A 220227-nucleotide genomic window follows, 5' to 3' on the forward strand; every position below is an offset into this window, starting at 1 on the left:
GGTGAAGATAATTGTGTAACCAGAGAAAACTTTAATAACAAAGGCATTACTGATAATCATATTTAATATATGTGATTCTTATATAAAAGCAAGATATGATATGAGAGTAAAAATTATGACTCTATTTGTTCAATATAGTGCCTTAAATATATCCCATACAGACTCTGCAACAGGGCTGTACCATCCTGTTATATATTATAGGGCTATACCACCATATAATGAGGATTTTTTTCCCTAAGATTCAAAATATGTGCAGTTGACGGAGGTTTTCTTAAGGACTGGCAAAATTAGAGACACTGTCCCCTCTGGCTAGATGGTACTTTCATTCCCATTTATGGCAATGAGGTGGAGTTATAGAACCTTAAGACAAAGAATGACCAAAAGAACTTTGCTCTCCCTTTATTCCCTATTAAATGCAGCACCAAGCAGTATCCATACTGCTCCTCTTCTCTGCCTGAGGGTGGGATGCTTCCATTATCTGAAAAGTCCATGGTCTCAGAACTGGGTTCTAGGATTGGGAGTGGGGGACAGGGAATGACCCAAATCTCTGGCAGGCCTCTGTCTAGAGGGGGGATGGTCTGCCTGCATTTATTACTTTCCTCAGAACAGAAATTGTGGGCCCATGGTGGCATCCTGTCATAACCCTCATCCTTCCTTGAGACCTGAGGAGAAGTGCATCCCTATTCTAAAATTTAAAAAGCATGTATGATTTCTAAACAAAGAGCAATGTTTTAACAAGAAATGTTCTTTTCCTTTATTGCAAATTGTCAGCCTGTCTTCTGGGAAGGGCATTCAGCTCTTGGAGTTCCATGCTTAAGCACAATAGATAAGCACCATAACATGATGTTTAAGAACTCAGGCCTGGGTTCAAATCCCAGTTCTGCCACTTAGTAGCTGTGAGACTTTGGGCACATTACTCAACCTCTCTGTGCTCCCAGTTATATGTGACTATTGATAGTCCCCACCTCAGAATACTCTTAGGAGACTTACATTAGTTACCATTTGCTTGCACAATGTCAAGCACATCATAAGCACTGTAAAAGAGTTTATAAAACAAATATACAAGCACAAGTCTATTCATCTGATATGAAGGAAAAATAATTTCTTGGTAGTGTTAGGAGGTCTCAGGCCCCATAGTTGTCAGCATCAAAGAGTAAAATCCCAGAATTGTAGACGCTTGCCTTACAAAAGTCTATATAAAAATCACCCTTAAATAAGCCTGTTCCTAGCTCTTTGGCCTATCCTGCCAACCTAGCAGCTCCTCCCAGCAGTCCAGCCCGGCTCAAATCTCTGAACTAGCCTATTCTCCCGCTCTCCAAAACACAGCCTTCTCTCTGCACCCTGTGAGCCTATCCTCTTCAAAAGTCATTTCACAGCAAAGGCCTTTCCAGTTGTTCCCCACTTGTTCTGAATACCAGTCTTTCTTCCTTCTCATTTCCTCAAACATTGTCTTTTTTATGACTGCAATTTTCCTCTACATTTGTTGTTTTTATAAATCTTCGTTAACATAAATGAATAATTTCTATTTTGTCCTGTTAGATTTGAAGTTCTTTGAAGGTGAATAGCTTCTTTCTCCTTTGTAACTTTCACCACATCATTTATATTAAAAATTTCTTCAAAAGTAAAATATTTTATTATGTTTTTTTAATATATCATCGTTGTAAATAGATCCAAACAAAACAGAAAAGAAGAAAATGTATAATTGTACCTCAAAGAGAGAACATCTGTTAACAGTTTGGAGTTTATCGTTCTCCACACCATGGTCTATACATATATAAAAATTTACAAAAATGGGATCTTAAAGGACAAATACTGTATGGTCTCACTAATATGAACTAAAATTAATGAGCAAACTTTGAGAGTTAAAAGCTGATAACACAGACTACCAGGAGATAGAAAGAGGGTAGCAATAGGGCATTTGATGCTGAAGGACTACAGAATGTTCAGCAGGATTGATTATATAGATCCAGAAATAGATAGCATAATACTGTGGGATGGTAGCACAATATTGTGAGTACACTGAACAAAGATGTGTGTGAGTAAAGCTGAAAGAGGTGGGCTGGGGCATGTATGACACCTGAGGTAAAGATAGATGATAAAGACTGGGACTATATAGCTTGGCAAAATTGAAGTGATCAATGATTGTGACTAAATGTACAAATATAAAAATGTTTTTACATGTGGTAGAAAAAATGAATGTCAACCATGCAAAGTGTAGAAAAAGGGGTGGTATTGGGGAAAAAGTATGATTAAAGTAAACTGGAGTCTATGGTCAACAGTAACATTGAAATATGCTTCCATTAAATGTAACAAAGACAATATACCAAAGCTAAATGTGTATGAGAGGGGGATATAAGGGAGGGATATGGAATTCTTGGTAGTGGTGGTCTTGTCTGACCTTACATTTTATTGTATTGTATGATATTTTATTTTTCTTTTTATCTTTTTTATTATTCTTTTAAAAAAACCTTTTTTCATAGCAATCAATATGTTCAAGTGCTGACTGTGATGATAAATGTACAACTATATGATGATATCATGAACAATTGATTGTACACTGTGGATAATTGTATGGTATGTGAATATATCTCTACAAAATTGTATGAAAAAATATAAATAGGGATAAAAGTGCTGGAGAAAACATGGAGAGAGGGATGTACCTATTTACTGTTGGTGAGGAAGCAGAATGGTGTAGCCCATCTAGAGGACAGAGTGGTGGTTCCACAAGAAGCTAAGTATATGGATGCCATAAGGTCCTGCAACCCCATTATGGGGTATATACTTAGAAGATCTGAGAACAGGAACATGTGTGGAAACTTGCACATGGGTTTTATGGAGGCAGTATTCATGATTTGCAACAGGTGGAGGTGGCCTAAGGGTACATCAACTGAGGAACAGAATGGTGAACTGTGGTGTAAGCCTACAATGCAATATTGAGCAACTGCGAGGAGTGAAGCTGTGAGACACACAAGGTGAATGGATTCTGTAGACAGCATTTTGAGTGAAGTATGCCAGAAACAAAGACAAACACTATAGCGCCTCACCAATATGGACTAACTACATTATATAAACTCAGAATTGAATCAGCTTATCAGGGGAACATAAATAAACTCAGCTTATCAGCAGAATGCTTATTGTAATGGTCCCTAGATTGTAAGCTCTTATAGCAGTCATATCTATTCCTGAATTGTAACGACTGTCTCCAGATTCTGAGATGCTGATCCCTTTGTGTATAACCTGATCAGTCTCTGGAACTTTGGGCATCTGTATGACACCTGAAACTCAGAGTTAGAACTCGGCAGATATGAATGCCAGTATGAGCACGTACAGCAAACATTAAAAACAAAAGTTGAAAAAGAGTCCAGACTTCAATTAGAGATGTGAATGAAGCAGACCTGGTTAAGATTAGGGCAAATTGGGCCAAAAGGTAAAGGATGACACGGTGTTTTAAAACTTCAACTTCTATGTGAGACTAAGGGAAGAGATGTTTATTTGGTGCAGGATCTATATTTTCTAAACAATTTAACTTGTACAGTTTGTTCAAACACCATAATTACCTGGAACTTTGAATAGGAAGTGAGATTTGGTAGGTTTGTATAGGTTAGTGTGAAATAGTGACACATCCCAAAGTACTTTGGGCAGAGAATAAAAATATATATGCAGGGCCGCCCTGAGGAGCTGGGGGAAAAGGCAGAGGTATTGGACTTCCTCACCTGGATAGTTGCTGATGTTCTCACAAACATTAAGGACTGACGGTTTGGTATGCCAAGCCTTCTATCTTGGGACTTGCCCTTATGAAGCTTGTTACTGCAAAGGAGAGGCTAAACCTGCTTGTAATTGTGCCTAAGAGTCTCTCCCTGAGTGCCTCTTTGTTACTCAGATGTGGCCCTCTCTCTCTAGCTAAGCCAATTCTGCAGGTGAACTCGCTGCCCTCCCCACTACGTGGGACCTGACTCCCAGGGGTGTATCTCCCTGGCAACGCAGGATATGACTCCTGGGGATTAATCGGGACCCAGCATTGTAGGATTGAGAACATCTTCTTGACCAAAAGGGGGAAGCAAAATGAAACGAAATAAAGCTTCAGTGGCTGAGAGATTTCAAATGGAGTCAAGAGGTCACTCTGGTGGACGTTCCTATATTAGGTTTTAATATATTGGAATAGCTAGAAGTAAACACCTGAAACTACCAAACTCCAACCCAGTAGCCTTGACTCTTGAAGACGATTGTATAACAATGTAGCTGACAAGGGGTGACAGTGTGATTGTGAAAACCTTGTGGGTCACACTCCCTTTATGGACAAATGAGTAAAAAATTGGGGACAAAAACTAAATGAAAACTAGTGTGTGATGGAGTGGATGATTTGGGTGTTCTTTTCTACTTTCATTTTGTATTCTTATTTTTATTCTTTCTGGTGTAAGAAAAATGTACAAAAATAGATTGGGGTGATGAATGCACAACTATATGATGGTGCTGCAAATAGTTGATTGTACACCATGGATGATTGTATGATATGTGAATATATCTCAATAAAACTAAATTTTTTTAAAAAAAATGGGATCTTCCTATTCTACTTCATTACTTTCTCCTTTTATTTTGATGTTGCTACACAGACCTACTTCATTCCTCTGAATAACAATATAGTATTTCAAGACACAGATGTTTCATAATATTACGGGTCTATTAATAGATATTTAGTTTGCTCCAAATGGACATTTAGGTTGTAAGAAAGTTGTCAAGGATATCTCTCATGTTTCAAGCTTGAGTTTCTAGATGGAGGACAGTAATGCTAATTAAGGTAGAGAACACTAGAGCAGTAGCAGACCTTAAGTGGATAAATAGTTGTTTATTTTCCCAAATCAGGAAACCAACTTCAATACATTATTACTATCTAATCCTCAGATGCCACTCAAGTTTCACCAGTTGTCCCAATAATGTCCTTCACAGCAAAAGGATTAAATCCAGGATCACACGTAGCATCTAATTGTCAGGGCTTTTCAGTTTGATTTGACCTGAAGTAGTTCCCCAGTCTTTTCTGACCTTCCATGACCTTGAAATTTGAAAAATGCAAGCAGTTATTTTGAAGAAAGTTCCTCATTTTAGGTTTGTCAGATGCTTCCTCACGTTTAGTTTTAGGTTACGCATTTTTATCAGGAATATCACAGAAGTGATGGGATGTGCTTCTCATTGCATTCTATCAGGTTGTTGCCTGGTGTCCATTTGTCCCATTAATTTTTGTTAGCCTTGATTACTTGATAAGGGGGGGTGTCTGCCAGGTTTCTCCACTGTAAAGTTACTCATTTTTTCCTTTGTAATCACCAAAAACTTGTTGGAAGGTACTTTGGAGTGATGTAAACATCCCATTCCTCATCTAATGTTCACGTACTAGTTTTAGCATCCCTTGATGGTTCTAGGCTGAATTAATTATTATTATTTTGATTGTCAAAGCAATTTTCTAATTCCACCATTATTCTATATTTATTAGTTGGCATTCCATGGTAAGGAAAAGCTTTCTCCTCATCCCATTTATTATTGATTTATTTATATCAGTATAGACTGATAGATTCCTATTTTATTAAGTGGATTATGATCTGTAGCTTTAATTTTTTATCTTCATGCTCAAATTATTCCAGATTTGGCAAGTAGGAGCCCCTTCAAGCTGACTTCTGTGTTCTTTTGATACATCTCCGTTGTTCTTCTAGCACTTCCTTAACTTTTGGCACAGAAAGGTATTCCAGGCTCCTTATCTTGTATTTTCCCTGCCCAGGCCCTGAAATCAGTCATTTCTCCAAAGACCCTTGGTTCCTTTTAGTGGAGAGTGGTATTTAGAAGCTAAAAGCTGGACACTAGGTGTACTCTTTGCTACTGAGGTGTTGCTCTTCCCAGACCTTCTCAGAGGAAGAGCCAGGGTCATCTATATTTATTTCTATATCTATTTACATATAATGAAAACTATTAGTTCTAATAAAACACCACAAGATTCATTCATTCTAGCTATCACCCTCTCTGTATCATAACTTCTCTCTTTGATAGGAAGACACCTGTCTTTCATTATTCCCAATATACTTATTTATTTGATTCAGGTCCCTGTGTATAGACAGTCTTCTGCTGCTGCCGTCATATCCCTGCACAGCTCATAGCTGTCCTCTCACTCCACTCAGACCCTGACAACCCTGTGGGGCCATTGCCATTGCCTATCCACAGATATTCCCTCACCCCACTTGGGCTTCTATACCCTGTAACACGCCACTGAAATCCCCACTACTACCTCGTTGATGCATACTTAGTTATAAACCTAGATTGTGGTGGTGGTTGCAAAATTTTGTGAGTATGCTAAAAACCATTGAAAGGTACATTTTAAGTGGATTGAATGTCTGGTATGGGAATTATATATCAGTAAAACTGTTAAAAAAAAATTAACTTAAGATGGATCACAGACCTAAATAGAGGAGCTAAATTTATAAAAATCCTAAAGGAAAATACAGGAAAAATCTTTGTCACCTTGGGTAAAGATTTCTTAGATAAACCTGAAAAGGGCAATCTGCATAAGAAAAAATGTTTCATGAAAATTAAAATGTTTGCTCTTCAAAGGACACTGTTGAGAAAATGAAAAGTCACAGACTTGGAGAAAATATTTGAAAAAACACATTTCTGAGAAAGGACTTACATCCAAAATATACTAAGAACTCCTACAATTAAGTAATAGAAAGGTAACCCAATTTTTAAAAAAAATGGGCAAAAGATTTGAATAGATAATTCACCAAAAATGATAAACCAATGGCCAATAAGCACATGAAAAGATGTTCAACATCAAATTAAAACCCACAGTAAGATACAACTACACAGCTACTAGAATGGTTCTGATCCCCCAAAAAACTGACAATACCAAAAGATGTGTAGCAGCTAGAACAGTCATAATTGCTGGTGGAGATGTTACAGCCGCATTGGAAAACAGTTTGGCAGTTTTGAATGAAGTTAAATATATACTTATCATATGAGCCAACAATCCACTCCTAAGTTTCTGCCCAAGGGAAATGAAAAATTAGGTTTACACAAAAACTGGTACGCTAATGTTTATAACAGCTTTATTATAATTGCCAAAAACAGGAAACAATCTGGAGTGTTGAATGGACAACCTGTGAACAGCAGAATACTATTCAGCAATAAAATGGAACAAAATTACACAGGAAACAACACAGGTGACCCTCAAAAGCATTATTCTAAGTGAAAGAAGCCAGACACCAAAAGCTGCATGCTTACTCTATGATTCCATTTTTAGAACATTCTGAAAAAGGTAAACAATAGAGACAGAAATTAGATCAGTGGTTGCCTCAGGACTAGGACTGGGGCAAGAGATTGACTACATATGGGCAATAGAACATTTGGGCTGATGGAAATATTCCATATCCAAGCCCAGTTGTTACACGACTGCACACATTTGTCAAAACTTATCTAACTGTACACTTTTAAAAGGGTGATTTTACTATATGTAAATTTTATTTCAATACACCAGACTTAAAAAATAATATTGTAATAAATACTAAAAAATATTGGCAGAAAAAAAGCAAGGCATTCTCTTCAGGAAAAATTCAAAGAATATATAAGTATGCATAATAAAAAATGAAAATCCCCTCTCTGTCTTTAATCCCACTTCTATTAGCAGTTTGGATAGTCTTCCAGATATTTCTATGCATGTTTGTTTATATTTGTAAAAATACATAAATATTTATTACACTGTGTATTGTCTATTGTTTTGTAAGCTGCTCCATTTATGCCACTTTTCATTATGGACAACTTTCCACCCTTTATCAGTACATGGAAATCTCTTTCATCTCCCACTTCAGCAATATTTTGCTGTCAAGAATGGAATGGGCTTTCCAAAAACGTTGTTGGCCGTCTCTACTTGCCATGAGTCAACGGGCCAGAGAGGGTCGGCCTGACCAACAAAAAGAACAGATTTTTCCAGCAGCTTTCAGCATCCAAAGGACACAGTGTTCTTTGGACCTGTTACCAAACCAGCCAGGTCAGTTTCTCCTCCTATTTCAAAGTAAATTTCCTCGCATTCTCCTTGAATTGCCACAGCATTTGACCTAAAATTGTTCTGCAGGGATGGAGGGGGAAGGGAGGGAGTATGGCCTAGAAGAAAATATCCCCACAAATACAGAGGTCGTTGGCACATCATCACAATTCCTTTTGTTTGTTTGTTTGTTTGTTCGTTTTAGCGACTCAATATGCTTAGAACATAAACCGTCTGACTAATCCTTGAGAGACTTGTTCAAGGTCACAGAAGCCACTGGTAGGGACCAAGGAAGAGGGTGAGGTTGCTCTATTGTCTTGGACTAGCAGATGGGCTGTGCCAGACACTGCATCCCTACCAGGCCCAGATGGGAATGCCAGAGGCACGGGGATCGGCATCGGCAAGTGGAAGGGGCAGCTGGATTTTGGAAAGTTATATGACCGCTCCAGCAGAGTTCCTCCACCCTACCCCTAGAAAGAGCACCTGACAGGGAATAAGTATCTCCTTCACAGCCCCGAGAATCAGCATCTCAGTCTGCTGCTCTTCAGTACCCTGACACATGCCTTGAACAGCTGACGACTGTGCTGACCACATGAGGGTCTCCGTCAGGTAAGGAATTCACATGCCAGGATTCTCCACCTCACTGCTCTACAAACCGCAGTGGGTGAGGAGCTTGCGCAGTCGGTTAAAGACAGCCGTCACTAGGCTGTGGCTGATTAGAAGGAGTGGTTTGGAGCCATCTAAGTTCCTTCAGATTCTACAGTATTCTATTATGTTCCTAATCCAAGGTAGCCATGTGGTGGTTAAGAGCATGCATTTCGGCATCAGAGTGCTTTGGGCTCAGGTCCTGGTTTTGACAGGTGATGTTCGGCACCTCACTGGACTGTTGGGAGGTTTCGGTGACATGACACCCACCACACGGCCTAGCACAGCAGCTGGCACATAGAAGAGGGTCAGGGCTGTGGCCATAATTATCACTGTTTTTAAAAAATTTATCTTTCTGGGCAAACACACAGCACATTTTTCTAGATACAGGATCCCCCATTCTAAAAATGTCACTGGGTAGGATAGAGGAGGATGTGACAATCTGAAGGAGAAGACTGGTCAAACAGTCTTTTAATTTTTTTTTTCTTTAAAAGACCATCATATTAAAGAATAGTTCTCAGAGGTAATTACTGAAGACAAGTGAGGCCTGGGGAGGTTAAGTGACTGCTCAAAATCACAAAGCTAATTAATTTGCCAATCTTTTCTCAATTTCATTTGTCCTGTGTTCCAAACATCCTGCTTGCGGATCTACATCACCTAACCCTAATTCTGCTCTGAGAAACACTGGTGCTAGAATAAGTCACTTAACCTCTCTGGATTGCATTAATTTGAGCTATCATTTATTGAGCACTTATTCTTTGCCTGGCACTTTGCTCTACACCTTACGATCATTATTCGTCCAATTTCAAACATCTGTGTGTATGTATCGTTTTCCCATTTTTTGGGCAGAATACTTAGGCACAGAGAGGTCCATCACCCCGCCCAATTTCACATAGCCCGTAAGTGATGGAGTCAGAATTCCCATAGTTATCTAATTCAGTGGGTCCAAAGGGTCAGATCGTGCAGTCTCCAGGGCCCTTGCCAGCTCTAAGTCATGGTTCTATGGACCTTAAGGTCCCAAGAGGCTCAGAAGCATACAACATTTGTAGTACAGGATTATCCCCCTAAAACTCTGCCTCCATGTGCTTCTGTGCGGCAGTGGGAACGGGCCCACATCCATGTTAAGAGCTGGAGAGAGGGTACCTGGTCCATTTTATGACCTCAGACTGAGCTGCTCTCAGCCCGACCTTCTCAAACTAGAAGACAGTGGTCATTCCACCCGACTTTTTCACATTCAGTCAGATGGGTGAGAAGTTTTCTTCCCAGAATAGTCTCCAAAGACACAATGTATGGCTTATGGCCTGATATGGAGGGAGCCAGTAAGGCTGAGAGCCGAGAACTATGTCTGGAAGGGAAGCTGTGGTTTGGGGCTGGCAGAGCAGCAGCAGCAAGGCTCAGGACTGCCTGGCAGAAAGCTTTACTTCTGCCCAATGTTCTTGGCCTAGTTTTCATGTGCAAAGAAAAGCAGAAGCTATAATCTGAAGAGTGTTAATAACAAGTAATTATTAGTAGCAAGAAGGCCTGACAGGGGAGCCGTTGTAAGGGTACAGTGTCTGGAATCCAGCATGCCTGGAGAGGGAATAAAGTCTTATGAACTGTGTTGCCTTTGGCATGTTTTTACCCTCTCTGGGCCTCTGTGACCTCATCTGTAAGGTGGAATAATAATAAGGGTCATTGTAAAGATTCATGTAAAGAACAGAGCCCAATGCCCTGGGCCTAGTACATGCTCAATAAATGTTTACAATTGTTCATTGTAACACTAAATAACATTCTTTGCTGTATTGCTTTCAAGTTTCAATAAAAATTTGCTGCTGATTTCAGTGGCCCCTGATGGCTAGTTTGCTAAATAATTTAGGGTCTTCTCTAAATTGCCCTTTTTGACCCTGAGAAATTCTCTTCCTACATGTATTTATACTGCCTTTATAAATGATGGGTAGAGATTTTTATGTTTCAAAATATTGTCACAACACTCATACTTTGCTAGTGGGGGTACAAAATGGTATAGCCACTTTGAAAAACACTTTGGCAATTCCTTAAAAACTTAAACATACCCTTACCATACAGCCCAGCAATCCCACTCTCAGATACTTACCCTAAAGAAACTAATTATGTCCACACAATAACCTGGATATGAATGTTTAGAGCAGCTCGATTCTTAATCATCAAAAACTAGAAACTATCCAAATGTCCTTCAACTAGTGAATGGATAAACAAATTGTAGTACATCCATTAATGGAACACTACTCAGCAATAAAAGAATGAACTAGTAACATATGCAACAACTTGGATGAATCTCAGATGCAGAATGAAGGAAGCTAGACTATATGATTCCATTTCTGTGACGTTTTGGAAAAGGTACAATTATAGATATAAAAAACTGATCAGTGGTTTTCAGCGGCTGGGGAAGTGGAGGCAAGAGCAGAGGCAGACCGGACAGAGGCAGAAGGGGACTTTAAGGAGTGATGGAACAGTTCTGCATCATGATTGTGGTGGTGGGCTGTATGACCATGCATTTGTCAAAACTGGTAGAACTGTACCCTAAAAAGGATAAATTTTACATTATGAAAGTTATACTTTAAGGGAAAAAACAAAATAAATATTGCTGCATTTATAATCTCATTTTATTCCTATATCTCCATTACCTTGAGCAAGTTCTATCATTCTTGCTGTGGGAAGGTAAAGCTAATAGAGGGAGTAGAATTCCTATGGAATCTGGGACCCCCGGTCCCTTACCTCCGCCACCTCCCCTCTGACTTGGTGGGGCACTCCAAGATTTTAGTCCCCACAGTCATTTCTCTCTCCCGTCTTTCTTTCCAAGGTATTAAGCCATCGATTTAAGTAATACCAATAATTAATTAATCAATTTGTTAGTTACAAGTTTGATGATGAGTGTCTGAATTCTACAGAGTTTCAGAGAGCCGTATTCCTTCCAAGATCCCTAATTTTGTCTCAAGAAAAGACCAAAAAAACAAAACAAAACAAAACAAAAAAACAACCTCCATGTACCTATTGCAGACTATGGACTATAGTTAGCAGTAATATTTTAATACTCTTTCATCAACAGTAACAACTGTACCATACCAATACTATGGGTCAACAATGGGGGGAGGGATAGGGGAGGTATGGGAGGAAATGGGTCTTCTTTATTATTTTTATTTCCTTTCTGGAGTAATGAAAATGTTCCAAAATTCATCATGGGGATGTATGCATAACTATGTGATGATACTGTGAACCAGTGATTGTATACTTCAGATGGTTTGTATGGTGTGTGGATGTATCTCAACAAAATTGCATTAAAAACAAAAACACCTCATTGGAGGAACCGAGTGCCCTGGGGCATGTTCCTCTAAAGTAAAAGGAACTCAAAGTTTGTAGGCAAAATATTCTTGCTATAGTAAGCAAGAAAATGGATCAAAGCTGTGGAATCTGTCACTTTTTTCAACATTGACTTCCAAGCTGCCCTCAGAATACATTTTGCCTTTGGAGACTGTCAGAATGAAGACCCTGATCGATTTATTCTTTTAAATAATAGTTATTGTCTCATTCAACTTCAATCATTTCCATTAAAGATCTGGTATTTTTTGGTTTGTTCTTTGTAAATTGGGCTTTGACTATATATGGAACATAGGTGCAATATATATTTCTTCCAAATTTTTGTTCTAAATTTCTTTTATATAATATAAAATACATTGTATATCACTCACAGTAGCCAAGAGTGATCAACGGAACAACGTCCATCAACAGACTTTTTTTAAGCAGTTTTATTCACATACCACACAATCCATTCAATGTTTATAATCAATGGCTCTCAGTATAATCACAGAGTTGTGCTTTCATCACTACAATCAATTTGAGAACATTTTCACTGATTCAAAAAGAAAAAAACCCATACCCCTATACCCCCCTATTATTGACACTTAGCATTGGTCTGGTACCTTTGTTACAATCGATGGAAGAATATTATAATATTATTTTTAAGTATAGTCCATAGTTTGCATTAGGTGTATTTTTTCCCACATACCACCCTATTATTAATACCTTGTAATAGTGGCATACATTTGTTGTAGTTCATGGAAGAACATTCTTATATTTGTACTATTAACCACCTTCCTTGTCTAAAACAGAGTTCACTATTTTATACAGTCCCATGTTTCATCCTCTAGCTTTCCTTCTCGTAATATACACAACCCTAAACTTCCTCTTTCAATCACAATAACACTCATTATTCAGCACTGTTAAATTACATGCACAGTAACATTTTACCAACACCTCTGTACATTTTCAAACATTTACAATCAACTTTATTAAAAATTCTGCACAAATTAAGCATCAGCTCTCTACTCTCTACCCTCTTTCTATCTTCTGGTAACCTGCATTCTAGATATTAACTCCATGAGTTTGCTCATTATACCATTATATTTAGTCCATATTAGTGATATCAAACAATATGTGTCTGACTTATTTCACTCAACATAATGTCTTCAAGTTTCATCCATTTTGTTGCATGCATCAAGGCTTCATTTCTTCTTACATCTCAATAACATTCCATCATATGTATATACCACATTTTTTTCTTCCATTCATCAGTAATGGACACTTGGGTTGTTTCCATCTTCTGGCAATTGTGAATAATGCCTCTATGAACATCAGTGTGAAAATGTCTATTCTCACCCTGCTTTCAGTTCTTCTGAGTATATACCTAGCAGTGGGATTGCCGGGTCATGTGGCAATTCTATACTCAGCTTCCTGAGGAACTTCCAACTTCCACACTGTCTCCCACAGTGTCTATACCATTTTACATTCCTACCAGCAGTGAATGAGGGTTCCAGTTTCTCCACATCCTCTCCAACACTTGCAGTTTTCTGTTTGTTTAATTCTGGCCATTCTAGTAGATGTGAAATGATATCTCATGTTTCTTTTTTTAATTTGGTTTTATTGAGATATATTCACATACTCTACAATCATCCACAGTGTACAGTCAATTGTTCAAAGTTCCATCATATAGTTGTGCATTCATCACCAAAATCAATTTTTGAACATTTTCATTACTCCAAAAACATTAAAATAAGAACAAAAATACAAGTAAAGAAGAAAACCCCAAACATCCCATCCCCCCATCCCCCTATTATTCATTTAATTTTTGTCCCCATTTTTCTACCCATCTGTCCATACACTGGATAAAGGGAGTGTGAGCCACAAGGGATTCACAATCACACAGTCACACCGTATAAGCTACATAGTTATCTTTAAAAATCAAGGCTACTGGGTTGCAGTTCAACAGTTTCAGTTATTTCCTTCTAGCTATTCCAGTACACTAAAAACTGAAAAGGCATATCTCTATAACACATAAGAATGACCTGTAGACTCCATTTGAAATCTCTCAGCCACTGAAACTTTATTTTGTTTCATTTCTCTTCCCCCTTTTTGTCAAGGAGACTTTCTCAATCCCATGATGCTGGGTCCTGGCTCATCCTTTGGAGTCATGTTCCACATTGCCAGGGAGATTTATACCTCTGGGAGTCAGTGAGTTTACCTGCCAACTGGGCTTAGGGAGAGAGAGGCCACATCTGAGCAGCAAAGAGGTTCTTTGGGGGAAACTCTTAGGCACAATTATAAGTAGGCTTAGCCTCTCCTTTGCAGTCAGAAGCTTCATAAGGGCAAGCCCCAAGATTGAAGCCTTGGCTTTCTAAATTGGTAGTTCCCAACGCTTGTGAGAGTATCAGTAATTGCCCAGACAGAGAAGTTTAATATTTCCAATTTTTCCCCAGTCCCTCAGGGGGGCTTTGTAAAGACATTTTTATTGTCTGCCCAAATTACTTTGGGATGTATTGGGGTTTCACACTAACCTGTACAAATCAAACAGATCTCACTCCCTATTCAAGGTTCCATGTAATTATGGTGTTTGAATAAACTGACCATAAAAGTTAAATTATTTAGTGTGCTACAGAAAATATAGATTTTGCACCAACTAAACATCTTTTCCTTTGGTCTCAAACAGAAGTTGAGGTTTTAAAACACAGTCAATATTGTCCTTTACGCTTTAGTCTGATTTGCCTTATTCCTAACCAGATCTGCTTCATTCATATCTGTAATTGAAGTCTGAACTCTTTTTCAGCTTTTTTTCTTTTTATTGAGATTGTTCACATACCATACAATTATCCAAAGATGCAAAGTGTACAATCATTTGCCCCCGATACCATCATACAGCTTTGCATCCATCAGCACAATTATTTTTTTTCAATTTTTAGTACATTTTCATTACTCCAATAAAGAAATAAAGAGAAAAAAAGGAAACTCAATTCCTCCCATACCCCTAACCACCCTGCCTCCATTGTTGACTCATAGTATTGATATAGTACACTTGTTACTGTTGATGAAAGAATGTTAAAATACTCCTAACTGTAGTATATAGTTTGCAAGAGGTATATTTTTCCCTATATGCCTCTCGATTATTAACTTCCAGTTACAGTGTCATACATTTGTTCTGGTTCATGAAACAGATTTTTAACATTAATCATGGACATTGCCCACCACAAGGTTCACTGTTGTATACATTCTCATCTTTTAACCTCCAACTTTTCTTCTGGTGACATATGTGACTCTGAGCTTCCCCTTTCCACCACCTTCACGCACCATTCAGCACTGTTAGTTATTCTCACAATGTGCTACCACCACCTCTGTTCATTTCCAAACATTTAAGTTCACCCTAGTTGAACAGTCTGCTCATAATAAGCAACTGCTCTCCATTCTTTAGCCTCACTCTATATCCTGGTAACTTATATTTCATGCCTATGAGTTTACATATTATAATTAGTTCATATCAGTAAGCCCCTGCAAAATTTGTCCTTATGTGTCTGATTTATTTCACTCAGAATAGTGCCTTCAAGGTTTCTTCATCAACCCATTTTTTTAAGATGGTTTTGTTCATACACCATATATTCAATCCCACATAAACAATCAATGGTTCCCTGTATAGTCACATATTTATGTATTCACCACCCTCACCACCATCTATATAAGGACATCTCCATTTCTTCCACAAAGCAGGAGGAAGAGTCAAAGAAGGTAGAGAGACAAAAGAAAAAGAAAAAAGAAAGAGAAAGAAAAAAAAAAAACACACATGACAGCTAGGAAGCAGCAAAAGGAAAGATAGCATTAAACTAAAGTAGAATAAAGAGTCAGACACATCACCAATGCCAAGAGTCCCACACCCCTCCCTTATGTTTCCCTCTTACATGCATTTAGCTTTGGTATATTGCCCTTGTTACATTAAAGGAAGGAAATTGATAGTATTTTCCCCCAATACCTCCCCAGTGTTAACACCTTACAAGGTTGACATTCATTTGTTCTTGCTCATGAAAAAACATATTTGTACATTTTATCAGAATTGTTGAGCACTCTAGGTTTCACTGAGTTATACAGTCCCAGTCTTTATCTTTCTTCTTTCCTCCGGCATCCCACATGCTCCTAACCTTCCTCTTTCAGCCATATTCATAGTCATCTTTGTTCAGTGTACTTACATTGCTGTGCTACCATCACCCAAAATTGTGTTCCAAACCTCTTCCTCCGGTCTTTTCCTTTCTGTCTATAGTGTTCCCTTTAGTATTTCCTGTAGAGCAGGTATCTTGTTCACAAATTCTCTCATTGTGTGTCTGTAAGAGAATATTTTAAGCTCTCCCTCATATTTGAAGGACAGTTTTGCCAGATATAGGATTCTTGGTTGGTGGTTTTTCTCTTTCAGTATCTTAAATATATCACACCACTTCCTTCTTGCCTCCATGGTTTCTGCTGAGAAATCCACACAGTCTTAGCAAGCTTCTTTTGTATGTAATGGATCGCTTTTCTTTTGCTGCTTTCAGGATTCTCTCTTTGTCTTTGATGTTTGATAATCTGATTATCAATTGTCTTGGCATAGGCCTATTCAGATCTATTCTGTTTGGAGTACACTACGCTTCATGGATCTGTAATTATATGTCTTTCATAAGAGACGGGAAATTTTCATTGATTATTTCCTCTGTTACTGCTTCTGCTCCTTTTCCCTTCTCTTCTCCTTCTGGGACACCCATGACACATATATTCAAACGTTTCATGTTGTCATACAATTCCCTGAGACATTGCTCATATTTTTCCATTCTTTTTCTATCTGTTCTTTTGTGTGTAGGATTTCAGGTGTCTTGTTCTCCAGTTCCCTGAGTGTTTTCTTCTGCCTCTTGAGATCTGCTGTTGTATGTCTCCATTGTGTTTTTCATCTGTTGTGTTGTGCCTTTCATTTCCATAGATTCTGCCAGTTGTTTTTTTTAACTTTCAATTTCTATCTTATGTACACCCAGTGTTCTTTTTATAGCCTTCATCTCTTTTGCCATATCTTCCCTGAACTTTTTGAATTGACTTAGCATTAGTTGTTTCAATTCCTGTATCTCAGTTGAAGTATAATTTTGTTCCTTTGACTGGGCCATAACTTAGTGTAGGTTGTAGTTTTCTGTTTTCTAGGCATCTGGTTTCCTTGGTTACCCTAATCACGTTTTCCCAGGTGAGAACTGGCTCAGGTCCCAGAAGGAGGCAATATTTAGTATCAGGTTTCCCTGAGGGTGTATCTTAGAAGATTGACACACCCTGTGAGGCCTCAAGCTGCTGTGCTTTTCCTAACCTGTCCAGCAGGTGGCACCTGTCAGTCTGTAGCTCCTGACTGATGAAGGAGGTGTGGCCTGTGGCTGTTTTACCCCAGGCTCTGGGGTCTGGTTCTGAATGGAAGGCGGGTAGTAGAGCTGGACACCACCTCTCTCCTCTTAGGGAGTTTTCATTTGCATTTAAATAGGTTCATTTTCTCTCTGACTCTGCTGTCTCCACCCTTGTCTTGATCAGAGTGCTGCAAGCTGAAAATGGCTGAGGCTTTCTCCACTGAGCCACTCAGTGTGAGAGAGAGAAAAAGGGACAGGAAGCCCCCTTTCAGGGTCAGTCCACAGCCCTCAGTTTCACTTGTCAACCAGAGATAGCAACCAGTCCTCTGGGCTCCTCCTCCTGAGATAGAGAAGTCCCCTCGCTCTTCAAGTGAATCATCACTAAAAGCCTCTGTCTGCTTCTTGGAGATTTGCAGCTTGCATTTGCCAATTAAAATCCTAGTTGGATCTGGACTGAGGTATATTTGCTTGTTCAGAGAGTGCTGCTCTCTATCATAGTGAGGCTTTGCCATTCTGGTTGCCATGGGAGGAGGGGGCTCCCAGCTCACGTTCGCAGTTTCTACTCACAGATTCCATGCTGCAATCTCAGGCATTCCTCCCAATCTAGGTTTGAGCATGATGTGTGGACAGTCATGGTTGTCCCCCAGCAGTTATTCCAGATCATTTACTAATTGTTCCTGGTTGTTTATTAGTTGTTCAGGGGGACTAACTTCCACTCCTCTCTATGCTGCCATCTTCTTCCTTCCTCAAAACTCTTCAGCTTTTTTAATGTTGCAGTACGGGTTAATTCTGACATTCATAGCTGCCGAACTCTGGCTCTGAGTCTCAAGTGTCACACAGATACTCAAAGTTCCAGGGACCAACCAGGTTATACACAAAGAGCCCAGCATCTCAGAATTTAGAGATAACCATTACAACTCTGGAATAGATGTGACTGCTGTAAGAGCTTAAAATCCAGGGATCTTTACAATAGATAACCTGTGCTCTAAGATTCAATTTTCCGAGTTTGCACATTATAGTTAGCCCATTTTAGTGAGGCATTATAATGTTTGTCTTTTTGTGTCTGGCTTATTTCATTCAAAATGCTGTTCTCAAGATCCATTCATCTAGTTGCATGCCTCATCATTGTGGTTTTGATTTGCATTTCCCTAATAGCTATTGATGTTGAGCATCTTTTCATGTGCTTTCTAGCCATTTGTGTTTCCTCTTCAGAAAAATGTCTATTCAGGTTTTTGACAAATTTTAATTGGATTGTTTGTCTTTTTATTTTTGAGTTGTATTATTTCTTTATATATTCTGGATATTAAACCCTTATCAGATTTTTTATTTCCAAATATTTTCTCCCATTCAGTAGGCTGCATTTTCACCTCTTTGACAAAGTCCTTTGGAGCACAAAAGTCTTCAATTTTGAGGAGGTCTCATTTATCTATCTTTTATTTCACTTGTGCTTTGGATGTAAGGTCTAAGAAACCACCACCTACCACAAGATCCTGAAGATGCTTACCTACATTTTCTTCTGGAGTTTTATATTTTATAATCCTGGCTCTTATGGTCTTTGATCCATTTTTAGTTAATTTTTGTATAAGGTGTGGGTTAGGGGTCCTCTTTCATTCTTTAGGATATGGATAGCCAGTTCTCCCAGCACCATTTGTTGAAGAGACTGTTCTGTCCCAGTTGAGTGGACTTGGCAACCTTGTCAAAGATTAATAGACCTTAAACGCTCAGGTCTATTGCTGAACTCTCAGTTTGGTTCCATTGATCAATAGGTCTATCTTTATGGCAGTACCATGCTGTTTTGACACTGTAGCTTTCTAATATGCTTTAAAGTCAGGAAGTGTGAGTTCTCCAATTTCATTTTTCTTTTTCAAGATGTTTTTGGCTATTCAGGCCTCTTACCTTCCCAAGTAAGTTTGATGATTGGTTTTTTCAAATTCTCTATTTTCTTTTTCTGTTCTCAATTTCATTTATTTCTGATCTAATCTTTATTTCTTCCCTTCTGCTTGTTTTGCAATTAGTTTGCTGTTCTTTATTTAGTTCCCCCAGGTGTATAGTTAGGTCTTTGATTTTAGCTTTTTCTTCCTTCTTAATGTAGATATTTAAGGCTATAAATTTCCCTCTCAGCACTGCCTTCACTTCATCCATACATTTTGATGTGTTGTTTTTTCATTTTCATTCACCTCAAGATATTTACTGCTTAAGGGTGTGTTATTTAACTTCCATATATTTGTGAATTTTCCGGTTCTCTGGTTGTTATTGATTTCCAACTTCATTCCATTATTATCAGAGAAAGTGCTTTGTATAATTTCAGGCTTTCTAAATTTATTGAGTCCTGTTTTGTGAACCAACTTGTGGTCTGTCCTAGAAAATGATCCATGATCACTCAAGAAAAATGTATATCCTGCTGTTTGGGGTGCAATATTCTCTATATGTCTGTTAGGTCTAGCATTTATCATATTGCTCAAGTTCTCTGTTTCCTTATTGATCCTCTATCTAGATGTTCTATCTATTGATGAGAGTGGTGTATTGAAGTTTCCAACTATTAGTGTAAATACTCTAGTACGCTCTTCAGTTTTGCCAGTGTTTACCTCATATATTTTGGGGAACCCAGGTTAGGTGCATAAATATTTATGACTTTATTTATTCTTGGTTGATTACCACTTTCATTATATATAATGCCCTTCTTTGTCTCTTATAACATTTTTGCATTTTAAGTCTATTTTATCTGATATTAATATAGCCACCCCAGTTCCTTTTTGGTTACTATTTGCATGGAATATCTTTTTCCAGCCTTTCACTTGTAACCTATTTTTATCCTTAGGTCTAAGGTGAGTCTCTTGTAGAAAGCATATACAGAGATCTTTTTTTAAATCTATTCTTCCAATCTCTGTCTTTTGATTAGGGAGTTTAGCCCATTAACATTCAAAGTTATTATTGTAAAGGCAATATTTACTTCAACCATTTTATACTTTGGCTTTTATATATCATATCTGGTTTTTGTCTCCCTTTTTACCCTTTTAGTTACTCTTACTACTAATCTTTATTTCTACACTCTCCAAGCCTCTCTTTCCTGTCTTTTCTTTTTGGTCTGCAGAACTCCCTTTAGTATTTTTTGTCAGGCCAGTCTCTTGTTAACAAACTCTCTCAGCTTCCGTTTATCTGTGAATATGTTAAATTCTCCCTCATTTTTGAAGGACAGTTTTGTGGGTAAAGAATTCTTGGCTGGCAGATTTTCTCTTTCAGTATTTTAAATATATCATACCACTGCCTTTTCGCCTCCATGGTTTCTGATGAGAAACCAGTATTGTCTTATTGATTGTCCCTTGTAGGTACAGGATTGTTTTTCTCCTGCTGCTTTCAGAATTCTCTCTTTAGCAGCTGACAGTCTATTATTATGTGCCTTGGAGTAGGTCTATCTGGATTTATCCTGTTGGGAGTACATTGCGCTTCTTGGACATGTATGTCTTTTATAAGAATTGGGAAATTTGGGGCCATTATTTCCTCAAATATTTTTTCTGCCCTTTTCCCCTTCTTTTCTTTTCTGGGACACACATGATGTGCATGTTTGTGTACTTTGTACTGTTATTCAATTCCCTGAGATCCTGCTTAATTTTTTTTCATTCTTTTCTCTATCTGTTCTTTTGTCTGTTTGATTTCAGATGCCTTGTCTTCTAAGCATTGATCCTGTCTTCTGCCTGTTCATATACACTGTTGTGTGCCTCTAGCATATTTTTAATCTCATCTATTGTGTCTTTCATTCCCATAAGTTCAGTTATTTTTCTTTATATGCTTTCAAATCCTTCTTTGGTTCACCTAGTATCTTCTTCATATCCTTTATCTTTTTAGCAATATTTTCCTTCATCTCCTTGAATTGGTTTAGGAGATTTTTTTAAACATCTTTGATTAGTTGTTCCAAATCTGTATCTCCTCCAACTCTAACATTTTTTGGGGGGGGGGGCATTTTCTATCTTCAACCTTCTGCTTTTTCTCCCCTGGACCAGATGCTCATGGAAACTTTTGGGAATTCTGTATTTTGTGCTTTAAAGTTTTTCTTCCTGTTTCTTAGTATGGTTTGTAATTTTTTTGCTGGTATCTAGACATCTTATTATCTTAATTAGATTATTCTGACGGTCAGTTTCTCTCTCTTGTCTAAGATTTTGCTGTTGGTTGGGTTTGTGGTAAGGCTCTTCTTTGACCCCTGGTTCATCAGTGTTTCCCAGCCAAAATAAGGCCCAGGACTCACACTGGGGATACAGACCAGTTCAAAAGAGCCCTGGGAAGAGGGTTAGGAAAGATGCCAAAAAGCCTTTATTTCAGCTCCCCAAGGGTATGCTTTCCTGGCCTTCCCAGCAGATGGCACTCTTCAGCAACCTAATCACTATAGCCCTAAGAAGGCAGGGTATTTTTAGCCATCTGGCAGTTTTGCCTCTGAAGCAGATTGAAACAATGGTGTGGGTAGCACCTGTCTGGGATCTGCTAAAGCAGTGGGACCCAATGGTCTACATTTGCTGGCTAATAGCTTTCTCAATACTTGACCATGTCCCTCTCTTTTCCTGGGGAGCAGGGCTTCGGTGGCCCTACCAGTCTTCAGCAGCCCTCCAGGCAAGGATCGTGCCGACCTGAAGCTGCTTGCCTCAAGGGTAGGGGATAGGAACCAGGAGCCACAGCCGAGTGAGTTACCGTTTTTCACCACAGTGTTTCAGCCTCTTAGTCCCACTCTTCCGTTGATTCTGTGCAGTATTCCGCTGGTCTATGGAGCCCCAGAACAGTTGTTTCAGACGGTTTCTGTCTGTCCTTTAGCTATTGGAGGGAGAGGAGTGAGCCCAGCAATTCCCCATTCCACAATCTTCCTCCTCCATCAACAAACGTCTGATGTTTATTAGGAACTAACCCTGGCATTAAGGAAGAAAACTTCGTCTGATGGCTCTTTCTTTAAAAAGCTATGAACAAAGGCCTTTGGTTTTCTGACAACGGAGTCAAATTAATTCAAGGACAAGGTAAGGTGTAGGCTGAACACAGATTGGCCCTTGACATTAATGACGTCCTCTCCACCCTGACCCCTAAATCCTCAGGATTGTTGAATCACATTTTGAGAATAATTCAGGGCTGGACATTATTAGCAAAGACCAGCCTGCCAAGTACACCATGTGGAGCAGGACCCATACCAATAATCTCTTCATTTCCCATCAACCCTAGGATGTTCAAGTCAGGTAGGGAAGCTCTACTTAGCCCCTGGCAAAGGTGCAAGGTGAAACAATCTTCATGACTTTTTTCCAGGTACTTCTAGGAGTAGTTAATTTGCCCATGTAATTTATAAACTATGATGGAATTGAAATGTACAATTGCTAGGTAGATACATGATATATACAATACACCTAGCCAGGTACCATGCTAGGTGCCAGAGATCTGACTAGGAGCAAGGTGGACAAGGTCTCTGACCTCAAAGATCTTGCACATGGTCTAATGGGGCAATCATCAATAAATGAGTAAACACCAAATAAAAACAGATGATGATAAATGCTGCCATCCTTAGGCAGAGAAGTAAGCGGCCTTTCAGAGCAACTAAAAGTGAGCTGGCCACTTGCAGAGCAGGGAAAACAGGAGTTCAGCCCGTGAGACCTGCAAGCACAAAGATGATGCTGTGACCAGAAGGAGGCCACAGAAGGCCAGGGGATCTGAGGATAGTGTGTGAGGGCAGAAGAGTGAGAGCACAGGTCAGAGAGGTGGACAGGGGCCAGACCCCACAGGCCTTGCGGGCCAGGTAAGCAACCAAAGTTAAGATCTAAGTCACCTTCTTAAACAATCACTCTGACTGTTTGAGTGGAGAGTAGATTGTGTGGGGACAAGTATGAGGTCGGAAACCAACTTCATCAGTTCAAAAACAATTTATTAAATACCTACTATGTGCCAGGCTCTTTGACTAGGGTGAGGCAGTAGAAAAGGGAAAAAGTAAACTGTTCTGAAAAGCACAACCTGTTCTGAAGATGGGGCCAAGACAGCTTACAGATAGGGGGAATGAGTCAGGGGATGGGGGGACACTGCTGAGAGAGACACAGAGAATTGACAGGTTATTCCCGGGTTCTGGTTAGGTAACTGGTGGGATAGTGGCATCAGTTTTGGGGAAAGGGAGAGGGAAGACTGGTGGAAGACCAGGTTGGGGAGGGGTGGGAAGACTCAAGAGTTGTTTTGAAGAGGTAAGTCTGAGATGCTTAAGTGACTCTAAGGGGAGATGTCAAGTGTGATGGATGAAAGGAGGGCTTTGAGGAGCGATCTCAGCTAGAATAGCCTTAATATAGAGATGACAATGGATGTGATCACCCAGGGGAGAGAACTGAGCTCCAAGGACCTCCAGCAAGCAATCAGGTAGAGGAGGAGTCAGCAAGTTGGGCAGTGAGGTGAGAATAAAACCACTGAGTGCAAAACACTGTCCTAAATAAAGCCACCACAAGTGACGGAACCTATTCTTAAGGAGCTTACAGTCAATCTAGTAGGGGAGAGAGACATGAAAAAAGGAAGTTACAAAACAGAACAATAAGGGCTGTGAGAAAGGAAGTAGGAGGGGCTCTGGGAACAGTAGATGGGCACCTAATACAGCCTTGGAGAATTCAGGAAAATTTCCTGAAGGAGGTGACAGCTAAGCCCAAAAAGATGAGAAGAAAATGGGACTGAGTGGGAGCTGTTTGGTAGTAGGTAACACTCAGGGCAGAGGAAGCAATATATGGAAATACCTGGAAGCAAAATAAAACATGATCCTTCGGGGGAAAGGCAAGAAATTCTGCGTGACTAGAGTGTGGAGAACAGGAGTTAAAAGATGGGACCGGCAAAGGAGCCACATCATGAAATGTCTCTAAAGCCAAACTATGGCGTCTGGGCGTTATCCTGAGGGTACTGGGAGGTATTGAAGTATTTAATCAAAGAAGTGAAGATATTTCATTCCTGATAGATCACTCTGGCTAAAAGGTGGAGAGTGGGCAAGAGAGGGATGAGACTGGAGGCAGGGGATTTGTAGGAGGCCATTGTCCAGGTGAGAGATGGCAGAGGCCCGAATGCGACAGGACCTGCGGTAGGATGTGAGAGCACGAAAGGCCTGGAACACACCAGACTTGCTGCTTGACTGGATGAGAGATTGGTAGGTGAGAGGGGGGTTTGGGGTTTGCAAGGGCCGATATATAAAATTTTAGTCTCCCACTCTGAATTTGGAACCACTTCAGACACAAGTCAGACAGAGACAAAAATAGTAGCTTTAGTACTGATAAGGCTAAATTGGAGAATGACGTTTGACCTGTGCCTTCCTGATATTTCTCTCCTGAATGAACCATATCTGCCTAGTCCTAGCACAGCTGAACAACCACAGGCCTCCTCCTCAGGGACAGACCTCTTCAAGCAGAGGAGAGGAGAAGTATGTCCTTACAACTCAGGGAGAAAAGGGTGAGCCACAAGCGACCTGCTTCTCCTCTCAAACTCACCAAGCTGATGAGTCACTCCTCTTCTAAGGGAAAACAAATGAGGGGCAGAGATGCCAGAAGTATTCCTCTTGTATTTTTCCTTCCCTCTCTGAAAATGTGAGAAGAAAGGGTTCCTGCTGTGCTTAAGGTCCTCCTTTTGCCCCTCGAGATCCCATCCCTCTGGACACCTGGGTCTGAGCTCCTATCAGAGACTCTCTCCACACAGTCCCCCCTCTCCCAGTTCTGAGAACCACACCATCCTTCTCCCCTATAGCCCTAGGGGTGGGAACAGAGTCCCCTTGTAGTTTCTTTACCTCCAGCCCACATATTTGTAAATAACCTCTTTCTTGAGAGCTCCTCAAATGATTCTAATTTAAATATGCCAGCTGGTTCCTGCCGGAAGCCTGAAGATTACACCCTTCTCCCCCAAATAAGGAGAAAACGAGTATAACTGACATGGGAAAAGGATGTGACTATATGCCTAAGCATTATGGCTTGAGAAGTTTGCTGGTTTGGAAAGATAATGGATTTATCAAGATAGTGGCTGTCTTTTCATAGCTCTACTATCTTGGCAAGAATGATGCTGCTCAGAAAGGAAGAAAGGAAGTGGAAGGAAGGAAGGAAGGTCATTGGGAATCCCACCTCCCAGAGATAATTGTTACTAACATTTTTGTTGAATATCCTTTACACATTTCTCTACACAAATATACTCATACAGCTATGTTCAATCTTCAGTGAACAGATCATCCTTCAAATACTGTGTCAAAACCTGCTTTTCTTCACTCATCAAGTCTTGATTTTGAGTTGCTTCTGTAATAACCCAAGTATCTACTTTATTCAGAAATAAACTGAATATACTAATCTAGAATTCAAGAGAGCAATACAGTCTTGGGGTCACCATAAGAGAGGTGGCTTTCCACACCTCATGAGGCAGAGGATCCATCAGGCAGAAGAGGAGAGGGCCGACCACAGAGCGCCTGGAATTCAGGCTGACATGGCAAGAGGAACCAGAGGATGGAAATGAGAAGGAGCAGCCAAGGAGGTAGGAGGGAAGGAAGAGAGTTACTGGCCTTCAAGAAAGAGGAGTGGTCAACAGGGTAAAAGGTCCCATCTGTTAAAATAAGATAAGGGCTTTAGATTTAGCAATAAAGAGGTAGCTGTTGGCCTGGATAAGAGTGATTTTAGTTAAATGGTAGGGTGAAAACCACATTGTAAAAGAGCTGAGGAGCAAATGAAGGCAGCCTCCCTGCCCCCACCCACAATGCCCCTCTCTTCCCTCATCCAAGTTCATCAAACTCTAATCTGGATCTGGTACAGCGAATTATGTACCTAATTTAGACATGTTCTTGGGCATGATCTGCATTCCTGTGGATGTGAACCCATTATAAATAGGATCTCTTGACAATGTTGTTTTAGTTAGGATGTGGCCCAACTGAATGAGGCTGGCCTCAATCCTGATTACTGGAGTTCTTTAAAAGCAGAATGAAATTCAGATGTACAGAGAGAAAGCCACAGAGAGGAGCCAGAAGCCAGAAGTCAATGGAACCAGAAGAGAAAGGAAAGGACATTACATGTGACAAAAAAAGCCAAGGAACCCAAGGATTGCCACCAGTCAGAATGCTACTGACCCCAGGAAGAAGCAAGTCTTCCCAGCCTCTGACGCATGAGATAATAACTCCCATTGTTAAACCAACCCATTGTGTGTTATTTGTCATAGCAGCCAGGAACCGAAGACAGTGCTTATGAATTGCCTGAGCATGTTTTTAAAATGCAGATTTGATTTGGTAGATCTGGGGTGGAGCCTAAGGTTCTGCATTTCTAACAATCTGCCCCATAGACTACATTTAAAGTAGCAAGAGACTAGAGAAAATGGGCTGTCCAGTGACAAGGCCTAGTCTTGATAAGCTCCCATAGGGCTTCACCAAAGAAATTCAAGTGTGCAGAGACGAAAATGAATTAAGAGTTCTACATAATTCACACCAGAAAAACACTAAAAGGGAAAACTAGAGGAAATTTCTGTATTCTTATTTCTAGTTCTTTGATGCATATGTGCCTTGTCATGAGAAGCCCTCCAATTGGGGCATTTAAAAGTGTTTCTTAATTTCCAACCTTATGAAGATTTTCTAGTTATTTTTTTCATTGTTTCTCGTTTAAGTGCATTAGGTCTGAAACACGCTAAGATCACAGACCTTTGAAACTTGTTGAGATTTGCTTTATGGTTCATAATATGATCAATTTTTGTAAATGGTCCTTGAATGCTTGAAATGAACATATTCTACAATTTATTTGGATGCCATGTTTTATGTCTATTAGGTCAAATTTATTTATCAGGCTAACAAGTCTTCAAATTCTATCAATCACTAAAAAGAGATATGTTAAAATTTCCAGTCTCTCCACTTGTCCTCCTTACCTCTGCCTAATTGCCCAGGCATCCACCCATTAAATGGGGATTCAATGGTGGGCAAAATTTGACCTGGTCCCTGTAGACCAAGACCTTGCCCTGGTGGAGCTGACCACCTAAGATTTCCCTGACCTCCCCATTCCCACTCCAGAACCGGGACTATTTCTCCATCCTATGAAAAATTACAGCATTCATTACCCAGTTCACTAATTTGACACTTACAGAATGTCTTCATTGCAACAACTGCTCTTCGTAATTTATTTCCCTATCAGGTTTTAAATTCCAGGAAGGCAAAATTTATTTTATTTTTTTTATAACAGATTTACTGAGCTGTAATTTACATACCATAGCATAAACTTCACTCTTTAAAAGTGTATGATTCAGAGGAAGATTATCGTATTTATCTCGGCATCCTCTATGGCAGTGGTTCTCAGTATGAGATGTACACTGGAATCACCTGGACAGCCCTCACCCAGAGTCTGACTTGACTGGTTTGGAGCACCGCCTGCGCACAGGGATGTTTAAAAGCTACCAGGGTGATTTTAACAGGTAGTCAGGATACTACAAGGGTTGGGAATCACTGGCCTATAGTTCTAGCTTCCAATACTCAATTAACTCACCCAAGAGCTGTCTCTTTAATAGCCCATCAGCTCTTATCACATAATCGTCTACTTATGTCTGTCTCCCTTAGAGGCTGTGAAAACAAGACAGTGTGAAAGGAAGACAAAAGCATTTAGAAAACATAAGTTTACTTGTAAAAATATGCATATTTCCGTAGGACTGATCACTGAACAAGAAATACAACAGATAATTAAAGGAAAAGCGTAAAGGAAAAATTACCACGTTGATATTTGTCTTTTCAGCAGGGAGGAATAAGCTGTGATATATCCTGATTTCCACATTCAAAAGTCAGGGGTAAAATGGTTTTTATTAGAGAATCAGTAATTTATGGGAAAAGCTTAAGATTTTATTCATGTTGGAGACTGTATGTAAAAGATTAGTTCAGTTACCTTGTTTACCTCACGGTGTAAAGTCCCTTTGCTAATCGTTGTGTTTCTTCCTGTGGAACTTGATGTACATCCTTACAATGCAGGCAGGGCAGTCTCATTTTTGCTTCCACATCTGTGCGCTGCATGAAGGCCACGGCCGTTCCGGTCTTAAACATTATGGCATTCCCATGCTGGCACGTGGTAGGTGTACAATAAATTATTGGTGGAATGGGTGTGATCACACCTCACATACATTTAAATATAATTTCAGCTGGATAGAGAGCTGCAGTAAGTTTCCTGTTCTGATCCTTTTTGCAATTATAAAACTGGGTACTCCCTAACTGCCTGAATACAAAACACTGAAAAGGGGCTCTCACTTCCATGTACATGGTTATTTAAAGTCTGTAACGTACAAGCCTCACATGAATAGCAAGGATGGTCACTCCTGGATGGATGACTTCAAATTTTCGTGGCTGGAAGAAGATCCAGAGCTAAGCGGTCATCCCGCTTGTCCTTGTAACACCAGTTAAGACCTGCCATCGGTGCCTTCTCTGCACAGCCAGATCCAGGAGTCCGCGTGGGCGTCCGAAACCGCGCCCCCCAGCCCGCAGCAGCAGGATTCCCCTAGCAGGCAGGTTACGCCCCAGGTAATAAGATGACAAAGTAAAATCAGTCGCACCAAGCAGAGACAGAGTTATTTACGCAGTCGGCTACTCCTCCAAAGCCTCCACCCTGTTTCCTGGGCCCCGTGCCCAGCTCCAGAAGCCCCAGCTCCCTCCACGTGTCCTCACTTCCCAGCAGCCTCCTCTGCTGCCTCGGAAGGAAAGGTTCTGACAACTCGCAGTCTGTGGACTACGACTCCCAGTAGGCACCGCGCCGCTTCTCTCTCCGCCCCCTCCACGGGACCCGCAGGCGCTCTGGGCTCAGTCAACAAGCCGGGCTAGCGTCGACTGGATGTAGTTCCTGACGGGATTTGTAGTCTTTTTGGCGCCAGTTGGGGGGGTCAGTCAAAGGGACGAGAACTACAAGTCGCGGCGGCCCAGGCGTGACGAGCTCGGTCACGTGGCAGGGGGCCGACCGGGCGTGCGTGCCGCCGTTGATCCGGTGCTGCAGTGAGGAGGTGGTTCTCGCTCGTGTTGTGTGTGTGTGTGTGTGTGAGTGTGTGAGTGAGAGCGCGAGTGAGTGTGAGTGTGTGGTGTGTGTGTGTGTGTGTGTGTGTGTGTGTGTGTGTGTGGACTCGGCTTGTTGTTGTCGGTGACTTCCCCCTCCCCTCTACCCTTCCCCCTTCCCCGCCGCCGCTGCAGTGGCCGCTCCTTGGGCCGTAGGAAATGAGCGATAACGATGACATCGAGGTGGAGAGCGACGTGAGTCCCGGGGTTTCTTCCTTCCCGGGCGGGTTGTCAGGCTGGGACAGCGGCCGGGGCTCTCAGCTGGGCGAAGGCAGGAGGGGGTCGGGCCGCCCCCGCCTCCTTTCCCTTCCCTCGGGGACCAGGACCGCCTCTGTCGCGCTCCGGGCTAGCTCCCCTCAAGTCTCCTGGCCGGAGAGGCCTCCTGGGACTAAAGGTGGGGAGGAGACACGCGGTCTCTGGGAACCCCTACTTCCCCCGTGGATAAGGGTGCTGCGACCGCCCTCTCCCGTTCAGGATCCGGGGAACAGGGATGGGGTGCTCCTAGTATCCTATTGTCCAGATCCTGGGGAAGAGCACGGCGCTCAAGACTTGCACCCTCGGTCCGCAATCCCCTCCGCCCATGACCCGCGGATCCTGGAGGACGAGGGAGGGCGGAAAGGGATTGGGAGTGTCGAGATGCCCTGAGGTGGGTCCAGTGGAGGAGAAAGTGTTCGGGAACCCCTCTGGCCCAGGTTGGATCCCGGAAGGAGGGGCGCTGCTCGGGACCCCCTGGCCCTATTACCAGATCCCGCTGATTGGGGAGGGGGGACGAGGGAGGGGGGAGGGAGAGAGGGGGTCGGGCTGACTCCCCACTCGCCGCTTCCTCTGCCGCCGGCATTTTCTTTCTTATTATTGAATGTGAAGTGTAAAAATAACTTCTTTATTTTCTATTTTTTTTTCTCTCTTATTTCAGGAAGAGCAACCGAGGTTTCAATCTGCGGTACGTCTCCTACTCTCCATTTCATTTTCATTTCCGTTCAGTTCTAATCCTTTTGGGAGTTAGAGAGAAAAAAGATCGTTCTGTCTCTTAATATTTTTGTAACCTCTCCTGTTAACCATTAAGGTGAGGTGGGGCCTTGTTCTGGGGTTCTAGGTGTGGAGGGAGGTTGCAGATCTTATAATTCTAGATTCTCAGGTGATAGGTTCCAGTGGCTGTAGGTGAGTGGGAGGAGCTGTATGCAAAGAAAGAAATCCTTCCTGTAGTTTTCAGATGGATGGTCTAGTTGACAGAATGTAGGCAGGAAATGAGAAATACAGCATTCAGCATTCTGAAGTAAATTGCAGGATTCTTTCAGAGCAACGTGGACAGAAAATTTACTTAGGAGTAAGTAGTGTTCAAAACCTTATCTGCATAGTTGTGTGAAGCTGAAGCCACATGCAGTCACCTTTAACCAGAAGTCATGTGACTGTTATAAAGCCATAGAGTCTAGCACAACTTGATACAAATTGGCAGTGTAAAAGAGCAAAGCTTGAGTATGAAAGTGTCACATACAGTTTATTGACTCTTTTTATATTTGAGTTGAAGGAAAGGTATAAAGCAAATAGAAAAAATTGTTGAACAAAAGTGACATGGGAAGACAGGTTTGCTAAGAGGTGACGGATGAGACCACACAAGTGTTATCAATTTCTCAGGACTTTGATATTAAGTTTCTCAGAAGATGGTTCTGCGGATTTAGAGAGACACTACTTTCACTTTGGAAAGTGAGACAGTACACTAGAGAAAGAAAAAAGGAAATAGACAAAAACAAATTAGAATCAGAGGGGAAGAGAAATAAGTATATCAGAGAATCTAATAATTGAAAGTTGATAACAATAAGAAGTGTATAGAATAGGGGTCAAAAATTCAGATGCCTGTGGGAGCCAGGCAAAGATGGTCAGGAATAGAGGAGTAGAAAGAAGTGAGTACTGGAGCACTGGGGAGCTCTTGCCTCTTCTATAAAGGTGACCACTACTCAACTCCAGTAGATTGTTGCCATGTGGGAGTGAGGGTTCATTGTTGCCATATCTTTGTATATTTCTAGAAAGATTGGAAATCCATATTTTTATGCTATTTTTTCTGATTTTTAAGATGATGCGTGTGGAACTGTAAAGCTGTTTGTGGGCTGGTTAAGGTTGTAAGAGGGCACTTCGATACCTGTGGTGTAAGAATTTAATAACCACAGGATAAAGGAAAGCCTTGTTACTTGTACCAGCTCTTCATTAGAGCAAATAGATCTTGCAGGTGGTCCAAGCTGATGGGCATTAAGAAAAATTTTATTTGTTGAGAGCTGATGTTTCCTTAAAATCTAAGGATGCAGTCCTAAAGATTGTCCCTGGGTAATAGTCACTAAAAAGAATTTATTTTGCTTTGCTTCTCTTTGAAGCTTTGCCACATACATCTATTTATACGTATATTTGAAAGTTGTTTTCCATATTTTTCAGTTATTATTCTTAATAACGTGTACAGTCCTATTTAAAACATTTTTTTCTCCAAGTCTCTAGTTGTAAGGTCTACCTCAGGGCCTGATTAGGGTCGGAGAGTAGGGATTGAATAGAGCTCTCATAAGGCCTCCTGTGCAGATTCATCCTTTGAATTGGAATATTTTGGCTTTCTAGTGAGAGCAAAGTTTTTGTCTTCGTGAGATTTCACCTCACAGTTCTTGAGAACTTTATGCTTTTTTATAGTATTCATTCTCATAGGTCTTTATATAAATTGGTTTATTAAATTACTCAAATGTTTTCTATAGAATGCTAATCTCTTCATTTTGCTTAGGTGTTTTAATCTGGTGTTAAGGTGACTTAAGATTTTTCTCTTTTAAATATTATCTAGCACAAGAGCATCACAACAGCATGAAGAAAAAGCAGACCTTTTAAAGATGAATCCTGTAGTGTATGAAATCATTATTGTGAATGAGTAGGGTAGAAAAGGATTCCTTTTTTTTTTTTCTTTGTGAATACATCTCCCTGAGACTTGGTATAGATAAGAAATATTTGTTTAAAAATTTGGAGGGGAGGCTGGCTGTTTTTAAGCCTTGCTTAGGAAAAATGTTCAGAAAAGGGTGTGGACTGTGAATAACCAAGTATTTAGGACTATGGAACTTTTAAAGTTATTTGGAAAAGGTACTGTGGGTTCTAATATAAAAAGAGAACTCATTCATGTTTTATAGTCTCACTATAGTAATTGCATCCTTACTGCATGAGAAATGTAGGATTATCAGCTAGAGCATAGTTAGGAAATGAGGCTAACTGTAACGGAAAGTGAAACTGATTTGACGAATATTTTTTTTGTTGTTGCCTCAGTGCAAACGGAAAACAGTTTCTGTGGTGACCAATAGGTTTTGTTAAAAGAAGTAACCCCAAACAAATATTTTTATTACTAAATTCAATATATCACAGAATCCCATTGATGTTATTTTATTTATTTATTTATTTTTTTTTTTTTTTAAGAGAAAGCTTGCATTTTAAAGATAAATTTCTGGAACAGGTATATTTTATTCAGGGAATTCCTTTTCTTTGTTTCTGTTTGTGAAATTGCTATTGGAAAGAATGAAAGTATATGAGACGTAGGCTTGGTGTCTGGTCAGGAAACCAAAAGCCTTTTCCAACATAATGTCCTTCATGGCAGCTTGATTGCATTACAGTTATGGTATACTTTTTGGCGTTTTAAAAACAGATTTGTGCAATTCCACTTCTGGACATTTTTGGTATGAAATATTTTTAACTTCCAGAACTCTTTGCTTCTTTAGGAAGTGCAGTGTTTTCATAAGGGAATGAATTTGGTCACTTCTGAGATTGGAACTCACCCTGGAAACTACTGTTTATTTTACCTGGAATCAGTTGTATGATGAACGTGCTGCACCATGCACATACTTTATCTCTGCTTAGAGTATTGACAGTGATGCAGAAATGTCAAGTTCAGCTCCTTAATATGCCTGTTTGTTAGAGTAAACAGTGTTCTTATATTTTAAGAAAAAGTTTTTTTCTTTTAAAGATGCCGCTAATGATGAAATAGTTGATCAAGGAATCCAACTTGGCTTTTAATTAAAATTTCCTAACCAAGGCATCCTTCCTCTTAAATGGCTCTAGTATAATGGCATATTTTGATGATAGTGTTCCCAGGTTCTTTCAGGCACCAAATGATAGAAAAAGCCCCGAAAACAAACTTACTCATTAGGTGATAATGGAAATATATACCAGGTAATTGGCTTCAAAAAGGAGAGGTATTGAGAAATTGAAATTAATATTTTCCTGTTAGGGATCTGGGTGTGAGTTTATCTTATCTTAGCTGCCCATTGTTTCATGTTGCAGTTTTCATGTTGACTAAAAGGAATGTTGAAGTTGACTTCGAAATTGTTTTACTTTTCTATCTGGTTGTCTTCCTATAAGAAGTAATAAATGATCTTCACTGATGAGAATTTTCGGCTTGTGTGTTTCCAGTGTTAATGTTGTTAGTGTTTAGTAAGTGCTTGATGATAATCAGCAGCAGTACTATCTTCCCTCTAAAATGCAAACTTTAAGTTTCTTAAAGGCAATAAATGTTTAGTGAGCAAGTATAATTCCTTCTATGCCGAGAATTTTCTGTATTGGAATTGAGATATTTCCCCTTGTAGATAGGGTTAGGTGTCAGGTAGCCTGCAAGAAATGTCATTGTTCTGGAGAATCTTGTGCCTCCATGAATAATGAAGCATTTTTATTTCCCCATGCTGTTCGCCTAGAATTTGCAGGAAATAACGCTGCTGAGTGATGTAATGACTTGAATGAAGATGTGTTCTCTATGCAATAAGTTGGAAGGAAATAATTTAAAGAAATATCCCTCAATTTTGAACAGACCTCCTTAGCTTGGATGATCTGCCAGTTTAGCAGCTTCTTGGCTAACAAAATAATGTTTGCCTTCAGTATTTAACAACACTTAAAATACACATGCTTGATACTATCAAAGATGGACAAATTGTAGGTGAAGGTTTTTATTCTGGCTGCCACTGGGAAGAGCTTGATGGAAATAAAACTGAGAGGCTTAATAAAAACCTTGGCAGAGATGTCAAAGCTGGAAGCGATTTGGTGCAGAAGTTCCTGTTGAGCATCTGTGGACCACTCTTCAGTATCGCCCAGCCCCTTAGTGTTTCTGTTAGCCTGGGATGCCCGAAGGAAGGGATTTCTGGCAGAAACTGCAAATCCATTGTACTTGAAGAACAGCAGCCATTGCCCTATAAGATGGGTAGGGGAGATATTTGGGGGCCTGCTATACAGCCCAGGGATGCCTCTGTTTTCTCCTAGAATTATGCCTGAGAGCCTCATTTATTCCACAAGGGTACTTTCAGTACCACCTGCTCTTTCATTATCAAAAATTTTTCTCAGTACAAGCTCATCTGAGTTGAGCTTTACTTGTTCAAGACACAATGTTTGACCCTTTCCCTTTTATTTAATTAATTTATTTATTAATTTATTTTACCAGTTTGAGTATGTGGGAGGGTCTCAGATGCCACACGCTGGGTGTCTTCACCCAGCTTTTCTTTCTCAACTCTGAAATCTTGGCCCCTTCGGAAAAAAAGGGTTGCCAGCAAGCGAAGACAGTTAACATAGTAGTGATAAGCCTGGCACCTGGCCTTCCATTTGGATGACTGGGGGTGGGGGTGAGGGTGAGGGTGGGGGGAGGAGGCAGTGTTACTGGGCTAGACGAATCTGTGGTTTGGAAATGTTTCCCTAAACAGAATTCTCAGCCTTGTGTAAAGGTTTTTCATATGCTCTTTTGAGCCACTAGAGGTATCATTTAGTGCAGAGTTGCCTAGAATTAGGCTTGTTAGTTCTGCATATTTCTAATTTCTCTCTCAAATGAGGATTAGGGAGAAGAATACATCCTTGCCATTGTCTCCAAGAGCTTTAAAATTGACTCTGATTAGACCTAGCAGCTCGGAGATGGACGTGCAGCAGGGATTGGTGTAAGATTCCACTCTTCTAGTTAAATTGAGCCTGGAACCACCACAGAAATTCCATCCACTACTTTGAGAACAGCAGTCCCCAGCCCAGGCTTTCTACCAGGCAGTGGGCTGCTGCTTTTCTTGTTGAGCCAACTTCTCAAACTTGGCTGGCTCCCCAGATGAGAAGCTAAGATTTCTGCTCATGGTCCACAGCCAAGTTCACTTAAAATCCTCTGACCAAAAGGTTTGTTGTCCTTTTGAGTCCTTTCAGGGCTCAGTGAATGGGAAGGGGGTAGTGCATTATGGGGATGATTTTGGTGTTAGATTATACTTAGCGCCACCCCTCTAACACAAGCCTGAGTGAAACCAAGTCCAACTTGATTCTAGCTGTTTGAGATTTGCAGGGCTCTCCCTGAAAGAAAACAAATTAGAATTTTATTTGTATCAACAAGAATTATGGGTAACTCTGTTGTCATTGCTTCTGTGCACTACTCCTAAGCTGGAAGAGAGCCAGGACTCGGTGATTTAATAGACGGGAATATCTGAGGCCACGGCTGGAGACCAAGCTGGGTAATTAATTTGCATGTAAATAAACCATCTTATGGGAGTATATAGCAAACACAGGACAGTCAGATACATGTCAAATCATCCCTGAACCTTCTGAGCTCTTTAGTTATAGTCCAAGTTAGAACCCAGCCCAGGTTACCTGTGTATAGATGACTGGAGGGAACAGTAAGGTAGAAAAGGACTAGGTATTTAAATATGTTTAATTCCTTCAGGCTATCTCATACTACTATTAGAAGTCATCTGCAGTTTTCCTGCTATAATGTACTTAGCTCTCTAGTCTCAGTTTATCTGGTATAAGCTTGATTGTCCTCTCAGTTTCCCCATAACTTTCCATGCATCACGGTGGTTCAGTAGGTACTCATTTTACAGTGAATTCAGCCTTAACAAGATAAGATGAGCTTTAGAAATGCTCGAGGCCTCTGCCCTGGAAAAGAGTGATATGTGATGGAGAACCATGGCCATGATGGGACCACGTGTCAGATTCCATAGCCTGGGTGAGGTGATGTGTTGGAGAGACCAGGAAGTAACTAAAATTACCACAGCTGCTCTCAGCCTCCTCTTCCTCTGTAATGACTCAGACTTTTAGGATTAGATAATAGAAGAATTTCAAGTCCTTTAATTCCCACAACTGTTGTCTTTATAGAAGGTATTTGCTGTATATCTCCTCTAATACAGGGATTCATTTGAAGAAGCATTATTCTTGTGCTAAGCCAAGTTATTTACTCTTGTTGCTTCATTTTAAAAATTCCTGGTGCTCTGGGTAGATTAAAGCTACCTGAACTTCTCATACACAGACTTATTCTTTAGGAAAGCTCAGTGCAGCTTTCTGTATTCAGGATAAATTCTCAGAGTATATTATTTCCCACAATTCCCACAGTGTAGTTGTGATTAAGTTCTTGCTCTAGGGTAAGTGTGTTCTGTGTGCAGAGGATGCCCTTTTTAATGATGACCTGCTGAAGCCGTCTTGCAGCTTTCTCGCTCTCCAGCCACTATCTCTTGCTTAGTGCATTTTGCCATTTGTTGGCAGTCTTTGTCCCTCTCTGGCTGATTGTTCCTCTTTGTGGTTCTGAGCAGGACAAGATAAAAACTTCGATCTGTGAATATTTAGATACTACCAAATAAGCATGGCCTGCCACAGGTGCCTGAGGAAATTTATTCAGAGCATGTGAGTGTCAGAAGATCCACTATCTTAAGAACTGCGCCTTTCTGGCACAGCCTGTATGAGGGGAAGCCCTTGACAGAATAGCATGTTCAGTCTGCCTTGAAACACTAGAACTCAGAATATAGTTGGCTACTTTTATCAGCTCTGTCATGAAGATCTTAGATTCATGCATCTGGATTTCCTAGAGATTTCAGTTTCTAATGTATGATTTGGTAAGAAGCTCCTAAACTGGTACCTTTTAGTGGACTGGAGACCAAAACAGAGACTCACAGTGATGAGTATCATGTAGAAGGAAGCTCTGCACCAACAACTTAACCCCTTCGCTGGATACCCACCGTGGGGAATCTCTTACAGTGGGGATGATCTCATCTTATGAAAGGGCCCTCTGGAGCTTTTCCCTGGTCACTTCCCAACTGGCAGCTGTTCTGTCACATAGTAAGTTGGGAGGACTTATGTTGCAGGAGAGTCACATTTTGTCCCCATAAATAACTTTTATTTTACTTATACGTGAGCTGGATGTATCGAGCTACTCTGGATGTTCCTGTTGCAAGCCTTGCTCACCCGTTTCTCCCCTTTAGCAGAGCCTTTTTCTGGAGACTTCTGACTGCCCACTTCGACAAAGCCTTCCCAGTCCAGTCACCAGGGACAGCGCTGACAGCATATACTTCCAGACTGTACCCTCCCTGCTTCGTACCAAACAAAAGGAGTGACATACCTGATGTGCTCTTTCTCCCATTCTTCTAGGCTGACAAACGGGCTCATCATAATGCACTGGAGCGAAAACGTAGGGACCACATCAAAGACAGCTTTCACAGTTTGCGGGACTCGGTCCCATCACTCCAAGGAGAGAAGGTGAGTTTATTGAGAAAGCTTATTGGCCATCACTGGCTCAGAACTTGCTGTGGTACTTAGCAGGGCACTCATCTGGAAGGAAATGCAGTCAGGAATATTCAGATGGCTTGGTTGTTCTTGTTTTTTCTTTCTTTTTTTTTTTTTTTGAAGGAGCATCACTCACCCTACTTGGCTTTAGCAAAGTATACCAGGTGTAATGGAGCTGCTTGTAAGATATCAATAGAAGTTGCCTTCTAAAGTTAGCATTAGTTGTAATAAATTATGCATATAAGAAATTATTATAACTATACACTGTAGTTAGAAAATAGTTCTTGGTTAGTTGGGGATAACACCAAAGACTCCTGAGGTCAGTGACATCCCAGACCTCCATGAGAATTTCTTTCATATAGTTCGAAGTTAGTGCTTATTTTAAAAAATAACTTCCAGGAATGTGTGTACCAACCTGGACACAAATGATTTTTCCAGCCCAAGGGGTGTTATTAAGAGATAAAGAGTATTTGATTCAAGGACAAAAGACTTGAGTAAAAGACATATTTATATGAAACAGAATTAGAAGGTAACTGTCTCCTCTTCCCAACTCCCTCAACCCACACCTTCCCACTGGTAGCCTTCCAGAAACTAATGTTTTCCCTGGAGGGGTAGGAGCTTGCTGTTTCTGCATCTGAAAACAAAGAAGCTTTGAGTAAAAGCCTATGGGTTAGGGTCACACCTTGGAATTTGGAGGAAACATCTGTTTGCACAGTTAGTTCCATCCTTGACGCAGAATGTAGCTGGCTGGTCTCTGCAACAATTTAGTGGAATAAGTGGCAAAATAGGAAGAAGACCTCTGTTTTTCTGGTTAAGTGATCCAGTGTTTAAGGAAGCAGCCATTTTGATGGGAAAAATCTTTGCTCTCAGGTGTGCTTTGTATGGCTCCTGATTTAGCTCTCTGGTGGGGGTCCTGAATTTGTTTGGTTATTCAGTATCATTTTTGGAACCATTATGATTTCATTTTGTTTATACTGTCACTATGTTAAGTTGTGTGCTTTATACTCTATCTAAGGTGTGTGGCTTTATGTGGCCTAAGCATTTACGGAAAAAACAAAACAGGCCATGTGAATACCTACTATTGCAAAATAAAATTTGCCTACGTTTAGGCCTGCTTACCGTGGACTTAATTTTAATGGCCTTGAACCAAGGTACTTAACTTTGAATAAAAACATTTTGGGTACAGCACTGAGCACCACAGGAAATCTTTATGACTGACAATAGAGACTCACTGTCTTTTTTAGAAAAAGTACACATGTGCAAAGGATTCTCTCTTGTGCTTGTCTGAACTGTTGACAGTTGGTGTTTATTCCCATACTGTGGTATTAATTAAAATTGTTTTGGTGAACTAAATGGACAAGAGCTGCCTTCTGCTAAGTCTCACATCTAACAAGGAGTGGTGCTAAGGCAGTGTTTATCAAGGTGTGGCCTTTGACCATCCACATCAAAATCATTACTGAATCAGTCTTTCTGGAGGTAGGCCTGGGAATCTGTATTCATAACAAGCAGTCAGGTGATTCTTAGACATTCTTAAGTTGGGGAACACTTTCGGCAAAGCGGGTCATAAGAGCTCAACTGTACTTTTTTCCCTTATCCAACATATTTTACATTGCTATACATTGTTCTTTTAAGTTTTTATGATCACATCCTAAATCTGTGTTGTCTGTCTTTCTTCAGAGAAGCTGAAGGTGTGAATTTGGGTAGCCTTGCAAATGAATAGCTTGTCCTTTATTGTGGCCCACTTATTTATTCATGCCCCTCTTCCCTCCCTTCCACAAATCCTTACTGAGTGCCAGCTACATTTCTGGCACTGTTCTCGATTCTGGGAATACCAGATATTGGGGATACAGGAGTGAACAAACAGACAAAAGCAGAAGCTCTTATTCTGGTGAGGAAGAGATAGAAAATGAATGATTAGGTAAAAATATATATTGGGTATCAAATAAATGCTATAGAGAAAACTTAAGCAGAAAAGGAATGGTGGCAATTTTAATTAGAGCAGACAAGAAAAGTCTCACAGGGAAGGTGACATTTAAGCAAAGATTTGAAGGAAGGAGCCGTGCATTTACCTGATGATAAGCTTTCCAGGCAGGGAAGGCAAGTGTAATAGCCCTGAGGCAGGAATGTGGGAGCATTCCTGAGCTGTTCAAGGGAAACAGGCAACAGTGGCTGGAGTGGGATGAGTAAAGGAACGGTGACTGGAGCTAAGGCCAAATAGGACTTGTGGGGAAGGGTGGCTAAGGGGAACCAGATTTTATAGAACCAGTCAGCAAAGCCCCAATTTGGGAATGTTCTAGGTGCTATTATTATTTTGGAGCCTGTGTTATAATACAGGTATTTCACACTGAGAGTGAGTAAAGGAGATGGATATTAGCGCTGGTTGAACCACAACCCCTTCCCATCTAAAGACCATAATCTTTATTTTTCTCTTTGTCTGCCAGCACTGTTTCACAGGTACGAGTCTGGCAGAATACTTTGGTCTCTAGACTTCCAAGTTCTCACTAAATGTTGCAATTTTTTTAAAATGTGGTTGAACCAAAGGAAATTGGCTCATTCTTTGCTTGGATTGCGTTAATTAAGGTTGTGACATTATGTTAGTAATCATGAAATGATTATTTTACCATGTGAGTTTTGAGGAGTTTAGATCAGATTGTTGAAGGAAGGGCTCCAATCTCCTGTGACTTGAGCATCTTTATGTTCCAAGTGACTTCTCACTTAGCATTTGGATTGTCTGTCATACATGTGCTGAGCCTTTTGTTTTTAAAAGAGGAACCAATGTTGATTGAATTGGATCCTAACCAAGAATAGGGGGTACTTGTGTAAAAATAGCTTTGAATGTGAGACCCAAACTCCATTTATCCTTTGTTTCCTATGTTCCCATTATACAATAAACATCATAAAGAGTGGTTACCATTTGCTAAAGTTAAAAAATCAGTAATAACTAACATCTGTATTGCATTGTAAAGTTAAATCCACATAGCAGTTCTATGAAGTGGGTATTACACTGTTATTGGCCCAACTATTACTGCTGCTACACCTGCCATCATTACCATCAGAGATGAGGAAGCGGTTTCAGGATCAGTCTACAGCAGGACAGGGATTAGAACTCAGGACTGCTGATTGCCAAGGTCCCTCTTTCTACTGCACCATAGGGGTAAACAAATTAAGGGTGTTTTAAAAAAATCTTGCTTAAATACTTATGTATGGTGTTATCTTGGGAGCTTCACCAAGACAGAGGCACTAATCTCAGCTGTGTGTCAAACCTAAAATCCTCTCCCCTAAGGTGACATAGGTAGGTAATACAGAGTTTCAAGAAACTCTGTATTACCCAAGAAATAGACCATTACCATTGGCAGTTCATTTGGATTTTGCCGTAGGTCTCAGGGCTAGCAAGTGGACATTAACGCTCAAGAGGGTACATCTTTTTTGGCAAGTGTCTCCAATGATGCTTTATATCTTGAACTCTGTTGTTTGAACTTTTTGTGTCCCTTGTAGTTTTTCAGCTGGATATGGAGCCCACTGAGAAAGAGGAGATGGAATTAGAACCATCACCAGTCAATTGTGGCCCCATTTTTTTTTTAATTAAATTTAGTTTTATTGAAATATATTCACATACCATACAATCTTCCATGCTGTACAATCAACTTTTCACAGTACCATCATATAGTCATTCATTAATCACCCCAATCTATTTTTGAACATTTTCCTTACATCAGAAAGAATCAGAATAAGAATAAAAAATAAAAGTAAAAAAGAATATCCAAATCATCCCCCCATCTCACCTTATTTTTCATTCAGTTTTTGTCCCCATTTTTCTACTCATCCATCCATACACTAGATAAAGGGAGTACGATCCACAAGGTTCTCACAATCACACTGTCACCCCTTGTGAGATACGTTGTTATACAGTCGTCTTCAAGAGTCCAGACTACTGGAGTTTGATAGTTTCAGGTGTTTACTTCTAGCTATTCCAATACACTAAAACCTAAGAGGTGTTATCTGTATAGTGCATAAGAATGTCCAACAGAGTGACCTCTCGACTCCATTTGAAATCTCTCAGCCACTGAAACTTTATTTCATTTCATTTTGCATCCCCCTTTCGGTCAAGAAGATGTTCTCAATTCCACATGGTCCCATTTTAAAAATAAGATGTTACTTTTCTTGAAACAAAAGGATTCATTCTAAGGGTCTTCAATTGGGTACTAGGGAATGTTGCTGAATGGCTTGCCAGCTTTGAATTCACCCTGTATGTGGGCAAGAGCTGGTGGCCAGCCCATCAGTTTGCCTTTACGTTGGGATATAATTCAGCTTTCTCCCCCAAAAGTTAGCCCCAGCACCTGAACCATAGTGATTATACCCAATCATGCTGTTGCCTTATCTTGATAGACTTTAGGATTAGAAGATTATATTTCAGTGTTGCTGTTTGCATCTATACAGTAGTGTTCTGGTTTGTTAATACTGCCATTATGCAAAATACCAGACATGGATCGACTTTCATTAAAGGGATTTATTTGGTTACAAATTTTTCAGTTCTAAGGCCATAAAAGTGTCCAACTAAGGCTTTGACAAGAGGATGGCTTCACTGAAGGAAGGCCGATGGCATCTGGAACACCTCTGTCAGTTGGGAAGGCACGTGGCCGGCATCTGCTGGTCCTTTGCTTCCAGGTTGTGATTCAAATGGCTTTCTCCAAAATGTCTCTGGGCTTCTGTCTTTGCTCCCTTGTCTTAGCTCCTGTGCGTCTTTGCTTTTTTGTCCCAGGGCGTTTCTCTCTAAGCATCTGAGGATCCTCTCTTAGCTTCTCCAGGGCAAACTCTGGGCTTTATCTCTTAACTTAGCATCTCCATACGTCTTTCTGTTTGCATCTCCAAGCATCTCTAAAAGTCAGCAAGCATCTGGGTCTGTGTCGGTTCTTGGCTTCTCTCTTAAATACTCCAGTGAACTAGTCAAGACCCACCCTGAATGGGCAGGGCCACACCTCCATGGAAATAATTCAGAGTTTCCACCCTAATCAGCAGACTGCCCCCACAAGATTGCATTAAAGAATATGGTTTTTCTGGGGGACATAATATATCCAAGCCAGCACAAGTAGTTTGTAGAAATTTCTCATCTTTTAAGTCTCGTCCTAAATGCTGGTTTATCATACTTAACAACTCTTTCAGGTGTTTTGCTTTGTATTTCTCGCTTCTGGATGGAGCTGTGTTGAAAACAGAGACTATAACCTAAAATGAAAATAAGGAAAAGCAGAATTTCTTTTGGTCAGCATTAAGTTCAGAATTTCTTAATTTTGGTGTGAAAAAAAAATGAGAGCTCTGCCTCTGTCAGCTCTTGTTATAGAGTCTGACACATGGTAGGTTCTCAGTACAAAGCTGTGGAGTGAGACAGCCAGATAAAACAATGGGCTTGCTCAGCTCTTTAAAGAAAACCACAGCAGCCAATTCAGTGGTGCTTACCTATGAGACCCTTGTGGGTGCTGTAGATATTCAAAAGGTATTTAAAGATATTTAAAATGTGTTCTCTTGAGAGCCTTGCTGTCTTGTTGGGAGAGAGAATTATACCTAACAATTAACAATAAGGTTACATGCCAAGCATTTGGTAAGAGGTAAAAACACTCAGCTAATTTCAGTTTCATTTCCATTAATGTCTGGTTTTTTTATTAGGCCAATACTGAAACCAAATAGTTCTCCTACAACAGGAAATGTGGTTATTTTTAAGGTTGAAAGACAGTCTGCCTGTTAAACTCTCTCATAGTACTGTGATTGGAGCACTTAGCCCCGTTGTAATTTTACGTGTACTTGTGGGATTATTTGATGTGTGTCTGCCCATCTCCCCACTACACCATAAGTACCATGAAGGCAGGGGAAATGTCTTATTTTGATCATACTTCTTTCCTTAGTGCCTGGCACATAGTAGGGAACACCATGAGTACTTATTCACTGAAGGAAGGAAAAGCCCCCTGTCTACCCTGACCACGTTACACTGGGAGATGGCTTCTTCTGGTGAATGTTTCATTCAGCACACTATGTTTTCATGTCATATTGGGCTGCTGGAGGGACTGTCTTTTAAATGAAATCCAAACCATAGCCCCACCCATTTCACTTCATTGCTCATTAGGGTTATTACCTGCCAGACTCCAACTTGGGCAGTAATTTTCTTCTAATTACTTTCTGCCTCTTAAATTGTTGCCTATAGTTGTCTAAATCTCCCTTAAGTTCTAGGCCCAGCAACTGTAAATGTATTTATTTAATTACTTATAAACTATATTTGTTTACTGCTGAAAACCTCCAGGACTTTTCAGTGCCCATGAAGGTGAGCACCGGCATTCCATGCTCTCTGAATAAGATTCCCAACTTGCCCTTCTGCTGCTTCTCTTTCCTTACATTAAGCCTCTGCTTATCGTGGAGGGGTGTACCCTGCCTCTCTTTCCCCAGGAATGTCATTCTCAGTTTATCCGAGTTCTTTCCGTTTCTCAAGGTCCAACTCAAGCCTCACTGCCCAGATGAAGTCTGGGTTTCACCTTAAAGAGAACCACTCACAAGGGCTCCCCAGGCCAGTGTATTTTCCCCTGCCTGTGTGCATTTGTTTTTCTCCACCTGGACCTTCTTCACCCTGTCTCCACCTGCCCCACCTTCAAGACTCATATCCAGCATTTCACTGTCCTTAGAACTCCATATGCCCTTTCTCTCTCTTTGTCCCCGGTGTCCTTCAGTGGGTCCTCTCCTGTGTCCTCCTTATTTCTGTAATTATCTTACCTACCTGACCAAAGGGGTATGCTCCTTGAGAGAAGAGACTTTGTTAACCATTTTGAGATTCTCTGCAGTGCAGGATGGGGGTGGGGGGTGGGGTGGGGGCAGAGATGGGGGAGGGTCTCATTCTGATGAAGGGGACTAGAGAGCTAGAAGACTAATCTAACATTTTTTGCATTTTCAGATTTGGAAGGATGGAATTAGTATGCAGGCCTTCTTCCCTTTAGCATTTATTTTTCTCTATTTGTCTAACAGAATTGCAGACAGTTTAGAAAAATGGGAAGAAGAAAAAACATAAGTCTCCCCTTCATCTAACACAACTATAGTATTTCATTTATTCTAAAATTCTAAGATAGCACTGTCCAATAAAAATTTAATGTGAGGCACCAGTTTGTTTTAAATACAATTTAATTTAAATGCAATTTAGTTTTCTCATAGCCACATTTAAAAAAGTAAAAACAGGTGAAATTAATTTTAATAATAAATTTTATTTAACCCAATATATTAAAAAATAATTATAATTTCAACATGTTAATATATTAATTTACATTCTTTTTTCTTGCACTAAGTCTTAAAAATCTGGTGTGTTATGGCCGATCTCAATTCAAATTACTCACATTTTATGTGCTCATTAGTCATATGTGGCTAGTAGCCACCATATTGGACAGTGCATTTCAAAGACATACCTTCCTCACTCCCCTATTTTAATGTGACTAAAATTGGGTGCCACCCTAAAGTGGATGTTAAAAGGAATTTTCTCTTTTTTTCCTCCCCCACCAAAGCAGCTATTATAAACCTTAAAATTTATGGAGTCTAGGGCGCAAAAAAGTATTGTCCATTTCTGTGTTCTGGTCTGTTCATGTGCATGCTTTACATGGGTAAAATATTAAGAGCTTGCTGCTTTCATATAACATCGTGTTTTTTTCCCTATGTGATGGTGTTCATATTTAGTCATTCAGCATTTTACTATTGAGTATTTAGGTTGCTTCCAGTTTTTAAGTTTTATAAATAATAAGATACTGAAAATTGTTTCTTGTGGCCATTTTCAAAGAATAGATTCCCAAAAGTTGGATTATTAGGTCAAGGGATATGAATATCTGGTTTTGGGCTATGCATTGCAATTTGATTTCCAGGAGGATTTTCATGTCGTCCTTTCTTCTTTTTTTTACTTTTCATTTCTTGCTTTTTCAAGCACTTTCTAAAAACCTGTCTTGGTAGTGTTTTGAAAATACCAATTACACCATCATTGGAAATTTTTTTCTTTTTTTTTTGAGAGGGATGACAAATATGGTAGGCAAAAGGTCATCGTGTTTTTTATTACCCATGAGATTAAATTTTGTCTGTGTTTGTTTACTAGTTGTATTACATCTTTTGGGAACTGTGTGCTCCTGTCCTTCATGGCCAGAGATTTGATGGGATGTGCCACACCTTCATTTCAAACTAAGAAAAAAGAATGCAGGGTTTGAAAAATGATTTGTGTCTACCCTTAAACAAATATGCGACTCTTGGCTTTAACTGAGCCCCTGACAGAGCTTGATCAGCTCTGCCCTTCCTTAGCGATGAGCAAAACAGTCCTGTGGGCTAAGCGCCTGGGAGAGGATGCCTCCAAGAAGTCATGTGGCTGTGCTGGCTCTGACCCCACAGCCTTCCAGCCTCACTTGTTAGCATTGATAGGGGTTCCTTTTTTTTTTTTTTTTTAAGTTAAGGTGAGATTCACATAATGTAAAATTAAACCATTTCAAAGTGAATGGTTTGGTGGCATTTAGCACATTTACAATTTTGTGTAACCATCACTTCTGTTTAGTTCCAAAATATTTGCATCACCCCAAAAGGAAGAGGGTTCCATTTTCGAATGAAATGGTTTATTACAGACGTAAATTTATTGCACAAATTCTTTAATTTTCTTTTCAGAAGATGGCTTATTCAAATGTAAATTCACACTGGCTTTGCCCTAACTCTGCCTTTATCTTAAATTGTGTTAAAGCCTATGCAGAAAATAAATGGTTTTATTTTCTATTTTTAAAATAACTAGTGCAAAGTAAAATTATGCCAGTTGGTGAGTCAGGTAGTGCTTGATTTTTTTTCATCTCTTAGGACATGGCATTTTGGTTCTTGGGAGGAACATGACAGCTTGAATAGCAGCCCAGTAGGGTCTGTTTATGACAGTAAAGAGGAAAAGTGATAAATACAGCTAAGAGCATTGTTTCTCAGGTTGGCATCAGGACCCCAGGGACTGTAGTGAGAATGCCTCCCAGTATTCCCGGTGTGAACAATCTAGTACTACTGTACTCTTCCTCACCTCTCCCCACTCATTTTTAAAAATAATTTGGATTTCTACACGAATCCAATATTTACAGTTCCCAAAGTGTTTGGTACTCTTGCCTTATATATATATGAAAAAAATTTTGAGAACCACAGCTTTTAAATGGGATTTAGTAGTATTGGACTTAATCCTGAACATCAGTATTAACTATTTTGGGAATCATTTGGGGTCTTAAAAGATACTAATTGAAATCAAACTCATTTGAGTTGGGGGCCTCTTGTGAAATGTGCCATGAATTTTTGCTGCAACACACAGGGTGAGGTGGGCTCTGGTCCAAAGCAGAGATCTGTTTAAGTGGCGGCCTCAGGAGGAGGGCTTGACCCGCCTGCTTGCTGCACAGGCAGGGATGCACATGGACAGGCACCTGCTGGGCCCCTCTGCCATTCCTTGGGTTTCCTCCATTGTCCATTTTGTTGTCAAGAGGAAATGAAGCCAGCAGCACTGTGGGGAGCTGCTATTTTTCCCTGCCTCCAGAATTAGGTTCAGTCAGTTTTTTGAGCTATCGTGCATGTTCAGGTTTGAAGCCTGTTTGATTCTTACCTGTCTTTAAAAGGTGACATTCTTTCATCACCCAATGCTGCTATTAGTCTACACTTCTGTTTTTCAATTCTTTCTTTTGCAACCAAATTTCAGAGATTCTAGTCTTCGTTGTTGCTTGAGTTTCTGTGCTCATTACTTCTGTGGAGATGATTGACCACTGGGCTTCAACTCTTACTCCTCCAAGGAAACCCCCTCACCAGGGTCTTCATTGGCGTCCTTGTAGACAAACCAGGTGACTTTTTTGTAATCCTTTTCCTCCTCCATGACAATACTGTCTCTTGCAATTCCCTTTAACTCTTTTATTAGTTCTCTACACTCTCTGATGTGTTAAGAGAATATGTGTCCTGGAGGCTCACACAGTTCTTTTCTCTAAAGTCCAGAAACCCAGTTTTCTCAGGGTCAAAAATCTCACCTTAATCATTTGTTTCCAAATCTTCATCTCCAGCTCTGCCTATTCCCTGCCCATTGGAGATGTATCTTAAAATCAACCATCATCTAAAATTCAGCACTTCTTCTCAGAACCAGCACTGTGGAATGGTTTTGTACTTCTTTCTCTCCCCTGACATGTCTAGTCTTTGGGTCTTTATTTGTCAAGTTTCCCACATTCATCCCACCCTTGTTCTGTATCTTTTTCAGTGTCCTCTTGGTCTGGACTTCCCCTAGCTGCTCTCCTGTTCTGTACTTCCCGCCAGGGTCCACCTAAAGGCCTATCTCTTGCAAGAAGTATTCTACACCTCTTTCAGTAACCATCCTTCCTGGAGTGGAGGCACTGTTAGCCTGATGGTCGGGAGGTGGGCCCCAGGCTGCCTGGGGCCTGGCAAAGAGCTGGCATTCAGTCAAGTTTAGCTGCTACCTGTAGTGGTGATGGTGTTATTCTTCTGACTTGCTGTAGAACTTAATACCTTGCTGGGATCACAGGCAACCCATAAGTAGAATTCAGCTTACAGACATGTTTTGTTTGCCATGTACCATTATTAAAAATTTTTTAATTAGTTGCTACTTTTTAAAATTTCGGGGATTTTGCATGAAAGTCAGGATTTCCAGCATCTCTTGAATAGTAGAAAGATCTGGGAGCACTGGGCCTACTTTCCCACCTGTCAGTTCCTTGAAGCTGTGGAACAGCTGCCTCCTTTGGAAATGGTGTGTGTGCTTCTGTTCACCCGTTTCTCCTACACCCTGCCTGCAGCTCCTGGGACCTGTTGCAAACAGTAATGATTGCACCCCTGGAGTGCTGATATTCTGTTATAGGGAGTATTTAACATAAACCACAAACCAAGTCGTCTGAGCTCTAAATATGTAACCTATAAGTTTTTCCAGGCAAGGACTGAGTTGTGGACATGGTTATGTAGCCCCACCATTAGGCAGGGTAGACTGCCCCAGGTAGGCTCAGGAAATTCCTATTGACCATGTTAAATTACCTGCAAAAAATAACAGCAGGTAGGGTGGACTGTTGAGAAAGAGATCAGAAAAGTAAAAGACAGGGTCAGTCTCCTGCATGGCTTATCATGCAGTAGAAAGAGCATGGACTTTGGAGTAATGGAGGCCTGCATTTGAATCCCTTCAGCCTCTTACTGGCACTGTGATCCTAGGCTCCTTCCTTTCTGAGCAGTTTCCTCATCTGTAAAGTTAGGGGTTATAACACCCCTGCCCCCATGATAGTGTTGATTATATGAGGTAAACCACAGGTGTTATAACACAGTGCCTAAGAAGAGCATGGACCCTGGAGCCAGAGTGCCTGGGTTCAAATCCCGACTCCACTACCTACTAGTTATGTAACATTGGGCAAGTTATAGCTCTGTGCCTCAGTATCCTCATTTATAAAATAGGGGAAATCATACATCAGAAGGTTGCGTGGGGATGTCTAGCACTTAGTACTCAATAAGTATTAGCTGCTACTGTTAATAGCGTCACCACCATCGTCATCATCATTTGTATTGCTGAGTGCAACTGTGGCTTTGAAATGAGATTTGCAAAGGCTGCCCAGCATTCTTTTGCATGGCTCCCCAAGGTGAAAGAGAGGCCTGAGAGCCAGTTTATGTTAACTCACATTGGCATGAAGATGGCCCAGCTGCCTTTTCAGTCACCTCAGCTATAGTCCATCCTGTCTCAGGACTATATCCATACAGTTCAAGAGACTCATTTCTGCCCAGAAAGGCAGAATCAGAATTATCACCTTCTAATTGTAAAAAGCAACAGGAAAAGAACATATTAGTACCTATGCAAGTACCCAAAGGCAACAGTTGACCATCTGTGGACTCACTCACTTATTAGGCTCTATCTGCCCAGCCACATGAGTTCACATGTAGATTGTCGGTTGACTCAGCTGACTGATACCATTTGCAGAAAACAGAAACTGAAAGCTCAGGGCCATTCCATAGTCCATGCCATAAACCCCAGGATTTCTTGCTGGCTTTAAGTTTCTGCACATATTACAAAGTCATAAAGGCAAGGAGGGCCTATCCACACCTTACCACTGGTTTTAGAAAGCTGGGAGGAGGGAATATTAGGTGAGTTTAGCATTTTCTGTCTTCAGCCTTCTGCTTTTTCTCCCCTGGACCAGATGCACATATAATCTTTTGGGAATTCTGTATTTTGTACTTTAATTTTTTTCCTTTTTATTGGATTTGAATTCTTGTTGAATACCTTTTGGACTTGCTCAAGGGTGAGAGGGGCCTGTGAGTGGTCAGGGGCACCCCGAGTGTGTCCATCTGGAAGGGCTGTGCTTAGCATTCTGGAGGCCTTGGACTGGGTTGAGACCAGTCTAGCCTTCTTTGGGGCCTCCTGTTCTCAAAGCATTCTGTGTTCTGAACATCTATGAATTTTATCTTCATCCAGAAACTACCTCAAAGTGGAAACTGCCATCACTCATGGAACCTTTCTCCCTTTACTGGTTTGTTTTCCTATAGTTACCGCTCACTTTTCACTTTTTTACCCTAATATCATGTATAAGTATATAAATATTTGAAGGAGACACTGGTAGCATAAAGGCTGTTAGTCTGTCATTAGAAGTTATCACTGAATATTTGCAGGTGGTCTCTGATATCAGAGATGTTGCTCTTTTTTCCCTTGCCCCAGATGCACATGAATAAATAAATAAGAGTCGAATGTTGCCTTCTGGAAACTGTTAGCCAAAAAATAGTTTTCAAATAGGCAAATTTAAAGAGAGACTGGGATATAAATATGCAGAGCAATTACGTATAGTAGACAGGGTAGACTTAGAAGGGCTGGCTGGGGTCTTAGAGATTTGCTAGACAGACAAGGACTAGCCATGGAGAAAAGTATTGGATCCACAATCCCATAGCCCATGAATGAACTGCGACCATAAATTCCCAAACTCTTCCTTCCCACTCTTCTCCTTTTCTACCTGTAATATAGTGTTTATCTTTTTTTGCCCCCCTTTTCTAGTGTCCAGAGAGACATTTTAATTAGTCCCTTCTAATTATGTGCCTTATTTTCTCACTTTACAACTTATAATTAAACTCTAATAAGGCCCCCTTGGCAGAAATGGAAGCAGCATCTGAAGTGGCCTTGCAACTGCACATTGCTATTACTTTCATCCCTATGTAAGCTAACCCACACAACTAAAGAAGGACATCTGCCTTTTCCTGTACCCTCATGCCCTTACCTTGCCCACAGTGACCTGCCCACAGTGACCCTTCTCCAGATTTCACCTGGTCTAATGCTGGGTCCACTGCGTCAGATGGGAATGTGGGCAGAGCCAGGTGCCTGGCAGTGAGGTGTGTGCACAGTGGGTAATCGCCCCGACTGGAAGCCAGCTTTCCCGTGGCCTTTCCCATCTGTACTACTCAGGTTACACTTGTCTGCCCTGCCCTGTGATTTGTCTGTGTGTGTTTATCTGTTCTCCTAGATAGTAAGTAAGCTTCAGGGCAAAAGAAGCCATGACTAATACATTTCCTTCCACCACAGTGCCTGCCCAGTACCTTGCACATAATTCACACCAGATAAAAATGGATGACTGAATATTAACGATTGCCTTTTGAGGAAATTGTCTTGCGGGTACTACAAGAGGAATGCATGGAAATTCTAGTACTTGAGAGGACTGGTGGATAAACTCAGGCCTTGCAAATCTCTCTGATACCCACCCCAACCAGAAGTCTATAAATTGAGATTCTCAAGATTTTGTATGAATGGATTTAATTTTGCTAGCCTGCGGGTGGCTATTTTCTTTGCCTTTTTTTCTCCCTCTGCTGTGTTCTGGTCGTTTAGAACTCCTCTGGGGTTGTAGTGTAAATGTCGAATACTGCCCTACCCTGAGTAAGAAGCCTTCCTCCTCCCAGGAGCCTTGGTGGCATGAATGCCTTACTTTAGCTATTAGACTATCCTGCCTTGGGCCTCAGGTCTCTTGGCTTTGAACCATTCTCCCAGTGCAGCTGGCTGGCTGGCTGAATGGCTGTATGGAACCCTGGCTGTGTTTGCAACCTGGAGGAAATCTCCCAGACAAGTTTGACTTTCAGGAGCACAGTAACCTGACATCTGTTTTATTGACTTATTGACTTGTTCCTGTGATGGGGCAGTGCCCAGTCTCCCCACAGGGATGGTAAAGGTGTGGTTGCTTCCTGAGATGGCCCAATGTCATACCCTTCCTGTGTTGACACCAACAACCAACAACTTTCATGAAAGGCTCTTTAACCAGAAAGGCTGAAATCATGAAACAGCAGCATCACTCAGTTAGCATTTGGCTGAATTCTAGGGCCTTGATAAAAAAAACTTTGTACCCACGCCCATCCCAAGCCAGCGCCAGTCAAGATCCTGCTCCTGTTTTCCTGGACCAGCTGCCTCTAGCCAGGCTTTAGCAAAGAGTGAGTGGCCTAAACTGTCAGTAAGTGGTACTTGAATGTTTTCAGACATGGCCAGGCTGAAGCCCATACAGCAACCTAAAGAACAAAAGGGGGTGGTAGGAGTCGAGTCAGGAGTCAGGTGGACCTGCGTTTGAATCCAGGCTCTGGTACTTTCTGGCTGGTGATTTATAAACCTCTCTGAGCCTCAGGCCTCTGATATGGAGCTACTTCTCTCAGAATGCGTGTGAGAAAAAGTATATAAAGCACTTGGTACGGCATCTGGCACAAAGAAGGGTCTTCAAAGCAATTACTCTTTATTTCCTCAGTCCCACCTCTCCCCCACCCCCCTCCGCAGTCTCCCCTGTACTGTTGCTTCAGAAAGGCATGGTTCTCTTATTGCTTGGACTAGGTCTTTATTTTGTCCCCTGTGCTTTTTCTCATATTGCAACAGGCATCCCGGGCCCAAATCCTAGACAAAGCCACAGAGTATATCCAGTATATGCGAAGGAAAAACCACACACACCAGCAAGACATTGATGACCTCAAGCGGCAGAATGCTCTTCTGGAGCAGCAAGGTGAGCACCCGGTCTTGTGGGGCGGCTGGCCCTGCTTTCTCTGGGCAGATGAAGGCTTTTGCCTCTAGGCCTGCAAAGTCAGAGCCAGGTCTGGAGCGTGTGCTCAGAAGCAGCCTCAAAGGCCTGCTTCTTGGGCCTGACTAGTGGAATGTTAGAGCCATCGTGAGGAAGGACCTGAGCCGCCAGTGAGGACACAGTGGAGTGTAGGGAGCTGGACATCTGGAGACTTGTATCTTTTCTGACCTGATCTCTCCCCTTCTCGGGGCTCAGGTGCTCTGCCTGCAGTAGAGGTCACACCTGGCATCAGGTGTCTAAAAAGAGCTTTGAGGTCCTTGGAGTAGAATGTGCTGTGTAAGTACCAGTGACCCCAGGTATTCAGGGACAGTGAGCCCTCCCCTTCGTCAACGGTAGTCCAATCAGGGCAGCCTATGGGCCAGGCCCATGCTGTTCTCAAATGCTCACACCCGCCTTTTCCTATAACCACAGGGGAAAGCGAGAGCTGATCAAGTTCTTTGTTCCTGGGGAATTCACTTCTCTTCCTCCCTCATGGAAGATGCAAGTAAAAGGAAATGCAAGTAACCATCTGGGTTAGAACACCTAAAATAAATAAAATAAAATAAAACAGTTGACCTTCCAGGCTCAAGATGAGCTGAACCAAGGGATGGGCAGCGGGAGGCCGTGGTGGGTTGGTTATTGGGCTGAGCAACCTGCATGTAGGGGCTGCCTGTCAAAAGGCCCAGGTATTCTGTATATATTGGTGACTTGCTTCCTGGTGTCCAGCTTGCCATTCTAAGTGGATCTTGAACATGAGAACTAAGTCAGTACTTTCCTTTGGCTGATACATCTTATGTCATCCTTTTCTGCTGTTGTGGATGATGTAGTCAGTGGATACGCATGGCCTTCTCACCCTTGTGGAGCCTGGCGTTGCCAGGCCAGCTCCTCCTTGTCATTACACTGCCGGTTCCCACGGGACTCATGCTCCTGTCTCCACACCGGGCTTCGTGGCAGGGCAGAGACATCACAAGCTTTCTCTTCAGGGTTGGTTGGTATTGCAGGGTGGCTGGCCATGTCCACTGGGCCCTGAGGCCTAGCTGGGAAAGGAAGGAGGGAAATGAAGTGTGCAGGTGGGATAGACACCAGAAGGAGGTTACTTCTGAGTTACCCTGATCTTCAGGGGCCAGCAAGCCCTTAGGAAGAACAGGCTGGACCCTGCATCTGCAACTTGGTTTTGTCCCCAGTCTGCAGACAACTATAACCCCTCCCCTTGGTTGCCTTTCAGTCCGTGCACTGGAGAAGGCGAGGTCAAGTGCCCAGCTGCAGACCAACTACCCCTCCTCAGACAACAGCCTCTACACCAACGCCAAGGGCAGCACCATCTCTGCCTTCGATGGGGGCTCGGACTCCAGTTCCGAGTCAGAGCCTGAAGAGCCCCAAAACAGGAAGAAACTCCGGATGGAGGCCAGCTAAGCTGCGTGGGGCAGGCCAGCAATAAAAACTGTCCGTCTCCTCCGTCGTCTCATCCTCCTTTCAGTTCATCGTTAGAACCCTCAGAACCATATAAGAGACTCTATTTTTCTCTTTTTTTTTTTTAATTTTTATTTTTATGTAGAAGCTCTTGGACAACAGCTCTCGTTCTCCCCTATTTCCATTTTTTTTTTTTTTTTTTTTTTTTTAAACATTTTCCCTTCAGGGATACCCTGTCCCCACCAGGAATTTTTAAACCAAAACACCCCAACTTGGCAGCTTTTTCTGTGGAGGACAGACGGCCAGCCGGACCTCTGAGCACACGGCGTCCTGACCACCCCACCAGCTCCTCCAGCCCACCAGGCACCACTGCTTGGAGGACTCCTTCCCTCACAGGCCTCCCTCCCGGCCCACCCTTGCCTCTACTCGATAGACTTTGCAGATCTGTGTACTGCTCTACTTAAAGAAGATGACCGGTTTGGAGTAATCAGAATCATTCCCCCACCCCTCTTTAAGGATTATTTTTCTTAAAAACCATTTACTGCTCCCATTGAAAAACCAGATCCTTGAAGTTTGTGGTAATAAAGGAAAGCGGGGACAGATTTGTGCACAGAGTCTTTGGCATGTTTCACTCCTGCTTCTCTCAGCCTGCTGTTTTAAGTCTGCGTTGTCGGCCTCCTGGAGGGCCGCATGACACCCTTGTGGTGGGTGTGGGAGACAGCAGGAGGGAAGCATCAGCCACCAGGGAGTTGGTAGGGTGGTTTTTTGGGGGTGGGACAGGGAGGGAGGAGCGGGTGGGGGTAGAGGTTTTGTATTGAGGGCCAGTGATGATGTTTTGATATTTATTTCCTGCTACTGAAATTTGAATCTGAGTGAATTGTCCCTGCTTCTGATGATGTCGGTATTGCAAAGCGACAGATTCATAAAGTAATGATCAAATCTTCCTTTCTTTCCGTCTGTATTTCTAAGAAATAGAGCCAACTGATTTTGTATGTAAATACCGAGAGCGATTTACCTGGTACTAAACCCACACACCAGTGTGGACCCTTCCCTGCCCTCACCCATTTCCTTTCCTCTGTCCTGGAACCTGTCTCCATTATGTGATCCAGCCCTGGTTCTGGCTGTGGTCAGCAGATCCCAGTGAAGGGTTTGTGTGTTTAGGCCTCATTTCTTTGTCTTTTTCCTACTCTGTTCCTGGCATTTGCTGGTTCTAGTGTATACTCTGTAGTCTCAGTCTGTGTTTGATTCCATTCCATGGAAATAAAAAGTATGTTGTACATACTGCTGAAGAATTGTCTTGCAAGTTAAGGCTTCCCCCTTTACTATAAGACTATAAATAAAAACTTATTTTATCCTTCTTAGTGGTGGTGGTGTCTTCTTGCTCTTGCAAAGACCAAGATGGTTAAGAGAAGAACCCTCTGAGGCCACCAGGCCTATGTGGAAGCCTCAGAGAGAGCAGAGGTCACTTAGCTGGACTTGCTGAGCTGGGAGCAATCACAAGCTAGAAGTGTGTGTGTGTGTGTGTCCCCCCTTTTTTTTCTGAGGGCTTAGCTCAGTCTGAGGGGGTGGGTGCTCTCCTCAGATAAGCAGGTGGTGGTCACTGTTCATTGGAAAGGGGCTTTTGAGGTTCCATCAGGGATGGGTTTATCTGCAGAAATAGTTCTAGAAGTGGTTCCTGCTAAACAAACGAGCCTTGGGGGAATTGGTAGCCCAGAGCAGTGGATTTAAGTTTCTCCTGGTAATGCCAAGTCCAGTTCAGAGACCTTTCAGTTTCCAAAGAGTTCCAGTATGTTAGGAGGTATAAGAGCTGCCAAGGGATGGAAATTAAGAAGACTACAAGAGCATCAAGTTAACTCTGCTTTGGCTGAAGACCCAATACCAGACTGAACTTGGTTTAACCTTAGAAGGAAAGGATTTATGGCCAGAACACAGCTCAGTTTGGTTTTCCCATCTGGCTGACAGTCACTCCCTGTTCCTAGACCAAGGGTAAGGAATGAAGTCAAATTGCTTCTCTGAGTCATTGTCACTATCTTCAGAATGGTAGAAAGTACCAGGGCTGCTAGCAGTTGGGATCAAATCCATAGTATCTCTTTTGGGTTAGTGGTAGATGGCAGATGGGTCAGTTTCTACAGCAGGCAATTTATAACATGACCAAACAAACAAAACCACGATTATGTTAAGCAAAATAAGGATGCTGGGCGAGCAGGATCCCCATCTAAAGGCACTCCTTTCCAGGGCAGAGGAGAGGGACTAGAATAAAAACATTTGAAATGAGGAGTCAGATGATTTCATAAGCCTTTGTGGTTAGCATGTTTTCTTCCTCTTTTCCATTGCCCATAACATATCTCTTTGTTGTATATCTGGGCTTAAATATAAACTCCATATTCTTAAGAAACTTGTGTAAATAAACACACAGATGGTCGGGTCAGGGTGGCGATTAGAGCTGAGCTGCAGGTGCAACTGTGTTGTTAAGGAGATGGGAGGAGCGTGAAACGGCCAGCAGGCGTGGAGTAATTGCAAAGAAGTGACAGTGAGCTAGAGTGGACAGGATGTCCCTAACAGCCAGTCCCTGGCTCCAGGATATTGATTGGACAGGGCATTGAGTTTTAGGCTTCTTGAGAAAATTTCAATAAACCAGTTGGAAGAAAAGGAATGACAGCTGGTTCATCTGGGAAAATCTGAGCCATCCAACTGACATGCCTGAGGGGACCCTGAGAAGCGGAGAAGGAAGGGGGTGAGGCTGCCTGGGAAAGGAAAACCAGGTAAGATATCTGAGCTGGAGATTGTGCTCAACTAAAGGGGACAAACCAATGTCACAGCTAAGTTCCCTCTGGGGTGCGTGTCTAGGAAGTGAGTGTATATATCCCTGCAGGACACCAAAGTTTGACCATTGCTTAACTCTCTTACAGTGATGTTGTTCTCTGTGGTTTGTTTTTGTTGCTCTCTGGACAGGCCCTGCACAAACCCAGATAACTTGTCACTGTAGCAGGTAGCTTCACTGAGGGGCCCGTTAAAAGGCCCCTCTCTTTTGTCCTCACTCAAATCAGGTTAATATTTCCAGCCCTTCTCTTTTGCAGCCGTGAGCTCAATAATTCCTTACCTTTACAACTGCCCCCAGTGCAAGGTATTTCAAATGACCCTGTTTTTAAAATTTTTTGATATGCTGATCCCACCAGATAATAGCTACAACCTCAGCAAAGAACTGCCTAATCACACAGCCACACAAGCTGGGAAAAGGGAGAAACAGAGAATGAGTAGATGATAGGAGGGAGTCCTGAACTAGCAGAAACCCATTTCTAATGACGTGTGGTGTTTTATGCCTGGGCTCTGAAATCAGACTGCCTGGTTTCAAAATCCTGTCTGTCTCTTCATAGCTTTGTAGTCTTGTATGAGTTGCTTCTCTCAGCCTCAGTGTCCTCACTTATAAAAGGGGAATAATAATAATACTAACTTCATAAGGTGCTTATGAGGATTAAAGGAGATAATGTTTATATCACACTTGACCCCAGGGCCAAGTGAGCACCCAGGTGCCAGCTGTCATTGTCTGCACAAGGCCATATAGCCAGGACTGCATGTGCAGCAAGGAAAAGCCTAACTCCTGCACGCACCTTCCCTGGAGTGTGGGAGGGCTGACTTCTCAACGTCTCAGAATGCCCCCGCTCCTCAGAGTGTGCCCCATTCTTCCATGGCATGGTGACTAAAGACACAATGTGGTGACCCCAGGACTGGATGACAGACTCTTGGAAACCGAAGAGGCCCTGTTGGTGCATTAGTCAGATCTGGTGACAGCCCAAGGCCCTGCGCATTCCCTCCCACCACTGCTCAGTTGGCATCTCTGAGCTCTGGGCACGACTGGAGATCCAGGCAGAATTGCTCAGAAACCCGCAGAGTAGCATTACTCAAAATGGGTTCCCTGGGCCACCCTCAGGGGTACTTGTTAAAAGATTTCTGGGCTCCAGCTTCTCTGACCTCCTAAAGCATTCTGTGCCCCAAGAGCCAGAGTCAGTCTGCTTAATAAACTCTCCCTGGTGGTTCTCCTGCCACTTAGGCTTAACTGCCAAAACTAAAATAACCCAGGGAACACAAGGAAGCTGTTGAGGAAAGTGAGGCAAGCTGAGCGGGATTCGTAAAGTAGGCCTGTGGTCAGACTCTTTAAGGCTGCACCTGGAGGAAGGTCCTTGAGCTGCCTGGGTGGTGTTTCTCCCAGTGGGAATCAAACTTAATATTTTGAGGGCTGGATCCCTGGGCTGAGGTTAAACTCAAGAGAGAAGAAAGCCAACGACTGCCCCAACCAGCCCCTTTTGAAGCCCTGAGCCAGGATGAAGTCATGGGGCAAGCCCTGCTTTTAGCCACATGCTGCCTAAAAGTCACCAGGCAGGTGATAATTGCAGCCAGACCAGGGCTCGCTCAGGCCTGGGCCAAGCCCCATTCAGGACAGCTTCCTGGAACTCACAAGAAGCTATGGCCTTTCTTTGTTCAAAAGTGAGTTTTTCTAGGCTGAGGAGGAAAGGAAATTGCTGACCTCTACAATGGATGGGTAGTGAAGAAACCATGGCTGGAACCCGAGTCATTGCTAGATTGTGAATCAGCAAAGATAGAATTACCTTCAATATACAGGGTTTACTAAGTGTCCCGGTTTGCTAATGCTGACGTTTGCAAACCAGAAATGGATCGGCTTTTATAAAGGGGATGTATTTGGTTACAAAGTTACAGTCTTAAGACATAAAGTGTCCAAGGTAAGGCATCAGCGATAGGGTACCTTCACCGAAGGATGGGCAATGGTGTCCGGAAAACCTGTTAGCTTGGAAGCACATGGCTGGCATCCGCTTGCTCCCAGGTTGCGTTTCAAAATGGCATTCCCCAAAATGTTTTTCTTGGGGCGTTTTGTCCTCTCTTAGCTGCAGCTCCTCTTCAAAATGTCACTCTCAGTTGCTCTTGGGGCATTTGTCCTCTCTTAGCTTCTCCGGAGCAAAAGTCTACTTTCAACAGCCATCTTCAAACTGTCTCTCATCTGCAGCAAGCAACTGGGCCTGTGTGGCTCTTTTTAAAGTACTCCAGTGATCCAATTAAGACCCACCCTGAATGGGCAGGGTAACACCTCCATGGAAATTATCCAATCAAACGCTTCACTCACAGTTGATTGAGTCACATCTCCATGGAAATACTCAAAGAATTCCAATCTGACCAACACTAATACATCTGCCCACACAAGAGTGCATCAAAGAACATGGAGTTTGGGGGGACATAATACATCCAAACCAGCACACTAAGGCTTGGGCCAATTAATGTATCCCCAAATTTTCCCTGGGAAGGGAATAAATGAAAATGTTTTCTAGTTAATTCCTCAGGTAGAAAAATCAAATTGGACAAATACCCCATTTCTGGAACACTTTGGATAAGCCGGGTCTAATTGTATGTGGCACTGGAGTGATGCTTGGGTTTTGGAGGCCCTCCCAGCAGACCATCATGGCCCAGCTGACAAGCGCTGTCATTGCTCAGTGCTTTGTCAGGGTGGGGTGTGTGCCAGCGGGGCGGAGGTCACGGGCCCTGCTCCAGCCTGCCTGGACTGGCATCCAGCTCTGGCCCTTCCCTCTGGGGTGACACTCTGCCCTGGTTTCCTGAGCCATGACATAGGACAATAATGGTATAAAATGCCACGGTAAGGCTTAAAGGCCTAAGTGTAAAAAGCCTCTGAACTGTGTTCGACACATAAAAAGTATTCAAATGTTAGCAGCTCCCGGGTCTGTCTGCCATCCTGGGTTCAGGGCCATGTGGCCAACATTCCTGAGTTTTGCTGAAATATGGAGTGAATGAACTCCATCCTTCAAATATGCTTTGCTTGTTTTCTGAACGAACTCGAGCAAGACCACAAATCATGTTACCTGTTGAAAAAAGTGGACTTGGGAAGTGAAGTATACCCTTGCTGGCTGGGCCAGAACCATTAACCATTGACGTACTGATTGCCTTTCCCCATTTTTCCTGGTTTCAGCTCATATTTCTGTAGTGCTGGGTGGTGGCACTGTACCTGGCAGACACACTGGGAACACAAGACCACCTTCCCCACCCAGGGCTGCACACACTGGGGCTTGAGCCATCGTTTGTCAGCTTTCCCATGGGGTCCCCTTGAGCAGAGTCTGCCTGATGGGCCGAGGTAGGGACAGACCAGCCCATTAGCTCTATGTGGTCTGGTGTTTGGACCCCCAGGGTCCTGGGTACTTCTGGCTCACCTGGGATGATGTGTGTGTGCTTCTGTGCACACACACACATGCACGTGTGTACACATACATTTGCACATGCAAGTACACATGCACATAACACAGCAGGACAGGGTCTCCAGAAGAGAGCCAGGTAGGGGCCCCAGATAATCCACAGCCAGCTGAGCTGGTTCCTCCAGTGCTCTGAGCTAGATGCCAACTCCACCACAGGCCTGTCCTGGCTGCCAGGCCCCACTTAGGATTATTTTCCTCTGATGTCCGCTGCAGGGGTGGGGCCCTTGTTCACCTATGGCCTTTTCTGGGCAAAATGATCTGGCACCGTCTCTGGTATGAATTTTTTCCAGTAAATTAAAAGACCAGGAAAAAGAAGAAGAATCAAGGATCCAGTATTGAGAAAGCTGTGCCAGAACCTAGCTCCAATGCCGAACATGGTGAGGATTAAGTCTCTTGCCGAGAAAAACAGAAACCTGACAGCTGCCATAGCAGGCAGGTGGGGAAAAGTGTGCCTTCTCTCCACAAGTCAGCTCCTGCAGGAGCCCAGGAGCAAAGAGCGAGCAATGCACAGTCTGATTCAGGAACTGACCTAATGGACGTGCAGACCTGCCACCCATCATCCAGCCCAGGGGAGTCCAGCTGGCAGCGTGGCTCCTGCTCCAAGGGCTTGAGGGGTTCACTGTTCCATGTCTCTGGTGCCACCAGTAGCTCAAAAATGGCAGGGAGAGATATGAAGTTAAAGGACAGTGGCCAGTGGCTTTGGTCCAAAAGGCCATGGAGAAGCCAGCAGCTGAGAGAAGGAGCATCATTTCCACAGCAAAGGCCTACTGAAAGGCTAGTGGGAGACCTCGGGTGGGGGGATTCTGGTTCAAACAACTTGACCGTGTTTCTCACCCAGGAACTAAGACTCCAGAGTCCCCTACTCTGTTTCAGGGAGCTGCAGTGAACACTCAGGCAGGCATTTCCGACTGGGAGTCCTAGGGGCTGGCCTGCGTGCTTGCTGCTGCACACCTAGCACAGTGCATGGCCACTGTGGACACACCACAACTGGCCTTCAGCCCTGCAGTGTGCATCCCTCTGGGCACATCTAGGCCAGCTCTGGGGCTGCCCCTGCACGAGTTCAACCCACAATATTTGATGGCACAGGTTTTAAGCCCAGCACTGTGCCAGGTACTGTAGGAGATTCGAGGCAGCTTATAAAGGCTGGGCGCTACCTTCAAGAAGCCCAGAGTAAGTAGGAACCAGCCTCAGCACATGGCACCAGTGTGCTTGTCCGAGGTCCACATGCCAGAGGAGATGAGAAGATGGGCCAGTGAGAGAGGCTAGCACTCAGGAGGGGAAGCGACAGGGACCCGTCATCACTTCTCAAGCTCTTGGTGTACTCTCCTTCCTCCTTCCCCAGGACAGCCCAGCCGTGGCCACTGACTGAGCACCCTGTGTTCCCAGGCAGCCAACCAGAGGCCGGGTGGAGGCTGCTGAAAGGAAGGCAGGCAAGAACCTCTGGCTCTGCAGGGGCTGGATCACCATTCACACAAGCCACTGAACTGGCCCAGGAGGGCCACCTTGGTATCCAGGAGCATGGCAGCCACTGCTCCCAGGAGAGGGGGGCTTGAAGGGTGGAGCCTCACCAAGTGTCAGCCTTTGTCAGAGCACATGTGGATTTCCAGGTTACTCACCCCATCGTCACCACCATTATACCCCTCACTGAGGTACCATTTGCAGAGCACCCACTACCTGCTTACATGCCACTGGTCAGTACGCTGTGGGGACAGTGCCCCCGCAGCCTGTGAGGGAGGGACCACCTAGCTCCACTGCTTGAGAGAGCCGTGAAATGGAGCCCTGCTATGGGTCTGGAAGCTTCCGTCTCAGACTCCTGTCACCTCCTTTGCCTCATCAGCCCAGGCCATCACAGGGACAGCAGGGGGCAACACAAAGTCTCACCCTCAAGAGAACCAACATGCAATATGTTTAAAAACCTTTTTATTATGGAAAAGTTTCAATGTAATCAGAGGTTGAGAGAAAAATGTACTGAACTCAAATGTGTATCTATTGTATTATCAATATTCAATACTTCTTGGAAAAAAAGGGATGGTAAAAAAAATTGTCATCATCACATCATTTTAGAAAGTAAGGAAATGCTCAAAAAACAAAATGTTGATGGTATGTCAAAGACACACAGGAGCCTTTTCACGAAGATGGTGCCGAAAGTGAAGAAGGAAGCCTCTACCCCTCCCAAAACCAGAGCCAAAGCAAAGGCTTTGAAAGCCAAGAAGGCAGTAGTGAACGGCGTCCACAGCCACAAGAAAAAGAAGATCCGCACTTCACCTACATTCCGGTGGCCCAAGACGCTGCGTCTCAGAAGACAGCCCAAATATCCTCGGAAGAGCGCCCCCAGGAGAAACAAGCTTGGCCACTATGCCATCAAGCTCCCCCTGACCACTGAGTCAGCCATGAAGAAAACGGAAGACAACAACACACTTGTGTTCATCGTGGATGTCAAGGCCAACAAGCACCAGAGCAAACGGGCTGTGAAGGAGCTCTATGACATTGACGTGGCCAAGGCCAACACCCTGATCAGGCCTCATGGAGAGAAGAAGGCATATGTTCAACTGGCTCCTGACTATGATGCTTTGGATGTTGCCAACAAAATTGGGATCATCTAAACTGAGTCCAGCTAGCAAATTCTAAATATAAGTTTTTTGACCATTAAAAAAAAAAAAAAAAAGATACACAGGAGCCAAATGAAAAAACTCCCAATGGCCAAAGCTAGAACAATTTGAGCCACAAAATAAAAAAGCACACATTTTAGTTTTTATTCTTACTATTTTTGTGTGTGTGGTAATGAAAATGTTCAAAAATTAATTTTGGTGATGAATGCACAACTATATACACTTTGACTGCATGGTATGTGAATCTATCTCAATAAAATGGAATTAAAAATAAATAAATAAATAAATAGCATGGCATTGGAACACAACCCAAGGAATAAAATAAATATCCATAAGTCCTTCTGACATAATTAAATAACTGAACTAATAAACAAATGGGGGAGAAGAGACAAATATCTCACACAGAAGAATTCCAAATAATGTATGCAGGCATCCCCCTTAAAGAGGTGGAACATAACCCCCTACTCCTTACTTGTGGGTTGACACAGTGGCTTCCTTTGAAAGAATAAAATACAGAAAGAAGAGGAAGTACTGTTACAGTGGTGAAATCTGACAAGCCCCACCACCTCCGCCCAGTGAAGGTCAACATCCACAGTGACAAGTCATGTTGATCGCATGTAGTACCTTTGATATGACGTAATGGGAATGACATTTTGCTCCATGGTCTTCCTCCCCAAAACCCAGGACTCATCTCATCATGAGAAAAACATCAGACAAATCCCAGTTGAGGGCCATTCCACAGCATACCTGACCAGGACTCCTCCAAACTGTAAGAGCCTTGAGAAACAAGGGAAGACTAAGAAGCGCTCACAGCCAAGAGTGGCCTCACGAGACCCATGACTAAATGCGGTGTGGTGCCCTGGGTGGGATCTTGGAAAAAAACATTAGGTAAAAACTAAGGAAACCTGAATAAAGTATGGACTTGAGTTAAGAAAGTATCGATATTGGTTCATTAGTTGTGACAAATGCACCATAGTAATGTAAGATGTTAAAATTAGGGAAAACTAGGTAAAGGGTATATTAGAACTCATCCTTGCAACTTTTCTGCCATTCTAAAACTATTCTAAAAGAAAAAGTTAGCTTTTAAAAATACATGGTTTTTGATGATGATGTTACTCTGTAAGGGCTGTGTTGGTGCAGGGGGAGCAGAAGGTGAGGGAGAGCTTTCCATGGAGCTGGGTTAGTCCTGAGCACCCTGGCCTGGTTTTGTTCTTCGATGGACCAGAGAAGTGGGAGGGAAGTAGCTCCGGCCACCTGGCCCAGGTCCTCTGAACCTCACATGCCAGCTGGTGAAGGGCAGAGGCCAGCAGGTTGCTGCCGTGGGGAAGTGGAAGAGGATGTTCCGGAACCTGTTAGGTGTGCTGGGGCTGGCTTGAGAGGGTTGGCTGCCATCAGGGCTGCTCGGCTCCGGGGAAGGCTGACTCACTAGGGCCATCACTGGCAGCGAGGCCCGCCAGCGTCACACTCGGCGGCCCGCCTTTGGTGCAGAGAATGTCCCCTCTGTGCCACTGCCATGACCAAGTGGAGGGTCGTTGAAAGGGGGAGGTGGGCCTGCCCCAGCTGCTTGTTGTCACCATCCCTGCCCTGGTGGAAGATGGGGACAGGCCTTCAGGGCCTCAGTCATCCAGCCCTGGAGGGAACCCAAGCCTGTTTACCTGCTGCCTCCCAGGCCTGCCACCCTTCCTTTAGAGGCCTGAAGTGGAAGAGCACGGGCTGTGGCGGCAGCTGATCCAGGCTCAGGTTCCGACTCCACCACTTAATGGCAAGGAAACCTTGGGTGATTCATTAAGCTCTCTCACCTGTTTCTCCAGTTGTAAACACAGATAATACACCTGCCCCACCCATCTCATGAGGATGAGTCAAGGATCAAATGAGAGTGCAGTAGAGCAAGAGGGGCTCTCTAAGGGGTTATTGTTTAGGTGGATGTGGCTAAATGCGGTCAGGCTTCTTTAGGCAGCAGGTAAGGACTCTCTTGGTCTTGGGCTAACCCGGGACAGTTTGGAATGCATTAGGATTCTTTGGGTTGCAGGTAATAGTAAATCCAACTCAAACTGGCTCACATAACTGAAAAACCCAGAGACAGGCAGGCTTCAGGAGCAGTGTGATCAGGGGTCTGGCCATGTTTCTCAGTGACTCTCTCAGGGGGTCTTTGTGTGCTGGCTTCTCAGACAGGCTTCCTTCCAAGCAGGAAAATGGCTACAGGAGTCCCAGGTCACACATTCCACCATCTCTTACAGGAGTGAGCTGTTTTTACCCCTATCATGAAATGTTCAGGGTTTCTCTCTCTGAACGATTTTAGGTCACATGCTTGGATCTAAATCAATCACTGTCTTTAGGACCAGCCCTGCTGACCGACTAGGCCCGGGTTACAATCCAACCTCAACGACTTACTGAAGCAAAGGGGAACAGACTAAAGTGATCGGCTTAGGCCAATCAGGGCCTGGCCCTGGAGGAAGGAGTGGGGTCAAACCCACCCAAATCTTTTTGTGGCCACAGTTGGGGAGGAGTGGAATGGATGCTAGGAAAGTAGGGAGTCAACAAATTCCATTACAGGTTTCTGTCATGGAAATAACACCAAGTTGGAGAGAACAATGGTGATTTGCCTCTCTGGCATCCATTTCCCCCATTTTCATTTGGGGCTTCCTTCTTCTCCCATTTAGATCATGTGCTTCTGATGGAGACCCCATTTCCCACTTGTGGGAGAAGCACATGACCAAGACTTAAGGCAATCTGGGCCCTGTATTCTCCTGGCCACTGTGATTGCTTCTCAGAAAGACCCCCGACTTGATCAGAGCCAGTGAATTGCAATGATACTGGGAAAGAAGGGTGGGGCAATACCGGGTATTCTTTTCTGATGAACTTGAACCCAAGAGGATGAGGGTCTGGAGCTACTACTGCTGCATTTTGCAAACACAAGGAGAAAGCCTGAGGTTGGAGCTAATGTGGAGGAAGTGTTGGGGAGAGAAGGAGAAAAGGGGAGACATCCACTGAAGCCACTCATATGGCCAACCTAATTTCTGGGCTTTTTCTTTCTGAGTCAACACACTTCATCTTTGCTTTCAGCCAGTTTGGGTAAGATAATTATGTCAGTTGCAACTGTCTTAAATCCCACAATTCTCCTTCCTATTCAAAGGCAATGAATGCCACTGAGCAGCACATGTGGGTGACTAGAATGTTTAGCCCAAGCTTTACCTGCCAAGTACATGTCGTTTGACACTAATATTATATGGAATGTAGCCATGAAAGATATGAAAGAATGCTAAATGAATATGAATGAGATATAGTCAATGCCAGGGGTAGGCAAACTATTAAGCCCACAGATCAAATCTGGCTTACTGCCTGTTTTTTTTTTTTTTTTTTTTTCCATTTTTATTGAGATTGTTCAGATACCATACAATTATCCAAAGATCCAAAGTGTACAATCACTTGCCCCTGGGTACTCTCATACAGCTGTGCATCCATCACACAATTTTTGTTCAATTTTTAGAAACTTTTCATTACTCCAGACAAGAAATAAAGTGAAAGATGAAAAAAGAAAAAAAGAAAAGGAAACTCTAAACCTCCCCTATCCCTAACCAACCCCCTCAATTGTTGACTCCTAGTATTGATATAGTACGTTTGTTACTGTTTATGAAAAAATGTTGAAATACTACTAACTGTAGTATATAGTTTGTAATAGGTATATAGTTCTTCCCTATATGCCCCTCTATTATTAACTTCTAATTGTATTGTCATACATTTGTTCTGGTTCATGAAGTGATTTCTAGTATTTGTACAGATGATCATGGACATTGCCCACCATAGGATTCAGTTTTATACATTTCCATCTTTTGACCTCCAACTTTCCTTCTGGTGACATATATGACTCTGAGCTTCCCCTTTCCACCTCATTCACACACCATTCGGCGCTGTTAGTTATTCTCACATCTTGCTACCAACACCCCTGTTCATTTCCAAACATTTAAGTTCATCCTAATTGAACATTCTGCTCATATTAAGCAAGAGCATCTACATTTCTTCCACAAGGCAGGAGGGAGAGTCAAAGAAGGTTGAGAGGCAAAAGAAAGAGGAAACAAAAAAAATGACAGCTAGGAAGCAGCAAAAGGAAAAATAACCTTAAATCAAAGTAGAATAAAGAATCAGACAATACCACCAATGTCAAGTGTCTAACATGCCTCCCCTATCCCCGCCCCCTTATCTGCATTCACCTTGGTATATCACCTTTGTTACATTAAAGGAAGCATAATACAATGATTCTATTAGTTACAGTCTCTAGTTTATGCTGATTGCATCCCTCCCCCAATGCCTCCCCATTTTTAACACCTTGCAAGGTTGACATTTGCTTGTTCTCCCTCGTAAAAGAACATATTTGTACATTTTATCACAATTGTTGAATACTCCAGATTTCACCAAGTTACATAGTCCCAGTCGTTATCTTTCCTCCTTTCTTGTGGTGTCTCACATGCTCCCCATCTTCCTCTCTCAACCGCATTCTTAGTTACCTTTGTTCAGTGTACTTACATTGTTGTGCTACCATCTCCCAAAATTGTGTTCCAAACCACACACTCCTGTCTTCTATCACCCTGTAGTGTTCCCTTTAGTATTTCCTGTAGGGCAGGTGTCTTGTTCACAAAGTCTCTCATTGTCTGTTTGTCAGAAAATATTTTGAGCTCTCCCTCATATTTGAAGGACAGCTTTGCTGGATACAGGATTCTTGGTTGGTGGTTTTTCTCTTTCAGTATCTTAAATATATCACACCACTTCCTTCTTGTCTCCATGGTTTCTGCTGAGAGATCCGCACATAGTCTTATTAAGCTTCCTTTGTATGTAATGGATCGCTTTTCTCTTGCTGCTTTCAGGATTCTCTCTTTGTCTTTGACGTTTGATAATCTGATTATTAAGTGTCTTGGCGTAGGCCTCTTCATATCTCTTCTGTTTGGAGTACGCTGCGCTTCTTGGATCTGTAATTTTATGTCTTTCATAAGAGATGGGAAATTTTCATTAATTATTTCCTCTATTATTGCTTCTGCCCCCTTTCCCTTCTCTTCTCCTTCTGGGACACCAATGATATGTACATTATTGTACTTTGTTTCATCCTTGATTTCCCGGAGACGTTGCTCATATTTTTTCATTCTTTTCTCCATCTGCTCCTTTGCGTGTAGGCTTTCAGGTGTTTTGTTCTCCAGTTCCTGAGTGTTTTCTTCTGCCTCTTGAGATCTTCTGTTGTATGTTTCCATTGTGTCTTTCATCTCTTGTGTTGTGCCTTTCATTTCCATAGATTCTACTAGTAGGTTTTTTGAACTTTTGATTTCTGCCGTATACATGTCCAGTTCTTCCTTTACAGCCTCTATCTCTTTTGCAATATCTTCTCTAAACTTTTTGAATTGATTTAGCATTAGTTGTTTAAATTCCTGTATCTCAGCTGAAGTGTACGTTTGTTCCTTTGACTGGGCCATAACTTTGTTTTTCTTAGTGTAGGTTGCAATTTTCTGTTGTCTAAGCATGGTTTCCTTGGTTATCCAAATCAGGTTTCCCAGACCAGAACAGGCTCAGGTCCCAGAGGGAAGAAATATTCAGTATCTGGTTTCCCTGTGGGTGTGTCTTAGAAAATTGCTCCACCCTTTGATGCCTCAGGTCACTGTGCTTTTCTGCCCAGCAGGTGACGCCTGTTAGCCTATAATTCTTGACTGGTGTGAGGCGGTGTGGCTGTGTTCCCCCAGGCTCTGGGGTCTGGTTCTGAATGGAAAGGGCCCCACCCCTTTCCTCCTAGAGAAGACAGACCCCTCAGGTGGAGGTCATTAGCATTTCAATGGTCTCCCTCTCTGCTTGTGCTGTCTCCACCCTTCCCAGAGTCACAGCCCTGGAAACTGAAAATGACTGGGGCTTTCTCCACTGAGCCGAAAAAGAATCAGATAGCCCCCTCCAAGGCTCTCCAAGGTCAGTCGTCACCCAAAGCCTCTGTCTGTTTTTTGGGGATGCGTACCTGTAGTGAGCAGTTCACACTCGCTACTTAAAACCCCAGTTGGAGCTCAGCTGAGCTGTATTCGCTCGCTGGGAGAGAGCTTCTCTCTGGCACCACGAGGCTTTGCAGCTCGGGCTATGGGGGAGGGGGTCTCACGACTTGGTTCCACAGGTTTTACTTACAGATTTTATACTGTGTTCTCGGGCATTCCTCCCAATTCAGGTTGGTGTATGATGAATGGATGGTCTCGTTTGTCCCCCCGCAGTTATTCTGGATTATTTACTAGTTGTTTCTGTTTTTTTGTAGTTGTTCCAGGGGGACTACTTAGCTTCCACTCCTCTCTATGCCGCCATCTTGCCCGACCTCTTACTGCCTGTTTTTATAAATAAGATTTTATTGGAACTCAGCTATGCTCATTTGTTATATATTGTCTGTGGCTGTTTTCAAGTTACAATGGCAGAGCTGAGTAGTAGTTGCAACAGACTGTATGGCCTGCAAAGTCTAAACTATTTACTAGCTGGTCTTTTACAGAAAATGTCTAGTGGTGGAAGAGTAAAATATTGGCAAAATACTTCACCCAAATGGAAGCAACATTGAGTAGCCCTGCACCATAGGCTTCCATCAGGCTCTTATTATTAGCTTGAGGAAAGCAAACTTTCACTGAATTCAACTTATCCCAGATAGTGAACAAGAGATGGCCTATGCTTATGTCCTTATTCAGATTTGGTCTGTGCAGTGCCTGTATCTTGGAAGACCTGACCAGAAAGATCTAGGGAGCTTGCAGGCACAAAACATTCATTTCCTAGCCTGGGCCATTACCCTTCCCTCTGAGTCCCGAAGCTGAACCCTGGAGAGCTCTCACGGGTACCCCAGTGACCCACTTCCAGAAGGATGTGTGGGTCAATATAAACATGGTGGGAATAAAAGACAAGTTCTTAAATCTTCATAATGGAATGTCAGCATTGTTATCAGTATACCGACATCTAAAACCAATGAATGATTTCACTTTCAGCAACAACCATAATGTATGGGGCAAGCATTAGGGAGCTCAATTTTTAATTCCCTGATATCAAGCTCCTACCAGAAACACAGTGTAGACAGTTAATATTGGCAAAAATAGTCTAAAGAGCACATAAACCACCACCCCCTTGGGGTTTTCTAAACGCCGTCTCATCACCAGGCAGCAACATACCAAGATCTGAGCTGAGTCCTCAATGGAGGGCCTGTCTTGAAACTGTTATTTAATATATGGCCTCTGCTTTTTGTGAGGGTCTTCATGACAAGTGGCTTCATAAAGGATACCACTGCATTGTCCACAAAACTGCTTTTGAAAAGGCGCTCCTGGAGTTCTCAGTGTCTCCTACATGAGATCCACATGACAAGTCCTTCAGAATTTATTACCAAAAAACTTGGTCTCTCCCCAGAAGCTGGTGTATATTTTTGTCAGTGAGAACTCCGTCATGACCCGCTGTCCACTGTTTTGCCTTGACCCCAGGAAGCTCAGTTGCAGGAGTCCTCTTATCCTCTGTTATCCAGGGCCCACTATCCTATCCAGTTTTTGATATCCACTATCTCCTATCCAGTTTTTGATCACTGACTACCTCAATGACATACGGCAATTCAGCAAAGCTGTATGGCCTCCTTTACAGAACTGGCCGACACATGGAGTAGCTACAACAGAAGTAAACAGTGCTGCTTTGTGCTTCAGAGGAATCAGCGGAAGACAAGAGTGGGCTACTACACATCCAGACGCCAGGTCCAGAAAGCCTGCAAGGGGAGCTGGCTGAGGAGACCTAGGGCTGAGGGTGGAATTTTGAAGTGAATCTCCTTTGGGTTGAATTCCTTGATTTAGGTGGGTGCTATTTTGCCTGGGGCATCCTGTGCTGCTCCCTCTTCCTGAAAGCAGCTTTGGTGACTGCTGGGAAGCCCTGTGCCAAGCACGTGCACTCCACTGGGTCAGTGCTGGGCCTGGTGTTAGCCCTATAGATGCTGAACAGAAGAAAAAAATGGAGACCTAATCCCCTGACCAGTGACTCTCCTGGAAGCTGGGCCTGAAACCTACCAGTCTTCTCAGGATTCTTGGGATCTGGGATGACTTACGACAGGTTGGAATCTAAGTCATTTGTTCTAAACTAGAGCTGACTTAAGGATATATGAAGTTGTGTGAGTCATTGTTAAATGGCTTAGTTTGGAGCCTGAGGTGGAGATCTACTAAGAACCAGTAAACCATGGGATTAAACCACCTCACTCCTGGGGTGATGAGGGGGAAGTGGACAAGGTCCCTGGCTGAAACCTGAGACCCTATGTGTGAAGGCAGATTGGGTCAGTATTCTCAAAACAGGGAGCAGCAGCAAGAGAAGGATGAAACAAGGGTTAAGGCAATTCATCTTTAGGGTTGATTTTTGTTATGTCCTATCACAGAGCTATTGGCCCAAATTGAAGCGGTGGTTCTAACTCAAGAAGTGAGGGCAGCTTAGGAATATTGTTTTCTGATATTATTGTTATCTCAGGGGAATTTATACCAGCTGATCCATCAGATACACTTTCTGCTCTCAGCTGGGTCTGGAAGGGTTCCCTACTTACACAGCACTCAACATGAGAATGAGATGGGCTCCAGAGGGAAGTTGGGGCCTGTGCCGGTTTGAATGTACTGTGTCCCCCAAATGCCATTATCTTTGTGGTCTTGTGGGACAGACGTTTTGGTGCTGGTTAGATTTGCTTGGAATGTGCCCCACCCAGCTGTGGGTGGTGACTTTGGTGGGATACTCCCATGGAGGTGTGACCCCACCCATTCAGGGTGGGCCTTGATCAGTGGAGCCATATAAAACATGCTGACTCAAAGAGACTGAACAGAGTGCAGCTGTGAGTGACGTTTTGAAGAAAAGCAAGCTTGCTAGAGAGGAATGTCCTGGGAGAAAGCCATTTTGAAACCAGAACTTTGGAGCAGACGCCAGCCATGTGCCTTCCCAGCTAACAGAGGTTTTCCGGACGCTATTTGCCATCCTCCAGTGAAGGTACCCGATTATTGATGTGTTACCTTGGACACTTTATGGCCTTAAGACTGTAACTGTATAGCCAAATAAACCCCCTTTTTATAAAAGCCAATCCATCTCTGGTGTTTTGCATTCTGCAGCATTAGCAAACTAGAACAGGGCCCATAAAGACAGAGAAATCTGTAGTAGTTTTGAATTTAACGAGGAACAGTAATTTAGAGTAACCCAACTTGAATGATCTGTGTGTCTTCTATTTAAGGATCCACATGATAAATCCCTCAAAGAATTCATCCCCAGGACCTTCCTTGACTGCTATCTAAGTTGGGGAACTCTCCAGATGTGAATGGAAGTGGAAAGGGAGTCTCCTGGATATGCCATTGCAGCTTCCCCTGAAATAATAACAGCAAACGACCTCTCTTCTCAACCTAGCCAAGCTTCACCTCTCTCCTTGGTATAAAGCCAACTCAGACTGAAGCAGTTCCTTTTGTCTCTTAACCACAGCAATTATTACAGCAATTAATTTCATAATACCTTGAGGCTTCTGGTGCTGTCTTGAAGGGTTTTGCCTTTTGTCATTGTGATGGGAAGGATGCATTTCAATGCACTGCTTTGCAGCCCGAACCTTTGTTAGCATGTAAAAATAGCACAGGAAGCAGGCAGGAATTACATTCCAGGACACGGATTTGGTTTATGCCCTACCTTTGAAGGCATCCTCTTCTCTTCTCTCTAGGAGGGTCAGGCCGCAGAATACCTGCCTTCTTGGCCTCTCTTGGGAGAGGGTTCACACTCGATGAGGAGGAAAGCCAGGTGACCACAGGATTCCAGCCTGTCCCTGTGACAGCTCCCTTGCTTCTGGCCAAGATGTCTACCCTCCCACCCACCAGTTGCTGACTGCCTGCTTTGGGGCTACAGAGCACAATTCCTGCTAACAGTTAGACAATGAAACACTGTGCAGAGAGTGCTAGGACAAAAGTAAACTGAATTGTTACAGGGAGCTTGGGAAATAAAGAACTTTTCCCACTCCTTTTTAGGCCCAGTGCTCCCTTGACTGGAGGAGAAGCCATGTGAGGGCAGAGGTCAAGTCACACCTCTTTGTAATCACCAAATGCATGGTCTGGAATTTTGCTGTATACAGAGTTGGAGACTGGCGATCAATGAGCAGTCTTCAATAACTAACAACACTGGACATTCCAAGGGGATTTTCCTGGTATATGAATCATAAGTTAAGAGAAAGCATAGAAAATGTTATTCTTTTATTATTCAAGGAGGTAATACATAGCCCAATACGCCAAAACAATAGGGAACAGAGGCAGCAAATGGCCAGTTTTTGAGAAGAGCTTCATGCTGCATCTCTTAGCTCCCGTTTGCCCACAGCCCACTGCTGCTTGCATGAAAGCCAGGTCAGTGACATGGAGCTCTCTGTGACTGCAGCAGTGGACGGATGACCCAACCAGACACCCCACTGACCCAGAAGGGGCTCAATATGGGCAGGCAGCAGAGCTGGCATCACTCAGCACTCACCCCTGCCACAACCAGTTTTACAAGGCTAACTGCCTTCGTAGCAGTCAGCTTGTTTTGCGCTTGATCGTATTTCTGTGAGCCAATAGTGGGCAGGACGTGCACAAATCCTGAGTCAGAAATTAGGGTGAGAGACTAAGCAGTGTTAACACTTCAGGTAAGAAAAGACAACACTACTTTTGAGGAGGGTGGGCTGGGGGTCTGGTGGAAGAAAGATGGAAACAAACAATGGTCACGGGCTGTGGGCACTGCCTTGAGGGGTTTTTCACGGTACATGATGGGTGGGGGTGGCACAGGGGGCTGCTGCTTCTTGCGCAGAGTTGAACTAGAGGTTCATTTCCACTCATAATTGGTTCCCCAGGTCTACTTCACCACACCCAGGGCCGATGATCATCTTGCCAGTGCATGAGGTTGGCCTTGGAGAGCAGCATGGCTCTGCTCTCCAGCGTTGAGGGGGAGGAACGCAAAACTCATGTAGATATTTCTCCCCCAGCTCCCTTCCCTTGCAAAGGACCAGGTTAGGAGGTGAGAGGCAACTAAGAAATGCAGAAGGGCTTGGGTGTTTCCCAGTGGAGCCCCACCAAGTTTTTTTCTGGAGAATTCATCTTGACAGGACTTGTTCCCAGCCCCTGGGAGGGCACCTTGCCTGGTAATGTAGTGTTGGCATGCAAGTAGGAATCGCAGTGGTGGCTCTGGACGCTGTAATACTCATCGGCATCATTCATTGGGATACGACTGTCCAGGCTGGCTGGTGGGGAGGGGGGTGGCTCTCAGCATGCACTGTTCTCCAAACACACTCTGGTCAGGTCAGAGCTGCTTTAGGTGCCACATAGGCTGATTTTTGGTTTGATGGGTGTGGAAAGAGTTAAAAACCATGCCGCAGTGTTCTCCAAATCCAGAGCCATTGGTTTGGTTGTTTGAAAAGAAAGGAAAAAGAGAACCATGGATCCACTGTGGCTAAGGCTTGTATAGCACAGAATGTACGATATATTGAAACGTATAAATCTTGGTGTGACCGAGATGTTGGGTGAGCACAGAACCATGGGGATCCCATGTCTTCTACTCAGTGGTGGGCTCTGCTACTGCCTCGTTCCGCTCCTCGAAGCCTGGGACCGGCTTCTGCAGAAAGTGCATGGTGGCCTGGATCACCTTATCTGGTCCAATGTTGTACACAGGGTGAGTGGGCTGCTACAAAGAGAAGAACAAATGCCAGTTGATCCTGGGGTCCTTGGAAATGTCCACATCCTTTGATCCATTAAGAATTTAATAAAAGGAGTCATCAGAGACAAGCACAAGGATTTATCACACAAGGCCCAAATGTTCAACAGGATATTTGCTAAAAACATTCTATCAGTGGTTCTCAAAGTGTGGTTCCCTGACTAGCAGCAATGCTTCACCTCACCTGAGTACTTGTTAGAAATGCAAATTCTTGGCCCCACCTACAGACCTACTGAATCAGAAACTCGGGGCGGGGGGGGGCCTGGGAACTGGCATTTGAACAAGTCCGCCCAGTAATTCTGTTGCTGCCAAATTTCAGAACCACTGTCTAGATACTCTCTTAGGTCCCTTCTGTGAAACAGAAAGAGAAAAAACATATTATAGTATATGGGACATAAAGTAATCTCATGCAGCCATTAAAAAGCATGGTTCCAAATATTTAATGATATGGAAAAATGCTTATAACATATGGGGTTTCATAAAATTAGCCCTATGCATGATGTATACAAAAGGATAAAATTTCGACATACACCAAAATATTGAGTGCTATGTGATGTGATTTTCTTTTTATGTTATAGATATTCTATACTTTATTGAACAGTTCTTGTTTCCAGTATGTTGCTATTATGAGAATTGCTACAATAAAGATTTTCACACATACATTATATTATGCATGTAGTATTACGTATATACATATTCCAAAAAGTGGAGTGGTTGGGTCAAATGTTTTGTGTATGCAAATTTTTTTTTTAAATTAAATTCAGTTTTATTGAAATACATTCACACACCATACAATCATCCATGGTATACAATCCACTGTCCACAGTATGATAACATAGTTATGTGTTCTGTGATGGAGTGTTTTTATTTTTATTTATACTTACTATATTCTAATTATTAAAATAATTAACATGTATTTACACTTATGATCAAGAAAAAGGACCATAACCTTATTCTGCAGTAAAGGTGTCAGGTCATATTTAAATTCTTTTATTTTATTCCACTTCATCACAGAAACTCAAAGGACCAGGTCTGAGACAGGACATAACCTTAGGACAGTATTCAGGACTCTCCCCTCCCGGGAGGGTGAAGAAGGGGACATAAATACAGGGGAGATTTTTAGAAATTATAAGAGACTACAATGAACACCTTCATGCCAAAACATGAAAATTTAGATAAACTGAATAATTTTATAGAAAAATATAAATTGTCAAAATTTATGAAGGTTTAGAAAAATCTACGTGAATAAAATCAATAATGAACAATAACATATTTTGCTACCATTGGTTCTACCCTCACCCTCTAACTGCCCCCAGACCCCCAAAAGATACCAGCCCAGGTGGTTTTTCAGGCAAGTGTTATCAAATCTACGAAAAACAAACCATCTTTAACCTATGCAAACTTTTTCAGAAAAAAAAAAAAAAAAAGGGAAAGCTACCCATTTAATTTTATGAGGCTAATAATATTGTCCTGAAACCCAAACTGGAAAAGGACAGTATGATAAAATAAAATTTTATATCAATCTTTCTTATGAACATACAAGCAAAAACCCTAAATAAAATACTAGCCCAAAATGGTAGCCCAAAATGCTAGCAAATCAAATCCAGCAATATATTAAACAAACATATAAACATATTTTCTGCCATGACCATAAGAAGGGTTTATCCCACAAATGTAAGGTTTAAATCAGAAAACTTATTAATATTAAATTAAAGGAGAACAATCAGATGCAAAAACATTAAAAAGCTTAACAGTAGGATATGATTTTTTTTTTTAAACTAGCAAACTAGGACTTCCAGTCGACCAAGGATGCTCCAGGGTTCCATCCCCACAAAATCTTAGAACAACCAACAAAAACTGACAGAGCCATCTTTCTGAGAACTCCATAAAATAGTAAAAGGGTTAAGTAACTGGCTAAGTGCCAAATCAAGAAAAAGGAACCTTAAAAATGGTAGGAAAAAAAAAGGTAGGAAAACCTTGGGTGCCCCTGCTGGCCCCTTCTCTGCTCCATCCCCCTCCCCAACTCAGTGTAAAGCCAGCACACACTCTCAGTGTGGGTCCCTGGTCCTGGATCTGGAGGGAACACAGTAATTCCTGTGTACATACTGGAGTTTATATGTCTGTGCCATTCTTTCCAGTGGCAGCTTGAAGAACTGAACCAGGACACTCATCTCTAGCTTGCTGTCCCAGAACCTGTGCTGCACACAGAAGCAGCTTGTGAGCAGCTATATCAGCAGAGGAAACAATCAAATTACAGCAGCCTGGGACAAAGGATTACTGGCTTTAAGACATACCAAAAAGTTCCCAGGATGTGGAAGAAAGGCTATTTCATAGGGAGAAGAGGGGACATTCTGACACCTGTAAATGGGGGAATTCCTAAGGCCATGAGTGCATGCCTAGCACAAGATACATGCTCAGAAAAGCCTGGAGAGGATACTGCACTTTCACCTTGGGCTGCTCTTCAGGCTCAGCTCTGAAGAGGGCTAAGCTCTGAAGAAGTGCACCAGTAACATAGAGCAAATGAAAGGTGTTTTTTGTGTATGATTGTTTGTTTTTGTTATCTCCTAACCTTCAAGTAAAACTGTCATATCACTAGCTGGATACAAATTTAATGAACAGACCCCACAGAAATTAAATTCCAGAGTTAACACATTAAACATTACCACATTAAATATTAAAATGTACAGTGTGCAAAAAAAGATCACAAGGCTTACAAGGAAACAGGAACTGATGGCCCATCCAAAGAAACAAGATAAAATATGAGAAACCACCAATTAAGAAAAGTAGACTTTGAAAATACCAGAAAATGACTTCAAAATGGTCTTAAATATGCTCACAGAGCCAAAGAAGAACATGGACCAAGAACTAAAGAATATCAGCAAAATGATACATGAACAAAATCAGAATTTCAATAGATACAGAAATTACAATAAGAAACCACATAGAATAACTGGAACGGAAGACCACAATAACTAAAATAAAAATTCCCTATAGGTGTTCAACAACAGATTGAAGCTGAAGAAAGAACCAGTGAACTCAAAGAGAAGACAACTGAAATCATTCAGTCAGAGGAGCAGAAAGAAAAAAAGATGAAGAAAAGTTAACGGAGCCTGAGGAACCTATGGAACACCATCAAGTGTACTAATATAAAAATTGTGGGAATCCCAGAAGGAGAAAAAAGGGAGAAAGGAACAGAGAGAATATTCAAAGAAATAATAGCTGAAAACTGCCCATAATTAATGAAAGACATGAATATACACATTCAAGAAGCCCAACAAACCCCAAACAGGATAAACTTGGAGAGATCCACTCCCAGACACACTACAACCAACCAACCAAATGCCAAAGGCAAAGAGAGAAACCTGAAAGTTGCAAGAGAGAAGCAATACGTCATGTACAAGGGAGCCTCAATAAGATTAAGTGATTAAATGATCATATCTCATCAGAAACCATGGTGGCAAGAGGTGGTGGAACAATATAAAATGTTGACACAAAATAATTGCCAACCAAGAATTTTGATGAAATTGTCTTTCAAAATTTGATCCACCCCAATCAATTGGTGGAGTAAGATGCTCTAAGACTCCATCACCCTACAGAAGCTTTGAACAATTAGCAACAATTGTCAGAAACACCTCCCTGAAAGCTCAAGAAAACAGTTAAGGGATTGCAGTAACACCATGAGTGCTGAATCAAGAAAAAGGGAACTTAAAAATGGTAAGATCTTATGGTGCCCTTGCTGGCCCCTCCCCATATGCCTTTGGAGGCTCAACTGGGAGCTGGGCCATGCTGCCAGTGCAGTCCTGATTCCAGAGGGAACACAGTAATCCCCACATACATACTGGGAGTATGTATGTCTGTGTCAGTCTCTGATGGCAGCCTGAGAGACTGGACCAGGACACTCCTCATGGGCTCGCCATCCCAGAACCAGCCTTGCACGTAGAAGGCAGCTCACAGAGCACTCCTATAGAATGCAGTAGAACAGTCAAATGCAGCTGCCTGGGGCAAAGGTCTGCTGGCTGTGGGACATACAGTGCAGCTCCCGGACCCATGAGGAAACTGTCCTTAGGGAGGAGGGGACTTTCAGATCCATGTAAGGGGGAATTCCTCAGGCCAGGACAAAGTACATGTGCAGAAAGGACTAGAGAGGATCCTATACTTTTGATGCCTACTTTTATCTAAACTCATTGCATGCCTAAGCTCTGAAGGAAAGCACTCATAGCGGCCCATCTGCCAAGACTGGGAAAGGTGTTTTCTTTTTCCCTAATTACTTTTGTTGTTTTATTAGCTTCTGGCATTCAAGGAAATGTCTGTCAAACACTAGCTGGATACAAGCTTAAAGAACAGCTAACTGTCTCAGAGTCTGAATTCCAGCAAAAGCTTATTAAAATACCGAATGTCCAGGTTGCCACAAAAGATAAATATACAAAGAAACAGGAAGTGATGGTCCATGCAACAAAAATTAAAGCATTAGAAAACATCAACGAGGATGATGAGACCCAGGACACACCAGACAAAGACTTTTAAAAAATGGTCCTAAATATGGTCAAAGAGCTAAAGGAAAAAAAACACAGAGAACTAAAGCATACTAGAAAAATGGTAGATGAACATAAAGAGAATATCAATAAAGAGAAATTAAGAAAAGGAACCAAACAGAACTGAAGACCACAGTCACAGAAATTAAAAATTCCATAGAGAGGATCAATAGCAGATTGGAGATGGTAGAAGCAAGATTCAATGAACCTGAAGATAAGAGTTGAAATTACTCAGTCTGGGGAGCAGAAAGAAAAATGATGAAGAAAAGTGAAAGAGCCAGAGGAACCTGTGGGACACCATCAAGCATATCAATATATGCATTGTGGGAGTCTTAGAAGGAGAAGAAAGAGAGAAGCGGGTAAAGAGAATATTTCAAGAAATAATGGCTGAAAACTTCCCAAATTTAATGAAAGGCATGAATATACACAGCCAAGATGCTCAACAAACTCTAAACAGGACAAACCCAAATACATCCAAACTGTGACATATTATAATCAAACTGTTGAATGCCAATGATACAGAGAGAATGCTGAAGATTGGAGACAGTAGCTAGCTGTCACGTACACAGGAGCCTCAACAAGATGAAATGCCAATTCTTCATAGGAATCCATGGCAGCAAGAAGGCAGTAAGATGACATATATAAAGTGCTGAAAGGAAAACTGCCAAACAAGAATTCTATATCCAGCAAAACTGTCTTTCAAAATTAGAGAGATAAGATATTCCCTGATAAATAAAAGCTGAGGGAGTTCATTGCTACTGGGCAAGTGCTAAAGGAAGTTCTGCAGGTGGAAAGGAAGGGACACTAGACAATAGCGGAAGCCCCGTAAAGAAATAAAGATCTCTAGCAATGAGATAGGTAAAAATAAATGCCAGTACTACTGTATTTTTGGTTGGTAACTACAATTTCTACTGCTCACAATATCTAAAAGGCAAATAGATAAAACGTAATGATAAACAAATGGTTTTGAACTTATAATGTATAAATATGTAACTTCTGACAAGAATTACATAAGGGGGGGCGGGGGAACATAGGAACATTCTTTGTGTATGGTATTGAAGTTAAGTTGGTATCAATCCAAATGAAAGTGTTATAGACTTAGGATATTAAGCCCCATGTTAACCACAAAGAAAATATTGAAGAATTTGCAAACTCACAGAAAAAGAAAGTAGAGTACAAGATACCAGAGGTAGGGGGCAAAGGGAATGGGAAGTCAATGCATAATGGGTACAGGGTTATTGTTTGGGGTGATGGGACAATACTAATAATGGATGGTGGTGAAGATACTGCAACATTGTAAATGTGATTAATCCCACTGAATGGTATGCCTGGAAGTGGCTGAGATGGAAAAGTTAGTTGTGTGTCTCCACAAAAAAAAAAAAAAAAAAACTAAAAATGCAATGACAATTAAGTTCGACAAGTTATACTGGGTAGGATCTAAGAATGGAGGACAAAAGGCTCAAAAGGACATTATTGGGACATATGAAAAAATTGGAATACAGACTATAAGCTTTTTATCAATATTAAATTTCTGAAATTTGATAAATGCACTTAAGGTGATTATGCAAGTGAATATCCTTGTTCTGAAGAAATGTACATGGAAGTATTGAGTGTTTAAGGAGCATGATACAACAACCCACTCTCAAATGTGCAGAAAATAGGTAAACAGGTAGATATAAAGAAAGATATATAAATAGATTGATAGATGAAGAAACAGAATGATAAAGCAAATGTGGCAAAATGTTAAAACTGATGGATTTGGATATCTGGACACCTGGGTTAGGTAAGCTGGAGTTCTCTGTATGGGGTTTCTGTTATTTTTGCAACTATCTAAAAAGTTTAAAGAAAAAAAAACATGAGGGAGAGATTAAGCATTCCTAGATAAACAAAAATTTAGGGACATACTAGACCTGTCCTACATAGAATGCAAAATAAAAGAGGTTCTCCAGAAGCAATACTAAAGGAAGTTCTTCAAATTGAAACAAAAAGACAATAGACTGTAAATCAAAGCAGCATAAATAATCACTAAAAGTAACTACATGGGTAATTATAACTGTTAGTACTATTATATTTTTGATTTGTAATTCCACTTTTTACTTCTTACAGGATCTAAAATGCAGTTGCATAAAGGTACAGATAAATCTATGGTCCGACTTATAATGTACAAAGATGTAATTGGTTGCAAGAACAACATTAAAGTAAGGAAATGGAAGGGTATAGGAACAAGGTTTGTGTATACTATAGATGTTAAATAAGGATAAGATCAAATGTGATTGTTATAGATTTAAGATGTTTAAATTTAAGTTCCATAGTAACCACAAAAAAAGTATCTAAAAAATACAGACAGAAAGAAATGAGAATGGACTCAAAATGGTTCACCATCAAAGATCAACTAAATACAAAGTAGGCAGTAACAGAAGAATTGAGGGACAAATGGGTATAAGACTTACAAATAAATAGCAGAAGGTGCTGAGACTTTGGGAAGATGGCAGAAAAGAGAGTTGTAGGGCTCACTCCTCTTCCAACAACTACTGGACAGGAAGAAACTACCTGAAACAATGGTTCTGGAGCCCCCAAGACCAGGAAAGCACTGCACAGCAACAAGGGAAGAGCAGGGACTAAGAGAATGAGAAACTGCAGTGAAAAACTGTGAGTGACCCTTGAGGCAAGCAGCTTCAGGTCAGCCCAGTCCCTGCCTGGTGAGCTGCCACAGACTACAAGAGCTGTAGAAGTCCCCACCAAGAACAGAGGGGACACAATCCAATACTGAGCAAGCCACTGGTGGTGAATTTAGACTGCTAGGTCATGCTGGTTTAGCCTGTCCCACAGAGGCACCAGCAGTGCCACTGTTTCACCCCATGTCAGAGGCAGAGCTGCCAGAGGGCTAAAAATACCCTGCCTCCTAAGGGCTGAGAGAAACAAGTTGCCAAAGACTGCCATCTGCTGCACAGGCCAGGAAAGTGCACCTGTGGGGAGCTGGAGTAAAAGCTTTTTGTCACCTTTCCAGAACCTCTCCCCAGGGCCCTTTGGAACTTGTCTGTGCCCCCAGCGAGGGTACCTGGTCCTGTTTTGGCTGGGAAATACTGATGAACCAAGGGTCAAAGAAGAGTCTGAACTCAAACCAAATCAACAACAAAATTCTAGACAAGAGAGAGAAACTGACTTCAGAACAATCTCATTAGGATAATCAATGCCCAGATATCAGCAAAAGATTACAAGCCATACTAAGCAACAGGAATATATGGTCCAGCAAAAAAAAAAAAAAAAAATTAAAAAGTCAGAGAAGATACAGAATTTGGAACAAGTAATCAAAGATGTCCAAACAAATCTCCTAAAACAATTCAAGGAAAGGAAGGAAACTATTGCTAAAGAAATAAAGGATATTAAGAAGACACTGGGTAAGCATAAAGAAGAATTTGTAAGCATGCAAAGAAAAATAACAGAACTTACAGGAGCGAAAGGTACAGTAGATGAGATAAAAATATATATATGCTAGAGGCATACAATAGCAGATTTGAACAGGCAGAAGAAAGGATCACTGACCTAGAAGACATGGCATCCAAAATCAAAAAAGACAAAAGGATAGAGAAAAGAATGGACAAATTTTTGCAGGGTCTCAGGAAATTGAATTACAGCACCAAGTGCACAAACATACGTGTCATGGGTGTCCCAGAAGGAGAAGAGAAGGGAAAAGGGGCAGAAAGAATATTTGAGGAAATAATATACAAAAATATACATATCCAAGAAGCACACCATACTCCAAACAGAATAAATCTGAATAAACCTACTCCCAGGCACATACTAATCAGACTGTCAACTGCCAAAGATAAAGAGAGAATTCTGAAAGCAGCAAGAAAAAAGCAATCCAGCACATACAAGGGATGCTCAGTAAGACTAAGTGCTGATTTCCCATCAGAAACCACGGAGGTAAGAAGGCAGTAGTATGATATATTTAAGATACCGAAAGAGAAAATCTGCTAGCCAACAATTCTTTATCCAGCAAAACTGTCCTTCAAAAATGAGAATTTAAATACTCATAGATAAACAGAAGCTGAGAGCGTTCCTTAACAAGAGACCCGCCCTACAAGAAATACTAAAGGGAGTTCTGCAGACTGAAAAGAACAGACAGAAGAGAGAGGCTTGGAGGAGAGTGTAGAAATAAAGACTATCAGTAAGCATAACTAAAAGGGTAAAAAGAGATACAAAAACAAGATATGACATATAAAAGTCAAAAGATAAAATGGTTGAAGTAATTACTGCCTCAACCTTAATGACTTTGAATTTTAATGGATTAAACAATCCAATCAAAAGACACAGACTCTTGAAATGGATTAAAAAAGTATGATCCATCTAAAAGCTGTCTACAAGAGACCCAGCTTAAACTCAAGGATAAAAATAGGTTGAAAGTGAAAGGCTGGAAAAACATAGTCCATGCAAACAGTAACCAAAAAAGAGCTGGGGTACTATACTAATATTGGACAAAATAGACTTTAAATGCAAAAATATTATAAGAGACAAAGAAGGACATTATATTATTTTATATTATTAAAAGAGGCAATCTACCAAGAAAAAATAACAGTCACAAATAGTTATGTGCCTAACCAGGGTGCCCCAAAGTATATGAAGAAAATACTGGCAAAACTGAAGGGAGTAGAGAGGAGCTAAGATGGCAGCATAGAGAGGAGTGGAAGCAAGTTAGTCCCCCGTAACAATTAATAAACAACAGGAACTACAAGTGAATAACCTGGAATACTGCAGAAAGACAAACATGATTGTCCACACATCATACACCAACCTGAACTGGGAGGAATGCCCGAGATCGCAGCATAAAATCTGTAAGTAAAAACTGTGGACCTGAGCCAAGAGTTGAGAGCCCCTCCCTCATGGAAGCCTGGTGGTGCTAGAGAGCAGCACTCTCTAAACAAGTGAATATACCTCAGCCCAGCTCCAACTGGGGTTTTGATGTTAACCGCTCAATACAGACTGCAAATCCCCAACAAAAAGACAGAGGCTTTTGGAGACGACTGAACTTGGAGACTCAGGGGATGTATCCGTCTTGGGACAGGGAGCCCAAAGGATCGGGTGCTATCTCTGGCCAACGGGTGAATCTGGGGACCAAGGAGTAAGCCTGAAAAGGGGCTTTCTGTCTCTTTCTCTCTCTGTCAACCTGGGTGGTTCAGTGGAGAAAGCCTCAACTGTTTTCAGCTCACAGTGCTCTGCGGTGGAGAAAGCCTCAGCCATTTTACACTCACAGCACTCTGACCCAGACAACGATCCAGATAGCAGAGCCAGAGAAACAAAGAATCTATATGCAAATGACCACTCTCTAGGGGGCATAGCTTCCCAAGAGAAAAGAGGTGGGGCCCAGCTCTACTACCCACCTTCTGTTCAGGACCAAACCCCAGAGCTTCAGGAAGGAGAGCTGTGGGCCACACCTCCTTACACCAGTCTGGAGTGACAGGCTGACAGACACCACCTGCTGGCACAGGGTGTGTCAATCCTCTAAGACACACCATCAGGGAAACTGGATACTGAATAATTTCCTCCTTCTAGGACCTGAGCCTGCTCTCATCTGAGAAAACCTGATTGGGGGGGCCAAGGAGGTCAGAAGCCAAAACAACAGAAAACTACAACCTCCACTAAGAAAAACTAAGTATGGCCCAGTCAAAAGAACAAACTTACACTTCAACTGAGATACAGGAATTGAAACAACTAATGCTAAATCAATTCAAAAAGTTTAGAGAAGATATAGCAAAAGAGATAAAGGCTATAAAGAAAACACTGGGTGGACATAAGGCAGAAATTGAAAGTTCAAAAAAACCAACTGGCAGAATCTATGGAAATGAAAGGCACAACACAAGAGACGAAAGACACAATGGAAACATACAACAGCAGATCTCAAGAGGCAGAAGAAAACACTCAGAAAATGGAGAAAAAGGCATCTGAAAGCCTACACACAAAAGAACAGATAGAGAAAAGAATGAAAAAATATGAGCAACATCTCTGGGAATTGAATGACAACACGGAAGACAGGAATGTACGTGTCATGGGTGTCTCAGAAGGAGAAGAGAAGGAAAAAGGGGCAGAAGCAATAATAGAGGAAATAATGAAAATTTTCCATCTCTTAGGGAAGACATAAAATTACAGACCCAAGAAGCACAGCGTACCCCAAAAAGAATAGATCTGAATAGGCCTACGCCAAGACACTTAATAATCAGATTATCAAACATCAAAGACAAAGAGGGAATCCTGAGCAGCAAGAGAAAAGTGATCCATCACATACAAAGGAAGCTTGATAAGACTATGTGTGGATTTCTGAGTAGAAACCATGGAGGCAAGAAGGAAGTGGTGTGACATATTTAAGATACTGAAAGAGAAAAACTGCCAACCAAGAATCCTATATCTGGCAAAACTGTCCTTCAAATATGACGGAGAGTTCAAAATATTCTCTGACAAACAGACAATGACAGTTTGAAACAAGATACCTGCACTACAGGAAATACTAAAGGGAGCACTACAGACTGATAGAGAAAGACAGGAGTGAGAGGTTTGGAAAACAATTTTGGGTGATGGTAGTACAGCAATGTAAGTACACTGAACAAAGATAACTATGAATATGGTTGAAAGAGGAAGGTGAGGAGCATGTGGGACACTAGAAGAAAAGACGAAAGATAAAGACTGGGGCTGTATAACTCAGTGAAACCTAGAATGTTCAAAAATTGTGATAAAATGTACAAATATGTTTTTTCATGAGGGAGAACAAATGAATGTCAACCTTGCAAGGTGTTAAAAATAGGGAGGTAGTGGGGGAAAAATACAGTCAACGTAAACTAGAAACCATAATTAACAGGATCATTGTTTATGCTTCCTTTAATGTAACAAAGGCAATATACCAAGGTAAATGCAGAAAAGAGGGGGGCATAGTGGAGGGGTGTGAGACTCTTGGCATTGGTGGTGTTGTCTGACTCTCTATTCTACTCTGATCTAAGGTTATCTTTCCTTTTGCTGCTTCCTAGCTGTCATGTTTTTTGTTTGTTTGTTTCTCTTTCTTTTTTCTTTTTCTTTTTCTTCTCTATCTTATTTGACTCTTCCTCCTGCTTTGTGGAAGAAATGTAGATGTCCTTATATTGATAGTGGTGAGGGTGGTGAACACATAAATATGTGACTAGACAGGGAACCATCGATTGTTTACTTAGGATGGAATGTATGGCATGTGAACAAAACCATCTTAAAAAAACGGGCTGATGATGAAAGCTTAAGGGCAATATACTGAGTGAAATAAGCCAGACACATAAGGACAAATATTGCAGGGTTTCACTGATAGGAACTAATTGTAATATGTAAACTCATAGACATGAAATATAAGTTACCAAGATATAGAACAAGGCTAAAGAATGGGGAGCGGTTGCTTACTATGAGCAGAACGTTCAACTAAGATGAAAAATATTTCAAAATGAACAAAGGGTGATGGTAGCACGCTGTGAGAATAACTAACAGTGCTGAATGCTGCGTGAATATGGTGGAAAGGGGAAGCTCAGAGTTGTTTTTGTCACCAGAAAGAAAGTTGGAGTTTGAAAGATGGGAATGTATAAAACAGCAAACCTTGTGGTGGGCAATGTCCGAGATTAACAGTGCAAATATTAGAAATCTCTTTCATGAACCAGAACAAATGTATGACACTACAACTAGAAGTTATTAATAGAGGGGTATATAGGAAAAATATATATATATATCTATTGCAAACTATATACTACAATTAGTAGTATTTCAACATTCTTTCATAGACAGTAACAAATGTACTATACCAACACTACGAGTCAACAATGGAGGGGGGTTGGTTAGGGATATGAGAGGATGTGAGTTTCCTTTCCTTTCCTTCTTTTTTTTCCTTCTTTGTCTTTATTTTCCAGAGTAATGAAAATGTTCTAAAAATTGAACAAAAATTAATTGTGGTGATGGATGCACTGCTGTATGGTGGTACTGGGGGCAACTGATTGTACACTTTGGATCTCTGGATAATTGTATGGTATGTGAACAATCACAATTTAAAAAAACGGAAGGGAGTAATAGATGTCTCTAAATAATAGTAGGAGACTTCAATACACCACTCTCATCAATAGATAGAACATCTAGACAAAGGATCAATAAGGAAAAAGAAAACTTCAATAATATGGTAAATGAACTAGACCTATTTATTCTAAAACAGCAGAATATACATTCTTCCCAACTGCTCATGGATTGTTCTCCAGGATAGACTACATGTTGGGTCATAAAACAGGTCTCAATAAATTTAAAAAGATTGAAATTATATGAAGCACTTTCTCTGACCATAATGGAATGAAGTTGGAAATCAATAGCAGGCTGAGAATTGGAAAATTTACATATATTTGGAAGACAAACAGCACATTATTAAACAATCAGTGAGATACAGAAGAAATTGCAAGGGAAATGAGTAAATATCTTCAGATAAATGAAAACAATAACACAACATATCAAAACTTATGGGATGCAGCAAAGGCACTGCTCAGAGGGAAATTTATAGCCCTAAATGCCTACATTAAGAAGGAAGCAAGAGCTAAAATCAAAGACCTAACTACACACCTGGTGGAACTAGAAAAAGAACAGCAAAATAATGCTAAAGCAAGCAGGAGGAAAGAAAGCACAAAGATTAGAGCAGCAATAAATGAGATCAAGAACAAAATACAATAGAGAGAATCAGAAAAACCGAAGTTGGGTCTTTGAGAAGATCAGTAAAATTGACAAACCCTTAGCTAGACTGACAAAGAAAAAAAGAAGATGTGATCTAAGATGTTGGCATAGAGAGGAGCGGAAGCTAGTTAGTCCCCCTGGAACAATCAGTAAGAAAAAAGAAAACTTGAATAATATGGTAAATGAACAACCATGAACAACTAGTAAATAATCCGGAATAACTGCGGGGGTACAAACTTGACCGTCTGTGCCAGTTTGAATGTATTGTGTCCCCCAAACGCCATTATCTTTGATGTAGTCTTGTGGGGCAGACGTTTTGGTGCTGCTTAGATTTGCTTGGAATGTGCCCCATCCAGCTGTGGGTGATGATTCTGATGAGCTATTCCCATGGAGGCATGGCCCCACCCATTCAGGGTGGGACTTGATCAGTGGAGCCATATAAATGAGCTGACTCAAAGAGAAGGAACTCAGTGCAGCTGTGAGTGATGTTTTGAAGAGGAGCTGCAGACAAGAGGGACACTTTGAAGAAAGCACAGGAGCTGCAGATGAGAGAAAGTTTGAAGACAGCCATTGAAAGCACACTTGCTCTGGAGAAGCTGAGAGAGGACAAATACCCCAAGTGCAGCTGTGAGTGACGTTTTGAAGAGGAGCAAGCTTGCTAGAGAGGAATGTCCTGGGAGAAAGCCATTTTAAAACTAGAACTTTGGAGCAGATGCCAGCCACGTGCCTTCCCAGCTAACAGAGGTTTTCCGGACGCCATTGGCCATCCTCCAGTGAAGGTACCCAATTACTGATGTGTTACCTTGGACACTTTATGGCCTTAAGACTGTAACTGTGTAGCCAAATAAACCCCCTTTTTATAAAAGCCAATCCATCTCTGGTGTTTTGCATTCTGCAGCATTACCAAACTAGAACACCATCCACTCATCATACACCAACCTAAATTGGGAGGAATGCCCGAGATCACAGCACAAAATATGTAAGTAAAAACTGCAGATCCAAACCAGGAGCCCCCTCCCTCCACAGCCCAAGCTGCAAAGCCTCATGGTGCTAGAGAAGCTCTCTCCCAGCAAGTGAATACAGCTCAGCTGAGCTCCAACTGGGGTTTTAATTAACAAGTGTGGACTGCTCGCTACAAGCTAAGAATCCCCAACAAGCAGACAGAGGCTTTGGGTGATGACTGACCTTGGAGAGCCAGAGATGGCCACAGACTGGCCCTGAAGGGGGCTTTCTGTCCCTGTTTTGGCTCAGTGGAGAAAGCCTCAGCCATTTCAGTTCCCAAACTATGACCCAGACAAGGGTGGAGACAGCACAGGCAGAGTATATTCAAATGCTAATGACCTCTCCCTAGGGGGGTTATCTTTCCTAAGAGGAAAGGGGTGGGGCCCAGTTCTACTACCTGCCTTCCATTCAGAACCAGACCCCAGAGCCTGGGGGAAAACAGCCACTGGCCACACCTCCTTACACCAGTCTGGAGTTACATGCTAACAGGCACCACCTGCCGGGCAGAAAAGCACAGTGACCTGAGGCATCACAGGGTGTACCAATCTTCTAAGACACACTCTCAGGGAACCCAGATATTGAATAATTCTTCTTTCTGTGACCTGAGCCCATTCTGGTCTGGAAAACCTGACTGGGGTAACCAAGGAAACCAGATGCCTAGACAACAGAAAACTACAACCTACACTAAGAAAAATGAAGTTATGGCCCAGTCAAAGGAGCAAACTTACACTTCAACTGAGACACAGGAATTGAAACAACTAATAATAAGTCAATTCCAAAAGTTTAGGGAAGATATGACAACAGAGATGAACCATATAATGAAAACACTGGGCATACATAAGGCAGGAATTTAAAGTTCGAAAAACCAACTGGCAGAATCTATGGAAATGAAAGGCATGAAACAAGAGATGAAAGACACAATGGAAACACATAACAGCAGATCTCAAGAGGCAGAAGAAAACACTAAAGAACTGGAGAACAAGGCACCTGAGAGCCTACACACAAAAGAACAGAGAAAAGAATGGAAAAATACAAGTGACGTCTCCGGGAACTTAAGGATAGAACAAAAAGCAAGAATGTACTTATCACTGGTGTCCCAGAAGGAGAAGAGAAGGGAAAAGGGGCGGAAGCAATAATAGAGGAAATAATGAAAATATCCCATCTCTTATGAAAGGCATTAACTTACGGATCCCAGAAGTGCAGCATACCCCAAACAGAATAGATCTGAAGAGGCCTACACCAAGACACAATCAAACTATCAAACATCAAAGAGAAAGAGAGAATCCTGAAAGCAGCAAGAGAAAAGTGATCCATCACATACAAAGGAAGCTTGATAAGACTATGTGCGGATTTCTCAGTAGAAACCATGGAGGCAAGAAGGAAGTGGGGTGATATATTTAAGATAGTGAAAGAGAAAAACTGCCAACCAAGAATCCTATATCCAGCAAAACTGTCCTTCAAATATGAGGGAGAGCTTAATTCTCTGACATATACACAATGAGAGAGTTTGTGAACAAGATACCTGCTCTACAGGAACACTAAAGGAAGCACTGCAGACAGAAAAGACGGGAGTGAGAGGTTTGGAAAACAATTTTAGGAGATAGTAGCACAGCAATGTAAGTACTTTGAACAAAGATGATGGTGAGTTTCGTTGAAAGAGGAAGGCTGGGACCATGTGGGACACCAGAACAAATGACGAAGGATAAAGACTGGAACTCTGTAACTCAGGGAAACCTAGGGTGCTCAACGGTTGTAATAAAAGGTACAAATATGTTTTCACCTGAGGTAGAATAAATGAATGTCAACATTGCAAGGTGTTAAAAATAGGGTGGGATTGGGGGGAAATTACGATCAATGCAAACTAGAGACTATAATTTACGGAAACATTATATTATGCTTCGTTTAATATAATAAAGGCAAGATACCAAAGCTAAATGCATATGGGGTGAGGGAATAGGGGAAGGGTATGGGACTCCTGGCATTGGTGATGTTGTCTGAATCTTTATTCTACTTAGGTTAATGCTATCTTTCCTTCTGTTGCTTTCTAGCTGTCAAGTTTTGTGGGGTTTTTTATTTGTTTGTTTTCTCTCTCTCTCTTTTCTTTTTCTTTTGCCTCTCTGACTTCTTTGACTCTTCCTCTGTCTTTGTGGAAGAAATGAAGATGTCCTTATATAGAGAGTGGCAATGCTGCTGAATACATAAATACATGACTGTACAGGGAACCATCAATTGTTTACTCAGGATGGAATGTATGGTGTGTGAACAAAACCATCTTAAAAGAAATGGGTTGATGAAGAAACCCTGAGGACACTATATTGAGCAAAATAAGACACATAAAGGCAAATATTGCAGGGTCTCACTGATATGAACTAATTGTAATATGTAAACTCATAGACATGAAATATAAGTTACTGGGATATAGAACGAGGCTAAAGAATGGGGAGCGGTTCCTTATTATAAGCAGAATGTTCAACTAGGGTGAACTTAAATGTTTGGAAATGGATAGGGGTGATAGTATCATGTTGTGAGAAAAACAGTGCTGAAAGGTGTGTGATGCTGGTGGAAAGGGTAAGCTCAGAGTCACGTATGTCACCAGAAGGAAAGCTGGAGGTTAAAAGATGAGAATATAGAAAACAGTGAATCTTGTGGTGGACAATGTCCGTGATTAACTATACAAATATTAGAAATCTCACAAACTAGAACAAATGTATGACACTATAACTAGAAGTTAATAATAGAGGGGCATATAGGAAAAATATATATACCTATTGCAAACCATATACTACAGTTAGGAGTATTTTAACATTCTTTCATCAACTGTTAACAAATGTGCTATACCAAAACTATGAATCAGCAATGGAGGGGGGTGTGGTTGGGGATATGGGAGGATTTGAGTTTCCTTTTTTTGTCTTTATTTCTTTTATGGAGTAATGAAAATGTTCTAAAAATTGAAAAAAAAAATTAATTGTGTCAATAGGTACACAGCTATATGATGGTACCATGAGCAACTGATTGTACACTTTGGATCTTTGGATAGTTGTATGGTACGTGAACGATCTCAATAAAATATATATACACACACACATTTTATATATATATATATATATATATACACACACACACACACACACACACAACAAAAGGGGGAAATGTTAGATTGTATATATGATAACAATAAAAAAATTTAAAAAAATCTACTGACAGAAAAAGATGCTAATAAATAAAATCAGAAATGGAATGGGGGATATTATTACTGATCCCACAGAAATAAAATAGATCATAAGAGGATACTACAAACAATGGTATGCCAACAAATTAGACAACTTAGATGAAATGGACAATTTATCAGAAACACACAAACAACCAACATTGACTCTAGAAAAAACAGATCTCAACAAACCAATCACAAGTAAAGTGATCGAATCAGTCATCAAAAACCTACAAACAAGGATGATGACTGATTAAAAGTACAAATATGAAAAATTTCTTCCAGGAACAAGAACTAATGTATGAAACTATTACAAGAAACTAATAATACAGTAGTATATGGAGAAAAAACATACCTATTGCAAACTATGTAGTATAGTTAACAGTAATTTCTTAATATTCTTTCATCAACAGTAACGAATATACCACAACAATGTAAGGGATCAATGATCATTGGGGATAAGGGATGTTCCAATTTGCTAGAGCTGCCGTAAAGCAAAATACCAGAAATGAATTGGCTTTTATAAAGGGGATTTATTAGGCTGCAAATTTACAGTTCTAAGGCCATAAAAGTGTCCAAACAAGGCATCAACAAGATTATACCTTCACTGAAGAAAGGCCGATGGCATCCAGAACACCTCTGTCAGCTGGGAAGGCACATGGCTGGCATCTGCTAGTCCTTTGCTCCTGGGTTGCATTGCTTCCAGTGGGTTTCTCTTTAAGCATCTGTGGGTTCTCATTTACCTTCTCCGTGGCAAACTCTGGATTTCATCTCTTAGCTTATCATCTCCAAACATCCTTCTGTCTGCATTTCCTAGCGTTGTTTCCAAGCGTCATCATCTGTGCTGCTCTTGAGCTCTCTTAACTACTCCAGTGAACTAATCAAGACCCACCCTAAATGGGCAGCGTCCACACCTCCATGGAAATAATTTAATCAAAGGTCTCACCTACAGTAACACTCAATCAAAAGGTTTTACCCAATAAGATTGGATTAAAAGATCATGGCTCTTTTGGAGTCTGTAACAGTTTCAAATTGGCACATGGGGTATGGGATGTTTTGGGTTTTCTCTTTTTTTTTCCTACGAGTAATGAAAATGTTCGAAAATTAATTGTGGTGATGAACACATAACTATGTGATGGTACTACAAGCCACTGATTGTATACTTTGGATGGACTGTATGGTGTGTGAATCATAAAACTGAAATAAAATTGCATTTAAAAAAAACAAACAAAATCTCCCAGCAAACAAAAGTTCAAGACAAGATAGATGGCTTCACAGATAAGTTCTGCCCATCACTACAAGAATTAATACCAATCCTGCTCAAACTCTTTCAAAAAGGTGAACACTACCTAACATTCTATGAAGCCAACATCACCCTAATACCAAAGCCTGATAAAGATACTACAAGAAAAGAAAATTACACACCAATCTCTCTAATGAGTATCCATGCAAAAATCCTTGAAAAAATACTTGCAAATTGAATCCAACAGCACATTAAAGGAATTATACACCACAATCAAGTGGGTTTTATTCCAGGTATGCAAGAGTGCTTCAACACAAGAAAATCAATTAATATAATACACCATATTAACAAACTGAAGGGAAAAAAAACACATGGTTAAATCAATTGGCACAGAAAAGGCATTGAACAAAATCCAGCATCCTTTCTTGATCAAAACACTTAAAAAACTAGTAATAGAAGTAAATTTCCTCAACATGATAAAGGGCATATATGAAAAATCCATAGCTAATATCATACTCAATAGTGAAAAACTGAAAGCTTTCCCTCTAAGATCTGGAACAAGACAAGGATGCCCAATATCACCACTGTTATTCAACCTTGTGCTGGAAGGTCTAGGCAAAGCAGTTAGGCAAGAAAAAGATACAAAAGGATTCAAATTAGAAAGGAAGAAATAAAGCTTTTACTATTTGCCATTATATTTAGAAGGTCCTGAAAAATCTACAACAAAGTTACTAGAGCTAAAAAACGAGTTCAGCAAAGTGGTGGGGTACAAGATCAACAAAAAAAATTAGGAGTGTTTCTATACAGGTTTAAAATATAGTAATGAGCAAGCAGAGGAGGAAATCAAGGAAAAAAATTCCATTTATAATAGCATCTAAAAGAATAAAATATCTCTGAATAAATTTAATGAATTGAGAGCTCAGAAATAGACCCGCAACATTTATGGTCAATTGATCTTTGACAAGACAGTCAGGTCTACTCAATTGGTACAGAAACGTCTCTTCAACAAATGGTGCTGGGATAACTGGCTATCCATATCCAAAAGAATGAGAGAGACTTCTGTCTCACACCTTATACAAAAATGAACTCAAAATGGATCAAAGACCTAAATATTAAAGAGCCAGGACCATAAAACTCCTAGAAGAAAATGTGGGGAAGCATCTTCAAGGTCTTGTGGTAGACAGTGGTTTCTTAAACCTTACACTCAAAGCACAAGCAACAAAAGAAAGATAAATGGGACTTCCTCAAAACTGAAGACTTTTGTGCTGTAAAGGACTTTGTCAAAAAAGGTAAAAATGCAGCCTACTCAATGGGAGAAAATATTTAGGAACCATGTACCCAATAAGGGTTTACTATCCAGAATATATTAAAAAAATCCTACTATTCAACAACAAAAAGACAAACAACCCAATTAAAAAATGGGCAAAAGTCTTGAACAGACATTTATCCAAAGAAGAAAAACAAATGGCTAGAAAGCACAAGAAAAGATGTTCAACATCATTAGCTATTAGGGAAATGCAAATAAAAACCAAAATGAGATATCACTTTACACCTACTAGAATGGTCACTACTAAACAAATAGAAAACTACAAGTGTTGGAGAGGATGTGGAGAATTAGGAACACTTATTCACTGTTGCTGGGAATGTAAAATACTGCAGCTGCTGTGCAAGACAATGTGGGAGTTCCTCATGAAGCTAACTACAGAACTGCCATATGATTGGGCAATTCCGCTTCTGGGCAAACCCAGAAGAACTGAAAAGCAAGAACTGAAAGCAAGGACGTGAAAACAGACATTTGCACATCAATGTTCTTAGCAGCATTATTCACAATTGCCAAAAGATGGAAGCAACCCAAGAGTCCATCAATTGATGAATGAATAAACAAAATATTCATACACATATGACGGAATATTATTCAGCAGTAAGAAGAAATGAAGTCCTGATGCATGTGACAACATGGATGAACCTTGAGGATATTATGTTAAATGAAATAAGCCAGAAACAAAAGGACAAATATTATATGATCTCACTAATATGAACTAAATATAATGAGCAAACACATAGAGTTAACATCTAGAATATACGTTACCAGAAGACAGAATGAGCGTAGAGAATGGGGATGCTTAATTTGTGCCCAATTTATAATAAGGTTGACTTTAAATGTTTGGAAATGTATAGAGGTGATCGTAGCACATTATTGTGAGTGTAATTAACAGCACTGGTTTGTGTGTGGTTGTATTTGAAAGGGGAAGTTTAGTGTCATGTAAGTCACTGGAAGGAAAGCTAGAGGATTTAATATGGGACCGTTTAATATAGTGCACCCTGCTGTGGATGATGAAGGTGGCTAATAGTACAAATGCAAGAATGTTCTTCTATGAACTAGAACAAATGTATGTTGCTATTACAAGGTGTTAATGATAGAGGGGTATATGGGAAAAAAATACACCTAATGCAAACTCTGGGCTATAGTTAATTTAACAGTAATACAAAAGTCTTTCATCAATTGCAACAATGGTACCAGTTCATCGCTAAGTGTCAATAATAGGGGAGTATAAGGGGTAAGGAGTTTTTCTTTTCGGAGCAATGAAAATGTTCTTCAATTGACTGTAGTAATGAAAGCACAACTCTGTGATCTGAGAGCCCTTGATTGCTGGATGGTTTGTATGGTGTGTGAATAAAACTGCTTTAAAAAAACACAAGAACCAAATAGCCAAATGATAAAGTCCTTCGTTATCAGTAGCTACTTTAAATGTAAATAGGTTAAACTGTCCAGTAAAAAGGAAGAGACTGACATAATGGATAAAAAAGCATGACCCAACTATATGCCACTTACAAAAGACACCTTAAATTCAAGGATACAAGTAGGTTGAAAGTGAAAGCTTGGAAAAAAATATTCCATGCAAACAGTAAACAAAAGAGCACAGGGATAGCTATGCTAATACAGACTTTCAGTAAAAAACAGTTACAGGAGACAAGAAGACCCCTATCCACTGCTAAAAGGGTCAATTCCACAAGAAAACATAACAGTTATATATATATATGTATCTAATGGCAGAGCTCCAAAACAGAAGCAAATATTGACAGATTTGAAGGAAGAAATTAACGGTTCTACATAATAGAAGACTTCAATACACAATTTTCAACAACAGTTAAAACACCCAGAGAGATCAATAAAGAAATAGATATGAATGACACTCAAAAACCAACTAGCAGACATATCTAGAACACTTCAGTCAACAGCAGAATACACATTCTTCTCTAGAGCACATGGATTATTTTTAAAGACACACCATATGTTAAGTCACAAAAGTTTTAATAAATTTAAAACAATTGAAATCATACAAGGTATCTTCTCAGACCACAATGAAATGAAGCTAGAAATCAATAGCAGAGGGAGAACTGGAAAATTCACAAATATATGGATATTAAGCAACACAATCTTAATCAATGGGTCAGAGAAGAAATCACAAGAGAAATCGGGAAATATCTTAAGACTAATGAAAATGAAACTATGATATTTTAGAGCTTATGGGATGCAATAAGGTCAATGTTGAAATGGAAGGTGATAGCTCTAAATGCCTATATTAAAAAAGAAGAAAGATCTCAAATCACTGACCTAACCTCACACCCAGAATAATTACAATAAGAAGACCAAATGAAACTCACATTTAGCAGAAACAAGGAAATAAAAAAATTAGAGTGATGATACATGACATAGAGAATAGAAAAACAGTAGAGATAATAAATGAAACCAAAACTTGGTTTTTTGAAAAGATCAATAAAATCAACAAACCTTAGCTAGGCTGGCCAAAAAAAAAAAAAAAGAGGGGATACAAATAACTAATCTCAGAAATGAAAGAGGGGACATTTTTACTTACCCAATAGAAATAAAAAGGAGTATTCAGAGGACACTATGAACAATTATATGCCAAGCAATTAGATAATCAGATGAAACAGACAAATTCCTAGAAACATACAAATTACCTAAACTGACTCAAGAGGAGACAGAAGACCTGAACAGACCAATAAACAAGAGACTGAGTCATTCCTCAAAAACCTCCCAACAAAGAAAAGCTCAGGATCAGATGACTTCACTGGTGAATTTTACCAAACATTCCAGGAAGGATTAACACCAATCCTGCTCAAACTCTTGCAAAAAATTAAAGGGGAGGAAACATGTCCTAACACATTCTATAAGGCCAGGATCATCCTAATACCAAAGCCAAATAATGATATCACAAGAAAAGAAAATTATAAACCAATATTCCTTATGAATATAGGTGCAAAAATCCTCTACAAAAACTAGTGAACCAAATCTAACAGCACATTAAAAGGATTATGCACCATGATCAAGTAAGATTTATCCCAGGAATGCAAAAGTGGTTTAACATAAGAAAATCAATTAATGCAATACACAACATTAATAGAATGAAGAAAAAAACCAACATGATCTCAATTGATGTAAAAAAGGCATTTGACAAAAGCCAGCAAACTTTTTGGTAAAAAGACTCAGAAAACTAGGAATAGAAGTAAACTTTCTCAGATGATAAAGGATATATATTTAAAAATCTACAACTAACATCATATTCAGTGGCAAAAGATTGAAAGTTTTCCCCCGAAGATCAGAAAAAAAGACAAGAATGCCTGTTTTCACCACTACTATTCAACACTGTACTGGAAACTCCAGCCAGAGCAATTAGGCAAGAAATAGAAATAAAAATCATCCAAATTGGAAAGGAAGAAGTAAAACTTTCATATTTGCAGATGACATGATCCTAAAGATAGAAAATTCTGAAAAATCCAGAACATAGCTATTGAACTAATAAAAAAAATTCAGGAGGCGGGGCAAGATGGCGGACTGGTGAGCTGTATGTTTTAGTTACTCCTCCAGGGAAGTAGGTAGAAAGCCAGGAACTGCGTGGACTGGACACCACAGAGCAATCTGAATTTGGGCATACTTCATACAACACTCATGAAAACGTGGAACTGCTGAGATCAGCGAAATCTGTAAGTTTTTGCGGCCAGGGGACCCGCGCCCCTCCCTGCCAGGCTCAGTCCCGTGGGAGGAGGGGCTGTCAGCTCCGGGAAGGAGAATGGAGAACTGCAGTGGCAGCCCTTATCGGAAACTCATTCTACTGATCCAAACTCCAACCATAGATAGACTGAGACCAGACACCAGAGAATCTGAGAGCAGCCAGCCCAGCAGAGAGGAGACAGGCATAGAAAAAAAACAACACGAAAAACTCCAAAATAAAAGCGGAGGATTTCTGGAGTTCTGGTGAACACAGAAAGGGGAAGGGCAGAGCTCAGGCCCTGAGGCACATATGCAAATCCCTAAGAAAAGCTGATCTCTCTGCCCTGTGGACCTTTCCTTAATGGCCCTGGTTGCTTCGTCTCTTAGCATTTCAATAACCCATTAGATCTCTGAGGAGGGCCCTTTTTTTTTTTTTTTTTTTTAATCCTTTTTTTCTTTTTCTACAACAATTACTCTAAGAAGCCCAATACAGAAAGCTTCAAAGACTTGCTATTTGGGCAGGTCAAGTCAAGAGCAGAACTAGGAGAGCTCTGAGACAAAACGCAATAATCCAGTGGCTGAGAAAATTCACTAAACACCACAACTTCCCAAGAAAAGGGGGGTGTCCGCTCACAGCCATCATCCTGGTGGACAGGAAACACTCCTGCCCATCGCCAGCCACATAGCCCACAGATGCCCCAGACAACCCAGTGTGACGGAAGTGCTTCAAATAACAGGCACACACCACAAAACTGGGCGTGGACATTAGCCTTCCCTGCAACCTCAGCTGATTGTCCCAGAGTTGGGAAGGTGGAGCAGTGTGAATTAACAAAGCCCCATTCAGCCATCATTTCAGCAGACTGGGAGCCTCCCTACACAGCCCAGCAGCCCAGAACTGCCCTGGGGGGACGGCACTCACCTGTGACATAGCACAGTCATCCCTCAACAGAGGACCCGGGGTGCACGGCCTGGAAGAGGGGCCCACTTGCAAGTCTCAGGAGCCATACGCCAATACCAAAGACTTGTGGGTCAGTGGCAGAGACAAACTGTGGCAGGACTGAACAGAAGGATTAGACTATTGCAGCAGCTTTAAAACTCTAGGATCACCAGGGAGATTTGATTGTTAGGGCCACCCCCCATCCCCGACTGCCCAGAAACACGCCCCACATACAGGGCAGGCAACACCAACTACACACGCAAGCTTGGTACACCAATTGGGCCCCACAAGACTCACTCCCCCACTCACCAAAAAGGCTAAGCAGGGGAGAACTGGCTTGTGGAGAACAGGTGGCTTGTGGACGCCACCTGCTGGTTAGTTAGAGAAAGTGTACTCCACGAAGCTGTAGATCTGATAAATTAGAGATAAGGACTTCAATAGGTCTACAAACCCTAAAAGAACCCTATCAAGTTCAGCAAATGCCACGAGGCCAAAAACAACAGAAAATTATAAAGCATATGAAAAAACCAGATGATATGGATAACCCAAGCCCAAGCACCCAAATCAAAAGACTAGAAGAGACACAGCACCTAGAGCAGCTACTCAAAGAACTAAAGACGAACAATGAGACCATAGTACGGGAGACAAAGGAAATCAAGAAGACCCTAGAAGAGCATAAAGAAGACATTGCAAGACTAAATAAAAAAATGGATGATCTTATGGAAATTAAAGAAACTGTTGACCAAATTAAAAAGATTCTGGACACTCATAGTACAAGACTAGAGGAAGTTGAACAACGAATCAGTGACCTGGAAGATGACAGAATGGAAAATGAAAGCATAAAAGAAAGAATGGGGAAAAAAATTGAAAAAATCGAAATGGACCTCAGGGATGTGATAGATAATATGAAACGTCCAAATATAAGACTCATTGGTGTCCCAGAAGGGGAAGAAAAGGGTAAAGGTCTAGGAAGAGTATTCAAAGAAATTGTTGGGGAAAACTTCCCAAATCTTCTAAACAACATAAATACACAAATCATAAATGCTCAGCGAACTCCTAATAGAATAAATCCAAATAAACCCACTCTGAGACATATACTGATCACACTGTCAAACACGGAAGAGAAGGAGCAAGTTCTGAAAGCAGCAAGAGAAAAGCAATTCACCGCATACAAAGAAAACAGCATAAGACTAAGTAGTGACTACTCAGCAGCTACCATGGAGGTGAGAAGGCGGTGTCACGATATATTTAAAATTCTGAACGAGAAAAATTTCCAGCCAAGAACACTTTATCCAGCAAAGCTCTCCTTCAAATTTGAGGGAGAGCTTAAATTTTTCACAAACAAATGCTGAGAGAATTTGCTAACAAGAGACCTGCCCTACTGGAGATACTCAAGGGAGCCCTACAGACAGAGAAACAAAGAAAGGACAGAGAGACCTGGAGAAAGGTTCAGTACTAAAGAGATTCGGTATGGGTACAATAAAGGATATTAATAGACAGAGGGGAAAAATATGACAAACATAAACCAAAGGATAAGATGGCTGATTCAAGAAATGCCTTCACGGTTATAACGTTGAATATAAATGGATTAAACTCCCCAATTAAAAGATATAGATTCGCAGAATGGATCAAAAAAAATGAACCATCAATATGTTGCATACAAGAGACTCATCTTAGACACAGGGACACAAAGAAACTGAAAGTGAAAGGATGGAAAAAAATATTTCATGCAAGCTACAGCCAAAAGAAAGCAGGTGTAGCAATATTAATCTCAGATAAAATAGACTTCAAATGCAGGGATGTTTTGAGAGACAAAGAAGGCCACTACATACTAATAAAAGGGGCAATTCAGCAAGAAGAAATAACAATCGTAAATGTCTATGCACCCAATCAAGGTGCCACAAAATACATGAGAGAAACACTGGCAAAACTAAAGGAAGCAATTGATGTTTCCACAATAATTGTGGGAGACTTCAACACATCACTCTCTCCTATAGATAGATCAACCAGACAGAAGACCAATAAGGAAACTGAAAACCTAAACAATCTGATAAATGAATTAGATTTAACAGACATATACAGGACATTACATCCCAAATCACCAGGATACACATACTTTTCTAGTGCTCATGGAACTTTCTCCAGAATAGATCATACGCTGGGACATAAAACAAGGCTCAATAAATTTAAAAAGATTGAAATTATTCAAAGCACATTCTCTGACCACAATGGAATACAATTAGAAGTCAATAACCATCAGAGACTTAGAAAATTCACAAATACCTGGAGGTTAAACAACACACTCCTAAACAATCAGTGGGTTAAAGAAGACATAGCAAGAGAAATTGTTAAATAGATAGAGACGAATGAAAATGAGAACACAACATACCAAAACCTATGGGATGCAGCAAAAGCAGTGCTAAGGGGGAAATTTATAGCACTAAACGCATATATTAAAAAGGAAGAAAGAGCCAAAATCAAAGAACTAATGGATCAACTGAAGAAGCTAGAAAATGAACAGCAAACCAATCCTAAACCAAGTACAAGAAAAGAAATAACAAGGATTAAAGCAGAAATAAATGACATAGAGAACAAAAAAACAAGAGAGGATAAATATCACCAAAAGTTGGTTCTTTGAGAAGATCAACAAGATTGACAAGCCCCTAGCTAGACTGACAAAATCAAAAAGAGAGAAGACCCATATAAACAAAATAATGAATGAAAAAGGTGACATAACTGCAGATCCTGAAAAATTAAAAAAACTATAAGAGGATATTATGAACAACTGTATGGCAACAAACTGGATAATGTAGAAGAAATGGACAATTTCCTGGAAACATATGAACAACCTAGACTGACCAGAGAAGAAATAGAAGACCTCAACCAACCCATCACAAGCAAAGAGATCCAATCAGTCATCAAAAATCTTCCCACAAATAAATGCCCAGGGCCAGATGGCTTCACAGGGGAATTCTACCAAACTTTCCAGAAAGAACTGACACCAATCTTACTCAAACTCTTTCAAAACATTGAAGAAAATGGAACACTACCTAACTCATTTTATGAAGCTAACATCAATCTAATACCAAAACCAGGCAAAGATGCTACAAAAAAGGAAAACTACCAGCCAATCTCCCTAATGAATATAGATGCAAAAATCCTCAACAAAATACTTGCAAATCGAATCCAAAGACATATTAAAAAAATCATACACCATGACCAAGTGGGGTTCATTCCAGGCATGCAAGGATGGTTCAACATAAGAAAAACAATCAATGTACTACAACACATTAAAAACTCGAAAGGGAAAAATCAATTGATCATCTCAATAGATGCTGAAAAAGCATTTGACAAAATCCAACATCCCTTTTTGATAAAAACACTTCAAAAGGTAGGAATTGAAGGAAACTTCCTCAACATGATAAAGAGCATATATGAAAAACCCACAGCCAGCATAGTACTCAATGGTGAGAGACTGAAAGCCTTCCCTCTAAGATCAGGAACAAGACAACGATGCCCGCTGTCACCACTGTTATTCAACATTGTGCTGGAAGTGCTAGCCAGGGCAATCCGGCAAGACAAAGAAATAAAAGGCATCCAAATTGGAAAAGAAGAAGTAAAACTCTCATTGTTTGCAGATGATATCATCTTATATCTAGAAAACCCTGAGAAATCGACAATACAGCTACTAGAGCTAATAAACAAATTTAGCAAAGTAGCGGGATACAAGATTAACGCACATAAGTCAGTAATGTTTCTATATGCTAGAAATGAACAAACTGAAGAGACACTCAAGAAAAAGATACCATTGTCAATAGCAACTAAAAAAATCAAGTACCTAGCAATAAACTTAACCAAAGATGTAAAAGACCTATACAAAGAAAACTACATAACTCTACTAAAAGAAATAGAAGGGGACCTTAAAAGATGGAAAAATATTCCATGTTCATGGATAGGAAGGCTAAATGTCATTAAGATGTCAATTCTACCCAAACTCATCTACAGATTCAATGCAATCCCAATCAAAATTCCAACAACCTACTTTGCAGACTTGGAAAAGCTAGTTATCAAATTTATTTGGAAAGGGAAGATGCCTCGAATTGCTAAAGACACTCTAAAAAAGAAAAACGAAGTGGGAGGACTGACAATCCCTGACTTTGAAGCTTATTATAAAGCCACAGTTGCCAAAACAGCATGGTACTGGCACAAAGATAGACATATAGATCAATGGAATCGAATTGAGAATTCAGAGATAGACCCTCAGATCTATGGCCGACTGATCTTTGATAAGGCCCCCAAAGTCACTGAACTGAGTCATAATGGTCTTTTCAACAAATGGGGTTGGGAGAGTTGGATATCCATATCCAAAAGAATGAAAGAGGACCCCTACCTCACCCCCTACACAAAAATTAACTCAAAATGGACAAAAGATCTCAATATAAAAGAAAGTACCATAAAACTCCTAGAAGATAATGTAGGAAAACATCTTCAAGACCTTGTATTAGGCGGCCACTTCCTAGACTTTATACCCAAAGCACAAGCAACAAAAGAGAAAATAGATAAATGGGAACTCCTCAAGCTTAGAAGTTTCTACACCTCAAAGGAATTTCTCAAAAAGGTAAAGAGGCAGCCAACTCAATGGGAAAAAATTTTTGGAAACCATGTATCTGACAAAAGACTGATATCTTGCATATATAAAGAAATCCTACAACTCAATGACAATATTACAGACAGCCCAATTATAAAATGGGCAAAAGATATGAAAAGACAGTTCTCTGAAGAGGAAATACAAATGGCCAAGAAACACATGAAAAAATGTTCAGCTTCACTAGCTATTAGAGAGATGCAAATTAAGACCACAATGAGATACCATCTAACACCAGTTAGAATGGCTGCCATTAAACGAACAGGAAACTACAAATGCTGGAGGGGATGTGGAGAAATTGGAACTCTTATTCATTGTTGGTGGGACTGTATAATGGTTCAGCCACTCTGGAAGACAGTCTGGCAGTTCCTTAGAAAACTAGATATAGAGCTACCATTCGATCCAGCGATTGCACTTCTCGGTATATACCCGGAAGATTGGAAAGCAGTGACACGAACAGATATCTGCACGCCAATGTTCATAGCAGCATTATTCACAATTGCCAAGAGATGGAAACAACCCAATTGTCCTTCAACAGATGAGTGGATAAATAAAATGTGGTATATACACACGATGGAATACTACGCGGCAGTAAGAAGGAACGATCTCGTGAAACATATGACAACATGGATGAACCTTGAAGACATAATGCTGAGCGAAATAAGCCAGGCACAAAAAGAGAAATATTATATGCTACCACTAATGTGAACTTTGAAAAATGTAAAACAAATGGTTTATAATGTAGAATGTAGGGGAACTAGCAGTAGAGAGCAATTAAGGAAGGGGGAACAATAATCCAAGAAGAACAGATAAACTATTTAACGTTCTGGGGATGCCCAGGAATGACTGTGGTCTGTTAATTTCTGATGGATATAGTAGGAACAAGTTCACAGAAATGTTGCTATATTAGATAACTTTCTTGGGGTAAAGTAGGAACATGTTGGAAGTTAAGCAGTTATCTTAGGTTAGTTGTCTTTTTCTTACTCCCTTGTTATGGTCTCTTTGAAATGTTCTTTTATTGTATGTTTGTTTTCTTTTTAACTTTTTTTTCATACAGTTGATTTAAAAAAGAAGGGAAAGTTAAAAAAAAAAAAAGAAAAACAAGGAAAAAAAAAAGATGTAGTGCCCCCTTGAGGAGCCTGTGGAGAATGCAGGGATATTCGCCTACCCCACCTCCATGGTTGCTAACATGACCACAGACATAGGGGACTGGTGGTTTGATGGGTTGAGCCCTCTACCATAAGTTTTACCCTTGGGAAGACGGTTGCTGCAAAGGAGAGGCTAGGCCTCCCTATGGTTGTGCCTAAGAGCCTCCTCCCGAATGCCTCTTTGTTGCTCAGATGTGGCCCTCTCTCTCTGGCTAAGCCAACTTGAAAGGTGAAATCACTGACCTCCCCCATACGTGGGATCAGACACCCAGGGGAGTGAATCTCCCTGGCAACGTGGAATATGACTCCCGGGGAGGAATGTAGACCTGGCATCTTGGGACGGAGAACATCTTCTTGACCAAAAGGGGGATGTGAAAGGAAATGAAATAAGCTTCAGTGGCAGAGAGATTCCAAAAGGAGCCGAGAGGTCACTCTGGTGGGCACTCTTATGCACACTTTAGACAACCCATTTTAGGTTCCAAAGAATTGGGGTAGCTGGTGGTGGATACCTGAAACTATCAAACTACAACCCAGAACCCATGAATCTTGAAGACAGTTGTATAAAAATGTAGCTTATGGGGGTGACAATGGGATTGGGAAAGCCATAAGGACCACACTCCACTTTGTCTAGTGTATGGATGGATGAGTAGAAAGATAGGGGAAGGAAACAAACAGACAAAGGTACCCAGTGTCCTTTTTTACTTCAATTGTTCTTTTTCACTCTAATTATTATTCTTGTTATTTCCGTGTGTGTGCTAATGAAGGTGTCAAGGATTGATTTAGGTGATGAATGTACAACTAAGTAATGGTACTGTAAACAATCGAAAGTACGATTTGTTTTGTATGACTGCGTGGTATGTGAATATATCTCGATAAAATGAAGATAAAAAAAAGTAAATGAAAAATGAGGGGGGGGAGTAGGTAAAGGGAGTGTTTTGGAAACTCTTAATTTTAATTTGATTTTTTGGAGTAATGAAAATGTTCAAAGATTGTGGTGAACATATATGATGATACTGTGAACAACTGATTGCACACTTTGAATGATTGTATGTTATGTGAATATATCTTAATAAAATTGCATTTAAAAACAGAAAAAAAAAATTAAGCAAAGTGGCAGGATATAGAACCAAAACACAAAAATCAGGGGTGTTTCTACATACTAGTAATGAACAATGTGAAAAACAAATCAAGAAATGTTTCCATTGACAACAGCAACTAATAGAATCAAATATCTAGGAATAAATTTAATCATGGATGTAAAGGGCTTGTACATGGAAAACTATAAATCATAGAAAATTTTAAAAGACCTAAATAAATGGAAGGACAGTCCATGTTTATGTATTGGATGACTAAATATTAAGATTCACAAATTCAGTGAAATCCTAACCAAAATTCTAGGAGCCTTCTTTGCAGAAATGGAAAATCCAATCAACAAATTTATATAAATTGTTAGGAGACCTGAATAGCCAAAACTATCTTGAAGTAGTAGAACAAAATGGGAGGACTCACACTTCTCCATTTTAAAATTGTTTTTATAAAGTTATACTAATCAAAACTGTGTGGTATTCAAGGAAACCAGATGCCTAGACAACAGAGAACAAACTTACACTTCAACTGAGATACAGGAATTGAAACAACTAATGCTAACTCAATTCAAAAAGTTTAGGGAAGATACGGCAAAAGAGATGAAGCGTATAATGAAAACACTGGGCAAATGTAACGTAGAAATTGAATGTTCGAAAAAACAACTGGCAGAATCTACGGAAACACAAGAGATGAAAGACACAATGGAGACATACAACAGCAGATCTCAAGAGGCAGAAGAAAACACTCAGGAACTGGAAAACAAGACAACTGAAATCCTACACACAAAAGAACAGATAGGGAAAAGAATGGAAAAATATTAGCAACGTCTCAGGGAATTGAATGACAACATGAAACACTTGAATGAACGTGTCATGGGTGTCTCAGAAGGAGAAGAGAAGGGAAAAGGGGCAGAGGCAATAATAGAGGAAATAATCAATGAAAATTTCCCATCTCTTATGGAAGACATAAAATTACGGATCCAAGAAGTGCAGCATACCCCAAACAGAATAGATCTGAATAAGCCTACGCCAAGACACTTAATAATCAAATTATCAAACGTCAAAGACAAAGAGAGAATCCTGAAAGCAGCAAAAGAAAAGCGATCCATCACATACAAAGGAAGCTTGATAAGACTATGTGCGAATTTCTCAGTAGAAACCATGGAGGCAAGAAGGAAGTGGGGTGATATATTTAAGATACTGAAAGAGAAACTGCCAACCAAGAATCCTATATACGGCAAAACTGTCCTTCAAATATGAGGGAGAGCTTAAAATATTCTCTGACAAACAGACAATGAGAGAGTTTGTGAACAAGATACCTGCACTACAGGAAATACTAAAGGGAGCACTACAGACCAGTGGGGTGATGGTAGCACAGAAGTACACTGAACAAAGATGACTGTAAGCATGGTTGAAAGAGGAAAGTTAGGACCATATGGGACACCAGAACAAAAGATGAAAGATAAAAGACTGGGACTGTATAACTCAGTGAAACCTAGAGTGCTCAACAATTCTGATAAAAAGTAAAATATGTTTTTACATGAGGGAGAACAAATGAATATCAGCCTTGCAAGGTGTTAAAAATAGGGTGGTATTTGTAGGAAAATACAATCAATGCAAACTAGCGACTGTAACTAACAGAAACATTGTTTTATGCTTCCTTTAATGTAACAAAGGCAATATACCAAAGCTAAATGCATATAAGAGGGGGACATAAGGGAGGGGTATGGGACTCTTGGCATTGGTGATGTTGTCTGGCTCTTTATTCTACTTTAGTTTACTGTTATCTTTCCTTTTGTTGCTTTGTAGCTGTCATGTTTTTGTTGTTGTTATTTTTTTTTCTCTTTCTTTTTTCTTTTTCTTTTGTTTCTCTATGTTCTTTGACTCTTCCTCCTTTGTGGAAGAAATGGAGATGTCCTTATATAGATAGTGGTGATGGTGGTGAATACATAAATATGTGACCATACAGGGATCCATCGATTGTTTACTTAGGATGGAATGTATGGTGTGTGAACAAACCCATCTTTAAAAAAAAAGGGTTGATGAAGAAACCTTGAGGACACTATATTGTGTGAAATAAGTCAGACACATAAGGACAAATATTGCAGAGTCTCACTGAAATGAACTAATTATAATATATAAACTCATAGACACACAATATAAGTTACCAGGATATAGAGTGAGGCTAAAGAATGGGGAGTGGGCTGTTTATTATGAGCAGAATGTTCAACAAGGTTGAATGTAAGTGTTTGGAAATGGACAGAGGTGACAGCAGCACGTTGTGAGAATAACTAAGAGTGCTGAATGGTGTGTGAAGGTGGTGGAAAGGGGAAGCTCAGAGTCACATATGTCACCAGAAGGAAAGTTGGAAGTTAAAAAGATGGGAATGTATAAAACAGTGAATCCTGTGGTGGGCAATGTCTGTGATTAACTGTACAAATATCAGAAATCTCTTTCATGAACTAGAACAAACGTATGACACTATAACTATAAATTAATAATAGAGGAGCATATAGGGAAAAAATATACTTATTGCAAACTATATACTACAGTTAGTTGTATTTTAACATTCTTTCATCAACAGTAACAAATGTACTATATTAATCCTATGAGTCAATGACAGAGGGGCGGTGGTTAGGAGTATGGGAGGATTTGAGTTTCCTTTTTTTGCTTTTATTTCTTTCCTGGAGTAATGAAAATGTTCTAAAAATTAAAAAAAAATTAATTATGTTGATGGATGCACAGCTGTATGATGGTACCAGGGGCAATTGATTGTATACTTTGGATCTTTGGATAGTTGTATGGTATGTGAACAATCTCAATTAAAAAAAAAAAAACAAAAAACAAAGAAACAGTGTGGTATGACACAAGGACAGGCATAGACCAAAGGAACAGAACTGAGAGTTAAGAAATAAACCCTCACATCTATGGCAAAATGATATTTGACAAGGATGCCAAGTCCAATCAACAGAAAAGAATAGTCTCTGGAACAAATGGTGCTGGGAAAACTGGATACCCACATGTAAAAGAATGAAAGTGGTCTGTTACCTCACACCATTTATGAAAATTAACACAAAATGAATCAAAGATCTAAATATAAGCACTAAAACTATAAAATTCCTAGAATAAAATATAGGGACCTCTATGACCTTGTATTAGGCAATGGATTCTTCGACTTGACATCAAAAGCATGAGCAAGAAAAGAAAAAAATAAATAAATTGGACTTCATAAAACTTTTAAATTTTCATGGAAAGGACATTATCCAGAAGGTGAAAAGACAACCTACAGAATGGGGGAAAATATTTGGAAACTACTTATCTGATAAGTGTTTAATATCCAGAATATATAAAGAATTCCTTCAACGGAACAACAAAAAGACAGATCAATTAGAAAACGGGCAAAGGACTTGAACAGGTACTTCTCCAAAGAAGATATACAAATAGCCATAAACACATGAAAAGATGCTCAACATCATTAGTAATTAAGGAAATGCAAATCAAATACATGAGATACCACTTCACATCCACTAGAATGGCTATTAAAAAAATAATAATAATAACAAGCACTGACAAAGATGTGGATAAAGTAGGAATCTTCATGCACTGTTGGTGGGAATGCAAATGATATAACCAGTGTGGAAAACAGGTTCCTCAGAAAGTTAAATATATAATTACCAGGCGACCTGGCTGGTAATGATATTTGGCACCTTGTCAAATATCATTTTGCCATAGATGTGAGGGTTTATTTCTTAACTATCCCACTTCCAGGTATATAACCAAAAGTATTGAAAGCAAGGACCAAAGCAAATATGTGCACACAGATATTCATAATAACACTATTCACAACAATCAAAAGGTAGAAGCAACCCAGTGTCCAACAACTGATGAATGGATAAACAAAATGTGGCATATACATACAATGAAATATTATTCAGCCATGCAAAGGGATGAAGTTCTGATATATGCTACATGATGAGCTAGACACGTTGAGTGAAATAAGCCAGACACAAAAGGACAAGTATTGTCTGTCCTTACTTATACGAAATAATCAGAATATGCAAATTTAGGGAGTCAGAAATTCGAATATAGGTTACCAGGAGCAGGGGTGTGAGTGAGGAATGGGAAGTTAATGCTTAAATTGTACAGAGTTACTGTTTGAGGTGATGGAAAAGTTTTTGTAATGGATTATGTCACTAATAGCATTACATTGTGAATGTAATTAACACCACTTGCATACTTTAAAGTGGTTAAAATGAGAAATTTTAGGTTGTATATGTTACCAGAATAAAAATTTTAAAAACCCCTAGAACTGTATAACATAAAGAGTGAGCCCTAATGTAAACTAGGGACTTCAGTTGATAATATAATTATAACAATATTCGTTCATCAATTGTAACAAATACACCACACTAATGCAAAATGTTTATAATAGGTAAAACTGAATGTGCAGGGAGTGGTACATGAGAACTCTGTACTTTCTGCAAAATTTTTCTGTAAATCTACAACTGCTTTAAACAGTAAATAAATTTTGAAAAATCCATACAAATTACTATTATTAAAAGGGAAAAAACTAGCAAACCAGGAATAGGGGAACCATCCTTACCCTGACATGAAGTATTTATCAGAGCCCCACAGTAAGCATCATACTTAACACCAACATTTTAGAATAGGGATAATTTCTATTACTACCTCCAATCAATACTATACTGGGGATCTTAGCCAACATTACAAGGCAAGAAAAAATAAATAAAATTCTTAATAATGAGAAAGAAGAGGCCAAACTATTATTTGAAGATGACATTACTTCCCAAATAGAAAATTCAGGAGACAATACAGGAAAACTTTTACAACTATTAAGAGAGTTTGGGAAGGTTGTTGGACACAAAATTAACATATAAATATCAACAGCATTTCTATATACCAGTAACAATAGGGACAAAATATAACAGAAAAAGAAAGTTCCCAGTCACAAGAGATATAAAAACTATAAATTACTTAAAAATAAATCTAACAAAAAAGTGCTAGTCCTTTATGGAGAAAATGATAAAAAAAAAATGAAAGAGATGAAAGAAAATATGAAAAATTATATTCACAAATGGGAAGTCTCCATCTGAAAAGAAGTCAGTCTTCTCTCCTATTAATCTAAAATTCAATGTGATACTAATAAATATACCATCAGGTTTTGTGTGTGTGTGTATTTGATAAGCTGATCCTAAAATTCACACGAAAAAGCAAAAGGCAAATTAAAGGAAAAAGAACAAGGTAGAGGGGACTTCTGTTCCAGACTTAATTTAGACTGTGTTATTGGGGCAGAGGCAAACAAAACAAAGGACCAAAATAAAAGCCAACCAGATAGACACCAGAAAGTTCACTGCAACAGTATCTGTAATAGCAAAAAACTGAAACAATGCACATGGTAACCAACAGGAGAATGGAGAAATAAACTGAGGTACGCTTATACAAAAGACTACCATCCAGTAGTTAAATGAATAAATGAAAGCAACACATACGAACATGGATAAAGCTCAAAAATAAAATGGCCAGTGGGGGGAAACAAAACAATGCAAAATAATTGGTACAGTAAAATGCTGTTAGAGAAAAGTGAAACCATGAAAAACAATTCTAAATATTGTTTATGGAAATATACTGTACTGGTTTGAAGCTATTATGTACCCCAGACAATGCCATGTTCTTTTAATCCATTCCTGTAGGGGCAGACCTATTGTAGGTGGGACCTTTGACTAGGTTGCTTCGATAGTGATGTGACGCAGCCCATTCAAGATGGGTCTTAATCCTTTACTGGGGTCCTTTAATAGAGGATAAAAGGCAGAGACATTTAGATAGAAAGAGAAAGACACCCCAGAGATGCTAAGATAGAACCCACAGATGCACAGAGAGAAAGCCACTGGAATTAGAAGCTGAAAGCAACAAAACCTGGGAGCGAAGGACCAGCAGACACTGGCTATATGACTTGCTATCTGACAGAGAAACCCCAGATGCCAGCACGCTTTCTTCAGAGAAGGTATAATCTTGTTGATGCCTTAATTTGGAGATCTTCACAGCCTTAGAATTGTAACTTGTTACTTAATAAATCCCCATTATTAAAAGCCAACCCATTTCTGGTATACTACATTCTGGGAGCTTGAGCAAACCAAAACACACAAATCTGTAGTAATAGTTAAAAAACAAAAAACGAAAAACAAAAAAAACTCACAGCCTTGATTTATGTCAAATTTAGGCCTGGGGAAGGAAGGAGGTAAAAGAATCGAAGAGGGTTGCATGGGAAGCAAATGGGAAAATGTTAAAACTTGAAAATAAGCTGACCGGCCATTACGCTGAGTTTCTCTATTTACTAGAGAGCACCTTTTCATCTATTTATTGTCCATTTGTCTTTCTTCTGCTTGAAATACAATTTTTAAAATGGGGAAGATTAAAAAGACAGATGAAAAGATAAGGCAGCCACCTGTAACCTACAGCAGTTATCAACATTTACATTTACAGAAGGAGAAGCAGGTCTTCATAAGGAGCATGAAAATCGCATGCAAATGTTCACAATAATCTGCACAGGTCTATTATTTGATCAGCGTGGACAGTTAGCTGGATTCATGTCTCAGGCTCATCCCTCCGTGCCCCCGTAAACACGGATGGAGCATCTCCTACATGCCTGGCTGTTCCGGCACTGGAAGCAGGGGTGAACATCCTGCCCTCATGGAGTTGACTTTTTTAAGGGAGGTGGACAAAAAATATGTTAAATACATTACAAACTGTGAAGGGTGTTATGAAGGGAACAAACGAGGGGCTGTGGCAGAGCCTATCAGGGCGATCTGATTTGTAGAAGGTGGTCTGAGAAGGCTTCTCTGAGGAGATGGCATCTAAACTGAGACCTCAAGGAGGAGGAACCAACTGCCATGTGGTACTGTGTGCCTGCAAATGAGAATGCTATGGGCCTGCTGGGAACTTGCTGCTTCTAGCAAAGATGGCAGTGGCTTTCTCAGAGAAGAAATTAATGGTAAGTGATGCTCTAAGTCCTGGGCTCTAAGATAAAGGTACAAAATCTGTCACAGATTAGACCAACTGCCTGGAATCCTGAGGTTGCATGGACGTGCATTTCCTCCTGTCACTAAAACAGGAAGAATGTCCTCAACCTCACCAACTAGCTGCAAACCAAGAGGAGGGTGGGGCCTGCGAGCTCCCCAGCTGTCCACACAGGAAATGCAGGGCCATTTCAACAGAGTACAAGTGGCTGCTCTCTTGGTGAGCCCCTGTTCTGGGGATCTGTGAAGAAGGGGTGTACATGCCCCCATCCCACCTTACCAGAGTATTTTCAGGCACACCCAGGACCACATCATGCAACATGGCTCCACTGCCAAAGTGCTGGGCTATGGACAAACCGCTCAAGCAATAGCAGGTGTGGTAGAAGTCTCGTGACCTGCAAGAACAGGGCAGGTCTAAGCAGAAGCTCCTCTGCTCTGTAGATTCCTAGAAAAATGAATGCCGCCCCACAAATTCCAAGGCCCGTGATGCACTCAGACATCCTACCCCTGCCCTCCACACTGTCAGAGGAAGCATGGTTGTCCCCAGCAGTTTTTTTTAAAAAGCCCAAACTTCAGGCCAGCCCAAACAGAGGGAACTGTAATTTTAGAATCAGTCTCTCCAGCTGTCTTTTGGAAAGGGCTGGGAGGCACAGCTCTCCAGGGGCACTGCCAGTGCTAAATTAATATATTTCTCTAGGAAAAAAAAAATGTCTAGAAATGAGCAAAATTCTTCCTGACAAATTGCTGGGGACTGGCCTTGCCCTGGACAACAGAAGAATGTTGGATGGGAGTGATGGGAGCAGAGGGGAACAGGGCTTATTTGATTTCCTCCTTTTAAAAAAAAATTATGGCACATGCCATCTCAGATTTTATCTTTGTCATTCTGTCTACTCTGTAATTAGCTGTCGTGATTACAAACACTCAGGGGTTTTAAAATCCTGTATGTTGTTCTATTTAACTCAGTTTTTTTGGTTTCGTTTTTTGTTTTCTTTAAAAAAGGAAAGAGAAATAAAAGCAATAAACCTAGCATCTGCTTACCTATCTGGGGGAAGTGGGGTGAATGTAAGCTGAGGGAAAAGACAGGCAGCCAGAGGTGGCGGGATCATCTACACTCTTAGGGGACACTCCCAACTGGGGTGCTTCTTCCCATGCACTTCCCACTGGCACTAAGCTGCGATGGAAAAGGACACTTCGGCTTTTAAAGGGTTTGGCCCAAGTACTCAAGCACTTGCCTGGCTCTGCGCAGGGTTGGGGGCACACCACTCCACCCACCCACCTCCACCCCCAAGACGGCACTCACTTGCCAGGTTTATCCAGAAGCCCCCCAGCGGGACACTGGCAGCACATGAGAATGTACTCCTGCAGGGCCTGCTGATGAAACATCCAGTGGCTCATACTGAGAGCAGGGTCACCTGTTGAAAGACAAAAGATCAGCCAGGGCTGCGGGAGGAGGCAAATGTGAGTCTAGCAAAGTATCAAAGACTTACCTGAATTTTATTCTTCTACCTCTGGGACTAATTCTGAAAATAATATACTTGGTACAATTGATACTTTCATACACGTCCCACCACATGTCCCTACTCCTGACCTTGACACGAATCAAAGAGCAACAGAACAAAGTTGCACTTGGACTCGAAATGTCCTGGATGCCGTTTAGCTTACTCAGCTTTCCAGACTCACCTGTCACCGCTCCTGACTGGGCCCATGACTATATTCTGAGCTTCCAAGACATTTCCTCCAGCACATCTCTGAAAGTTGTTAACCAGACTCTAATTAGCTAAGAGAACTCTTAACAGAGGTCATCAAGTCTGTTTCTTCTCCTAATTTTCTAAGCCTGAATTTAATCTACAAAGAAAATTCTCCAACTTTTCTCTTGGCTCAAAAAGTTTTCCTAAGAAGCATTACTAGTAACTACTCTTCTGCATCATGTAACACAATGATAGACTAAACAAAATATGGCAACTCTGGTAGTAATACTGAAGTACTAACCTGCAACTGGGTTTCTTTGATGTTAAGTTCACTCATATGATCAGAGAATCCCCTGGGCCGTGCACAGTTAAGTGGGGAGGAGGACAAACCCCCCAAGAGAACAGATGTGTGCAGAAGCATTAATATGGGAATTGATTTTTAAAATACACATATAGGATGCATATTAAGCCCTTGTTCAACTTTATACTTTATACCTGGGCACAAGGATATCAAACAATCTGAAAATGGCAAGTGAAAGCTAATTTTCTTCCAGTCTTTCTATTACTATTTTTCCTACATAGTTTTTGTAATTTTGTATCTGTGTTTTTCATTTAGGGCTGAAGCCATAAATTCTTCTATTCTGCTACATAATCTTCATAACCATCATTCTGAAAAGCCATAGAGTATTGAATTAAGTGGACATACAAAGAAACTGCATTACAATAGACTCAGGGTGAAAAATCTCAAATATACGAGTATATAATCCTCTATGATTAGTTTTATAAAAGTTTACAGTATACACATTTTATAAAAAGAAATGTGGGGAAGAGAACCTAAGATGGCGGCTAGGAGAGAAAGGGCAAAAAAACACCTCCATGAAAAATACTAGATAAAAGCCAGAAAGTGACCCACAACACCATTTCCAGTGATGCACCAGCTGGACAAGGTCTGCTAAATCCACAGGAACCATGCACTTGGTGAAACTGGGAGTCTGCATTCTGAGACAAGTGAGTAAGCCTGCTAGATATTCAGCAGCCACGCTGCAGTGTGGGGAAACCTTGAGTTGGCATTTGGAGGCGACTAGTTCTTTTTTAAAAAACCCAAAAGCAGCTGCAGATACGGCAGCAAGAACCGCACAGTGAAGCGTGGCAGGAGTGGGCTGTGCGAACACCTCAATATCTGGCATGGAAGACAGCCTTTCATGCACCCACTGCTAATTGTCCTGGAGCGAGGAAGGCAGAGGTGAGCCAAAAGGGGAAAATAACCATGCCCCTTGCAGCCATCTTCCCGGAGGGCTGGGAACGCTCCTGCCCAGTGCCGGAGCCACAGCCCAGAGCTGCACCAAAAAACCCAGTGCGACGGGAAGTGTTTCCTGCAACACGCGCACATGCCACAGTATCAGGCACGGACAATAGCCTTTCGCGCACCCACAGCTAATTGTCCCAGAGCTGGGAAGGCAGAGCTGTGCAAAAAGGGGGAAATTAACACGCTCCATACAGCCATCCTTACAGCAGGCTGGGAACGCCCCTACACGGCCCAGTGGCCCAGAACTTCCCTTCAGGGATGGCACACACTTGTGACGTAGCACAACCTTCCCTCAGCAGAGGCCCTAGAAGGACACAGCTTGGAAGAAGGACCCACTTGGAAATCCCAGGGACCATACGTCAATACCAAGAACTTGTGGGTCAGTGGCAGAGGCAATCTGTGCTGAGACTGAAATGAAGGTTTAGACTCTTCCAACAGCCTTAAATCTCCAGGAACACCTGGTAGGTTTGATTATTAAAGCTGTCTTCCCTTCTTAACCACTCAGACACACGCCCCACATTCAGGGCGGACAGCAACAACATCACACCCAAACTTGGTGCACCAATTGGACCCCACAAGAATCAGACACCCACACACCACAAACACAAAGTTTGGGAGAACTGACTTGAGGGGAATAGGTGACTCACGGACGCCATCTGCTGGTTAGTTAGAGAAAGTGTATTCCACCAAGCTGTAGATCTGACAAATTAGAGTTTAGTCTTTGAATAATCCTACATATCCTAAAAGAACCCTATCAAGTAAAGCAAATGCCAAGAGGCCAAAAACTATGAAAAATTTTAAAGCATATGAAAAAAACAGATGATATGGATAACTCAAATCCAAACAATCAAATCAAAAGATCAGAGGAGACACAGTACTTGGAGCAATTATTCAAAGAACTAAAGACAAACAATGAGAGCATGGCACAGGATACCAAAGACATGAAGAAGAGCATGGCACAGGATATAAAGGACATGAAGAAGACCCTAGAAGAGCATAAAGAAGAAACTGCAAGAGTAATTAAAAAAATAGATGATCTTAGGGAAATACAAGAAACTGTTGACCAAATTAAAAAGATTCTGGATACTCATAGTACAAAACTAGAGGAAGTTGAATGATGAATCAGCGACCTCAAGAGCCACAGAACGGAAAATGAAAGAACACCTAGTGTTCTTTTTTACTTTAATGTTTATTCTTATTATTTTTGTGTGTATGGTAATGAAAATGTCAAAAATTAATTTTGGTGATGATACACAACTATATAATGCTACTGTAAACGAATGTACACTTTGTTTTGTATGACTGCATGGTATGTGAATGTATCTCAATAAATACGAATTTAAAAAAAAGAATATGTGGGAAAAATAGTCAATTGGGGACTATTTCAAACATAGAAAACCAGAAAATAATAATTTTTTACTATCTTAAAAGGAAGAGGGAAGGAAAGCAATTGCTGTTTTCCACTTTGAGCTGAGACACAGCAGTTGGCTGACACTTGGAGGTCATACACAAACACACTCCTCTTCTACACCTGAATCTTGGGCTCAGGGTCACGCTCGCACTCTAAGAGGCACCGAGGACTAGTGAAATAACTGAAGGATGACCACATTCAGCCTCCCATCATGCGCAGTCTAGGGCACAGGCTCACTGAAGCCGTTGCACTATTTTAATTACTTTTCTCTTTTCCCCCACCTGTGGAATACACATACATATATAATGGCACTTCACTATATCTTCTTTTACTTATTCTCAAGGTTGTTTCCAGTTTTTTGCAATGATAATAAATGCTGCAAGGAACATCTTTGTGAATGTTCTCTATTTTTAAGATTATTTTCTTCAAATAGATGCACTGAAGTAGAATTACTCAAAGGAAATAAACATTTTTAAAGTTTTTGATAGATTATGCTTTCCAAGAGGCATTAAGAATTTACATAGCTGCCAGCAAAATTTAAAATGTCACTGTACCACCTCCAGCACTGGTCAATCGAGAAAAGTTCTCAGTGATTGAAATGCTAAAAAGAAATTGTACCTGACCATTTATTTTGACTTGCATGTCTTTGATTACTAATTAGGGTGAAATTTTCCCATAACCTTATTAGTTGCATGTGTTTGTTTGTCCTTTTGTCTTCTGAGATCCAATAGTTAATTTTATTAATCTAGCTTTTTATTATATTTACCCTTTGTATCAATATATGCTACCTTTTTTCCCATCTTTTTGCCTTTTTGTTTTAAAAAGAAATGTATAACGGAGAACCTAAGATGGCGGCTAGGTGAGACAGGGCGAAAAAAACACCTCCGTGTAAAACACTAGATAAAAACCAGGAAGTGACCCAGAATACCGGTTACAGCAAAGAGCCAGCTGGACAAGGTCTCCTAGTTCCAAAGGGGCCGTATACTTGGTGAAACAGGGAGTCTGCATTCTGAAATGAGTAAGCTGGCTGGAAGACATGCAGCCATGCAGCGGTCTGGGGAAGCCAGGGTCCGGCCTTTGGAGACCGACTGGCTCTTTTAAAAAAAAAAAAAAAGGGAAAAACCCAGGAGTGGCTGCAGCTGCGATAGTGGGAACCACGCAGTAAAACACAGCAAGAGGGGGCTGGGCAGGCCTCTCAGTGTCTGGCCTGGAGGATAGTCCACTGCAGATACCCTGGGGGCTGGGAGAACAGAGGGGAGACTGTGGCTAGCAGCTGGCTCCCCAGAAGGCTGGATAAACTCTTGCCCGGGGCCGTGTCCACAGCACAGAGCCCCGCCAGTTGTCCAGGAGCTGGGAAGGAGGAACTGTGCGAGGAGGAGGGGGTTGAGACGCCCCATTCAACCATTTTTGCTTCAGGCTGAGAGCGCGCCGCTGCACAGCCCGGCGGCCCGGGGCTTCCCTTGAGGAACAGTGCACACTGGTGACATAGCACGGCATTCCCCCGGCTGAACTCCTGGAGGATCGCGGCTAGGAGGGGGGACCCGCTTGGAGAACCCAGGGATGCTACGCCAAGTCCAGTGGTTTGTGGGACAGCGAGAGAGAGGGTCTGGGGCTGAACTGAAATGAAGGCTTAGACTCTTGCGGCAGCCTTGAATCTCCGGGAACCTGGGGGATTTGAATATTAAAGCAGCCCTTCCTCCCTGGCCACCCGTATACATGCCCGACATTCAGGGCAGATGGCTCCAGCAACACACCCAAACTGAGTTCTCCAACTGAACCCCACAAGAATCATTTCCCCACACACTGTAGGAACAAGGCTGAGAACTGACTTAAGGGGTATAGGTGACTCACAGATGCCATCTGCTGGTTAGAGAAAGTGTACGTCACCAAACTGTCTTTCTGAAAAATTAGATCGATATCCTTTTTTTTATACAACTTGAAAGAACCCTATCAAGCAAAACAAATGCCAAGAGGCCAAAAACAACAGAAAATCTTAATGTATATGATAAAACCAGACAATATGGAGAATCCAACTCCAAACACACAAATCAAGATATCGGAAGAAACACAGTACCTCGCACAATTAATCAAAGAACTACAATTGAGGAATGAAAACATGGCAAAGGATTTAAAGGACATCAAGAAGACCATGGCCCAGGATATAAGTGACATAAACAAGACTCTAGAAGAGCATAAAGAAGACATTGCAAGAGTAAATTAAAAAATAGAAGATCTTATGGAAATAAAAGAAACTGTTGGCCAAATTAAAAAGACTCTGCATACTCACAATACAAGACTAGAAGAAGCTGAACAACATTTCAGTGTCCTAGAAGTCCACAGAACAGAAAATGAAGGAACAAAAGAAAGAATGGAGAAAAAAATTGAAAAAATCAAAATGGATCTCAGGGATACGATAGATAAAATAAAACATCCAAACTTAAGACTCATTGGTGTCCCAGAAGGGGAAGAGAAGGGTAAAGGTCTAGAAAGTGTATTCAAAGAAATTGTTGGGGAAAACTTCTGAAACCTTCTACACAATACAAACATACAAAGCATAAATGCCCAGCGAACTCCAAATAGAATAAATCCAAATAAACCCACTCCGAGACATATTCTGATCAGATTGTCAAATACTGAAGAGAAGGAGCAAGTTCTGAAAGCAGCAAGAGAAAAGCAATTCACCACATACAAAGGGAACAACATAAGACTAAGTGGTGACTACTCAGCGGCCACCATGGAGGCGAGAAGGCAGTGGCATGACATAGTTAAAATTCTGAGAGAGAAAAATTTCCAACCAAGAATACTTTATCCAGCAAAACTCTCTTTCAAATTTGAGGGAGAGCTTAAATTTTTCACAGACAAACAAATGCTGAGAGACTTTGCCAATAAAAGACCTGCCCTACTTCAGATACTAAAGGGAGCCCTACCAACAGAGAAACAAAGAAAGGAGAAAGAGATACAGAGAATTTTAACAGACATATATAGTATCTTACATCCCAAATCACCAGGTCACTCATTTTTCTCTAGTGATCATGGATCTTTCTCCAGAAGGAACCATAAGCTGGGACATAAAACAAGCCTCAAGAAATTTAAAAAAAAAAAAATTGAATATAGTCAAAGCACATTCTCCAACCACAATGGAATACAAATAGAAGTCAATAATTTTTGAACTGTAACTCCACTATTTACTTCCTACATGATATAAAATACACAAACTCTAATGACAAATCAGTGGTTTTGAACTCAATGTAAAATATGTAATTTTAAACAACTATATAAAGGTGGGGGAATGAAGGAGTATAGGAATATAGTTTATGTGTCCTATTGAAGTGAAGGTGGTATCAAAGAAAAACAAGATTGTTATGGATTTAAGAGGTTAATTTTAAGCCCCACAGTAAACACAAAGAAATTATCAGAGAATATAACCATAGAGATAAAAAGTAGAGTTTGGGTTAAGAGAAATGGGGGAAGGGGCAATGGGGAGTTAAGAAATGAGTGTAGGGTTGCCGTTTGAGGTGAAGGGAAATTTCTAGTAATGGATGGTGGGAAAGAGCATTACAACATTCTAAATGTGATTAATCCCACTAATGGAAGGCTAGGGAGGGGGTGGAATGGGAAGATTTAGGCTGTATATATGTTTCCACAACTGAAAAAAAACAAAAAAGTCTAAATAGATGACAATTGAATGCTAAGGATGAACTTGGATGGGATTGGAGGATAGAGGACAGGTGGCTCAAAGGGACACAGTTGAGACATAAGGAAAAGGAAATATAGAAATGTACGCTTTGAATCATTGTTGAATCTCTTGTACTTCTTAGTTGCGCTTAATGGAATTGCATAAAAGAATACTCTTGTTCATGGGAAGTGTATAAGTGAATTACAGTGTATGTTCAAGGATGTGTGCAGCTAGCTCTCATATGTTCAGAAGACAGAGCAACAGATGATAGATGATAGATAGGGAGGGAGGGAAAGAAATAGCGATGTGACAGCATGTTCAAGTTGGTAGATTGAGCTATCGGGGGAGGGGGGTCAGGGTATGATGGTATTCTGTGAATGGGGTTAGTATTATTTTTGCAACTGTTCCTATAACTTCAAATTTATTAAAAGAAAAAGTATAAAGATTGAAACCTGTATGTTGATTGTTTCTTTGTGATTTCTTCTTTAAAAAGGGATATTTATTGAGCATGGGGTTTATTTTGGGGATGATGAAAATGTTCTAAAATTGATCGTGTTGACAGTTGCATAACTGTGAATATACTAAAAACCACTGACATACACTTTAAATGGGTGAATTACACAGTATGTGATTTATATTTCAATAAAGCTGTTATTTCAAAAATCATATTTATTAAACTTTAGGACAGCTACATCAAATGTCTATACCTTTATTTCACATCTTATAACAAATAGACTATTGTTATAAGGTAAATGATTGCCTATGGGTAAAACTGGAATCTGAAAAACAATCCTGTTTATTACTAAAAAGATTACAGTGTTCCAGTTACCTCTTATATTACTGAAGTTTAAAAGTTCAGAGTTCAAAAACTCTACAAAGAACTTCCGGAGATCCTGAATTTGCACACCAGCACACATAATCACAGTAAGATGAAGGGAGATATGTTTACAGGGTAATGACTGTGCACTGGATTCAGCCTTTTATAAATCTTTTATGCCTCCCCCAAGCTATTAATAATGTCACTTTGCATTTCAAAGGCACCTTTTAGCTAAGACATCAAAAGTCTTTACAAAAGCCAAAACAATAACTGACAGATGCAGCCACACGTAGCTCAATTTCACAGGTGGCGAAATACAGGCCTAGGGTATATCCCAAAGTACACACAAGAAGCTAGTAACTGTCACAAAAACAGAATGCTGCCACCTTCTTATTGCTCCACAAAAATGAAATAATTCACTGATTTAGTCAGCACTTGATATTTTAAAGATACTAATTATAATTCATTCTTCTCCACGCATAAGATGGTCATTGGCACGGCACTACTGACAGTCAGCTTCTAGCCAGGGTTCGGTCTGGATGCAGGTGCTGCACTGTGTCAATCCTTTTTTTTCCTTAACAAACTTTTAATTAGCAATATGATCACTGCCTTTAAAAAATGTATTTGTTCATTTGCTAAAATAAAAGTTAACAATGCACACAGTGAAAAAAAAATTTTTGAAGGCACAGTAGAGGAGGATATAAAAGAAAAATTCTCCCTGCCCCCGTTTCCTATCCCTCTCCCAAAGGTTCCACTGTTCCAGGGGTTCTGTGTACACTTCCAGGGAAAAGTGTGTGTAGACCCACCTGTGTGCAAATGGACACAAGTAGCTGTTCTCTGGGCACTGCTCCAGGGCTGGCCTTTTACACTTAATCCTGGAGAGCCTTCCCCATCAGCCCTAAGAGATGTGCATTTAACTGTTAACCTTCTGATGGGCATTTAATTCGTTTGAATTAAAATCACATTTAAAAAGACATCCCTTATTAGTATCTCTGCAAGCAAATTCCTGACAGTACACTTGCTGGGTTCAAAGAATAAATGTCCTTATAATTTAAACAGATGTAATAGTAATAATAGTAGTACTCCTTTTTCTGGGACTGGTGGTTCAGAGCCTGTGCTATTTCTCAACTGGGTTGCTCCTCCTTTCCTTACTGATTTGTATGACTTTTTTAAATTAAAGAAATTAGCCCTGTAATGTATCTCACAAATATTCCCACCTTGCTACTTGTTTCATTTCTAGAATTTCCCTTCTTTTGTAAAATAACTTTTATTGTGTTTCTTTACCCAAGAAATAGACATTAATTGTAGAAAAATTAGAAAACACACACACACACATGACAGAAAACAAATACCACCTATAATGCCACAACCCAGATACTTGCTATTAATTTTCTGGTGTCAACTCTTCACTAAAAATGGGGGTTATACACGTGTTCCTTTAAAACTTTACTTTGATCACCATATATTGTGAATGTCTTTCTCCATTGCATCTCCTTTTGATTCCCAAGGTCAGCATTTTGCCCACTACACAAAACACTTCTCTTCCTCCCAGATCCCTCTCTGTTCCAAGTTCACTGTTTCTGAAAAGGGAGTGAGCTTCCCTTCAAGCTCAATGTGAGCCTTCTCCCAGACAATGAAAAAAGCTGGAAGCACTTGGATTCACAGGCAATTTTTTCCACAGGCAAAGCTTTGAATGTGACTAGTCCTCCAGAGCTTGTGCTGCAAGAAGCAAAATGTCAGCAGCAGCCACCCCCCTTGAAGACTTTACCAGGGAGTCCTCTCCAGATTTTCCTGGCAGTTGTAGAATTACTGCACTCTTACGCCTGCCAGGGACAGGCACGTAAAAGGCTGACAGTTTTACCAGGTACTCAACTTCACCCATTCCAAATGAAGATCCCCAAGTTATCTCTGTTTTTTAGTAACAATGCGCTCTCAGGGAATTCCTGACTCTTACTAGTGCTCAAGCCAGAGACTGCATAGGGTTGAGTCAGGCAAATTATATGTCTTAATAACCTGAGACTAAAGCTTGGATTTGAAGCACTAGGGCAGGATAAATCTCAAGAAGACACAAGAGGGCAGAAAAGGAGAGAGGATGGTGTCTCCATGTATTCCAGTTCAGTATCAAAAGCAGCCACAACTCAACAACCCAAATGAAATTAAGAAACTAAAGAGAGGGGCTCAGAAAGCACATCCAAACAGGAAGAAAGGGGAGGAGGGGGTACCAGTAGAGGGGGGGTGGTTAGCGTGGGTAGTGGAAAAGTCTCAGCTTCTACATTTAAGCAATCAATTACTCAACTTCTAAGACCAAAGAAAAGCTTCCCTCTGGGCCAGGAGTCTCACAGATCACTAACCAGCAGGGCAGCTGTGACTACTCTTCTCCCACTGATTTACTCAGAGACACCCTGTTCTCACACAAAACAAATGAGAAAGATGATTCAGGGATTCACAGGCAGCCTGAGATTTCAAGAGATAATAAGGGAATGTTCCCAGAACTTCTGCTTGCTATATAACTACTCTGTTTTCCACCCCCATTCAAAATTCCACAGAAATGAACTTGAGTTTCTCCACTCCAATGGTGGGGGTGGAAAAAAACTAGCACTTAGGATTGTTAGATGAATTTCCAATAAAACATTTCCAGGGGCAACAACTGTGCAGCCAGCCACACATGCTGGGTCTTTTCTTGGCAAGTTCTGCTTCTCTGCCCCTTCAAACACTTGCCTTTCATGTCAGTGCTGTGACCATGTGCACAGCGTGGTTTTCAGCTCTGACAGGACTACTAGGGAGCTCTGGGTTGGAAACTGTGGCTTCACTCCCAGCTGAGGTGGCAGATACTGAGAGGCCCAGGATGGAAGTGGGCTGCCCCCTCCAGATAACTCAGAAGCAGCACAGGCCTTGTAGCAATTTCAAGGCAGCTCGTTCTGCCACAGACAGACTGAAGCATCACTAACCCTCAAACCACTAGACTAAATCCTATTCTGCATAAGGCAGGAGGCTCCACACAGGGTGTTCAGGATCCAGGACAGGAAGAACTCATTTCAAACTCTCTAAAAATGCACTGTGGCTTCCTACGTGGCTGGCTGCCTAAGAAAGTCATCCAGAACCTGCTGAGGGCCCGCTGGACTCACCTTGAGAGTGCAGCGCTCGGTGGAGCAGGGGTAGAAGCCCTGCCTGCCAGAAGGAGTAGCAGCCATCCACCAGCTTGTTGCAGCGGCCCTGAAATCCACCTTCAAATCGCATCTGCCGGCTCGTCACCCATTGCTGAGAATGAGACACAGACAAGAGAGCCAGTTGGAGGCTTAAAAGAGACACAAAATCCAGCAAGACAAGATCTCCAGAGGCTTCATGGAACTCGAGTTTGGGAGCTTTGGTTTGGCTCTCCTTTCCTTCACTGCCACAAAAGTTGAGTGGAGCATTTAGGCAGACCCTCTCAGGCAGCCAGCGCTGATCTCTGCTAATTGCCTAACAGACAACAGACCACCTTCCCAGGCTCCAAACTGGTGCTGGTACCCAGACTATACAGAAGCCAAGTTACCTTTTAAGGAGAAATGCAAAATTCTCTTAATAAGTAACAAGGCTTAACTAAGTAACGTAAAGGTAAGACCACCAGTGGCTCGTTTCTAATCACTTTTCCTGCTCAGGGAATTCTATTAAAAGAAGAGACGTGGCATTTTGTGCTACCTCTCATCAAATGATCTCACATTGTTTCTGCACTTTTACCTGGCACCTGAGGACACCCACCCAAGGTCTATTAGCAAGTCTCTAGCAGGACTGAACAGAGATGCCATTAGTCATGGTAACCAAATGATGGCTCTGCCCAGTCCAGCTCTCTGCTCCTCCAGGGGCAGCAGGTTGGCCTATATAAGAAAATCTTTTAATTTGAAGCTATAATATAGCTCTTGATGTCACCCAGTGTGTCCACACATTATACTACCACTCCTTACTTATCTCCAAGTTTTCTAAACACACTCTCCTCCTAGGATCAAGATAGCCATGGTTCTGGCCTCTAGCAATGAGTAAAACCAACTGGCTGAGCAGATAATGGTGTTTCCATTTCCCACCCCCACCCTCCAAGGCAGTTCCAGCCACGAGCCACTGACTTACAGAACTGCCTTCCTGAACTGAACGGATATAGAATGGGGCATCTCCACTTTCCTGGATTCTTAACTGGATTGAGTTTCTGAAAGTAGCCATTATCAGGGCCCTTTACAGAAGGGAGGTCCAGCTTTCCCTTAAGTTAACAGTGGTAGAGTTTATACTATATCTCTGTTCAAGGCAATAACCACCCATAGAGAGTCACAATCCTTGATTCTTAAAATAAAGTCATAAACCTTAGTGCAAGTTCAGGCACTAATATATTCTTTGTCTAAAATGAACCAGTGCTTTAGGGAAGATGCATTTAATGAGAGTGGGCTAAACATTACTCAAGAAAAGAGAAAACAGGAACTACAGAGCAGGGGTGGGGGTGGGGTGTCCATTCTTCATTTTTACTTACCCCACAGGTTAAGCTATTTTTAAGCCAGTCCAACTTATTTTTTTCTAATCTTTGAGCCCATTGGTTTGTTCTGCTTCCCTTGGCTATTTGAATCATAATATCCTTCAGATATGGGTCCTAGTTTTCCCCAAAGCAAATGGAGGGGACAGAGTAGTTTGGGTGAGAGGGACATTAACATTTATTGAGTACCTACTATGTGCCAGGATGTTTATACGTATGTTCTCTCATCTAATTTTCAATGAATAAGGCATTGTCATTCTTACCTTATAGAAGAAAAAATATGAAGCTAAAACTGATTAGACAATTTGCTCAAAGTTACATGGCTAAGAAGTGATAGAGCCAGGGTTCAAATCTAGAATATTGTCATTATTCACTAATTATATTATTTCTGCCTGGGAGATGAAATTGTATGTTTCATCCCTGATCAGTGATGAACTCTAAGTCCAGTGCACCAAGTTGGCCATTTGGGCATGAATATTCACTTTAAGGGAGAAGAGCATATTGTGGGAGCCATGCTTAGGATGAGGACAAAACACTGCTGGTTCTAGCTCTACAGACTGTAACAGAAACTCTCTTGGAAGCTCATGATGGGACCCTGACATCAGAACTCAGGGAGAGAAGCTGAGTCTCTGTGGAAATACTGTCTAGCTGATTTGCTCTGAGGTCACAGTCAGGGTGTGCCTGCTTCCCAGAGACACTGGGAACACTTTCTCCCCAGTGGCTGTGGGGGTGAGAGTATATTTGCACACTAGGCCACCAATGATAATTTAACGTTGTTAAATTACTCCGAGAACTTGCCTACCTTCTGTGTTCATTCTCCATATTACCCAGGACCTGGAGTCCAGACATGAAGGCTTGGGCCACTTTCTCAATGCAATTACTCTTCTCTCCCTAGAAAACCCATTTAAATGTAGGTACTAAACATCCACATAGTGCAATAGGTATTAAAGCTTGGCTTCAAAATGCTTCAACGCTCTACTTACTACTATTTGTCTTAGGAGCATTTTCTAAGACACGATATAACAGACTAAAACTAACACTCTTCTTGGAAGTACAAGGAAGCTACACTGGGTCACCAGATGTCTGAGGGGCTCAAGAGGACTCTGGAACTGGCCGAACACACTACCTTGAAAGTTCCAAGAAAGAAGATAGGCAGGAAAAAGGGAACCGAGACTGAGAGCAGATGTTCACCCCCCTCTACTTTCTCATAACACTGCTGACAACTTCAACAATTACATCTAAAACTTCATTCGAGGGGATGGGGGAAGGCGGGGCAAGATGGCAGACTGGTGAGCTGTATGTTTTACTTACTCTTCCAGGAAAGTAGGTAGAAAGCCAGGAACTGCGTGGACTGGACACCACAGAGCAATCTGACTTTGGGCATACTTCACACAACACTCATGAAAACGTGGAACTGCTGAGATCAGCGAAATCCGTAAGTTTTTGCGGCCAGGGGACCCGCGCCCCTCCCTGCCAGGCTCAGTCCCGTGGGAGGAGGGGCTGTCAGCTCCGGGAAGGAGAATGGAGAACTGCAGTGGCAGCCCTTATCGGAAACTCATTCTACTGATTCAAACTCCAACCATAGATAGACTGAGACCAGACACCAGAGAATCTGAGAGGAGCCAGCCCAGCAGAGAGGAGACAGGCATAGAAAAAAAACAACACGAAAAACTCCAAAATAAAAGCGGAGGATTTTTGGAGTTCTGGTGAACATAGAAGGGGGAAGGGCCCTGAGGCGCATATGCAAATCCCGAAGAAAAGCTGATCTCTCTGCCCTGTGGACCTTTCCTTAATGGCCCTGGTTGCTTCGTCTCTTAGCATTTCAATAACCCATTAGATCTCTGAGGAGGGCCCGTTTTTTTTGTTGTTGTTGTTTTGTTTTTTTTTTTTTAATCCTTTTTTCTTTTTCTAAAACAAGTACTCTAAGAAGCCCAATACAGAAAGCTTCAAAGACTTGCTATTTGGGCAGGTCAAGTCAAGAGCAGAACTAGGAGAGCTCTGAGACAAAATGCAATAATCCAGTGGCTGAGAAAATTCACTAAACACCACAACTTCCCAAGAAAAGGGGGGTGTCCGCTCACAGCCATCATCCTGGTGGACAGGCAACACTCCTGCCCATTGCCAGCCCCATAGCCCAGAGCTGCCCCAGACAACCCAGTGTGATGGAAGTGCTTCAAATAACAGGCACACACCACAAAACTGGGCGTGGACATTAGCCTTCCCTGCAACCTCAGCTGATTGTCCCAGAGTTGGGAAGGTAGAGCAGTGTGAATTAACAAAGCCCCATTCAGCCATCATTTCAGCAGACTGGGAGCCTCCCTACACAGCCCAGCAGCCCAGAACTGCCCTGCGGGGACGGCACTCACCTGTGACATAGCACAGTCATCCCTCAACAGAGGACCCGAGGTGCACAGCCTGGAAGAGGGGCCCACTTGCAAGTCTCAGGAGCCATACGCCAATATCAAGGACTTGTGGGTCAGTGGCAGAGACAAACTGTGGCAGGACTGAACTGAAGGATTAGACTATTGCAGCAGCTTTAAAACTCTAGGATCACCAGGGAGAGTTGATTGTTAGAGCCACCCCCCCCCTCCCTGACTGCCCAGAAACACGCCCCATATACAGGGCAGGCAACACCAACTACACACGCAAGCTTGGTACACCAATTGGACCCCACAAGACTCACTCCCCCACTCACCAAAAAGGCTAAGCAGGGGAGAACTGGCTTGTGGAGAACAGGTGGCTCGTGGACGCCACCTGCTGGTTAGTTAGAGAAAGTGTACTCCACGAAGCTGTAGATCTGATAAATTAGAGATAAGGACTTCAACTGGTCTACAAATCCTAAAAGAACCCTATCAAGTTAAGCAAATGCCACGAGGCCAAAAACAACAGAAAATTATAAAGCATATGAAAAAACCAGACGATATGGATAATCCAAGCCCAAGCACCCAAATCAAAATACCAGAAGAGACACAGCACCTAGAGCAGCTACTCAAAGAACTAAAGAAGAACAATGAGACCATAGTACGGGAGATAAAGGAAATCAAGAAGACCCTAGAAGAGCATAAAGAAGACATTGCAAGACTAAATAAAAAAATGGATGATCTTATGGAAATTAAAGAAACTGTTGACCAAATTAAATTAAAAAGATTCTGGACACTCATAGTACAAGACTAGAGGAAGTTGAACAACGAATCAGCGACCTCGAAGATGACAGAATGGAAAATGAAAGCATAAAAGAAAGAATGGGGAAAAAAATTGAAAAAATCGAAATGGACCTCAGGGATATGATAGATAATATGAAATGTCCAAATATAAGACTCATTGGTGTCCCAGAAGGGGAAGAAAAGGGTAAAGGTCTAGGAAGAGTATTCAAAGAAATTGTTGGGGAAAACTTCCCAAATCTTCTAAACAACATAAATACACAAATCATAAATGCTCAGCGAACTCCAAATAGAATAAATCCAAATAAACCCACTCCGAGACATATACTGATCACACTGTCAAACACAGAAGAGAAGGAGCAAGTTCTGAAAGCAGCAAGAGAAAAGCAATTCACCACATACAAAGGAAACAGCATAAGACTAAGTAGTGACTACTCAGCAGCCACCATGGAGGCAAGAAGGCAGTGGCACGATATATTTAAAATTCTGAGTGAGAGGAATTTCCAGCCAAGAATACTTTATCCAGCAAAGCTCTCCTTCAAATTTGAGGGAGAGCTTAAATTTTTCACAGACAAACAAATGCTGAGAGAATTTGCTAACAAGAGACCTGCCCTACTGGAGATACTCAAGGGAGCCCTACAGACAGAGAAACAAAGACAGGACAGAGAGACTTGGAGAAAGGTTCAGTACTAAAGAGATTCGGTATGGGTACAATAAAGGATATTAATAGACAGAGGGGAAAAATATGACAAACATAAACCAAAGGATAAGACGGCTGATTCAAGAAATGCCTTCACAGTTATAACGTTGAATGTAAATGGATTAAACTCCCCAATTAAAAGATACAGATTCGCAGAATGGATCAAAAAAAATGAACCATCAATATGTTGCATACAAGAGACTCATCTTAGACACAGGGACACAAAGAAACTGAAAGTGAAAGGATGGAAAAAAATATTTCATGCAAGCTACAGCCAAAAGAAAGCAGGTGTAGCAATATTAATCTCAGATAAAATAGACTTCAAATGCAGGGATGTTTTGAGAGACAAAGAAGGCCACTACGTACTAATAAAAGGGGCAATTCAGCAAGAAGAAATAACAATCGTAAATGTCTATGCACCCAACCAAGGTGCCACAAAATACATGAGAGAAACACTGGCAAAACTAAAGGAAGCAATTGATGTTTCCACAATAATTGTGGGAGACTTCAACACATCACTCTCTCCTATAGATAGATCAACCACACAGAAGACCAATAAGGAAATTGAAAACCTAAACAATCTGATAAATGAATTAGATTTAACAGACATATACAGGACATTACATCCCAAATCACCAGGATACACATACTTTTCTAGTGCTCATGGAACTTTCTCCAGAATAGATCATATGCTGGGACATAAAACAAGCCTCAATAAATTTAAAAAGGTTGAAATTATTCAAAGCACATTCTCTGACCACAATGGAATACAATTAGAAGTCAATAACCATCAGAGACTTAGAAAATTCACAAATACTTGGAGGTTAAACAACACACTCCTAAACAATCAGTGGGTTAAAGAAGAAATAGCAAGAGAAATTGTTAAATATATAGAGACGAATAAAAATGAGAACACAACATACCAAAACCTATGGGATGCAGCAAAAGCAGTGCTGACGGGGAAATTTATAGCACTAAACGCATACATTAAAAAGGAAGAAAGAGCCAAAATCAAAGAACTAATGGATCAACTGAAGAAGCTAGAAAATGAACAGCAAACCAATCCTAAACCAAGTACAAGAAAAGAAATAACAAGGATTAAAGCAGAAATAAATGACATAGAGAACAAAAAAACAATAGAGAGGATAAATATCACCAAAAGTTGGTTCTTTGAGAAGATCAACAAAATTGACAAGCCCCTAGCTAGACTGACAAAATCAAAAAGAGAGAAGACCCATATAAACAAAATAATGAATGAAAAAGGTGACATAACTGCAGATCCCGAAGAAATTAAAAAACTTATAAGAGGATACTATGAACAACTGTATGGCAACAAACTGGATAATGTAGAGGAAATGGACAATTTCCTGGAAACATATGAACAACCTAGACTGACCAGAGAAGAAATAGAAGACCTCAACCAACCCATCACAAGCAAAGAGATACAATCAGTCATCAAAACTCTTCCCACAAATAAATGCCCAGGGCCAGATGGCTTCACAGGGGAATTCTACCAAACTTTCCAGAAAGAACTGACACCAATCTTACTCAAACTCTTTCAAAACATTGAAGAAAATGGAACACTACCTAACTCATTTTATGAAGCTAACATCAATCTAATACCAAAACCAGGCAAAGATGCTACAAAAAAGGAAAACTACCGGCCAATCTCCCTAATGAATATAGATGCAAAAATCCTCAACAAAATACTTGCAAATCGAATCCAAAGACACATTAAAAAAATCATACACCATGACCAAGTGGGGTTCATTCCAGGCATGCAAGGATGGTTCAACATAAGAAAATCAATCAATGTATTACAACACATTAACAAGTCAAACGGGAAAAATCAATTGATCATCTCAATAGATGCTGAAAAAGCATTTGACAAAATCCAACATCCCTTTTTGATAAAAACACTTCAAAAGGTAGGAATTGAAGGAAACTTCCTCAACATGATAAAGAGCATATATGAAAAACCCACAGCCAGCATAGTACTCAATGGTGAGAGACTGAAAGCCTTCCCTCTAAGATCAGGAACAAGACAACGATGCCCGCTGTCACCACTGTTATTCAACATTGTGCTGGAAGTGCTAGCCAGGGCAATCCGGCAAGACAAAGAAATAAAAGGCATCCAAATTGGAAAAGAAGAAGTAAAACTCTCATTGTTTGCAGATGATATCATCTTATATCTAGAAAACCCTGAGAAATCGACGATACAGCTACTAGAGCTAATAAACAAATTTAGCAAAGTAGCGGGATACAAGGTTAATGCACATAAGTCAGTAATGTTTCTATATGCTAGAAATGAACAAACTGAAGAGACACTCAAGAAAAAGATACCATTTTCAATAGCAACTAAAAAAATCAAGTACCTAGCAATAAACTTAACCAAAGATGTAAAAGACCTATACAAAGAAAACTACATAACTCTACTAAAAGAAATAGAAGGGGACCTTAAAAGATGGAAAAATATTCCATGTTCATGGATAGGAAGGTTAAATGTCATTAAGATGTCAATTCTACCCAAACTCATCTACAGATTCAATGCAATCCCAATCAAAATTCCAACAACCTACTTTGCAGACTTGGAAAAGCTAGTTATCAAATTTATTTGGAAAGGGAAGATGCCTCGAATTGCTAAAGACACTCTAAAAAAGAAAAACGAAGTGGGAGGACTTACACTCCCTGACTTTGAAGCTTATTATAAAGCCACAGTTGCCAAAACAGCATGGTACTGGCACAAAGATAGACATATAGATCAATGGAATCGAATTTAGAATTCAGAGATAGACCCTCAGATCTATGGCCGACTGATCTTTGATAAGGCCCCCAAAGTCACTGAACTGAGTCATAATGGTCTTTTCAACAAATGGGGCTGGGAGAGTTGGATATCCATATCCAAAAGAATGAAAGAGGACCCCTACCTCACCCCCTACACAAAAATTAACTCAAAATGGACCAAAGATCTCAATATAAAAGAAAGTACCATAAAACTCCTAGAAGATAATGTAGGAAAACATCTTCAAGACCTTGTATTAGGCGGCCACTTCCTAGACTTTACACCCAAAGCACAAGCAACAAAAGAGAAAATAGATAAATGGGAACTCCTCAAGCTTAGAAGTTTCTGCACCTCAAAGGAATTTCTCAAAAAGGTAAAGAGGCAGCCAACTCAATGGGAAAAAATTTTTGGAAACCATGTATCTGACAAAAGACTGATATCTTGCATATACAAAGAAATCCTACAACTCAATGACAATAGTACAGACAGCCCAATTATAAAATGGGCAAAAGATATGAAAAGACAGTTCTCTGAAGAGGAAACACAAATGGCCAAGAAACACATGAAAAAATGTTCAGCTTCACTAGCTATTAGAGAGATGCAAATTAAGACCACAATGAGATACCATCTAACACCGGTTAGAATGGCTGCCATTAAACAAACAGGAAACTACAAATGCTGGAGGGGATGTGGAGAAATTGGAACTCTTATTCATTGTTGGTGGGACTGTATAATGGTTCAGCCACTCTGCAAGTCAGTCTGGCAGTTCCTTAGAAAACTACATATAGAGCTACCATTCGATCCAGCGATTGCACTTCTCGGTATATACCCGGAAGATTGGAAAGCAGTGACACGAACAGATATCTGCACGCCAATGTTCATAGCAGCATTATTCACAATTGCCAAGAGATGGAAACAACCCAAATGTCCTTCAACAGATGAGTGGATAAATAAAATGTGGTATATACACACGATGGAATACTACGCGGCAGTAAGAAGGAACGATCTCGTGAAACATATGACAACATGGATGAACCTTGAAGACATAATGCTGAGCGAAATAAGCCAGGCACAAAAAGAGAAATATTATATGCTACCACTAATGTGAACTTTGAAAAATGTAAAACACATGGTTTATAATGTAGAATGTAGGGGAACTAGCAGTAGAGAGCAATTAAGGAAGGGGGAACAATAATCCAAGAAGAACAGATAAGCTATTTAACGTTCTGGGGATGCCCAGAAATGACTATGGTCTGTTAATTTCTGATGGATATAGTAGGAACAAGTTCACAGAAATGTTGCTATATTATGTAACTTTCTTGGGGTAAAGTAGGAACATGTTGGAAGTTAAGCAGTTATCTTAGGTTAGTTGTCTTTTTCTTACTCCCTTGTTATGGTCTCTTTGAAATGTTCTTTTATTGTATGTTTGTTTTCTTTTTAACTTTTTTTTCATACAGTTGATTTAAAAAAGAAGGGAAAGTTAAAAAAAAAAAAAAAGAAAGAAAAACAAGGGAAAAAAAAAAAAAGATGTAGTGCCCCCTTGAGGAGCCTGTGGAGAATGCAGGGGTATTTGCCTACCCCACCTCGATGGTTGCTAACATGACCACAGACATAGGGGACTGGTGGTTGGATGGGTTGAGCCCTCTACCATAAGTTTTACCCTTGGGAAGACGGTTGCTGCAAAGGAGAGGCTAGGCCTCCCTGTATTTGTGCCTAAGAGTCTCCTCCTGAATGCCTCTTTGTTGCTCAGATGTGGCCCTCTCTCTCTGGCTAAGCCAACTTGAAAGGTGAAATCACTGCCCTCCCCCCTACGTGGGATCAGACACCCAGGGAAGTGAATCTCCCTGGCAACGTGGAATATGACTCCCGGGGAGGAATGTAGACCCGGCATCGTGGGATGGAGAACATCTTCTTGACCAAAAGGGGGATGTGAAAGGAAATGAAATAAGCTTCAGTGGCAGAGAGATTCCAAAACGAGCCGAGAGATCACTCTGGTGGGCACTCTTACGCACACTTTAGACAACCTTTTTTAGGTTCTAAAGAATTGGGGTAGCTGGTGGTGGATACTTGAAACTATTAAACTACAGCCCAGAACCCATGAATCTCGAAGACAGTTGTATAAAAATGTAGCTTATGAGGGGTGACAGTGGGATTGGGAATGCCATAAGGACCAAACTCCACTTTGTCTAGTTTATGGATGGATGTGTAGAAAAGTAGGGGAAGCAAACAAACAGACAAAGGTACCTAGTGTTCTTTTTTACTTCAATTGCTCTTTTTCACTCTAATTATTATTCTTGTTATTTTTGTGTGTGTGCTAATGAAGGTGTCAGGGATTGATTTAGGTGATGAATGTACAACTATGTAATGGTACTGTAAACAATCGAAAGTACAATTTGTTTTGTATGACTGCGTGGTATGTGAATATATCTCAATAAAATGATGATTAAAAAAAAAAAAAAAAAGAAAAGTAGGGGAAGGAAACAAACAGACAAAGGTACCCAGTGTTCTTTTTTACTTCAATTGCTCTTTTTCACTCTAATTATTATTTGTGTGCTAATGAAGGTGTCAGGGATTGATTTAGGTGATGAATGTACAACTATGTAATGGTACTGTGAACAATCGAATGTATGATTTGTTTTGTATGACTGCGTGGTATGTGAAGATATCTCAATAAAATGATGATTTAAAAAAAAAAAAAAAAAAAACAAGGAAAAAAAAAAGATGTAGTGCCCCCTTGAGGAGCCTGTGGAGAATGCAGGGGTATTCGCCTACCCCACCTCCATGGTTGCTAACATGACCACAGACATAGGGGACTGGTGGTTTGATGGGTTGAGCCCTCTACCACAGGTTTTACCCTTGGGAAGACGGTTGCTGCAAAGGAGAGGCTAGGCCTCCCTATGGTTGTGCCTAAGAGCCTCCTCCCGAATGCCTCTTTGTTGCTCAGATGTGGCCCTCTCTCTCTAGCTAAGCCAACTTGAAAGGTGAAATCACTGCCGTCCCCCCTACGTGGGATCAGACACCCAGGGGAGTGAATCTCCCTGGCAACGTGGAATATGAATCCCGGGGAGGAATGTAGACCTGGCATCGTGGGACGGAGAACATCTTCTTGACCAAAAGGGGGATGTGAAAGGAAATGAAATAAGCTTCAGTGGCAGAGAGAATCCAAAAGGAGCCGAGAGGTCACTTTGGTGGGCACTCTTACGCACACTTTAGACAACCCTTTTTAGGTTCTAAAGAATTGGGGTAGCTGGTGGTGGATACCTGAAACTATCAAACTACAACCCAGAACCCATGAATCTCAAAGACAGTTGTATAAAAATGTAGCTTATGAGGGGTGACAAGGGGATTGGGAAAGCCATAAGGACCACACTTCACTTTGTCTAGTTTATGGATGGATGAGTAGAAAAATAGGGGAAGGAAACAAACAGACAAAGGTACCCAGTGTTCTTTTTTACTTCAATTGCTCTTTTTCACTCTAATTATTATTCCTGTTATTCTTGTGTGTGTGCTAATGAAGGTGTCAGGGATTGATTTGGGTGATGAATGTACAATTATGTAATGGTACTGTGAACAATCGAAAGTACGATTTGTTTTGTATGACTGCGTGGTATATGAATATATCTCAATAAAATGAAGATTAAAAAAAAAAAAAACTTCATTCGAGGATCTGTAGTTTGTGAGCTCAAGGCAAGAACTCTGTTGGCCCTTCCCACAGCCGCCCCAGAGAGTGAGTGACTGAGTACCCTGACCCACCAGTGACCTGGGGCCTGAGAGGAAGGCGGCCCAAAAGACACTTACTAATAAGTTCTTCAAGTTCAAGGAACGTTCCTTCTTGAGGATTACCAGTGCAGCCAGGCCACAGAAAGTATAGCCACCATGGGCTTCCATCCCTGGCACCCCGCCAATTCCACCTTCCCAATTCTGACACCTAGGGAAAGAACAGAAAGAGCAGATTGAGCAATCAGTGTCAAGTAACTAATGGTCAGGCTGAGGGGATGCACACAAGTCCAGGACCATCATAAGTACCACAGAATGAGTTCACTCAGATTAAAGCACAAACAGTCACAACTCTGAAACAAAAGATGCTAACTAACTTTTGGACTTACCTTTTCTTCTGAAACAAACAGGAATTTAGAAACAGTCTACTATGTGTAAGAAACATAATACCTCAAATTATTACCCCTTAGAAAAAAGTTATAAAATATGTATTTATATATATATATAAAATATGATAACCATCAGCATAAAACAAACACCTTGAAAAATAATAGCTAATTCTGGTTATCTTTGAGTATAGGTCTATTGGTGATATTTTTCATTTTTATTTTTCTCTATTTTCAGAAAGTTTCTATAATGAATATATATATACCTTTACAACTGTTCAAAAATAATCTTTACTTTTTAAAACTTCCTATATATTCAAATTATTTTTATTACTACTGCTATCATTTGGGGTTAGACTACATATCAACAGTATATCTTCTAGTCATAAAAAATGCATAATCTTCCACCCACTAATATACCAATTCTAGGAAATAATCCTACAAAATTATTAAGAATGAGCCCCGAGATCAGACTATTAGAATGTTTAGTATATTATAATTTGTAACAGTGAAATATTAGAAACAACTTAGAAGCCCAACAATAGGGGACTCGTTATATATCTTATGGTATATCTGGACAGAAGAATACCACACGGTCATTTATTTACTTCTATAGCATCTTTGGAAAAGATGTTCGACATAGGTTAATGAAAGAAGTTATAAAGGGTAATGTACCGCCTGATTTCATTTCCAGAATTCTGGAAGGATACACACCAAAAGAGTGGTTATCTCTTAGCAGTGGCATTATAAGTGATTTATACTTTCTTCTTTTTGCTTATCTGTAATAAACAAGTTTTACCTGTGAGATAAAGACATTTCATTTTAAATATATTTTCATATAACAATGCAGAACTTTACTTCCAACTATCTCTAAGTATTTAGGGAGTCACACTCCCTGCAGGTGTGACTGCCCCACAATCCCAGCTGTGGTGCAGGTGCACAGGTGAGTGAGCATGGAATCCAAGAGCTGGTAGGACTTCTGGTGGAAGAGCAAGGAAGACAAACACCTTCCAGTCTCCCAGGAACCTCCCCCTAGAGGCCTGCTATATGACCTGGGCGATCACCAGCACAGAGGGCAGAGTCAAAAACTGGCTAACATTCCCCAGGCAGATTCTTCAGCATCCCTCCCTCCCTCCGCCCGAGTACACATGCTCGGTGTTCCCTTTCCAGTGCAAGGTCACGGCATTTGGAGCACAGGAATAGCTCAAGTTTGAAAGGCTTGGTGAGTGAAGAATATGCAAGGGACTTCTTAAAATTTCTCTTTTTCTTACCTATTCTTTTCTTAAAATTTGAAAAAATTAATATCCATTTAGAAAAAATATGAACACTATAAAAGACTAAATAATGAAAAGTAATTCTCTGACCCATCCTGGCCATCTAGTCCCTCTTGCCAGCAGTGAGCACTGCCAGTCTCTGTGTCTCAGTCTCTCTCTTACTCTATACACAGACACACACAATATACATGCATATATTCCACTTTTCTTCCCTTTGTTTTTACATGCATGGGGGCATAGGCTAAATACCATTCTAAATCTGCTTTTTACATTTAGTAAAATTTTCAGGAGTGTCTTCTAGCTACACATAATGGACTGAAACAAGCATTCAGTAAAATGAAAGTAAAGTAATTTAAAAAAGGATAAATCCACAAGCATAAAGATAATAGGACAGGATATAAACACCGATAGAATAAGAGATAACAAAATTTTGGAAGCTAGAAAAGAAGAGGGATAAGAAGTAAATGACTTAGCAGAATGGGAAAACCTAAGCCAGCCTTCGGAGTGGGGAGGGGTACTGGGGGGGTACGGCCAACTAAAGTGAAGGCTCAGGGATTGGAGACATAAGGTATCTTTGAAAGTGGGGTGAGTTTGAATCAAGATGATTGCAAATTTATAAGAAACTACAATTTCTCTAATTAAAAAATAAAAACAAAACAAAACAAAAACCTCAACATTAAAAAAAAAAAATTCTGTAAGAATCAGTTAGACTTCCACGTACTCTCAGCAGAAGGCAGGAGATTTGGAGGGGTTTAATCAACAGAATCTGAGTTCCAGGATACTTAGCACAGCTGAGAACAGGGGGAGGCACCACACTGAATGGGGGAATTAAGCGAGAATCTACACTCTGAACACAAACACCCCCAATCCTTTTCCCCACTGGTACTTCACAAAGCTGGCCACTAGCTTCATACTTTAAGCAGGAATCTGGAAGATTCTTCTCTAGGCAAACTGATAAACCCATGGAATAAAACCTTACTGATATCAATATATGAGAATTTCCCAATAAAATGCCTGGATCTTAGCCCACCTTTGCACACATGGTTCCCCATCAGCTTCACTGTACTTCATTCTTGTTACTAGTATTTCACTCTTAAGTATGAACAGACACCGTTAAACCCCAGATATTTGAGCAAAGCTTCTGACAAAAAGAGAGAGAGTGTGTGAGAGGCCAAAACAAACAAAAAGAAATTGGAAGAAATAATGCAGGAAGCAGAAGAAAACTTTTAAAAGCTATACTATTCTTAGATAAAATATTACGTGAAATAAAAATACTGCAAGGATAAAATAGCCCTGAAACAAGAACAGAAGACTACGTAAAATAGAAGCATTCAGGGGATAAAAATGAGCTCTGAAAAATTAAAAATATGACTGCAGAAATAAAAACTAGATAGAAAGATTGGAAGATAAAAGGTAAGGGAATGGGCTCAGACAGTATGTAGCGGGTCATGCCCATCCACAAGCTCGTTTGGAAACAGGGTCTTTGCAGATGTAACTAAGGTAAGGATTGAGATGAGCTCTTGCTAGATTAGGGTAGGCCCTAAATCCAGTTAGAGAGTCCTTAGAAGAGACAGAAAAGGACACGCGCACATAAGGAAGAAGGCCACGTGAATACACAGGCAGGGATGCAGCTAGGCTGCCATAAAACAAGGGACACCAGGAGCCACGAAGAGCTGGAAGAGGTGAGGGAGGATTCTCCCGAGTCTGGAGGAGGTGTGGCCCTGCCAACACTAGATTTTGGACTTCTAGCCCCTAGAACTGTGAGAGAATAAATTCTGCTGTCATAGCTACCAAGATCGTGGTCATTTGCTGCAGCAGCCCTAGGAAACTAAAACAAGTAGGACAGATTAAGGAGACGGAAAATAGGCTAAAAAAGATTCTAAAAATTAGATCAATCAAGAAGATTCAGTACCCTGGTAAGAGAATGTTATAAAAAAGAGTGAACACAAAAAATGGAGGGGAGGAAATCATCAAAGAAATAATATGGTGAAGTTTCTTGGAACGAAAGTATAGGGCACTTCCAGATTGAAAAGGCCTGCTGAGTGCCCAGCACGATGAGTGACAAAAAAAGGTCTACGTCAAGGTCCATCATCATGAAGTTTCCAAACAGCAGGAATAAATATTCCAAAAGCTTCTAGAGAGGAAGGTGGTGTGGGGACAGAAAAAAAAGAGAGAGAAACAAAACAAAAACATAAACAGATTGGGAATCACAATGGCATCGGGAGGCAGTCTAGTGCAGTGGTTACCATAACGGCTCTGGTCTACTTAAATGTTTTGTATCTCAGCTTAATTTAATTATCAAATTCAATATCCCACCATTTAACATACAAGGAAACTATGATACAGAGAGATTAAATAACTTGTCCAAGGCACATAGCTAATAAGTAGTAGAACTGGGATTCAAACCCAGGCAGTCAAGAGCTCCACATCAAATCAGTCCTCCACATCAAATCAGTCCTCCCATAAATAACCTCTATAAACTTTGGACAAAATACAACAAATTCCTGATGGCTCAGCAAACTGAAAGAAAGGCAGGCAGATTTTGCGGGGATTTGAAACTTGGAGCAAACAGTAGCAGGGAGTTAGGCCTTCCCCTCCCCAATCCATTTTCTTTTTCCAGTTTGTGTAAGGACGACCACAGTCCCCCAGTCAGTGGAGCCGCTGAAGCTCAGGAGTTGGGGAAGGGCAGCTAAAACTCCAATAGAAAGCCCACCATCTTTCAGGCAGGAAGAACCAGGTGGCCAGAAAGGGAGGAGGAACTCCAGAAAGAGTAGAGCCAGAAAAAGAAAACCCCAGATTCCTGTTTAAATCATACCTGCATTTGGCAAACTGAAAGCAGCTTCTAACCAAGAACTGACCTGAGATCTGAGCCTCTGCCCACCCAGATGGGACAGTTTGCAGTTTGAGTCTAACCATGTTGGTTGCCTGCTAAAACAAAAACATTAACACTCTCTGGAGCAATTTAACAGAATCTAATCTTTACAATGTAACATCACAATGTCCATGACACAATTCAAAATTATTAGATATAGGAAGAGTCAAGAAAATGTGATCCATTCTCAAGGGAAAAGACAATCAACATCTGACAACTCCAAGATACCCAGATGTTGGAATCATCTAACTAGTATTTTAAACAGCTATTTTAACTATATATTTACCTCAGTAAAATGAAGAAAAATATACTTGTGTTGAATAAAAAAGATGGGAAATCTCAGCTAAGGGACCAAACCCAGGCAGTTTACCTTGAAAGATATACTCTCAATCTCCAAACCATAGCTACCTTACTACTGAAGAGTTACATAATAAGTGCTCAATAAATGTTGGCTATTATTAACCTTATTAATAATGACACTGGAAGCTAGAAGATAATGGAGCAACACTTGCAAAATTCTGAAGTCATACAATTGATACAATTTCCAACTTAGAAATATCAAACCAAATACACTATCAATCAGGAATGAGAGTAGAATAAAGACATGCACGAGATCTTAAAAATGTATCTCCCAGGTGTCCTTTTTCGGGATCTACTGGAGCATGTGCTTCATTAAAATGAGTAAGTAAACCAAGAAAAAAGGAAGGCAGGGGCTCCAACAAAGGAGAGAAGTGAAGCAAATTTCAGGCTGAAAGGAAGCTCCTGAATGCCTGCTGTGCATCAAGCTGAGAGCACTCTGTCCCGACTGAAGCAGGAAAGCAGAGGGCTCCAGGAAGGATGACTCATAACCCACACACTCACACAAAAGGGGAACTGATACACTACCTGAAATGTTGGACCATATTGAAAATAATTTTATAACTCTGACTGAGAATTTGGAAATGAATTCATGATACACACAATTAATAAAAGAAGTAATGACTGACTCCGTGAACATAAAAGTTAGACAAAAAAGTAAATATGATCATAGTATATGATCTGGTTCAGCTATAAACAATATTCACATAAGTTTAAACTTTTTTATATTTAAAAATATTAAACAATATTTAAATAAGTACTACTTTGATAAAAATAAAAAAGGAAAAAAACACAATATAGCTTGGGATATTATTCCATAATAGCACATATGTATCTACCATATCTTCATGCCTACTATAGAAAAAATATTTGAAATACTTGAAGCATCTAGGAAAGTACAGCAAATAATAAAAAGAACATACACATACTTAACATCTAGTTTTGATTTAGCTATGTACACTTCAGATCTTCTAAAGAAATAAATGATCACAAACAGTTGACGCCTCCTGTGTACCCCCTCCCCGATCTCATTTCTTTTGCTCTCTCCCCAGATATGACCACTATCCTGAACTTGGTGTTTCTCCTTCCAGTGCGTATTTTCATATTATTACTACATGATTCTTCCCTTAAACAATATAGGATTGTTTTGCATGTTTTCAAATTTTAATTAAAGGTATGTATGGATCTGCATGCTCTATATGTTTTTTTTTCACTCAACATTATGTTTCTGAGATTTATTCCTACTGATCCATGTAGTTCTATTCATTCATTTTAACTGCTATAATATATTCTAGTGTGACTAGACCACGATGTACTTATCTATTCTCATGCTTATGGACATTTAACCTGTTTCCAACTTTTTGCTATTATAAACTATTCCTATATTTCTTTATTAGCAAAATTTTTGATCTTTGCCAATTAAAGAAGGTCTGGAAAACGGTAACTCTTTAAAGTATTTTTAAAATGCACAATCTTACAACCCTAATACATCTCTTGTAATTTTATATTCCCTTCCAAATCTTTTTCGTTCTATTTTTAGATGTAAGCTCTTGACCACCTGCAGTCAGAGGGGGCCAGAAAAAACCCCAGCTTCTCTCACCTTGCTATCCATTCAGCGGTGCCCTCAAAAAGGTCAGGAGTGATGATGTTGGTCAGAGAGGCTACCGAGGCAGCACAGTACGCACTTCTGGAAGGATAGAAATGGGGAGAAAAGGTGTTAATCTTTAAGGAAGGGTCTAAATAAGGCTTACTGAACTTCTTGGATGGGTTGCCCTCTGCCTGGCAAGCAATCACCTCCTGTCCTCACTCCTGGCACACGGGCAGTCCTCCTGGGTCTCCAACTGAGAGCTCTGACATTCTATTTGGATAGAGTCGCTCACAGCATGGCTTCAGTGAAAGAACATGACATTCTATTCTCCCTACCTCCTCATGGTCAAATCTACATCAGAGGAAATAACAGCCATATCAATTCATGTCAAAAGTGCAATCAGCTCTTCTTTCCAAGACCTCTAATGATTCCCACAGTTCCATGGTGTCATTCAGGTATTTCTGACAAGCTCACTCATTCAGATGGCAGTACCGTTTTAGATCCAGGATTTCTGTCCCTTATGGCATGGATACATGAAAGGTTCACTGTATTTGTTCTGTAACAGACAACTCTGAAGGCCACCAGACCTTAATAGATGCTTAAACCAAACAAGAAGATAGAACAGATGAGCCCACTGAGATACGTTCCTTAAACCTCTAGAGGGAGATTAGAACTTTGATTTCAAGCACTCTGTCACCACCACACCACATACACACACCTTTAAATGAAAAAGAAAGAAAATGTCTATCTATTTTAATTTTAAATGCTCCCCTACTTGATTTGGAATAATTCTTGCCATTCCATCCTCCCAGCCCTAATTCTTCTTGGGACACATTTTACTTCGGTTTCTCTTTCTGTCATGGAACACGTCCACAGACTGCCTTTTCTTCCCCTCTATGGTCTTTTCAAATATCCAGGATCTCAGCTTCATTTTATATTGAATACAAAAGCTGTCTGTTCTAATTCTGCTCACAAATCTTTTTCCAAGGGCTTCCCTAAGGAACAGAAAAGAGAATGAAGAAAGGATTTAGTTTCCTTCTTCTTCAACATAGACATAACACTAAGCCAAACTTTCTGAGGCGTTCCAAAAAAATCTCTAAAGAAGTTGCAAACATTATTATTCTACCACTGTCAGCCCTACCCATGCTACCCAAAGTCACAGCAGAGTTTTGTTACACCAGCAAGCACCAGAAGCATGCAAGTCATACATGCCAACACCCAATATTATCATTTATCTAAGAGCTGGTTTAACTTTCTTCAGATCTTGAGCCTCTCAAAGAGGTTGAAAAGTACTTGCTCTTGAATCCTAATGCACTCTCTGGTATGGAGGCAGTAACACAGTCTGCCTCTCATAAACAAAAGAACTAAGAAATGAAGTCAGAAGCCACTAGCCCTAGATTGCACATCAAGGAGGGGAAAGAACAACATAGAACTTTTTTACATAGTTTCTTCCTCTCTCCCTTCATCCAGTCATCAGGTCTCTCAAATTTGTCCACTTCTCTTCATCCTCGTTGCCATCATCCAAATCCAAGTCACCATTCTCTTCTACTTGGATCAATCTCCTGTCTGGTCTCCCACCACCTCCAGCCCTGAACCCGAGTTCTTTACTGAAACACTAACATCCCTTCACTGCAGCTGGAGAACTTCTAACAAAATACAAATCAGATCATGTCACTCTCTGCTTCAAACCGTTTATGGCTTTCCACTGCCCTTACAATAAACTCCAGGTGCCTTAAGGAGATTTCAGGGCCCTCTTCAGTCGACTTCCAGCCTGCCTTTCCAGCTGCATTTCTCACCACTGCTCCCCATGCTGTCCATGCTCCAGCCACACTGACCTCCTCATTTCTTTAACACACCCCACTCTCTGTCACCTAAAGTTTTGCAAATGCTGTGTCCCTGTCTCCCTCCTGTCCCTGTGGAATGCTCCAGATTATATTACCTAGATTAGGGGGTCAGGAATAAATATGTACTCCTTTCTTAAAAGAACTGAGACCAAAAAAAAAAAAAATGCTTGTTATGAGTTCGCTCCAGTTCACAGTACACTGGAGCTGTAAGCTCATCTCAGAAACTATTAGGAATTGTGATAGAGCCTGAAAGATCATCAAGAGACCACCTTTGTCTACCCGAGAAGGGGCACAAGCTAGCCACATGGTGTTTCTTCATTGCTATTTCCCTCTGGTCAAATCCTCTCAATAGGCACCCCTGAGTCTGGCTGATGCTTCTAGGTGAAGGGTAATTAAACAAACCCCAAGTGGAAAAATGATGGAATTGGTGTACTAGAAACCAGGCAAAGCATGGAAACTGGAGGTGATCTACTAGTTTTTTAATCCTTTACACAAATGAAAATTATGGGCTACAATAGCACAGCATAACTAGAAGAGCTTAGGTAGAAGAGGAATCTGGCTAATGTGCTCTTCAATGGAACAAATCTATCTTACTGGAGAAGTTTCCTAGCATTTGTCTAGCAGATATGAATAAGGACACAGAAAAAATGGTGCTGGAATGAATAAGTTAGAAAAGAATCATATTGGAAAAAGTATGCAATAAAATACCAAAGGGATCTTGCCAGTGTTTGTTTGCCTTGACCTAATAATCTCAGTAAGTTTTAAAATCTAAGTTTTAAGACTGTGTTCAGTTGGAATAGCTACAGAAGAGGAATGAAAATGTAGTGACCATGGGGGCAAATCTTTTAACTTTTTCTGTAAGAGTCAACACAATGCTGCTTTACCTCAATAGTTATACTGGCTTCATCAGTTCATGCAGATCCCTGGTCTAATTTTTTTATTTTAACAGACAGGTCATAGATAGAAGAAAATCCTTTACTAAAGGCCTTTGCAGCCAAGATACCTACATTTTTCTGTGATCTGTTTTAGGTCCCACAACTTTCATATTTTTTCTTCCCTTATACTTATAAACCAATGATTTTCTAATTCACATAAACCAGAATATTAATCAATTTGTGTAGGAGCAAGCATACAAATAGGCAATAACATGGCTTTGATCTAGCAGCCACCCTAAAAAATGTAATTCTCAGACCAAATAATTTAAAAATGGTATACAATGTCAATGATCTGGTATCCTTGAGAAATGACTCATTCAATGAAATCTCTATATGTTTCATAAGTAATCTCCCGCCATGTGAGCAGACTACTTGCTAGGTACATCAGACACTTTGAGTAAAGTAATAATTTTGAACCGACTGGTACCAATCAGTTAATGCAACTCTATTGCATTGTATTCTATTGGTCCATAAGGTTTCTGCACCACCCAAAGAAACTCTCATACTCTATGGAAAGATCTCAAATGTTAAAAATTCTCATGATTTGATCAAATTCATTCAGAAGATATTTACTGAGTCCCTTCTAATCCCAGTTAGATGAAAGATTATATTACATTATAGAATTATCATATACTATAGTATATCATTTTATACCAAATGTATTTTTAACTTTTAATACAAAAGCATTTGATTTTAAGTCTTACTTATATTTTGACATTTACATAAAAGAAGGTGATAATGATGTAAAAATACATTGCGAGGCTCTGCCCCAAATAAGATGGCAGAGTGAGACGCTTCAAGGCTCTGTCCCCAGACAGAAGTTTTGGACAGCAAGAACTGGCAGAAACATCTTTGTCAGAGCTCCAGAAAACAGTTAAAAGATTATAGTAACAGGGTGAGCAGTGAACCAAGATAAGGGCTAACTAAAAACAGTAGACTCTCGTGGCACCCTTGCTGAGCACAGAACTGGCACGTGCTCCCAGTGCAGAGCCCTGGTCCTAGTTCCAATGAGAGTAGAGTAACCCTCAGCCAAATATATACTGGGAGCATGTGTGTCCGGCCCAATATATCTGGTGATGACCTGAGGGACTCACTGTCCCCAAACTTGCCCTATATGTAGAAGGCTCACAGCGCTCACAGCGCTCTCTTACAAAACACTGTGGGAGAGCAGTCAAGTCTTGCTGCCTGGGGGACGGGATTGCTGGCTGTAAAACACACAGGGCAGTACCACAATGATGAAGAAACTGGTTCCTAGGGAACAGGTAGAAGTTTGAAAGGGAGGAATTCCTACAGCCACATGCACATGCCTAATACAAGACGAATATGCAGAAAAGGACCAGGTAGGCCCTTACGCTTTGACTTGGAGCTAGTTTCTAAACTCACTGTGTGGATAAGCTCTGAAGAAAAGAACTCACACAGGCCAATCGGCAAAAACCAAGAAAGTGACTTCCTTTTCTCCGTTTATTTTTTTGTTTTTTTGTTTTGTTTTGTTTTTTCAAGGAAAGCTCTGTCATAATACTAGCTGAATACAGGCTTAGGGAACAGACACCTCAGAATATAAATTTCAGTGACAGCATACTATAATAAAAACCTGGGTTTCAACAAAGATTACAAAACATAAAAACAAACAGGAAGCAATGACCCAGGCAAAGGAAAAGATTAAAGCATTAGAAGCCATTAATAAGGAGGATCAGATCTGCGACGTACCAAAGACTTTCTTTAAATAGTCCTAAATATGCTCAAAAAGCTAAAGGAAAATATGGACAAAGAACTAAAGGATTTAGGAAAACAACAGGTGAACACAAGAGAATATCAATAGAGAGATGGAAATTATGAAAAGGAACCAAACAGTGCTGAAGACCATAATAACAGAAATTAAAAATTCCCTAGATGGGTTCAGCAGCGGATTGAAGCTGAGAGAAGAAAGAATCAGTAAACTTGAATATAAGACAGTTGAAATTCTCCACTCTGAGGAGCAGAAAGAAGAATGAATAAAAGTGAACAGAGCCTGAGGAACTTGTGGGACACCATCAAGCACACCAATATACACATTGTGGGAATCCCTAAAGGAAAAGAAAGAGAGAAAGGAGCAGAGGGAATATTCAAAGAAATAATGGCTGAAAATTTCCCAAATTTAACAAAAGGAATGAATATACACATCTAAGATGCTCAATGAACTCCAGAGAGAATAAACTCAAATAGACCCACATTGTGCCATGTTATCATCAAACTGTTGAATGCCAAAAATAAAGATAGAATTCTGAAAGCCACAAGAGAGAAGCTATGTGTCATGTAAAGGGAACCTCAATAAGAATAAATGTCGATTTCTCGTTGGAAATCATAGAAGCAAGAAAGGAGTGGGAAGACAAATTTAAAGTGCTGAAAGCAAAAAAAAAAAAAAAAAAAAGCCAATCAAGAATTCTGTAAAAACTGTCTGTCAAAAATGAGGGTGGAATTAAGACATTCCCAGAGAAACAAAAGCTGAGGGACTTCATCACCACTACACTGGCCCCTGTAAGAAATGCTAAAGGGAGTTCTGCAGATTGGAAGGAAAGGACACTAGACAACTGACTGAAGTAGTAAGAAAAAATAAAGATCTCCAGTAAAGATAATAACATAGGTAAATATAAATACCAGTACTATTGTATTTTTTGTGGGAGCTCCACTTTTTACTTCTTACCGTATCTAAAAGGCAAATGCATAAAATTTAATGATAAATCAGTGGTTTTGGACTCATATAAACATGCAATTTCTGACAAGAACTACATAAAGGTGGGGGCACAGAGGAGTAGAGAAGCATAGTGTTTGCATATTATTGAAGTTAAGATGGTATCAAAGCAAACAAGATTGTTAAATTTAAGCCCTATGTAACCACAAAGAAAATATCAAAGAATATGCAAACTCATTGAGACAGAAAAGAGAATACAGGGTTTATCAGAGGTAGGGGGCAGAGGCAATGGTGAGTTAACACAAAACAAGTGTGGGGCTTCTGTTGGGGGGGGTGGGAGAGGAGGGGTGAAGGGTAAGTTCTAGTAATGGATGGTGGTGAGGGTACAACATTGAAAATGTGACTAATCCTATGGAATGGTATGCTTGGAAGACATTGAGATAGGAGAGACTACGTTGTATATATGTTTCCACAATTAAAAAAACAAACAAACAAACACGCAACTAAAGAGACAATGACAACTAAATGCAATGTGATCCTAGACAGGATCTACCAACAGGGGAGAAAAAGCTCAAAGGGATATTATTGGAAGAAATTGGAATACAGAATGTAAACTTTACATTGATATTAAATTTCTGAAGTTTGATAAGTACACTTAAGGTGATTACAGAAGTGAATATCCTTGTTCTTAGGAAATGCACAAGGAAGTATTATGTGTTCAAGAAGGAAAATGTGTGTAACCTCTCTCAAACATTCAGCAAATAGAGAGACAGAGAGAAAGAAAGAGAAAAGGGCAAATGTTAAAACTGGTGATCTGGGTATCTGGAGAGGGGTACATTAGTTTTGCAACTGTACAGTAATTTGAAATTATTTCAAAATAAAAAGTTGAAAATTATTGCACTACTAGGAAAAGGGCCATCCTGAGGACATCTGTATCATACCTGCAATGACTATGACATTATATCATTCTGATACTGTGTCATTCTATGAGTCATTCTATGAGAACAAGGCAGCAGCTTCCCGAAGGTCTCATTGACCCATATTGTTCCTTAGGTTTGACATCTCTAATGGCAGACAAGCTCTACAATCTACTGATGGAACAGCCTGAGAAAAACTCCACTCACCTCACATCCACCTCACCTCCAACGTGCATGAGGAAAGAGCCATCAGGTTGCTTCAGGGAGTACAAATACTGAAGAAGTTTGTCTCTGAGAAACAAATGGAGAGAACAGAAGACAGCGTGGTCAGTGCAGTGTCAGCAGGCAGGGAGCCCTTTTAGGTTTCCGCCATTGCTGGCTTTGATTGTACCTGTTAATGACGCCGTAGGCCTCCTCAGTGCCAATGATGCACAGCGCATTGACTGCTGCATACGTGGGTGCAAGGTGTGGGTACTGCCCGGGGCCCCCTCCAAAGCCACCTTCTGGGCTTTGACACAGCTCCAGGAACTGGCACACACTAGATACACAGCCGAAAGGGGGAAAAAGTCAGAAAGCATTACCTTTGTATTGAAAAACACCAAATTCCCACTGATTCCATGCATTTTCAATGACCACCCACTCTCCCTCAAAAGGGAAAAAAAAATTCTCCTCCCACCTATTCAATATAAAATTCCCCAAAACGCTTAACTCTCTACCTTGCTGTCATCAGGTCTGCCCTCCTAGCTGAGTTTTGTATTTAAGCAGTAGTCATGAAGCAAGGAACATGAGACCAGACCAAAACAGCCTTCCAAAAAATTAGAGGGAAGAGTCCCATATGCTGGCCCTGATCTTCTTGACCAAATCTTTCCCGTCCTTTTCACTCTATTTGCCTCCCAGGATCTGTGGTATCTGACTCCTCCTCATTGCCTTTGGGTGTCTTCCCAGCCTTTGAATTTTGTCTAGAAAGGTGGAGCTCAACTGCTTCTTTCCATACTAACTACCCTTGTATAGATCCATTACCTTGGCATACCATGACAATTTAGAGAGATGTCTTCTCCCTCGCACTCCCTCCTAGGCTCCAATGGGTTACTGATTTTTATTTCTACCACCGAGACAAACTTGTAATGAAGTCCATTTCCACAGTTAGGAGAATGAGAAAGAGGTAGGCTACTATAATGCTCAGCTAATTGTGGCAAGCTTAAGAGAAGCACTGTTGAATCAGATCAACTTCTAGGGGTTCCTGAGAATTTTTCACACTAATCCAAAGTGGATCTCACTGTTTATTGAGGGTTTGAATGTGTTGAAATAGCCCCTGCCTCCAACTATGGCATCAGGTTGCCCAGAAATTTTTCTTGCTTTGGGCGAAACCAAGACTCTCCAGGGGTCACAGCCTTCATATCAGGACCAGCCTCCACTTAAGAGAACAAGCTACAAACCCGTGTCTTTCTAGTACTCAAGGAGCCTCCTTTTCGTGGGCTCTTTCATTCATTCTTTCTTCTCTACTGCTGCCAGAGACACCACATACAATTTAATCTCCACTAAGACACAAGTTTATTACTGCTTTCCCACAACATATTTGATTACTTTTTATTTCCAACCTTCTATTATCTGGGCTGAGACAGCAATAGAAGATGCTGCTGACTTGCTACTTGAGTGCTAAAATCTTCACAGGTTAAAAACAATACATATTCACTTCTACTTACACCTAAAATTTTACTGTGGGAAACACAAGGATTGAAACTGAAGTTAGTAATAAGAGAGAGAAGACAGTTCTGTGGCACATTAACAGCAATTAATTTTCATAGAGAAACTGAGTTGGTTTCTCAAATCTACACCTAGTTATCCATTTCCCTCCCCTGCTGCCAAGATAGAATCTTGTCTACTGCAACCCACCTGACTAACCATGTAGCCTAAAGTCTGGAATGAGCTAGGATCTGAATGCACCAGCCACTTTTAAATCTCTCTCCATGCCAACCTCCCTCAGCTGATATGCTGCCTCTGACCGACTTTGGGGTTGTGCTGAGAACTGGGGGTTGGGCTGTTCTTGAATCTCAGACACTTCTATTATTACTGAACATTCTGATCAAGAGGCTTAGGAACTTACACCTTAAGGACCTGTCAAATTGACGGTGAAGCTGCCAGCTGTCATTCACAGAATCCTTAGTAATTCTGAAAACCAAAATGTTAATGACAACTCTATCTACCAAAAAATGGAGAGGAATTATCTTACAAGGCACAAATTTACCAACTAATAAAAAAAATCACAACCCAGAAAGTGAGCAAACACCAAGAGAATGAAAAATAAGTCTTTACAAACTCTTACCACTTACATGACTAAAAGATCTAGTACATCAATTTTCTTTAAAATCAGCAAGGCATTTCATTCCAGCTTATGTGACAATTACCAACAAACTGGGAAACTATCTCCTAGATCAGGGATTTTCAAATGCAAATTGTGTCAGAATCACTGGAGGCTAATAAAGAATACAGACACCCAGGCTTGCTGAATTAGGAAAGAGCCTGGACCTCTGTACAGACAGTGCTGAATAATTAGAATCCTGACGCCCAGCCACACCCAGTATCAATTAAATCAGAATCTCTGGGGGTGGGACCCAGGAGGCAGTAGTTTGCAAAACTCCCCAGGTGAGTCCAATATACAGCCAAGTAGCAGTGCTTCTCAAATTTCAGTGTGTGTAGAAATCACCTGGGGATTTTTTCTTGGGCCCTAAGCGCTGGTCTTTTTTCGACTATATTCCTAAGCATTTCCCTTCTTGTATTTATATGCTTGCCCATCCCCAACTGCTGCCATCCCTAAGTATATTAGGGGATCTTGTTTAACATGCACATAGAATTCAGTAGCTCTAGATGGGTCTGCATTTCTAAGGAGATCCCAGGTATGGTGATGCTGCTGGTCTGAGGACCACACTTGGGGTAATAACAGTTAGAGCTCTGCTGCCACTAGCCAAATGTGGCTATTTAAATTTTAATTAATTAAAACTTAAAATTCAGCTCTGCAGTCACACAAGTAACATTTCAAGTGCTCGACAGCCACATGTGGTTACACTGCCAGGCAGCACAAGTATAGAAACATTTCTACTATCACAGAAAGTTCTATAGGACAGCATTACGCTATTGTTCGTCATTAAGAGTATGTAAAATTTGTAAGAGGATCATGCTCAAAGCAAGATTATCAATGAGCTGCTGTCAGTCTCAAAAGGAATTATCTCATACCTTTAGGTGATGGCTGAGGACTGATTAAGTGACCTAACAAGTAGCTCATTCCAGACATCACTCTCACCAACTTGAAGGGCTCAAAAGCATGTACAGTAAATAAGGAAGCAATACAAAACAAGTAAGGAAACACGTTCAAGGTGAGAATTACAGTCCAGAATAGTATAAAACAAATCAGAGGCCAATCAGAATAAAACAAAATGAAATCTTGTAGCAAGAAATATACTTAGGGATGGCAGCAGTTGGGGATGGGCAAGCATATAAATACAAGAAGGGAAATGCTTAGGAATATAGCCGAAAAAAGGCCAGCGCTTAGGGCCCAAGAAAAAACACTTGCTGAAAGCATCATGAACAAAGTGTTGATTATAACAGTTTCTGGCTCTAGCCTCAATTTTCCAACTCAAATGAAGTTCAGATTAGCATTGTAAAAATGGCTAAATATGAAGAAAGATTTAAAGGCTTAATATTACATAGACAATCATGGTGAGGAAGCTACCCAGCAACGTACCACAAGCAAACAAAGTTTAATTATAAAAACATTCTAATAAATAAAGAACAATGCTTGAGGCTAATCTGCTACAAGTATAATTTAGGTAGATTTAAGAAAAAAACTTCACCAGAATAGGTACGGTGGACAGATGTGAGGCATGGAATGAGTTATAGTGATTATAACTTGGGAAACAGAAACAATCATCCTTGAGCAGAACGGTCCATATGCAATACAGATGGGTTGACATCAAGGCTTCTTCTAGTACTGATTCTTTCAATTTCATACTGTAAAGCAGCTTCAGCTTAATACAATGCAGAGGAAAACTCCTTCCCTATGTGGAGTACTGCAATGAACAGGTGATTGCCAGGCAGGATCTCGTTAATTCTAGGAGGTCAGGGCTGCTTGTAGAGTCAGACAGGTTATTCCACCCTTTATCAAGCCCCGGCAATCCTCCTGATGGCTGCTGCTTTGCACCTGTTTTGCAAGTATGGTCAAGTCTAAACTTGGTTGTTTTAGCCCAGGATTTCTCCACCTTGGCACCACAGGCATTTTGGCCTGCATGATTCTTTATTGTGGGGCTGTTCTGTGCAGAGCAGGATGTTTGGTGGCATCCCTGACCTCTACCTGCTAGATGCCAGCAGCACCTGGCTAAAAAATGCCCAGAAGACATATCACTAGATATCGTATAGTAAGGAAGCATACAATTACATTTAAATTTAAAAATTAAAAAGGAAAATATCTAAGGGGTATTCAGGGACAAGCTAATAACAACCTCTTGAAAGGAAAATAAAACATTGACATTTCAAAATTTGAGTTGTCTTTGGAAAAACTTGATAAGCTGAAAAGTCTGAAAATGATTTTTAAGTTAAAGACAATTTTTAGATCTTATAGGAGCTAAAAGCCTAGCTCTTGACAAGTGTAATGGTCTCCCTGAGATTTTTCATTCAACTGTGTGTTTCACTGAAGTGACTTTCAGTAATAAAATGGGATTTCTCATTAAAGGACACTTCCCTTAGAGATAAAATCATTAAGCAAAATAAATGTAATTAGTCTAGTTCCAAAATATTAATTTATCTTACGTAAACACACATATAAATGTGTGCATACAATCTCTTAAGAGAGGCAAGTTAAATGCCTGACTATAAATACATTATTCTTGAAATGTCTGACAACAGCTGTAAAAACCTGGCCTTGCTGGCTTTGATCAGCAGTCACGGCAGAAGACAAAAGTGATTCTGTCCACTAGAGGGGGCCCAGCTTGTCATATTGTTCCCTTAACAAATAGAAGTACAAGAGTAAACAAAATAGGAGGGTGTGTGAGGTGTATGTATGTGTTCATGCTACATGGCGCTGTGGGGAAAGAAGAAGGCAGAAAAGCAATAAAACCCCAGAGCCAAACTCTCTGCCTTAAGGCCACCTCAATATTTATATGAAGGAAAAGGGAAAAAAAAGAACAAAAAACAGACAAGTGCAAAGCATTTCATTTCCCTGTGCAAACAGATAAAAAGGCAGTATATCAGGTAGTCTAAAAAAAACAAAACTCCCCACATCTTTATAGAAGTAATTAAGATTGTTCTGTATATTACTTAAAATAGTATATTCCCTTATAGGTCAGAACTTCTAGGTTGTGTTCATAACAAATATTATCTGCACCCAGAACTGCCTGCTAGGCACAAAAACAAAATACATTATTGTTAAGTCTAAATAATTCTTCAAAAGTCCATTAAATAGTTCCTCAGGAGAATCACAGGCAAAGCTTTTAAGGCAGTTGTAAAGAAGAAACTCTCAGTCACTAACTATCAAGTGGTTCTTAAAATTAGGGCAAATCAGCCTCTTATTTTTAAAAGATTATTTTAATTACGAAACAATAAAAGTTCACTGTAGAAATTTTAGACAATGCAAAAAAGCTTAAAACAGTCACCATTAACGTTACCATCCAGAAATAATTACTACTCTGTAGGTATATAACCTCCTGGTTATTTCTATGCATTTAATCATCTATATTTTTAATCTATAGAAGTTGAATCTTTTTAACTATCTTTTTTCACTTATAAATCACTAATATCTCTTTGTAAATATATATATATTTTTAAATGATTGCATAATATTTCATTGTATGCATTTCACCATAATTTACTTAAACTTTAAATAAATTTTAAAGCATCCCCAACTGCTAGATATTTAGATTGTTTCCAATTGCTCACTGTGAAAAGTCCTTTAAAGGGTTCCTTTCTTCCTGTCTGATGCAGCCACAAAAGCAGCTTGCAGGAGCTCTAACACTTATTTCTTGAGAAAAAGCTTAGCTATAAAACCAACTACACAAACTAGAAAAAAACTCCAAATCTATTTTGACCCAGGGTCTTCCACTTCAGAACCCCCCTTATCATTCCATCTTCCCACTTCAATTTGGATTATGTCCTCCTCTATCAGCATCCGTACTTCTTTCTCACAGAATCCTTCCATTTCTCTTTTTCTCTCTCTCATATTTTCTCATTCTCCTAGAGTACATCCTAATTGTGTATATGTGGGGGGAGAAACTTCCCCAACAATCCACAACCCCCAACTGGTATTTCAAAAACACATAGGCCTTTATGTTGACAATTAAATTCCTGTTACTGCAGAAACTGTGTCCAACTCTACTTCCAGTGCTAGAAACAACTTGGCTTGCAGCAGCTTCCTGATGAGGAAGACAATGCATGTTTTTCCTCTCCCTCAGAAAGCTGTGTATATATCACAAGGGTTAATGGCCTAGTTCTTTATTATCTCCCCCATCCACATTCATCACAAGACACCCTACTCAGAAAAGCAAGAATAAGAGGTTATTGTTAAGACAGAATGAAAGAGACAATGTGCAGTTCTGTTTTTCTGACCCGACAATGTGACTGAGGCAGGGGCATTATGACCAGGGAGGGGCCCAAGCTGGCCTCCATGCATCCTGGCACGGCTGTCTCGGTGTGCTGCAGAAAAACCAACCTGGCTCAGGAGCCTTTCCTCCCAGACTCCTCTTCTTAGAGCTCCAGGGTGGGTGGATGAACTCAAGGTGCTACAGAAAGGACATGGTCTCTCTCAATAAGATCTAGGACATTAGATCCTATTCTTGGCTGTGCTTTTCTATCCCAGATATCCCTAAGACTGGAGTGATGATCAGTTTCTTCTCCTTTAAATATAAATTGTGGTGATCTTCTGAAAATGAGGTGCCACACCAAGAACACCATCTGCATAAGCAGCTTGGAAAGAATTTCAGTTGCTTAAATCTCTAATCGTGAATCAGAAGTTTAAGAAAAATGTGAGTCATGGAATTTACACACTAAGACAGAAACATATCCAGTACCACTAAAAGCATAACTGTTCCCCCCAGGCATCAGTGGGGAACTTCTACGGAGGTGTTTATGGAAATCAAAGGAATTTCTGTTCCTTGGCTTGGCACACACTTCCCCACAGAAGTTATTCAAGTGCATACTGTACTTTCTGGAGAAATCACGTCTTTCAGAGTTTATGATGAAGATAATCAAAGACCAGAACAAGGGCCAAAAGAAAAGGCCACAGAAAAAACCAGAATCCTTCTCTTGGCAGTTCAAACTCTTATTCTATCCACCAGTCTACAATAGGCTTCTAAAGTGGAGGAGTTTCAGAAAGTTACTGGAGGTCAAGGGAAGGGCAAGTTTCTTTTTTAGCACTCTGTTTTTCATTCAAAATAAATAAAACAGAAAGATATTTAAAAAAAAAAAAAAAAAAAAAAAGAACTCCAAACTCAAACTCAAAATACAATTTCAGAGACCACCCCAGCTTCCCCAAAGTCAGACTCACTCCACAGCCACCATTTGGGGGATAGGTTCATCTAGTAGTTCCAAGCTGTGCAGGATCCAATAACAGAGCCATGGGCGGCTGGCATCCAGACACTGAGAAAGGGACAGGGGACAAAAGACAACTCTTATTCAGAATCATTCCAAGACACTGCTGACAAGGCGACATCTGTCTCACCCTGGCAGCCTGGCAAGAGGAAGGAGGGCACCCTATGAATGAAAGGCGCTTTGCTTTGTGGCCTTAGCCAGGAGCTGAACTGACCATATGTGAGAAAAGGACAAGTTTACCTTGAATCCAGTAGATCCTTCTCTGGCAGGCATCTAAAGAAGGCTGAGCAGAGGAATTCTTATATGCCAGGAAGTTACGTGCTGCTGTTTTCTCAGTGTAGGCCCATGGAGATATAGAATCTCAGGAAGAGATTTCCTGGCTTAACTCATTCATTGATTCCACAAATACTCAATAGGCATCTACTTTGTGCCAAGCACCATATTAGATACTGAGAGCATGATAATGAATAAATTAGGTTCTTATTCTTGAGATAATCAGGATAGAGACTGACTGTAGTGGAAGAGGATACTAGGCATTCTAGATATAAAATTACAAGTTACTTAATGTCTTTCTGGAACAAGGTGGAACATAACACCTATATATACATACAACTGGATAAATGCTGGAACAGGCAGACAGAGTCCTGAGGGAGCACACAGAAGAAACTGGCTAATTCTGCCTGGCAGAGCTGGGAAAGGCTTCCAAAGGTGACATGTGAACAGATCTTGATCCTAATCCAAGCCATAAACATTTATTGAGCATTTAAGGATAGGCAGGGCAGAAGTATTATTGTCCCACTTCATTTTACAGAATAAAAGTATACAAAGGAGGTCCAGGGAGATTAACTTTTTCTAGATTACAAAGGTAGTAAATGTCAGAGTTGAGACAAGAACCCAGGTGTCTGGACTCCCAATCCAGGGCTCCTTCCTCTGGCTCAAGCTGCCTCTTTCAGCCGTCTGTGAGCCTACCTCCTGGGGGGAGGTCGTGCAGTGACTGAGGACACTGCTATGGATTCAGCCTCTGTGGGTTTGAATCCAGCTCTTTTATTAGCTATGTGTCTTTGAGCAAATTACTTAATCTTGTTATGCCTTTTGTCTATAAAACATAAAACATATCCACCTTATAGAGCATTTGTGAGGATTAAATGACATCATGCATGTTACTTTTTAGCACAGTGTTCAATAAATTGTTAGCTTTTATAATAAATGCATCAGGGTTGACTGACCCCTAATCTTTGAGAACTTGAGTCAAAGATTGAAAACTGATAACCCCCAGGCCACATTTAGCCTGTTTGGGCATGTTTTGATTGTTCTGTGTAGTGTTTTGCTTGTTCGTTTAACTGGAATCAGTTCAACATTTAACTGTTGGGAGATTCACATAAAAATCTGGATTTCTAGCTTCATTTGAAAAAAATGAGATGATCTGGTAACCCGTGGTCTGTCTACATTCTTGCAGGGCAGCAACTGGTGGGAAGAGAGCAAAGGCACAGGGCCTCCAGTGTGCCTCAGTCTCCACCCAGCAAACATCACTTAAGTTCCCTGCTCAGGGCCTACAGGCATCTGAGTATGCAAATCCTCGCATAAACACTCAAACTTAGAACACCCAAATAAAAAGCAGATTAAAAGCAGGGCTGCTCTGTATGTGAAGTAGGTCAGGAAGACTGGAGACCTGCTGTCAGGGTCACCCTTTTCCTGTCATTCAACCCCCACCCCATTCACAACATCCTGTCCCCTGCCACCACCACCTCCCCACCATATACCCTATCTATACCCCGGAAGCCCTACTATGGAATCCTGGGGCTCTGAGGAATATGGTTTAAAATCCACTGTAAGTTTGGGCCTACAGTGTTAAAAGTGTAAGTAGTATCCTCTGGGATTTCTATACTGGCCAGAGGACCAGTATAGAAATTAGAAATTAGGTCATCTTATGGGGCAAATGGTTAGGGAAATGTGATATGAAAAGGTAACTTAATTTCTAGCTTGTGGTCAAGAGGTGCCTAGAAGAAAGCAGGGCAACCCCTCAGCAGTGATCTAATGGTGGAAAAAGCCCTCATCTCATCTAGGGTGCTTCACTAGAAGCTTTAGGGAAGACAAGATTGGTGAGATCTAGTTCTGTCTCTTTAAAGAAGTGGGAGGCCCAGCTCCATGACAGCAGACCTGGTTCTTGCCAGAGCCACATGGTACAACTGAATCTGCAATAGGTTAGGCCCATATGTCTTTTGGGTACAGGTAGAAGAAAAAGGGAGAAAAAGACTTGGCTGACAACTCGATAGAAAGAATTCCCAGGCAATGTGTTTACCTCATAGGCATCTGTCAGCTGTCGAAGGCCTCTTTTCAGATAATGGAAGTGCTTCTCCCTCTGCAAAATGAGCCTGGAAAGACAAACAGCTTATAAGCCTATTCTAATAGCTTATGCTTCCATTCCATACAGAACACATGCACACACACACACACACACACACACACACACACACACACACAAACTCAGCTTCAGAAATCCTCCTGCAGTCCCTGAATGGATCCCAGCAACTTCTTTGGCTCCAAAGGGCAGCTAAATCAGAGAAAAGAAGCCAACATATGAATGTCTCTGAAGTGTGTGAAAACTGTTCCAGTAAATGTTTTGGATGAGATCCCCTTCTTCATGGCAGGTGACTCGGCTAACTGAAAAGCCTCAATGAGTACACACAGTCATGTAGTGACAAACTACCCAGAATGTTCCTTCAGGGCCTAACTAGGAACAGGTATCTTCTGGCTCCCCATCCTTCAAGCAATTTAAGATCTAAGACTCACCACTTCCTTGACTTGGTTACCCTGTCATTTCAGTTTTTTCTTTGGGGACCATTTCTCTGAGGTCTGTGGCTTGTACTCTACCTGCCCCTCAGTTATACACATATTATTCCCTCCCTGAAATTCCATCTCCCACATGCTGACCCACAGCTCTGGCCAAAGGATCATGTTTGTATTCTGTAGTCAGTTGCTGTCCTTGGCACTGATATCAGCAAAATCAGCTTTAAGATGGAAAGTGCCACCCACTGCCACCTGCACAGGCAGGGCAAAGGACAGAGGCTGTACTTTCTGCTTGGTCCCGCAGAAAGGGGCCTGTGTGATGACATAAGGAAGAAAAAAGAAAAGGATCTCACTCTTACTAGTTATATAAATAAAAGGAAAGGAAAACCACTCCCTTTTCTAGATATTCAATCCAACAAATGTTTATAGAACCCCAACTCAGCTACGTACAGAAGATAAAAGAATCATTAATGTAGTTTTTACTCTCAAAAAATCTTCCAAATCAGTACTGGAAATATGATAAGAATACAAATGCCTGTAACACAAGGAAAAACTGGGCAGATTTTACAAGGGAAGATAAAATGCTACTAAGGCTCTGAAGGGAGGGGGAATCTCACCTTATTAAAAAAGGAGTGATCAGGAAAGGCCAAGTGAATGAAGTGGACTTTGAGGTGTGCAGCCCTGATGGAGGGAGAAAAATTTTACAGGTAGAAATGGGAAGGAGGGAGGATAGTGGGAGGATAGTTTAGACCAAAGGAAGAGCAACAAGAAGGTACAGAGCTGCAGTGCCCAACAGAACTTTCAACAATGGAAATGTTCTAAATCTGCACCGTCCAGTATGGTAGCCACTAGCCACATGTGGCTACCAAGCACCTGAAATGCAGCTAGTGTGACTGAGGAACTGAATTTTTAAATTTTGTTGAAGTTCAACTAATTTAAGTTTAAATACCCATGACTGGCTACCGGATTGGACAGGTATAAACTATGCAAGGGGAGTAAGAGGTAGGGCAATTAAAGTGAATAATCAGAATAAGAGAGGAATGGTGGGAGAGATAGCTGAGGCCTTACTTAGAGGGGCTGGAGTGCTAGCTGAGGAATTTGCCTACTTCACTTAGTAGGCAAAGAGAAACCCTGAAATTTTTTGAGCTGAGAAAAAAACGTTCAGTGCCATGCTTTAGAAAAAAAAAATTGTCTGGCAGCAGCAGGTATTCAGTGTGTGTTTATGAGCTGAACTGAATGAACACACCAACGAGAAGAGAGATGAGGAGGGACACTGAGAAAGAAGCTGTTAGAGTCAACCAAGTGGGAAGTACTTAGGGCCCAAATGTGGTGACACATGACAAGCTGACTTCTGGACACGTGCAGTTTAAGGCACTGGAAGTACATTCAGGTGAGGATGTCAATCAGGCTGTTGGAAACACGTATTTGAAGCTCGGGAGAGGGATCCAGGTTACATACACAGAGTGGGAATCATTCATCTGCACAGAGGTGACAGATGAAGCAATGGGAGTAGAGAAGAGAACAAGGGCAGAGAGAAAAGGCTGAATACAGAACTGTGTGAAGAACCATCTTTAAGGGCTTAGAGAAAGACAAAGAGCCAGTGAAGGAGAGAAATAAAGAGCTGACATAAGCTGGAGAACAAAGGCATGTTATGTTGCAGACAATAAAGGAGAGAGTCCCATGGAGGTATCTAACAGTAGCAAATGCTACACAAGCCTGAGGAAAAAGAGGACAAACCACAAGTAGCTGGGACTTTCAAGAGAGTTCAGGGCAGTGATGAGGGCAGATTGCAGCCTGCCAAGGGTGGGCAGATCATAAAGAAGAGGAGAAAGCCAGGCTCGACTTCTCTTTCAAGAAGGCCCAGTGGTCAGAACTCCCTGATTACCCCTGTGCACAGGCAGTGTCCAGGACTGGGAGCAGATGCTGACTCTGCTCCCTAGAGCTGAGGTCCAGAGACGGACACAATTAACTGGCAATTACAGTCCTGTCCAATAAACGCTGAGAGCAAGGAAGGGCAGTGGGCTCGGGCACCACAAAGGAAGGTGTGGAGGATCAGAAAAGGCTTCCCAAAGGAAATATCATTGGAGCTAAGACTTGAAGGTCACAAATAAACAAGCAAAATGTGGGGGGTGGGGAAGGTATTCCAGATAAGGGAACATCATGGCACATTAAGTTAGTTTATTTCAGCTGGAACAAAAAGTACAAGGTCATGAGCAGAGAGAAATCAGACAGGAGAGAAACAGAGGCATCAGATCATGCAGGACTTGTACATGCATTGAAGAGTTTGCTTTTAAATCTAAGAGCAAAAAGGAATTACTGAAGTATCTTAGACATGAGAACAACTTGTCTAAGGTATGTCGGGTTTGCATTTTCTAGATCTACCCTCATCACAGTACATGGAGTAGACGGGGGTGGGGACAAGAGGCAGGAAACCAGTCAGGAGGCCAAGGCCACATCTAAGTGTGTTTATGAAGGGAAGAAACTTTAAAATAGCAGTAGCATGAGGAAGTGTCGGGTCGAAGGCAGGCTGCTAAGACAGAGGAGAGGTGAACATGTTTGTGGGCAAAACAAGACTGAAAAAGCAAAAGCCTAGAGAACATCCATCAAGTAAGGTCCCCAAAGAGGAGGGAGGAGAGTCCCCAAAGATCAAGAGTTCAGCAGAAGTGAGTCTGCAAAAGGGAAGAATTCTACATTCTTGGAGACAGAAATCATGGGAGAGAGCGTAAAGCTAGACAAATATAGGACTTTGAAGTAGGTAAGAGAGAAACTGAGGAAACTCATGTGGATGGCCTCAATTTTCTCAGGAAAAAGGATGCAAGATCCCAGGACAGTTGTGGATTGGCCACCACAGTGAGTGTGTTAGCGAATCTACATGAGATGAATAAAAGGATCTTAAAGCAGTAGTGAAGGCCCAGCGGAGGCTAGGTAGTATAAAATTTTAGTGAAGCCAATCAGCAGGCACTAGCAGGTGATTTTTTTCTTGAAAATCTTGCTGGAACTCTAGCAGAAGCAGTGAGTGGAGATTCTGTGGTAAGGAAAGCCAAGATGGGAAGAGCAGAAAGAGGAGTAAGGGAACTGAAAGAGATAAGTGAATTCTTCAAAAGCTCACCATACGTGCTGGCCCATGCTGAGCTGGGTGGAAGCCAAGGCCACAATGGAAGTGACAGATGAGAAGAACCAGGACGGCCCAAAAGACTATTAAATGAGGGCTGGCAGAGACCCACTCAGAAAAGTGAGGGGAGGCTGAGCAATCCAAGCCAGGTGGTCAGGGCGAGCACAGAATTTGGAGCTGTAACTCCTGGTTTCTAACTCATACTGGAATGATTCACAACGGGGTTTTCTATAGGTCAATTCTTTTCTGTCCAAAAAACAGGCAAGTGAATTCAAATATGCCAAATACCTAAAGATGTTGAGTCACCTCATCCAACTCCCAACTTCTTTTTTGTCTTTTTCACATTCTCAAGGTTGATATTTAAATTCTCTTCAGTAGCCACAGTTAAATATTCCATGCTTCACTATGGATTTGACCCCAAAATTCACCTCTACCCAAAAACATTTTCTAGGAAGGCGTTAAAAAAGAGAAGCTAGAGACTAAGGGACAACTCTACACCGAAAGAGAACGCTATCTACTTCTTTAGATATGTCAGGACAGATAGCATTAAAAGTTTCTTGAAACTCTAACATTCTGCGATCCCAAGTATAATGCTGGGGAAAGGGAACAGGTTACTTTATTGGCATTACCTCTGTACAACACCTGTTTACTCAACTATATTATAACTTTGTGGGAAGAGATCGTGTCTGTCTTCAGCATCTACCGTGCTGCCAGCACAGAGCAGGCTCTTAACATCTATTTGTTGGTTGAACAAAAGGAAGAATAAAGGAATGCTGAGGTCAGTTTCTGACTGACCAAAAGACACTGTTCTCCCTGGATTTATGTCCCTCCAACTTAAAAGTATCATACACTTAAGATCAGATGTTAAAATTCAATCAAAGGAGGAGAAACTAAGATGACAGCTAGGAGACACAAGGCAAAAAATACCTCCATGAAAAATACAAGAAAAAAGCCAGAAAGTGACCCAGAACACCAGTTCCAGCTATACACCAGCTGGACAAGGTCTGCTAAATCCACAGGGACCATGCACTTGGTGAAACCAGGAGTTTGCGTTCTGAAATGAGTGAGTAAGCCGCTGACTATCCGGCAGCCACGCTGTGGTGTGGGGAAACCAAGGGTTGGCATTTGGAAGTGGACTAGTTCTCTTTTAAAAAAAAACAAAAGCAGCTGCAGATATGGCAGTGAGAACCACACAGTGAAGCGTGGCAGGAACAGGCTGTGCAAAAGCCTCAATATCTGGAGTGGAAGAAAGCCTTTCACACACCCGCTGCTAATTGTCTTGGAGCGAGGAAGGCAGAGGTTAGACAAAAGGGGAAAAAACCACAACCCTTGCAGCCATCTTCCCGACAGGCTGGGAACGCCCCTGTCCAGTGCTGGAGCCACAGCCCAGAGCTGTGCCAAAAAACCCATTGTGACAGAAAGTGTTTCCAGCAACACACGTACACGCCACAATATCGGGCGTGGACAAAAGCCTTTCATGCACCTGCAGCTAACTGTCCCGGAGCTGGGAAGGCAGAGCTGTGCGAAAAGGGGAAAATTAACACGCCCCATTCAGCCATCCTTTCAGCAGGCTGGGAACGCCCCTACATGGCCAGTGGCCCAGAACTTCCCTTGAGGGAAGGTGCACACTTGTGATGTAGCACAACCTTCCCTCAGCAGAGGCCCTAGAAGGACACAGCTTGGAAGAGGGACCCACTCAGAAATACCAGGGACCATATACCAATACCAAAGACTTGTGGGTCAGTGGCAGAGACAATCTGTGGCAAGACTGAAATGAAGGTTTAGACTCTTGCAACAGCCTTAAATCTCCAGCAACACCTGGGAGGTTTGACTGTTAAAGCTGCCCTCCCTCCCTAACCACTCAGACACAAGCCCCACATTCAGGGCGGACAGCACCAACCACAAACCTAAATGTGGTGTACCAGTTGGACCCCACAAGAATCAGACCCCCACACACCACAAAGACAAAGTTTGGGAGAACTGACTTGAGGGGAATAGGTGACTCACGGACGCCATTAACTGGTTAGTTAGAGAAACTGTATGCCACCAAGCTGTAGATCTGACAAATTAGAGATTCTTCTTAGAATAAGCCTACTTATCCTAAAAGAACCATATCAAGTAAAGCAAATGCCAAGAGGCCAAAAACAACAGAATATTTTAAAGCCTATGATAAAACCAGACAATATGGATAACCTAAACCCAAACACCCAAATCAAAAGATCAGAGGAGACACAGTACTTGGAGCAATTAATCAAAAAACTAAAGACAAACGAAAGCATGGAACAGGATATGAAGGACATGAAGAAGAGCATGGCACAGGATATAAAGGACATGAAAAAGACCCTAGAAGAGCATAAAGAAGAAATTGCAGGAGTAAATAAAAAAATAGATGATCTTAGTGAAATAAAAGAAACTGTTGACCAAATTAAAAAGATTCTGGATACTCATAGTACAAGAATAGTAGAAGCTGAACAATGAATCAGCGACCTCGAGTATCACAGAACGGAAATGAAAGAACAAAAGAAAGAATGGAGAAAAAAATCGAAATGGATCTCAGGGATATGATAGATAAAATAAAATGTCCAAATATAAGACTCATTGGTGTTCCAGAAGGGAAAGAGAAGGGTAAAGGTCTAGAAAGAGTATTCAAAGAAATTGTTGGGGAAAACTTCCCAAACCTTCTACACAATATAAATACACAAATCATAAATGCCCAGCGAACTCCAAACAGAATAAATCCAAATAAACCCACTCCAAGACATATTCTGATCAGACTCTCAAATACTGAAGAGAAGGAGCAAGTACTGAAAGCAGCAAGAGAAAAGCAATTCACCACATACAAAGGAAACAACATAAGACTAAGTAGTGACTACTTAGCAGCCACCATGGAGGTGAGAAGGCAGTGGCACGACATATTTAAAATTCTGAGGGACAAAAATTTCCAACCAAGAATACTTCATCCAGCAAAGCTCTCCTTCAAATTGGAGGGAGAGCTTAAATTTTTCACAGACAAGCAAATGCGGAGAGATTTTGCTAATGAAAGTCCTGCCCTACTTCAGATACTAAAGGGAGCCCTACCAACCGAGAAACAAATAAAGGAGAGAGAGATATGGAGAAAGGTTCAGTACTAAAGAGGTTCAATATTGGTTCATTAAAGGACATTGAGAGAGAGGGAAAAAATATATCTGACAAACATAAACCGAAGGACAGGATGGCTGATTTGGGAAATGCCTTCACAGTAATAACGTTGAATGTAAATGGATTAAACTCCCCAATTAAAAGATATAGATTGGTAGAATGGATCAAAAAATACAAATCATCAATATGTTGCATACGAGAGACTCATCTTTGACACAGGGACACAAAGAAATTGAAAGTGAAAGGATGGAAAAAATATTTCATGCAAGTTACAGCCAAAAGAGAGCAGGAGTAGCAATATTAATCTCAGACAAAAGAGACTTTAAATGCAGGGATGTTACGAGAGACAAAGAAGGCCACTACATACTAATAAAAGGGGCAATTCAACAAGAAGAAATAACAATCATAAATGTTTATGCACCCAATCATGGTGCCACAAAATACATGAGACAAACACTGGCAAAACTAAAGGAAGCAACGGATGTTTCCACAATAATTATGGGAGACTTCAACACATCACTCTCTCCTATAGATAGATCAACCAGACAGAAGACCAATAAGGAAACTGAAAACCTAAACAATCTGATGAATGAATTTGATTTAACAGATATATATAGAACATCACATCCCAAATCACCAGGATACACATTCTTCTCTAGTGATCACGGAACCTTCTCCAGAATAGACCATATGCTGGGACATAAAACAAGCCTCAATAAATTTTAAAAAAATTGAAATTATTCAAAGTACATTCTCTGACCACAATGGAATACAATTAGAAGTCAATAACCATCAGAGACTTAGAAAATTCACAAACACCTGGAGGTTAAACAACACACTTCTAAAATAAATGGTTTATAATGTAGAATGTAGGGGAACTAGTGATAGAGAGCAATTAAGGAAGGGGGAATGACAACCCAATAAGAACAGATAAACTATCGTGCGTAAATTTAATGTTCTGGGAATGCCCAGGAATGACTATGGGTTGTTAATTTCTGATCGGTATGGTAGGAACAAGTTCACAGAAATGTTGCTATATTAGGTTATTTTTTGGGGTAGAGTAGGAACATGTTGGAAGTAAAGTAGTTATTTTAGGTTAGTTGTCTTTTTCTCACTCCCTTGTTATGGTTTGTTTGAAATGTTTTTTTACTGTATATCTTTTTTTTTAAATTTTTTTGATATAGTTAATTTAAAAAAAAGAGTTAATTAAGAGTTAAACACAATCAATGCAATATATGATACTGGAGTGCATCTAAGAATGGAGGAGAAAAGCTCAAAGGGGGCATAAGGAAAAACTGGAATATAGAATTTAAGCTTTATGTCCATATTAATTTTCTTGAATTAACTGCAGTTAAGTTAATGACATAAGTGAATATCCTTGTTCTTAGGAAATGTACATGGAAGTGTTATGAATTAAAGGAGTATGATATATGCAACCTGCTCTCAAATGTTCAGAGGATGATAAATGGGTAGACAGATAACTGACAGAAAGATAACAAATATAGTTGAAAAAAAGGGGGGGGGAGGGCGGGAGGAAGGAAGGAAGAAAGGAAGAAAGGACGGAAGGAAGGAAGGGAGGGAAGAAGGGAGGGAGGGAAGAGAAAGAAAGGTACTGCAAAGGTAGCAAAATGTAAAATTGGTAGATATGGATATCTGGGAGTGGGGCGGGGGTTGAGTTCTCTGTATGGGGTTTGTATTGTATTTGCAACTGTCCTATACATTTGAAATTATTTCAAAATAAAAATTAAAAAAAGTTAAATCAAAGGGTATCCTGTTATTACTTTCTATTGCCTTGCTTATTGGTGACCTTGATCATTGTCCTTTCTGTACGGTAGGTGGGTATTTGTATTTCCAGTTGTGTGACTCTGCCTTTTGATTTTGGTTATGGGTTTCATTTTTTTAAGTCACCAAATTGATCTTTTTCTATGTGATTTTTCCTCCTGTTTTTTCCTGCTAAGCATGGAGACCTTTCCCCAAGATGGAGAATGAATAAATATCCATCTACCTTTGAAAAAAAAATTCAATCCAACAGAGAAGGCAAGGAGAGGGATGACTAGACTGAAGAACATATTTGCTCTGGCTCAAGGGTTCATTTTATCAGTTATCTTGTGTTCATTCATGGCAGGAGAACAAATTGACCAAAAGCTATCTTCCATATTGGAGAAGCTAAATAAAGCAACTAAAAAAATTCTTCCCCGTATTTAAAAAAAAAAAAGTCTGAGGAAGGAATCCTTTTCCTTGTCTTAGCACTCCTCTCACTTCACATGGAATAAAAGACCTCAGAGGCAAATGCTTTTGTCTCCCGAGGGTGACTAGCTTACTCCTCAGAATCCTGAAATGACAAGAAATGATCAGAAGCTCCACCTGCTTGGAAACATCTAACTGAAGGAAGCCACAGTCACCTTTTACTTATCTCCAGGTTGGTCCCTGGACATGGGGCCTGAGACAGCCCATAGGGGAGCACCCCAATATCTCTCCTCCCACCACGAACCTCATTCACGGACAGCCAGGCCCTAGGAGTCCTGCTAGAGGGGAGACTTCTGAGTTCCTTGAGCTGATTACATCTGAAGACAAACTTTGGCAACAAGCAGGGAAAGAGATACTTTCTTCAGTGACCATTTCCACAATGGAAACTATACTCTTTTTATTCTCATCCATTTAATCATACATATATATGCATACACTAATATGATTATGAAATTCTAAAATCTTGGAAAAGATATTTCTTTCTCTGGGTGTTCATCTGGAGCTTCAAGGGCCACATTGTTAATTGATTTGAATTTTAACTTCTCTTTGAGGTTTATGGTTCTTTTAAATTGAAGGAAGGGAGGCGGGGCAAGATGGCACACAGGTAAGCTGAATGTTTTAGATACTCCTCCAGGAAAGTAGGTAGAAAGCCAGGACTGCGTGGACTGGACACCACAGAGCAATCTGACTTTGGGCATACTTCATACAACACTCATGAAAACGTGGAACTGCTGAGATCAGCGAAATCTGTAAGTTTTTGCGGCCAAGGGACCCACACCCCTCCCTGCCAGGCTCAGTGCCCTGGGAAGAGGGGCTGTCAGCTCCGGGAAGGAGAAGGGAGAACTGCAGTGGCAGCCCTTATCAGAAACATTCTACTGATCCAAACTCCAACCATAGATAGACTGAGACCAGACACCAGAGAATCTGAGAGCAGCCAGCCCAGCAGAGAGGAGACAGGCATAGAAAAAAAACAACACGAAAAACTCCAAAATAAAAGCGGAGGATTTTTGGAGTTCTGGTGAACACAGAAAGGGGAAGGGCAGAGCTCAGGCCCTGAGGCACATATGCAAATCCCTAAGAAAAGCTGATCTCTCTGCCCTGTGGACCTTTCCTTAATGGCCCTGGTTGCTTCGTCTCTTAGCATTTCAATAACCCATTAGATCTCTGAGGAGGGCCCGTTTTTTTTGTTTGTTTTTTTTTTAATCCTTTTTTCTTTTTCTAAAACAATTACTCTAAGAAGCCCAATACAGAAAGCTTCAAAGACTTGCAATTTGGGCAGGTCAAGTCAAGAGCAGAACTAGGAGACTTCTGAGACAAAAGGCAATAATCCAGTGGCTGAGAAAATTCACTAAACACCACAACTTCCCAAGAAAAGGGGGGTGTCCGCTCACAGCCATCATCCTGGTGGACAGGAAACACTCCTGCCCATCGCCAGCCACATAGCCCACAGATGCCCCAGACAACCCAGTGTGACGGAAGTGCTTCAAATAACAGGCACACACCACAAAACTGGGCGTGGACATTAGCCTTCCCTGCAACCTCAGCTGATTGTCCCAGAGTTGGGAAGGTGGAGCAGTGTGAATTAACAAAGCCCCATTCAGCCATCATTTCAGCAGACTGGGAGCCTCCCTACACAGCCCAGCAGCCCAGAACTGCCCTGGGGGGACGGCACTCACCTGTGACATAGCACAGTCATCCCTCAACAGAGGACCCGGGGTGCACAGCCTGGAAGAGGGGCCCACTTGCAAGTCTCAGGAGCCATACGCCAATATCAAGGACTTGTGGGTCAGTGGCAGAGACAAACTGTGGCAGGACTGAACTGAAGGATTAGACTATTGCAGCAGCTTTAAAACTCTAGGATCACCAGGGAGATTTGATTGTTAGGGCCACCCCCCCTCCCTGACTGCCCAGAAACACGCCCCATATACAGGGCAGGAAACACCAACTACACACGCAAGCTTGGTACACCAATTGGACCCCACAAGACTCACTCCCCCACTCACCAAAAAGGCTAAGCAGGGGAGAACTGGCTTGTGGAGAACAGGTGGCTCGTGGACGCCACCTGCTGGTTAGTTAGAGAAAGTGTACTCCACGAAGCTGTAGATCTGATAAATTAGAGATAAGGACTTCAATTGGTCTACAAATCCTAAAAGAACCCTATCAAGTTCAGCAAATGCCACGAGGCCAAAAACAACAGAAAATTATAAAGCATATGAAAAAACCAGACGATATGGATAACCCAAGCCCAAGCACCCAAATCAAAAGACCAGAAGAGACACACCACCTAGAGCAGCTACTCAAAGAACTAAAGATGAACAATGAGACCATAGTACGGGATACAAAGGAAATCAAGAAGACCCTAGAAGAGCATAAAGAAGACATTGCAAGACTAAATAAAAAAATGGATGATCTTATGGAAATTAAAGAAACTGTTGACCAAATTAAAAAGATTCTGGACACTCATAGTACAAGACTAGAGGAAGTTGAACAATGAATCAGTGACCTGGAAGATGACAGAATGGAAAATGAAAGCATAAAAGAAAGAATGGGGAAAAAAACTGAAAAAATCGAAATGGACCTTTGGGATATGATAGATAATATGAAACGTCCGAATATAAGACTCATTGGTGTCCCAGAAGGGGAAGAAAAGGGTAAAGGTCTAGGAAGAGTATTCAAAGAAATTGTTGGGGAAAACTTCCCAAATCTTCTAAACAACATAAATACACAAATCATAAATGCTCAGCGAACTCCAAATAGAATAAATCCAAATAAACCCACTCCGAGACATATACTGATCACACTGTCAAACACAGAAGAGGAGCAAGTTCTGAAAGCAGCAAGAGAAAAGCAATTCACCACATACAAAGGAAACAGCATAAGACTAAGTAGTGACTACTCAGCAGCCACCATGGAGGCAAGAAGGCAGTGGCACGATATATTTAAAATTCTGAATGAGAAAAATTTCCAGCCAAGAATACTTTATCCAGCAAAGCTCTCCTTCAAATTTGAGGGAGAGCTTAAATTTTTCACAGACAAACAAATGCTGAGAGAATTTGCTAACAAGAGACCTGCCCTACTGGAGATACTCAAGGGAGCCCTACAGACAGAGAAACAAAGACAGGACAGAGAGACTTGGAGAAAGGTTCAGTACTAAAGAGATTCGGTATGGGTACAATAAAGGATATTAATAGACAGAGGGGAAAAATATGACAAACATAAACCAAAGGATAAGATGGCTGATTCAAGAAATGCCTTCACGGTTATAACGTTGAATGTAAATGGATTAAACTCCCCAATTAAAAGATATAGATTCGCAGAATGGATCAAAAAAAATGAACCGTCAATATGTTGCATACAAGAGACTCATCTTAGACACAGGGACACAAAGAAACTGAAAGTGAAAGGATGGAAACAAATATTTCATGCAAGCTACAGCCAAAAGAAAGCAGGTGTAGCAATATTAATCTCAGATAAAATAGACTTCAAATGCAGGGATGTTTTGAGAGACAAAGAAGGCCACTACATACTAATAAAAGGGGCAATTCAGCAAGAAGAAATAACAATCGTAAATGTCTATGCACCCAATCAAGGTGCCACAAAATACATGAGAGAAACACTGGCAAAACTAAAGGAAGCAATTGATGTTTCCACAATAATTGTGGGAGACTTCAACACATCACTCTCTCCTATAGATAGATCAACCAGACAGAAGACCAATAAGGAAATTGAAAACCTAAACAATCTGATAAATGAATTAGATTTAACAGACATATACAGGACATTACATCCCAAATCACCAGGATACACATACTTTTCTAGTGCTCACGGAACTTTCTCCAGAATAGATCATATGCTGGGACATAAAACAAGCCTCAATAAATTTAAAAAGATTGAAATTATTCAAAGCACATTCTCTGACCACAATGGAATACAATTAGAAGTCAATAACCATCAGAGACTTAGAAAATTCACAAATACCTGGAGGTTAAACAACACACTCCTAAACAATCAGTGGGTTAAAGAAGAAATAGCAAGAGAAATTGCTAAATAGATAGAGACGAATGAAAATGAGAACACAACATACCAAAACCTATGGGATGCAGCAAAAGCAGTGCTAAGGGGGAAATTTATAGCACTAAACGCATATATTAAAAAGGAAGAAAGAGCCAAAATCAAAGAACTAATGGATCAACTGAAGAAGCTAGAAAATGAACAGCAAACCAATCCTAAACCAACTACAAGAAAAGAAATAACAAGGATTAAAGCAGAAATAAATGACATAGAGAACAAAAAAACAATAGAGAGGATAAATATCACCAAAAGTTGGTTCTTTGAGAAGATCAACAAGATTGACAAGCCCCTAGCTAGACTGACAAAATCAAAAAGAGAGAAGACCCATATAAACAAAATAATGAATGAAAAAGGTGACATAACTGCAGATCCCGAAGAAATTAAAAAAATTATAAGAGGATACTATGAACAACTGTATGGCAACAAACTGGATAATGTAGAAGAAATGGACAATTTCCTGGAAACATATGAACAACCTAGACTGACCAGAGAAGAAATAGAAGACCTCAACCAACCCATCACAAGCAAAGAGATCCAATCAGTCATCAAAAATCTTCCCACAAATAAATGCCCAGGGCCAGATGGCTTCACAGGGGAATTCTACCAAACTTTCCAGAAAGAACTGACACCAATCTTACTCAAACTCTTTCAAAACATTGAAAAAAATGGAACACTACCTAACTCATTTTATGATGCTAACATCAATCTAATACCAAAACCAGGCAAAGATGCTACAAAAAAGGAAAACTACCGGCCAATCTCCCTAATGAATATAGATGCAAAAATCCTCAACAAAATACCTGCAAATCGAATCCAAAGACACATTAAAAAAATCATACACCATGACCAAGTGGGGTTCATTCCAGGCATGCAAGGATGGTTCAACATAAGAAAATCAATCAATGTATTACAACACATTAACAAGTCAAATGGGAAAAATCAATTGATCATCTCAATAGATGCTGAAAAAGCATTTGACAAAATCCAACATCCCTTTTTGATAAAAACACTTCAAAAGGTAGGAATTGAAGGAAACTTCCTCAACATGATAAAGAGCATATATGAAAAACCCACAGCCAGCATAGTACTCAATGGTGAGAGACTGAAAGCTTTCCCTCTAAGATCAGGAACAAGACAAGGATGTCCGCTGTCACCACTGTTATTCAACATTGTGCTGGAAGTGCTAGCCAGGGCAATGCGGCAAGGCAAAGAAATAAAAGGCATCCAAATTGGAAAAGAAGAAGTAAAACTCTCATTGTTTGCAGATGATATCATCTTATATCTAGAAAACCCTGAGAAATCGACAATACAGCTAATAGAGCTAATAAACAAATTTAGCAAAGTAGCGGGATACAAGATTAATGCACATAAGTCAGTAATGTTTCTATATGCTAGAAATGAACAAACTGAAGAGACACTCAAGAAAAAGATACCATTTTCAATAGCAACTAAAAAAATCAAGTACCTAGCAATAAACTTAACCAAAGATGTAAAAGACCTATACAAAGAAAACTACATAACTCTACTAAAAGAAATAGAAGGGGACCTTAAAAGATGGAAAAATATTCCATGTTCATGGATAGGAAGACTAAATGTCATTAAGATGTCAATTCTACCCAAACTCATCTACAGATTCAATGCAATCCCAATCAAAATTCCAACAACCTACTTTGCAGACTTGGAAAAGCTAGTTATCAAATTTATTTGGAAAGGGAAGATGCCTCGAATTGCTAAAGACACTCTAAAAAAGAAAAACGAAGTGGGAGGACTTACACTCCCTGACTTTGAAGCTTATTATAAAGCCACAGTTGCCAAAACAGCATGGTACTGGCACAAAGATAGACATATAGATCAATGGAATCGAATTTAGAATTCAGAGATAGACCCTCAGATCTATGGCCGACTGATCTTTGATAAGGCCCCCAAAGTCACTGAACTGAGTCATAATGGTCTTTTCAACAAATGGGGCTGGGAGAGTTGGATATCCATATCCAAAAGAATGAAAGAGGACCCCTACCTCACCCCCTACACAAAAATTAACTCAAAATGGACCAAAGATCTCAATACAAAAGAAAGTACCATAAAACTCCTAGAAGATAATGTAGGAAAACATCTTCAAGACCTTGTATTAGGCGGCCACTTCCTAGACTTTACACCCAAAGCACAAGCAACAAAAGAGAAAATAGATAAATGGGAACTCCTCAAGCTTAGAAGTTTCTGCACCTCAAAGGAATTTCTCAAAAAGGTAAAGAGGCAGCCAACTCAATGGGAAAAAATTTTTGGAAACCATGTATCTGACAAAAGACTGATATCTTGCATATATAAAGAAATCCTACAAGTCAATGACAGTAGTACAGACAGCCCAATTATAAAATGGGCAAAAGATATGAAAAGACAGTTCTCTGAAGAGGAAATACAAATGGCCAAGAAACACATGAAAAAATGTTCAGCTTCACTAGCTATTAGAGAGATGCAAATTAAGACCACAATGAGATACCATCTAACACTGGTTAGAATGGCTGCCATTAAACAAACAGGAAACTACAAATGCTGGAGGGGATGTGGAGAAATTGGGACTCTTATTCATTGTTGGTGGGACTGTATAATGGTTCAGCCACTCTGCAAGTCAGTCTGGCAGTTCCTTAGAAAACTAGATATAGAGTTACCATTCGATCCAGCAATTGCACTTCTCAGTATATACCCGGAAGATCGGAAAGCAGTGACACGAACAGATATCTGCACGCCAATGTTCATAGCAGCATTATTCACAATTGGCAAGAGATGGAAACAACCCAAATGTCCTTCAACAGATGAGTGGATAAATAAAATGTGGTATATACACACGATGGAATACTACGCGGCAGTAAGAAGGAACGATCTGGTGAAACATATGACAACATGGATGAACCTTGAAGACATAATGCTGAGCGAAATAAGCCAGGCACAAAAAGAGAAATATTATATGCTACCACTAATGTGAACTTTGAAAAATGTAAAACAAATGGTTTATAATGTAGAATGTAGGGGAACTAGCAGTAGAGAGCAATTAAGGAAGGAGGAACAATAATCCAAGAAGAACAGATAAGCTAACGTTCTGGGGATGCCCAGAAATGACTATGGTCTGTTAATTTCTGATGGATATAGTAGGAACAAGTTCACAGAAATGTTGCTATATTAGGTAACTTTCTTGGGGTAAAGTAGGAACATGTTGGAAATTAAGCAGTTATCTTAGGTTAGTTGTCTTTTTCTTACTCCCTTGTTATGGTCTCTTTGAAATGTTCTTTTATTGTATGTTTGTTTTCTTTTTAACTTTTTTTTCATACAGTTGATTTAAAAAAGAAGGGAAAGTTAAAAAAAAAAAAGAAAAACAAGGAAAAAAAAGATGTAGTGCCCCCTTGAGGAGCCTGTGGAGAATGCAGGGGTATTGGCCTACCCCACCTCCATGGTTGCTAACATGACCACAGACATAGGGGACTGGTGGTTTGATGGGTTGAGCCCTCTACATAAGTTTTACCCTTGGGAAGACGGTTGCTGCAAAGGAGAGGCTAGGCCTCCCTATGGTTGTGCCTAAGAGCCTCCTCCCGAATGCCTCTTTGTTGCTCAGATGTGGCCCTCTCTCTCTGGCTAAGCCAACTTGAAAGGTGAAATCACTGCACTCCCCCCTACGTGGGATCAGACACCCAGGGGAGTGAATCTCCCTGGCAACGTGGAATATGACTCCCGGGGAGGAATGTAGACCCGGCATCGTGGGACAGAGAACATCTTCTTGACCAAAAGGGGGATGCGAAAGGAAATGAAATAAGCTTCAGTGGCAGAGAGATTCCAAAAGGAGCCGAGAGGTCCCTCTGGTGGGCACTCTTACGCACACTTTAGACAACCCATTTTAGGTTCTAAAGAATTGGGGTAGCTGGTGGTGGATACCTGAAACTATCAAACTACAACCCAGAACCCATGAATCTCGAAGACAGTTGTATAAAAATGTAGCTTATGAGGGGTGACAATGGGATTGGGAAAGCCATAAGGACCACACTCCACTTTGTCTAGTTTATGGATGGATGAGTAGAAAAATAGGGGAAGGAAACAAACAGACAAAGGTACCCAGTGTTCTTTTTTACTTCAATTGCTCTTTTTCACTCTAATTATTATTCTTGTTATTTTTGTGTGTGTGCTGATGAAGGTGTCAGGGATTGATTTAGGTGATGAATATACAACTATGTAATGGTACTGTAAACAATTGAAAGTACGATTTGTTTTGTATGACTGCGTGGTATGTGAATATATCTCAATAAAATGAAGATAAAAAAAAAAATTGAAGGGATACATCCAGCAAGAACCACTGCTTTTGGTCAATCAGAAACTGTACTAAGAGCCTTAACATTTTTTTATTCTCAGTTCACCTCTACCAAAAATCTTTTCTGTGTAAGGAGAAGAACTGGAGGTCTTCCTCTCTCTTTCATGAAGAACTCAGCCTTGAAGCCATTTGATTAAATGTAATAGAACAAGACAGACTTTGCCCAGGAGTGGTAGGAAGAAGAGGATGTAGGGTGTCATAGCTCAAGTGAGGGAAAAAGGGCATCTGTGCAGCTATGAAGAGGAGGGGTAAAGGAGAATGGGACACACAGGAGGACTGATCAAATAACTAAATATATTAAGGATATTGGGGGCCAGGTTTCTACTGTTGGAGAATGAATTGGCAAAGGTATGTGTACTGGACAGCAATGTAAGTTACTTTTCTTATGATGGATTAACCCACTGGGCTCCAAGACCCTCCAATAGCGGCTTCAGTCTGCCTCCACCTACTTCTCCCCAACCTCATGTCATGCCCTCGCTGAGTTCCAGTTGTACTGTCTTCTTTGAGCTCCTTAAGCACCGCTCTTTTCAGGCTCAGGGCCTTTGCACATGCTGTTCCCTCTCCCTGGAACACTCCCACCACCCCCTAAACTGGCCAACTCCTACTCACCACCTAGGTCTCAACCTGAATGTCAGTTTCTCTGAGAGTCCTTCCCTAACTTTCCAGCCTAAATTATATCCTTTCTGTTAGAACATCTCTCTTAGATCATCTTGTCTTCATTCTGACACTCATCCCATTGGTAACGATGTATTTGTGTTTATTTGTTTAACGGCCACCTCCCTCATGAGACTGGGGGTCTAGCAGGGCAGTCCCTGGGCAGCCTTTGCTCACCCCTATTTCCTAAAGTCCAGCCGAATTCCTAGCCCCTGCGAGACACTCTAGATACTGTTGCTGAATAAGTGAAGGAATGCATGACTTTAAATGAATATGGCAGAGAGGAAGACAGCACACATCTTCCTGCCCCTAAACTGAACCATCCTTGAGAATTGTGCCTTTGGTTGTGACGGATGACAGGACAAGGGATTCAGTCCACAGGTGGCTCCTGGGAACTTTTAAAACCCACTAAAGCCTGGGGGCTTCTCTAGTCGAAAAGTAAGCCGCTGTGCATTCATCACCACAATCTATTTTAGAACACTTTCATTACTCCAAAACACAAACAAACAAACAAAAAAGTAAGCCTCTGGCACTTCAGTAATAAATCACTTGAGGGAGGGTGGGAGGAAAGATGGACTTATTTGTAAAGACCTTTGAAAGAACAACTATATGGAAGAATAAATGTTTCCACTGCTCAGGATTTGGGAAATTCTAAAATAATGTTACATATAGGAAATGACACGAAACATCAAAGTTAAGCAGAGGTGCCTGTGTGAGAACTGCTTTGAGAGCTTTAACTCTCAAAGTTTTTTGGCTTCAGAGCCATAATCAACACTTAACCTTCAGTGCCCTTTAAACAGGGGACATTTCTCATTTCAGAGGAGCACCAGGCTACTTTTTCCCAAGAGAAAACAATTTTAGAATGATGTGTGAATGTATGTGTGAGTGTAGTTTATGCTTTTCAGATTTCATACTAAAGAAAATGTAATTAATGGAAAAGGGTAAATTCATAAGGGTATGGAAGGAGAATAATCAGAAGGAAAGGAAACTTAACTCTCATTGGAAAGTAGGGTGCTGATGAACAAAACTGTTAAAGGCATGATTAAAAATCTCCTTGGGACTGACTACCTCACTCCAGAATAGGATGCATATGTCACAGTTTTAGAGAAATGAAAGTCATTTCTGGGATGGAGAATAATTGTAGAATGCACCTCAGCCTTGAATTTCAGCCTCAGCCTTGAATTTCAGCCCAAATCTACTACTGAGCTTTGGCCTCTGAGGGGCTGAATAGGTGAACGCCTACTTCAGCATCATTCCCGGCATCCCTGAACCTGCATGCGTCAGTGGTCCTGAGAGTGTGTAAGTCCATCACATCTGATCAGTACAATGACCTCAGAAATACAAACAAGCCATGTGTCATCCAGATTTACTGCTAATATCTGAATATTGACTTCAGCTAATAGTCAAGGTTTGTTCTTGAGCGATAATGTTAGACTTTTAGCATTTGACTACTAAATGCTAAATACTGAAATTGTATAACAATTCAAAATTTTACAAAATTTCAGATTTGTTCTTACATCCTACAAATTGATTCTATGATGGTGAGGCTTGGCTTCAGACTTATGTTGACATACTGATTTTTTTTTAATTCATTTTTATTGAGATATATTCAGATACCATGCAGTCATACAAAACAAAGCGTACATTCAATTATCTATAGTATCATTATATAGTTGTGCATTCATCACCAAAATTAATTTTTGACATTTTCATTACCACACACACACAAACAATAAGAATAAAAATTAAAGTGAAAAAGAACAATAAAAGCAAAAAAGAACACTGGGTGCCTTTTTTTTTTCTTCCCCCATTTTTCTACTCATCCATCCATAAACAAGACAAAGGGGAGTGTGGTCCATATGGCTTTCCCAATTATATTGTCACCCCTCATAGGCTACATTTTTATACAATCGTCTTCAAGATTCATGGGTTCTGGGTTGCAGTTTGATAGTTTCAGGTATTTACTGCTAGCGATCCCAGTTCATCAGAACCTAAGAAGGGTTGTCTACATTATGCGTAAGAGTGCCCACCAGAGTGACCTCTCGGCTCCTTTTGGAATCTCTCTGCCACTGCAACTTATTTCATTTCCTTTCACATCTCCCTTTTGGTCAAGAAGATGTTCTCCATCCCATGATGCCAGGTCCAGATTCCTCCCCAGGAGGCATATTCCACATTGCCAGGGAGATTCACTCCCGTGGGTGTCAGATCCCACGTAGGAGGGAGGGCAGTGATTTCACCTGCCAAGTTGGCTTAGCTAGAGAGAGTGAGGGCCACATCTGAGCAACAGAGAGGCATTTGGGAGGAGGCTCTTAGGCACAATCATAGGGAGGCCTAGCCTCTCCTTTGCAGCAACAGTCTTCCCAAGGGCAAGTCCTGTGGTAGAGGGCTCAGCCCCTCAAACCACCAGTCCTCTATGTCTGTGAGCACCTCAGCAGCCATCGAGATGGGGAAGCCCAAAACCCCTGCATTCTCCACCAGCTCCTCAAGGGGGCTCTGCATTTTTTTTTTCATTTTTTTTATTAACTCTTTTGTTTTAAATCAACTACATAAAAAAAAAATTTTTTTAATACAATAAAAAAACATTTCAAACAATCCATAACAAGGGAGTAAAAGACAACTAACCTAAAATAACTTTACTTCCAACATGTTCTTACTCTACCCCAAGAAAATAACCTAATACAGCAACATTTCTGTGAACTTGTTCCTACCATACCCATCAGAAATTAACAAACCATAGTCATTCCTGGGCATTCCCAGAACATTAAATTTACCCGTGATAGTTTATCTGTTCTTATTGGGTTATCATTCCCGCTTACTTAATTGCTCTCTGTCACTAGTTCCCCTACATTCTACACTATAAACCATTTGTTTTACATTTTTCAATGTTCACAATTAGTGGTAGCATATAATATTTCTCTTTTTGTGCCTGGCTTATTTCGCTCAGCATTATGTCTTCAAGGTTCATCCATGTTGTCATATGTTTCACGACATCATTCCTTCTTACAGCCGTGTAGTATTCCATCATTGTGTATACACCACATTTTATTTATCCACTCATCTGTTGAAGGACAACTGGGTTGTTTCCATCTCTTGGCAATTGTGAATATGCTGCTATGAACATTGGTGTGCAGATATCTGTTCATGTCACTGCTTTCAGATCTTCCGGGTATACACCGAGAACTGCAATCGCTGATCAAAGGATAACCCTATATCTAGTTTTCTAAGGAAGTCCCAGACTGACTTCCAGAGTGGCTGAACCATTATACAGAATTCCAATTTCTCCACATCCTCTGCAGCATTTGTAGTTTCCTGTTTGTTTAAGAGCAGACATTCTAATTGGTGTGAGATGGTATCTCATTGTGGTCTTAATTTGCATCTCTGTAATAGCTAGTGAGGGTGAACATTTTTTCATGTGTTTCTTGGCCATTTGTATTTCCTCTTCAGAGAACTGTCTTTTCATATCTTTTGTCCATTTTATAATTGGGCTGTCCGTACTCTTGTCATTGAGTTGTAGGATTTCTTTATGTATGCAAGATATCAGTCTTTTGTCAGATACATGGTTTCCAAAAATTTTTTCCCATTGAGTTGGCTGCCTCTTCACCTTTTTGACAAATTCCTTTGAGGTACAGAAACTTCTAAGCTTGAGGAGTTCCCATTTATCTAGTTTTTCTTTTGTTGCTTGTGCTTTGGGTGTACAGTCTAGGAAGTAGCCACCTAATACAAGGTCTTGAAGATGTTTCCCTACATTATCTTCTAGGAGTTTTATGGTGCTGTCTTTTATATTGAGATCGTTGATCCACTTGGAGTTAATTTTTGTGTAGGGTGTGAGGTAGTGGTCCTCTTTCATTCTTTTGGATATGGATATCCAACTCTCCCAGCCCCGTTTGTTGAAAAGACTGTTATATCCCAGTTCAGTGGCTTTGGGGGCCTTATCAAAGATCAGTCGGCCGTAGATCTGGGGGTCTATCTCCAAATTCTCAATTCGATTCCATTGATCAACATGACGCACTGATTTTAACACTCAATCATTCAGCCACAATGTGTAACAACTCTAATATTAATGACCATACTAACCAGCATCCTTTAAAACACCCATTTTCATAAGGAAAAATGATAAAATGGGGAATTTCAGATTCCTGAAATAAACCCGAAGCCCTGATATATTCTATTTCCACAAAGGAGACAAACTCAAGAGGAACATTTTTGTTTTCCATTCACACCTGTCCAAAGACTTTTGAGTCAGGGGATTTTTCCTCCTTTATTCTCCCTTTCCCACCTCCAACCCCTGTAAAACAACAACCTCTTCTTCCCAGACTGGTACCTCCTATTCTCTGTCATACCTCAGTAAGAATAAAAGAAAAGTCCAAGGGTCCTATTCTGATGGCGAGTGGAAAAGGGATGCCAAATGATCAAAGGTTCCTTGTGTTGGAAACACACAGGACATATGTCCACAGAGCCCCCAGACAACAGACAGTGACTCAGAACCTAATCAAGTGAGTTATCAGGGAATGCAACTGCTAACCATGAAGCTCCTCCTAAAGTAACCAGGTCCATCACCAAGTCCCAGCCCCTCCGGGGAAGCTCAGCTTGTGTCACGCTGTGCATAAGGAACAGCGGAGGTGGGAGCAGGAACTCTAGCTGAGAGAGCTCGTTCTCAGAGTCATTTGCTAATCTCCAGCTGTGACTTGTGAAAAGAGGAATAATTCATTTTATTGAGCTCTGAGCTTTAGGTTAATGCAGAAATTGAGTTTAGCAGTTTGAGGGAAAACTCTGGTTCATTGGCATTTCCCTTCTTTCCAGGGAGGGAAGATGAAAATAACCTTTTCACACTATTTTTCCCTATAAGCACTTGTCTTTTCCTATTGTTTTCTGCCTTGGCTAATTAGAATTTTATGATAGAAATGAGCTTAAGGAAATGATGGCAAAATAGAATGGTGGCAATATATGCATACATTTAACTAAGACTGGAACCATTTTAAATGGTCCAGTTAGTAGAAGTACCTCAAAGACTGGATTGCAGGATTTAATCTGCTAAAAGGTCTCATGAAGTCAGGAGACAAGATAAGGGTAGTTAGGCTGGACTTCAGAACCTTTAGCTTCCTATCCAGAGCCATTAGCCAGCTGCCTCACTATAGTTTGCTCAATTTCAAGGAAAAGTACTCTATCATTAAAATAAAATGACCACCACCCAGTTTTGAACTACTGATTAGTTCTGATGGCTGGAGACATACCACAGGAAGGTTTCAGAGAGATAATTTGTGACTAGAAGAGAAATGCTGATAAAGAATGACATAACCTTATGAAATTCTAGTTACATACAAAATATTAGAAAAGAGAAAATGAAAGTTCAAATTAAACAGTAACTTTCTGCTTATAATCTCCTTTTTGGAATTTCTGGCCTCACAGGGCTTAAAAGACTTCAATTTGCTAAGATCCAAAGAAACAAAAGGCATTATGTTTCTCATTTGAAGTTTCATTCTTGGGATCTGCTGCACAATTGCCAATAAGGACCAGGCTGGGAGATGCTCAGACTTCTCATATTTTTCCAGTCAAATAATAATTTACAGTCATATAATAATTTTCCAGTCAAATAATTGTTTCAAAGTGCAATATGAAAAAGGAACACAGAGTAGCAGGTCACAACTAAGCCCACAAAAACATGAACTTTCCTTCATCTCCCCTTCATCAGACCTCAGAGTTCAGGTCTCCAGGGGCATACCATGTAGCAACGACTGCTCAGTTCAAATGGAGCATCTTCTCTAAACAGTATTCTAGCAGAAGCCTGTCATAGTCAGGGTCATAAGCCTATCCAGGTAGCCACAAGCTGAAGAAATACCAATCTCAAAGCAGACTCTCCCTCGTGGTTGGATAAGCTCAAGGAAGAAAGAAGAAAGCTTCCTATGGAAGGTTGTTTCCCAGATCCCCTCCAATTCCAATCCATAGCTTACCTTGGTACAAGGTGGTTGAACTTGTAAGAACTGAAGACCTCTTGGATCTTTTCTTCTACTTTTGCCTGGCAATGATGAAGATGATGGGAGAGAGAGAGAACAAATACAGATAAGACCTCTATCAACTTTAGCCACCTATTGCCACAAAGGCCTACTGACTAGAATTGCTTGACATGTTTTTGTACTTTATAGTACTGTAACGCTGAATTCAGGACTCTGCAGGGTGACGGGTTTAGGACAAGGAGTGAGAAAGAGAATCCCCTGTGTGATGTTAGTGTTCTCCACTAACCTAATCTATATATCCAAACTAATGGCAGTTTAGGAAATGGGCTTCCTGGTACCAGTACCTCAGGGAATAGATGAAGAGAGAGAGACACTTTGCTTGAAAGATTTATTCTTACATGCTCAATAAATTGTTTAGGTGTTTATTACCTGGCCACCCTCAAATTCACAATTAATTCCTGCCATAGGGCCATACTTATTATCGTCTGATTGAATGGCTTAACTAAAGGTATTAAAATCACCTAAGTAATTTGCAAAAACATCAATTCTCAAAACACCAAAGGGATAACAAATGTGGTCACTGGTCGTCCATCACACACAAGACTCCGCAGTCCCTTAAAACAGAAGTTAGGTCCCAAAAGAAACTAGATTCCTTGTCTCCTCAGAAGACCACATAAGAAGGTAGTTTTACAGTGCAGCCTCTGTAAGGAAAAGGGTATTGTAATGAGGGAGGGGGCATTTCACCTCCATCAGTATCCCTGCTCTTTTTCAGGTAGGCAAATGTTCTCATTGGGATTTCAAGATACATAAGGATCCCTTTCTTACAAAATTTAAAAAATGTGTCATTTATTTCTGAAACATCCATTGAGTGAGAGCTTCTAGTTCCTTTGACAAGTATGCAAGAATTATTTGTGATGATGAGGGAGCAGTGATGCAAATCATCTAAAACGCAGCCAATCTAAAATTCATCTACACTTGGTTTTAGGATAAATTTTGCTATTTGCTTTGGAACATGAGTTTGAGGGATGATCTAAGAATTCACAAAACTTCAAAAAACAGACTGAAGTCACCATGAGAACCTGACTCAGAAGGAATAGGAAAGTTGTCTCAGATTCCTCATAATTCTTTTTCCATTTCAGATACTCATTTGGGACTAATATAAAGCACCAGTCTAGATGGAACACAGACTACATTTCTCAACTCATGCCTTACTTAGCTGTAAGCTAAATGAGATAGAAAAATATACAAGAAACATATGTCAGTAAAAACATTAAAAATTTGCCTACTATGTACTTTTATAGCTAAGAGCATTGATAAATTTTGGATGAAAGAAAACCAAGTGGGAGGAAAACTCATTTCTTTACCCAAAAATAAGCCTATTTAAATCAATACAACTTAATATTCAAAGCTAAGGATGAGCCCATCTCCTCCTTAGCATTTTGACACTTAGACCCCTAGGGAAAAAAGCTTCTAGGCAAGAACTCCTTAATGAGAAGTCTCACAGTCAGCTCCCACTTGGGCAACATAAGCAGTGAAGTACCAGATGAGGGAAACAGAGGTTTATTTTTGAACTGAGATACCCCAGAGAAACACAGAGATTCATCATACCACAAACTGGGAAATGCTTAAAATATTCCCACTTTTTCTTGTATCACTTTTCTTTGGATTTCCTAGTCACTTTTCTTCAGAACGAACAAGTGGTATTCCAAAGCGTTAGTAATTGACTCATATTAGAAAATTTAAGTTATTCATTCTAATAAATATTTGAGCATTACAGAGCTGCTAAAAATAATGGACAAATAACAATTTATTTTCCCTTAAGAACTGGTGAATTTTTGTCAACAAATGTAATGAACATACCATACAATTCACCCCTTTAAAGTGTATGATTCAATGACTTTTAGTATCTTCACAGAGTTGTGCATCCATCACTGCAATCAATTTTAGAACATTTTCATTACCCCAAAAAGAAACCCTATACTCCTTAGCCATCACCCCTAATCCCTTCATCCTCCCAGTCCTAGGCAACCACTAATCTACTTTCTATCTCTATAGATTTGTCTATCCTGGATATTTCATATAAACAGGTCATAGAATACATATGGTTCTTTGTAACTTGCTTCAGCTGTCTTAAGTTTACAAGGTTCACCATGTTTTAGTATGTATCAGCACTTCATTTCTTTTTATTGCCAAGTAATATTCCATTCTATGGCTACAGCACATTTTGTTTAGCCATTCATCACTTACTGGACTTTTGGGTTATTTTGGTTAACCACTTTTTGGTTATTATGAACAGCACTGCTGTGAACATTCATGTACAGTTTTTGTGTGTATAAACATTTTCATTTCTCTAGGGTATATGTCTAGCAGTGGAAATCCTGGATCATATGATAACTCTACATTTAACTGTTTGAGGAACTGGAAGACTGTTTTCCAAAGCAGCTGCACCATTTTACAGTCTCACCAACTATGTACAAAGGTTCCAAATTCTCCACATCTTTGTCAACACTTGTTATTATCTGTCCTTTTGAGTATAGCCATTCCAGTTGGTATATGAAGTAACATCTCACTGTAGTGTTGATTTGCATTTCTTTGATGGCTAAGGATGCTGAGCATCTTTTTTGTATTCTTATTGGCCATTTACAGATCTTCCTTCTTTGGAGAACTATTCAGTTCCTTTGCCTATTTTAAAAACTGGGTTATGTGTCTTTTTATTATTTCTTTATCTATTCTAGATATAAGCCCCTAATCAGATACATGATTTGCAAAAATTTTCTTTCTGTCAGTTATCTTTAGGAACTGGTATATTTTTTAATAGAAAAAGATCATGTCAAGGTCACATGGAATGGTTTTTAGAGTACAATAATACTTAGTAAAAACCCTGAAAAAAAATTTGCCATATAATAATGGATTAATATAAAAATGAAAAAAAGCACTCATTTAGGGATGAGAAAAATCAAAGTAAGCCCTAGAACTTGGAATATCCTTTTTTGACTTCCTTCTTCCCCACAGAGCCTATTGTTATCTAAATCAGAATAAATGTGTTACTGTAAAGATAAAAGCATTCTTTGAATGTTCTGATTTACATAACATAAGAAAAGGAGAAAAGCTAGTTATGTATAAAGGAGTTAACAGAGCAGGCCTGAGACTGCTCTCTTTAGAAAAGCCTATGGACAGTGTTGGTCCTTGGCTAGTGTTTGAGAACTTGGATTTCAGGAAAGTTCCAACCATTTCTAGAGCTGATAAGAGTGACTCACTGTGCCTAAACAACACAAACAATGTGGTTTATGCCAAACATGTGCTTTCCTTCTGGGAGTCTGGAATTTTGATTCTGTGCTAGGGAGGGGATGCTTATGTGATCAGCACCCAATAAAAACCTTGGGCATGTGTCTCTAAGGAGCTTCCCTAGTACACAACATTACACACATGTTGTCACAATTCAGTGCTGGAGAAATCAAGCACAGACTGTATGACTCTACCGGGAGAGGACTCTTGGAAACTTGCACCTGGTTTCCTCCAAACTTTGTCCCATGCATCTGTTCCTTTTGATTTTGCTTTGTATCCTTTGGCTGTGTTGAGTAAAATAAAATGGCCACCTGCACTGGGCATTGCTGTGAGGGACTCCTTTCCAAGAAGGGCTTTCCTAAAAGACAAAAATGACCTGCAGGGGCTTTCTGAGAAAATGGAACACACCCTGAAGAACTGCAGATAAGCAACACCTGGTAATAAACCAGTTTCAGTCTGGAATAGACAGCTTAACAAAATGGACAAGCATACCATACTAATCAATGTATATCTGATCCCCACTTTGTAAGACACCACACCTCATGTAAAATGGAAACTTAATGTCAGTCAGTCAGAACATTTCCTCACTTGCTTCTGTATTTGCCCTATATGAGCTTCCCCTTTCCCTTCCCTTGGTGGAATTCCTTTCTACCTTCTGAGTGGGATGCTGTCCAATTCATAAACTGCTCAAAAAAATCTGTGAGATTCTAATTTAGAGTTGTTGAAAAGTTTCTCTTTTGACAGAGGTAATAAATAATAGCTACTAGTACAACTATATGCTGAATCCTGTGAGTCCCCCTAGCGAATCAATGAGCCTGGGTGGTCTTGGGGAACTCTGACACACTAGTAGTTAGGGATTCAGCACTGAGGACAGAATTAAGGGAAGTGATCACAACAACTGCATAATATCTATTAGCAAGATGTATAATTAAATTTCTTTTTAAAAAGTTATCAAAATCTTTAAATATAAGAAAACTGAGTTAGGCTAGGCTACCTGTTTTTAAAAAAAGAGGTAAACTTGTTTTATACATACAAGCACCTGCACGCACACACTATTTTAACGAAAACAAACAAACAAAAACTGAATCATGAAGAATCTGAACATTACATGGCTCACAAATCTGAATTCAGGAAAAAAAAAAAAATCAGCTTCAATGAAGGGATGCTAAAGCTTGTCCACTTTCCCTGCCCTCTCACTTTATCTTGAATTTCCATGCTGTATTTCCATTCCCGAGGAACTGACTATTCTAGTCAAATCTCTCTTTTCTGCATAAGAATCACCACAATTACGGGGTGGGGGGCGGGGTACAATACAAAGTCTGTTTGACATCCCCATAACAACAGCTAATTTTCTTTTGGGTAAAGAGCAAAGGGCGCATATGTTCATATCTCTTGGGCACAGGGCACACAGTTCAGAGTCGTGCTAACGAAAATGATAAAGCACTCTTGGGAGAAGAATGATAGCCTGAAGTATCTGATCTATTTCAGAAACATTACTACATGAAAATGTTACAAGAAAGGCTACCAGGATTAGCCAAAGATTTAGCCCCAAGAGATTATTTCTTCAAAATCTAAATTAGCCTGAAATAAATGAATTTTGATTGGATCCTGGTTCAAACAAACAAACAAACAAAACAGCTACTAAAAAGTCTTGGAAAAAAAAAGTCTTGACAATTGGAGATATTGGATAACATTATGGAATTATTTTTTTATTTTCTTAGGAGTATGTTATTGTCTTTATGTAGACGAACATCACTCTTACGAGATGAATGCTTTATTACATAGGGGTATAGGGTCATGATGTCTTCATCTTACTTTCAAAGGCTCAGAAAAATATTACTTATATACACATATACATATGCACACACACACGCACCTCTATATATGTGTAAGGAAAAACTGTGAAAGACTGAGATTTATGTGTGTCCTGGCTAGATCATCCAATGGGTTATCTCTACCTCTGTCTTTAACTAGGCTAGTTCACAACTCTGTGGAGATAGAAATTAACTTGTAGAAAACTGACAGCAATCCAAATAATTTCTTGTCTACAGAAAAACAATTATATCTGGTGAAATATAATTAATTATCACCCTGTGGATATTGACCAGTTTTGCACCCATTTACAAATTTTTCATCTGACTACAAAAGTGTGGTACTTTGAGTTCTCTTCTGAACCATTTGTATTATCTTACTGGTTCCCTCATTAATTAATGAGTTAAATAAAATCTTTGATGTGTTCATTTTATATTTATATGAATCATGATTTTTTCCTCTTTTAAAATTTAATCCTTTAACAGTTTCTATATGGAGCAGGGGATGTGGTGGTTTGGAGCTGTATATACCCCAGAAAAACATGTTCTAAAACTTAATCCATTCCTGTGGCTGTGAACCATTCTAAGTAGGACTTTCAGTTAAGGGGTGGCCCAATCCAATCCTACTAGGCCACCCCTTAACTGGAGTCCTCTACAAGCAGAATGAAATTCAGACAGAGAAAGCCAGGGAAAGTAAGAGGTTGAAGGGCAACAGAACCAGAAGTGAAGGAGAGGCCAGGAGAGGCCTCCACATTTGGAGCCACGTAGCAGAGAGCCCAGGACCAAGCATCCCCCGAAAGCCAGTCTTCAAGAGGAAAGTACCACTTTGATTTGGACTCGATTTGGACTTTTTTCTAACCTCAAAACTGTGAGTTAATAAATTCCCATTGTTTAAGCCAACCCATTGCATGCTATTTGCTTGAGCAGCCAAGGAAACTATATAAATGGGGGTATTAGTGGAGAGTAAATAGGTATTGTCAATGTTTCTCTATATTTGAAAATTTTTATTAATAAAAGTTGGGGGGAATTATTAAAAATTAAACCAAAACAAAATAAAAACCAAGAACCTAGACTACCTTATCTAAATATAAGAAAATTTTCTGAAATGGCAAACACATCTGCATACCAAATACATTCATAAGTATGGTAGATAAACATACGCTTAAACTGATTAGAAAGTTTTTCTGGCACTTTAAAAACAAATGCTCTATAATGAGATACTACTCCACACCCACCAACAGAATGGCTAAAATTGAAATGACGTACAACAAAAAACGTTCACAAGGACATAGAGCAGTAACTCCTCAAAGGACAGATGCTTATCATTAATATGCTGTAATATTCAGGATCCCTCCTCTTGTAGAATTTTTCATTAAAGAATAACTAACACCCTATGTACATATGAAAACTTGATATAAGGCAAAGATGGCATCTCAAATCAAAGGGAAAACATGGACTATTGAGTAAATGCTGCTGGGGGGGGCAGAATTAGCTTCCTATTCACACTCTAAAAACAACAACAACAACAAACAAATTCCAGGTTGGTTAAACTTGAACCTGAAAAGCATAACTCAAATCATTAAAAATAATATATATATCTCTCTATATATAAGAAAATCTTTATATCCTCAGGATAGGAAAAATTTCTTCAAAAAGCCAAAATTATAAGGGAAAACACAGATAAATTTGACTACATCGTAATGAAAAAACTTCTGTGATGCAAAAGAACACAAATATTGCATGGTTAAAGCAAACAATAGACTAGGGGAAGACATTTTCAATGTATGTAAAAGGAAGAAGATCCGAATCTAGGGAAAATAAAAAACAAAACTCCTTAAATGGGAAACAAGAGAGGAAAAACCCAATAGAAAAATGGGCAAAGGATGTAAACAGACAATTCCCAAAAGAGGAAATAGGAGTAGCCAACAAGCATTTGAAAAGATGGTCAAATTCACTTATTAGTAAGGAAATACAAATTAAAATAAGTTAATTAATTAACAATTAAAATAAGATAACATTTTCCACAAATTAAGACCTCTGACAATATCAAGTCTTGGGGAGAATGTTGGGAAAATGGGACTCGAGTATACCACAAGTTGGAGCTTAAATTAGCCACTTTGGAGAGCAATTTTGGTATCATGTAATAAAACTGAAAGAGCACATATCCTACAACTCAGCAATTCCACCTCTCAAGTTATACCTAGAGAAATTCAGGTACATGTACACAAGAAGGCATGTATAAAAAAAGCCACTGCAGTATTTTAAACAATGTAAAAACATCAATAGGGAGGTAATGGATAAAATAGAATACTCTAAATTATACCATACTTCTAGGTCATCCCATCTAACTACTATATACTATATAGTATATACTACGATATATTCTATATATTATATAGTAGTTGTGACGGTTTGAAGCTGTATGCACCCAAAAAAAGTATGTTCTTAAAGTTAATCCATTCCCATGGGACGCACTGTAAGCAGGATCTTTTGGTGAGTAGGAGCTTAAGATGTGACAAAAATTAAATCAAAAACATTTTTTTTAATTAAAAAATAAAATGTGACATACCTTATTCAAGGTGAGTCTTAATCCTCCTACTGGAGTCCTTTATAAGCAAATAAAATTCAGACAAAGAGAGAGAAAGCCACAGAAGCAAGAAGCTGAAAGCAAGGAAACTGGGAAGAGAAGGGAGAGACCAGCAGATGCCTCTATGTGCCTTGCCATGTGACAGAGGAGTCTAGGATCAACAGCAACCTGTATTCAGGAAGAAGGTATTGCCTTGATGATGCCTTGATTCGATATTTTCACGGCCTCAGAACTGTAGGCTTATGAGGTAATAAATTTCCATTACTAAAAGGAGACCCATTTTATGGTACCTGCTTTCTTTTTTTTTTTTTTTTTTAAATCTTCATTTTATTGAGATATATTCACATACCACGCAGTCATACAAAACAAATCTTACATTCGATTGTTCACAGTACCATTACATAATTGTACATTCATCACCTAAATCAATCCCTGACACCTTCATTACCACACACACACAAATAACAAGAATAATAATTACAGTGGAAAAGAGCAATTAAAGTAAAAAAGAACACTGGGTGCCTTTGTCTGTTTGTTTGTTTGTTTCCTTCCCCTACTTTTCTACTCATCCATCCATAAACTAGACAAAGGGGAGTGTGGTCCTTATGGCTTTCCGAATACCACTGTCACCTCTCATAAGCTACATTTTTATACAATTGTCTTCGAGATTCATGGGTTCTGGGTTGTAGTTTGATAGTTTCAGGTATCTACCACCAGCTACCCCAATTCTTTAGAACCTAAAAAGGGTTGTCTAAATTGTGCCTAAGAGTGCCCACCAGAGTGACCCCTCGGCTCCTTTTGGAATCTCTCTGCCACTGAAGCTTATTTCATTTCCTTTCACATCCCCCTTTTGGGTACCTGCTTTCTGAAGCCTAGCAAACTAGAACAGTAGTGTAGATAATATTTTGCACTTCAGTGGAAGACAATGCATTGTACACAGCATACCCTTCCAGGCTATCTGATACTAGCCCTGTTCGTTGTCTTTAAACTATTTTGCACTTCTTTGTAAATTGCAGGTAACTGATAAATACGCAAACTCTGTTTTGTTCCATGGAGGTTTTTCAAAATTAATTTTTTTATTGTGTTAACTGTTCCAGTTTGCTAAAGCTGCCAGAAACGCAATATACCAGAAATGGATTGGCTTTTACAATAGGAGTTTATTAGTTCACAAATTTATAGTTTTAATGCCATGAAAATGTCCAAATTAAGGCATTAAGCAGTAGATAACCTTCTCTGAAGAAAGGCCGATGGCATTTGGGGTTCCTCTGTCACATGGGAAGGCACATGGCTAGAGTCCGCTGGTCTTCTAGTGGGTTTATCCTCTGGTTTCCATGGCTTTGGCATCCAGGGTTCCTCTGTCACATGCAAAGGCACATGGCTGATCCTTCTCTCCAAGGTTTAGCTTCTGGTTTCAGTGGCCTTCTCCATAATGTTTCTGGGCTTCTGTCTCTCTTAGCTTCTCAGCTTGTCTCTCCCTGGACATTACTGTCTAAGCGTCTCTGAGCTCTCTTCAAAATGTCTGCCTTCTATCCTCTTACAGAGAATGCCAGTAAGACAATTAAGACCCACCTTGAATGGTCAGGATCACATCTCCATGGAAGCAATCCAATCAAAAGTTTCCACCCACAACAGGTCTGCCCCAACAAGAATGGATTGAAAGAACATAGTCTTTCATGGGGTACATAACAGTTTCAAACCAGCACACTAACTATATAATATAAAATTTGCCAGTTTGACCATTTTAAATGTACAAGTCAGTGCCATTAATTACATTTACAATGCTGTGTTACCGATCACCGCCATCCATTACCAAAATGTTTCTAGCCTCCAAAAGAGAAACTGTACCTATCAAGCAATAATACCCCTTTCTCCCTCTGCTCAGCCCAATAACCTCTAATCTACTTTCTATCTCTATGAATTTTCTTATTCTATATTTTACATAAGTGGAGCCATAAAATATTTGTCAAAATTCTTGTGTCTGGCAGATTTCACTAAGCATGATGTTTTTAAGATTCATCCATATTGTAGAATGTTTCATAATTTCATTCCTTTTTATGGCTGAATGGTATTCCATTTGCAGATTTACCACATTTTCTTTACCCATTCATCTGCTGATTGATGAACACTTGGGTTGTTTTCACCTTTCGGCTTTTGTGAATAATGCGGCTATGTACATTGGTGTACAAGTATCTGTTGCAGACTCTGTTATCATTTTCTTTGGGTACATACCTAGAAGTTGAATTACAGCGTCAGGTAGTAATTCTACACTTAACTTTTTGAGGAACTGCCAAACTGTTTTCCACCAGCAAGGCACCAGAGTTCCAATTTCTCACACAGTCACCAACACTCGTTATTTAAATAACACTTTTTTTTTTATTGTTGTTAGTTAACAATAGTTATCTGTTGCTGTTATTTAAACAGGTGTCTTTTAAATAATAGCCATCCTAGTGGATGTGATGTGTTATCTCATTGTGGTTTTCATTTGCATTTCCCTAATGGCTAAAGTATCGGGCACCTTTTCATGTGCTTATTGGTAATCTGTATATGTTCTTTGAAGAAATGTTTATTCAAGTCCTTTGCCCATTTTTAAATTGGGTTGTTTGTCCTTTTGTTGAGTTGTAGGAGTACTTTATATATTCTGATATTAAACCCTCATCAGATACAGGATTTCTAAATATTTTTTTCCATTCTGTAGGTTGTCTCTTTTCACTTTCTTGATAATGTCCTTTCATGCAGAAAACATTTTAAGCTGAAATTTCCATTTATCTATTTTTTCCTTCATTGCTCATGCTGTTGTCATTAAAAGAATCCACTGCCAAATACAATGTCCTGAAGATTTTCCCCTAAGTTTCCCTCTAAGATTTTTATGGTTTCAGCTCTTATATTTAGACCCACTGATCCATTTTGTGTTAAGTTTTGTATACGGAGTGAAGTAGGGGTCCAATTTCATTATTTTGCATGTGAACAGCCAGTTTTCCCAGCACCATTTCTGAAGAGACAATTCTTTCCCAATTGACTAGACTTGGCACCATTGTTAAAAATCAATTGACCATGTGCAGCACTAAACAATGCCAACAAGGCACCAACCCTAACTTACAGCTCAGAAATCCTGGACTTTGGCTATTGCAGCACTAGCATTTTTTGCATATGCCAGGAAAGAAAAAGGGAGAACCCAGAGAAGCAGCACCAGCAGATCATGTTCCCTTTGTCCAGAATTTATTCACATGGCCACCTGAAGCTACAGGAGAAATGAACATTTGGGTTATAACTTCTATAGTAAAAGAGAATAAATGAGAAGAGAGTTGTAGTGGACATTGAGTGAGACCACATGCAGTATCTGCACACACTGTGATCTGGTAACTATTATTTTTTTCACCTAAGTGTAATTCTAAAAATAATCAGTTGAATAGAGTATAATAGCAGAACTTTTATAGCAAAAGTAAAAATTACAAAATATTAAGATATTTATTTTTTAAGTATTTTTAAGGCACTAACAATTACTAAATATTTCCTATCTAGGTATGAAATTGATGGTCAGCAAATACTGTGAGATGAAACTGAAGGCCAGAATGCACAATCTTATATAAACACACATCTTAAAATAAGGCAAAATATTCCAAAGCAAAACTTAAGCTACAAAGTACTAGAAAACTGATAAATGAAGATCTTCAAGGTCAGTATAATATTAAAGATTTAGTTAAATACTGAGAAACAATTTTATCAAGATGCATACAAACTAAAAGTTGACTGATATTAATGGCAAAAATGAAAGCCAGTAAGTATAGTTATACATAATTGATTTGCAAGATCATTTCAACAAATCACAAGTGCTCTATCCTATCCATTTCAAAATAAGAAAATGGCTTGATGAAAGATTCTGAGGCACTGGCCATGTCCTTGGAGTCTTCATTAAATGCAGGATATATTTTAAGCATGGGTTTATATACTAACAAATTTCTGAACTATCAACTTTGGTAACAGAATCAATACTCATGAATTTCCCTGGGTAAAATTTTATACAACAGTATGAATTTATTTGTTAGCTATTAACAAACTTCTTCAAAGAGAGACTGCAGATTTGGAGGAGAAAAAAAATAAAACTCAAAAGTCTAATGTAATGATATTGAATGTCTCTGCAAAGTATATAAATGTTTAAAGTTAAAAAAAAAACAAACCTCAGCTTAAACTTCTTTGGAACCCTTTTTAAAAAGAACTAAGTTACCTATAGTATCCCACCAGGAATTAAACATAATGACTCAAATGAACTATTAATTAAAATTTTTAATTAATGTCTATTTTAGCTAGTATTAAATATTTACTGTTTTTATCATAAGTAGAATCAGGATTTTGGTTGCTTTAAAAAAACGAATGCTTTTATGCATATCCTGACAAACTGAAAAAGGTGTCCTACTTTCCTATTTTCTTGTGCCCTCTTTTATTCATTTTTTCCAAACTGCCATATGATCTTTTTCCTAGCAAATTTATTGGTTACAACTGAAAATCATCTAGTGGAGCATATATGTCAACCTTTCTCTGAATGAAAATGTGTCCTACAAGGGCAAAAGTTATAGCTAAGACCCAAATTTTGTATTACTATGTGCCATGAAAGTCAAAACTTGTATGTAAAAGTGCTTTGTAAACTGCAAAATTTACATATTACCAAAGTAAGTTTACCCATGACCTCACTTTCAAAATTCCAATAAAGGAAATTATTTTTGTGTATATTTAAAAAAAAAAAAAAAATCAATTGGCCATGAATGTGAGGGTTTATTTCTTAATTCTCAATTCTATTCCATTGGTCTACATGTCTGTCCTTGCACCAGTACCACACTGTTATGATTACTATAGCTTTGTACTAGTTTTTAAAATTGGGAAATGTGAGTCCTCCAACTTTGTTCTTTGTCAGGATGGTTTTGGCTATTTCAGACCCTCTGTAATTACTTTGGAATTTGATGAATGGCTTTTCCATTTCTGCAAATAAGATTGCTGGAATTTTGATTAGGATTATGTTTGAATTTGTAGATCACTTTGGGTAGTATGACATCCCAAAAATACTAAGTCTTCTAATACATGACCACAGATGTCTTTCCATTTACTTAGGTCTTTTTTAATTTCTTTCAGTAATGTTTTATAATTTTCAGTGTACAAATCTTTCACATTTGGTTAAATTTATTTCTAGATATTTTATTTATTTAGATGTTATTGTAAAATGATATTTTTCAAATAAAACTCTTGATTTTCTTTGCAGACTGTTCATCACTGGTGCACAGAAACACAACTGATTATTGTGTGTTGATCCTGTACCCCACAGCTTGTCCCACAGAGTTATTTCCACTGTGATAAAACCTTTTGTGCCTTCACCCATATTTCAATTTCTTTATTCCATTTAAATTTGTGCTTCCTTACTTTTCTTCTGAATTGATCATAATATCTGCCTGGTTCCCTCATAAAGAAATAAAATAGAATTTTTAACATGCTCATTTTTATATCTGTGAGTCATTTTTCTGAAAATTAACTTTTAAAAGTAGTTATATATGGTGTATGGCATATGGTGTGTAAATATATCTCAATAAAATGGCTTTTAAAAAAAGTAATTATAGAGGATGAACAAGATGTACATACATTAATCTAGATAGAGATAAAAAAGATATTAAATGAAAGAAAGCAAGATGACAAAGCATGATGCAATTTACATAAACTCTTAAACACACCTTACACAAAGAGAGTGAACCGGAAGGATACACACCCAACTGGTAACAGAGGTTGCCTCTGGATAGGGTGGGAAGCCAGCTGAGGTTGGGGTTAAAGGAGACTTTAGCTATATCTGTAATTGTATTTCTTTAAACATATAATGAGAAGCAAAAAATATATATATCAACAACTGCTAATTCTAGGTTTTAGATGAAAATGGCTGTTAATTATGTTGTTTTTACTTTTCATTAACTATGAAATTTCTTAAAAAACAAAAAAAAGGATTCCAAAGTGTTTAGTTTGAGATGCCTTATCACCCAAGTCTTCCCACACCTACAAAGATAGGTAGGGCACAATTTACAGGGATAGGCAGGACACAAATTACAAAGAAGTTGCGTTCTGAAAGTTCACTGGTAAGTCAGTAGTGTAGACTTTGTTTTCCATCAAAGCAAATCAAGTCAGTTTACCTGATTGTTAGGGTCCCAGGCCAGCCCTCAAAACTTATTTAATGTGTAACATAACTAAATGTTATCCTAACAGTAAATCTCTCACCTTCTCCATTATAGTCTGAAAGCAGCTCATCATTTAGGATATGGCAGAAAGGGAACACGGGTTCGGAGTTAAGATCTAAAGTTTACCTCTGTTTCTGATAGGATAAAGGCTAGTTTTGTTCCTCGTACAGAATATTTTTATGTTTGCTGAAGTACTGTTATACAATTATATATATACATACACACACATATCTTTAAAATATATATTGTAAACTAATATTCTTTTGTATATATATTTATTAGTGTATGTATATATATAGTTTATATATGATATAAACTAATATACACATATATGAGTCTTTTTCAATGATGGAGAGATTGAGCTGGACTCCAAGAGTCAGAGATTAAGCGACTCCACCCAAGTCCCCAAAACTTGAGCACAATGGTAGTAAAGAAAGAGCTAAGCATCTGCCTGCATTCTCTACAGTTCTATTTAAAAGATGTCGTGTGGCGATTTTCTAGAAAACCAATCAGCAGAAGCACAGAATAATTTCCATTCCCAGATGAGTGGTAAAAACCAATTAATGCATTTGGTCCTTTCTCTTTCACAGCTTCTATCTAAAAGCAATCTCATGGTGCACCAACTCTCATCTCATGGACCATCACCTCCCTTCTACCTACATCCCCCATTCTCTCCCAGAGGAGGACCCTTCCAGAAAGCAGATTTGCTGACTAAGACTTATGCTAATACATAAGCTTCATAAAAGAATCACTAATATATTAAATGTGAAACAAGGATTTTTCAGAAAAGACAAGTCGCTTTACAATCACACCTTACACAGTCCTTCTTACAGTGGGGAGTTCTCTTAGTTACTTTCTTTTGAATACAAAGTACCGATTGAGATGATACATTAACCTAAACCAACTACACTCAAGGGCTAGTTTTGGCTGCTTATAGAAGTATAGCTGAAGGTATCAATGAAAGAGGAAGCCAAATTAAACACAGATTTAGCAAATATTCCTGGGGGTATGAACTCAGTTCCAAGTGTAGGATGTCATTATAAACCAACGTTTTAAAGATCACTTTAAAAAGTAACAGCAGGAGGTGGGGCAAGATGGCAGCAAAGAGAGGAGTGGACGCTAAGTAGTTCTCCTGGAACAACTACAAAAAACCAGAAACAACTAGTAAATAATCCAGAATAACTGCGGGGGGACAAACGAGACCATCCACTCATCATACACCAACCTGAATTGGGAGGAATGCCCGAGAACACAGCATAAAATCTGTAAGTAAAACCTGCGGATCCAAGTCGTGAGACGCCCTCCCCCATAGCCCAAGCTGCAAAGCCTCGTGGTGCCAGAGAGAAGCTCTCTCCCAGCAAGCGAATATAGTTCAGCTGAGCTCCAACTGGGGTTTTAAGTAGCGAGTGTGAACTGCTCACTACAGGTAAGCATCCCCAAAAAACAGACAGAGGCTTTGGGTGACAACTCACCTTGGAAAGCCGGAGGGTCGCCTTGGACTGGGTCTGAAGGGGACTATCTGTTTCTTTTTCAGCTCAGTGGAGAAAGCCCCAGTCATATTCAGTTTCCAGGGCTGTGACTTGGGGAAGGGTGGAGACAGCACAAGGAGAGAGGGAGACCATTGAAATGCTAAAGACCTCCACCTGGGGGCTCTGTCTTCTCTAGGAGGAAAGGGGTGGGGCCCTTTCCATTCAGAACCAGACCCCAGAGCCTGGGGGAACACAGCCATACCTCCTCACACCAGTCAAGAACTATAGACTAACAGGCATCACCTGCTGGGCAGAAAAGCACAGTGACCTGAGGCATCAAAGGGTGGAGCAATTTTCTAAGACACACCTGCAGGGAAAACAGGTACTGAATATTTCTTCCCTCTGTGACCTGAGCCTGTTCTGGTCTGGGAAAACCTGATTTGGATAACCAAGGAAACCATGCCTAGACAACAGAAAATTACAACCTACACTAAGAAAAACAAAGTTATGGCCCAGTCAAAGGAACAAACGTACACTTCAACTGAGATACAGGAATTTAAACTAATGCTAAATCAAATCAAAAAGTTTAGAGAAGATATTGCAAAAGAGATAGAGTCTGTAAAGGAAACACTGGGCATATATATGGCAGAAATCAAAAGTTCAAAAAAACAACTAGTAGAATCTATGGAAATGAAAGGCACAACACAAGAGATGAAAGACACAATGGAAACATACAACAGCAGATCTCAAGAGGCAGAAGAAAACACTCAGGAACTGGAGAAAAAAACACCTGAAAGCCTACACGCAAAGGAGCAGATGGAGAAAAGAATGAAAAAATATGAGCAACGTCTCCGGGAACTCAAGGATGAAACAAAGTACAATAATGTACGTATCATTGGTGTCCCAGAAGGAGAAGAGAAGGGAAAGGGGACAGAAGCAATAATAGAGGAAATAATTAATGAAAATTTCCCATCTCTTATAAAAGACATAAAATTACAGATCCAAGAAGCGCAGCGTATCCAAACAGAAGAGATATGAATAGGCCTACGCCAAGACACTTAATAATCAGATTATCAAATGTCAAAGACAAAGAGAGAATCCTGAACGCAGCAAGAGAAAAGCGATCCGTTACATACAAAGGAAGCTTAATAAGACTATGTGCGGATCTCTCAGCAGAAACCATGGAGGCAAGAAGGAAGTGGTGTGATATATTTAAGATACTGAAAGAGAAAAACTGCCAACCAAGAATCCTATATCCAGCAAAGCTGTCCTTCAAATATGAGGGAGAGCTCAAAATATTTTCTGACAAACAGACAATGAGAGACTTTGTGAACAAGACACCCGCCCTACAGGTAATACTAAAGGGAGCACTACAGGGTGATAGATGACAGGACTGCGTGGTTTGGAACACAATTTGGGGAGATGGTAGCACAACAATGTAAGTACACTGAACAAAGATAACTATGAATACGGATGAGAGAGGAAGGTGGGGAGCATGTGAGACACCACAAGAAAGGAGGAAAGATAACGACTGGGACTGTGTAACTTGGTGAAATCTAGAGTATTCAACAATTGTGATAAAATGTACAAATATGTTGTTTTACGAGCGAGAACAAGCAAATGTCAACCTTGCAAGGTGTTAAAAATGGGGAGGCATTGGGGGAGGGATGCAATCAGCATAAACTAGAGACTGTAACTAATAGAATCATTGTATCATGCTTCCTTTAATGTAACAAAGGTGATATATCAAGGTAAATGCAGATAAGAGGGGGGGATAGGGGAGGCATGTTAGACACTTGACATTGGTGGTATTGTCTGATTCTTTATTCTACTTTGATTTAAGGTTATTTTTCCTTTTGCTGCTTCCTAGCTGTCATTTTTTTTTTCCTCTCTCTTTTGCCTCTCTACCTTCTTTGACTCTCCCTCCTGCCTTGTGGAAGAAATGTAGATGCCCTTATATAGATAGTGGTGAAGGTGGTGAACACATAAATGTATGACCATGCAGAGAACCATCGATTATTTACTTGGGATGGAATGTATGGTGAGTGAACAAAACCATATTAAAAAAAAAATGGGTTGATGACAAAACGTCGAGGGCAATATACTGAGTGAAATAAGCCAGACACATAAGGACAATTATGGCAGGGTCTCACTGATAGGAATTAATTATAATATGTAAACTCATAGACATGAAATATAAGGTACCAAGATATAGGACGAGGTTTAAGAATGGGGAGTGGTTGCTTAGTATGAGCAGCATGTTCAACTAGGATGAACTTAAATGTTTGGAAATGAACAGGGGTGTTGGTAGCAAGATGTGAGAATAACTAACAGCGCCGAATGGTGTGTGAATGAGGTGGAAAGGGGAAGCTCAGAGTCATATATGTTACCAGAAGGAAAGTTGGAAGTCAAAAGATGGGAATGTATAAAACTGAATCCTATGGTGGGCAATGTCCATGATCAACTGTACAAATACTAGAAATCACTTCCATGAACCAGAACAAATGTATGACAATACAATTAGAAGTTAATAATAGAGGGGCATATAGGGAAGAACTATATACCTATTATAAACTATATACTACAGTTAGTAGTATTTCAACATTTTTTCATAAACAGTAACAAATGTACTATAGCAATACTAGGAATCAACAACTGAGGGGGGTTGGTTAGGGACAGGGGAGGATTAGAGTTTCCTTTTCTTTTTTTCTTTTTTCATTTTTCACTTTATTTCTTGTCTGGAGTAATGAAAAGTTTCTAAAAACTGAACAAAAATTAAGTGTGATGGATGCACAGCTGTATGAGGGTACCCAGGGGCAAGTGATTGTACACTTTGGATCTTTGGATAATTGTATGGTATCTGAACAATCTCAATAAAAATGAAAAAAAAAAAAAAAGTAACAGCGTAAGTGGTTAAGTTGTGGCAATCACATCAACTGGACACATTGCCAAAAAAGGCTAATGTTATACAAATGGATACTTGCAGCTAAGAATAAAATATTCAGTGACAGTATCTTACACACACCGGAGAAGGATGTATCTCAAAGAACTTAAGGCATGGTTTGGAAAAGCATACTGGCTAACTCAAAAAGTGGCTCCAGTGATGACAAAAATATTGAGGTCAAAGATGCATGTCAAGAATTTGAGGAAAAATGTTTAATGAATAAGAAGAGGAGGGAAAATAATATTGCTAAATTAGTGCTATTTTACAAAGTATGTGATTTTTAAATAGACATATTATCTAAATTTAAAACATAAATTTTAAAGTAGGCATTTGATTACTTCATTTACATATATGTATTTTCACGTGAACTAGAAAATATTACTTGGGCTTTAAATTTTTATTATTTCTTTTAATTTGGACTTTTCTGCAGGGGAAATGGCAGACTCCTTGCTATTTGGGATTGCCTTATAGTTGGGCATATATGGTATATATTGAGTTTCAATAAGGAATAAAATGGAGAAAAAACAGATTCACATAGCCTATTGATCATTCAGCCAAGCAGAGCTCTGGACCCTTCTATCACAAGCATTTAAAAAAAAAAAAAAAAAAGTAAGTTTGATTATATTTAGTCACTTGCTCCACCTCAATTTAATAATCTTTCAGAAACTATAACTTGAAACATCTCAACAGCAGGAATCTAGGATTCTTTCCTGGAACCCTGGCTGTGACCTCCCTTCAGGATCTGCAGTGGCTTCGTGCCCATCTCTTTAAGCTAGCACTTCAGCCTGGCCACAATCTAACCTAATTTCCTACCACATTCAACGTGTACCTTCTATACCCACTAAGCCGTTTCCTCACTGTCTGCAACCAAGCCTGGGACTTCCCTCATAATGGCCCTTCCCAGTGGAGTGACAGTCCCCAACTCCATTTTACAGCCCAACTCCAGTCCCATATTCTCCATGAAGTTTTCCTGACTGCTTCAGCCCACACAGAAGGCTTTTCCACTACCTGAAATCCTATTGTAATGCAGTCATAATTTAGCACATAGTTACATGCTATCATAAATTATCCTATGATTGCTGCAGGCAAATTCTTTTCTTCTAAGAGAAAACAATTTTGAGAGCAGGAACCAAGACAGATAATTCTTCTATATTCCCCCTCAGAGTTGACTGTCACTTGATCGAATAGTGTCTAATGACATCCTACCATTTGAAATGGAGGATGCTTTTGCCCCTGTTTAAAAGCAAACTAAAGGAAAAACAGTAGTATCTTCTGTAAACAAATGTTTTTGGCAAGGCTGCTCCTCTGCAACTATTAACCTACTGGCCTGAATCACAAAGCATTTGCAATGGGGTGATTCCTGATGGCACAATAAGGAAAGTATCTGATAATATGATACATATTGTATGCACACTTTTTTTTTTCCTTTTTTTCCCAGGTCTAGAACAAGTTTCATAAAGGCATCAACTTGGCCTCTTTTGTTCACTGCCTTAGGTCACAGTGCCTTAAAACAGTGATTAGAACATGGAAGGCACTCAAGTATGTGTTGAATGAATGAAAATGAATGAACGTAAGAGAAGAATCCATAGAGAAGGGCTCTTTCCACACAGTTTATGGTTTAACTTACATTATCAAATTATTGTTTAACAAATGTATAAATAAAGTCTCCTGAGAATCAGATAGGAAGTAGGCAATAAGCACTTGTTTTTATTGGCAATGGCACCAAACTGAGCTCTGTCAGTGAATCCCTATGAATAAATGGAAGCTTCAGTCAGAACCAAAAGAGTAGTATCTTTTGGAAACAACTCCTAGCAAGGTTAGTATTTCTTATGAATATACTGTTATTAACCTACCAACCTGGCACTTTTCCGAGCCTCAGTTACCTCATCTGTAAAAAGCGTAATGACTGAATGACACACTGTGTGGAGCATTTAGCACAATGCTGGGACCCAATAAAGGGCCATTATGATGATTATTAAACCATTGAGACAGCCATGAGACAGAGATACCACATTACCTTCCTACTGTCTCCAACTGTTTATCCTTAGCTTTTAAAACATGAACCGGAGTAATGACCTGGAAAAGAAACAAGATGTTCTATCTACCATACAGCTGGGCCTAGATTTGAAAGATGCCCTGAAACACCAATGTTTATATCAAAACCTTGCCTCTGTTCTTGGCCTTGTCACTGGCCCACCCTTTTGCAGACCAGAGCCTTCTTGTAACCATTTTTGCATCATTCATTACACCTAGGTACTTAGAACATAACTACTGGTGTTTTCCTAGTAGGAACTCTGCAGGGCACTCTACTGAAAAAGAGTAGTAAGGGAAAAAGAAAAACACCCAGATCAAAAAAGCTCCTGTTAATGTTCCTGTTTTTGACTTGCCTCTCTAACCATGGAAGTCTATGTTCAGGTCTCTAAATTAACAAACCAACTTCTGATTCCGTTTTCCACTAGCATCCTATTCATACTGTAATCTGCTGGGTAAATTCAGTTAACTATACAAAAGGTGACCCCATAGTCCAAGTTCAGATACAGAGAAAAGGGCTTGACCTAAATCAATTCAACAATCCATCAATTAGTAATACTGCAAAGATCCAGTAGACTTTTCATTGCTGGGAGATTCCTTTGCAATCTTCTGCAAATGACTTCTGTAGAAGGAAGCAGTAGTGCTTTAACTTACCCGGAGACGTTGATGCGAAAGGTAAGGGTTTCCTTTTCTACTCTAAACTTCATGAAGCATAGATCTCCAGTTAATTATTTTCTCTGCTACTATGTATTTCTGTGCCACTATATATATAACCTTGTATTCAGGCCCTCATTTTTGTTAATTTATAATTATGGTTACAGTAATAAATTTGCAATATAATAATTATAATTATTGCTATTAATTTTGCCTAAATAGAGGCTTCCAACTTCAGGTATGAAAGACAAATAAGCCCCTCTAGGGTTAGGCCCGGAAACTGATCTTACTAGATCTTATTAGTAAGCAGCCTGACGTACTGCTAAAAAGAGTCAACCTAACCACTTCTCTAGGCAACAGACGGGTAAACACTTCCACAATAACTAACTTGGAAACAATTCCAATTGGGGAATGAGAAGAAAATCAAAACTATAATTCACTACTCATTTCCCAAACACTCTTTTCAAAGTGATAGGTTCGGTTCAACTTCTAGGCCTTAGTGAATGACAAGTAGTTCAAAATTCATCCTTTTATTATAACACTTCACAGCCTGTATTGTTTTTCCATCTGTCCTTCCCAATTACACAGTAAACTGCTCCCGGATAGGGGCTGTGTTTATTTATCTTTGTATTTACAGCGTTTAACATTGTATCCAACACATAGCTGGTGCTCAAAAGACTGAATGACTGCTAAAACGTCCACCCACGAGGCAGGCCCCAAAAGTGGCACTGTAGGTCAAAATTAAACAGATTATGGAACCACATGAGCGCAGTCTGGCCAGGTCTTTCCGCCCTATGTACCGAAACTGCGAACAGGCTGAGCAAAGTGCACCATCCATCCGAGAATCTACTGCTGCCCCGGCAGAATGGACCAGGCTCTCTGACCCCGCACGGGCTGCTTCAGTCCTCCAGGCAAGGAACAAGATTCTCTCCGCTTACTGAGGTAAAGGGGACTCTGGGACTGTCCTCTTCTACAAGCCCAACCCTAGCAGTGACCCCTCCCTAACCTGGCTCCACAAACTCGGCTCCAAAGCCCAAACCTGGGCGCCCACAGCTTCCCCGCGGGGAGGCGGTCCGGTGCAGTGTGGGAGTCGTAGTTCCCCGGTGAGTTCTGCACCTAAGAGCCCTGCAGACCGGACTCCAGCTCCCAGAAGTCCCCGCGAAGCGCCTCGCCCAGTCCTGCCACCTCACCTGTTCTATGGACGTGACTGTTTCCACTGAGTCGTCCTGCAACCGCTCCCGCGCGTGCTCCGGCCTCAAACTGTACAGTGGCTCCGACCAGATCGGGGAGGAGGATGGGGGGCAATAGTAGGTGAACGAACTTGGAGAAGCCATGATCAGGGAAACAGCGGACGGTGTTCAGGACTCAGCTTCCTCAAGCAACAACGCGCATTGAAAGTCGAGCGGGCTAAGGCGCTACGGAGAGCGGGTAGAGTCAAAAAAAATGTGAACGCGAATCTCTCTCTTCCTACCTACTTAGTGTTTGGGAATGAGTTACTGGGACGCTACCGCCCTCCACTGGGCAGAGGAACTGCTGCAGAAGCAGATCCTGAAGTGCAAGTAGGTGTACATTTGACTTTCATTTCAGAGGGATGGTGTAGAATGATGCCTCGGTAAATTCAAGAAAACAAAAACTTCAACACCATGCTAGTTCTCATTTAATTGTAATGGCAGGAATTTGCACTTTCGGGTGCCCAAGAACCCAGTGAGTATAACTTTAACGTTCTGACCGCTCTTCTATCAGCCTTACACGGTTGCTAATAGAATTACTGTGCACCTTTGGGTGTGTGACAGCCGCCCAGGAGAAACCAACAGCTTCCCAACAAATGTGTAGCATTGCCGTCTTCAATACTCAATGATAGAGGAAAGGAGCATTGCAATTTTCTCCTATCCTCTTGGGGGTTACAGTGAAATAGCAGGAACTAAAATGCAGAAGGGAAAAGTATAAGGGCAACAACCAAGGAAGTATTCATTCATATATTTAGCAAATATTTTTGGAGCATCTACCACACCTAGGAATATAAAGGTTAACAAAACAAAGTCCCTGCAGATTTGACAGAATTAAAAATGAACAAACAATATGTCATAAATGCTATGAAGGAAAATAACAGGGTCTGTGAGAGAGACTAGCGGTAAGGGGATGAATTAAATTGGGTGGTCAGGCCAAGCTTCTCTGAGTAAGTGACTTTTATCAAAGGAAAAAACTGCACAAGATGATGTTAAGCAGGTGAGGTTGACTATTCAGGGGACTGCTATAGCAAGGGAAAGAGAGTAGAACTCCCTTGAAAGATACAGCAAGCTTTTTAAGGGCTGAGAGTGGGTTGAAGGAAAAACATTGGAAGACTGGGGGGGGGGGGGTGATCCCTGGGGAGGGTGAGTGATTTACTGAGGTTGCAACTAGGACCACTTTGCTCAGAATGTTTTCCTTTGCGGTAATTAGGCCACCTGGTGTGGGCAAAGGCAGGGAGAGAGGAGGAGGAGGAGATAAGATAAGGAACCACCTAGTTCTGGAGCTTCTCTGGTGCCTGTGGGGAGAGAAATGGGGCAGTTTGGGGGAGATTTTGATATTTATAATAGTTAGCATCTGATGTTGTCTTACTTCCTTCCCCCCCCCCCCCTTTTTTCTCCCCACCCTTCCCCCTGCAGTCTTATTTGTTTTTCCCTGCAGCTCCACAATTGCAAGATTGGTTTCAAGGTAGTCAGAACCAGGGAGGGAGCAGGTAGGAGCCTGCAAGGAGTAAGGCTGGCAGTTTGGTCAAGAGAAAGAAAAACAGTCTTTATTACATTTAAGCTGAGACCTGAAGGGTAACAGGTTGCCATCCAGGTGAACACTGGGGAAAAGCTCCTCAGTTAGAGGGAACAGCAAATTTGAGAGAGCATGCCAAAATATACACATATATGTTTGTATTCTTTGTTTTTAATTCTTATTGAGTGAGATTAATCATTGTCTACACCTCCATAAAACAAATTTTAAAGTTGAAATATTAGGAAAACCCCAGCTACTACCTTTGAACAAAAAATAGAAGAAGAGGGTCTCTTTCAGGGCCCAGATCAAAAGCACTATACCAAAATTATAATACCAAGAGGGTAGGGGTTGTCTATCAGACTTTCCAGATAGACTTGGCAACTAGCTCTACTTTCTGCTCAGAACATTTTACTCCTACTTCCACTCAATTTCAAGTCACATATCTAGGATCCAGAAAACAGTGGTGTGATATTTCATAACCGACTGTCCCCCTGTTCTCAGTCTGGTATCAAATAGAAACCCACAGTAAGATTCCAACGTTGCCATTGCCGGTGAGATGGCATAAAAGGCTCAGGCGGGAGAACGTTATCGCCACGCCCATCTTAATGGTGCTATTGCATTGTTAAGACCTGTAGGCGCCAGGATGTTACCACATCTGGGAGTCTACTTGGGACTGTGTGGGTTAGAATGGGATGTTGGCATCTGATTGTCTTTCCCTTAGCTCTGTTTTGGGGGAAAAAAAGCAAAACAGAACTGCCTGATAAACTCTGGGTCATATTTAAGTTTCAGCCTTCTTTGAAAAGACTTGATTTGCTTAAGAGCTAGAAATTTAACATTTCAATCCCATGGATTGTGCTTTTGAAAGAGTAGCCGGGAGAGTTTTGTTTCACACTGTTACATCTGTTACAAATGCACCTAAAGCAATTGCAAATTATATTCTAGAAATAGAACTCTTTTTCTGAAATGTAGCCTCCTCTGCAGTGGGATCTGAAAGATGTTAATAGGCACATGGCAAGAGTCTCCTGCAGGAATATCTTCTTGACCAAAAGGGGGATGCAAAATGAAACAAAATAAAATTTCAGTGGCTGAAAGATTTCAAATGGAGTCGAGATGTCACTCTGGTGGACTTTCTTATGCACTATATAGATAACACCTCTTAGGCTTTAATGTATTGGAATAGCTAGAAGTAAATACCTGAAGCTATCAAACTCCAATCCAGTAATCCGACTCCTGTAGGCAACTGTATAACAATGTAGATTACAAGGGGTGACAGTGTGATTGTGAAAACCTTGTGGATCACACTCCCTTTATCTAGTGTATGGACGGATGAATAGAAAAATGAGGACAAAAGCTAAATGAAAGTAAGGTGGGATGGGGTGATTTGGGTGTTCTTTTTTACTTTTATTTTTTATTCTTAGTCTGATTCTTTCTGATGTAAGGAAAATGTTCAGAAATAGATTGTGGTGACGAATGCATAACTATATGATGGTATTACTGATTGTACACCATGGATTACTGTATGGTATGTGAATATATTTCAATAAAACTGAATTTAATTTAAAAAAAAAAAAAAAAAACTCCTGCAAGATACTGTCCATTCAGTAAGTATTTGAGAAACCCTCAATTGCTGGGCACTGAGCTAGCTGCTGAGGAGACAGTGAACAAGCCAGACACAGTCTGTGCCCTCATGGGTCTCATGATTTACCAAAGAAACAGCCATTTAACAATAATGCAGAATTGACTATTTCATTACTATTACTGTTGGGGAAAATGGCATGAGGGAGAAGCACAGAGTGTTGTAAGATTCCATATTGGGGAAGACCTAATGTAATCTGGTAATCAGGAAAGACTCCTGTTCTAGTTTGCTAATGCTGCTGAATGCAAAACAGCAGAAATGGATTGGCTTTTCTAAAAGGGGGGTTATTTGGTTGCACAGTTACAGTCTTAAGGCCATAAAGTGTCCAAGGTAACGCATCAACAATCGGGTACCTTCACTGGAGGATGGCCAATGGCGTCCAGAAAACCTCTGTTAGCTGGGATGGCACATGGCTGGCGTCTGCTTCAAGTTCTGGTTTCAAAAAGGCTTTCTCCCAGGACGTTCCTCTCTAGGCTGCAGTTCCTCAAAAATGTCACTCTTAGTTGCTCTTGGGGTGTTTTGTCCTCTCTTAGCTTCTCCAGAGTAAGAGTCTGCTTTCAACGGCTGTCTTCAAACTGTCTCTCATCTGCAGCTTCTCTCTCAACTCCTGTGCATTCTTCAAAGTGTCCCTCTTGGGTGTAGCTCCTCTTCAAAATGTCACTCTCAGCTGCAGAGTTCCTTCTGTTTGCCAGCTCATTCATATGGCTCCACTGATCAAGGCCCACCCTGAATGGGTGGGGCCATGCCTCCATGGAAATTATCTCTTCAGAGTTATCTCCTACAGTTGGGTGGGGCGCATTTGCATGCAGACAACCTAATCCAAACCTTCCAACTTAATCCCCACTAATATGTCTGCCCCACAAGATTGCATCAAAGAATATGGCCTTTTCTGTGGGACATAATACATTCAAACCGGCACAACTCCCATAAGAAAAGGAGTTAACTAACCCAGAGTAAGTGGACATCCCAGTCAGAGGAAACCCTATTGAAAACGAAAAGTCAGGTTTGTACTCTACATAAACATTGAGAAGATTGTTCAGCCTCTGACCAAGAGTGACATGCCAGTTTTCCTTCCTCTGGGTTTAACAAAACCACTTGATAAAGAAGCAGAATGAACATAAGCATTGGTGGTACCACAGGGAATGAAATATTTACAGGGGAAACTCTTAATAATAATTAAGAGAAACTCCAGCTTGAACTGCAGATGGTTTGGGTTTATTTTATTCAAATTCCTGATTTTTTTTCTAAGTTAAATTGTAAATCATAATTGCTTCAAAAAAAAAAAAATGTGGACAGTGCTATTTCATCCTTCCCTTAAGAGCAGAAAAACAAGAAAAAATTAATGGCCTAAATGAACCACTAGAGGCCACTCATAGAGTAGGCTCATAGGATAAGCTTTAAAACTGCATTACTGAATATAGATGCAAAAATCCTCAACAAAATACTTGCAAATCGAATCCAAAGACACATTAAAAAAATCATACACCATGACCAAGTGGGGTTCATTCCAGCCATGCAAGGATGGTTCAACATAAGAAAAACAATCAATGTATTACAACACATTAAAAACTCGAAAGGGAAAAATCAATTGATCATCTCAATAGATGCTGAAAAAGCATTTGACAAAATCCAACATCCCTTTTTGATAAAAACACTTCAAAAGGTAGGAATTGAAGGAAACTTCCTCAACATGATAAAGAGCATATATGAAAAACCCACAGCCAGCATAGTACTCAATGGTGAGAGACTGAAAGCCTTCCCTCTAAGATCAGGAACAAGACAAGGATGCCCGCTGTCACCACTGTTATTCAACATCGTGCTGGAAGTGCTAGCCAGGGCAATCCGGCAAGACAAAGAAATAAAAGGCATCCAAATTGGAAAAGAAGAAGTAAAACTGTCATTGTTTGCAGATGATATGATCTTATATCTAGAAAACCCTGAGAAATCAACGATACACCTACTAGAGCTAATAAACAAATTTAGCAAAGTAGCGGGATACAAGATTAATGCACATAAGTCAGTAATGTTTCTATATGCTAGAAATGAACAAACTGAAGAGACACTCAAGAAAAGATACCATTTTCAATAGCAACTAAAAAAATCAAGTACCTAGGAATAAACTTAACCAAAGATGTAAAAGACCTATACAAAGAAAACTACATAACTCTACTAAAAGAAATAGAAGGGGACCTTAAAAGATGGAAAAATATTCCATGTTCATGGATAGGAAGGCTAAATGTCATTAAGATGTCAATTCTACCCAAACTCATCTACAGATTCAATGCAATCCCAATCAAAATTCCAACAACCTACTTTGCAGACTTGGAAAAGCTAGTTATCAAATTTATTTGGAAAGGGAAGATGCCTCGAATTGCTAAAGACACTCTAAAAAAGAAAAACGAAGTGGGAGGACTTACACTCCCTGACTTTGAAGCTTATTATAAAGCCACAGTTGCCAAAACAGCATGGTACTGGCACAAAGATAGACATATAGATCAATGGAATCGAATTGAGAATTCAGAGATAGACCCTCAGATCTATGGCCGACTGATCTTTGATAAGGCCCCCAAAGTCACCGAACTGAGCCATAATGGTCTTTTCAACAAATGGGGCTGGGAGAGTTGGATATCCATATCCAAAAGAATGAAAGAGGACCCCTACCTCACCCCCTACACAAAAATTAACTCAAAATGGACCAAAGATCTCAATATAAAAGAAAGTACCATTAAACTCCTAGAAGATAATGTAGGAAAACATCTTCAAGACCTTGTATTAGGAGGCCACTTCCTAGACTTTACACCCAAAGCAGAAGCAACAAAAGAGAAAATAGATAAATGGGAACTCCTCAAGCTTAGAAGTTTCTGCACCTCAAAGGAATTTCTCAAAAAGGTAAAGAGGCAGCCAACTCAATGGGAAAAAATTTTTGGAAACCATGTATCTGACAAAAGACTGATATCTTGCATATACAAAGAAATCCTACAACTCAATGACAATAGTACAGACAGCCCAATTATAAAATGGGCAAAAGATATGAAAAGACAGTTCTCTGAAGAGGAAATACAAATGGCCAAGAAACACATGAAAAAATGTTCAGCTTCACTAGCTATTAGAGAGATGCAAATTAAGACCACAATGAGATACCATCTAACACCGGTTAGAATGGCTGCCATTAAACAAACAGGAAACTACAAATGCTGGAGGGGATGTGGAGAAATTGGAACTCTTATTCATTGTTGGTGGGACTGTATAATGGTTCAGCCACTCTGGAAGTCAGTCTGGCAGTTCCTTAGAAAACTAGAGATAGAGCTACCATTCGATCCAGCGATTGCACTTCTCGGGATATACCCGGAAGATCGGAAAGCAGTGACACGAACAGATATCTGCACGCCAATGTTCATAGCAGCATTATTCACAATTGCCAAGAGATGGAAACAACCCAAATGTCCATCAACAGATGAGTGGATAAATAAAATGTGGTATATACACACGATGGAATACTACGCGGCAGTAAGAAGGAACGATCTGGTGAAACATATGACAACATGGATGAACCTTGAAGACATAATGCTGAGCGAAATAAGCCAGGCACAAAAAGAGAAATATTATATGCTACCACTAATGTGAACTTTGAAAAATGTAAAACAAATGGTTTATAATGTAGAATGTAGGGGAACTAGCAGTAGAGAGCAATTAAGGAAGGGGGAACAATAATCCAAGAAGAACAGATAAGCTATTTAACGTTCTGGGGATGCCCAGAAATGACTATGGTCTGTTAATTTCTGATGGATGTAGTAGGAACAAGTTCACTGAAATGTTGCTATAGTATGTAACTTTCTTGGGGTAAAGTAGGAACATGTTGGAAGTTAAGCAGTTATCTTAGGTTAGTTGTCTTTTTCTTACTCCCTTGCTATGGTCTCTTTGAAATGTTCTTTTATTGTATGTTTGTTTTCTTTTTAACTTTTTTTTTCATACAGTTGATTTGAAAAAAGAAGGGAAAGTTAAAAAAAAAAAAAAAAGAAAAAAGACAAACAAGGAAAAAAAAAAAAAAAAAAAAAAACGATGTAGTGCCCCCTTGAGGAGCCTGTGGAGAATGCAGGGGTATTCGCCTACCCCACCTCCATGGTTGCTAACATGACCACAGACATAGGGGACTGGTGGTTTGATGGGTTGAGCCCTCTACCATAAGTTTTACCCTTGGGAAGACGGTTGCTGCAAAGGAGAGGCTAGGCCTCCCTGTATTTGTGCCTAAGAGTCTCCTCCTGAATGCCTCTTTGTTGCTCAGATGTGGCCCTCTCTCTCTGGCTAAGCCAACTTGAAAGGTGAAATCACTGCCCTCCCCCCTACGTGGGATCAGACACCCAGGGAAGTGAATCTCCCTGGCAACGTGGAATATGACTCCCGGGGAGGAATGTAGACCCGGCATCGTGGGATGGAGAACATCTTCTTGACCAAAAGGGGGATGTGAAAGGAAATGAAATAAGCTTCAGTGGCAGAGAGATTCCAAAACGAGCCGAGAGATCACTCTGGTGGGCACTCTTACGCACACTTTAGACAACCTTTTTTAGGTTCTAAAGAATTGGGGTAGCTGGTGGTGGATACCTGAAACTATTAAACTACAACCCAGAACCCATGAATCTCGAAGACAGTTGTATAAAAATGTAGCTTATGAGGGGTGACAGTGGGATTGGGAATGCCATAAGGACCAAACTCCACTTTGTCTAGTTTATGGATCGATGTGTAGAAAAGTAGGGGAAGCAAACAAACAGACAAAGGTACCTAGTGTTCTTTTTTACTTCAATTGCTCTTTTTCACTCTAATTATTATTCTTGTTATTTTTGTGTGTGTGCTAATGAAGGTGTCAGGGATTGATTTAGGTGATGAATGTACAACTATGTAATGGTACTGTACACAATCGAAAGTACAATTTGTTTTGTATGACTGCGTGGTATGTGAATATATCTCAATAAAATGATGATAAAAAAAAAAAAAAAAAAAAAAAAAACTGCATTACTCTCCCAAGCCCTATGTTGGTATGATTTGCTTCTTTTCTTAATACCTTGTGAAACTTTGTAATAATACATATTGGAAAATTTGTAGAATAGAAAGAAATCACCAGTTATTCCCCTAGGAAAATAATTTCCTCCCCACATTTACTCCCCTACTATCATCTGTGCTGGATGGAATCCACCTGGATGGATGACTACCTGAGCTCCTACTTAAGGCAAGTTCCTCCCCATCCGCTCAAACCTCACCCAAGAACTTTACTCCAACAACTCTCCCTTCCCCCTCCTAAAAATCACAATTTCCCTCTACTTCCTCATGCTCATCACCCTAAAACATGCTATTTGTCTGTTCTTGGAAAAAAAAAAAAAAATTAACCCTCTTGAGTCCACTCTTCTTCCAGTCACCTCTCCAATACTTATTTCCTTTTAGAGCAAAAGTCCTTCAAAGAGTTTCCCCTACTAGTATCTCCAATTCCTCTCCTCTGACTCTTTCTTTAACTTATTTCAACCTGGCTTCCAAATCAGCTCTTGTCAAGTCCCCAGTTACACTCCATATTGCTAAGTTCAATGCCAACTCTCTGTCTTCATCTCAAGTCTTCCTCCTTGACTTCCAAACAACATTTGACGTGGTTGATCATTCCCTGCTCCTGAAAACACTTTCTTAGTATACAGCACACCACAGCCTCCTGGTTTTCACCTTGCCTCACTGGCCTTTACTACTTCATCATCTCCCTAACACCTTAACTTTGGGGCTGCCCCAGTTTCCAATCCTTGGATCTCTCCTGTGTCTACACTCACTTCCATGTGTGCTCATACAATCTCAATGTTTTAAATACCACCAGTAGGGTGAAAGCTCCCTAATTTATATCTCCACCTGGATCTTGCTCCTGAACTCCCGAGTTCACATCTAATGCCTACCTAAAAGATAGCTAATAGCCATTCAATCTTAATATGTTCACAACAGAGCTGCTGGCCGCCTTTCCCAAACCTGTGCACTTGTGCTCTTTCCCCTCTCAGTTAATGGTAATTCCATCTTTCCTGCCCAAATACTTTGGAACCATCTTTGCTACCTCTCTTTCACATCCCATAAATCCTGTTCAAAGTATACCCTGAATCTGACCACTTCTCACCACTTCCACTGCTATCTTCCTGGTCTAAACCACCATCACCTGTCACTTGGATTCTTACGGTGATCTCTTAACTCTTTTCCCTGATTCTATTCTTGTCCCTCTACAGATGCAAAAGTCTCACTGAAGCTTTTTTTTTTTTTTTTTAAATCATCATTTTATTGAGATATATTCACGTACCACGCAGTCATACAAAACAAATTGTACTTTCAATTGTTTACAGTACCATTACATAGTTGTACATTCATCACCTAAATCAATCCCTGACACCTTCATCAGCACACACACAAAAATAACAAGAATAATAATTAGAGTGAAAAAGAGCAATTGAAGTAAAAAAGAACACTGGGTACCTTTGTCTGTTTGTTTGTTTCCTTCCCCTACTTTTCTACACATCCATCCATAAACTAGACAAAGTGGAGTGTGGTCCTTATGGCTTTCCCAATCCCATTGTCACCCCTCATAAGCTACATTTTTATACAACTGACTTCGAGATTCATGGGTTCTGGGTTGTAGTTTGATAGTTTCAGGTATCCACCACCAGCTACCCCAATTCTTTAGAACCTAAAAAGGGTTGTCTAAAGTGTGCGTAAGAGTGCCCACCAGAGTGACCTCTCGGCTCGTTTTGGAATCTCTCTGCCACTGAAGCTTATTTCATTTCCTTTCAAATCCCCCTTTTGGTCAAGAAGATGTTCTCTGTCCCACGATGCCGGGTCTACATTCCTCCCCGGGAGTCATATTCCACGTTGCCAGGGAGATTCACTCCCCTGGGTGTCTGATCCCACGTAGGGGGGAGGGCAGCGATTTCACCTTTCAAGTTGGCTTAGCCAGAGAGAGAGGGCCACATCTGAGCAACAAAGAGGCATTCGGGAGGAGGCTCTTAGGCACAACCATAGGGAGGCCTAGCCTCTCCTTTGCAGCAACCGTCTTCCCAAGGGTAAAACTTATGGTAGAGGGCTCAACCCATCAAACCACCAGTCCCCTATGTCTGTGGTCATGTTAGCAACCATGGAGGTGGGGTATCACTGAAGCTTTTTAAATGTAAAGTGAAAAATCACCCATTTGCTCTGAGCTCTCTTCTCTTTCAGAGGAGTCCTCACCATGGCCTTCAAAGCCCTGGGGACCTCTCTAACCTCTTCTTGTACTCTTCTGCTTGCTCACTCTTCCAGACATGCCAATCTCCTTGCTCTTCTGTGTTCAGTCAGGCCCACTCCAGCGTCACACCATGTACCCTTGCTCTTCTCTCTCTCTGCAGTGCCCCTCCCCCAAATATAGGCATGGCCTGCTCCCTCATTTCTTGTTGTCTTTACTCAAATTCTCAGCCTTTCCTGACTTCCCTACATAATACTGTGCAGCACCTCCCCCACTCCAGTAATACTCTATCCCACTCTCCTTTTTTTATTTTTTTCCATAGCATTTACCAGCTAACATAATTTATATTTTATATATTTATTTGCTTACTGTCTGTCTTCCCTTGACTAGAATGTAAGCTCTACAAGGCAGAGATTTTTGTACATTTTGTACATTGCTGTATTCTGTGGTACACAATAGGCACTGAATAAGTTAAATGAATTGACTGATTTGCAGATATCATAAACATTTGAGTGCTTGTGTAACACACTGTAGAAGATAATGAAGATAATGGCAATGGACATAATACTAGCCTTCTTACCCTTCTAATAAATATTAAAATATATAAATATAAAGTATATAAAATAAATATATACATACAAATATAGTTAAATGTAAAATTAATACATAAATAAATATAAATATAAAATAAGACTGCATTGACAAAATGCAATGGGAGAACTAGGGAAGGAGTAATTAATTCTAATAAATTTAATGAAGATGGCCTTTTGATATATAATATTTGTGTTTAGTAATATTTTCAATAAAGCAAACACTCTCCTGATAATTTTTTAAATGATTATATTAGAATTTAGAAATTACGAAACTCTTTTTTCATTCTTATTTCCTGTAGCACAGAAAAGAAAATATAAAAATGTTTCAAATCACTCAAAAAAGAATGGCTTTATGAATAGAATGATTTTATGGCACAGAAAACAACTGCGAGTAGCTCAGAAATCAATAAATCATCAATTCTACATGCTTGCATGATTTTATTATCACACATTGATGTCAAATAAATCACATTACACATTATTAAGAATTACATATACTCTTTTACTGAAAACCTGTACAAAGTATTGTGAACCTGAGTTCTGTTTTGGGTTTATTATGGTGAAAACTATTTTATTGCAGAGACAAAATTTAAGCCAATGAGACACATTGTTCTCATTGAAAAACCTGAGAAATGATTTTCAAGACTGTTGAAAGCAACAGCAGAAGTATGTGCTCCAGTGCATTTTGGAGACTCTCAACCCTGGCTGTGCCTTGGTATCACCTGTGATGCCTTAAAAACACAGATTCTCTCAGGCACCAACCCTAGACCCACTGAATCAGAATCTCTGGGGCTGGAGCCAAAACGTGAATTTTTTAAAGCTCCACAGCTGATGCCATCATACAACTAGATTTGAGACCCACCATGAATGTTCTTTATAAGTGGCAGAGATGCTAGCTGCCCCCCAGTGTCTTGATCCCCTTACCTAGAGGAGACTTGCAGCTGGGAAGCAACTGCCCAGCAGCCCGCTTTGCCTCTGGGTGGGACTTTGTGACTGAGTTCTGGCCAAGGAAACATGGGTAAAAGTGATCTCTGCCACTCCAGGCCTTCTATTTTAGATCCTTTATTTCCTCTCTTCTCCCTCTGCCCACTAGATGTGAATGCCCAGGGTAGACCTCCATATTCAAAAGAACTTCATGTCATGTGTTCTAAAAGTTAAAAATCTCAATTAAAGACATCTTCAGTGGTTTACTCCCCCAGACAAATGGTATAATCCCTTTAAAGATTCAAATAATTTTCTGGACAAATATTATGACCTCTTTCAAAATATGTTACGACTCCTTTCAAACATCCTTTCAGAAGTTTGCTAACTTATGCCACAGGGTCAGTGCCCCCTTCTCCTGCTGGATATCTGTAAGTTTCATCTTCCCTACCTGAGTGTTATGGAGCTCTTCTCCCCTGCTGTCTCCAAGGCAATTTTGGAGGGGCTCTGAGGTGGATATTCAGGTTAAAAGGAGAGTCTGGTAGCTCGCTGGTCCGAGGCCGCAACCAGTGCTGGCTCCTTCTTTCCACTTCAGACTGTGGCCACCGAGCCGTGCTCATGCAGCAATTACATGTCAGCCCCGCTGCCCGCCTGGGTGCCCGCCACCCGCAAGGCCACTGCGGCGGTTATCTTTCTTCAAGGATTGGGAGATTCAGGCCCTGGATGGGCAGAAGCCTTCAGAGGTATCAGAAGTTCACATAGCAAATATATCTGCCCGCATGCGCCGGTTTTGCCTGTTACATTAAATGTGAACATGAGTGTGCCTTCTTGGTTTGATATTACTGGGCTTTCACCCAATTCACAGGAAGATGAACCTGGAATCAAGCAGGCAGCAGAAAACGTCAAATCTTTGATAGTCCAAGAGGGGAAGAATGGAATTCTTTCTAACAGGATTATTTGGGGAGGATTTTCCCAAGGAGGAGCGTTATCTTTACATACTGCTCTTACCACACAGCAGAAACTGGCAGGTGTGGTTGCACTCAGTTGCTGGCTTCCACTCCGGGATTTGTTTCCACAGGGTCTTATCAGCGGCGCTAACAAAGACAGGTCTATCTCCAGTGCCACGGAGATTGCAACCCCTTAGTTCCCCTAATGTTTGGTTCTCTTACTGCTGAAAAGCTGAAAACATTGGTAAATCCAGCCATTGTAACCTTCAAAACCTATGGGGGCTTGATGCACAGTTCATGTCACCAGGAAATGATGGAACGCTACCATCAGTTGATTGATGTCACTAAGAGGCCTTGGGTAGAAGTACACCAGCATCCTTGTAGGAGAGTAGAAGCTTCTAAATGTGCCCAGTCCTGAAACTTCTTTTTTGCAGTGTTAGAATGTTTTGCAAAAACATATCAGTGATGCAAAGTAAATAATGTCTCCTCATGGAAAATGTGTGTTCTTTAAAGTTTCTGTTCATGTATTTGTATAATGTGATCCCAGAGTAATACTAGTGTTAAAATAGGTGAAGCAGCTGGCTTCTTTTTCTCAAATGTAATTCAGAAAAATAATAAAATACTGCAACCAGAAGATTTATTACACCATTTGAAAATTATTAGTAAGCTTAATGAAAATTTGTTCAGGTATAAATGAGTAATTAAGATATAAATGATTTAAGTGTGCTGTGACTTTGACTGTGGATTTATTCCAAAATTGCCTAGTCACCATACAGTGGCTGTATTTTTATATACGTAATCAAATATATATAGTAATTGTAACACAAAATAATGAGATGGTATTATATTATTCCTAATAATAGTGTTAATAAAAGAGTAATATTATTGCTCTCCTAGATTAATGTCCCTTTTATTTTTCCTATTATTTCCATTTAATACTCTTTTCTCCTCTCTGGAAAAAATACATAATCTTCCTTTATTGTTCTTCATAGGAGACAAAATATTGCTTTCCTGCTATAGACATCTGGTGTTAATAAATGCTGTAATTTGACATTCAAATCACAGACATATGGTATTTATGATGTTGTTCTAGTTTGCTAATGCTGCTGGAATGTAAAACACCAGAAATGGACTGGCTTTTATAAAGGGGGTTTATTTGGTTACACAGTTACAGTCTTAAGGCCATAAAGTGTCCAAGGTAACACATCAGCAATCAGGTACCTTCACTGGAGGATGGCCAGTGGTGTCCAGAAAACCTCTGTTAGCTGGCAAGGCATGTGGCTGGCGTCTGCTC

General features: G+C 40.4%; 3 protein-coding genes, 1 long non-coding RNA gene and 1 pseudogene across 10 annotated transcripts; 4 read left to right on the forward strand and 1 right to left on the reverse strand.

Annotated features, from left to right (window-relative positions):
* The first annotated feature begins 29256 nt into the window (after positions 1 to 29256).
* Positions 29257 to 55646, forward strand: MAX (MYC associated factor X). 6 transcript variants are annotated; one of them, XM_037832510.1, is made up of 5 exons: positions 29257 to 29533; positions 30252 to 30278; positions 37706 to 37813; positions 52692 to 52821; positions 54101 to 55646. In XM_037832510.1, exons 1-5 carry the CDS (start codon positions 29498 to 29500, stop codon positions 54286 to 54288), a joined length of 489 nt encoding a protein of 162 aa, XP_037688438.1. In that variant the 5' UTR covers positions 29257 to 29497; the 3' UTR covers positions 54289 to 55646. The 6 variants fall into 6 exon arrangements, with proteins under 6 accessions (XP_037688438.1, XP_037688440.1, XP_037688439.1 ...); XM_037832511.1 differs by having other exon boundaries at positions 29264 to 29533; positions 52698 to 52821; XM_037832512.1 differs by lacking the exon at positions 30252 to 30278 and having other exon boundaries at positions 29259 to 29533.
* A 7043-nt stretch (positions 55647 to 62689) lies between these two features.
* LOC119533195 (60S ribosomal protein L23a-like) lies at positions 62690 to 63157 on the forward strand. Its single transcript, XM_037835294.1, has one exon. The coding sequence runs from the start codon at positions 62690 to 62692 to the stop codon at positions 63155 to 63157; it is 468 nt and encodes a 155-aa protein (XP_037691222.1).
* A 10192-nt stretch (positions 63158 to 73349) lies between these two features.
* Positions 73350 to 206284, reverse strand: FNTB (farnesyltransferase, CAAX box, beta). Of its 2 annotated transcripts, none has more exons than XM_037832517.1 (12): positions 206060 to 206284; positions 183883 to 183947; positions 159874 to 159946; positions 157531 to 157622; positions 150394 to 150540; positions 150210 to 150293; positions 143651 to 143737; positions 137243 to 137372; positions 125435 to 125567; positions 114712 to 114823; positions 113692 to 113806; positions 73350 to 74824 (listed from the first exon to the last, which is right to left on the reverse strand). In XM_037832517.1, the coding sequence occupies exons 1-12, from the start codon at positions 206201 to 206203 to the stop codon at positions 74696 to 74698; spliced, it is 1311 nt and encodes a 436-aa protein (XP_037688445.1). In that variant the 5' UTR covers positions 206204 to 206284; the 3' UTR covers positions 73350 to 74695. The 2 variants fall into 2 exon arrangements, with proteins under 2 accessions (XP_037688445.1, XP_037688446.1); XM_037832518.1 differs by lacking the exon at positions 73350 to 74824 and adding an exon at positions 112708 to 113095.
* LOC119531355 lies at positions 194745 to 196931 on the forward strand. Its single transcript, XR_005216311.1, has 3 exons — positions 194745 to 194924; positions 195088 to 195241; positions 196817 to 196931. It is a non-coding gene; the product is annotated as an uncharacterized LOC119531355 (long non-coding RNA).
* Positions 206285 to 218617: 12333 nt separating the features above from the next.
* Positions 218618 to 219351, forward strand: LOC119532619 (annotated as a pseudogene).
* The last annotated feature ends 876 nt before the right edge of the window (positions 219352 to 220227 follow it).

The sequence above is a fragment of the Choloepus didactylus genome, chromosome 4 (genome assembly GCF_015220235.1).
Source record: "Choloepus didactylus isolate mChoDid1 chromosome 4, mChoDid1.pri, whole genome shotgun sequence".
NCBI classification, from domain to species: Eukaryota; Metazoa; Chordata; class Mammalia; order Pilosa; family Megalonychidae; genus Choloepus; species Choloepus didactylus.

Bases quoted from the DNA above. Each gene is read 5' to 3' on its own strand.
- MAX (XM_037832510.1), top strand. From the start codon at position 29,498: ATGAGCGATAACGATGACATCGAGGTGGAGAGCGAC. The intron at 29,534-30,251 runs GTGAGTCCCGGG...CTCTTATTTCAG, and splicing joins ACATCGAGGTGGAGAGCGAC to GAAGAGCAACCGAGGTTTCA. The intron at 52,822-54,100 runs GTGAGCACCCGG...GTTGCCTTTCAG, and splicing joins TGCTCTTCTGGAGCAGCAAG to TCCGTGCACTGGAGAAGGCG.
- LOC119533195 (XM_037835294.1), top strand. From the start codon at position 62,690: ATGGTGCCGAAAGTGAAGAAGGAAGCCTCTACCCCTCCCAAAACCAGA.
- FNTB (XM_037832517.1), bottom strand. From the start codon at position 206,203: ATGGCTTCTCCAAGTTCGTTCACCTACTATTGCCCCCCATCCTCCTCC. The intron at 183,948-206,059 runs GTGAGGTGGCAG...CATCATTGCCAG, and splicing joins CAGTCACGTCCATAGAACAG to GCAAAAGTAGAAGAAAAGAT. The intron at 125,568-137,242 runs GTAAGTGTCTTT...TCTCATTCTCAG, and splicing joins TGAACTTGAAGAACTTATTA to CAATGGGTGACGAGCCGGCA.